The 288,358-nt window shown below is 34.6% G+C and overlaps 1 protein-coding gene across 5 annotated transcripts; it reads right to left on the bottom strand.

Moving 5' to 3' along the window:
- Positions 1-153,325: 153,325 nt before the first annotated feature.
- On the bottom strand, positions 153,326-283,232 carry LOC149530753 (mitochondrial import inner membrane translocase subunit PAM16 like 2-like). 5 transcript variants are annotated; one of them, XM_089809748.1, is made up of 6 exons: positions 283,001-283,203; positions 263,554-263,850; positions 244,101-244,191; positions 155,582-155,669; positions 154,402-154,535; positions 153,326-154,012 (listed from the first exon to the last, which is right to left on the bottom strand). In XM_089809748.1, exons 3-6 carry the CDS (start codon positions 244,101-244,103, stop codon positions 153,890-153,892), a joined length of 348 nt encoding a protein of 115 aa, XP_089665874.1. In that variant the 5' UTR covers positions 244,104-244,191; positions 263,554-263,850; positions 283,001-283,203; the 3' UTR covers positions 153,326-153,889. The 5 variants fall into 5 exon arrangements, with proteins under 5 accessions (XP_089665874.1, XP_089665873.1, XP_089665875.1 ...); XM_089809747.1 differs by having other exon boundaries at positions 263,554-263,801; positions 283,001-283,202; XM_089809749.1 differs by having other exon boundaries at positions 263,554-263,842; positions 283,001-283,180.
- Positions 283,233-288,358: the final 5,126 nt, after the last annotated feature.

Genomic DNA, 288,358 nt, shown 5'->3' with positions numbered 1-288,358 from the left:
GCCTAGTAAATCACCATTCCAAATTTTATATGGAAGTAGTCCCAAAAATGCTTCTGAATTGAGGCAATTGGATAAAGGAGAAAAAAGTAATGTTGAAGCAAAATAATTTGTTAAACATTTGAAGAATATCCATGTGGAGGTGGGGAAGCACATTATCAAGATGAATACATAGTACAAGGCTAAAGTAGATGTGAAAAGGAGGTATAAGGAATTTCAAACTGGAGATGAAGTTGTGGTTCATTTGAGAAAGGAGCATTTTACAATGGGTACATATAATAAGCTAAAAATGAAGAAGTTTGGACTATGCAAGATAGTGAAAAGGCATGATTCTAGAAATGCCTATGAAGTGGAGTTGCTCACTAAATTGAATATTTCACTAGTATTTAACAATTCACATTTGATAGAGTATTATGAAGGAAGTGATGGAGATGAAGTTTCAGAAGCATAGTGGAGTATTCTAGCAACTAGTTTGGCTACAAAGGAGATTGAGGAGATAATGGATAGTTGTGTTTGTAAAAGTACATGGAACATAACTTATGAAGAATGCCTGGTCAAATGGAAAGGGAGGCCAGTAAAATATTTATCATGGCTAGCAAGAGAGGATCTTAACCCTCTTGGTTTTCCTTTGAACATCTGAGGCGTGATCGGGTCACTTCTCAAATTACTCTGGGTGTCTGATGCAGGAGCATCCTGGGTGTAAGAGAAATCTTGCATCACCCCAAAAAATAAATTCCTTTTTGTTTCTTGAATAAGGGTTGTCTTAGTGTAGAGCTTTTGGTTTTGGAGGCTTGCTACTTAGTAAATTAGTCAAATGAGCTCAAAATGTCTTAATTTTAGAGGTGGATATTCATCTTAGATATATCAGTGTACCAGTTGAGGTTCAATGCCATATCATGAGTATTCATGGATTTATTGTAGATTTTTGGTGTACATTTTTGTATGAGAAATTCAAGCTCACTATTGGAGGCCTAAACATTCATGGATGAGGCCTAAAAACTCAATAAATGAGCACTTGTGCAGATCCAAGCCTATAGATCATGAGCTAAGGATTTCAAAAAGTGGTTATAATAGCCAATCAAAGAACCCATTTGAAAGTTATGGCCTTCCGAAGTTGGGCTGACCAAAACTTCCAAAATAAATATCAAAAACATATTTGGCCAACTCTATATGTATTGTTAGGGCGTCAGCCCTAGGTATTTGATTATCTTGAACCTTCCTAGGTAGTATAAAATTGCATATTTAAGAAATGCTCGTACATTGTCTAGGACCGCTCTAGGTGATAGTTCGTAGCTTTGTCTTGTAGATTACTATAATGAAGGCACCTATATGGGTTAGAATATTGTAATCTTGAATTCTACAAATCTGCATTTGTGGCAATAATAGGAAGCCCATATTTTGTTCTTGCAAATTGTTGTTATTTCTTTGTTTCTATTATGTGTTTATGGTATTAAGGGGAGTTTCCATCATCAAAGAGTTAGAAAACTTGTAAAAGGAGGTTTCATGCATTCAAAATGAAAGGAAAATCAAGTCTTATACCTTATAAGACTTATACCCTTACCCCTTTGACCACTCAATTTTGATACCTTTATTCCTTGCACACTTTGTAGTGCCAAATTTTGACAAATAAAGAGGAAATATAGAACCTATAGAGTATATCAAAGAGTTCTTTGCTAGTTTCATAGAGGTTTCTAATGACAAATCATATATTATATGACTTTTCCCTCAAAGCTTGGTTGACCTAGAAATGGAACATTTCTTGCATTTACCCCATGGTATTGAGTCTTGGGAGGAAATAACTAAAAATTTCATAACAAACTTCCACCATAACATCGAATGCAAGGTTAACATCAAGGATTTATTTGATACCAAATAGGTGGTGAGTCTTTTGCCAACTTCTTGCAAAGTTGGAGAAGTATTGCTAACATGATATCTTATATTGTCTGATAATAGGATCTAATAGCCATATAATGTTTGATAATAGGATCTAATAGCCATATTTATTCACAATCTCATCCCTAATATGGATTACACTTTTTAAATTCAAATCACACCAAACTTTAAACAACTAATTGAGAGAGGTATCAGATGCGAGAAAAACCTAATCAAGTGAGGAGTCCTTAATGATCTTCATCAACCCAATACCACCAAGAATAATGTTTACAAAGAGAAATGGTCAAAAAATAACAAAAATGTCACTAGTGATGGTGTCATTAAAGTTAAGACCATTAATTATGTCTAGCGAAAGATCTCATTAAAAGGGGCACTTGTGCAAAATCCAACACTAGTGTAGATCTCTATTTTAAAGCTAGTTTTCATATCTCCCTAGTGTAAACATTACAAGTGTTGGATAAATACCTTTGAAATATTGTAGTCCAAGGGACATAATGTTGACATAACTAATTTAATTGATTGATTAATGAAATTGATTGATAAGGTATAATGAAAATGACAATGTTGATGATGATATAGGACACAATGGAACATGATTTGATAATAGGATAATTAGTTATACTATTATCATTGATGTCAAACTATTTGGAATGTTGTTTTGAATTGCTACCATATATTCATAAGAAATAATGAGTTACATATTTCTCTAAGTGTTTATGTCATACAAATATGTTAAGTGATGAGTATAGATGTTAAATCTATGGTAGCACATATTCATGTATATTTTGGAGTAAGTTATGACAATAGGAATCAAACTAGGTAATGCTTGAAAAAAATAATGATGGAGAGTTGAATGATTTAATTGTTTATAAATACATGTAAAAGAGTTATTTGATTTGATTGTTGTATATGATTCATGAAGATGTTGAGAAGACATGGTGAAGAAAAAACCTTGTAATGAGTACAACTAAAGGTGATTTGATTTGTTGGAAGTGATGCAAATAGAAAAAGTTAAATAGGTAAACTAAAAGCATGAATAGGTAAAGGAAGGATCTTATTAGTAAACTAAAATCTTATTGATAGACTAGAAAGTAAATAGGAAGATTGGACATATCAGTACAAAGGAAAAATATCTTATCATAATAAAGGAAGGATAGGTAAATAGGTAAACATGAAAAAACTTATTAGTGGACAACGAATAGTTGATGATGATTTGAGGCATGTTATAAAGTTAGAATTTTTATTGGAATGTGTTTATGCATTGGAAATTTGGGAATCTAAGGTATGATTTAAGGAAAGAGATAATAACACAAAGATCAAGGTAATACATTTGAGGAATATTCAAAGAAGTTTGTACAAGGACAAAATGACTTATAGAAAGATGAAATTGAAGGATGACATGGTCAAGCTTTGCTATAATTAATTTGGAGTGTTGGATCTAAGCTTAAGGATTGTGATTGAATAAGTTTCTACTTAAGGAGGAGACAAAAAATGTTTTGGTATTGTAGTTGAACATGTGGTGAAGTGTTATGAAGAAGAATGAAGGTTGAAGAAAGTTGCGATCATAGAGGAAAGCACATAATCAATTAAGGAAAAAGGATCAAGCATGACATGTTAAAGTGTCGAGGAACTTTATTGGATCTAATCAAGTAGGAATAGTGCAAACTATAAATCATTTCTTATATGTTGCTCTCTAATCGTTGTAATAGAAAAATCCCTTAATTGGGTGGCCCAAAAAGGTCTTTTGTAAATCCTCTAACTAGGTGACATTTTCAAAAGAGTGTTTAAAATAATCTAAAAAGGTTACTCCTAGAAAGTTCTAAGACTGTAATAGCTATCAAGGAAAATCTCTCAATCGAGTAGAACTGAATAGTGCTTTTGTAACCCTTAACTAGGTAGGCTCCTAATAGGGCGGTGTGTGTGTGAAATGTGAGCCTCAGATCCTCACATACACTTCAACATGATCATTATTTGAAAGATCCAGAATGAATATGAGATTATTCATTTGAGTAAATCCAATAGTGTGACCTGTTCCCTTCTAACCAGAAGGATTTTACCTTTGCTCTTAAAATGAGAAGCAGACAACCAGACCTCTAGAATGAAGGATTTTAAGCTATATGATATATACAAGATTAATCTAGATGAGAATGCATTGTTAAGCTAAGAAATAAAGAAACATATTATGCTAAATGAATGAATTTTAAGCTAGTATGAGATTCCAATGTAAGAATTTAGGATAAGAATGCAAGAGAAAATTGAGTAGATATTTCAGCATAAGTTTGACACAAATTCCAATTTTCAACCTCTGTAATGAGGAATGGAGAGCTTTTTTTATAGAATCCAAGAGGTGATCAACAATCGAGATTAAGTAGAATGGACGGTCAAGATTGAAGAGGAGAGCAAGTCATAAAGGAAACTTGCTCCTAAATAGGGAGTTAACTAGTTGCCTGAGTGATAAAAGGGAGTTAATTGGTTGTCTTTTGAGTGAAAAAAGGAGTTAACTAGTTCCTTTTTGAGTGGTAAAAGAAGTTAATTGAAAACCTTTTGAGTAATAAAAGGAGGTAATACCTTTTTGAGAATATTTAATTTAATAAAATAGAATATGACCTCATAAATGGATAACTTTAATTAACTGAATAATTAAATTCAATAATTAAAAAGAGGAGATATCTTATTAAATCAAATGTATTTAATTCCTTTTTACATTAGCTAAAGAGGTAATTTTAATTTAATTAAAGTAGAACACTTATAATTAAATTAAATTAAATCAATAGGTTTATGTAGCTAATTTGAGTCAATACTTAGGAATTAAATAAATAATGTGATTAATGCAGATTAGGGTTTTCTACATTTAACACCTAGGTCAAGTAGTGATTATTAGTATTAGAATTGCCTAGTAAAATAGGACTTAGGGGTAATTGAATAAACCAAAGTTGGTTAATATTGCAATGTGCCAATTTTGGGGTATTATATTTGCCTCTCTTTAAATAAATGTGCAAGCAACACATTTGATTCTAAGAAATCAAAAGTATGAAGCGTAGATCAAGAAATGAGATTGGTTTTGAAATTGATGATACAAAGGCCAATTGATAAGCTTTTAAAGGTTATCTCCAAAATGAAGCTTAACCTTAAGGGATCCAAATAGAACAACCATATACTGAGATCGATAGAACAAAGATTGTCAAATTTCATAGAATTGTTCCCAGAACAAGACTCAATTCTTAGGAGCTAGGGTTTAGCTTGTCTCGATATTTGTCCATTAATAGATGACAAGATTAACCATGATTCATAGAATTATCCCCAAAATGAGGCTTAATTCTCAGCAAGAGTTAGGATTATCTCCATAATGAAGCTTAATCCTTAGCAAGAATTTGGAATTATCTCTAGTTTAGAGCTTAATCCCCCATAGTCCAGATAGAACACCTGAACACTAGTCCATAAAAGATAGTGATATCCAATCATGAGTCATAGGATCATCCCCAAAATGAGGCTTGATCCTCAGGAATTGGGGTTTTGACTATCTCGATACTTGTCCATCAAACTCTGACCAAAAATGTTATAAGATGTGATTACTTGATCAAAAGATGACATAGATGCCAGATAGAAGGGAGCGAGATGCCCTAAGTGATAAGATGCCTTAGGTAATAAGATGCCCTAAGTAATGAGGACATAAGATTTAGATTGAGTTTAATTTTAGATTCAATGATGTAATTCAAAGAAATTGAAGATATTGAAGAAATTTGAGGTTTGAAAGAATATAACAGATCAGAATGATCAAAAGAAAATGTGATTTGAAAGGATTCCAAGATTCAAAAGTATCAGAAAAATGGATTGCACAAGCATTCGATTGTGTTAGTCCCAAAAAGTAAAAGTGTAATTTTGAGCTATTCAAGTGTGTCAGATTTCAAATTTCATCCTGAAAATGGATTTAGAGCAATCAAATTAGCTAGGGGTTGATTTTTGTGCAAATCGAAGCACTTTGTCGAATTAGGTCAAAACCTATATAAGGGCCCAAAGGGTCATTTTCAAATAATTTGCACTTTTTTCTTTAGTTGAGAAGAGATCTCTAAGGAAAAATGGTGGTCCCTGTGTCTTCTCATTGATTTGAGTGCTCCCAATGACACAACTGGCTGATAAAGTATGGACCTCCAGTGAGTAGTCAATAACGTTACTTCTCATTAAGTTTTTCATGCATTTTGAGTCTATTTAGCATGTTTTTAGGGATTTTGAAGTTTTTCTGTATAGGTTCTCCCATGAGGATGTCTCTCCTCATGCAAAACCAAATGCTCCTCGTGCGAAGAATCAAAGGCCTATATTTCTTCACCCAATTTAGTGGGGATTCTTGCATGGGAGATACCCTCATGTTGCATGAGGAACCCTAGTTTTTAGGCATTTATCGCTGAGTGCTTGATCACTCCTTACGCAATGAGTTACATCCTTGCATGAAGATGTGCAATCTCATGTGAGGACATGAAATTTTACGCAAAATACTGGTGTGAATTGCAAGTTTAAAAGTTTGAATTTTGATTTTTCATTGCAATTTTTTGCTTTGTTTCATCGTGTTTGTTTAGCAGAGACTAATTATTTTCTTATTGTGTTTGTATGCATAGGTTACATCTTAGGATATTGGGTTTTGATCACACTATATACCTTACGAAACTCTGTTACAATAGCTCACTGATACTGACCTGGCTCACATAGACAAACTTGGTCTATAATATTTGTGTTGGATTCCACCAGTGTTGGTGAATTACAACCTACTTACAACACTAGTGTAGCATTTCCATTCAGAGATGAACACGTTCCACTTACCCTAGGGGGAGATGAAAGTGACACCAGAGGACATCTACATGATTTTTCACATACCATTCCATGGGTCAAGAGTGCTTTATGACATAGTTCCATGAGTGGGTATAGAGGCACTAAGGGCCATCTTCTAGGAGGACCTCATCATGGGTAGAGCCATCACATGGGATGAGCTTGTGTATAGATACGGGCTCACTCATAGGTTGGCATCAATTTTGGGGATATTTATCAGCTCTTTTTTTATGCTAGAAAGAGGCCAACATAGATTAGAGTGTGGATGGGGCAAGATGTTCTAGATGATGTTGGTGACCCCAGAGAGATATGGGTGGGGATAGTGCATGCTTGTTCATATGTATCATGAGATGTATGAGATAGTCTACCATAAGAAGAAGAGCATGGCTACTAGAGTATACATTTTGAAAATTTGGGCATGGGAGCATTTTCCAATCATGAGGCCCATCTTTGAGGATGAGAGGGAGCCTATGGAGCCATACATATGTAGGTATAGAGAATAGCTTACCCATAAAGCTCTATGGAAGACTAATCAATGAGGGCATGTATTGATGACTTAGTGTTCATTGTATGGAAGCCTTGTGAGAGATAGAGGACTAGGATGATGTGCCCTAGGAGCTAAGCCATATGTTTACTTCACAACCACTGATAGGTCAATTCATGAAGATAGTGGAGAGGTTTTCTTTGACATGGATGTGATGATAGTATGAGCGAGCAGACAAAGGACATCTCACAGGAGTACTGCTCATATGCATGAATGGGTACATATGTGGACCATGAATGGTCCACAAGATTGGATCCAGGGAGATCCATGACAGATATCATTAACTATGTTTTGATACAGTGGGACAAACTGCTAATAGTAGTAGATAGAGGGATGATGCCAGCTTACCAAGTGTATTTCATGAGTCATCCCTTCCCTTGCTTTATAGATCTAGTGGGGAGGGAAGACCACAAGGACCACCATAGGGACTACCACAAAAACTACCACAGGGGCCACCATAGTAGCTAGAGAAAGCACAATAGGTGAGACATTAGATCAGATAGGTGCACCTTGACAGATGGGAAAAAATCTAGGTGCAGGTGGTAGTGGGATAGGTTAGAGTCAATGACAGAGACCTCGCACAAAGGAGTAGTAGCTAGCCAAGCAGCAAGCTAACTATTTGGATGAGGAGATTCAGGACCAGCCTACTATAGGGACCTAGGAGGCCTTGAGAATGGCTAGAGAGTGGATACGACAGGCCTCGCAGTAGTTAGGAGAGCTATAGATATAGGTAGATGTTAGAGATACATGGATAGTTGAGCGAGATCATGAGATCCGTAGGCTACAAGAGTAGCTAGATATTGCAGAGAAGAGATCAGAGCAATATAATGATGAGATCTAGCTACAGTCAGCCTAAGCGACTTATTATTTTGTGGTGTATGTAGCAGTTGTGCCAGATGAGGCTGAGTATGTGCCTCGATTTTCCTAGTATGCTCATGAGTTAGGAGGTGCATGTCCTATAGCTAGACTAGATATGCCTCCTCTGTCTCCTCCTCCAGGAGGTGAGGGAGCAAGAGAGAGTTAGTTTTATTTTCTCTAATTTTTGATTTGTCTATGTATTGATTGGTGTGCTAGTACCATTTTGTATTATTTTGATATCGACAACACTTGAGTAGCACTCATTTTTGCCTTGGATGTACACTTTTGACACACACACACGCGCGCGCGCGCACACACACACACACATGAGATTTTGATTTGAGTATCATCACATGTGTCACTTTTTATCTTTATAGTTTTTTGTACATGAGATGTTTTTTCTTATGATTATGAATGCAAATATGACATGATGTATGGTTGAAATGCAAAATGTAAATGGATTTAACATCTCATGCAGTGTTCTATTTTTTTTTGAAAGTGACAAGTATCCCATGAAGATCAATGGGAAAAACCAAAGACCAAATGCTTGTGCAACCATGAAGAAATGTGATACATTGAAGAAGCCAACTATTCCTCATCATGAAGGATGCAAGTAAATTAATGATCGAACTTATGAAAGTAGAATATGCAATGCATCCCTATGCTAGATGCAATCTTAAACTAGATACAACCCTAAGTCTAGTTACCAAGCTTCAAAAATTATCATCACTGAGCGTATAACAAAACCCCATACGTTATACAAATCCTACTAACATTACAATCATGGAAATATGAATAGGACATATGTTCTAGTTTTTTCAAGATTAAATGTAAGCATTTGAGGCACAAGAAGCCATAATGACTAGAACATTTGTCCCTTTTAATATTACAAGCAAACATAAGCATCAGAGCATAAGTTCTAGGATGACCATAATGTTTCTTGTGTGTAGACACATTGGAGACACATGAGATCCTTCTTATGCTAAGTAATTAGTAAGTATTCTGTCCACAACAACCCTTGTGTTTGTAACCTGAGATAGAAGTTTATCATATATACTCGCAGTGACCCATACATTCACTTAGCAGGACTAGTATCTGTATTTACTATAGCATAAAGAGTTCATTCCAACAAGTAAGGAAAAGAAACAACCTAACTATTTTATCCATATAAAAGGAGTCAAGGTACAAATGACCACCAACATGAGATGGAGGCTCTTATAGTGGACACCTCATTTATATGTATGGTTTAGATCATTGGAACTAAACCACAAATAGAAAGTAAAACAAAGGTCATGCCCCTAGTCCTTGCTTCTCTAGTCGAAAATGACATCATTGAATTGCTCAAGGAGACATGATTTAAACAAAAGTAAAGCAAAGAAAGAAAAGCTTAGTACATCTAAACAAATTCATCATTTTGAGTTTTAGTTTTGTGTTATAGGATTGATGTCAAGTGTCAATTCTTAGAACATGTATGAAATACATCTCTTTAGTAGGAGGACAATAGTAGATAGACATAGTCAGAATGACTAGTGACTAAATTCAAAGAGGAATCTTCAAATAAGAAGAACCTTAATAGGAAATTGAGTGATAGTAGACTGATACGAGAGATGTTCTATGAGAGGAATCCCTAAGTGACACTAGTGACAATAGACAGACATAGTTAGAACAACTGGTGACTGGAGTGAGAGATGTTCCATGAGAGGAATCTCTAAGTGACACTTGCGATAGTAGGTAGACATAGTTAGAACAATTGGTGACTGATGCAAGAGTCTCCTATGGAACTATAGGGGTTGCCCCCAAGTTATGAAAAGATTCAATCCATGGATACATGAGCAAAAGTAGTAAACAAAAGAAAGAAAGAAACTGTACATGAACCATAAGATTTGCTGTGAGATATAGCAGTGGAACAAGAGGCACTTGTTTACTAGGTTTTCACCTTCTTGGCAAAAATTCTATTTTTTTGCTACCATGATGCCTATTTCCAGGTTCTTATTAATGACACTTTTCTTGTTTTTCAATTTTTTTATTTTTTTTTTGTATTTTTTGTATTTTTTTATATATTTGAATTTTTCCATTTTTTTGGAATTTTTTAATCTTTCAATTTTTTTGGTATTACCAAGGTGCCTATTGCTAGGTTTTCACTAGGGTAATGATTTTTTTTTAAAGAACTTTTAAAGACTTTTTTTAGGACATTTAAGTATATACAAAGAGCTTTCATGATTAGATCAACTGTAGAACCGCTTTAGGTGGAGAGTGTTGATGGGCTCCTTGAGTACCTCTCCCTCAGCTATAGAAAGTTGATAAGCACTAGATCCAAATACTATAGTGATTATGTACAAACTAAGATAGTTGGGTTCAAACTTCCCTTTTTGTAGTCATTATTTTTGATTCTTAAAGTTTTCTCTCAGAATGAGATCACCTAGCTGGAAGTCACATGGCTTAACTTTCTTATTGTAACTTCTAGACATACGTTGTTGATAATCTTGAAGATGATCACAAGCCACTTGTCGAGATTCATCTAATAGTTCTAGCTCTTGAAGTTGAGATATTCTATAGTCTTCATTAGTAATGAGGCCCTTCATGGAGATTCTCAAAGTAGGAATCTTAACCTCAATGGGAAGCACAACATCCACTCCATATACTAAAGTAAAGGGCCTTGTACCTGTTGGACTTCTAATACTTGTTTTGTAAGCCCATAAAGACAAATTAATCTTAAGGTGCCAGTCCCTCCCAGATTTGCTAACTATGCGATGCAAAATCTTAAGGATCACCTTGTTGGATGCTTTCACTTGATCATTACCCTAAGGGTAATAAATAGAAGACCAATGTTGCATGATTCTAAATTTTTTACACAACTCCTTAAGATCCTTATTTTTAAATTGTCCTCCATTTTCAGTAATAATAGAGGATGGTACACCATACCTACATATGATGTAATTCAAAATGAACAAATCTACAATTTTTCCATTTGATATGGAAAGAGGGACTGCCTCTACTCACTTAGTGAAGTAGTTTGTAGTGGTAATGACAAAATTATGTCCATTTGAAGAGGATGGGTGAATTTGAACCACGAGATCAAAGGCCCATAGTTGAAATGGCCATTGTGTAACAAATGGAATTAGATCTCTAGATGGATCATGAATTAGATTTCTATGGATCTGACATTGCTTATAGAACTTAGCATATTTGAATGCCTCTTGCTCCATATTCAACCAATATTAACCAGCTCTAATAAGTTTATGAGCTAGTGTCAAGCCATTTAAGTGAGATCCACAAATTCCCTCATGTACATCTATTAATGCACGTTTGGACTCATCGAGTTCTAGACACCTAAGGAGTGTTTTGTCAAGACCTCTCCTAAACAAGTCGTCAACAATAATAACATACCATAAAGCATTACAGATAAGGTGACATCTTTCATTCTGGGTTAGATTTTCTAGAATAGTTTGTTCATGTAAGTAAGATTATATGTGGTGGCAGTGAGATGAGTTATGTCCTACAATAGAACAAATCATTTTAGATTTGGGAGAGTCATAGGTAGGGTAGAGTAATGTTTCCACTAGGAATTCATGTTGGAGATCATTTTTTGGCATTTGTAACAAGGAAGCAAGAACAACCATGGCATCAACCACTTTGTTGTCTGCCCAAGGAATCTATTGAAAAGTGATATGGGAAAAATATTTCTTTAAGTCATCCACCATGCATTTATAAGGGATCAATTTCTCATCCTTTGTTCAATATACATTGTTGACCTGGTTGATTATAAGCTGTGAATCACTAGAGATGTTTAATTGATCCACCCTCCATTCAACTACAATCTTCATGCCATTAATGAGAGCTTCATACTTTGTGATATTATTTGTACAAGGAAACATAATATTTTATGCCTTAGGTAGTGATTACCTCTTTGGTGTGATGAACAAGAGTTTAGCACCTAATCCCTATTGTGTGAATGAACCATTGAAGAACATCATCCAAGTTTGATGTGTAATTGTTAGAAGTGATTCATCAGCAAAGTCAATGTTGAGTGGAAGAAGACTCTCCATTGGTGCTTCTACTAACTGATCAGCAATGGCTTGTCTTTTTATAGCCTTTAGTTCAACATATTGAATGTCAAACTCATTTAGTATCATGACCCACTTAGCCAATCTTCCTGTTAGAGCTATTTTGCTGAGTAAGTATTTTAGTGGATCAATTTTAGCAACCTGTCATGTAGTATGAGTGAGCATGTAGTGTCTCAACTTTTGAGAAGCAAAGACAATTGCCAAGAAAGCCTTCTCAATTATACTATAATTTATTTCATAAGAAATCAACATATGACTCAGGTAGTAGATAGCTCTTTCCTTGTTATCATCATCTTCTTGTTCTAGCAAGATACCCAAAGATGATTCTGTTGCTGAAATGTAAAAGATGAGAGGCTTCCCGTGAATAGGAGGCATCAAGATTGGTGGATTAGTAAGGTATTATTTTATCTTTGTTAATCTCTACTCACAATCTTGACTCCAGTTGTATTTCACACCTTTATGCAATGTCTTGGTAAAAGGTTGTGACCTACTTGCCACCTGTGAGATGTATCTATGAATGGATTGAAGTCTTCCTTGTAAGCCCCTCATCTTACTGATAATACGAGGTGGAGAGATGTCCATATTTGTTTGAACTTTCTCTGGATCAACCTTAATTCCTTTTATAGATGCAATGTAGCCAAGTAATTTCTCATATGTTACACCAAATGCACATTTCTTGGGGTTAAGTCTCAGATTGAATTTCTCCATGTGATCCAGGATATGTCCCAAATATTGAAGGTGAGTATTGCATTTTGTTGTCTTAACTAGGGTATCATCAACATAGTCCTCCATTTTTTTATGCATCATTTCATGAAAAATTATAGTTACTATCCTCAATATGTAGCACTAATATTTTTCAAGCCAAATGGCATCACATTCCAACAGAAATTTCCCCATGCACAATTGAAAGCAGTCTTTTCCTAATCTTCTAGCATAATTTTGATCTAATTATAACCAAAAAATCTGTCCATGAGTGAGTACATTTCATACCGTGTCGTCATATCCACTATCATATCAATGTTGGGGAGTGGAAAATTATCCTTTGGACATGCTAAGTTTAGATCTTGGAAATCTATATAGATTTTGATAGATTTGTCATGATTGGAGACCAGAACAATGTTTGATATCCATTCAACATAATCAATAGCTCAAATGAAACCAACTTTCAAAAGCTTTTCTAGTTCAACTTTGACAAGCAATTCAACATGAGGATGCATTTTTATGAGTTTTTGCTTGACTGGTTTAACAAATGATGCATTATAAGATCAAGATCTAATCATGGCATGTTTGAGTATGTCCATGTGAAGATTATATTTTTCTCCTAGAAGAAGGCAATGAATTCCTCCTTTTCTTCTAGAGATGGTGACTGTGCAAGATGTATCATGTGAGCATGTTCTTCTATTTCCAAGTTGACCAGCTACATTGGTTCTATCAATACTAATGATCTTTCCTAAAAATAACTAGGAAGTGCATAAAATATCTCATCCCCAGGCACCTCAAAGAGGTTTTCACCCTTGGATACATCTTTTTTTTTTTACTTTTTAAGGTTTTGACACTAGCACAATGTGGTTTTCACCATTGGACCTTTTATTTCTTTTCTTTTCAATTGTATGATTGAGATATTTGATGTTAGCTTCAATCATGTTGACACTTTGTTCACCAGTGGAAGATGTCATAGGTTCAACAATGTTTAAGTAACAAGTAAGAGCATAGTCATTCTAGAATGTAGGGTCTTCACTAGATGCATTAGAATTCTAGTCTATGAGCTCAAGATAGGTGAGTGAGAGAGATGTGGTGGGTTCAATAGTGTTCATAGTATAATCATCAAATTCTTGGACAAGTAATTCGAGACCTAGAGCAGCTTCATCCATAATTGTTTGAATATCTTTGAGTTCTAACATCATTAATCAAAGACTCGATGTCACCAGTTGGATAAGACTCATTCGGCCTAACCCTAGAAACTTTAGCTACTTCGAGCAGGTTTTCACAAACATGAACTTGATCTATATCTTTGTCTATATTTTCCTCTGAGAGATATTTGAATTAATATTCCTTAGAATCTATGCTACATGGTGATAAATTGTAGAATATCCCAATAGTGATAGGGACAAACTATCCTTCATCATCTAGATTTTTACAAAGATACTTAATGTGTAAAGAATGACTAGATTGTTCTTGTTATTGTTGGGTATGATGTGAATCAATAGTACCATAAGAAGAAACACTATCACCATCCATGGTACTAATATGTGGTACAAAATCATCAGGTTCAACATAGAATTTAGCAAGATCATTAGGAATGGGATAAGGATAAGGATCCTCATCATCAACATTGTCTTCATGATCATTAGACTTAGTTTGTGACTCATTTTCAAATCAATTTTTAGGTTTTGGTACAAATTTGTTGATCCCTAGATGGAAGGGAATCTTCTTGAAGCCTAGACCAGATATATCTTAGTTCCTCCTAGCTATCGCTTTGACTAGATCAATTAGACCATTTTTGTTACATCCAATAGGACTAGTTCCCTTGTAGCCAAATAATTTCATGAGTTTAAGACCTAGACCATAATTCTCTTGAGTAATTTCCTATGAGGTCAACTGGAGTTTCCTATTTGTAAATCCATGCAACAATAGCTCTGTTTTCACTTTCCTCCTCAAGAGGGATAGTAGCTTTGACAAATGTACCATTATACTTGGTTTGAGGTTTCAATGCAAAAGGTCTCTTCACTTCAGATGGTCTCCCATAATGGCTAGGAGATTTAGGAAGAGATGTCAAATATAGAATAGGTTCCATGTGATATTCACCCATTCCAATTTCTTTCAACTTTAGTGACTACTCAATTTGCTTTAGCTTGTTTTCATGATAATCTGTAGACTCTCTATTAGTAGGTATGAAGTTTGTAGCAAATTCTGGCATGTTACAAGTATGGCTAGTACTTGCAAGTATAGTGACTTCAAAGCTATGAAATGGGAACTTTATGCATTGATGACAAGTAGAAGGTCCAACCTACATCTCATGTATCCATGGTCTTCCTAGCAGAATATTGTAAGATAAGGGAATGTCTAGAACTTGACAAGTAACATCCCTTTTGATAAGACCAACTTGAAGAGGTAACACAAAAAGACCGCAAGATTTGTGCTTAATTTCATCATACATTTTGATAGTTATTTTATGATTAGGGTCAATGGACTCTTTAGAATATTCTAATTGTTTGAGCAAAGTAGCAGAGACAATATTCAAACCAACTCCATTATCGATAAGCACACGTTAGACATGTTTCTAGTGTATCATAACCTCAATGTGTAGAGGTTTATTAAAAAGGTGATTTGGTGAATTATCATCTTCCTTAGAGAAGGTCATATAGTAAGGTGAAGTCAGATGACCTACCATAGATTGAAACCTCTCAAGATCAAGATCTTCAGGGACACTTGCCTTAGTGAGGGCTTTGTTGAGAATCTACCTATGAGTAGGCGAGTCATAATTTGAGCATTTGTTCATTGTAACTGATCGAGTATACTATAGCTAACAAGTTTTGTTCCTTTGCCAGATGAACCAGCAAGAGGTTTGTCTTTGTGTTGTTCTATCTCAGGAGCAGAAGGTGTAAGGCCTTTGAGTACTAACTTTCCACAAGAACATGTAACAATATTGGCACAAGTTTGTGATGACTTGCTATTAGATGTGTTGGAAGTAGGACCCCTTAAGACAAATGGTATCTTAGGTTTAGTTTTGTCTTGTTTACCCTTGATGGTGATAATGTCACAAGACTCAACACCTACTGGTTCAACCATATGGACTATCTCATCATCATTGTTAGAGTATGTATAGTTGACCTTGTTGTTAGGTTTTGGTTTTGAGTTTTCTCCTTTTTCGTAGTGAGGGAATGACTCCTTAAAATCCTTGTGATCCAAGTTCTTGTTATGTCCATCCACCACAATGTCACCATTTTTGATTAGGTCTTGAATTTTGTGACACAAGTTGATACAGTTGATGGTTTTATGACCTTTGTTTTGATGGTATTCACAAAATGAATTTTTGTTCCACCATGGTGGCCATGGTTGTGGATCATATGGATGAGAATTGTCTAATGGAGAAATGAGTTTTTTTGTAACAAGGTCTTGTAAACCAAGTCCAAAGGTTCACCAAGAGGTGTAAAATCTTGTTTAGGGCATGTAGCCCATGAGTTCCTTGGTTTGTTCTTAGATGCCTTATCATCAAGAGGAGGTTTATCAACATTCTTAGATGCTCTGAGATTATCTATAAGATTGAATGCTACCTTGGCATGTTTAGGAGTAATGTTGTCAACAACTCCATTATGCACAACCTCTCAATTTTTGTTCACATATTTGGACTTGTCTTTATTAGAGGTAAACCCTTGTTTAGTGTCCTTTTGAAGGGTTATTGCACCCTTTTTTACCATGAATTCCTCTATGCAGATAGCTTGTGTGACCATGTCTTCAAAGGTAGGTAGACCTTGAAGTTGAACTCTATACCCAAAATTAGGCAAAAGGTTATTCATAAAGATGTCAAGTTTTTCCATTTCTGAGATTTTACATGAGTATTTGGTGTAAAGTTGTCTCCATCTTTGAAGGAATGTGAGGAAAGGTTCCCCAACTCTCTATTTAAGGTTGCAAAAGTCTCAAATATTAATCGAGTGTTGTATGTTGTGAGAGTAATGTTGGACAAACAAGTTAGCAGTCTCATCAAATGTTTTGATACCAATAAGCAAGTGTGAGAACCACTCCATGGCCTAACCACCTAGACTTCTTGGGAATAAATTCATGAGATATGTCTAATTATGCATAAGTTCCATAGGCAAGGCACCAAATTCTTGTAAATGATCTTGGGGATTGGTGGTTCCAAAGTAATTATCGTACTTAGGTAACTCAATTCCTCTTGGAAAAGGAGGCATGTCTATACTCTTGTCAAAAGAAAATGGACAAAGAGCATCTAAGGTGTATGTTTTTATAGGATTTTCCTTATCACACATCATTAGGGCTAACTTTTCTTGCATTATTTTTAGTTTCTTTTTCAATTTGGAAGTCTCAGTTTCCTCTTTATGTGTAATGATAGTTTCAATGTTAAAGTGATGAGGTAGCTTGGCTCCCTCTTGGGAAAGTTTGAGAAATTATTTTTCTTTCTCTTCATTAAGAAATATTTCCATGACCTTTTGGAAGTTTTTGTCCTTATGACATTTCTCAAGGTGTTTAGGGAGTATTTGTACTTCTTCTTCATTCTCATCAGTAAAGAGAGTTTCCTTACGTAGTTCATTCCTATTTTGATCTTGGTCTCTACTTTGTTCTCCATGTTTGGGTTCTTGATCAACCATTGTAGGAATGTGATACGTTTCAATGATCTTTGGTTGAAAACGTTGTCTGAATAAGGATTTAGTTGTGTGATTTGGAGATGTATGACCTTTTCTAGTTTCAAAATCCTCTTGATACAAGGGGTTTTTGGTTTGTTGTAAGTTTATAAAGAACACTCTCCAAACACAAGATGATCTAATAGGTGAGGGGGATCATGAAGATTCCTCACTACATGAACTAGGAATAGACCATGTATGAACTAAAAAGTGACCTCTGCTACAATTAGTATCCCTAGCTCTACCTCGTCTAGGTCTAAAGGGATAAAACATGTTTCCACTTCTTGTTGCCACAATCATAGACAAGGTCAAAAAGTGAAAGCTTAAATAGGAACCACACTAGAATGTAGTCTCAAAAAGTAAGATAAGTGTGTTGTATACTAAGGTACAAGTTGTTTGAGTAATGGCTAGAAAAACCAAAGATTGTGACTATCGTGACATGAAATATGAAAAGTACAAAAGACCAAGGACTAGGTAAACAAGAGACAACATTAGTTTGTGTCTAGGTCACAAGTCATTAGCTAAGAAAGATGCCTCTATTTGACACTATTTGTACATAGAGAAGAGATAAAATTTTGCATATAAAAAACTAGATTTAGAGCATAGATAGCTTTGAAAAAAAAATTTGATAGTTCACAGGCAAGATTTTGCACAAGGATTCCCAGGGAATCACACAAAAAGACATAGAGAACTAGCGAAGATTCAAAAAAGAAGATTTTGCAATGTTTTTTCACACGGGGACTTCGATAGAGCCATGTGAGGATGTGCTAAACTAATAGTAGTACAAGGTTCTGACAACAAGACAAATCTACAAGATCTCACGTAGAGATTCTCATAGAGCTGCAAAAAAACCTAGATAAGGCTATGCAAAAATATATAGAACAAAAGGATTTTGCATGAAATTTTGGAAAACTGGGCATAAATATAGGGATTAGAATGACAAAAGAGACTAAATTTTGAAGAGATTTTACAAGTTTCAGGTAATTTTGGATAGATTGTTGGTTATTTTGACAAATTTTAGACAAGTAGTGAGACTGTTTTCAAGTTTTGGACAATATTTTGGTTGTTTTGAACAAGACAGTTGGTTTATAGGTAAACATGAGTAGCATGCAATAATTTCAAATAACCCAATCGAGGACAAAGAAAATTAGAGGGGTGGGGGAGTCTTGACCTTTATTTTGTTTGATAGGTTTGGACAATGTTTGAAGAGTCAATAACAAACACTCTTTTATCCCTAAAACAAAAAATTGTTAGAGAAGACAAAACCTTTGTCCCACAACTTATGTGCATGCACACACCTCACATAGCCACGTCAGCCCCTAGAGGGCATCCATGTTTTTGGTGTATTCCAAGGGCTCAATAACATATACACTGAATGAACACCTTGTGGTAGGGGTCAAGCATGCATACCACCTTCCAACACCCAGGTACATGCCTATGGTGAGTTCTATAGGAAAGATTCTTCCCCCTCCTTGTACAAAGATTATGCCTCCTTTTGGAGGTGAATTGGGTAACAACTAACTAAGAAGTTTTTACTTGGCTTTCCTTCATATTAATCCCTAGTGGCTTCACAAGTGAAGTTAAGGCCAACAACCTACACCAACATCTGTAAGTGCACACACTTGACTAGCAAGATTGGGGCTAGCGCTGACCAGTGCAGTTTACAGAGCCTCTTTTTGATATGTGATATCAAAATGAAGAAGAGAAAATTAATATGGCTTTGGAGTCTTTTTCTTAGCAAAGATTCTTTATTAGAGTGAGGTGGAATCTCTAGCAAAAGGAGTGTAACCACTTGGGTCATTCCCAGAGGTTGGATCACTCTGGCAGGCCCTCTAAAGGATGACTCAGACTGGTGGTTCAGATCTGAGGGTCCAATTTTTTGATTTCCCTCAAGGGGAAAGAGCATACTCCTCTTCCTCATTTCCTTAACCAAACATGCATAAGAAATGTTAATAATTGAGTTAGCTTAATCAATCCCACCTTGGCCTATTCCAAGACTTTGATCCCCTAAAAGGAAATCACCATCTCTTCATTAAAGGTGTCATTTGGGAGAACCACTAACTTGCTTGCCTCCCTCGGATGCCATCTTTCAGAGGCTTCTAGGTTTCTAATTTACCCTTGTTCATGACCTCCAAGTGGTAAAGAACATACTCCCCTATTCCCCTGTCTTGCACCCTACAAAGTTCACAAGCCCTATTTATACTATGTGTGAAAAGCAATAAAAGAAGACACAACATTTAAGTGGGTTTGAAATAAGTCTTTGTCCTGCATATCTTTGACAAGTGTCCTACATTCACACAGTTAGTATGAGTTTGAAATGTTTGGATAAAGGTGTCTTTGTCAAGTGTCCTGTAAACCACTTTTATGCTATAGAAAAATAGAAATATGAAAGAAAGTGCTTCAGATAAAATTGTTAGTCAAACATCATTAAAAACTATAATCTAGAAAACTGTGATATTGCAAAATTTTGTGCAAAATCTTGGATAGACCCACGCAAAGAAATGAGGTGCACCATGCAAAATTTTGCACACTTATGCAATTTTTTGTGTGAGAAAATCTAGAAAAAGATGCAAAATCTTTAGGTCTTCATGTGAAAATAAGATTTCTTACACAAAAATCTAGAAACCGGTACAGACGAAAGTGATAGAACAATAAAAAAATGCAAAAAATAGAGAAAATGAGGCTAGAAAAATTGATTTTTTGAGCTCCACAGTGGGTGACAAAAATGTATTTGTGGAATGTGAGCCTCAGATCCTCACATACACTTCAACATGGTCATTATCTAAAAGATTATCTCAGAATGAATATGAGATTATTCATCTGGGTAAATCCAATAGTGCGACTTGTTGCCTTCTAACTAGAAGGATTTTGCCTTTGCTCTTAGAATGAGAAGTGGGCAACCATACCTCTAGAATGAAGTATTTTAAGCTATATGAGATATGCAACATTAATCTAGATGAGAATGAATTGTTAAGCTAAGAAATAAATAAACATATTATTCTAAATGAATGCATTTAAAGCTACTATGAGATTGCAATGTAAGAATTTAAGCTAAGAATGCAAGAGCAAATTGAGGAGATATTTTAGCATAATTTTGACGCAAATTCCAATTTTCAATATTTGTAATGAGGAATGGAGAGCTTCTTTTATAGAATCCAAGAGGTGATCAAAGGTCAAGATTAAGTAGAATGGATGATCAAGATTGAAGAGGAGAGCTAGTCATAAAAGAAACTTCCTCATGAAAAGGGAGTTAACTAGTTGCCTTTGAGTGATAAAAGGGAGTTATTTGGTTGCCTTTTGAGTGATAAAAGGAGTTAACTAGTTCCTTTTTGAGTGATAAAAGGAGTTAATCCCTTTTTGAGAATATTTAATTTAATAAAATAGAATATGACCTCATAAATGGATAACTTTAGTTAATTGAATAATTAAATTCAATAATTAGAAAGAGGAGATATCTTATTAAATCAAATGTATTTAATTCCTCTGTACATTAGCTAAAGAGGTAATTTTAATTTAATTAAAGTAGAACACTTATAATTAAATTAAATTAAATCAATAGGTTTATGTAGCTAATTTGAGTCGATACTTAGGAATTAAATAAATTATGTGGTTAATGAAAATTAGGGTTTTTTTGCATTTAACACCTAGGTCAAGTAGCCTTTATCAGAATTAGAATTGCCTAGTAAAATAGGACTTAGGAGTAACTGAATAAACCAAAGTTGGTTAATATGGAAATGTGCCAATTTCAATGTATTACAGGCGTATTCTAGAAGAGTACAAATATTTGTGGGCATCATTCTCACACTGTGGTTTTCATCCTAGTTGGGTTTCCATGAGATATACATGGTGTTATGATTGAGATGATTTTTTAATGTGTTACATGATGGTTTATTATTTAATTGATTGATAGTGTTGGTAATAGGTTAAAGAATATTTATAGGTTAAATATATTTAGTAAATTTTTTTGGGCCTAAAATTTTGATCGAGTTGGTAATTACTGATTTAAACCCCCTTTTCCAGTAATCATTCCTATACCTATAGTTGGTATCAAAGCATTGGTTCCTAATTTTAGAAGGATTGACAACTAAGGGAAAAGATATCAAGATGTATAGGAAGGAAACACACAAATTCAACAAGAATGTGGATTCCTTTGATACATGGGCAAATAGGATGGAGTTGCACCTATTAAGACTCTCATTTACTATTGTTTATTATATTACTAAAAAATATGCACCACCTAGTATAACACATATCAAATCTTATATGAGAAAAAAGATGGTTCGTAACTCTATGATGATAAAACTTGCAAGTGCCTTGAACAATTCACAATATGTTGACATCAAAGTCTTGAATAATGCTAAAAGTTCATAGAGGAGATGAACATGTTTTAAAGGCCATGGTTAACAGTAAAAAAGGAAAATATGATAACATGAGGATGTAGGAAAGTGAAATTATTTCTTAATATGAAATAAGGATAAAAAATATTGTTGTTGCTATCAAAGGAGCTAGACTAAAAATTGAAGAAGATGAAGTTGTAAGTAAAATGCTCAAAATTCTCCCTTCAAGCTATGCAATTAGAGTTTATAATATTCAAGAGTTAAGGAAAATTAATTCCAATAAAGTTGTGATTGATCTAAATGCTTATTGACATGCTTACTACATTTGAATTGAGTAATTTTGATAATATCTAGCTCACTTATAAAATTGCATTTGAAGCTACTCTTAACACTGGTTCATCTAGGAAAGGAAAATTTATTTCTTATAATTTAGATGATTATGATTGCTTGGTTTGTAAAGAGAAAGAATTGGAAGAAATAAAAGCATTAATAACTAAGAAATTTCTTAAAGAAAAGGAGGATATAAAGGAAAAAGTGTTATTTCTTGTTGGAACTACAGACAGATAGGTCATTTTGCGCACAGATGTCCTAAAAATACCAAGAAAGATAATGGATAAGAGAAGAAATGTAAATTAAAGAAATACAAGAACTTCAAGCAGAAAATCAAGAAAAATTTCTATATAGTTGAAGATGAAGAATATGAGTACAATACTAATGGAGATGATAGTGATGAGGACATATTGTTTGTTGTTGTTAAAGAAGATCCCTCTACCAAGAATACTAAAACTAAGAAAGATAAATCTTTGATCTCAATCATGGACTATAATAATGATTGGATCATTGATAGTGGTTTCACACATCATATGAGTGGAGATAAGGAAAAATTCATAACAATGGAAGAATGAGGTGGAAGCTTAGTAAGGTTTGGAAATGGTTCTCCTTGTATAATTAGAGGTAAAGGTTGTATTACTTTAACCAACTACATTAGTTGTGAAGATATTTATTAGACCAATGACTTGTGGTATATCTTGTTAATAATATCTCAATTTACTAATAAAGGATTTAAATTTGAGTTCAACAATGGACAATGCAAAATATTAGGAAGATCTGGTGGAATGATTACTACTAGTGAATAGACAAAAGGTATTCAAACTAAATACTACATGTGGCCATTGTTTATTGAAAAAGTAGAAGAGTGGTTGTTGTGGAATAAGAGGTTTCTTCATGTAAAATTTGATAATATGGTGAAATTTAGCAAGAATACAAGTGTTAGAGGTATACCAATACTAGACAAATTGGATAACACAATATGCAAATAGTGTCAGTTAGGAAAGATTGTTAGCTCAAGCTTTACTAGTAAAGTCTATTTTACTAATAAAATTCAAGATTGGTGATAAATATTTTATACAATTTATTGATGAATACTCAAGGATGATGGTTGTAATTCTTGTAAAAGTTAAATAAGATTCTTTTCATATGTTTAAGATGTAAAAAGGAAAGAGTTGACAAGGAAACTAGAAAAAACATTGGAATGTCTTAGATTTAATAGAGGAGGAAAATCTAATTCAATTGAATTCAATGAGTATTATGACAAACATGTAATAAAAACACAATTGACTGCACCTAGAACAACACAACATAATGGAATCATTGAAAGGAGGAACAAATCCGTTGTGGAATATGCTAGAACTTTGTTAAATAAGAAAGGACTTGCTCAATTATTTTGGAGAGAAATTGTAAGCACTATCGTATACTCATTGAATTGAGTATAACTCAATAAAGGAACAAACAAGATACCTTATGAACTATGGTATGGACATAAACCTAATGCTATTTACTTCAAAATATCTGGTAGTAAATGTTATATGAAAAAAAATGAAAGGAATGATGGGTTTGATAGTAAAAGTGACAAAGGAATATTTATGGGATATTTTATTAAAAGTAATGCTTACAAATTCTTAAACAAGAGGACAAACAAGCTGATTGAAATTGAAAACATAAGAATTGATGAATTCCCATAAAAAAAATGAGAAAGATAACATGAAGAAGCTAAAAGTATATGTTGGTCCCAAGTGGTACTAAGAGGGGAAGTGAATCATTACAAATTCTTCTACTAGTCTATTGAAATATTATTCCAAGAAAACTAAACAAAACCCACTTAATTGATATAATAAAAATAAAGGTAGTAAGATAAAAGCATATCATATCAAATGCAAATGAATACATCAAGTGACAAAGATATTTGTATGTGGAAACCCTCAATGAGAGGATGAAAACCACAACAAGGATAATATACCCACTAGCCTTTACTACAAATATAGATTGTCTAGTTAGAGGCTAAAATTGTTCCTTCTAAGAACACATCTAGTTATGGATATTAGAAAACTATTAGGATTACATGATCTTATAAAATCTACCCTATTAGAGGATTTCAAATCTCCTTCTAGGAGATACCTATTTAGAGGACTTATAATATGCTTGATACTTAAGCTTTCTTGATCAAGAGCTTAAAATGATTACAATGGTAAGAAAGAAATCAAAGGTTGATCTAAAATATGTGGCACACCTTACCTTGTAGATATTTAGTGACACCTTTCCTTGTAGATATCCATTGTATACTGTGAAGATTTTGTGATCTTCTTTCATTGTGTTGGATTCCTCTGTAATATTAGTTGTATCATCTCTTCACTTATCTACTCTACCCTATGTACAATGCACCAGTCTATAATAGGTTGTTTGATTTGTTCTGCTCTACTTTTGCACAATACTTCTCTCAAATCCAATCTCTCTATTTTTCGCACTTACTGCCACTTGAATAATTAAGTGTCCAAACTATATATATATATATATATGATTTCAACTCTCTGGATGTCAAAACCTTATTAATATCTTGGCCAAATTTGATGCACTAAAAATTTGAATCACATGTCTGAGTTGTTCATGGAAAACTTGTGACACCTACTTTGTAGGGTCTAGACTTGTAGCCCTCCCAGTTCTATACTAGGCCTAAGTATAGCCTCTCTATCCTTTATTATTTTCATCATTCCATTTCAACTTCAATAATGACATGATGTAGAGAATGTCCCTTTGATGTGTCACATCAATGGTGACTCATCATGTTGATTGTGGCTTCATACATTGACTTGTCCTCATCTTCATGCTCAATTGGACTGATGTAGAGGTTTACCAATGGTCATGAGATAGCATCTACATTTTTTTCTTCTCTTTACCATTTGTTAAAAAATGACAACACTTTGGTGTGTTAAATAATTATCATCACTAATTATCTTTCTTGATTCCATTGAGACTAGTAGGTCCAATAATCTCCCCCTTTAGCATTGATGGAAAAACTCTTGATCATTCTTAATTTGTTCTCCAACCTTACTTTCTCCCTTCCTTTGATGCTACTGATAGACTCTTCAACAATGTATGGAATTATATTAAAGTCCAATTCAGTGCCTTATTTTATCCTTTAACATTCTCCTTTGTTTCTTTTCTGTATCTACCTTTTTGTCCCACAAGATGTCTCCCCCTGTCTTATTTTCTTAGTTTCCTCATTTGTTTATTCTTACCTATAAAAAATCATCTCCTCCTTTACCTTGTTTATCTCCACCTTTCCTTATTTAATCTCCCATTTTCTTTAGTTCTTCTTCCCCTTTTTTAATAAATGATAAAGGGTTATAGTAGGTTTAGCTAGTGAGCTTTGACACTATCCAAATGTTCTTTCCATGAGGGGTGGAGTTTTCTAAGAGAAAGGATCATGCTCAATATCTACTAGGTTTTTCTTCATATATTCTCATGTAGCTATGGGGTTGGTGGCCAATTTATTCTCTTCCTATTTGACGTGCTTTTGTATAATTCTCACTAATGGGAATAGAAAAAAATGCAATTCTTAGAGCTTGAAAGTGCATTTTTCCTATTTAGCCTTGATCTTGTTGATCAGATGTACCATTTCCTATATTATCCTGGTGTATATCTAGTTATATAATTCATCATAATATCAAAAGATTTATGTGTTTTCTTTAGCTCCTCATGACCTTTCTTCAAAGTGCTCTCCAAATATGGCATGTAGCTATGAGGATCTAACACTTTTTTTTAAGACTAGTGAAATACCTCTGAGTACTTCCACCACAATGTCCTTGTCTTTTGTAAACTCAGTTCTTCATTTCTTAATTAGGTGTGTGAGATTTTCCTTCACTTTCTCTTCTACAAACTCACCGATAGTTTTGTCAATATCACCAATTTTAGTTATTTTTGCCAATTGACTTATGAGATCTACATTCACAATCATATTGAACACCAATATCCCATCCCAGGATTACATCTCTTGACTTTTCCATTATTTGAGATCATTTCTTCCACTTGCTTGATTGCTTCAAAATCCTAAATTTGAAATCCAATTTGTATAAATTATTGATCTCTTTCTCATTCATCTTTTGAAGTTTCATGGTTCTTTTGTCAATCTTTAAAAAAAAAAAACTTGCTTAGATCCTTTTCTCCTTCTGCATCCTTCTTAAATAAGGCTCATTCATCTTTAGAGCTTAAAGATAACAAGGATGAGGATGACAATCTTCTTCCCATGTTCTATGTCTCCGTTATCCAAAATAAGTTTCCTCTTGGTGGATTGAGACTGCATTGTGCTCCTAGGTTCTTGAGTTGTACCTTTAGTCATGTGAGACTTGTTTGGTGTACCCTATTTGGCAAGTGGAACATTTATACCCTTTTGCATTACCTCCTATGCAGGTAACTAATCTCTATCAATGTTTTTCTCCTTTGTAGAGACAATTCCTCATTGAGATGGAACCTTAGTTAGTGCATCCATTATTTTCTTGTTTGCAAGAACTATTTCTATTAATGACACTTGAGTGTCTACTCATTGGGTTTCATCCATTCCTAGTATGGTGCTGTCAACCAATGCCTCTGCCTATGAAGCACCTTGTTTAGACTCTTCATTTCTTACACCTTTTGTGGGGGCATTTTCCTTTGGTGCTTCTTCTACCAATGTAGATTGGTCTTCCTTTATTTTTTTATCTAGTCCTTCGGGGTTCTTCTTCTCAACATTAACTATTTGTTCATCATTTTTTATCTTTGGTTGTTGAGAATCTAAGATAGGTACACTTCCTTCCATTTGAGAATCTATTCTGACCTATAAAAATGTGTTTGATGAATCTTCGTTGGATGATTCATGTTTTATTTCACTTATTATTTCCCCAATTATAATGTAATATTTTTCTGGTGACTTTTATTCAACTAGATTCTTTGTTTTCTCTTTGCCAAAACTCCTTGGTGAATTTATTAGTTATGTGGATTCTTCTCTAAGTGGACTTTACACTTGTTGAAAGCTCATGTGTGCATCTCTTCTTGGGGATGCCAAAGGGTTATAGTTGTTCAATATATCCAACAACTCTTCTACATATCACTCTTCTTCTCCAACCCTGTTGGATCCAATAGGCTTAATTTTATTCTTCCTTTCTTGTTTTTGAATGCCCTTTTTTTTTGGATAAGCAAGTTTGGGTATTTTAACTTTATTTTTCTCTTCCTTCTATTTTGCACAACATTCCTCTAATTATTTTTTCATTATTTTCAAACAATTTATTATCTTTTAAAAAATATCATTTTCTCATCTTATTATTACCAATGTAATGTTCTCTTTCAAGATAAAATTATCTTTGGATGCCTCCAAAAATGTCCTCCTTTATGATGGTGCAAACTATGGTCTATCCTTTTCTAGTGCATCATCTAGTATCCATTTGAATTTACTAATTATAGCTTGTGATCTCATCTGAATGATTGGAACCATTTCTTTTAGCAATTTATCTCTTATAATTTATGGGCTTCTACTCTATGTTCTCAAGCTAAGTAGAACGACACTTATCACTTTATTATTCTCTTCTTCATTAAATATTGTGTTCCTACTTCTTATTGTATTGAAGTTGTCATTTTGTATAATATCATTTATAATATCATCCATGGAGAGTAGGGAAGGTTGCTACTTACATTTTTTGACTGGTCTGGTTGCTTCCTCCACTAATGCTCTTGTAGATGGATTTTCCTTTCTGGGGACTAGAGAGGGTGATTTACCTCTATCTTTTTCTTGTTTATTCCTCTTTCTTTTGCATGTCTCCATCTTTGTTGATTGAGAAATGCTAGCTACTTTCCTTCTTGTATCCTTTATAGTTATCTCTAGTTTAGGTGAGGACTCTCTACTTGAATCAATGTTTCTTTCAACATTTTCCAATGGTTGTGGACTTGGTGATGCTTTACTGGTGAGTCCCAACACTTCTTCACTATTTATCTCTTCAACCCTTCTTTTCTAATCCAACTTTTTTCTCTTTTTCATGTTTGATTTCTTTGCATCTTTCTTTTCTATCTCCTTATCCTTCTTTTGTTTAATGAGAGTGCCCCTTTTCATCATGCCTATGCAAAAAATTGGTGACTTTGGGTCTATTATCACTTATAATGGCATGCCAATGTGAGGCCTTGCCTCTTCTTCTATCATATGTCGTTAACTATTGTGTTCGTGGTTCAAAAACCTATATCAAGCAATAATATGTTCTTGTTAGAAAGCATTTTCATTCTTATATTTTTTAACAAGGGTAAAAAGGATCATTTCCCTCTTGTGCATGTCCTTTTTAAATTTGTGACCTTAATAGATCATCCCTTTTGTCTCCTAATTGCATATAAATTTTGCAAATTTTCTTTTCGGTAGGCATATTCTTATCCCATTAGAAGATGGATATCCCAAGGATTCTCTCTTGAAATTAAAAATAATACGTACCAGTACGGATCCATATCTTAATGGATGTATTTTTTATAACTTAATTGCCAATTTCTCATAAAGACACCTACTTAGGTAAAGTGTGGCATGGTTGTGGATGATTTGATATGCATCGTATGTAACTCCACTTGGTACACTATTCTCCCCATTGGATTAATAGATTCTATAAGTGGTTATCATAGCAAAAAATATCATTTCAAAGTTTGGAGTATCAACAATGGCACATTTTTCTCTATCTTTCTAAGCTCCAATCATTCTTATAGACTTATCTACTAGGATTTTCTTAATGGTCAGTTTCACTGGCATGCCCCTAAAATGTAGTTACCCTCTGGATAATTTCTTTAATAATTCTATAGGGCTTTTCTAGCCACATATACTATTTGTGTACCCACTTAGTACAATTATTACCCAATTATCCTAGGAAAAATTAGGAATATCCACAACATGATGCAATGTGGTGTTTTCTAGATGCCTTCATTATGGCTTTAAAACACCATTTTCATAGAATGAATCAATTATAATATGAATTTTCTCATCACAAAGTTCCATAAATTTTACCGTTAGGCATGCAACCACATTCTTGATGAGAATTATGTCTACTGATAGTGATGATAGTGCTCTAGTCATGTTCAGGGTGTTTAGCTTCCTTGGTGCTTACCAATTCTACTATGTGAATCCCTTATGCCATTATGAATTCTAACTAGTGGATGACAAAATAAATTTTATCAAATAGACTTTTCCCTTCTGATATATCAGGATATAACTCTGTTCACGGGATAATGACATGCAACATTTCTAGGTTTTCACAAATACACAACTTAAGAGTTTGAATTCATAAAGTGGTAAGAAATAGGTAATGTTAGGTTAATGTTAATATGCAATGGTAAAAAAATGCTCACCTACCACATAAACCATATTTAATATCTATGACTAGTGAGACAATGACCATATTCTGTTCATACTCATGTCTTACTACATGTATACTATACTTGTCAATTTGTTTATCACTTTTCACAACACATAATTTACCAATTCTGACTAGGAGACTAATTCAAGATCTTTTCCTTGACTTGTGTCTTTTTTAAGCTTAGGTTATATTAATTAATTTCACAAGTCTCACCTCCAAACAATGAGCTCACAACCCTAGCAAGGTTGGTCTCTATAACATCATTAGCCTTCTTTATCAAGAGTTTATAGAAGTCCTTTCTAGATTCCTCTTTATCTATGATATTTTTCTTTCCTTTATCACTAGGGTTCTTCTTTTTGAACCTTTTCTTTGATCTATATTCTATAGAAAGATGACCTATCTTGTTGTAATAGTAATAGGTCATGCATGTTCCCCTCCAAGGTCTTGAATGGTTTCTCTAAGAAATTTTTAGTTTTTAGCAGTCTACAAGGTGTTGTCATTACCATAGGTTAAATATACTGGTTTAACAAACCTTTCCTTTGAGGCAAGATTTGGTATTTTAAAAGATGGATAGTTTAATATTTTCTTGAATCTATAGACTTCAACCTTGAGCCCATACTTGCTATAAAAGTAACAATATCCATCAAATATTCTCTCATTTGAGTGAGATTGACATTCTTGTGTAGTGTGACCATACCAGTGGTAGTTGTGACAATAATCATGAAAGGTATTCTAAATAATAGGGGAAACCTGTATGCACCCTAAAATGGTCACCTAGACTATGGGCCCCCATTATTCAATTTATCAAATTTCTTGAATCAATGGTTTGCAATATTTTATTAAATCAATTCAAATCAATTTCTTTGATCAAATTTTAATTAATTTAATTATTTCAATATTTCCTAAATATTTGATCATTTAATCCTAAGTCTTATTTAATTAAAAGACAACCTCTCTTTTAATTAAATAATTAATCTACATTTAATTAATGAAGAGAAAAACCCCTCTTTTAATTTAATTAAATATTTCCTATTTAATTAAAAGAACTTGCTCCCTTTTAATTAAATAAAATACCCTTTGAATTAAAAGAAAATCCATCTTTTAATTAAATAAATTAAATCCCACTGAAAAAAGAGGAAATAAATTAAATAAAAATCAAATAAATCTTTTTTTATTTTCTCTACACTTAAATGCACATATTTCTAAATGGGATTCCATTTAATTTTTCTCCTCTTTTCTCATTGGTGGAATTTTGTCTCACATGGATCATTCTTTCTCCACCCTTAATTAAATCTTATTGCCTCTTAATCTTAATCGTCTATTCTTCTTTATAAGGGAGAGCCCTCTCCTCATTTTTGGACATCCACGATTATGCTATTGTTATGTTACAGATTTGGAGAGAGATTCTTGGAGAAGGAGTTTGAGCATTAAAGCTTTTTGTGGAGAACTTCTATCTTCTTTTCTTCTTCTCTCATGCATACATGGCTTCAATCGTCATGATCCATCCTTGAATTTTCATATTAGTTTAGATCCATGTTTGTTTTCATAGATTAATATTGTATTGTTATTTCCTTTCATAGATTAGATTTCCTTTTTTGCATTGCCTTGCATTGTCATCATTTAGATTAGTTTTCATCTTCATTTGCATTCATATTTTGATCTTTAAATCTCTCATTTTATGGTATACTTGCATGGGCATAAATTAGGTCAAATTGAGGATCTCCATCAAAAATCCTTGCACTCCATGAATAGAGAGCTATGAGCCACCATTCAAGACCTCATTCTTGAGCAATATTGGATATAATAACTCATAGAAGTGTGTTCACATATTTGACATACATTTTTGGTGCCCATCATGGGGTAAACCACCTTTACTTGCTGGTTTTAGACATTTTTTGAGCTAACCCCCTTATACAGATTTGTTTGGAGACAAAAAATCCTAGATCTTAAAGATTTGATCATATCACCCAAATGGTTGGTCTTCTGGTCCAATTTTTTTTTGCAGGGTGGAGACATATCAGAGAAGCTTCAATAAAAATTTCAGATTTTTCTGACGTATTTTCCATTTTTTATATATTTTTTTTCTTTTTCATGAAAATTTGTTTTAGGGCACAAATTAGTGAAGTATTTGGAAAAGTCTACGTTTTTGGAAAGGTCTCTAAATTATAAATAGGGTTGGTTCTTTGTGTTTTGATTTTAGAGATCATATTAAGGTTCAATACTTTGATTTGTAAAAATTGGTTTGTTTTGAAAAAATGGCTCTCTAGGGCACAAATGAAAAGATCTTTCAAAATTCTAATATTTTTGGAAAGCTCTCTAATTTTTGAAAGGGTTATCTTTTCTTCATCTAGGGTTTTGGGTATGAATTCATGGCATATAGGTCCAATTTTGTTGACTAGGTTGAAAATCATGATTAAATTGCACTTTATTTGTTCAAAGTTCAATGCATGATATGAGCTTTCATTTTTCATGGAATCAAATAGTTCAATATTTTTTAATATGAATTTCCTATTTATTCATGATTTCATGCACTTGATTGAAGTTTGTGAAGGTAACTTGGAGGTCTAAAGAACAAAAAATGGAAAAATTTGGAAAACGTGAAATCAAGGTGCACACATTCCAAACCTTCTCATTTTAATTATAAAAAAGTGATCATTGTGTTCTTTTTCATTGTAAAATAATTTTCTTTCTATTGTCAAATTTTTTGGTGTGTCTTCCCAACATTGAAAAAAGGGCTTAAAATGAATCATTCACATTTGGATTTGAGCTTAAAATAAAAAAAACCCCTTTTGTCTTTTAATCCCAAAGATTTTTTTATTGATGTTTTCTTCTTGCATCCTTGTTAAGGAGTTTGAGGGGAACCTAAATAAGGGATCTTGATTTTTGTTTTTCTTAAGGGGCCTGTCTAGAGAAGTGATCACTCTAGGGGATGACCTCAACTCCCATGTTTTGATAGAATATAAATAACATGACATGAATCTAAAGATAGGTCTCTTGGAAGTAGAAATATTGTCAATCTTGGCTATGCCCCAAAGAACTTTATACATTTGGGAAGTGAAGGTGGAGATTGGTTTACCATTTCCTCTTGGTTGTTTAGCATTATTGTCTTTCATTTATGGATTTGGGCCTCATGTACCTTGCATATATCGAGGACATACCCTAGTTGAGCTTGTGCATCCTTATAGAAACTTGAATACAATGTTGGTGTTATTAATTAATGTTCACAATATAACTGAGAGGGGGGGGTGAATCAGTTATACAATTATTTAACTCAATATCAACTTTAATCCAACTTAATCATGTGAGCAACGTAATAAAAAATCATGAAAGACAGTTATGCATAGTGACACCAGATATGTTGACTAGGAAAACCTTGATCAGAGGAAAAACCCTAGTGGGAATGAAATCCACAAGATGATGTTCTAATATAAATGTTCCTTGTGAAAGGCTAGACCCTATTAGGAGTCTAATTAATCACATTCAATAGATATGAGTCCCTATTAAGAGACTTTGAATCCTTGTTCGGGGATTCCAACCCTATTAGGACTTGTGGAAGGTAGCTAAACCCACTATCCAAACAACTTTAAGATTAGATCAACAAACCCACTGTCCAATTGCAAGTTTCTACTTCTTCCTCTGTCTAGTACGTTGGACTTGTTCTCCTTCAGACCCTACAATCAGATCTAGAACTTTGCACTTAATAATAATAACCCTTAAGGTCACTTACATGCATAGGTAAATCACTCTGCTTCTGTAGGGCTCTACTACTTAATAGTTCACAAGTCTCATATCCTTTCTATGTCTTAAATAGAGAAAACATCTTTCCTTTATACCATGCCCAATAATAAATTCTTGAGTCAGCTTCCCACTTAATTATAATATGTCAATTAAATGAGTACACATTTAATTAATGATGTTAGCTCATAGTTATAAATAAACTTTTATTCGTGTGACTTTTGTACATGCACACTCTTTGACATCATCATTGGCCAGTATGCTATCTCTAGCTAACTGCACAACTTCTCATTTCATTTGTGATGAATTGTAGTGATCACACAATAGGAATTGCTTTCCCAATACTTGGTTTCCATATGGTTCTATGTAGATCAATAATATCTTTTGCATATTGTCAATTCAGGTACCACACACTTACCCTTATAATAAAGACATACTATAGTATGCGTTGGAAACTACATATTAACAAATAAGTAATATATTTTTTTTAATACAAAAATCACAGTTTGCCGCTCTACCAGTCTTTACAAACTTACTACTATGTTGTCATCGATGACAAACATAGTCATGAATACATCATATCAATATTCTGCAATGCTCCCCCATAGTGATAGCATCAACATTCATGGTAAAATTTGTTGTGTTTGATGTTCTTGAATGTTTAGAACCTTCTCCACTTTGACCAAAAGAGGACACATTCATCAAATTGAGCCTTAAGGATTCTTTTCTTCTATATGCTTTCAAAACCACTATGGGCTTCAAACCCTGTGCTACCAAACCTCAGTCAAGTGTAGATGATTATGAGTTCCCATGTACCATTAAAAAGTATCTAGACTTACCTACCAAACCTCAATCAAGTCTAGATGGTTATTAGTTCTCCTCTACCATTAAAATTATCTAGACTTACTTGCTAGTTTCTCTTTTTCAAGGTCTACATCTTCTACTCCAAGACATCAATCTTATTCATCTTGTAGATCCAAAGACTTGTTGAGAGAGAAAGTGAGTAATAACTCCTTTGATAATATGTCAATATTTCATAATGGGCCTATCTTTGACTGAGATGAGAATGACAAAAATGGTCCTAGATATACTTTTGAGACAACTTTTACTCATTTGGGATTTTCATATGACATGGTGCTTGAGAATTTAGTTGTAAAAGAGATGATTAATTTACCATACAAATTTTATACACCTTATGAACCTGAAGTAAAACCTTATTGGTGGAGAGATGATCACTATTGCAGCTACCATACATGCACAGGTCATAAAACTAAAGATTGTATTGTATTTAAATATATAATTCAAGATCTTATTGATGATAGAAGCATTGACGTTGAAATTCCTAAAGACCTATGTAATGAAGATGCTTCTCTTGAGTAAGATCATGTCGATGAACCTATGTCTAGTGATGGGTTCCTTGATACCTCCATTTCTTCCAATACTTCTACATCTCCGAAAACTTCAAATCTATCCAACATTCTTCCATCAAATAAATGTCCTAATGCTTTTTATGTAGTTACCTATAGTTATCCTCAAGGGCTACCTCTTAAAGAAATCCTAGCTAATCTACACTTGGCTGAAAACCCTTTTCATGCTTCTAAGACTAAACATCCTCAAACGTCATGCGATGCCATGTCTACTATGCTTACTTTAGCTAGTCCTTCATTTCCCCTTCAAGATCCTATCATGAAAACCTTATATACTTCCTTATCCTTAGAAGTGGCTCCATGTCAAGAGGAGTTAAAAAATATAAAAATAAAAATGTCAAGAAAGATCAAGATCAAGCACCCCTTAATACAAAAATCACAGTCTGCTGCTTTGTCAATCTTTACAAACTTACTACTATGTTGTCATCAATGAAAAACATAGTCATGAATACATCACATCAATGTTTTTCAATGCTCCCCCTTAGTGATAGCATCAAAATTCATGCTAACAATCTCCCCCTTTGGAATTGATGGCAACATAGATGAAAAACATCTATGTTCCAAGAATAAAAAATATACATCTTCTTCATCAATTAAATCTTGCTTCATTTTCCTTAACAAACATCATACATCATGTTCTCATTTCTTCCCCATTAAACTACATAGAATGTTTTTCATGTCACTCTCTCCCCCATTGACATCAATGCTAAAGGTAATACACAAATGGTTCAATTGCTAAAAGATACAATAATTTACCAACATGACCATAAGCCAGTCTATTGCTTTACAAATTTTGTATATAAATCCATAAACAATTCAAGTATCCAGAGACACTATTTCATACTAATTACTAATTACCAAGAGTCCTTTTCTGACTCTGTTCATCACAAATACTCTTCCATTGAGGAAGCATCAACATTCAATCTAGTCTAACAATGGTGCTCTATTCCCTAGATTGATGCAGTTTTGTATCTTCTATTCTAAAGTAGGTAGGGGCATAAACCCAAGCATACCTCTCAGGTACTCAAATGCATCCTTTGGTAAGGCTTTTGTGAAAATTTCTACAATTTTTTCCTTAGTGTTAAAATACTCTAGTCTAATTTCTTTCTCTGCAACTTCGTCTCTCAACACATGATACCTTATAGAGATGTGCTTAGTCTTAGAATACAAAATAGGATTTTTAGACATGCTTACTGTACTTGTGTTATCACAGTAAATGGTAACAGGTTCTTTGAATGTAATTCCAATATCCTTCATAATTTTCTTCATCCATATAACTTGATTAAGTTGTTTGCTACTACAACATATTCTACCTCTACAGTACTCTATGAAGTGCAATCTTGTTTCTTGCTGAGCCAAGAAACTAGTCTTCCACCAAGAAAGAATGCTCCTCCACTGGTGCTTTTTCTATCATCCATATCTCCTACCCAATCAACATCAATATAAGTGTAAAGAGTAAAATTATTACCTCTGTCATGCCAGATGTCATAATCAAATGTCCCTTTCAAATATCTGAATATCCTTTTTATTGTTGCGTAGTGATATTCTTTAGGATTAACCTAAAATCTTGCTACAATTCCAATTGCATTAGCTATATCTAGTCTACTATGAGTTAGATATTGCAATCCTCCAATCATAGATATGTACTTCTTTTATTCAATAGTAGGTGTCTCATCCTTTCTAGATAACTTGTAACCAGTTACCATAGGGGTTCCAACAGGTTTACAATTTTCTAGTCCAAATCTTTTTAGAAAATCTTTCAAGTACTTAGTTTGAGAAATAAAGATAACTTCTTTATTTTGAACAATTCACAATCCTAAGAAAAATTTCATTTTTCCTATCATGCTCATCTCAAATTCATTCTTCATATCTTCTGAAAATTTGTCATTGGCTTCATTGTTTCCTCCAAAAAATGATATGATCAAAAAGTACAATGATTATCAACAAACCATTTTTTATTTCTTTTGAGTACAAGTTGTTGTCTATTGTTCCTTTAGTAAATCCAATATTTTCTAAGTATTTATCTAACCTTGCATACCAGGCTCTAGGTGCTTGCTTTAATCCATACAAGGCTTTCTTTAATTTGCAAACTATATCCCTCTCTCCTGTCAAAGGAAAACCTTCTAGCTGTTCAATATAAACTTCTTCTTCAAGTTCTCTATTCAAGTATGCTGACTTAACATCCATCTGATATAATTTGAAGTTTTTATTTGCTGCATATGCCAAGAACATTCTGATTGCTTCCACTCTTGCTACAAGTGCATATGTTTCCTCATAGTCTATTCCTTCTTTTTGAGAATAGCTTTTGCAAACTATTCTTGCTTTATTTCTTATTACTTCTCCTTGTTCATTAATTTTGTTTCTGAATGCCCACTTTGTGCCAATCACATTCTTATCCTTAGGTCTAGAAACTAGTTCCAATGTGTCATTCTTTATTATTTGTTTGAGTTCTTCCTTCATTTCTTTCATCCAATGATCATCCTTGATTGCTTCATTTGCACTCTTTAGTTCTACTTGAGATATTAGACATAGTTCTTCATTGATTCTACTTCTTGTCATTACTCCTTTTTCTTTACTTCGTATTATATGATCAACAGGATGATTTCTCCATATTTTTATTTGGGTTAGGAGTTTCTTCTTCAACTCTTATTTCAGGTACTATGCTCTATTCTCCTCTTATTTCTTCAGTTTGCACATTATTTTGCAAGTCATTGTTAGTCTTGAGAAATAATTCATTACATTTATTGGTCATCCAAGAATCATCTTCATCAGATTTATAATCCATTATCATTTCTTTGGTACCAAACTTTTCATCTATTCTCACATCTGTGCACTCTTCTATATTCTTTGTTCTATAGTTGAAACATCTTTAGGCTTTAATTTTTAATAAATAGCCAAGAAACATACCTTCATCACTCCTTGGATCAAACTTACCAATATCATCATCTCTTTTGATGTAACATTTTCTCCCAAATATTTTGAAATATTTGACTGATGGTGAGTATCCAAACCATAATTCATAAGGTGGTTTTTCCATACCTTTCCTAATTTGTACTCTTTTTAGAGTATATATTTTTGTATTGACTGCTTCTGTCCGAAATGTCTTTGGTATATCATTCTCAAATAGCATAGCTCTTGCTACTTCAACAATTGATCTATTTCTTCTTTTAGCAATCCTGTTCTTCTTAGGTGAATGAGGTGAAGATAGATGTCTCTTGACTCTATACTCTTCATAGTAGATATTGAATTCTCTAGAAGTGAATTCTCCTCCTCTATCATATCTTAAGCTCTTGATTTTAACTCCTAATTCATTCTCTACTCAGTCCTTGAATATCTTGAACTTCTCAAATTCTTATGATTTTTCTTTAAGAAAAGCTACCCACATCATTCTGGTAAAATCATCAACAAATTTCATAAAATACCGTTCTCCATAGAATCCTCTTGTTCTTGAAGGACCACTTAAATTTGTATGGACCAATTCCAGCTTCTTTATAGTACCAAACATCTTGCTAGGAAATGAAACTTTCTTTTGCTTCGCCAAGATACATTCCTTACAAACAATGTCAGTGGGCTTAGTGATCTAAGGTAAATCTTTCACAACAAATGCATTACTGACTTTCACAATGTTATCAAAGTTTATGTGACAAAATCTTCTGTGGCATAATCAACTATTATCAACTTTGGCTACTAAACAATGTTATTTTAGTGGTGTTTAACTAAAATACATTATCTTTGGTTCTTGTACTAGTACCAAGCAATTTTTCTTCCTTGTCCTTAATGATACATGTGTCATTACGAAATTGTAATTGGTAACCCTTGTCCATAAGTTGTCCAACACTTAAAAAGTTATGGTTTAGTCCATCAACAAAGTAAACATCATCAGTATTTGTTTTTACCATCAGGTGTGATAGATCCAATTCCTATAATGTGACACGCTGCATTGTTCCCTACTATGACAATCCCTCCATCATGACTTCTAAATTTCACAAATTTGTTCATATCACCAGTCATGTGATGTAAACAACCACTATTGATGATCTAATATTTCCTTTCAACTTGTGAAATCAGTGCACTTTCTTCTCTAATCTCTTTTTCAAGATCATCCTCCTTTATAGCTACAAATCCCAATTCATCTTCACTATTTCTTTGATAAGATTCTTCTTCTTCTTCTTCATTAGCATATAAGCAATTTCTAGGTCTTCTAGGTTTGAATCTTCCCTTATACTTCCTTTCTCTTTTAGGACACTTAGATGCATAATGGCCATATTCATTACATGTCCAACACTTAGGATATTCTTACCATCTTTTTCTCTCTCCACAAGAAGAACTAGTCCTTCTTTGATCTTTTCCTCAATAGTTTTGCTACTGCTAGCAATGTCTCCTTGTGCTCTTGCATTCTTTGCTAGAATAATTTTAACACTTAATGCACTAAATATTGTCTCAACTTTTGCTAATTCTCCAAATTGGTTCAAATCAAATTCTATAGCTTCTAATCTACCAAGCAATGTTTCTTTGGTGAAATTTTTAGTATAGGGTATCATCAACTTAATCATCTGTGTTATTTTCTTGAATGGTGGTGTTAGAATTTTCAAGATCTTCCATATTACTTCATCATCTGATTTGGTTCTACCATGAGATTTGATTCCTACAAAAATCTCAGATATTATGCCAATGTAGCTTCTTATAATTCATCTTCCATCATTCTAGCATCTTGAAATGCACAATGCAAGTTTTGTAATCTAACTCTTTTTGCATGTGTATCACCCTCATAATTATCTTCTAAAGTTTTCCAAATTTCATGAGATGTTTTGAGTAGTTTTACCTGATTGTACTCACTTTTAGGTAGAGTTAACAATATTGCTTCTCTTGCCCTTATGTTACACATAAATACTTCTCTCTTCTCTTTGGTGTAACTTTCAAGATCATCTTCTTCCACAATATCCTTAGATACCTTGGTTACAAGCCAATATCTTGGACCCATGCACAAAAGATGAGTCTTCATCTTATCCTTCCAACTATCAAAATTGGTGCCATCAAATTTTAGACTTTTCATTCTGAATTGCCATGGATCTCCTTAGGTTTTTAAACCCTTCCTTAAAGGACCAATGCTCTGATACCAATTGTTATAATTAATGTTCACAATATAACTAAGAAGGGGGAGGGTGAATCAATTATATAATTATTAAACTCAATATTAAATTTAATCCAACTTAATCATGTGAGAAATGTAACAAATAATCATGAAAGATAGATATACATAGTGACACCAGATATGTTGACTAGGGAAACCCTTGATCAAAGGGAAAACCCCGATGGGAATGAAACCCACAAGATGATGTACTAATATAAATGTTCATTGTGAAAGGCTAGACCTTATTAAGAGTTTGATTAGTCACATTTTGTACATATGAGTCCCTGTTAGGATACTTTAAATCCCTATTAGGAGATTCCAACCCTACTAGGAGTTGTGGAAGGTAGCTAAAGCCACTATCCAAACACCTTCAAGATCATATCAACAAACCCACTATCAAATTGACCTCAGTGCTATTTCTTTCAGAATAATAGTTGTAAAACAAGTTTCTACTTCTTCCTCTGTCTAGTATGTTGGACTTGTTCTCCTTTAGACCATACAATTAGATCTCGAACTCTGCACTTAATAATAATATAACCGTTAAGGTCACTTACACACATAGGTAAATCACTTTGCTTCTGTAGCGCTCTATTACTTAATAGTTCACAAGTTTCATATCATTTCTATGTCTTAAACACAGAAAATATCTTTCCTTCATACCATGCCCAATAATAAATTCTTGAGTAGGCTTCCCACTTAATTATAATACTATCGACTCACATTTATAAAAAAACTTTTACTCGTGCAACTTTCATACATGAAGACTCTCTGATGTCATCACTAGCTAGTATGCTATCTCTAGCTAACTACAAAACTTCTCATTTCATTTGTGATGAACTACAATGATCACACAATAGGAACTACTTTCCCAATACTCATTTTCCATATGGTTCTCTGTAAATCGATAATATCTTCCGCATACTATCAATTCAGGTACCACACACCCACCCTTATAATAAATACATACTGTAGTATGCACTGGAAACTATGCATTAACAGATAAGTAATATATTTTTCTTAATACAAAAATCACAATCTGCTGCTCTGTCAATCTTTACAAACTTACTGCTATGTTGTCATCAACGACAAACACAGTCATGAATACATCATATCAATGTTTTGTAATGCTCCCCTATAGTGATAGCATCTATATTCATGCTAATAGTTGGTGTGTTTGATGTACTTGAATGTTTACAAGCTTCCCCACTTTGAAAAAAAGGGGACATATTCATCAAATTGAGCTTTAAGGATTCTTTCCTTCTATATGCTTTCAAAACCACTATGGGATTCAAACCCTATGCTACCAAACCCCAGTCAAGTCTAGATGATTATGAGTTCTCTTGTACCATTAAAAATCATCTAGACTTACCTACCAAACCTCAATCAAGTCTAGATAATTATGAGTTCTCTTTTTCCATTAAAAAGTATCTAGACTTACCTGCTAGTTTCTCTTTTTCAAAGTCTACATCTTCTACTCCAAGACATCAATTGTCTTCATCTTATAGATCCAAAGACCTCTTGAGAGTGAAAGTGAGTAATAACTCCTTTGAGAATATGTCAATATTTCATGATCGGCCTATCTTTGACCAAAATGAGAATGAGAAAAATGGTCCTAGATATACTTTTGAGACAACTTTTACTCATTTGGGATTTTCATATGACATGGTGCTTGAGACCTTAGTTTCAAAAGAGATAATTACTTTACCATACAAATTTTCTACACCTTATGAACTTGAGGTAAAACCTTATTGGTGGAGAGATGATCACTATTGCGGCTACCATACATGCATAGGTCATAAAATTGAAGATTGTATTGTATTGAAATGTATAATTCAAGATCTTATTGATGAAAAAATCATTGATGTTGAAATTCCTAAAGACCTATGTAGTGAAGATGCTTCTCTTGAGCAAGATGATGTTGATGAACCTATTTCCAGTGATGGTTTCCTTGATACCTCCATTTCTTTCAATACTTATGCATCTTCAAAAAATTTAATACTATCCAACATTCTTCCATCAAAAAAGGTCCTAATTATTTTTATGCAGTTCTCCATAGTTATCCTCAAGAGCTACCTCTTAAAGAAACCCAAGCTAATCTACACTTGGCTGATAACCCTTTTCATGCTTCTAAGACTAAACATCCTCAACCTTCATGCGACATTATGTCTACTATGCCCACTTCAGCTAGTCCTTCATTACCCCTTCAAGATCCTATCATGAAAACCTCATATACTCCCTTTTCCTTAGAAGTGGCTCCTTGTCAAGAGAAGTCAAAAAAAGATAAAAATAAAAATGTCAAAAAAGATCAAGATCAAGCACCCCTTTATCTCCTTCAAGATGTCACCCCTCCATATTCTATGTCTTATCCACCTCCTAAGTATGATGAAGGCACTACTTCCACTATTTCCCTTGAGCTTACTAAAAATTGTGAACAAAATTCTATGCCTATTTTATCCAAAGAAAATTGTCAAGATCAAAGAATCCCATCTTGTTCTACTTCTCCATTTTCACTTCAAAACTATGCTCAAGCTTCAAGTACTCCTAGCAAAGGTGTTTCTTCTATTAAAGATACTCATGAGTCTATTGATGGCCTTGGTCACATTTCTCACTCTAATGATGCTAATATCCCTATTCACTATCCCTTCACATATCCTAAATCTATCCTTGTTCCTTATCCATAAAATATAATGCCTTCAAACCTTCCATCTATATTGGGGCCTTATGTTCCTCCATATGCTACTTTCACTCCTATCTCATCTCCTAGTTCTCTTATCATACCTTAAGATCAACAAAGACTCTCATCCTTGATGAATTTTGATTCATCTATCCATATGAACCAGTCATATAATCCTTATTCATCCACAAATCCCAAGTCTTTTGGAAGCAATTTGGATGATCAATTTAAGAAAAAACACAAGAATCCATTTAAAATTGAATATCACTATGCACATCTCATAAACATGTGAATAAAAATAAAGAACAATTATTCAAGAGACCACAAAGGTCTACTACCCAAAGAAATAAATCAAAGAAAATATGGGTTCCTGAACCCATCATTGAAGAAATGTGTTATAAAGAATCCAAAGGAAAATAAAACTCTTAGCTATATGGATTCCCAAGTCTCTTTTGCAAGACTTGAATATTGAAAATACTTCAAAGTTGGTATTCAAGCTTCCACTCCATCTTCTTCTAAAAATATTCTTAAGAAGCTTCCAAATACTTCCACTCCATCTCCTTCCAAAATTATCTTACTTCCTCATACATCTAAACCTCAAACTATTTCCTCCATGATTACTCCATAATTTCACAACCCTTCAAGTTGTGTGTCAATGTTGATCTTTCCTACTTTCTCATCTACCCTTATGCAATATTTTCAAGCCTACACTTATCTACTATCCATATTCCTTCTATCTTTCCAAAGCATAAAACTTTGTCCTCTATATACATTATCTACCATCTCCTTTCCATCACCCTATTATCATATTTGAGCATACCTTTCTATGGTCTTGGTTTATCATGACTCATCTTTCCTATAGGAGCACTATTTATATTGAAATAACTTGAGCTCTTTTAAAGAATTCAAAAAGAAAAGTTGAAAGAAAGAAAAAAGAGTAAAAAAATATGAAAATGTACCTTGGTGAAACCCTAGTAAATAGGCACCTTGGTAGCAAGATTAAAGAGAAATAAATTCATCCTATAGTGAAAACCACTTCTTGTGGCACCTTGGATAAGTACCATGATGAAAATCTGGCAAACATGCATCATGTGTAGGCATTCCCTAATCCATCTATCCCATATTTCCTCTTTGATCTTGACAATGTTGAGCTATCCTTGTGTATTGGATATCATATTTATCAGCTTTCCTATTATGCTGTTTCATTCACTCATAGCCTACATATTTACCTTTATTCTTATTACTTTATCCTACCACTATTCTATCCATTTGACCCCTTGGTCTTCATCACACAATGGAAAACATGGTTCTTAGGCCTCCTGTCATGCCTACTTTTGTTGGACTACACGCTTTCATGCTATCTCAATTATTAGTTTCCACTGCTTATCCCACATGCTATCTCCTTTCATGGCTTTCTTGGCTTGTCCAATACATGCTTTATATGGCTATCTTTCCCTAGCTTGGGTACTTTTGAGGAGTCAGTCCTTAAGGACCACCTTTCATTTGCTTCATGCATTATTTCTTGCTTATCCATCTTATCTACCTCACTACTACATCATACCTTGCACCTTCCTTGAAAATGGAACAAAGTGATGTGATCTTTCTTAAGAGAGAGTAATCTCTAAGGCATTCTAAAAATCCAAAAAAAATCATATATGATGCTGAAAAAAAATCCTAAAAAGCATAAAATGTGCTAAAAAAATGATCATCTTAGTAATAAGTGCTTTGATGTATATCCAAAAAAATTATATATTCAAAAAAAATAATATCCAAGTGGTGAAAACCTAGAAACAAGCACTACTTGAGGCCCTTTGCACCCTTGTTTTTAGCACATGTACTCGACACTTGGGCTTTCTCCATCATACCTTGTCCTTGTTTCCTTGATTTGGAATTGGTCTTTATATAGGGGGCATAAATCTGTTCACTTTGGTCTCTTGGCTGTGTTGATCTTTAGGCCACCTCACACATGGTGTTTTTTAACACCACCCCAATTGTATTTTTTAATACAACCCCTAACATCAAGTGCTTTTCAACACTTATTGGTTTGGTCTTACCCAGTTTCGTCATGTAATCTTACCTACTTGCAAGAATTTGATCCTTATCCTCTGAACTCAGTATCAATTAACATACTTAAAAATTTAAACACAAACACTTAATGCTTGACTTATGGTATGATATTTTCTTTGTGTGTTGATTGTTATTGATTTTTGTTGAGTGTCCTTGTCTAAAAAGTCTCTCTAGGATGCATAGCTAGAGGACTTGGGGCATGGGGAATATTTCTATTTTTTTCCTACTTGTGGGTGTAGTCTTGAAACTTTAGAGTGTCTCTTATTGTCCCTTTGAAACACTTGGGAGACTTGAGGCATCATCCTTGATTTCTGTTGCACAACCATTCTTATGGTCATCCTGGAATCTATGCCTTGATGTGAGCATGGTTTTACTACATTAAATTGGGTAAGCTAACATCAAAGTCATCTTGAACTTTATGTCTTTGATGCTTATGTTAGAATCTTTTCACATTCCAATCCAATATAAATCACATTCATATCTTCATAGTTGCACTTGTGACTAGTGATGATTGTGTGATTTTTTGATATCCGTTAATAATGGCCCAATGATGAAAATAAGTTCTTTAACATTCTCTAGTGAATGATGAACACAAAATCTTATGTTATAGTTTCTCTATTGCAAGTATACGTTTGCATTTTCATGTAGCTTGCATTATTACACTTCATATTAGTTTGCATTTTTAGGCCACATTATGAGTTTGAGAGGATTTTCCCTTCATCTTTCTTGTGGACTTTTAATCAACTGTGGCCATGTTTTTATCTTCATTTCCTTATCTTCTTTCATGATCTCAATCAAAATTTCTATCTTAAACAATCGATGGATTTTGGGGCATTCTATTTCTTACAAAAAAATTCTTTTCTTCTTTCTGTTTCTTTCCATATCTTCCAAACTTCTATCTTCCATTTTCTTTTACCCCACTTATTTTCTTCTAATTCACCTTTGGGGCATAATATTTCATACTTGATGATCTACCTTGGTTCTGTGGTTCTTATATCTTTCATTTAACATCAAGAACATTATCTTTTGTTTGATTTAATCAAATTTATCAATTTTCTGTTTCTCCTCTATCTCATTCCAATTTCGATCACAAGGGGGCAGTACTTATTAACTTCAACCCTTGATTTAGTTTTATCATTTTTATCCTTGATTTTTTAAAGTCAAAATTTATTTGTATTCTTTGTCCTAATGTGTTCCTAAATCGACCAAACATCTGGGTTGTTTTGTGAACCCAAATCAATCTCACACTTCAATTTCTTTCTTTGACTACATGTGTTCCCAAATCAATCACACATTAGTCAAAGAGGGGCAAATGTATGCACCCTAAAATGGTCACCTAGACTATGGGCCCCCATTATTCAATTTATCAAATTTCTTGAATCAATGGTTTGCAATATTTGATTAAATCAATTCAAATTAATTTCTTTGATCAAATTGTAATTAATTTAATTATTTCAATATTTCCTAAAGGTTTGGTCATTTTATCCTAAGTCTTATTTAATTAAAATAAAACCTCTATTTTAATTAAATAATTAATCCACATTTTATTAATTAAGAGAAAACCCCTCTTTTAATTTAATTAAATATTTCCTACTTAATTAAAAGAACTTGCTCCCTTTTAATTAAATAAAATACCCTTTGAATTAAAAGAAAATCCATCTTTTAATTAAATAAATTAAATCCCACTTGAAAAGGAGGAAATAAATTAAATAAAAATTAAATACATGTTTTTAAATTTTCTCTACACTTAAATGCACATATTTCTAAGTGGGATTCCATTTAATTTTCCTCCTCTTTTCTCATTGGTGGAATTTTGTCTCACATGAATCATTATTTCTCCACCCTTGATTAAATCTTATTGCCTCTTAATCTTAATTGTCTATTCTTATTTATAAGGGAGAGTCCTCTCCTCATTTTTGGACATCCACAATTATGCTATTGTTATGCTGCAGATTTGGAGAGTGATTTTTGGAGGAGTTTGAGCATTAGAGCTTTTTGTGGAGAACTTCTATCTTCTTTTCTTCTTCTCTCATGCATACATGGTTTCCATCATCATGATCCATCCTTGCATTTTCATATTAGTTTAGATCCATGTTTGTTTTCATAGATTAATATTACATTGTTATTTCCTTTCATAGATTAGATTTCCTTTTTTGCATTGCCTTGGATTGTCATCATTTAGATTAGTTTACATCTTCATTTGCATTCATATTTTGATATTTGAATCTCTCATTTTATGGTGTACTTGCATGGGCCCAAACTAGGTCAAACTAAGGGCTTCCATCACAAACCCTTGCACTCCATGAATAGAGAGCTATGAGCCACCATTCAAGATCTCATTCTTGAGAAATCTTGGATATAATGACTCATAGAAGTGTAGTCACATTTTAGGAATACAAAACCCTTCTATGCCAACACACATTTGAAGTGTGTCATATTTTACCAAAATAATGTCAGGTTGGTTTCTTAGGTTTGTACCTTTAGATGATATTTTTTGTTGTCTTTTGTGGTTTGGGTCCTCGCTTCCAAAGGAATCACCTTCCTCCATCTTATTGTCTCCTTTCTAGAAAATACTAGTTATGATCTTGGTCTTTCTCTAAGATTTGGGTTTCTCATATATCTTCTTGGAGCTTTCATTGAACTTTTTTAGCTCTTCATTTCTCTCATTTGTTCTCTTCAATTATTTAGTTAGTTTAAGGATTTGTTCATCCTTTCTATCTTACATCTTCCACAACCATTCTCTTTTCTTCTAATTTTTCTCTTAGTGCACCCTCAACTTTCTCTATTACTAGTGAAATATTACCATTCCCATTTTGAGCTTGGTTGAGATTTGCTAAGTGAGATCAACATTCTTGTGTAGTGTGACCATACTGATGGTAGTTGTGGAAATACTCATCAAAGGTAATCTAAAAAATTGGTGAACCTTTTGATGCTAGCATACATTCAAAGTGCATCCCATTTTACCAAAATAATGATAGGTTGGTTTCTTAGGTTTCATAACTTTAGATGATGTTTTCATTTATCTTTTGTGATTTAGGTCCTTGCTTCTACTAGAGGAATCTCCTTCTTTAATCATGTTGTTGCCTTTGAAACCAAGGCTAGTTATGCACTTGGTCTTTCTTTAAGCTTTGATTTGTTCATCTATCTTCTTGGAGTTGTTGAAATTTTTTATCTTTTCATTTATCTCATTTTTGCTCTTCAACTATTTATTTAGTTTAAGTATATATTCATCCTATTGTCTTGCATCTTCCTCAACCATTTTGTTTGCTTCCAACACTTCTCTTAGTGCAGCCCCAACTTTCTTTATCACCAGTGCAACATTACATTTCTCATTTTGATCTTGGCCGAGCTTTGCTGAAGTTTCTTCTTGTTCTTTCTTTTGACATAAAATGGTTTTTCTCAACATCTCATTATTAGTCATGAGAACAGTGATAGTTTGTTTAGATCTATTTGTTCCACTATGCTCTTCTAGTTTCTTAATAAGTTCATGATTCTCACTGAGGTTTTTAATGATTTTCTTTCTCCTTAACAATAATACTCTTAACTTTTATTTCAAATTCTTAATAGTTTCAAGAGTGTCATCAAGTTTCTTCTTGAGTATAATGGTTTCCATTTGATCTTCCCTCAAGTTGCCAGGCTTGTCACTACTAGAGTCTATAGTATGATACTAAATATTGGTCCCAAATAGTACACGGGAGTGAGTCAATACAAAATTTTCTACCAGTATTTTGAACTATTATTCCAAGGAAACAAAATAATAACCACTTAATTGATATAACAATAATAATGCCTATAAGATACAAGCATATAATCTCACACACAAATGCACACATCAAGTGGCATATTGATTTATATGTAGAAAAACTTGATAAGATGATGAAAAAAATGATGAGGATAATATTCCCACTACCCTTTAACTAGAAAAAAGGTTACTCAATTGTTCCTTCTAAGAACACATCTAGTTATGAATGTTAGCAAACTATTAGGATTACATGAGCTTGTGAAAGCACCCTATATTAGAATTTATACTCTCCTTTTAGGAGATACCTTGTTAGAGGATTTACAATATGCCTTCTACTAAAGAATTCTATGTTAAGAGATTATAAATTATTACAATGGTCAGAAAACAATCAAAGGTTGATCTACAATATATGGCACAACTTACCTTATGGATCTCTAGTGCATAATGTGAAGACATCTTTATATTTTTTCATTATGTTGGCTTCCTCTATTATATCAATTATATCACCTCTTCACTTCTTTACTCTTACATGTTTGCAATGCACTAGTTTACAGTAAGTTATTTCATTTATTTTGTTCTAATTCAACACCAATCTTCTCTCAAATTTAATCTCTCTCTATTTTCCAAATTCACCACCACTTGAATAATGAAGTCTCCAAAAAAAAATGATTTCAATTCAGATGTCAAAATCCTAAAAACACCCTGTCCAAATTTGATGCATTTAAAAGTTGAATTTTATGTTTGAGTTGTCCATGGAAAATGTGTGGCACCTAAATTGTAGGGTTTAGACAAGTAGCCCTTCTAGTCCTATACCAAGCCTGAGTATGGACTCTCTATCTTTTAAAAAAAAAAAAAACTCCATCTAAACTTCAATCATGTCATGATGTAGAGCATGTCCCTCTAATGTGTCACATTGATGGTGACTCACCATGCTAACCCTATCTTGATAAATTACCTCATCCTCATTTTCACACTCAATTTGACTAGAGTATAGGTCTACTGGTGGTCAATAGACAATATCCAACATGCTTCCTTCTCTTTACCAGTTTCCATTTAATGATACCACTTTGGTGTGCTAAGTGTTAGCATCACCAATTATCTTTCTTAATTAAATTGAGATTGGTAGGCCCAATAAGATATAATGAACTTATATACTATGAACCTATGAAATTTGAAATTGCACAAGAAGTAAATGTTGGAGCAAAAAGTGATCAACCAATAAATGTAAATTAGAATAAAATAGATGAAGGAAATGACACAGTTTAGAATGTTGAACCTATAACACCACGATACATAAGGGTAAATTATATTTTGTTAGACATGATTGGAGATAGGAATGAAGGATTTTTAAGATAAGTTATTTAAGAACAAGAGATAGTACATATTTTCCATCTCGAAGATGGAACCGAAGATAGTGAAAGATGCTTTAAATGATGATGAAAACAATGACGGAGAAAATAGATCAGACTGAGAAAAATAAAACATGGTTGTTGGTACCCAAACCTAAAGATAAAAATGTGATAGGTATTCAATGGGTTTTTAGGAATAAGTTGAATGATAAGGGTGAATGATAAGGAATAAGGCACAACTAGTTTGCAAAGAGTATGCATAAGAAGAAGAATTAGATTATGAAGAGACCTTTGTACCTATTTCTAGATTGGAAGGGGTTAGAATACTATTAGCATATGATGCTTATAAAGGATTTGAGGTTTATTTAATGGATTTTAAATATGCTTTTCTAAATGAAATATTGGAAGAAGAAGCCTACATAGAACAACCTAAAGAATTTCTTATAAAAAAGCTAAGGATTTGGTTTGAAAATTATAAAAATTATTGTATTATTTGAAACAAATAACAAGGGCATGGTATGAAATGATACACTCTTACTTAAATAAAAAATATATTTAAAAGAAGAAGTGATAATAGTAATATTTACTGGAAAGCTAGAATGAAGACATAATTTTGATTGTTGAAATATTCTTTGAGGATATAATATTTGGAGGAATGAGTCAATGAGAATATTATTTTCTAATGAAATGAGAAAGTTTTGGTGTAATTAAATATTACTAATGTTAGAGTATATAGCCCACCAATATAACTAAGCAGGTGGGGGTGAATCGGTTATCCAACTATTATCGCAATTATCAACCTTAATCAAACTTAATTATGTGAGCAATATAATCAAAAACCACAACAAGACACTCATGCACAATAACACTAGATATGTTAACTAGGGAAACCCTTAATCAAAGGGAAAACTCCGATGGGGATGATATCCAAAAGATGATGTAGTAATATAAATTTTTCTTGTTAGAGGATGAACCTTGTTAGGAGTTTATAACAACATTCATTATAGATCAGTCCTTGTTAGGAGACTTTAAATTCCTATTAGGAGATTCCAACCTTGTTAGGAGTTGTGGAAGGCAAATGGACCCACTATCCAAATATCTTCAAGGGCAAGACCAATGAACCCACTGTCCAAATGATCTTTGTATTATTCCTTGCATAATAATAGATTTGAATTGTACTTCCTTCCTCTTTCTCTATCCTATCAACTAGATCTCTACTCCTTCTGATCTTGATACTAGATCATGAACTTTGCATCCAATAATCCCTTGGATTTCTTACTCACATTCACCAAACACTCTACTCCTTTTTGCACTTCACATTCAATACTTGATACACACACTCTTAAAAACAAGGAATACATATTTCATTTATACTCTATCTTCAAAATAATTCCTTGAGTCAGCCTTGAGGCTTTCCCAAATAATTATAATAAGATAATTAATTAATTCACAATTACAATAGCAGTGTTGGCTCACAATATATATTCTAGAAGATATATAATCTGACATCACCATCAAATTGTCCTTTCTCATTGGCTAACCACAAATCACTAGATTATATCTCTCGTAGAAGATATGATAGAATCATCATAAACTAATTTCCATGCACTCTATCTCTGTACTGCTCTCTGTAAATCACTTATAACTTTTGTAAATCACCAACTTAGACTCTGTGCATTTAACCTTGTCATTAGGATACAAGGCATAAAATGTCCTTAAATATACTTTATTTTTACATAAAAAATTGATCCATATAGGTATGGTCTCTTTCTTCTACTCTTCCAGTCTTTAGAAACTTATTGCTATGTTGACATAAATGAAAAACATAATTATGAATGCAACCTGTCAATAATCTCCAATATTTAGGATACACTCACAAAGGAATACCATAAACATTCATGCTAACAATATCCCCCTTTGGCAGTGATGGAAACATAGATGAAAAACATCTAAGACCCAATAATACTAAAAAATACTTTGCTACTATTGTTCTCATCTTTTCAAATCTTCTTCATCAATCAAATCTGAAAATACTCTAAAACACTTCTTGTTATGTATCTTCAAGAATATTTCTAAATCTCCCTAGTAAATTATCTCTCCCCATACATACTTAAGAGATGATTTTCATGTATGAAAAAGACCTCATCATGCCAATTGTTGCTCAAAGACTTTAACTAGCTCAAGTGTCTAAAGAAATCATTCAATACCAAGTACCAAGAGTCCTTATGACTCTTCTCATCACAAATACTCCCTCATACATGAAGCATCAACATTCAGTATAGTCAAACAATAGTGCTCTATACCACTAGACTGATGCAATCTTTACATCATCTATTCTGAAGTAGGCAGGGGCATGACCCCAAGCATACCTCTCAAGTAATGAAATGTTTCTTTAGGTAAGGGCTTTGTAAAGACATCTATAATTTTATCTTTAGTACTCACGTGCTCCAATATAATTTCTTTTTCTGCCACCTTCTCTCTTAGAACATGATACTTAATAGATATATGCTTAGTATTAGAATGCAATATAGAATTCTTAGACATACTCACTGTACTTGTATTATCATAGTATATGATAATAGGTTCTAAATTTTTTATCCTAATGTCTTTCAAAATCTACTTCATCCACACCACTTGATTGCAATTATTTATTGCTACCACATACTCTGCCTCAACTATACTTTGCGAGATAAAATCTTATTTCTTTCTCAACTAAGAAACCAATTTTCCTCCAAGAAAGAATGCTCCATTGTTGGTGCTCTTTCTATCATCCATACTACCTTCCCAATCCACATTATTATATGCATATACAATGAAATCACTTGATCTATCATACCATATTCTAAAATCAGATGTCCCCTTCAAACATTTGAATATCCTTCTTATTGATGCATAGTGGTACCCCTTAGGATCATCTTGAAATATAGCTATAATCCCAACTAAATTTTCTATATTTTGTTTAGTGTGAGTCAAATATTTTAAACCTCCAATCATGGATCTCTACTTCTTCTGCTTAACTGTAGGTGTCTCATCTTTGCTAGATAACTTGTGACTAGTTATCATTGGTGTACCAACATGCTTACAACTTTCCAAGCCAAATATCTTCAACAAATCTTTCAAATGCTTAGCTTGTGAAATAAAAATGCCATCATTTTTTTGCACAATCTACAAACCTAGGAAAAAAATCATTTCTCCTATCATGCTCATCTCAAACTCATTCTTCATTTCTTCAACAAAATTATCACTTGCTTCATCATTACCTCCAAATATTAAGTCATTAAAAAATATTACTATGATCAACAAACCATTCTCTATTTCTTTCAAATATAAGTTACTACCTATCATACCTTTAGCAAATCCAAGTTTTTCCAAATAGTTGTCCAACTTTGCATACTGGGTTCTAGGTGCTTGCTTTAGACCATATAGATATTTCTATAGTCTATATATGATGTCTTTTTCTTCTATCAAAGGGAAACCTTCAAGCTGCTCAATGTATACCTCTTCTTCAAGTTTTTCATTCAAGAAGGTTGATTTTACATCCATTTGATACACTTTGAATTTCTTGTTTGTTGCATATGCCAAGAACATTCTTATTGCTTCTATTCGAGCTATAGGAGTATAAGTATCCTCATAGTCTATTCCTTCTTGCTATGAATATTCTTTGTACACAAGTCTAGCCTTGTTCCTTACAACTTTGCCTTGCTCATTCATCTTGTCTTTAGGTCTTGGAACTAATTCACATGTTTCATTCTTCACAATTTGAACTAACTCTTCCTTCATTGTTTGAATCAATGATCATCTTTATAGGCTTCATCCACACTCTTAGGTTCAACTTGAGAAACCAAACATATCTCTTCACTGACTCTATTTCTTGTCATCACTTCTTTGTCTTTGCTTCCAATTATCTACTCTAGAGGGTGATTCTTTGTTAGATTCTTGTTAGAGGTAGAAGTTTCTAACTCAACTCTTATCTCTACTCTTGGTTGAGATATTTCTCCTCTTTTCTCAATACTTTGCACATCATTCTATGGATCATTATTAGTCTTAAAGAAAACTTCTACATTTCATCAATGAGTCTTTAGATTATAATCATCAATAATAGTTACTAGAGCTAACTCTTCTTTTACTTCCTCTTCCTTAACCAATTCAAGCTCATTATAAGAAAGTGAACTCTTTCTAGATTTTCTTGCTTTCATAGAAAATCTTGATGAAAAATGACCAAGCTCTTTACATATTCAACAGATGAAAATTTTCATACCTTATGGATCTCTTTTCATAAGTAGATCAATTCCTTCTTTTATCTGCATGTCTTCTTTGGATAGGGATTTGCTTCAATTTCTATTCTTTTGTACATGCAACAAAAGGATTTAGGATAGAGAAATTCAATGTTTAGAATTTTATACATATCTAATAAGTCACCAAGAATTTCCATCTTTTGTGTGTCAAAATTTCCTCTATTAGAATAGGGACTATCTTTTCTCAAAAGATTCACCATAGATCTCTCAAAGCTATTTATATTTCTCTTGAAGGACTCTAAGCTCTAATACCAATTGTTAGAATATATAGTTCACAAATATAACTGAGAAGGGGATGAATCAGTTATCCAACTATTATCACAATTATCAACCTTAATCAAACTTAACCATGTGAGCAATATAATTAGAAACCACAAAAAGATACTCATGCACAATAACACCAGATATGTTAAGTAGGGAAACCCTTGATCAGAGGGAAAACGTTGATGGGGATGATACCCACAAGATAATTTAATAATATAAATATTCCTTGTTAGAGGATGAACCCTATTAGGAGTCTATAACAACATTCATTACATATCTATATTTGTTAGGAGACTTTGAATCCCTGTTAGGAGATTCCAACCCTATTAGGATTTGTGCCAACCTTGTTAGGAGCTATGGAAGGCAGATGGACTCACTATCCAAATAGCTTCAAGGGAAAGACCAATGAACCCATTATCCAAATGATCCAGTATTATTCCTTGTAAAATAAAATATTTGAATTGTACTTCCTTCCTCTTTCTCTATCCTATCAACTGGATGTCTACTCCTTCTGATCTTGATACTAGATCATAAACTCGGCATGCCATAATCCCTTGGATTGCTTACTCACATTCACCAAACACTCTACTCCTTTTTGTACTTCACATTCAATATTTGATACATACACACTTACAAACAAGGAAAACATCTTTCCTTTATACCATATCTTCAAAATAATTCCTTGAGTTGGACTTGAGGCTTTTCTAATTAATTATAATAAGATAATTAATTAATATGCAATTACAATAGCACTATCAGCTCACAGTACACAAAACTTCACACATGATACTAGGGCTTGCACACTCTCTAAAATCACCATCAAACTATCCTCTATCACTAGTTGATCACACATCAGTAGATTATATCTCTACTAGAAGATATAATAAGATCATTAGAAACTACATTCCATGCACTCTGTCTTTGTACTTCACTCTATAAATCACTTATAACTTCTGTACATCGTCAAATTAGACTCTATGCATTTAACCTCCTCATGAGGATACAAGGTACAATGTGTCCTTAAATGTGCTTCACTTGTACATCAAAACTCTATCCGTATAGGTATGGTCTCTGTCTTCTACTCTACCAGTTGTCACAGACTTACTGTTGTTGACATCAATGACAAGCACAGTCATTAGTGCAACATTTCAATACTCTCCAATGCTTAGGATGCTCCCCCAAAGGAATACCATCAGTATTCATGCTAACATCTAATCACACTTTACTTAATTTTACTTAGGTTAATGCATATACATATTACTCTTCATGTAGACACCTAGGAGTTTACATATTCATATTAGTTTTCATGGAGACAACACAATAGTTTACATTTTATTTGAGCACATGTTGTCTACTACATCTCTTTACAAAATACACCTATGCATTCTTATCCTCTCATTATTGCACATGCTTTCATGCACAATGGAGGATAATCCACTCACGGTGGAAATGTACTTAGTTGTGATGTTTATCATTTGCATGACTCTTGGTCATCTTGATTGCCTTTATAAATAATGTACTTCTATGATGTATTCATTTGATTACCCATTATCATTTGATTAATATAGAATCATTTATATGATCATATCATTTTGTCTCTCTTGTGCTATCACTAAGATTCTAGATCTTGGCATTTCCATTCTTTTCCTTAGTAAAATTCTTACATGGTATTAGAGCTTGAGGCAGATTCTTACATAGTATCAAAGTCGAAGGAGCATTCATTGCATAGCCATTAGAGAGAAAATATTTTTGTAGGTCATGATTGGAGCTTCTTCGTGCAAATGGAATGTTGATATCACATTGAGAAGGTCAAAAAAATCCTAAATTGATTGTTATTTCATCTAAATTGGACATTTGAGGTGAAATATAGAGTTATTTGAATTTTGAAGATATGGTGGCGTTGATTCAAAAAAAAAATTACAAAGGTGATTTTCAAACAATGGTATCTTACTCATTCAGAATCTTCTTTTTGATCTTTTTTTTTGGCGGGGTAGAATCTTGTGATCTACACATTGGTGCAAGTTTTTGGTGATCTTCATTGCTAGATTTTTTTTAAAAAATTGCAAAAAAAATCCCATTTTTTGCAACTTTAGAGACTTCATTTAGGCTCATAAAAACACATTTCCATGTGCCATTTTTTTTGAAAGTGCATGATTGTTTACCTAATTTCCATATCTAATATTAGTTTGAAGAGGTTTTAGTAGACATAGTATTTATAGAATTTGGTATATTTTGGCCTATTTTGGAACATATAATTGATTAGATCCTTAAGAGATCCAGTGTCTTATCTTGTTGAGATTTCTATAGCTTCATCTTTTCTATTGTAATTATAAAAAATAGAATTCCATTTTGGTCCATTTTGAAAAGTGGAAATGTACACACACTAAGTATAAAGTGGCAAAAACATCTATTTTGGGGGAGTTATTTGATTGAGTGATTTTGGGGGTGTCTTGAGTGATTGTTCTTCTCTTTCTCTTAATTTTTTCATCTTGCGTCATGGTTCTCCTAGATTTACAGTTTTAACTCTAAATAATTATGCTACATGGAAAATTAGAGCATGAAGTAGAATGATGAAAACATGTTTAATTGGTTATCTTGATGGAACCATAATTGCACCATCTAATCCTGATAAACTTGATGAATGGAGTCATAACAATAAGTTGCTATTGGTACTTCGAGGAAGTATGTACATGATGATCTTATCTTCCATATTGACAATTATAAAACTATAAAGGAAGAATGGAATAAGTTTGCTAGCTTGTATGCAAACATAGACAAAGCTATGGTTTTGAACTTGATAAAAATATCATGATATTATAGCCTAAGAATTTTGACACAATTAAAGACTATATCACCAAATGCATGAGCTTAGGTCATTGGTTAAGGATTGTGGAATTACCATAGAGATGAAAATTGATACACAATTTGATGAGAAAATTTTCTCCAGACTATGCACCATTTGTTTCCAGCTTCAACACTCATAAGTTTACCTTAGGTTCTTCATACACCTTGCCTTCATTTGATGCCTTTATAGAGATGTTGATGGTAGAAAATAAAACTTTATGAACATGGGGATCCTCAAGTCTTCAAAGTCTAAAGCATTGGTGGCTAGTAAAGGAATTTAAGGAAAAAGGTATAACAAGAAGTAGAAACCATCACTAGTAGATTTTGACTCATTTTTTGATGAAAATTGTTTGAATTTTTACTCATGTTGGTCTAATTTTTGACCAATTGGTTTTTGGCTATTTTTGTCATAAAAAATTTGACCAAATCTTGTAGGTGTCAAAATTGTGATGATTTATTTGGTCCAAATTTACCTCTCTTGTAAATAAGACCATTGGTCAAAATTGTGACCAATGTTGGTTGATGCATTGGTCAAAATGTCGACAAATATTTGGTGGAAATGTTGACCAAGATTGGTCAAAAGTTCCACCAATTTTGTTCGATGCATTGGTCAAAATGTCAACAAATCTTTAGTGAAAATATTGATAAATCTTTGGTGGAAATGTCGACCAAGATTGGTTGAAAGTTCCACCAATGTTGGTTGATGCATTGGTCAAAATTTCAACAAATAATTGGTGGAAATATTGAACAAGATTGGTCAAAAGTTCCACCAATGTTGGGAAACATTGGTGGAAATTTTGACCAATGTGTTTTGTTTAAAAAAAATTACTGAAAGATAAATATCCAAACTAATCACCGACGATAGCCTAGTTAGTGATTAGTTTGGATATTTATCTTTAGGTATTTGGTGGGTCTACCACCACCTTGACATGAGATTTCATAGACATATACTGATGGCTCTACAAGTGGATACAGATGGATGAGGTTCCCATCTATCAGGGTGTCTCATTCCCTACATCTAGACCATGGAGAGGGAGATAATATATGTTGGGTTCGTAGCATGTTGGCCCACCTATACCATGAGTAGGCATGTGAGTTAACCTTATCCTATTTCTTCTTAGCTCCCTCACACCCACATATGTCAAAGGTAAAACACAAGGCCTCCACTAAATGATTTATGATTAAGGCACCAAGGTTAAGCTAGCCCATGCATTTGTCTAATTAAAGATGGTTTCGAGGAATTTTTTTTTTGAGCATGTAGTATAATTGCTAACCAATTCATTTTCAACATAATAGTTATTCTATAAAAAACAATAAAAATAAATTATTGCTTAATTAAATGAATCCAACTGCAAGAAAATTGCATTGCATCAAGTAGTCATTTCTTGAGATGTAACCTCAGACTCATGAGTAACCTTAACATATCACCAATTCATTCACTTCATTCCTCTAAAATAGTACATAGTAGAAAGTTGTAGTAACAACTTAGAAAAAAAAAAATCATGGTAGAATTTAAGTATATCACATGCGCATTGACTAATCCACCAACTGTTGGCAAAACTGGACTTTATACATAGTCCAAGAGAGTGGGTTTTTTTGCATCTTGAATTCTCCTAGGGAGACACATCACACCTCCCTAACATTGAGGATGGCTTATTCCTTTATGAAACTAAAAGACTTCAACTAACTAACAAGTGTCTTAGTCATGCTTGAACTCTTAATAAATAAATAAGAATATAGGAACATGCAAGAATCACTACATGAGTTAATGAAACATGATATTATCATCTTGCAAACTCCTCCAAATCCTTTGGGTGTTAATTCCTTCCAAGACAGAGTCAACAAAGTTTTATGGCAATTGCATTTGGTCAATGTCCTCTAACTTCTTCCACATAGGTTGCAAGGGCTCTCTTAACAAACAAGCATCCATTCACATTATACCATCAATAACAATATAATAGTATAATAACCATGGAAAATCACATACCATAATCATTCATTATATATAACATATATATCATACTTAAGTGAAAACATTGTCCATACATTAAAGTTTGATGGAAGTAATGAATACCTAATAAAGAAGCTAAAATAGTACCAATTGTAGGACTTGTAACTTCCCCCATTACACTTTTAGTTGTCCTCACACAAACAAGGGCATAAGATTAAAATATACTACATCACATCTATAACCTATGAATTTTTACTTAGTACCTTTTTTTATTGATTTAAATAATTTTATTGTTTTGGTTTGAGTAGATTTTTTTTAAGAGTTTCAATGTTTGCCATCTCATCATCAACATGTTTTGCCTCCTCCCCTACATCATCATTCTCATGGTCCTACAATACACAACTCAACTAAAAAAATTTGAAACTTCATATCAAGAACTACTATTATTTCAAGCTTACATGGAAAAAATGAAATTCAATCATTACCTCATGTTGATGTCCAAAAAATAAGTAGACATTTAGTATTTACTAGTTTATCTAAAATAAAACTTATAAAAGTTGAACTAGACTTACACTAAGTGACATATCATTATCGGGCAAGTTGTATTCTAAAGCAATATCCTAAAGTCCTCTTCTTGTCACCTGTATTTCCTACCTAGTTAAAACCACAAATCCCTATAGCGTCAATTCATCATTCCCTAAATATCTCATACCAAAATGTATTGTGCCCTTTAATGGCAATAACTCATTATATCTACCTTGACTATTTCTAACATGACTAATAGACGTGTATTATATGTCAAAATATGAAACAAATGGTGTGTTCTTTGGAGAAAAACATATCAAGGTTGGTTGGGGGAAGAAATCATGAAAATGAGTTCTCTTCTTTGTAAAAACCACTCATTTGGAAGTTATCAACTTAGGAACTAGCATGGTAATGGGTCAAGTTTGGGATTTTTATAGTACTTATAAACCTCTAGCTTTAAGACATAATGAGATATATACCATCATGGTCAAAGAAAATAATACCCTCGAAGAAGATGAAGATATTCAGGAAGCATAAAGATTAATTGAGGATCATGCTACATATTCACAAGAATTTAAGTTTTCTTTCAGATTAATGGAGGAATTGGTTATAGAACACAGAGTTATATCTTGGCATGATGAAAATGGGGACACCATTGACTGACAGTGATGGATGGATATGTGTCATGTGATGCAGGAATGAGCCCTAGAAGTTGCATAGAATGACGACCTCGAGATGTCAAAGGCCAACATGCAGATGGAGAAGATGCTCAAAATTGAGATCAAGACAAGAGAAGTAATTAGTGATGTAGATTTACTAGGAGACATCAAATATGAAAAACACATCAGGCAATTCAATGATTTTATTGAATAATCATCATCAGAATTGGTATCATAAGTCTTTATTCCATAAATTTTTTTTACATGCATACAGTTAATTGTTAATGAGGTGGTTAGTTATAAATTTTGTAAATAAAGGGACATACCTTTTCACTATGTAACCAATCTGATGCCTATAATTATAAGGGTCAGATTTAGAATAGGATATCATATCATATAGAATTATTGTCAATACATTATTCTTATAGTTATACAGAGAGAAGTCAATTCTATTGTCTACTCTAGATTTTGGCTAGAACTGTCTGCATGTTTATGACAGTAACAATACTTGAAAAAATAGAGCAATTTATTATGAGTAAATTAAAGAAAAAGATTAGATAAGTTCCAGTTGTATGCTCACTATAATCTAATTGAAATTTTATATCAATTTATCTTTTATAGAGAATGCAAAAAAACATGTTGCAAGTTGCATTTTTGAAATCAAAGTATTAAATATAGAATTAGCAATTTAACAATATCAGATAACTATGACCCTTATGAATAGTTTAAGATATTCAATAACTCTATGAATCTAGTACTTCCATAGTTGTTCCAGTCATCTTCAACATTATGTTTGGGATAACTTCATCCTTTTAAGTCTTCAGTCACTGCTTTTGGTTGAAATTTCAACTTATCAATATGTTCTACTACATTTCTTGCAATTTCTTCCAATAACTCTCCCTGATCACTGTTTTCAATTTTTAGCATTCAATTCATAAATTAAATATAAAGCCATTTTTAAAACTATATAAATTTTGACAAAAATGAATGGTAGAAATTTTTTTTTTTAAATTATATAGCTAAATGAAAAATATAAATGTATACTTCCATATCTATACTTTTAGAAACAATAACAATAGTAAGACATGAGAACAATAATAAATCATCAAATAACAAACACAAACAAAAAAACAAAAACAAAAAAAGAAGTGTTACCCTGTAAAAATAAGTCATTTTATATATGAAACATGGTAGAGAGCCTTCCTCCATTCTTCTAGTGTTTGTGTCTCAAAATTTATAATGTGTTGATGCATTTGGAAGGCTTGAGAAAACACCCCATTTTCATCTCTCATTCAAAATTGTGAAGGCTCAACTCCATAAAATATTGGTATTATGGGTGATCCACTTTTGATAATCATCTGTAGTTCTCTCAAGTACCAAATGGATTCTGTATAGTTAACAAAAAGTATGACAACATGCACAGATGTTGAGTGAATGGCTTCCTCTATTGATTGAGGTATGTTGTTATGAGAAATAACTAATTAACTTCAAGTGTGTTAATTGTCTTCAAGATGTGTATGCAAAATAGTTTTAATCCATAATCAAAAAATTTATTGTTATAATAATTGGCCCTAGATGGCTCCTCCATGGTCATTGAGAAATAAAAAGACCAATATGTTATATCACTGCACTTAGACAACTTCCACAACAGAGAAAGATGATCTTGTAAATTCTATGGAGACAAGACAATTTGCTATTAGACAACTAAATTTTATTAATGGTGTGTCAAGTTACCTACCTAGTTTCTCTACAAGACCATATATGCCTTCATCAACCATCATGTACATACCACTATAAACTTTAATAAATAGATAACATTTAGGAACTTACTACATTAGACATTGTTTCCTTCTTTTGGCCTCTACCACCATTTGCTAGCTTGCAATCTTTTGAATCATTCTTCTCATTAGCACTCCCTCTTCTCTTGTGACCCCTACCAACACCTCTTACCTTGGGCTAGGGAACTTTTGCATCATCGTTATCATTTAAGCCATGCTTTTCCATGATAGAATTAGAAGACTAGTATGCAACAACTATGACAATTCTTCTAAAATAAGAAAAATAGAATAAAAAAGGAAAAATCTTCACCTCATCTTCCAATACAAATATCGATGAATCAACATCTCCTTCAACCTTGGTAGCCACAAAATTAACCATTTTCAAAATCTACATGATGAAATGGATTAAACTCAAAACAATCAAAAGAAGGGAAAACTACAACCATCAAAATATGGGGTTTCTACTTTGGTTACAGAATAAACCAGCAAAATGAATGCACATTCAACCATTCAATTATGATTAATCATGAAAGACTAGAAAAGAGGTATCACCTCTGAGGAAATATTGGCAATTCAACATTATCAAATGGAAGAGATATAGGTGTAGAATAGTTCAGGTTTCCACAATCTGAATTAGAGTCCCTTGAAGATGATACATCCAACTTTAGGTGCATGGCACTAGAAAACCAAAGCTACATGCTTTAACATTTATGATAACCACATTCAAATAGATATACTACTTCAAGTTATTCATCATTAGCAAGAAACTAAACAATAGCTATCAATTAAGAATAGCTCAAATAAAAAAGAGTTCATTATTTTTAAAGATTCATACCTATACCATAGAGTATCATCCCATCATTCTAGACCTACAATGAATGAAATTGATTAATTAATGAAGGTATGTTACTTTCAGCTTCACTTGGTTTCGAGAATACTTTAATATTCTCTACTTAACAAAGGTAACCATGAGAAGGTGGAAGCTCATCTGGCCTCACCCTCCCTCCCCCTAACATCAATCTAAATTCCCCATTATCATCTAATTACATACTTCATTCATTAATTCATCCATTTATGAACTATAACATTCAATCAATACAATCACATAATATTCATTAATATTATATAAAATTCATTAATATGCAATACTAATCAAGACTTCATTAACACAACAATATTGATTAAAATGACATAAAAATCAATTTTAATACACAAAATTCATAGATAATTACTAAAACATTTTTCTTTCATTATCCAACAAAGTTTATCAAACAAGGTCTATCAAAGAGCATTTTTTAAAATCATCTCTTCTTTTTGTTTTTCTTAGTTTTCTTAAGGAAAGGTTGGTAGAAGCATCAATATCTTCCTCATTCTCCTCCTCTTGTGGCACATGTAATTTCAAATTATGATGTCTCCTCCTATTTTGAGGAGCACAAGGATGTTGCACTAAAGGGAGATTTGTTGCAAGAACAAGTAAATGGGTTAAATTGGCATACTCATTTTTTTTTTATAAAAAAAATTCTATTACAAGTATTACATTAACCAATAGAACATAACATGCATATTTCTTACCTAACAATGCCACATCATGTACAATAACATTTTGATCCACTGCCACTTCAACATGTTGAACACTTCGAACATGCTCCACTTCTTCACCATGGTGTTCAACATGCTCTAAAATATTCAAAAATAAGTTACATGTCAATTGCAATTGAAGATGTTAAATTGTGTTCATAATTGCATAATTAATTTCCAATAGCAAATTAATAACTCTACCACTATGATGCACATCATGGCCTTTGTCACACTCAGGTTTTGTGATAGGATTTGAAGGCTACAATGAAATGTTATGTGCATTATTATGCCATCAATTTATGTTGGAAACTAACATCAAAATTTTTTTTCTCAACTATTCAACTTGATTTAATTTTCATCTGACCAATTTACCTGTGTCTCATTTGGTGCACCGAATTCTTGAGTATGGCTTTCAGATTCTTGATGTAGGCATGCAACCATGACTTTATAACCTTCCATCAAGGCAATTTTTTTATCTTCATCTATGGGCTCTACATTGAATTCTGTGACCTATATTTTTTACTTAATATTGTCAATTTTGCATGTATGATTTGATTTTAAAAATTGTTTGAAATATTATATAATTTTTTAAAATATGAAATTCTATTGCTACTACTTACAAGTCAAGAGTGAAGATTCATATTTCCACTAGAGCCAAGTTTGTGTTGGACAACCTTTTGTAGTCTCGCTTCTGTAGCTTTTAATGTGTCCTATAGTCTATGAAAAGTTTGAAACATGTTGGATTATATATTTACAAAGATCACTAATTAGTGCATGATTACATATTATTTAATATTATCATGACATACCTTCTTTCTCCCTTTTCTAGTTTATTTCCTTTACCACATAGCCTTATCTCTTTTGCATCTTCTATTAATTCATTCCACTCCATCGGTGGAATCATAGGAGGATGCTCATACTTTGGGTTATCCTTTAGACCCCTTCTATATTGGTTCATCATAGTCTTTATATATTTGGATGCTCTTTTGAGAAGTAGGGCATTGTCAAAAATATTTTTTCCAAAAAGATCCTCAAAATATGTAAGCAATTGATTTTTTTTTTTCAAGACCCTGTTCATTCCAGCTTTAAAAAAAATAAAAATTGTTAGATCAATAACTTTAATATAGTAAAATAAATGGAAGAAAATAAAAATATTGTAGCAATGATATGAAACTGCGTACCTTTTATATATGGTGGGTCCTAACATCTTCAATGCCATTTCAAAAAGATGATCATAGAAAACATCATGGGATTATTAGTCCAAAATGAGTTATGTATAATTAAACTACAATTATATTGTAAATACTAACAATTTTAAAGCACCTAGACACTTTGGTAATTTTAATGGAAACATAGTTTTCTTGTCCAACAACAATGTCACCGCAAATGAACCAGTACTAGTCATACCAATTGCTCTACGAAATGGTTTAGCTTTAGTAGTATTGGTTTGTGTTGTTCTATCAACTGGTGGTGTATCTATCATTGCAAAAAATAGGTCCATGAGGATAAAATCTACACAAAAAAAAATGCATGATTATCACATTACAATATATAGCAAAATAAGGTTTTATTAATTATACTTGGAATAGTCAAAGATGTATGCAAGCTCCTTGTTGTCGATAATGTAGTCGACAATATCAGAGTGATGACCAAAGAAGGTGTCTACATTTCATCATGAGTTGAAGAATGCATTGTTAACAAAGACATTTCCAATAAATTAAGATCAAATGGGATACTAGCTAGAAACATCCAAAAATCAAAGTTAAATGTTATAATGTTGATGAAAACAAAAAATGTTGCACTAGTAGGGCCACAATATTTTTCTATTGTTCATATTGTTTCACATGTAGCCAGTGAACTTCATTTACCAATTCTTTCATTTAGAGAAATAGATTCAACTCTCTTATCATATTAGTATGGAGTGTTTGGTTTCTATGGGAGAAATGGATAGCTTTTTATTGTGGTTGCATATACAGATGATATGTATGGAGTGATGACAATTGCAACTATGATTGGTTTCTATGGATGGAAATATATAATTCTCACATTGCATTTTTTGGTGCACTAGATTTAATTTGCACATGCATACTAGGGTTATCTTTGTATAACTATAGTAGTCCATAAATTTGATGCAAGAATGTGGTGTACAACTGTTGCATTATTTCTTCTCATAGGATTTATTTTATGGATTTGGGAGCATTAATCAAATTGTGATTTTCAAGGACATCCAAAGAAGCAAGCCACATTGTTAGCAAAGACATTTTTAACATTGTTTGTTTTCATTTTCAATGGATAAAGATCAAAGTTAAGTGTTATAATATTGTAAGGAGAAAGTGTTACTTACATGAAGGTTGTGCACTACAACCCTCACTTTATTAACTATGCAATCTCGCAGGTGTCACAAAATCTTGTAAGAAGAACACATGATATTTTAGATCATGATCCATAAGATACTATAAAATATAAACATTTATTGAACTTTTATTATTTCTTAAGATTAATTACTACTTACCTTCAAAGAATTGACTCTAAGTATCATTTCTTCTTTTAGTGTCTCTGTCTCCTCGGTTATGTTTCTCTCAAGGAAAAGGTTAATAATTTTATCACTATATTTTGTTATGAGTTTATGGTCCATGAATATGGGGTCAGTGCTACACATGATGTCATATACAAATGATGCATGTGTTTCAGATTGTATTTGATCTACTGTCATTTTCACTTTTCCCTCTCAATAAGTATCAAGTTGTGACATCAATATCAATAAAATTCCATCAAAATAACTACAAAGCCATAAAAAAAAGAACATAATAATATAAAATTAATTTCTATATAATTTTTACAATTTCACTAGTTAAGTTTTACCTTTGCTGAAGAAGGTGTGTGAGCTGATACATCCTCGCTTGTGCCTTGTGGTGTATCCATGTCACCCTGTGAAAAAAATTAGTAATTCTTAGCAATTAGAAGTGAAATTAAAGTAATAGCCTTACCAAAAAAATTATTAATAAAATAATAGATTGTATATTGGAGTCAATATTCTTGCATTTTCCTCACTTGAGGAAGACAGATCAGAAAAATACCTATTTGGTGATACCGCCAATCCATAAAATGAGAGACATACTAGGACTAAAGTTGATGTTGATGGTAAATAGAAGAAATGAAAATAAAAAATTATATCTATAGGGTCTATTGACTTATACCTATCTATACATGTGACTATGCAAGATCTTAGTCAAAGGCATTAAATAGCCTACATATGTAAATCATTTATCTTAAGTTAGCCAAAAATTACATGATATATATGTTGGAAATAATTGATTAATTGTGTATTGTCTTTGATGTTACACAAAATATCATATCATTTCCAGTCAATGTATGTTGAGCTCATTTGGTCATTGACGATAGTTTTCTGTGTCTACCGAGCATTCTAGAGTTTGCCTAGTTTAGAAGACATTGTCTACCAAGATCACTCAGGTGACAAAGGAAAGTTTGCAGAAGTTGAGTATTAACCAAGCTCACTCAGTCAATGAAGGAAATGTTGGATGGAACTAGTGTTAATCAAGCTCACTTAGTTACCAAAGGAACTTTGTGAATATACACTATTAACCAAGTTCACTTTGTTAACACAGGAAAATTTCTTTGAGTTAGTATCTACCGAGCAGGGTCAGCTAACGAAGGATTTTATTGTTTTGGCATATTGAGTTCAATTGAATTTTCTATTGGTTCTCGTCAACTAAGAAGATGAATATTGATTATTCTAATTTTTATTCAAGCTAATTTGACAATATGTAAGATATAAATAAAGGTCATGTTGAGGATTGACTATGTGGAACATGATTGAAGATTTTATGATACTAAGAGGAAGCGAATTAGAAGGATAAGAAGAATATCCTTGTTGAGATGTAAAGATACATTTGATCAAGAAGGATCAAGTATACAAGCCATAATTAAGATCTATAATCAGGAATTCAATTACATCAAAAATTAGGTAATCTCATTATTACTCTCTAACCATTGTAGCAGTAATCTAAATATCTTAACAAAGTTAGCTTAATGACTATTTGTAAATCTTCTAAAAAGGTGGCATTTCTATTGAATTGTCTAAAGAACTCTAACAAGGTCACTCCTAATAGGGTGATCAAATCCTCTAATAGGATCACACCAAATAGTGTATTTTGTAACCTTTAACAGGGTTGGCTCCTAACAGGGCTCACTTTAGAAGAGTGAAAATCAGTAACTAGTTGCAATTGGTGGTTTTTCCCAAATTGGGTTTCCATGTTAAATCTTGGTGTCAAGTGTGTTTTTTATATTTTCCTTATTTGTTTGCAACTAAGTTAAAGTAATATTAATCACTATTAATATCTTAACCATTTTCATGTTAAGCATTTGCTGGGCTATTTCAGTGTTTACTGAGTTACAACATTGTTCTGTGTGTTTTCACAAAGTTTGTTTTGTACTAACATCTAGGGGATATGGGATACATTTTTGTGGTAACTAATTCACCCCTCCCCTCTTAATTACTCTTATGTTTACAATAATATATGCTACAAATTATGTAGAAGACAAAAATTACATGATGCATTCATCGAAATTATTGTAGATTTTTTATTTCCTTACCTCTACTTTATGTGGGGTAGCTATGCAATATCATTGTATATTCTCCATAATAGTAGAGTTAAACACATAATAAATTAATTATAAAAACATAAAATTCAAAAAAAAATCTATAAATAAATCATGACCCCATCATACTTGACATTGATCATGTCAGTGATCATCATCTTCATCCATGCCATCATAATCATCACCATCATCATACTTGTCACTTTGATCATCATTGTCACCACCACCATTTTCATTTCCATCATCTTCATCACCATTATCATGACCATCATCATCATGACCATCATCGCCTTGATTATCATCATCTTCATCAGCATGATCATGATCATCATCACCATCATCGTCAACATCACCAGAATCACCATCATCTTCTTCTTCTTCTTCATTGTGCAAGAATCATTTGTGATCATCATTTACTTCATCTTTTGATTCTTTAGTATCTCCTTCTTCCATCACATTATACTTTACCAGCCTTCCTAATGGATCATTTCTAATAACAAATGACCAACCTAGTTTATGTGGAATGCCAAAGTAAAACACTTGCTCACATTGGCTTGGAAAAACATAGGGCTCATCTCCAAGTGGCTCAAATGACCTTGTATTAATAATTGTAAATCCACTATTGTGTTCAATAATAGTCCTATGAAGATCATTTCAATTCAACCGTAGCCTGTACCGTTTGATGAAAAATAGAAGTAATTTGAATGAATTAAAGTCACACTCAAGTGTATGATCCAAAATTCTATAGTATTGATTTTAAGATTGTTGAGGATGTATGTCATTTCTAGATAAAATATTGGTGACCTAAAAGACTACACTTATCCTAGAATCGCAAGTTTTCTTTATTTCGTCTAACTTTTTTATGCAAAATTTATGACCATGGTAGTACATAGCTTTGTGATGTTTGATCCACAATTATTTAAACATGTCAAGATTATTTACATCAATATATAAGTTGAAATTAAACTTATGGGTCATGATTAGTAATCTTCTATGTACCTTTCTATCTCATAAGCCATACGTTAAATCAAATACTATTGGTGTAACATTAAGATGTCCATTATAATGAGCTTCTTTAACCAATGATGCAACACCATCTCATGTTAATGAGTGACCATTTTCTTGAGACTATTGAATACATATTGTCATCCAATCAAGATTGTTTGCAATATACAAATGTACTACATCCTACTCACAACCAACCATAAAGAAAACAACTAGACTAGTTAGAAACAACTTATATTGATGATGGATAAGAATTAATTAACTAAAATAACATCTTATAATTACCTCTCACTTTCTTCAATCTACCTTTTCCCATCAAGTACTCCCCTTCAAATCTGTTAATGGAGTTGGTATCCCAAATGCGATCTACATAGAACTTTGATGCAAACTTTGGAAGATATTCAGTAATGTACACTATGGTATGGTATACTATATATACCCCTACTATAGAACTCTTAGGATGTGCTCTTTCTCAAACCAAGTCCTTCATAAATTTCATGTGCCTCTCAACCATCCACATTGACCTAGTTTGTACAGGTCCACACAATTCAATCTCCTCAACCTGATGTATGAGGTAGTGTTCTTGAGCATTGAAAAAATTTGAAGGTAGAAACTTGTGCATTTCGCACATAAGTTGTGAAAATTTTTTCTTCCAATATTTTATATTTTTTTTTATCAATTTCTTTAGATGATAACTACCTAAAAGAGATTCAACACGCAAGAACATATAAACAATATTTCAGACAAAAATATATAATAAATTAAATAACAAGTAAAGCAAGTCATAAATATAATATATATACAACAAATCTAAGAAATAACACTTCTAACACTTCTAACCTCATGTATTTTTCAAGATCATATATAACTTGTTTAATATTGTTGTCAAACTAGTGTGGGAGGGATAGAGGTAGGACATACTACAATCATTAAAAAATGATCTTTTTAATATATTATAAAATAATACAATAGGTAGTACATGCAATTTAACAAATATATTATATATAGAGAATATAACTTACCTTGATGAAGGTATGCCAAACACGTATTTTCAACCCTGGCCCAAAATCACCTTTCTTTGATACAAGACTATTATATTTGTAGCAAATATTGTGAATTTTTAAATTTTTTTATGACTTCTTTTAATGCATCACTTTGCTACTTTGTTAATAACCAAGGAAGAGAACTTGTATTTATGTGATCTCTATTACTATTTATTCAATGACAGTGTATGAGTGGATTCATGAATTTCATTACAAATTTTGGAAAAAAAACATCTATCATGCCTTCCATCCAATATTTTCCATAGTATCTTTGTTACATTCTGTCCAATATGCATAACATCAAAGAAATGCATGATTGGAAGATCCTTGTAGTATGTTAACCTACTAAATTGTGTATGATAACTTTTTATTTCTCTATGAAGTTAGTCATTAATGCCTTGATGACCTTCATGAGCATCAATTATATCATTACTAAATAAAAGACAATATCAAAATATAAATTTCAAACTTTGGACCACAAATTGGACATTACCTCAGTGATTTAGTAGATCATATTCCAACTTCCATAGATGAGGTTTCATTCTTTGTGGCCTTGATGTTGTCTCTTCTTTCCCATTAAAAAGATTTTTTTTAGTAATTCAATGCTTATTATTGTTGTGGAGAAAGTGCCTAAACTCATCGAACACATGCCTTCCTAAACTTCTTGAATGATGAGATTTCATCTTCAGACCACAAACTAGACATGCAAATTTTTTCCTTGTCTGAAGACCTAAAAGATCATGTACAATTAGATCATGTACAGTTATTATGGACAACTTAAATATACAACAATAATGTGTAAGCACTATAACAGACTAAAAATATGTGGCCTTAACAATATAACATACCTCAAAAATGAGTTAGCCTAGGGGAATCATGTATTGTCCGTACAAGAATTTCATGGAATTAAAATTGTCTTTGTCCTATTTGTCTAGAGATGTTATACATAGTGACCCCATTCCATAACTTCAACAACTCATCAATAAGGGGCTCAATATACACTTTCATATCTTTAATTTGGTACTTACCTAGTAATTGAATTAATAGAAATATTACATAATTATTATGACCATTTTGATGCACTTTTATAAATTAATTTAGATAACTATTAAATGAAAAAATACATGGTACAATCATTGACAACATTATGTGCTCCCTCTTTATGGACATCCAAAGAGTAATTTTATTGTTAATAACAAAAACAAGCCACATTGTGTAAACAAATCTCCTATCTCCAAATGGATTGACACTGTCTGATGCCAATGTAAGCTTGAGATCATGAGGTTCTTCTTTAAAGTGTGGCCATGTTTTTTCTATCTCTTTAAATGTAAAACCATCCATAGATATTCACATAATGTCATCTTGACTTCTATTGTGTGCATGGTAATCCATAAATTGTACCAATCTAGTGCACCTAAATACATTCAAGACATGGAATAATAGGAATGTACTGAAGAACCTTGTGAGGCACATTTTTTGTTATTTGATCTGACTAATATCTACTAATATGACAATCAAGGAATTTTGTTGCAAATTCATATTTTTTATGATATAGAATGTGATCATTAGGACATGCATGTATTGTCTAATACTTCATTCCAATTTGATTCATAATGGTAGATAATTCTCAATATGAATGAGGTAGAAAATTTGATGGTGGTAACAAAAACTCACCTATCAACCTACAACAAAAAATATGAATAGTTAATATAATGAATAGTAATGGTATGCTAACATTGAAGATGACAAAAATGGCATACCTTAGCATACATGACATTGTTACATTGGATAAACCATTCATAACCTTCAAGTTCACCAACAACACTATAGCAGAGAGAAGATTTTTTTGGGAGCCTTGGTATGCGGGCTCATATGCCTTCTCAAGTATAGGTATATCAAGACCATCTTCATCATCATTATCAGATGCACTAGTACCATCATCATGAGCATCTTCATCAGTTGCACCAATACTATCTTCTTCAATCATGACCTCTGGCACATTATCATCTTCTTCCTTAGTAATATTATCCTTATCTTGGATATTCACACCTCCATGTTCCTCTAGTTGGAAATCCACATTCACTAATCGACGAAAATCATGGCCCCCTTCATTGTGACCATGTTGCCTACAATGACTCTAGGCTATTGTGATTAGAATTCTCTGATTCTTTAAGCCCTTACACTTTTTGCAAGGGAAATTATATTAGTCAACTTTTCTTCAGAATTGAGACCACAATCTAGCAATTGTCTTATTATTTTGTTATGGGTTCATATTAGCAAGCCTGGTCTTTCTTCTCAAGAAAATATATCTGCAAAATTATTCGACATTTTGTACTTAATGTTTATATCTGCACATATGGTTTTGGAAGACAAATTTGGTGTTATTAATGTGTATATCTGCAAAAATATTGCATATGTTTTACTTAATGTTTATATCTGCACATATGGTTTTGAAAGAAAATTTTAGTCTAATTAATGTGCATATCTACAAAAATAGTGGACATGTTGTATTTAATATTTATATCTGCACATATGGTTTTGAAAGAAAAATTTGGTCACCTCACTTAAATTCACCCATATTATAATCAATGAAAAGTTGTCTACTTACAATTCTCTTTGTTAATATCCTCCTTTGTGTCACTTCATTCTTAATTCATCTTGAAGATGTAAATTCTTAAATATGTTTCATTTCACTGGTTTCTGAACTTCATCACTAAAACACCTAATTCTTTCTTTTTGAGTGCTTTTGTGTTCAATAATGGAAAAATGTGTGTTTCACCTTAAAAATGCATTTCCTATCATTCCTAAAGGTTGGGATCAATTGGTGTCCATTAGGATAAAAAATGCAAAAAGTTGTCATATTTGACAAGAAATTGAAAAAATGCAAAGATACAATTTTGGAAAAGTTGTCAAAAATATCTTTTTGGCCTCCCAACATTCATAATCATCAAAAGTTGGTTTGAATCAATTGGATGAAGGTATTTAAGACTCATTGTGTCCATTTCATAATTGGTCATCAAGTTGTATGAACAAATCAATGTTTTATGAAGGGAAAAGCCTATTTTCTAAAGCAATTTTGTTTTGTACAGCTCTGTACGCATTGGTATAGATAGATGATACACATGTCAAGTTGGACACCTATGTTACCTTTCATTTTCAATTGATTTGGTTGAATTTTATTAAGTTTCAAGGTAGTTATAGAAAATTTTCTAACTGTGAGTTTGAAACTCTCATTTCAAGGGTTTGAAGCCAAGAAATGGCCATAACTTGCAATTTCACCATTTAATCTAAAGTTGGAAGCCTATGTTACCTTTCATTTTCAATTTATTTGGTTGAATTTGATTGATTTTCGAGGTATTTATAGAAATTTTTCTGACTACGGGTTTGAAACCCTCATTTCAAGGGTTTGAAGCCAAGAAATGGCCATAACTTGCAATTTCACCATTAGAAATTGATGCCCTTTTGTGAAATTCAAGTAGGTAGGATGGATTTGGGACTTCAAAGGCTTAGGAAAGGAAAATCCCATTATCCACTTCAAACTTGATGCCCTAGGCAAAATATAACTATGTATTTAGCCTTAGAATGCATTGTTTGAGCAAGTAATCAACAAGGGAAGATCACGATCATATTTTCTAGATGGAATAGTTTATTCTTGATCTGTAGGAGGTCACCAAACCACTAGATTAGTTTTATGCACCCAATGGAACTAGTTCTAGTAAGCCCTAGCCTAATTTCTAACCTATAAAATAAAATCTAGAAAATCCTATAATTGGAAGTAATTATAGTTTGGATTGTATTAAGAGTTGTCAAAAAAACTCATATCTGGAGAGTTGTTCCCTATAAAATAGGATCCATAAAATCCTATAAATATGTTGAAAAAAATGTGTGTGTGTGTGTGCGCGCGTGCACACACACGCGCATGTGCGTGTGCGTGTGTGTGTGCGTGTGCGTGTGCGTGTGCGTGTGTGTGTGCATGTGCATGTGCGTGTGCGTGTGCATGTGCGTGTGCGTGTGCATGTGCGTATGTGTGTGTGTGTGTGTGTGTGAGAGAGAGAGAGAGAGAGAGTAAAATATTATCTTATGTACAATGATTTTTGAAAATTTATGTTTGGTTCTTTCTAAGTTTCTATCAAGAAGATGAGCCTTAGAGATTATTGTCTATTAGTGAGATTGGTTTTTTGGCTTTCTCTTAAAGTAGTTGTATTTGATCCTAAGCTCTCTTTTTCCAGAACTATTTAGTAACCTCAAAGTAGTTGTATTTGATCCCAAGTTCTCTTTTTCTAGAATTGTTTAGCAACCTCAAAGTGAACATTCAAGGAAGTGAGGCTAGAGGTATGATTTTTATGTATGTTATGTATCAAAAAATAATCTAAGCTATTGATTAGAACTACTTTGAATGGAGAGTGCAAGGGCTTGTTGCATAGCACAAAGGATACTTCTCACTCTAAAATGTAGATCCTAAACAAGAATTGGCATAAAATGATAAGACAAGGTGAGAAGAAAACAAGACATGACACTCTAAGACAAACTTATTCGAAAGTAGACTAAGAAGTAAAATTGAATAGAGTATCCCATGCTCCAAGTAATAGGTGTTTCTTTTGATCTAAGCTAAATACTTGAATTGAAACCTTAGCTAAGTTATTCAAAGAATGTAATAATAATGGAAAAGAGAACCAACATTTAAAGCCTCAAACAAAAGCACAACCCTATAAAATAAGCATAGTATGCCATAATCCTTTCATTGTTGAAATGAGAACCAAGCAATAAGATACTATACAAATTACAATATTTACATAATTTCTTGTGCTTATCCATAAATACTAGAAGATAATGCAAATATTCTCTCATACTTCTCATTCATCTCTCTACTTCTAGCATCACTATGATTATGATATAATTCTAAATATTCAACTATTCTTTAATTGAAAGAGTGTCGAAAAAAATTCAATTTAAGAAGATTCACAATTAGAATTATAAGAGTTAGAGTCATGACAACATTAACTACTCGCTTGACATAGATTCTTCATATAATCATGATGAGCTTAATATTAGAAAATCTTTGAATAAAGCATGATCAAGTGTTAAAATGATACAAACTTTACAAAAAATCAAAGTCTGGGTCAATCATAATGTTAACATAATATTGGATATGGCATATCAATGCCCATCAAATTCAAACATGGTCTGATATTGTCTGCTATATTGTCTTTCAGATCTTCTACATACTTTCATTCTATAGTTATTGCTACTTGACCTTTTCTTGTATATGCACTTGTTTTTTTTTTATGAAACGGGCATTAATACTAAAAATGATTTTCAAAAATATAAATATATCACTTAAAAAGGTGAGTAAAGCTAGGCATTGATATATCAAGAGAGAAGCTTAATCATCATATCCAAAGAGAGAAACACATTTGATAAGTAGCAAGAGCTAAAGTACCAGTAGTAGAAGGTGAGTCACTATCATCTAGTTGTCAGCTAAAATAATTTATAAAACATTCAATTTGGAATATGATCTTGGGGCTTTATTTACCTATCATCAATATCTTCAAGAGTAATTTTATTAAAAAAAATCTTCTTTGTACATACTACAATTGTCTATGGATAGCCATAAAAAAAAATCAAGTATATTGATAGGTAGAGTGGAAGAACTTAGAGAATACCAATGATCCATAGTCAAAGAGAAAGGAGGTGTGGTGATGATTAAGACGATGAATGACAAATATAAACAACCAACTGAGCTTGTGGGGATTATTAGGAATAGGATCACCAAAGTATAAAGGGAGAAGAGTAGAAATTTAATTTGAGGTTTAGGAGACAAAGGTGATGGAGGAGAAGTATTTGAATTAGTATAATTTTCATTTATTAGTAAGGTAAATAATGATACTTTCATGAAGAACATATTTGAAATAAGTTGAGGAAAATGCATTAAAAGATGCACAAGGGAAAGCTAGAGCTAACTTCTATGTAAAAAAAAAAAAAAAAAAATCCCTAAAAAAAAAATAGCCCTCATTGTAGACCAATCATATCTAAAGAACACTATGTCCTTTCAAAATATTCCCTAAGGTCAACCTTTATACAGATCAAAATATGATCAAATTTGAGCATAGAAGGTATAGAAGAAATTATACGATATGAAATCCATCTTTATGAAAATCCTAACAACCCTTATGAAACTAGTGTTGGGTCTTGTTCTCGATTAATTGAATCAATAGCTTCAACCACTGGTAATAAAACTACTAGATATGGCCCATTGTTTCTATAGGCACTTGGAATCGAATATGCATTGACAAAATTGAATATGATTCGAGTGTTGTCGGCTAGTTGGCAGCAACTACTGGATTTTGTTGTGAGAGAAACTACAAACATGGATATCTTTAATACATTTATTTAAACAATTGATATTGCTTTGCAATCATCTTAGCTATTTAGGGGTTATTTTAGCAAATGCTAGTGTTATTCTTCCAATCAATGAAGTTTGATTGTTGTTGTGTTATCACTATTTTATGCATTTATCTACGAAGGAATGAGTTTTTGTTTAATCATATTTATATCATTAATTTATTATTTTATATAGTTATTCATTTAGTTAAATCATATTTTCTTATTTATTCAAATGCTTTTAATTATATATTTTCAAAAGATAGAATTTTATTTTTCATTTCATTAAGTAATTTATTTAAAGAATCTTTCATATAGGATTATGATATTGATCATGTTGATTGAATCTATGGTAGATGATTATAGTATAATCCACACATGAATGAAGTTCCCATCCTTGTTCATGACACCCAAGTGACTTCATTTTTGCCAAGATTATCATTGATAAGTAAACTCAAAATAATCTGCCCACTCTCTAGCAATCTATAATCACAAATGCAGATAGTAAAATCAATTTCTATTCTTTCAATTTTGAGTTGCATACCTCTTACAGAGTTTTAGGTGCCTCTTCAAGAAATCCTTGAGACTCAATAGCTTCCTTGTGTACAAGTGTATCTTTAAAGTATGCTACACCAAAATTGTATGTCCTGACTACTACTCCACAAGAAACAATCTATAGAAAGAAGAGATAGATCTCATTCATTAGTGAAAACAAAGCATAATCCCACAAATATATAGGCATATTTAAAGAGCACAAGAAAATTATATTTCTTGAAATCCTTATGCCATTAAACATAGATGTAATCTTTCTAAACTCTGAGCTTCTCGTACATTCCAAGATAAATTTCTTTAAATGCCTCCTTCTCAAACAAAAATGACATCATCAAAGGGGCACTACATTACTAAAGCAGAGTAGTGAGGGTTCCTTAAAATTATATGGGGTGTTGCTAGTGCATCTTGTGGTAGAAAATTTGTGCATTGAAAACTCGACTCTCACTATCTCGATGTTGCCTAGCCTAACTCTGCTCACAGCTTAAAACTTCATACACATTGTATCACAATCTCAAATCCTAATCACCAAAAGATTTGATGATCTTGCTAGGCAAAATCTTAGTAATCCTAAAATCCTCAACTCCCACAATCTTTAGCTCCCACAAGATATGATTATTTAGCTCCTGTAATCCTTAGCTCCAATACCTCCAAGACAGAATAAAAAATTAACAAACAAACTTTTGGAAAGCACCACAAACTCTCCCCTCCCTAGAATCAAAATCCCTCCCCTATCTCCAATTTTAGTTCCTTGAAATGCAAACCTCCAAAGCGCACAGACCTCCAAATTAGCTCCTGCCCAAATGCTAAAATTATGAAATAAATCTCGCGCACTCCTTTTTCTTTTTTTATTTATGAGCTCGACTTGGTCAAAATTTTGACCAAATCACGCTCATAAAAAAAAGAGCCCAATTTGGTCAAAATTTTGATCAAATCAGGCTCATAAACAAAACAAAAAGAGCTGAACAAGCCAAAAAAAGGCCTTGGTCAAAATTAAAGGTCAAAAATTGACCTCAAATGTAGTAGTGCATGGAAAAAAAATTCACAATAAGAGAAATAACACTCAAAATCCTCACGAAAAGACAACTCCAACAATAAGGGAAAAACATCCAAGAAGGAGTTGCTTTCTTGTGCATATTGTAAGAAGAATGGACATGAAGAACATCATTGCTACAAGAAGGAAATAGATGAGCTCAAGAATCTTCTTAAGAAGAATCAAACAAGTCTACCTTCAAGAATGACTACTTCACCTTCTTCACATTCAAATTTTGAAAAAGGAAAGGATCAAATGGAAAAAGGTCAAGCCTTAGTAGCTACTTCAAGTCTTGATTCAGGGAGATGGCTTTTAGATTCACAAGCTTCTCATCATATGGCATCTTCACAATATAATTTTTCATCATTTGACCCTTGTCATACTCCACCTATTTGGATGGGAAATCATAACTACATGAATGTGATTGGGAAAGGGATTATTGCTAAGGGGAAGGATACTTGAAATATGTATTGTGTGTACCTCACCTAAGTCATAATCTTCTTTCATCTATTAGATTATTCATGTGGATACAAGGAGGACTATAGAATTCACAATTTATTTAGTGTTTATCAAAGACTTGGAGATTAGATAAATTATTTCTATAGGGGCGGTTGATCATGCATCTCGACTATACTACTTCTCAAACATTTCAGTCTTTGATACATGTTCTACATTCATTCTTAGTTGATCTTAATTTTTCTTTTTTGGTAGATTTGGAGGAGGCACCTTTTAGTATTGACATGGGGATAGTTGAGAAGGTTCTAGAGATTATATACATTTTGAGGTTTCTTCCTATAGATAGGAGGCTTTTTTGATGCATCTTTGTTTTTGTTTCTTCCTAAAGGAAGCAATGTTGTTCTACACTTATGAAGCAGCTTCTACATAGATCTTGGAGCATCGACCATAGGTGTACATTCTACATTGAGGGGAGCTACTTGGTCTCTCTTCTACTTCTTCTCTCTTATTTTGGGATTCTCTATTATACATTCTTGATGTATGTCATAATGGGGAGGTATTCATGATTACTCCATCCATGCATGCATCTTTCTTTTCCTTTTCATCTCTCTTTTTGGGGAAGGGTTTTTCCATGAAGTTTTCTCTCTTTATCCACTTTATGAGAGAGTGTATTGCATATCTTATACACTTTTAATTTTTACATGGGTACCTAACATGGCCTAGTAGAAGGGACCCATCATGAATTTTCAACTAGCTTTTTAAAGCTTAAGTGCATTCCCCTAAGTTTCACTTAAGGGGGTGTTGGTGTAATTAAATATTACTAATTATACTTTACTTAAGTTTACTTAGGTTAATGCATATTCATATTAGTTTTCATGGAGTTTTCATATTCATATGCATTGACATGTTGACAACAAATTAGTTACCATTTTATTTGAGCATATTTTATCTACTACATCTCTTTATGAGATACACCTTTATATTCATATGCTCTCATTGTTGCACATACTTTCATGTGTAAGGAAAATTTCAATAAAAAATATAATTGTTTCCATATAACCCATAATAGATCTAAAATAAATATGCAATTAAAATCCACATGCAAGAGAATACACAACATACCCACAAAAATGTGACACAAGATATACCCTGGGAAACCCTCATTGAGGGAAAAACCTAGCCTCCAAAAGTATCCATCACCATGAATTATTCAACAAAAATACCATTGCAATACAACCATGGAATCCTTCAAAGCCATAGCCACCATCGAGAAATCTATGTGAACAAGCATGAATCCACACATCCCATGCCATGCTTCCAACCTTCACAAATGCTCCCTTGGCTAACCTATCAAGCCTTGTCCCGCTCAACACTTTCCCTTGTTGCCTTCTATCTTCTCATTTTCTCACATCAACAACTACCTTTTGGCTACTTATATAGTAGCAAGTCCCACAAAACCACCAAGTGGTATTACATAAACCATGTGCTAAAACCGTGTGCTACCTAACCCATTGACCCCACATTTAATATTGGAAATTTAATTCTTTTCCCCAATGTTAAATTACATCAAATATTATCACAATGTTACAATACAACTCATCAAGTATATCCCATGGGAATCTTTACATGTTGTACACCCATCTAGGTGCTCCTAGATACAACATTACATAATAAAATAAAATAATAATACATAACAATATTATGCAATGTGTGCAACACCCATTATCTCAATAATATACCACTTGTTGTATACATTGCATAGGGTCAATTTGTAGCCACATAAATGAACAAGGGAACAATCTCTCCTAGTACATCCACCATCATGGATCAAAGTACACCATGTTCTCCATCCTAGTACCTGTAACAAAATCAAAGTATCTAGCATCTCAAACATGAATGAAGCCACCTCCTATTATGTCACTACCACCAGACATGCATAGAAACCATCCAAAGAGAAAGCCACCCAACCTATCACATTACAAGATCATAAAATCCTATACCAACTATAATGTCAAGCACAAAAAACCTAATCAAAAGGTAATCACATGTATCTATAGTTATCAAAATATATATAGCTGAAATAGCACCCTCAACAAGTGCCAAGCCCATCCAACTATTCATACCTCCAAAGGTATACCAAGTGAAAATCACAACATTAACATATCCAATCTGTAACTTGCAATCAAAATCTTCAAGAGCAATACCTGCCACATATATACCAAGAAGCTCCCACTACAAAAGATAATGCCAAATCTATAACCAATCCACTCACAATATCTCAAAGAAGTGAATCCATCTAGTCTCAAGGACATCCACAATATATAAACCAATAACCTACAAGAATAATTCTCATAACAAGTCTCCAACACTCTCCCAAGTTCTCCACAACCAATAGAGGAAAGAGATAAAGGAATAACCATGTCATCTCTCACATGACATACATGAGCACAAACCAGTTATCATAATCTCCAACCAATCTCAAATCAATGTAAGTGAAACTAAACATCCAAGAAGATAACCAAGACCAGAGAGAAACCATTAAATTCATAAAATGTATCACGTCCTTCTACACACACCTCTAGACGTAAATTGTGAAAGTATGATATCCTCCATAAAACCCCAACAAAGAAGCCTCAACAAAACCCAAACCATACCATATAGCTAATCATGGATGTAAGCCTCTGACAAGAAGATCAAACTCATAAACCATTCCTAATCTCAGGAATATGCTCAATACAAAACCATCTCCCAATCTCAACCAGCATAAAAACATATTCAAATGGAGATAACCAATGCTAAGCCATCTCTCAAATGAACCCTCTAGAACTAACTCATGTATCGTAGCTCAAGATCCATATCCATGAAAAACAAGCATAAACATAATGTACCTGAGAGAAGTAATGGTCTATACCTCTCAAGTAGTAAACCATCAAGTAGACTAAGAGTGGGGAATGAGAATCCTCACCAAGATATCCAAGCCTCCAACCAAGACTCATCTAAGAATAATCTCCTCTCAAGTCCATATTAGGTGAATGCCCCTCAGACCTCTTGCTGAAACCATCAACCATCCCAACAAATACTTCTCTAATCCAAGAGAAAACAACATCACCACCATCTCTAACTATCCATGAGCACCTATAACCAATCAATCCATGCCAACTCCAAATGCAACATAGCAATATCATGAACTATCCAACTTATGATCAATGTACTCAATACCAAGAAACTAAACCAAGATCAATGTCAAAGTTCCAACCATGGCCTTAGGAACATAAACATGACAACATGGTCTTACCATCTCAACCAAAGAGATAACATGCTCCATATAAACATAATATAACATGTCAAAACTCTAAACATGTATCAATAACATGACATAAAAATGAAACCATGCTCACACCAAGGATAACATGTCAAATGAAAGCATAAACCACACTTTTACCAAGAACCCTGTAATTTCTCAAGATGCAACCATCTCCAAACACCATGAAAAAAAACTATCTCCACATACCATGAAGAACCATCTTCACACACCATGAAGAAAAATTATGGATGCAACCATTTCCACACACCATGAAGAAAAACTATGGATGCAACCATCTCCACACACCATGAAGAAAAACTATCTCCACATACCATGAAGAACCATCTTCACACACCATGAACATAACCAAAAGCTCTATGAGTCCTCAATATCTAACTATCTTCACACACCATGAAGATAACAAGTGCACCATGCAAATGTCAAAGATGCTTTTGCAACAACAGGATCTGAGATAAATCTCCAACATCTGCAAACACTCTATATATATATATATATATATATATATATATATATATATATATATATATATATATATATATATATATATATATCAATTCCAAAAAAATCCCACTCAACTATGGTACCAAGGCATCATAAAACCCATCTCCTACATGAAGATCCTCTAGGTCTATACATAGAACCAAAGTGTTAGCACCAGGTGAAACCAAGATCTCCAAACCCAAGAAGATACACACCAAACTAAGAACTAATTCTACACTATCACCCCATCATTTCCACAAGATCCCACTAAACTGTGTATCTAAGCTATCCATGACATCATGATAAAAAACTATCCTCTAACCATGAGAATCAACCAAGAAATCAAACCATCATAGAACTCAAAATGCACATCATGAACTCCTCAAAAGAAACCAAATAATCACGATCCTTAACCAAGAAGATATACCACCATAACCAAATTAGGAATCCAAATCAATGAACATCAAGGATGTGCCTATATATCCAATCATGTCATGTCAAAATCTATGGCACCATGATCACATCCCTAAACTTGAGCAACTAACTCTCAAAGTGTCCAACCTATAAGCATAAAATAGTCAAAACAATCCTCCACCATGACTGTACCTGGTAACAATATTCCATCCCTTCTACATGAAGAAAAATTAGCAAAACATGTGACTTAGGGCATAGAAAACCAAAATCCAAGACACCAATCTTAATATGCATCAATAATGAAAGATCAGTGGGCAAAGATAACCCATATCCAAGCTATAAATGTAACCTGTAAGTATAGACCACTTACACCACTACACAACTTGTAGACCCAAAAAGTCATCATACATATCCAAACCAAATACTGATAACCATGTCATCATGAGATCAATCTAAAATATGAACTGAGTATACAATGACATCAAATCCAAATCTCCAATTATACAATGTCATAAACTCACAATGTTACCATAGTCAATATATATCATAAACTATTCAGATTAATATATCACCAAATAAACCATACCAAACTTGCACCAAATCTAAACCAATGTGTAGTACTCTCCAAAAGCTTTATGTTGACTACTTGAAGTCCAAAATTTGAATTTTTATGCTCAATTTATGCCCTAATCTGTGCTTAAAATAAATAACATCTGACTTTCAGGCTCTTAAAACCTAACAAAATCATCAAAGTAAGAGGGATAATGGGAAAATATCACCTGATCTAGCGAGTCCCCCACCATAGGGGTACACTCACATTGTAATTATAAAGAAACTTGCAATAAATAATATAACAAAATTTTCCACATAACCTATAAAATATCTAAAATAAATATGTAATTCAAATCCACATGCAAGAGAATAGGTAACATACCCACAAAAATGTGACATAAGATATACCTTGGGAAACCCTCATTGAGGGAAAACCCAGCATCCAAAAGCATCCATCATCATGTATTATTCAACAAAAATACCATTTCAATACAACCATGAAATCCTTCAAAGCCATAGCCACCGCCAAGCAATCTATGTGAACAAGCATGAATCCATACATCCCATGCCATGCTTCCAACCTTCACAAATGCTCCCTTGGCTAACCTATCAAGCCTTGTCCCACTTGACTCTTTCCCTTTTTTCCTTTTATCTTCTCATTTTCTCACATCAACAACTACCCTTGTGGCTATTTATATAGTAGCAAGTCCCACAAAACCACTTAGTGGTATTACATAAACCATTTGCTAAAACCATGTGCTACCTAACCCATTGAGCTCATATTTAATATTGGAAATTTAATTCTTTTCCCCAATATTAAATAATTACATCAAATATTATCACAATTTTATAATACAACTCATCAATTATATCTCATGGGAATCTTTACATGTTGCACATCCATCTAATCGCTCCTAGATACAACATTACATAATAAAATAAAGTAATAAAATATAACAATATTATACAATGTGTGCAACACCCATTATCTCAACATCATGCACAATGAAGGATAATCCACTCATGGTGGAAATGTGTTTGGTTGTGATGCTTATTGCTTGCATGAATCCTAGTCATCTTGATTGCCTTTATAAACAAGACACTTCTATGATGTATTCATCTGATTACCCATCATCATTTGATCAATATTGAATCATTCATTTGGTCATATCATTTTGTCTCTCTTGTGTTATCAACTGAGCTTCTAGATCTTAGCATTTTCATTATTTTCTTTAGGAAAATTCTTACATGGTATCAGAGCTTGAGGAAGATTCTTATAGAAAGGAATTTTAAATGTCTATGATAAGAGAGATCAAATTATTTATTAGTTTATAAGTATAATATATGATAACATGTATCTATATAAATTAGTCTAAGCATATCAAGGAAATATTGAATTTTTTTGGCATGGAAGATTCAAAAAATGTTGGTACACCTATAGTTACTAGTTGGAAACTATCAAAGAAGATGATTCTAAAGAACTAAATAAAACATTGTGTAGATTGATGACAGCAAAGATACAATATGTTGTTCATAGAAGATTGAATATAGCTCATGCAATGGGTATAGTTGCAATATTTTTTTATTAAATCTTATGGATTCACATATAACAATTGTTAAAAGGATATTCAGGTATCTAAAAGGAACTAAATGTTATAGTCTATGATATGAAAAATAAGGAGACTTTGACCTTAAGTTAGATATAGATGTTCATCAGGATGGAAATGTTGATGAAATAAAAAGTACAAGTGGAGGTTCTTTCTATCTCAGTAATAAATTAATCTCATGTACAAGCAAGAAATGAAATTGTATCCCACATTATACAACTAAAGCATGATATGTATTTGATGCTATTAATTTTCCATAAGTTATGTGGATCAATAAAATAATAGAAGAGATACACAAGAAGGTAAATGAAGCTATTTCAATTCATTCTAATAACTCTAGTACTATAAACACATCAAAGAGTCTAGTTATGCTTCAAAGACTAAGCACATAGCTATAAAGTATCATTTTATAAGAGAATAGGTATAGGATAAAGAAGTTAGATTGGAATATATTACTACCAAGGATCATGTAGTAGATATATTCACAAAAAAATACCTAAGGAGAGCTTTGGATATCTTAGGTAGAATAGGGATCCTACTCCTATCTTCTATTAACTAAAGAAGAATAAGCATGTTGCATCAGTTAATAACATATAACAAAAATTTATAGGCATGATTTGATGTATAGGTGGACTACTTCACAAAGGGAGAAGTCAAAGTAAGTCATGAAGAAGTAGAATAGAATAGCTAACAAATCATCAACAAGTACATAAAAGTTTATCACCTTTGGAATTTTTGTCAAAGGGGGAGAAAGTGTATAGACGGATGATGTGTATTAGGGGAGAAAACATATTTAGAATATAAGGAAGAATGTATAAGCTACACAGATATAAGTGATATCCTATAAATATAACTAAATGTATATCAAAGGGGGTGAAGAAAATAGTTTAAACAAGGATGAATACTCTAGGGGGGAGTATTTTCTTAATCAATGGATGGAAGTAAACATACATGGAGATGATGCTTAGGAAAAATGTACAGGAAAATATTTTCACTTATGTTTATAGTATCACATAGGAACAAGTGTTTGTCATCAATGCCAAAAGGGGCGGGGGGGGGGTTTGGTATAACTAGTTTAGTTAGCTAATTAATGATGTTGATTGATAAGGTAATATGATGATGATATAGTACAAAATTGAACATGATTTGGTAATAAGATAATTAGTTGTGCTATTTTCATTGATGTCAAACAATTTGGCATGTTATTTTGACTTGTTACCCTATATTCATAAGAAGAAATAGTAAGTTACAAAATTCTCTAAGTGTTTATATCATATAAAGATGTTAAGTGATGAGTATAGATGCTAAAACTATGATAGAACCTGTTTATGTATATATTGGAGTAAGTTATGGTAATAAGAATTAAACAAGGTAACAATTAAGACAAACAATGATAGACAATTGAATGATTTGATTTTTTATCAATATATGAAAAATAATTAGTTTATTTGATTATTGAATATGATTCACGAAGATTTAAAGAAGACATGGTGAAGAATGTACTTATAATGAGTATATGTAAATATGATTTGATTTGTTACAAGTGATGTAGACATAAAAACTTAAATAGGTAAAATGAACAGATGAATATGTAAATGTAGAATATTCTCTTTAAATTTTCTTATCGATACATTGGAAAGTGAATAGGAAGAATGAATATACCAATACAAAGGAAAATTATCTTATCAAAGGAAAGGAAGGATAGGTAAATAGGTAAATAGAAAAAGACTTACTAGTGAATGAAGAACAATTGATGAAGATTCAAGGTGTGGTTCTAAAGTTCAAATTATTATTGGAAAGTGTGAATTGTATTGGAAAAATAGAAATATAAGGTGTGATTTAAGTAAAGAGGTAATGACACAAATATCAAGGTAATATGTTTGAGGAAGATTCATGGAGAAGTTTATACAAGGACAAAATGGCTTATGAAACAATGAAATAGAAGGATGACATGGTCGAGAATTGTTATAATTATTCTAGAGTGTTGGATCTAGGTATAGGGTTTGTGCTTAAATAAGTTTCTACAAAAGGATGAGTTGAAGAAAATGTTTTGGTATCATAGCCAAACATTGTGACTAAGTTTTGTGAAGAATAAAGAAGGTTGAAGAAAGTTGCAATCACAAAGGAAAACCCAGAATCAAGAGAGGATCATAACAGAGGAATAAGCATGGTATGTTAAAATTTTGTGTAAATTTATTAGATTTGATTAAGTATGAATAGTGAAAAATTAAAATAATTTCTTATATATTACTCTATAACCATTGTAACATAGAAATCCCTTAATTGGGTGACCCTAATAAATCTTTTGTAAATCCTCTAACAAGGTTACTCCTAACAATGCATAATACTTTAATAGGTCTCTAGGGAAATCTGTTAACTAGGTACCAGTCAACAGTTCTTTTGTAACCCTTAACCAAACAAACTCCTAATAGGCCATAATACATAAGAGTGCAAACATTTGTAGGCATCGTTCTCACACCATGGTTTTTACCTTGATCAAGTTTCCATGAGATATATTTGGTGTTATAATTGTGTTGATGTTTTTATGTGTTTCATGATGGTTTAATGTTTACTTTAAAAAGAGTGTTGATAATAGGTTAAAGAATATTTCAAGGTTAAATTTTTTTAGGAAATTTTGTTGGGCCTATAATTTTTATTTGGTTGGTGATTACTGATTCACTCTCCCTCTTAGTAGTCATTCCTATTGCTACACATAACTCTTAAGGATCTATAAATAATATATAATTATATCATAACCAATGAACATGACACATTTATTGATTAAGGTGTGCATCCACATAAGTTGTTGCACAATGACCCCTTGCACTTGCTAGTTCAAGTACAAAAACATAGAATTAGATAGGTCATCATTGATGGCGGCATTGTGGTCCCACGATGCATGCCCCATTTTGAGTCACAAAATGGCAACCCCCTAGTTTCAAAAAACTTCTTCAAGGCACCCAGTTAGGCACCTTCATTAGCTAGGACCCTCCTATGGGTCTAGGTTAAACCCTAGTCACTGATTGGGTAGGGTCAGGTAGTCAAACAAGGAGAAAAATCAAATTTTCTAACCTTTTAGTGCATAAAGTGTGCACTTGCACATGTGCACTAAGTGCACAAATGCACGCTTCACCTCTTTCCAAGGATGCGCACATGTGCATGTGTGCACCCTCAGAGGTGTACATCAAGACATGGCCTCAGGCCTATATCTCCATCCCTAACCCCTTCTTCTCTTCATTGTCTTGTTCTCTTCCCTCTTTGGGGCACCCTCACACCCCTTTAGCTACTCTACAACTCCATAGTCCACCTCCTAACTCCAGCCTCCTAAGGTAAAAACCACCACCAATGAAGGTGTGCACACACCCTCAAAGGGTGAACACCTCCACACCAAACCACAAGACTCTAACCTCCCCCTCCTTAGAAAAAACCCACATGTGTACCTTGTGTATGTGCATAGGTATACAATGTATGCAACTATGCACATTGTGCCCAAATGCAAAAAATAGATGTGCACTAGCACACCCAGCGCACATGCGCTCAGTGCACTAGTGTGCAAAATAGGCATTTGAGGGGGTTTTGGCCAATCTTGTCAATTTTATTTGGTTTTTTCCTATTTTTTCATCGATCTGGGCACTAGCTAAGTCCCATTTTGGTCTTCTAATATTAGTATAGTATTAATGTTTTCCTCTTTTCTGCAGATATTATAGCATCATCATCATCCTCCATGGTAGCAAAGATGACACCAAAGATAGTAATATTCAAGGACAAAGGAGCTCCTAAGAAATCTCAATTCTAGGATAAACATAGAAAAAATTGGGACACAGAACTCAACCACATTGGCTAGAATACTTTTTTGAAACTCTACAATAAACCAAAGGAATGATCAACAATGGTGTCATCTTTGATCTGGAGTGGGTTGGTGAATGTCACTTCACAACCTACATCCATCCAATCTTTTGAACTAATTCTAACACTAGCCCAACACTAAGTGCCAAAGGAGAAGGTCATAAAGAGTGGCACAAGAGAGATAGTCCTTGACCTTAGACCTTAGAATATTTAGAAATCTTTCCACCTCCCGAGGGAAGACCAACACCTCCAAATATCCTATGAAGGGGTGGATATATGGTACAGAGAAAATGAGAAAAAGGCCAAGTAATTGGTGCAATAAACATTCTTAATTGACAAGACACCCTTGGGCCAAAGAGTAGTAAAGGTGGATATGACCCAAGGCTACATGAAATATGATATCGGGTGTACAATTGTTCTCCTCAGTAGAGCTATGATCCTTTCTACAGCAAGACACATAGAGACATGGATAGAGCACTTCATTGAGACTATAAAGATTGCTAAGATGCCTATTGATTGGGCCACGATGCTGAGTGACAACTTGGATGAGTAGCTAATCTCAGTCAAGACTCACCCACGCTTCTACATGACATAGTATATGTTGTATTTTTTGGTAGTTAGAACAACAGGCTATCCAAGGTAGTATAGGAAGGGAAACATGAAAGATGCAAATGCTTTCCCCTAAATGGTATATCCACAACTAGTGAAGAAGAAGTTTCCACTACAAAGTGTGGAATACAAGGTAGTGAATGATGGTTTCATATTCATGATCATCAAATTCATCAAAAGAAATTGTGCCAAAATAATGTTAGTAGAGACAGTAGCAAGGATAACTGAAGTAGGACCCTGCTACATCTAGTTCAAAATATTTACCTATATTTGGGTAGCTAGTACTCTCCCATGTCCCAAGAAACTCCCAAAGTACCGTTAAGACTGGATCATACTATTGGAGATAGCTCACCAACTCACTTCTGCATATGATAGAGGTGAGGAAACAACACAAGAAAATATTGGTTTGGTTGATCACCATTGGAGCATTTGAGGTAAAGCAAAAGAAAGATATTCCTACCTTCAACTCAAAATAGAATCAGTATCCCTTGAAATATTATCAGGCTCCATGCCTATATTTTGATAATATTGGGATGGTGCAACATATAGTGGGGAAGAAGTTCATACATGAAGAAACCCTTAAGGATCATTGAATGAATGCATTAGATGACTATGATTTTTGCATTAGGGACTATTGTAGGATGAGTCTACATCTAACAGAAAAGGTGCTAGACTTGGTGATACCCCTAAAGGCCTTAAAAAGGGATGTTCCATAAATAATGGATCCCTTGTACAATAGGGATAAAATCTATAATAGACCCATTATGAAAGCAAAATTAGGGTGTGAGGAGAATGATGACATTGATCATCAAGGAAGATATGTAGTGGAACTAATGAGGGAATGGATCAGGAAATCAATTCGAATGAATCCATTTCCCTAGGCCATACCTCTCCAGGCTAAAGCTAGGTTGTAGAAAGGAAAAGGAACCAAAGTCACAATACCAACCTACCCTACTAAATCACCAGTGAGGTCAAAAATGGTACATCAACATGAGCAAGAGGTTGAGTATTTTGAGATTGAAAAAGGAAAGGGTAAGCAAAAAAGGGAAGCCCCTAGGGCAAGGAAGCAAATGATTGAGGCCCAAGAAGCAGAAGCCCAGCAAGAGCTAGAGCAAGTTGAGCCAAAGCAACCACAAGAGTAATGATAGGATCTCATTTCACAAGAACCAAAAGAGAAAGGGGTCCCACCACCTAGATCCTAAGAAGAAGAATCATCCCCATTGGTACCAAACTTATCATGAATAGAAATGATGGTGGTAGGTGTGCAAAAGAATAAATTAAAGAAGAAGAACACACCCTCACCATAGGTGCCACAAACCATTCTTGAAGAAGAGGATGAGGAAGAAGGGGAACAAATTAAATTTTTCCCCTTGAATAAGAGAACTCACTTGGATAAGTCAGTGGAAGAGGAGAGAAGAAGAATCTAAAATCAAACACCTCCATCTGCCCCTAGGGAGCCTATCCAAGTTGAAACTTTAGAAGATGAACAACAAAAGTGGATATTTGAGATGGAGGGTGAAGGAACTGATATTTTTTACCTCTTAGGTTTTGATTTCATGCTAGTAGGCATTGAGATGGTAGGAGAGAAAATAAGGGATACTCCAACAAATGAGCCTTTAAGAGAGGATTGGAATCAATTGGCTCCTCTACCTCAAGGACCTCTAGGAATTCATCCACCACCACCACATGACATGGCTATAGTAATGGATAAAGGGTCAGTAGCTCCACCTCCTCTGACAACCCAAGAAGAAGTAGAAATTAAAGTAACAAAGAGGGAGAATATCAACAGATGCATGCCATTGAATTATTTGAAGAATGGAAAATAGAAAAAGAAACTCAACAAGTTCCCCCATATATAGAGGCTAGATCCTTAGCCCAACATGGCACATAAACTCCCTCCAAATAACTCCCTCAACATGAGAAGACTCCAAAGATAAGTAATAAAGGAAAGGAGCTTTCTTTAGAACCAACTTCTTTAGCCAAATACATGTCACCAATGGGGACTATGCCATTGTTGTTGAAAAAGGGGGTTATATTTTGACAAAAGAAGAATATGGAACTAATAGAAGAGTAGGGAATGACAGAGTTGATAAAAATGACAAAGAAGCCTAAGCCATATAAGGATGATGCTAGAACACTTGCCTTCATCATGAAGAATCAAGATTTGGAGTTCAGATCTACTAGCACATATCACCATTCCTCCTCCTCATTCTAACACTAAAGAACTCACTCAAAAAGGTTACCAAATGAAGGAGGTGATATTGGGAAAGCCCACGGTGGATACAACAAAAGTGTTGATCACTAAAATCCTCAAGAAAGTTTTCAAACACATGGATCAGGAGGAATTAGAGATGATAATGTTATGAAAGAAGAAAAATTTATTGAGAGGCTACTTGAACGAAGTGGTGGAGCCCATTGAATTAGATAATCTTGAGATCACTCTTGGAACTTCACTTGAAAGGAAGTAGGTATGGCCACAAATGGATTCATTTTATCATCATTTTGAAGAAAGAGGAGTGCAAATAATATAGGACAATTTGAACCTATTGCACAATATCCAAATTAATGTCAAAAAATTGGTTTCCATTATAAACCAAGATTTTGGGTTGATGGATGAATTGCATACTTGGGCTAACAATCTTCAAGCACTCAGATATATTAAGGGGAAAAGGTGTTGAATTTTGATGGAGATATACTCAATAGAGGAGCTAGATGATTGGGTAGAGAAGACATCCTCAAGGAATAAGGTTATGGAGGGATTCCATGAGGGAATCCAATAGATAAAAGATAAAGCTCAAGAATCAATTTGGAGGTGAAAAAGTACTATAATGCCACTAGCCTTAAGTTTTTTGAAGATGAATCGAAGACCAATCTTTCCTCAATATAATCAATAGTTCAACAATTTAGAGACACATTTGAAAATGTTGTGTCAAAAGATGATGTACGACAAGCATTCAAAATAGAAGAAGCATTGCTAGAACTAGACACCAAGCTTGAGGATTTTGTGGAAGTTAGGATAGAAATAAGCAACTACCAGAAAGTAGTTAAGAATAAGTATGATTCATTAGATTTACTAGAGGCTAGTGAGGTAGTGGAGATAATAGAGAAATTCAAGAGCAAACATCCAGACATCATTTTGATATAAAAGGGAAGAAAACCCAAATGATGGGAATTCAATTTTGACACTTAAAGATTTTTGGATTTTTGGAACCTGTCACTAGGGTGTGCAGGTGTGAAGGTGCACTTTTCTCATAGTTGCACTGACAATTTTGAAAGAGAAGAAGTGCATCAATAGTTAACTGGCAGTTTCTATTTTAGAGCATTCCATGCATTGGAAAAACATTTTGACGACAGAACTTCAACTCCTAGAAATGCTTAGAGAAGGATGAACTTCCATTTTTAGAGCTCACAAAGACTTCCAAATCATCTGGAAACTTCTATCTTCTTATCTTCTCATTCTTTTATTATTTTAATTGATGTAAAGCTTCATCCACCCATTAATTGATATAAGCAAGGGTGGAGACCTACTTAGCACCATTTAGAGAGTCAGTTTGTATATAATTAGCTTTATTTTATTATTTTTTAGCATTACTTTGCATTTGAAGATCTCTCACTCCTAACACAAAGGGAGGAGACATTTTCTTTTAAATACATGGAAGTAATATGTACTCCAAGCCATTATTTTGATGCTATAATATATGCTATTGGTGCTCTCATTCTGAGTGTAGTTATTCTTGTCAGAGTGTTCTATTTTGTGAATGCATGTTCATGAATAAAATCGGAGTTAATAGTTTCATTATGTTTTTATGATTGTGTGATCTTTTAATTTTGGTGGTTTCCTTGTGTTAACAAAAAATTTTGTTGTGATGAATGTTGGAAAATTGATTGAAAAAAATCATTGCAAGAAGAAGATTGATTGAAAGAGGGAGATTGTTGACAAAGAATGTTTTCAATCATTGTTTTTTCATTGATGTCAAACCTACTATTTGTAGGAATGAAAATTTCTTGTAAGATCCAATTACTATCACTTAGTTGATTGATGAAGAGGATTTAATCAACAAGATGTAACAAAAGCACCTAAGGGAAAGTTTGAGTTATGGTTTTGTAATGAAGTGCAAAGATTAGTTAAGACAATGGTTAAATGGTGTATTGATAACATACGTGAAGATATAGAGGTTTGTCAAACTTAGAAACTTTGGAGGAATAAGTTGGAACAAGGTTGACTACAAAGCTTAAACTAAGCTCATTAGTAAGTGCCGAGAAAGTTAGTTCAAGCCGAGCAAATTTTTAGTCAGAGCTGAGCAAATGAAAAATCTAGCGTGTGTCGAGTGATACAGAAGGAGCCGAGCATGTTCAAGTGCCAAACAAAGTAATGGGTGTCGAGCATCAGAAAAACTTAGTGGATGCCGAGTGAATCCACAATAGGTGCCAAGCATCAGTAAAATATAGTTGATGCCAAGTAACACTGTATGTGCCAAGCACCATAATTTCAATAGTGCCAAGCTACTGCATTATTGGAAAAGTCAAAGATTTGCCAAATCTAAGTCAACAAGATTGTTGCCTTGAATTTTGTGAACCTATTGGAGGATAAGGATGATGAGCTGGTGGCACAAAATTCTATGTAAACCATTTTTGAGTGAATTCAAGAGGATTCTTTATGATGTTTCTAGAAGGAACAAAATGTGGGTTAGATTTAATGAATCCTACCTAACCCATTTGAATAAAAATTAAAGGAGGGAAGAATCAAGTGGGAAAAGAAATCTTAGACTTCTATTTAAGGAGTCACTGGCCAAGAAGCAAGAGCTACTTGAGTGCCAAATTGCAAAATGGTTGAAGGGTTTCAAGGATAAGGCATGTACGAGAAGGAAGAAAAAAGCACAGAGACCCTACTTCAATAAGTGGTTAGAAAGAGAGGATTGCACTGGTACATTGAGCATGGAGACTCAAGGATACAAAGCTTGAAAGGAGGTCAAGCTATCAAGAGTTGTAGAGACTGAAAGCCAGGAAATGTTATAAGTTGAAGAGTGATATGAAATCTGCAAGTTAAGTTGTATGTTGTAATCAGGTCAAAACCCCTCATTGTTACTCTTTAGTAATTGTATCAATTAGGGTAAAAGAAAATCTTATGGAATTAGGTTGGTTTAATAGCCATTTGTAAATTCTTTAACAAGGTGGCATTCCAAGTGAATGTTCTAAAGTCCTCTAATCAAGTCCACTTCTAATGGGGTGGTTAAATTCTTTAACTAGGTTACATTTAACAGTGTGTTGTGGCCTTTAACAAGGCGGGCCTTTCATAGGGCATCACTTGAGAAGAGTGAGAATTGAGTAGCATGTTACTGGTGGTTTTTTCCAAATTAGGTTTCCACCTAAATCACTAGGTTATGTGTTGATCTTTTCATGTGTTATGTTTGCATGCTGATTTACAACAATTTGTTGAATAGGAAAGTTAAAGCCTGGATGAATAAATAGTTAGATGGGCACACTTTACTTGATGACAAGTTTGAATTGGACATTTGGACCTTGAATAAATGATTCACACACCCCCCCCCCCCCCCCCCACTTAGTTATTCTAAATCATTTCTAACAATTGGTATAAGAGCATCTGCTGATTTAGTTTAAAGGTACTACAAGTAGGAAGATCAAGATGTCTAAGAGAGAAGTTCCCAAACTTAACAAAGACAACTTCATTCCATGGCAGAGTTTGATGAAATTTTAGCTTAGATCAATAGGTGTTTATGAAAAAACCTCAATTGGAGTGGGACATGTAGATCCATCTGGACCCCTATTTGTAGATGATTTGAACAAAAGGAAGGAGCATAATTAGGCAATGTTGGAGATTGCCTCTGCACTCAGTTATGTTGAATTTGATGACATCAAAGGTTGTAATATTGCATTTAAGATGTGGAAAGCCCTATCAGATATCTATGGAGGAGATTATAATGTTTAGAGAGCAAAAAGAGAAAGCCTCAAAGGAAAGTTCAATGACATGAAAATTGAGGAAGGTGAGAATGTTGCTCAATATGGCTCTAGAATGAAAGAAGTGGTAAGTGAAATAAGAAGTTTGGGTGGTCAATTGGAAGAAGAAACTACCAATAGCAAAGACTTGAGAATCCTACTCCCTATCTATGCTATTAGAGTTTTAGCCATCCAAGAGCTAAGGTGTGTACAAGGAAACACACTAACCTTTGAAGGAATAGTGGGAAGACTTACTGCATTTGAACTATCCAACTTTGATAACTACTGACCTAAGAACCTTGAATCTACTTTCAAGTCCAAGCTAACATTGAAAGACACTAAGGAGGGGAAATCAAAGAAGAAGAATAGAAAAGGAAAACATGTATCCAGTGATAGCAGCATAGATGAGGAAGATGTGGAATAGTTGGAAGCACTACTGGTTAGAAGATTCCATAGAGGCAAAGGTAAATTCAAATGTAAGTTTCCTATCATTTGTTTTAATTGTAATGAAGTAGGTCATATTTCTGCAAAGTGTACACAAAAGAAGAACTACAAAGAAGGAAACAAGTACAAAAATAAGAGAGAAGATTATAGCAGAGATTACAAGGACAAAGGCAAAAGATGCTACATTGTTGAAGAAGATTCTGATGAGAATGATGATGAAGTAGTCTATGTGGCCATGAAGGATGCATCAGATGAAGATGAAGCAACAACACTGGTAACCTGTGTGAATAAGAATGACAAGTGGATCATAGATAGTGGATGCTTGCATCACATGACAGGAGATAAAAGTACGTTTATTATCTTTACTCAATATGATGGAAATAGTGTTAGATTTGGTAATGATGGTCCATGTCAAATCAAAGAAAAAGGCTAAATTAAACTTACAAAGAAAATTTCATGTGATAATGCATACTATGTTGAAAGATTGAACTACAATTTGTTGAGTGTATCACAATTAGGCAATGTAGGTTGCAAAGTAGAATTTGGAAACAAAACTACCAAAATCTATGACACTAATGGAAATCTGATAGGAAAAGGTGAACAAACAAGAAGTAATCTATTTTACCTAGATATGGAAAATGCAACTTGTCTTGTTGTTAAATTTTATGATGTGTGGCTATGGTATAAAAGGTTGTGTCATGTTAACTTTGACAATCTGATTAGCATCAACAAAAAGAAGAAAGTTAGAGGTTTTCCTAAGCTGAAGAAACCTAAAAACACAATGTGCAAACAATGCCAAATAGGAAAGATGACTAAATCTAGTTTCAAAAGAAAAAGATACACTTCCAAAGAAGTATTAGAGCTATTCCATACTAATTTATGTGGACCAATAGAAGTGCAATGCTATCTAGGAGACAGATACATAATGTTATTTGTGGATGACAATTCTAGGATGATGACTATCATGTTCTTAAAACAAAAATTTGATGCATTTCAAATGTTTAAGTGGTACTTGGCCAGGGTTGAGAAGGAAACAGGTAAAAGTCTGAAGTGCCTAAGATCAGACAGAGGAGGAGAGTTTAAATCAAAAGAATTTGAGATATTTTGCAATGATAGAGGTATCCAAAGGAAAACATTAGCACCAATAACTCCCCCACAAAATGGAATTGCAAAAAGAAGGAATAGATCAGTGATAGACTGTGCAAGAACATTGATGATGGAGAAAAATGTTGCTCTAAAGTATTGGAGAAAAGTTGTAAGCACTGTTGTTTACACCCTGAATAGAGTCCAAGTCAAGAAAGGGAAAAATGCAACACCCTTTGAATTATGGTATGGTCACTCACCTAATGTAAAAAATTTCAAAATATTTGGTTGTAGATTCTATATTCCTATAGACTCTAGAAATGCAAGTTTGATGCAAAAAGTGATGAAGGAATATTCCTTGGATGCTCCACTATAAGAAAAGCATATAAGTTTTTGAATACTAACACTAATAAGATTGTGGAGAGTGCAAATGTAAATTTTGATGAGCATGGAGAAGTACAAGTTGATGAATCCAAGCAACCAGAAGATTATAGATCCTTTGTATACTTCTATGAAGGAATACCAATTGAAGATGAAGTTGCCAATCAAGTTGAGAATCAGCAACAAATTTCAATATCAACCGAGCCACAACTAGCGAATGTGGAGCTGCATTCAGAAGCCGAGTTGTAGAATGAAGAAAATGCACATTCAAACTTTGAAAATAGTACACATGAAAGAGATAATGAAATACTGAAGAAGAGAAAAGTGACTCTGAAGTTGAAGGATCAAACACGAAGAGAAGGACAAAACCAAGACTAGCCAAGTATGTAAAAAGCCATCACCCTACAAAACAAATCATTGGTGATAAGGATGCAAGACCAATGACAAGGAATAGAGTAAGGAATGAATCATGTCTGTTGAGTAAGGTTGAGCCCAAAATAGTGAAAGATGCACTACAAGATGATGACTTGTATAAAGCTATGGAAGAAGAGATAGATTAGATTGAGAAGAACAAAACCTAGACCCTAGTTCCCAGACTAGCTAATAAGAATGTAATTGGTACCCAATGGGTCTTTAGAAAAAAAACTTGATGAGAATGGTGAGATAACAAGAAACATGGCTAGACTAGTTTGCAAAGGCTATGCACAAGAAGAAGGATTGGATTATGGGGAAACATTTGCCCCTGTTGCAAGAATGGAAGGAGTAAGAACACTACTTGCATATGTTGCTTACAAAGGCTTCAAGGTCTATCAAATGGATGTAAAGTATGCTTTTTTGAATGGTATACTAGAAGAGGAAGTCTACATAGAACAACCAGAGGGATTTGTTGATGAAAACAACAAGGATATGGTTTGTAAACTACATAAGAAACTCTATGGTTTGAAGCAACCACCTAGAGCATGGTATGAGAGACTACATAAATATCTTGTGAAGATAGGATTTGAGAGAATAGATGATAATAGCAACCTGTATATCAAGGCAAAAAAATGTAAAGACATTTTGATATTTGAAATCTTTGTTGATGATTTAATATTTGGAGGAAAAGATATTCTATGCAAAGATTTTGCTAATCAAATGAAACATGAGTTTGAAATGTCAATGTTTGGAGAAATAAAATTCTTTTTTGGATTGAAAGTACATCAATTGAAGCATGGCATATTTGTGACCCAATCAAAATACATCAAGGAAATACTCAAGACATTTGGATTAGAAGACTCAAAACTAGTCAACACACCAATGGTGACAGGACATAAGTTATCAAAGAATGATGAGTCAACTGAAGTGAATCAAACAATGTATAGATTAATGATTGGAAAGTTTCAATATGGTGTACATAGTAGATCAAACATTGCATTAGTTGTTGGAATAGTGGCAAGATTTTTTCCAAATCTAAGGGAAAATTCTTTGATGGTAGTAAAAAGAATACTGAGATACCTAAAAGGAACTGATGACTTTGGTTTGTACTACAAAAGGAGTGAAAATTTTGAGTTAAGAGCCTACACTAATGCAAATTGGGGAGGTAATATTGATGACAGAAAAAGCAGCAGTGGAGGAGCACTTTTCTTAGGAAAAATACTAATCACTTGGACCAACAAAAAGAAAAAGTTGTACCTCACAATCAATAGCAGAAGTTGAATATGTTGTAGCTGTTATCAATTGTACTAATATTGTATGGATCAAACATCTGCTACAAGGCATGAAAGAAGAGGTAAATGATCTTGTGATTCTTTATTGTGATAATACTAGTGTCATCAACATATTAAAGAATCCTGTAATGCATGCCAAAAAAAATCATATTGCAATTAAGTATCACTATGTAAGAGAATTGGTGGAAGATAGGCAAGTAAGGATGGAATATGTCAGCTCAAAGGAATAGATTGTTGACATCTTCACCAAAGCACTACCTAAATATTATTTTGAGTATCTTAGAGTTAAGTTATGGGTGATACCCCTAGCCAAGGCTACTTAAGATAAAAAAAGATAGCCCTACATCAAATGAATTGATTACTGAAACATTACACATTGATGCAGAGGATACTTACTTTAGGATTTTTCCTGAAGTAATTAAAGTGCTGAAGTTTCAAATCAGTCACAAGCAAGGTGATAGAGGGAGAAATTGAGAGAACCTACAAATGCTACACTTGCATGTTAAGATGCTAAAACTATATGTCTTTGGCATTGTTGTCAAAGAGAGAGAAATGGAAAAAAATGATCAACAGTTGAAGTAGAAGATGAAGAAGAATAAAGAAACTAATTAGAAAAGGATGTAGTTAGATAATAGAATAGTAGAATATGAGCAATGCATATAGAGAGAGAGAGAATGTAAGAAAGGAAAGAAAAAGGATAAAACAACTAAGAGGGAGAAGTAGAAGTAAAACAATCGGGATAGTAGATCAGGAAGGAGATGTGAAAACTGATGGTAACACAATCTCTTTTTGGCATTTGACTTACTATTCTAACCTAGTTAATCTTTTGATAACATGGTTGAACAGTTTGGTCTCATGGTTGATCAGTTTGGTTTGCCAATAATGCCAAAGAGGGAGATTGTTGGAAAACCGATTGAAAAAGATCATTGCAAGAAGAAGATTGATTGAAAGAGGGAGCTTGTTGATAAAGAATGTTTTCAATCATTGTTTTGTCATTGATATCAAACCTACTATTTGTAAGAATAAAAATTGCTTGTAAGATCCAAGTACTATCACTTAATTGATTAATGAAGAGGATTTAATCAACAAGATGTAACCAAAGCACCTAAGGGAAAGGTTGAGTTATGATTTTGTAATTAAGTGCAAGGATCAGTTAAGACAATGGTTAAATGATGTATTGATAACATACTTGAAGATATAGAGGCCGATCATACTTAGAAACTTTGGAAGAATAAGTTGGAACAAGGTTGACTGTAAAGCTTAAACTAAGCTCATTAGTAAGTGTCGAGCAAGTTAGTTCAAGCCAAGAAAAATTTCAGCTAGAGCCAAGCAAATGGAAAATCTAGTGTGTGCCAAGTGATACAAAAGGAGTCGAGCATGTTTAAGTGTCGAGAAAAGTAATAGGTGTTAAGCATCAGAAAAATTTAGTGGATGTCAAGTGAATCCACAATAGGTGTCAAGCATTAGTAAAATGTAGTTGATGCCGAGTAACACAGTATGTGTCGAGCACTAGAATTTCAATAGTACCAAGCTACTGCATTATTGGAAAAGTCAAAGATTCATCATATCTAAGTTGACAAGATTGTTACCTTAAATTTTGTGAACCTGTTAGAGGATAAGGATGATGAGATGGTGGCACAGAATTCTATGGAAACCATTTTTGAGCAAATTCAAGAGGATTTTTATGATGTTTCTAGAAGGAACAAAATGTGGGTTAGATTCAATGAATCCTACCTAACCCATTTGAAGAAAAATTAAAGGAGGGAAGAATCAAGTGGGAAAAGAAATTTTAGACTTCTATTTAAGGATTCATAGGCCAAGAAGCAAGAGCTACTAGAGTGCCAAATTGCAAAATGGTTGAAGGGTATCAAGGATAAGGCGTCTAGGAGAAGGAAGAACAGAGCACAAAGACCCTCCTTCGATAAGTGGTCAGAAAGAGAGGATTGCACTGGTACATTGAGCATGGAGACTCAAGGAGACAAATATTGAAAGGAGGTCAAGTTTTCAAGAGTTGTAGAGACTAAAAGCCAGGCAATGTTATAAGCTGAAGAGTGATCTAAAATTTGCAAGTTAAGTTGTATGTTGTAATTAGGTCAAAACCCCTCATTGTTACTCTCTAGCAATTATATTAGTCAGGGTAAAAGAAAATCCTATGGACTTAGGTTGGTTTAATAGCCATTTGTAAATCCTTTAACAGGGTGTCATTCCAAGTTAATGTTCTAAAGTCCTCTAACCAGGCCCACTTCTAACAGGGTGGTTAAATCCTTTAACCAGGTCATATTTAACAGTGTGTTGTAGCCTTTAACAGGGCATCACTTGAGAAGAGTGAGAATTGAGTAGCATGTTACTGGTAGTTTTTTCCAAATTAGGTTTCCATGTAAATCATTGTGTTATGTGTTGATCTTTTCATGTATTTTGTTTGCATGTTGATTTACAACAATTTACTGAATAGGAAAGTTAAAGCCTAGATGAATAAATAGTTAGATGGGCACACTTTACTTGACAAAAAGTTTGAATTGGACATTTGGACCTTGAATAACTGATTCACCCCGCCCCCCCCCCCCCCCCAACTTAGTTATTCTAAAGCATTTGTAACAATGAATTGGAGAAAGGATCATCTTTGTTCTTGCATATCATTTTGTCTTGTGTGAGCACACTTTTAGTGGCCTCTCAATTTGATGAAAAATGAAAAATCTTTTGGTTATTATTGAAGTTCCCATATATGATTGCATTAGTGGAGTTGAGGAAGCATTGCTCCTAATTTCATTGGTTTCCTACTAGATCTTTTTGATAATTCAATTCGCAGATGTGTTGTTACTTTGGCTTATGTCCATTAGGAATTTCCCTTTTAGTTATTTGCTTAAAATCTCTTGTTACTATATCTTTTTTATTTTCTTTTCAAACACTTGGTTAAAATAGGAATTCATATAGTTGCATTGATAAATTTCATTCATCATAAAATAGAAAATACAAAAAATATCTCTTTGTGATTACATTTCAGGAACAAGTTTACAGATTGGTTGGAACTAGCAAAGGCCTCCTCGTGAACATACACATTCATCTTCAATTTAGTTACTCAATGGGTTGAATAATAGCCATCCAAAACCTTGGAGTTGATCATTGATTGAATTTTTAAGAGAGAGATTCAAAAGGATCTCTGTTGTGTGCAAAATGACAACTCAACAAAAGTGGCAATAGAACAATTTTTGGACATTCAAAAAAATTTCCAAGTTTGTCACTATTAGAAGGTGCACAAGTGCACTTTTTGAAGAGGTGCACTTGTTAGAGGCATGTTTTCCAAAGGTTCACTTTTTTAAAGTTAACAAAAATTGGAAGATCCTGATCCACCATCTCCATTTCAGTGACCTTTAAGGTCTTCACCTGGTGGACATGAGCTCCTAGAACTTAGTCACTTTCGCAAGCCTTGCAGTGATAAAGGGATACCAAGAATTCTTCTACTTATAATACAAGTTTCATCATGTTCTTTAACTCCACCTCCAAACCTACCTCCACCTATAATTCCACCTAATTCTCCAATGGCCTTTTTTGCAAATGTATTAGATTCACCGATCAATTTACAAGGTCCACTCAATGACCTTCCCAAGAACCCTAAGAGATTCTTCCCAAGGTTCATCTATGGAGTAATACAAAAAAATGAGGATCACATCAAGATTTTCAAAGTAATATGCAATTGAAAATAGATATAACAAGAGAATGTCATCCTTCGTATATTCCCATATACATTGGGAGAAGTTGCATTTAACTAGTACATAAACATGTCATCAGGATCTATTTAGAATTGGGTGTCTTTTGAGAATTTATTCTTAGATCAATTCAAAACTTTTATCAATCTGATTGTGATACATCCCCATTTTATATCTATCAAGAGGGATCTAATAGAGACTATTTCACATTTCAATCATCACTTTCACATGGCATATGGCAATTTGGAAACACCTTACACTATGTCAGTTGGGGTTGCAATTCAGATCTATCTAAATGCTATGGACCAACTCTTTGATATCTTCCTAAGGAGATTTCCTATTATAGATATCAATAGACAAGGTCTTCAAAGAAGCTCTCACTTTCACTAAACAAGCTAACCCCAATGGAGGAGACATGATGGTTCCAACTCATGCTAGTACAATAGTACCAATATATCATGCTATAGCACAAGTGATGCCTAGTCCAATCATTCCATGAACTCCAATCCCACTACAACAAACACTAATTGTGCCAACTCTAGCCATTACCTACCCAAGATATGAAGCTCCAAAAATTGCTTTCGTTGAGAAAAAGGCAACACCATCTATTGAGGCATAGACTAATATCACAACTAAGTTAGATCAAAAAAAGAAAGATCATGTCTTAGATACTAATGAGATAAACCATCTGAGGTTGTCACAAGGGAAAAATAACAACTTCCGAAGAATTAATGCAACCCCTTACAAAAACAACTATGGTCAAAATTACAACAATAATTTCAGTGAAAATAACAATGCAGGGAATAATTTCAACCCTCTAGATCGCAACAATGGGTTCCAATGATAGAATCGACAATGGAAGTATCCCTATAGGCAAAAACAACAATGCTTAATTTGTGGACATCAATCAACTTGACACCAGTCAAAACATAGCCAATTATGGTAGCTCATATTTCAAAGGAAATCGAGAAATAAACCATAATTCACAATGCACTAATAATGAATCCCCTATGTAGTTTGATGCTATGTTGCTATAATATTATGATTCTCTATAGAATATTGAAATGGAAGAATAATTTAATGAAGAACTTGTCTTTTCATTCAATCAAGAATCAGACCCTAAACCAATGAAAATGTTTACTTTTCAGAATGACAACCAGAATACTTATAACTTACAAAATCAAAGGGAGCCCATGATTGATAGAATTCCTCCCAAATTACAACCAACACATCTAGATCCAAGAGAAAATAATAATCTTACACCTGTTAGAGCACCCTATATTGGATAAAAAATTTAGAACCAAGGAAATGTACCTACAATATTGATAAATCTTGCTTGGTCAACTAAAAAGTGTAGTGCAATTGAAAATTTTAAAAGGACAAAGACACATATTTCCATGTTTGATATGTTAAAAGTTTCCCTAGTCAAAGAGAAGCATTGTTGAAAAATCTTGATCATACCAAGACAACACTTGCCATAGGCCATTAGAAGATGATATCACAATAGGTTAACACCTCTAATGCTGTGTCCACCATGTATAAAGATAGGTCTAAAGTTCCCCCTTTCTTGCTTAGTCTTCAAATTTTTGGAAGGAACCTTCACAATTGTCTCATAGACTCAAGATCTTCTTGTAATGTCATGCCACTATTGATAGCTCAAAAGTTGGGAGTCACTCCACAACCTACGAATCGAATAGTGATTCAGCTTGACAAAATAGAAGTGAAGGTTATTGGGGTATTGAAATATGTTCATATATAGTTTACTATAGACCTTGAATTCAAGATATCATAGACATACATGTGGTGGAAATTCTAGAAACATGTGGCTTATTATTAAGTAGAGAATAGACCTAGTGCCTAAGTGGATGGTTCTCAACTAATTTCACTCAACAATGGTTACCTTGGAAGGGATTGAATAACTAGATCAAGATAGACACTAAGTCAAAACAGAATATAATGATCACAGAGTAAAATGCTTCAAATGAAGTAGCATTTCTTCAATTAGATTTGGGATCATAAAGTGTAATGGCTCTTGATATAACTCCAAATGAGAAATCAGACAATCTGGATGAAGAATCATTGAGTCCTACCCTATGGAAAGAGATCATGACTCACTTTATAGATAGCATGGTTGCAAATTTGCAATGCTCAGAGGAAGCATAGTGTCTCAAGTAGAGATTGATGAAGGGTTAATAATAGATGTGTGGTATCAAGATATTGTGTATTACCTCTTGCAAAATCAATACCTTCATTGGATGAATAGTTCTCAATGTAGAGGACTCAAGATGAAATGTGTGTAAGAATTTTCCTTAGGGAAAAATCACCCAAGATCAAGGAACTCAAGCACAAGCACAACAATAGACTAAAAGAGTATGATCAATATGAGAATAAATATCTCAAAGCTTGTACATACACACTAGGAATGCCTATATATAAAGGCCTCTAAGATGCATCTAAAATGGTTCTAGATTGAACTAGGAGATAAGCATGACAACTAAGCACACATCCTCCATTGTGCATCAATATACGTGCATCAATGAGAGGATAAGTATGACAAGGTGTCTCACATGTAGAGATGTTGTAGACACCATGTGCTCAAATAAAGTGCTAACTCTTACGTTGTAGACACCATGTGCATAATTAGAGTGCTAACTCATGTGTTGTCAACATGACAACTCACAAGAGTACGCATACTCCTAGGTGACTAACTAATAAATAATTAAATAATGCATTAACCTAAGTAAACTTAAGTAAAGTCTAAATAGTAAATACTTATTTACACCAACACCCCCCCTTAAGTGCAACTTAGGGGAATGCACTTAAGCTCACAAAAACTAGGATGAAATGCATAATGGGTCCCGGCTACTAGGCCATATTAGGTACTCATGTACAAAATGAAATGCAATCTCTCATAAAGTAGAGAAAGAGGGAAAATCTCATGGGAAAAACCATCCCCCAAAAAGAGAGATGAAAAAACAAGATGCATGGATGGATGGATTAATAAAGACTCCCTTTGGAAGAAAAAATAACAGAGGTACAAATGAGATGCTCCAAGGTAGAAGTCGGGCCATGAGTGTTGAATAGTGTTCCTCCCCTTTGGAAGAAACAATAGAAGAGGTACAAATGAGATGCTTCCCCTATGTGCAAAAAGAATCCTGATAATGAATGGTGTCTCTAAAACCTACTCAGCTATCCCTATGTCGATACTGATAGTCGCCCCTTCCAACACTACTGAAAAGAATGAGTGCATATCTAGCAAGGATGGATGTAGAACCTGTCCCAAAGAACCATCTATCTCCTCAAATGATAAAGAGACCTCCTGCAACTACTGTACATAAGAATCCACAATCACATCAACCTGTGAAGATCGATCATGTAGAGAATGGACAGGAGGGTTAGAGTGAGACCTTGTGGCAACTAAAGAAGAGTCATCAAAGAGAAGAGAAGATATATATCATTAATGATGTCTCCCAAATTTTCTAAGTGGGACTCCATGAAAAAACCTAAAATATTTGTCGAGAAGTCATCCACTAATTTTGGAGCTGGAAGACAAGGTGTACCCTATTGTGTTGGACCTATCATTATGGCTATATATGCATGTGGAATGTGCTGATAATGTGACCATAGACTGCAACTATCAATAGGATCCCACATATCTAAATTTGTTGAATCACTATTGCTGGTGTCACTATCAGTTTTCGCAATGTATGAAGTGTAGAGAGGAATGGAGGATAAGCTAGGTGAACATTCCTCTCTATGAAAATCCATAAGTATGTATGCCTTAACACTATCTTCATATCTGATGAAAGTAAAAGACCTAGGTGGTGGTGCCTTGCATCCCCTAGAAGATATGTTTTCCCATGCTAGACAACCAAAGACTCAGAAGTGTCTCACAACTAGTTTTCTATTGCACCATGCCTCAAAAGGAGTCTTTCCATCTAAGGTGTTATGAGGGGACCTATTAAGTATGTGATTGGCACTATTGATAGCTTTGACTTCAAGTGTTGGATCAAGAGACTTGGCTTGTATCATGCAACTTGCCATAGACTTAAGAGTTCATATTCTCAGTGCTGCAACATTTTTCTTGTGTGGACTGAATGCTGGTGGATTTTGAAGATCAATAACCTCAAGTTTGAAAAAGTCTTTAAGTCTTGCGTTCACATATTTGCTTTCATTATCCATCCAAAGGAATTTGATGGCTTTCCTTAATTTCTTTTCAACATGACTCTTGAAGGTTAGAAACTTGTCAAACACTTCATTCTTGTGATGAAGAAAGTAGATCCATGTGTAGCGTGAAAAGTCATCAATGAAATTGAGTATGTAGTGACCCTGGCTGACTGATGTCACTGCAAAAGAACTTGCTAGTACCATGTGAACTAATTAAAGAACATCTGGTGCTCTTAAAGACTTCCCTTTAGAAAACTTCTCCTCTAGATGCATATCCATTGAACATGTTGAACATTCACCTTTGGAAAATCCTATTGTAGGTAGACCTTTCACCATATTGTTTGAGAAAAGTTTATGAAGATAGCGAAAGGCAAGATGACCATACCGTTCATGCCATAATTTGATTTATGAATGAGATTGAGTTAACAAGGCATGTAAAGGAGACTTAGGCACAAAGTGGAAGAAAGAATACAAACTTGTGTTATGATTAAATTTCCCCACTGCAACCAATGAATATATTTTAGGTTGCGCACCATTACTGAATCAAGAAGGAACTCAACTTTGTTGCCATCTCCAAGGTGAGTGATTTGGTAAATTGAGAGGAGATTAGAGCTTAGGTTAGTAACATAGAGAACATCTTTGAACTCTCCATTTTCCATCTCCACATGTCATTTACCTTCAACTTCCATTTTTGTATCATCTCCTATAAAGATGTGTTATACCTTAGACTGCTTCAATGAAGAAAAGTCTCATTTTGATGAACCCATATGATATGAGGCACCTGAGTCAAGAAACCATTCCATTGAAAATTTTGAGTTTTCCATAAGTGTTTTCCCTTTTCACTTTGAATCTGAAGATGAAGATCCTTTCTCCTTATAAGCATTAGGTAGTGGAACATTGTGTTTCTTCATGATGGTTGTCAACTCATCAATCTTTTTATGATAACACTCATGTTCATCATGACCCAACTTCTTGCAATAGGCACACTTTTTCTTCTCCTTATTAGTGTCCCCCTTCTTGTTTGAATTCAAGGAAGAGTTGCCTTGTTGATTTGATGGTGGTGTTGTCTTTTATGTATGCTCTTGTGTGTTATTTTTCCACTTCTTATTCTTTCCCTTTCCTTTATTTGAAGTTTGATCTGCTGAATTTTGAGAACCCTCATTATTTGCCACCAATGCCTTAGACTTGGATTAATTGAGAATCCTCATTCATTGTAACTTCTTTTCTTCATCATCCAACAGTTGAGCATAATGATCAAAAGTGACTTTCTGATAGGCAGCCCCTAATTTAGTCTTTGTGGTGTTGTAAGAAGAAACAAATGTGGAGTATTCAGATGGCAGCTTATTATGAATGAGATAGATCAACCTATCATCTATAATAGGACTACCACAATCATCAAACTCTATCCTTAATTCATTCATCTTTATGATGAAATTTTGTATAGAATAAAATGTCTTAAGATCTAAGGAGACAAGCTTACCTTCAATTTTGTAAACATCATCTTTAGACAATTTTCTATATATGTTTTTGAGGGCATCCTAAGCATCCTTGGATGTCTTATACTTCTTGATCTAATAGAGGATTTTGTCTTCAACCCCCAACATAATATCACCTAGGACTTTCTTATCTGCATATTCCCAAGCAGAGATTTCACGTCTAGATACTTGATCACTTGTTGGTTTAGGAAGGGTACCATCTACATATTGAGAAACTTCATTATGAATTAATTGACACCACATTTTAATAGACCATGCAGCATAGTTATGTGGTGTTAATTTTGGAAACTTAAAATTTCCCATGATGCAAGAAATAAAAGAACACAATAGGAAAAGAGGAACATAACACCAAGAAACACCCCCATTTTCACTCAATCAAGAAACACTCCCCCCCCCCCCCAAATGAAAGATTTTGGCACCTAGCACATTTATAGTAGCCACTTGCCAAGTTTGGCCTTAGTGGACTTCTGATTTTTCCTTTTTACAACCTCCTTATAGAGTACAAATCTAGAACTTTACAATGTACAACAATTTTGAAGCAATACAAAGCAAAGAAAAGACCTATTTCTGAAAGTGATATTTTTGTCCATGCAAGCCTATAATTTGATTGCAGATCTAGAAAGTATACAAAAAATAACACACTTTTTAAAAAAATGGAACCTTATTTTAAGTCCAAATGAGCCCGGACGAAGCAATTGAAGTTGCAAAATGCAAGATTGGACAAGTATAGTCACCAAAAAATGCAATTTTTGACAAATCCTTGCATCAAAACTAGAAAAGAATAGCACCACTAAAAATTTCAAGAAATTTTACCCAAAATATTAAAAAATTGCACCTAATTTAGAGTCCAGATGACTAAGATATGGCCTCCCACAGTCAGACTGTCAAATCAAAAATGAATCTACAGAGGGGTCTAATCAACAAAACATGAGGTTAAATTTTATGTCCAAATGGCAGTAGCAATATTTCTATTTTTCTTTTGGATGACGATCAAATGGCTATCAATTTTAAGACAAAAAAAAAATCTCATGACTAATGATGTGTTGTACGGGCTGTATAGATTTGTGTTGATGTGGAATGTACAATTTCTATGTGGACTGCTATGTGGCATGTTGGTAGTCTGAAACATGTCCCTATCTAACAAGGCATCATTGATGGGGTGCTAACTGTATTCATTACTAACTGAGTGGATTTTGAAGTGGGAGGTTTTCCACGTGGATGGTGGCTGAGGTTGCTGGCAGGGGCTTATGTCGTGCTAGAAAAAAGAGTTGTGAGGCAAAGATTTAAATTTTGATAGGGGTTGAGAGTATGCCAAAAATTTCTTTGGCAATTGATGGGTGGGATTCTTCAGTGCCGAGAAGTGCCAGTCCACCAAAGATGTTGCCAAAGTTTAAAGTGGTTGGTGATCAGATGAAGAATATGTTGTCGATGTTTAAAGTATATGTTGATGGGTGATGGGGTGTGGGACTTTATAGTCCCACATTCACCCCTTCACAAACTTTTTTATTTTTAAATAAGCAAAGCCACCTTCAAAGAAACAAATAAGGATGCCGGTAGATGGCTTATGCATGGTTGGAAATGTTGATAAAGCCTGTCAAAAAATGGATGATGCAAGCTCACTGTAGGAAAATGGACAAGAATAAAATGGAATATTTTGCCTGAATATTCTTTGCGGGGGCCAGGGTTTAATCACCTGGGTCTTGTAAAAAAAAAATTCTCTATAGGCCCGATAGGCTTAAAAAATTCCAAAAATTTGCACGAAAATGGAAAATAAAATCTAACAGAAATTTTAGAGAAATTAAATCAAATCTAAAGAATTAATTTGCAAATCTAATAAATGATTCTATCATATTTACAAATTGAGGCCTTCAGGTGTCGGTTTGTAAAAAAAAATTGCCTCAAAATTAACTATGGCCCAATATAGGTGAATTTATAGTCGATTTTCACCGAATTGATGTTTCAAATGCAATGGTGAGGTTCACTTTAGCTCTAGATGCTCCTAATGATTGTGATAATCTGAATCTAGGTTGAGGTCTTCAAGAAAGAATGGTCTTGAATGGCTATGTGAAGAGAAATTCCCCAAGCTCTGATACCATATAAGAATTTTCCTTAGGGAAAAATCACACAAGATCAAGGAACTCAAGAACAAGTACAATGGTAGACCAAAAGAGTATGATCAATATGAGAATGAATATCTCAAAGAATGTACATGCACACTAGGAGTGCTTGTATATAAAGGCCTCTCAGATGCATCTATAATGGTTCTAGAAATAACTAGGAGATAGGCATGACAACTAAGCACACGTCCTCCATTGTGCATGAATATACATGCATCAATGAGAGGATAAGTATAATAAGGTGTCTCATATGTAGAGATGTTGTAGACACCATGTGCTCAAATAAAGTGCTAACTCTTTATGTTATAGACACCATGTGCATAATTAGATTGCTAACTCATGTGTTGTCAACATGACAACTCACAAGAGCATGCATAATTCTAGGTGACTAACAAATAAATAATTAAATAATGCATTAACTTAAGTAAAATTAAGTAAAGTGTAAATAGTAAATACTTATTTGCACCAACAATGTGAATCCTACATGCTTCAAGATAGGAAACTTTACAAGATTAACTATGAGGGGATTTATTTGAAATTTTTGGGATGTGAAGAAGTGAAAGAAGTATTGAAAAAGTATCATGATAAGTATGACACTAGACATGGATCAGTAGAGGCTATGACCCATCAAATTTTGAGATCAGGTTACTTTTTGCCTACAATTTTCAAGGACACATTTGAACATGTATGTTCTTGCCACACCTGTCAAACAAGTGCCAATAGAGAAAGAAACTTGGCTATGCCACTACAACCTGTATTTGAGATACACCCCTTTGCCAAGTGGGGGCTGGATTTTATTGAACCAATAAACCCATCATTATCAATGGGGCATATGTTCATCCTCACAACTATAGATTATTGCACATGCTGGATTGAAGCTAAAACTTTCTAAAGTTGTACAACAAAAGTGGTTACTAATTTCGTGGAAGAGCACATTGTGACTAGGTTCAGAACGTCATTATTCTTAGTGTGTGATAATGGGTCATCATTTGTTTCCATTTTTCTTACTCAATGGGAATTGGACAATTTATAATCAATTTTTTCATCTAATAACTATCCCCAATGGAATGGTGTGGCTGAGCCCACCAATAAGAAGTTGATTACAGTGATAAAACACTTGCTCATAGAGAATCCAAAATATTGGCATACCCAATTGAAATACACCTTATGGAAAAACATGGTCAGGATAAAGATTACTTTGGGAACATCCCTATATCTACTCATCTATGGACAAGAACTAGTAATCCCACTTAATCTGAAGATTCCAGTGTTGAAATTTATGAAAGGGTATGTTGAGGCTGCTGACAAAATTCAAATTAGATTGATGAATCTCTTGGAGTTGGATGAGAAGAGGACAACAGCTTTAGAACACATGTAAAAACATTAGTTTGTCATAAAATATTGGTTGACAATCGATCCACCATCGAATATTTTAAAATCTTAGACCTTGTTCTTCTATGGACCAAGTTTCAATGCTTGTTGATTAGTCCTTATCAAACTGTAGAGAATTTGGGAGAAAATATTTTTAGGGTAAGTTCTTAACAAGGGGAATTGGTCCCATTGCCAATCAATGGCTAGTTTCTCAAACATTACTTTGAAGCCTAAGACAGAAAACATTTTTTAAAATATAATAAATAAATTTGTGTTTATTTTTTTCACGTGTGTTTACTTTATGCATGTGTGTTTACTTTTAGTTGTGCATTTTCTTTTAAAAGTAGTGTCTGTCTTTTCTTCTCAATCTGGCGGTTAGGTGCAATCAAGAGTCCTTCTTGATGCATAATCAAGATCACACCATTCAATTTCAACTTTAGGGAAGAGGTATTTATTTATCAAATAATTCAGATGATTTTGTTTCTTGTATTAACTAAAAAATAGGTCTTACTTGCAATTGTAGAGGACTTCTAGTCTTAAAATTAGAATCGTAGATTAATAGATCTCAACACTTTACAATTTTAAAGAACTGATTATCTAGGTGATTTCTAAATCTAGGTTGACAGTAGCAAGGGATAATTCAAAACTTGCTAGTTCAGATAAAGGGTCTCTTCAAAGAACTACTAAGATCACTATTCGGCATGAAATTTTTCCCAAAAGTTCATTAAAAGAAGAACACAAGAGTTATCAAACTTAAGAATAAATCTAGAAAGGAACGCCAATGCCTTGACCACTCAGTCTAAATGTGGTTAGGGTAGAAAAGAAATAAAAAGATAATCACAAATCTGTTACATTTAAAGATTCTAGACAATTGAAAAAGGTAATCAAATATAGGGATATGCACTCCAAAATGGTTATCATATTCTTTACAATAAATGAAAAATTCCTTCAAGGAAGAATCAAGTGGAATCATGTGAGCTCAGCAAAGCAAGTTAAAGAAGGTTACCAAAAGCTCAAAAAGAAGGAATTGACAACTCGCCAAGATCCCTCACAATAGATTCTGTTATCTAGTCAGATAATGATGGATACACAAGTTTATGAGAATTTCCAATGCCTAGACCAATGGAACAAAATATTTTCTCCAAGTTACTAGATACTCATGATAAGATGATGCCTTGAGACATCAATGGGAAATTGGAACACTAAGTACACACTGAACCTGAAGATTTAAGATTCTAAAGTTTCAACTTCCAAAGGACTTGAAAGCTACTTGAAATATTTGAATCTAGTTGTCACTTAACACATGTTATAAAAATTCTTGCAGATGAATAAATGCCTTTGTCATTTCTTCCCTTTTGTTGGGGCTATTTTTTTTGGTCCCATAATCCATGCCCCATTTTGAGTCACAAAATGGGGACCCCGTAGTTTGAAAAAACTTCTTTGAGGGACCCAGTCAAGTGCCTCATTCAGCCAAGACCCTCCTTTGGGTCTAGGTCAAACCCTAATCTCTAACTGGGTAGGTTTAGGTAGTTAGATGACGAGAAAAATCAAAGTTTCTAACATTTTAGAGCATAAAGTGTGCACTTGCACACTTGCACAAGTGCATAGATGTGAACTTTTCCTATTTATGAGGATGCACACATGCGCATGTGCACACCCTTAAAGGTTTGCACCAAGGCATGGTCTTGGTCCTATATAACCCCTTCCCTAACCCCTTCTTCTTTACATTGTCCTATGTTCTCCCCTCTTAAGGGCACCCTCAAATCACTTTAGCTTCTCCGCAACTCTATAGTTTGCCTCTTAACTCCAGCATCCTAAGGTAAAAAACAACATCACTGAAGGAGAATGCATGTGCACAACTTCACACATTGTGCCCAAATGCAAAAAATAGATGTGCACTAGTGCACCCTATGCACCTATGCAAGTGTGCTAGGTGCACTTTGGTCAGTCTTGTTAGTTTTAGTTGAGTTTTTCCTATTTTTTAATCAATTTGGACACTAGCTAAGTCTCATTTTGGTCTTCCAACATCAGTATATTACTAATGTTTACCTCTTTTGTGCAGATATAATGGCATCATCATTGTCCTCCATGGTATAAAAGATGGCACCAAAGCTAGTAGCATTCAAGTACTAGGGACCTCTTAAGAAATCTTGATTCCAAGGTAAACATAGAGAAATATGGGACACAGAACTCGACCACATTGATGGGAATCCCTTTCTGACACTCTGCAACAAACCAAAGGAAAGATCATAAATTGTGCCAGCCTTGATCCAGAGTGGGTTGGTCAACACTGCTTCATACCCTACATCTATCCAATATTTTGAACTAATTATGACAGTGACCAAGCACTATGTGGCACAGGAGAAGGTCATAAAGAGTATCACAAGAGAGATAGTCCTCGACCATAGACCTCAAAATATTGAGAAATTTTTCCACCTCTCAAGGGCAGATCGATACCTCCAAATATCCTATGAAGGGGTAGACAGATGGTACAGAGAAAATGAGAAAGAGGCCAAGGAATTTGTGCAATCCACATTCTTGATTGATAGGACACCCTTGGGTCAGAGAGTAGGAAAGGTGGATATGACCTAAGAGTACATGAAAGATGATATTGGTTATACAATCGCTCTCCTCGGCAGAGCTATGGGCCTTCCTGCAGCAGGACATCTAGAGACATGGATGGTACACTTCATTGAGACTATTAGGACCACTAAGATGCCTATTGATTGGGCCACCATCCTAAGAGACAACTTGGATGAGAAATTGATGTCAATCAAGACTAACCCACTCTTCTACATGACATCTTATATGGTGTATCTACTAGCATCCAAAACAACAAACTACCTAGGATTGTATAAGAAGGTATGCATGCAAGATACAAATGCTTGGCCCTATGTTGTGTCTCCACAACTAGTGAAGAAGAATATCCCACTAAAAAGTGTGGAATAAAGGGTAGTAAATGATGTTTTCATATTCACCATCATCAGATTCATCAAAGGCGACTATGCCAAAGGGATGTCAATATAGGTGACAACAAGGATAACTCAAGCAGAATCCTACTACATCTAGTTTAAGACATTCACCTATCTCTAGGTAGTTGGTACTCTCTTATGTCCCAAGAAGCTCCCAAGGTACCCTTCAAAAAAGCTCATACAATTGGAGATAGATCGCCAACTCACTTCTGCATATGGCAGAGTGAGGACAAAACACAAGAAAATGTGGTTTTGGCCGATCATCATTGGAGCATTCAAGGTAAAGAAAAAGAAAGATATCACTACCTTTGACACAGAATGGGATCAAAATCCCTTGGAAGATTATCAAGACCCACACCTGTATTTTGATAATATCAGGATGGTATGATATCTAGTGAGGAAGAATTTTGTACATGAAGAAACCCTTGAGGATCATTAGATGAATGCATTAGATGACTACGATGTCCACATTAGGGACTATAATAGGATGCATCTAAATCTAGCAAAAAAGGTGCTATACATGGTGATACCCCTAAAGGCCTTAGAAAAGGATGCACTAGAAATAATGGATCCCTTGTACAATAGGGATCAAATTTGCAATAGGCTCATTATGAATGTAGAAATAGGGCATGAGGAGAATGATGACATTGATCATCATGAAAGACATGTAGTGGAACTAACAAGCGAATGGATTAGGAAACCAGTTCAGATCAATCTAGTTCCCCAAACCATATCTCTCCAGGATACAACTAGGTCCTAGAAAGGAGAATGAATCAGAGTCATAGTACCAACCTATCCTGCTAAGTCACCAGTAAGGTTAGAAATAATACATCAGCATGAGGGGAAGGTTGAGTATTTCAAGACTAATAAAGGCAAGGGTAAGAGGAAAAGAGAAGCCCCTAGGGCAAGGAAGCAAGTGGTTGAGGCCTAAGCTATAGAAGCCCAACAACAGCTAGAGAAAGTTGAGCCAAAGAAACCACAAGAGAAATGGTAGGAGCCTATTTCAAAAGCACCTGAAGAGCAAGGGGTCCCACTACCTAAAGCCTTAGAAGAAGAATCCTCCCCATTGGTGCCAAAGAGAGCACAAATCTCACTTACGGCTCAAGATCTTCATGTGCTTCAATGTGTGCTTGCTGGATCAACAGAATCCACTTATGCTTCATAAATGGATTAACCAATTGCTAAATCAACCGAATCCCCTATAGAATTTTAAGGCTCAAAAAAATATTTTTTCTATGCTGTTGGATAGAATTAAACAATTAGATCAACAAAAAATGATGGTGGTAGGTGTGAAAAGGAGTAAATTAAAGAAGAGGACTCCCTTGCCACAAGTGCCAAAAACCATTCCTAAAGAAGAGGATGAGGAAGAAGGGGAACAAATTGAATTTTTCCCCTTGAATAAGAGAACTCACTTGGGTAAGGTATGGAAAGAGGAGAGAAGAAGAAGCTCAAGTTAAACGCCTCCATATGTCCCCAGGTAGCCTATCCCAATTGAAACTTCAGAAGATGAACAACAAAAGTGGATAGATGAGATGGAGAGTGAAGGAGCCAACATTTTTTACCTCTCAAATTTTGATTTTATTCTAGTAGGCACCAAGATGGTAGGAGAGAAAATAGGGGATACTCCAACAAATGAGCTGTTAGGAGAGGAGTGGAATTAGTTGCATCCTCTACCTCAAGGACCTCTAGGCATTCCTTTGCCACCACATGACATGGTCATAGTAATGGATAAAGGGTTAGTAGCTCCACCTCCTCTGACAACCCAAGTAGAAGAAGAAAGTCAAGAAATAGAGGGGGGAGAATATCAATAGTTTCATGCTAATGAAGTATCTAAAAATGGAAAATTGTAGAAGAAACTCAACAATTCCCCTAGATATAGAGGCCAATTCCTTAACCCAACATAGCACAAGAAACTCCCTCTGAAGAACTCCCTCAACATGAGAAGACTCTGGAGAGGAGTAATAAGGGAAAGGACCATCCTTCAAAACCAACTTCTTTAGCCAAATACATGTCACCAATGGGGACTAAACCATCATGGTTGAAGAGGGAGGTTATGTTTAAAAAAAAGAAGCAAATGGAACTAACAAAAGAGGAGGGTATGATAGAGTTGATAAAATTGATAAAGAAGCTTGATCCACCTAGGGGTGATGCTAAAACACTTTCCTTCATCATGAAGAATCAAGATTGGAACTTTCTAGCACATCATGATTCCTCCTCCTCATGCTAACACTAAAGAACTCACTCCAAAGGATTACCAAATGAAGGAGGTGATATTGAGAAAGCCCTGGATGGATACAAGAAAAGTGTTGATCACTACAAGCCTCAAGCAAGTATTCAAACACATGGATTATGAGGAGTCGATAATAATAATGCTACAAAAGTAGAATGAGCTATTGAGAGGCTACTTGAACAAAGTGGTGGGACCCATTGACCTAGATAATATTGAGATCTCTCTTGGAGCTGCACTTGAAATGATGTGGGCAGTGCCATAAATGGATTCATTTTTGGACACATGTCAACAATGTTGTCAAAGTTTTGAAGAAAGAGGAGTGTGAATAACACAAGGATATTTGAACCTATTGCACAACATCCTAGTTAATGTTGACAAATTGGTTTCCATTATAAACCAATATTTTGGGCTGATGGATGAAATGTGTACTTGGGCTAATGATCTACAAACACTCAGATCTATTAAGGGGCAAAGGTACTAGATGTTGATGGAGATATACTCAGTAGAGGAGCTAGATAAGCTAGATGATTTAATAGAGAAGACATCCTTAAGGAATAAGGTTATGGAGGGATTACATGAGGGAATCCAATAGATAAAAGATAAATCTCAAGAGCAATTTTTGGAGGTAGAAAAGTACTATAATTTTGCAAGCCTTGAGGTTTTTGAAGATGAGTCGAAGACGAATCTTCTTCAGTGCAATAAATATTTTAAAAATTTAGAGACACATTTTAAAATGTCACTTCAGAAGATGATCTATGACAAGAATTTAAAACTGAAGAAGCATTGTTGGAACTAGACACCAAGCTTGAGGATTTTGCAAAAAATAGGATAGAATTAAGCAAATACCAGCATGTAGTTAAGAATAACTATGATTCATTAGATTTACCAGAGGCTAGCAAGGTAGTGGAGATAATAGATAAATTCAAGAGAAAATATCCAGACATCATTTTGGTATAAATGGGAAGAAAACCTAGATACTGGAAATTTAGTTTTGACACTTAGAATATTTTTTGGATTTTTAGAACCTATCACCAAGGTGCACAGGTGCGCTTTTCTCAGTGGTGCACCAAAAGTTTTGAAAGAGAAGAAATGCACTGATAGTTAATTTCCAGTTGCTATTTTAGAGCATTCCTTACATCAAAAATAGATTTTGAGGGCAGTTCAACTCCCAGAAATGCCTAGAGAAGGCTGAACTTCCATTTTTAGAGCTCCCAAAGACTTCTAGATCATCTGACAACTTCTATCTTCTTATCTTCTCATTATTTTATTCTTTTAAGTGATGTAAGGGATCATGCACCTATTAATTGATATAAGCAAGGGTGGAGACCTACTTAGCATCATTTAGAGAGTAATTTTGTATATAATTAGCTTTATTTTATTAGTTTTTAGCATGAGTTTGCATTTGAAGAGATCTCACTCCTAACACAAAGGGAGGAGATGTTTTCTTTTAAATACATGGATGTAATATGTACTCTAGGCTATTATTTTGATGTAATAATGTATGTTATTGGTGCTCTCATTTTGAGTGTAGTTATTCTTACCGGAGTGTGTTATTTTTTGTGAATGCATGTTCATGAATAATAATGGAGCCAATGGTTTTATTGTGTTGTTATGACTATATGATCTTTTAATTATTGTGCTTTCCTTGTGTTAAAAAATTCCATTGTTGTGATGAATCCAAAAAAGGAGCATCTTTGTTCTTGCATAGTGTTTTGTCTCGTGTGAGTGCACTTTTCGTGGCCTTAAAATTTGATGAAACATGAAACATCTTTCAATTATTATTGAAGTTTCCATCAACGATTGCATTAGTGGAGTTGAGGAAGTGTTTCTCCTAATTTCATTAGTTTCCTAACAAATCCTTTTGATAATTTAATTCACAAATGTGTTGTTACTTCGGCTTATGTCCATTAGGAATTTCCTTTTCGATTATTTTCTTAAAATATTTTCCTACTCTATCTTTTTCATTTTCTTTTCAAACACTTGGTTATAATAGGAATTCATATAGTTGCATTGGTAAATTGCATTCATCATAAAACAAAAAAATATGAAACATATCTCTTTGTGGTTATATTTCAGCAACATGTGTATAGATTGGTTGGAACCAGCAAAGGCCTCATCATGAACATACACATTTATCTTTGATTAAGTTACCTAGTAGGTTGATAAACAATCATCTAGAGCATTGGAGTTGATCATTGATCAAATTTTCAAGACAGAGATATGGAATGATCTTTGTCATTTAGCATCATGCAAAACATTAGCTCAACAAGCAGGACATGACTAAATATGTGTACTATAAAGGTCATAAAATCCTTGAGATACTCACACGATGGTGTTGATATCATGCATAAGATAAATATAAGAGCATATAATAAAGAAAAAATGTCATATAAGGGTGTTCTTATTTTTTCCAATTAGAGTAGTAGTGGAATGAAATGGTATTGTGTGTGTGTGTGGGGGGGGGGAGGGAATTGAATCATTACAACAAGTAAACCACTAATTCAAACTATCAATCTAATTTTACTTCCAAAATATTAATCAAATAACCCTTGAATTAAAATAAACTCAATCAATTTGTCAATCACAAAATCACAACACATAACTCAGTTATTTTGGTATCATAGAAACCCTTATGAGAGGGAAAAAGACACAATAGGGATGACACCCAGAATACTTTCACTATAGTTTAAAAATTCCCTATTAGGAGCTTACAAATAACCTTTCTAGGGGCTCATCATATTTAGAATAATTTTTATATTGTTAAGAGTACAAGAAGATCTATTGTGATCTACCTCAGCTAGAGGATTTAGAACTCCTTCGAGGAGTCCATCCTATTAAAGGATTTACAACAAAAATATCGATTATAGTCCACCCAATTAAGAGATTTCCCTCACTCCAACTATTAGGTAACAACAAGTTGACAAACCTATCTGTCAAACATTTTTCCTATTAGATCCTTTATGATCAACTCCCATTTAAGATTCTCTTCACTCAATCTTTGCTTCTCCACACAATCACACTTGTTGTAATTTCATACAGTCTCTATAATTGTCATACTTACTTCTCTTCTTTTCAATCCTAACTAACATGTACTCACTCTTTTTCCACTTAATCTTCACCCTTCATTCAAAATATAATTTTTTTGCACTTGTATTTTGTTCAATTCACATATCTCCATACACTTAACATATTTTTTATTATCTCCTTGATCACCATTATGTTTTCTTGTGCAATTCTGTAGACTAGTAAAAATGTGGTTGACTTGTACAACCTTCATCTCAAATCTTCTCGCATGTTTTTCTTGTATCTACTAAATTCCAAGTCAGTATTACTCCATCCATAAAAAAAATACCATCACTTCTTTGTCTTTGATTGCATTGATCACACCAATCATCTAATCATCCTTTTGTCATAGGTAATCTATGAACATATTACCCAATCTTCTTCTGACACATAGATTATTGATTACCTCTCATTATTATGAATTTCTATTAAAAACTTGAGTTATATAGGCATCATAGAAGGTCCTCTTATTATCACTACAAAAAAAATCCTCTTATTTATTACTTATTTTTAATACACTAGTCATGACCAAATGTCACTCATCATAAGCCTTGTCTCGCTGATCATTTCTACTTTCTATTATCACTTATTTTTCATCAATGACAACCTCTTACTAATCATATCTAGATACACCTCTTATCCAATCAATCTCCTCTTGTCAATTATTGTCAATGTCAAATGCCAACAATCTGCCTCTTTGGCATTGATGGCAAAACCTTATATGTTGATTGTGAAAATTTTCACCTTGTAATTGCTCCCCCTTTCCCTTTGCATCCTTCACTGTTCTTTTTACTATATTTTCACCATTCTCTCCCCCTTACTATCACTTCTCACACTTTTTATCAATAATTACAAAGGGAAATTAAATGAGAATATTTTACAACTTATCAAATAATTCTCTATAAAAAAAAAATTGTTGACTCCATTGATTCTTTCAACAAATTCTTCAAGTATGATAGTATGACTAGCTATCCATGTAAATTTTTCACTAGTTGTTCCATTGAGCCGAAGGTACTCTTGTCAGGTAGATTGAGTATTCTTTCAACAATCCTTGCACTTTGTTGCATTTTATCTAGTATAGGGGCTAAATAGGATTATAGCTCAAATAATGTAGTCATCCTCTTTTCTTCTTCAACTTGTATATGCTTTATCATTTGAATGATCAACTTTACCTTTGAGTCATATTCTAATGCTGATCTTAGAACTAGATCAAATTGTTCAATCAATGAGTGTATTTCCTTTTATGCTACACTCTTGCACTTCTCTAGATCATCTATAAATTTTGATAGTTATTTTTACTTCAACCATCAACTATCCAAATTCTTGTAATATGATATTTTCTTCATTGACTTGTTCAAACAAAGTTACCATGTCTTTGTTTATTATTTTCATTCTCTTATTCCTCTCATAATTATCCTCTTCCAACTTGATTGTAGTTGTCTCCAATTTTAGAACCTACTAGACAATAGCTTTAATCAATGTGTCCATTTGATCAATTAGGATTGTATTTAGATCATATCCAATATCTCTAGTTGCTTCCACTACTTTGGCTTTCTTCTTCTTGGCTCTCAATCTATCCCTTCTTTCATTTCTCTCCACCTTATCAACATACTCAAGTAGCTCCTTTGGTTTTAGTATTTTTGATGTCAATATTCTTAAGTTTTTTATCTTCTTCATTTTTTTCTTCTTCATCTATGATATCTTTACAATAGCTCCACTCCTTTGCCTTTAACTAGTAATATTGAAACTCAACTTTCTTCTCATTGTTATTGATCCGTTTATACTTTCTTCTTATAAATATATCACCAATTGAATAGATTGAACTTTGGGTGTGTGATAAATTTCTTCATAGTGTATATATTATATTACCACAACATCATCACCAATGTGTTATTCTCCACGCTTAACATGTTATTGCCTAGTTGTCCCATCTTTGACTTGTCCAATATATATTGATGGAATGCAAGTTTGAGCTAAGATTAGTTTGTCCATACTACTTTCACTAGTTGCATCCTTCACTTTCTCTTTTAATTTATTCCTATGTAGCCATCATTTTCTTCCATATTTTAATAGTTTCATTGTGTACACTCTAAGTGCCTCCAATCATAATTCTCATAAATATATTTTTGATATTTAAGTCTTTCCTAGTAGATTCAATTATTATATCAATATCCTCATGACTCAATTTTAAAGTTAATTCCATAAGTGTTCTTTCCAAGATTTTCCTATTTATTGTTAATGTTTCTCTTCATCTTCCATCAAGTAATTTCTAAATCTCTTTGGGTATTGTCCTATAAATTTCACTTTGTGTCTTAAAAAATTTATGCATGTACCTAAAAACTACTTCCTATAACTTCCTCTTGTCTTTGTCCTCACAAAGTTTATAATTTCTTTCTATATCACCTAGTCTTCCATTCTGCATTATGTCGTTGATAATGAAATCTACATTGCGATATGTTTAGTTACCACTTTCTTTGGCTTTATCTAGTTCAACATCTTCAATAATATTTATACCAATCTCTTCCTATTTGTCCTATTATTTCACATCTTCACTAATCACTTTCTCTTTCACCTCGTTGGCTCTCCTTTTCATTGGAGGTTCATGTGTCTCATTTACCCTTTCTTTGATAGGTCCTATAAGGAATTTCTTGTTCTCAACTTAGTTGGAGTTGTTTATTCAAACTCTTCAATTGTAACTACTAGCATTCTTGATTTCACACTACTAAACCATTGTGTTAACATACTCATCATTCTATGATACTTTCCTTAATCACAAGTTTCTTTAGCTCCATTTTGATCTTGTACAATTCTTCCTCATAAATTTTGAATCTTTGAGTTGCAACATCTATTGGTCTAGACAATAATCCATTAGCAAGAGTTCTTATTGTGTCTTCATTTTCTTCAAAACCAATTGAAGGTAACCAAGATGTACTAGGTTTAACTTCTCTTATAACACATGTATCAATGCCAACTAGAAAATATCTCTTCCTTGTATTCTTCAAACATATTAGCATGGATTATATTTCTTTTATACATTTTGGACTGAAAATCTTTGAAATATCCCCACATGATACTATATAAATTATCTCCTAAAACTTTAGTGGGATCATTTATTTGTACCATTATAGGTTTATTGTTTAACGACCTAACCATACATTTTTCTAGAAAGACATTTTTCAAATAGAAATAGATACATGCTAGAATATCTCAAAACCTAAATGATTACCTCTTGTCTCTTTTGATTTTATTCTTGTTTTCAATAGTTGGATTTTTAACATCTCACTTAGATCACAAACCACATCATCTAATACCATTCTCTATGTTGTGTAAATGGATTCATTGAGCATGTTGTTCAATATGATTGATTGATAGACTCTATAACCTATCACCATTATTGCATACCTCACTTCTATATCTTCAATACTACTTACCCTTAGAGATCTTGAATCAGATTTGACCTTAGTTAGCTGTGTGATCAAACTTCCATCTTTTGTTATTGTGGTGGGTAATTCACCAGTTGCACATAACCCAGTTACAACATGACTGATTTCTTTAGTTATCACATGTATTCTATCTAACCACAAAAACTCTTCATGAAATTTTCTTAGTACATCTCGAACACATTCATGTTGGAAATTATTTGGAATGTTGACTGTGTAGGTGGAAGCCTTTTCTTCCAAATGTGTGTGCTCATTCTTCAACTTGTTGTTCATGCACAATTCTCTAGATGTTTTTTTATTTCTTCTACTCTCAGTTCTTCAATCTATCAATAGATGTATGACCAAACATCCTTAATTAATAAAACTCTAGGAGATAGGGCTCTTGTCATGCCAATATCACTTGACTTTAATGGATGTAGCTTGAAAACTAGTCATTGATTCTTGATTACATAAATTAGGATAAGAGTATCTACTTTGTTCTTTATTACTCACTCTAAATGCAAAATTATTGATAATACTTTTAATTAGTTGCTTCTATTAGTGATTATAATCTTTCTTCTTCACCGATTAAAGTGTAAACCTTTCAATGCTACCATTTAATAATTGCTTATCAACCTTACAAATTATCTCACTATGGTTTAGTCATTACATTACATCTTTATATGCATATTTAAAATTATACATACCTCCAAGGGATTGGTTAATGGAATTATTTTAAATACTTCTCCTAAGTCAAGTATTGACTTAGTTTGATGAAGAATCAATCACACTAAAGGTTGATGGCTCATTATTCTTTATATTGACCTCCTCCTTGTCAATTTCCTTCTTTATCCACATATTTTTCATCTCATTTCTTACTACATCCACTTCAAAAACTATTTTTCCTTTGCTAATCCTTGAGTTTTTGGATGTCTGGTTATTGAACTTGTAATCTCTTACCAAATGTCAAATCTTGTGACAAACAAATCATACCATAATAGTGGACTTCTAAGGTCTAGCATTGCCTTTTAGTTTTCCCATTAATTAATTTCAATATGCCCATAATTTCCTCACATTGAATAGGTGACATCAAATTGTTATTCTCTTGTTGATGTAATAATCATCGATTTAACAAAGGAGCATGGAATCTATATTGTTGACCTAGAATCTTTAACTTTATGACCATACTTGTTGCATGCATAAAATTTACCATGAAATATACTACCAATGGATGTACAACTTATACTAGATCTACACTCAAATGCCATGTGGCCAAACTTTCCACAATTATAGCAATGATCATTAAATACTTAAGGCCTAATAATCAATGGCCCGCTCCTATATATATGTTAATAGCATGACCAAATTTTATGATTAAAACAAGTAGGTTTTTTTGGTTTCTTACTAGTCATGCTTGATTTTGAATCTTGTTGAGTCTCTTTTTGCTTAGATGATTCACCAAATTCAAATGTACCTTGAGTAGTGTAACCCAAACTTATTGTATCCTTGTATTTCCTTTAATTTTTCAACTATTCATTGTGATTCTTTGAGATTTTATTTTACCTCTTCAATGTTTCATTGTTATCCTTGTTAGATTCTAGACCTTTTTCAGCTTGTCAACTTCTTCCCTTAGTTTTTTATTCTCATTCATAACTTGCTTAGCCACTTCTGCTCCTTCCTATTCATCATTCCCTTCTTCTTTGAATTCATCCTCTCCTTCATCTCTTACCACAATATTCAGTCCTCTACAAATATCCTCTTACAGTGATTTCCCTTATCTCTAGAGGGATCTCAAATCCTCATCTATCACACCTATAGTTCTTCTACCTAGTTCCTTTATGGAGGCAATTTTGCACTTATCTCTCAAACCCACACCATGGTCTTGGTATAAATTTCCTCACACACAACAATTTGTCTACAAACTTAGTAACTCCTACTCTAATACCACTTGATGAAGGGTACTCCCCTTAATAACATAAACACATAACACAAATAGAGAAATAATAACAAGTTGCAAGAACAAAAAGTTGGCATCTTATTATCTCCAAAAATGTGGAATTACAAATTTTAGAAATAAAATATGCAAAGCCACATGGGAATTTTCCTTACAATGTTTTGTAAGAAATACCTATAACCAACATTCCAAAACTTTCCTATATAACCCTATGAGATCCTTCTTTATATAAGCAATTTTCAAGTGTCCAAGAAGGTTCTAGAAATTTAACCCTAGACCTTGAGGTCAATCAACCCTAAATTATTACTATTTTTCATATATTATTACATTGGAGTAGGTCCCAACAAATTTTTAAGCTCAAAATAAATTTTGAAGACATTTAATTTTTGTTTGCTTTAAGTGGTGCAACTTTCAAAGACCATAACTCATCACTAATTGCTCTCATTGACTATTATGACCCCATTTCAAAAATGCCACAACATGATCTATAGCACTTATCTTGCACAAGCTCGAGTGAAATGGGATTTGACCTCTTTTTAGAGCATCTAAAGCCTTCAAATTTGAGTTCAATTTTTTTATGCCCTTCTCCCAATATCAAGTTTTTAAATAACTTCACAAATAAACTTGAGATTTCAACTTAACTTTACTAGCAAGGCGATATATCTAAAATGAACCTCTAGGGATGAAATTAGAATACTCTAAGCTCAAATAGCCACCTTACTAAAAATAGTAATCCTCCAAAAATAGTAACTTTGTACTGAGATAACCTATATTGAAAGATAAATCAAAAATATTTTTCAGTGATTCAAGATTTCCCTTACACCTAGGATGCTCTTGCATCAAAATAGTTTGTGAGGCAATAAGGGTGATGTTGCTTGAAGGTAAGGTATCAAATGTATGTTGGAGAGAAGTAGTTAATACTTTAGTATACACCATGAACAAATTTTTGATTATACAAGGAAGAGGTAAAATACCTTATAAACTTTGGTTTGGCCATACACCTAGTGTTAAGTATTTCAAAAAAATTGGGAGCATATGTTATATTAAAAGAGATGATGAAATAGGGAAAAAAAAAATTATAGAAGGGTAAATGCTTTGACTTGGAGCTATGAACCAGTGAGGCCACAAATAGGGGACCTCATCCCCATGAGATTTGAACCTTGATGGCAAGGATAACAATGCAACAATTTAACCATCACAACATGCCACTATTGGTAGATGAAATAGGGAAATTTGATCCTAGAAGTGATGAAGATATATTTCTTGGATATTCAAATAAGAGTAAGGCTTACAAATGCTATATGTTGAGGCTTTTTTTTGAAGTATAAATATTAGAACTTATGAAAGATTTTAGTACAATAAATAACTTTGGAGTATGATTCATATGATGATGAAAATTAGGAAATACAATTCAGGTATTAGTTCAAAATCATAAAATAAAACATGAACAATTATTTAAGATTGATGAAGGAATTCAAGTTGAGCTTAATGAATCTAGCGAAGAATAAAGGACACATACGTATGTTTCTTCAAATCACCCTAAATAGTAGATTATAGGTGATAAGTCTAGTCGAGTACTAAAAAGAGGAAAAATGAGTAATATAATTTGTTTAATTTTCTAAATTGAACATAAAAATACTAATGGTGCATGCAAAAGATGAATCTTGGATTAAAGCTATGAAGGAAGAATTTGAACAAATTGAGAACAATACATGAGAATTAGTCCCCAAACCTAAAGACAAGAATGTTATAGGTACTAAGTAGGTATTCAAAATAAAAATGATTGAACAAGGAGAAGTGGTAAGAAACAAAGCAAGATTGGTATGTAAAGGCTATTTTTAATAAAGAGGCATAGATTTTGAAGAAACCTTTGCCCCAATAGCAAGATTAGAAATAGTAAGATTGTTTTTTCTTAGACATATAACAAGAATTTCAAAGTATATCAGATGAATATCAAATCAACTTTCTTGAATGGATTTCTTGAAGAAGAAGTATACTTTAAGCAACCTAATGGATTTACATTAACAAAACAAGAAGACATCGTATGTAAGTTAAATAAAACACTTTATGGATTAAAGAAAGCACCTAGATCTTGGTATGCAAGGTTGGATAAACACTTGCTAAACTTGGGATTTAGGAAAGATAATGTAGACACCAATTTATATATAAGAGCCAATTCTTATGGTTTGTTGATATTAAAAGTCTTTGTAGATAATAATATTTTTGGAGAAAATGATGAGGTAAGCAATTTATTTTTTGGTAAAATGAATAGTGTATTTGAGATGTCTATGATTGGTGAGATGATGTATTTTTTTAGATTGCAAATAACTCAAATAAAAGATAATATCTTTATATCTCAAACTAAGTATCTTAAGGAATTGTTGGTTAGATTTGGTATGGACTAGAACTGTAAATCGGTTAGAACACGTACATGGTAACATGATGTAAATTGGTTAACAATTATGATTTCACTAGCATATCTGAGACAAGATATATAAATAATTTGTGGCTTATAGTAGTTAACTCATACTAGACTAGATATTGCTAGTGCAATTGGGATTATAGAAAGGTATAAAGAAGATCCTAAGGAATCACATTTTGCAGTAGTAAAAAGAATATTAAGATACTTAACTGGAACTTTGGAATATGGTTTTTAGTATGATTTATCTAATGACTTTACATTGTATGCCTGTATTGACATTGATTGGATAAGAAATGTAGATGATAGGAAAAGCACCAGTGGAGGAGCATTTTTTTTTCTTGGAGGAAGATTGGTGTCGTGGTTGAGCAAGAAACGTGATTGCATTTCATAGTATACAATAGAAGTAGAGTATCTAGAAACAATAAAAAAAAATGTAATTACATAATGTAGATGAAATGGATGTCAAAGGATATTAGTATGTAGTTACAAACCTATTATTATGCATTGTGAAAATATAGGTACAATTAATATCTAAGCATCCAATTTTTTCCTATTAAGGTTCTTGTCAAAGCTACCTATTAAAGGATTTAAACTCTCCTTTTGGGAGGTACCTTTTTAGAGGCTTTACAATATGCTTGCTACTAAAATATGCTCAGTTAAGAGATTAAAAATGATTACAATGGTAAGAAAGAAATCAAAGGTTGATCTAAACTATGTGGCACACCTTTCCTAGTACATCTCTAGTGTATATTCTGAAGATCTCTCTCTTCTTGCTATGTTGGTTTCCTTTGTGATGTTTGTTGCATCACCTCTTTACTTCTTTATTCTACTATGTCTACGGTTCACCAGTCTATAGTAGCTCGTTTGTTCTATTATGTAGTGCCTACCGCTAGTTTGCATTTTGTTATTTTTGTCGAACTCTTTTAGGCCATTTTTATGCTTGATGATTAGTAGCATTATTTTGAGATTATCAAATATTGGTTTAGATTCAGTTGATTTTATGATGAGATTACTTGGTACTCTATACTTCATGTATGCACAATGATTATTCAGTGATTTCAGGTATTGATGATGATTAGTTAGATAGATTATTAAGTGTTTTCTTATGGATACTTATGTCATACTACTTGTGTATGGTGTGTGTGTGTGTGTGTGTGTGTGTATGTTTTCCTTATATATGGTGTTTCTGATGTGGTTAAGGAAGGGAGTCGTAGTCACCTGCTAGTTGGGATCTATATGATGCACCACTTCCTACCATTTCCTATTTAGTTTAGAATATTGTGTTTGTACATGCGTGGATTTTATGCAGGTTGCAGGTACCGAATATCGACTTCCCTGAATTGCTAGGATGAGTGTACCCTATTGCATTATCTCAATGGTAAGAGAGGGGAGATAAATTCTTGAGTCCAAATCCTAAACCCTTAAGCCATTTGTCTTAGAAAATTATGACAAGTATCTGAGTTGTCTACCTTCTGAATGCGTCAAATGATGTTAATTCATGATTATAACCCTTTAGTTTGATTTTGTATGTGTTTTGCTATGATAGGTTTTCGTATTTTATTTTATGAGTCTTTGGCAAATTTTCTATTAATTAAGTCTAATTAAAAGATTAAATTAATGATTTAATTTAATGGAAAATTATTATGATATTTTAATATTTAGTTATATTTAATTAATTGGGAAATTAATTAAATAAAAATAATTAAATTTGAAGGTAAAAGTTATAAGAATAAATTTTAGAACGTGATAATATTTATTTAATTTGATAATAATATATTTAAAGTTCATTTTTTTTTTTAAATGCTAAATACCATTATTATTTAAGTTAATAAATATTTTATCAATTAAGTTTCAAAAACAAACTTAAAAGTAAAAATATATTAATTTATTAAAAGCTTTAAATTGCATGATGTATGCATGAGATGAAATATAAGAAATTAATTAATTAAAAAGATAAAACAAGTGAATTTAATAAAGTGTGTGCATGAGATTAAAATTAATTAAAAGAGAAGTCAAGTGAAAATTAAATAAAGTTAGTTAATAATTCAATTTAACATGCATGGAAAAGATTAATAAAATTTAAATTAGAGTTAAAGTTTGGTGAGTAGAGAGTTCTCCTAGGTGAACACACAATTAGTGCCTCGATTTAAGGAGAGAACTCTTTATCACAATTGGAGGGTTCATTTTCGAGGGACACGAATTTGGAGAGCAAAATTTGGAAGGGAAGGAATTTTCGGAAAGGGGGAAGGTTCTGCAAGGAGGGATTTCTCTTCAATCTTCTTGGGCGTAGTGATTAGCATCAGTGTCCAAGTAGACATTTGTGATTATTCACACAATTTAATTATGCAATTTCCTTTCCTATCTTCTTCGTGCCTGTGGATTGTAAATCTGAATTTCTCTGTGATGAACCCTTAAAAACATTTCAATATTGTAAATTATTAAATGCTTGCCAATATCTTCTGCATACGTGGAGATTGGAAAAGTAATCAAAAAACCCTCGTTTTGTAGATTAAAGAATTTAGTATTTTTATTTGGGAAGAGTTTGAAATAAAAAGAAAATTTTTAATCAGAAATTTGAATGGTTAAATGTATTTTTCCTATCAAATTAATATTGTAAATTTTATTTTTTTTAATTAAAAATATTATTATTATGGGGGGGTTATTGTTATACATAATTAATAAATTTTTTAAAAAAATTAAAATATATATATTGTTTGGAATTTGATTTATGAATTTAATAAATTTTAAATTTTAAAAAATAATTTATAGTGGGGAGGTGGGGCCACCACTCCCCCACCTCCCCACACCTTGGTCGGTGCCAATGGTAGTCATACCCATTGTCGTAGGTACTGCGATAGAGGGCAGGGTCGTACGGCCTATTTAATTAAAACTAATAATATATGCGTTGTGTAAGTTTGTTTGTTACAAAAAATTTAATTATTATTTTTATTAATAATATGTTTTGATAAAGTTTTTTAATATTAATTATAAATTTAATTAATAATGTTTATTAATAAGTTTAATAATATTGTTAATTTTTATTTTAATTAATAATACTTTAATATTACTTGTTATTATTTAATAATATTTATTAACAAGTTTCATTATTATTTATCAATTTAAATATTAATGCGTTTAAATATAGTTAATTTTTAATTAGTTTTATATAATTTATTAATTAATTTAATTAAGATTAGTTAATAATTGAAGTAATCTAATGAACTATTAATCAATTTAAATAAATGGAATTTAATGGAGATTGAATTAAAGGGGAGTATTTAATGAAAATGATTTAAGTAATTCAAACATTTACCCATAGAGTATTTTAAGGAAATTGATTTCAGAAAAATTATTATGGAGGTAAATCCTTATTGTTTTTTAAATTAAAAGTGACCAAAAACAAGGGGGTCGGCCCTTACATCCAAAATGTTGGTAACTAGCACATCACCAACCAGAACCAATAGAGAACAATGCTGGAATGAAAGCAAACTAAGAAATAATTTAACCACAGTATTTCTATCCAATCTTCTAACCAACAACCTACTATAAACAACTAATCTATAGTAGAAGTCCATAAAGATGGAAGTACTACTTAAAGTTCACAAAAGAACTGTTGGCACAGTCAGGCCAATCGAAGTTTGAGTAATAGCTAAAAACCAAAAACCAAGTAGAAACATAATAACATAAAATGACAAGGATCGAATGATCCTTAAAACTATATCATTATTTGTCAATTTTCTCCTTTCCCTTCCCTGCCAAAAGAACCCAGGCCTAATCATCAGCAAGAAACTTGAAGAGAAGCTTATGATCTTCCATCTCCATCCCTGTGTCCGTGCCAGCAATTGAAGGGTGGTGGCAGTAGCATGAGTGACCTTGAGGGAGAATTTAGAGAAGGTAGAGAATCCTTCCTCTAAAACATTAACCCTTTGATTCAGCTGGGAAATCTCCTCTATTTGCTTCTCAACCTTCTCTTTGTTTTTAGTTCCCACCTTTTTGGCTTCCTCTTTGGATTTTTCCACCTGGTCATCATCCTACAAGACCTTTGGGTTAGTATAAACCTTGGCTTTTTCTTTGACTGGGGAGGAAATGGTAATGGGGGAGGTATCAGCTTTGTTACTGCCATCACAGAAGGTAATGGTTTGTAGCGAGAAGCTGGCAGAAACATGGGTAGTCTCTGTAGTGATGGCATTACCAGCCAACACCTGAGTGTTCCCTATAGACATTTGGGCATCATCAATAGAATTGCCAGCAGAATTATCCTCCTCCCTCTCCCTTTCATTATTCTTAGAGCTCTCCTCCTCCACCTCTTCAACCCTAAATCTATTAGATTTTTGTTTATGCCTTGCTTGGGGTTTGGCAAGTCTACCAGACCTTCTCCTACCCTTTTTGCATCCCCCCTCCTCCAAGCCCTCCTCTTCCTCTTCCATCAGTTTTTCAACTTTAATCTTTTTACTACCCTTATGCTCAACAACCACTTCAACTTTCTTCTTTTTCTTATTTTCACGACTAGGGGAAGGCCGCAGGGTATCAATTTTGGTACCAATATTGGTACTCGGGGGGAGCTCTGGCGGTGGTGCTGGTTGTCAACCACTACCACCCTAGGGGGGTAGAGGGAAAGGTGGAATTGGTATAGGAAAAAAATTAGGCCTTGGTGAATAATGGTGAAGTTATGCCCCTTGTTCCTCTTCTCCCTAACATCACTAACCATATCTTCCAGAGAATGTAGCCAAAAAAATGGGATAGAGATAAAATCCCTATTTCTAAAATGATTAAATATGGGAAAGTGGTAATAGTAGTAAACACCAAACCTGCCCACCAGCATGATATATTTCATGAGCACTAGGTAGAAATTGTCCCATGGAGCTGGCAGCCTATCCCTCTTAAATCCTCCTCTGTAGCGCACTGGATCCTCACCCTCCACAAAGAAACTATTCATACTGGCTTCATCTACCATTTTAGTGATCTTTCTCCATTTTTGTACTTTCATATATAGCCCTGTGGCCATGGCTATTACTTCCTCATTTACCTGGAAAGTAATTCCATTTATGGTTGCTTTCAATCATGCCACCCAATAAAAAATTGGAGGGAATAATTCTCATCATATCTTTCCATCGTCTATATGTAAGGCAGGAATCCTCCTTCCTTTAACAGGAACCAAGTCGCCATCCTGATCTTTGAAATTCTCAATTTTAGTGGGCTCTAGCCTATTCAAATCTCCACCCATTTCTTCCCTACTTTTGTTTGAATCCCTCACCTCAGTGATGTGCATCTAAACCTCCTTTTTACCAATATCTCTACTAATTTCTTTAGCTCTGTACCTCTCTGCGAAGAGTGAAATAGTTATACAAGCCTATTCTTGAGACACTTCAAAATTCCATGCGAATTCATTATGAGAATTGTGCATGTTTATCATCATAATTTTAACACCCCTCAAATCTCTAACACTTTGTTTAATGATATGATCCATACTTTCAAAGAGGGAGTAATTTGAATTTCATCATAACTTACCATAATGGCGAAATGACACTCTCCTTAATTCGCATCCATTCAATTCACCATTTGTATGGCCAAGTCTTCTCCTCATTTTCCTAAAACAACTATTAAATTTAGTGAATTTCAACTTTCTAAGAGTAAAATTGCCAAATTTGGCCACGGCCTTAAATTTTGTATCCATAATTAATTCATATTTCCACCTCGTTCCTTGTGAATCAAGGACTTAATGTTCTCATTTAGATTTTCCATATTTCTCTAGCATGTGACTGTCATTAGTTCAAAACCTATGGCTACTACCACATCTACCACCTTATTTCCTTCTCTGTAGATGTGCTATAGGTGGACCTTTTCCATTCCTTCCAAAATGTGCCTAATGTCCATGATAATAGTTTGAATATTCCATCCCGGTTGGGACAATCCATTAACCAAATCAATAATTAATTTGGAGTCCCCTTCTATAGTTATTTCCTTAACATGCATTTCACTAATCAGCTGAAGACCCCAAAGCAGAGCCATAGCTTCAGCCAAATTATTACTTCCATCCCCCACCTTCCTAGAGTAGATTAAAAGCACATCACCATTCCCATTTCTCAGCACTCCACCCACCGCTCCTATACCCTCTCTAGTAGCCCCATCAAAATTTAGTTTGAACTAGGTTAGGGTTGGTGGTTTCCATCTCGTTTGTTGTCTCTTTAACACTTTTGAGTTATCAAAAAGATAAAAGTCCTCTTGAACCCCCCATTTTTTAGCAATCTAACCTTCCAGCCTGCTTGGTTCTTCCTTTGGTAACTTACATTTGGCTATTCTTAAATTTTCCTTTAACAATTTTTCCATGATTCTCATCATCGCCTCTCCAGGCTTTTCCACCTCCCTAAATATTCTGTTATTTCTTTCTTTCCATATATGCCAGCAAATATATGGTGGGACAATTTTTCGTAGAAAAACCAATTTTGGGTGGTGGAAGGGATAGCTCCAATTCTTCACAAATTGACCCAGGTTGTCCTTCAAAACCCAATTCAGTCCAAATTTCTCCCACACTATAGCCCAAATCTTCAAGGTGTACTGACATTCAAGGAATAGGTGAGAGATACTCTCCTCATTTTCTTTGCAGAGACAACATCAGTTTGTGATTAAAAAATCTCCTTCTTTTCAGATTGTCAAGAGTTAATATTTTACCATGCTTAACAGTCCACCAGAAAAAATTAATCTTAGGGAGGAGATTACTAATCCAAACTTTACCCCATAATGGTGGGTAGAATTCCTTACTGAAGAGTTGTTTATAAGCCAATTTGACTGTAAATTGACCACTAGAAGTTAGGTCCCAAACTATAGTATCCTCTTGGATCCTAATTGGGGGTCTTTGTGCTCTTAATATCATTTCCAATTCCTTAATAAGTTGAATATCTTCATGAGTGTAACTGTCTTTACATAGTTTCTTCCATTTCCTCCCTTGATCCATATAGTCTTCCACCTTCCTTCCCATGTCTTCTTTTAGTAACTCCATTAGTCTTTTAAATTTTCTATAAACTAGTAGTCCCCCCCCCCCCCCCCATCCAATTATCCTCCTAGAATCTAATACTACTCCCATTCCCCACAATCCACCTTGTCCCTTCCCTTAGCAAGTTTCTACTCTTGACAATATTCATCCAAATTTTGGAGTCTCTAGGAAGGTCATTATTGAAGAGATTCCAAGTGAAAGGAGAATCTGACAAATATTTAGCTTTCATTATATTACCCCAATCCATCTTGTCTTCCCCTAGTCTCCAGCCTATCTTGGTAAGGAGTGCTTTATTCAGATCCCAGAGTCTTCTAACTCCTAACCCCCTCTTCTCATTTGGCTTATAGACCTCATCCCAATTGACCAAGCTCAATTTGTTCTTCTCCTCCATCCCTAAACATAGAAAATTCCTCTATATTCTCTCAATTCTATCTGCCATAGTTTGGTTGATTTTAAAAAGGGATAGGAAGTAAACTAGAATGCCCTGTAGAGCTGTCAAGAGCAATTGTAGTTTGCTAGCATTGCTTAAGATTTTCCCTTTCCATCCTGCTAACTTCTTTTGAATTCTTTCCACTATAGTATTCCAAAAATCATTAGTCACCTCCTTAGTGGTTAATGGTAGGCCAAGATAAGTATCTGGGAGGTTGGTTGACTGACAGCCTGAGATGTTTCTTATCTTTCTTTGTAATGAGTCATCAATATTAAAAAAATAGATCTTACTTTTACAGTAGTTAACTTGCTAGCCTGAACTTTCCTCATAATTATGAAGGATAGTCTTCCATGTTTCAGCTTCCATAACCGAAGATTCTCCAAAGAGGAAAGTATCATCAACAAACTACTGTAGCACTTTAGTATCCACTGTAGTAGCAGGCTTAATCCCTTTAACACATCCTATGTTAACCAATTTAGTGAAAGACCTCCCCAATACCTCAACAACCATAACAAAAAGGTAGGGTGATAGTGAGTGACCTTGTCTTAGACCTTTCTCTACTCCAAAATTGCCTCAAGGGGAGCCATTTAAAAGAACCGAAAATTGCACTAATCCAACCATTTTCTTAATTAGGTTTATCACTTTGTCATTGAACCCCACTCTTTTAAGCACCTCATAGAGGAAGTCCCACTTCACCTTATCATAGCCCTTAGAGATATCTAACTTGAAGTCCATACCAGGTCTTTTATTTTTTCCATAGAATGAATGACCTCATGTGTGGTTATCGTTGCATCCAAGATTTGTCTTCCGAGAACAAATCCCTTCTGTAAAGTACCAATTATTTTTTCCAAAAATGGTTTTATCCTAATGACAAGAACTTTGGAAAAGATCTTATAAACAGTATTGCATAGACTTATTGGCCTAAAATCCAATAGGCTTATGGATGTCAGAGTTTTGGGGACTAAAGCAATAAAATTCTTATTAATCCTTTTTAGCATCTTCCCAGTTTTAAAGAAATCTCTAGTAGCCCAGACTAGTTCACATTTAACAATCTCCCAGAAGTACTAGAAGAAAGCAGGAGGGAAACCATCTGGACCTAGGGCCTTATAAGCTTTCATGGAAAACACAGGACATTTCACTTCCTCCTTCATAATGTTTCCAAGAATGTGGTTGTTTTCCACCTCACCCAGCACTTGTGGGATCGTATTAATCAAACTTCTTCTAATAATCTGATTTTCTCCATTACTATCCTTGATGTAAGCCCTGCTAAAATATTCCTTTGCATGTCTTCCCATTTTGTCCTAGTCCTTATGTATCCTACCTCCTTCCCCTTCCAATCTGTTGATTGTGTTTCTTCTTTTATGATTGGAGGTTGACCTATGAAAGAAAGTAATATTTTTGTCCCCCTTAGTTAACCATTGGACTCTTGATCTTTGTTTCCAAAAAATTTCCTCCCTGAACATAATATCCTTCCATTTTTTTCTATATTCCTCTTCTTCTGTAGTTGCACTTTCAAGGTTATTACCTTTGGTAATTTCCCCTTGGAGCTTTTTCAATTTTTCCTCTACTTCTCCTTTGATTTTGAATAAGTCTCCAAAGGAACTCTTAGCCTAGCCCTTGACATTTCTCCTTATATTATCAAGCTTTTGAGTCAGTATATACATAGCAATGCCATCTATCCTTATATTCCACCATTCCTAAATTCTATCTTTAAATTTTGGGTGAGATTGCCACATTATTTCATACCTAAAAGGTTTCGGTCCACCCTTTAAACTATCCTCCCACTAAAAGATTAGAGGGAAATGATCTGACACAAATCTAGTAAGGTTCTCCAGTAGGGAATTGCTCAAGCTATTCCAATTCCCTATCACCATCAACCTATCCAATCTCACCTAGATAAGATCATTCCCTTTCCTATTATTAGTCTAAGTAAATGGGTTCCCTCTCAAATCCACATCAATAAAATCCATTATGCTCATGAAGTCATTAAGGTCTTGAAAACTTTCAAGGCAGTCTCTATTTCCCCCTAGTTTTTCTGAATGATAAAGTGGGGTATTAAAATCTCCCATACACATTAATTGTTTATCTTTCATATTTTCTAGGATCCTTACTAGCTTTTCATATGTTTCCTTCCTCCCTACCCTACTATTAGAAGCATATAAATTTATAAGCCCCCAATGTTGAATACTAGTTCACAAATCAGTAATTATGAAATTTCTATCCTTCCAAACTTCAATCCCCATCATAGAACACGAGTTCCACTTAGTAGCGATGCCCCCCGAGGCTCCTTCAGCATCCATATGCATGTAAGAAACACCTAGCCAAACATGACTAGTAATTTTATCAAAATTAGCATTAGAAATTTTAGTTTTTTGTATTAACACACAATCTACCTTTTCCTGAAATATGCACTATTTTAGAGCATACTGCTTCTGGGGATTGTTTAGCCCCCTTAGATTCCAAGAGAGGAATTTCATTTCTTACTCTAGTTACAGTCTCCAGTGTAAAGTGCTTACCATTGGCCATGTCCCTTGCTGCTTGTTTGGTCCTAGTTGCTTTGCTAGTCGGTCTTTTGGCTGTCCCACGTGCCCCTACATCTAGTTTTTTTCCCCACCTTCTCTTCCTTTTCTGAACCTCCCATTCTCCATTATCCCCCTCCTGTGGTGAGGTGGAGCTTAGTTCTTTTTCAACCTTTTCAATTCTTTCCATCACTTTAGTAGCAATCTCTACTAGAGAGGCTTTAATCATCCTTATGGGGGTACATACCCATTCCTAGGCAACACCTTCTATTGTCAGAGTTTCTTAGGGTCCCTCTCTATCTGGTTTTCGTGGAGTGCAAGGAAGAGAGTGGTTAACCACTATTTCACCTTCCTCCATCATTTATCCTTCCTTAAGTTGTCCCATTAATGAACACACTAATTCCTCTAGCTCATTTCTAAAGGGATATTCACCCATTTTCTCATTATCTACTAAAGCTTTTCCTTCCCCAAGAACAATAACCCCCCTTGGTCCTTTTCCTAGGGAGTTCTGCACCATGGTATCATTCATTTTTTTAACATTGACAATCTCCTCCACCAAACTTGGGGTATCTGAGGGTTCCCCCACCTCTTCCACAACTATTCCCGAGGAGCCTTCCTTTTGTTTATCCCTCTGCACTTGAGCCTTGCAATCCACTATGAGGTGTCCAAATTGACCACATTTCTAACAGAACAGGCCTACATTCTCATATTCAATGGGTTGAACTTTTTCTCCCCATTTGGTTTTGAGCGTGACCACAGTTGAGAGAGCACGGTTCAAAGCCACACTCACACAGAATCTTGCGTAAACCAGTCATGATTTCTGCATAGTTACTTTGTCCATAGTAACAAAATGCCCAAAAGAATTCCCTACCCACCTTAGGATCTTCTCATCCCAAAATTCAAGGGGTAGTCCTGGTAACCTTACCCAAACCGGAGCTAGCCTATTTAGCTCAGTACTAGCATCAAAGCCCAGGTGCCACTTTGTCAAGGCAAGATAATGCTTACCATAGTACCAAGTTCCCAAGAGAATGATATTGATATCTTCCTCCGACGTAAATTTAAAATAGAAGAGGCCCTTTGGCATTGCTAAAACACCCACACTACCCCTAATATTCCATTTCTGACTCACCCATTTTTGAACCATCTTGATTGTTGGTCTAAAGGCAACAAATCTACCCACAACACAAAGTTTAAGACCAGAAGTAATGCTATCCACTAAGGTATTGGGGAGGGAGATCATTGGCCCATCTTTGCCATGAGTAATCTTGGGATCCTCCATTGACACATTAGCCACCGAAGAACCCACAAGTGTGTTCTTCCATCCTATCAATATCCCATCTGTCAACTTCTGACCTCCATCCAGTGGACAACCAGCAGATCCCCCACTACCCAAAATCACAATGTTAGAAAAAGACTTCCCAACATCGCCCAAGGACCCACCACCCACTGTCATGTCTTCCAAATCCCTGTGCAAGGCTAGCACCATCTGTAGGTCCAAGCAGGATGGAGGATCCAAAGGCCTAGGGCCCGCCATGAACAAATTCAAAATTCAAACTTGAGTGATAAGCGGTAAGCAGTTGCAGATTCTAAGCTCCTTTGTTGCTTTACTTGCATCGCAGAATAAATGAGAACTGTTACAAAATGCCCCTGATTGGAGTATTATACTATGGATGAAGGGCATAGAAAAATATGAGATTGCAAATCCTTATTGTTATTCAAACAAGATACTTGGGTTAACTATACGGAAATCAAGAATACTTTTTCTTGGAAACATATATGAAAACTGGAAAACTTAAACCTTATTGTTTAACTAAAACTATGTGCTTTCAAATCAAACTGAATGTGAGACTATGATATTTTCTACGTACTTTCTATGCTTTGTGATTTCGGGGTTAGTCCTAGCCTTGACCAATTTTAGGTTGTTACTAGAGGCTTAGGTATTATGTGATTGTGATGCTATGATGTTTTGATCTTGATCTTTTTAACCCAACCATGGTAATGTGATGGTATGCTCTATGATATGTTTGTATTTACTATTTGTAATTGCTTTCCAATCTTCTTGTGTGAAGCTAAGGTGTATGTTTATGAGATATCTAACTTAACCATTTTGAGTCTTCGATTAGTTATACTTGGGTTACTTTTCAGTCGCCTTAATGGGATTGAAGTGTTTGCTATGTTCTTGATGATGTCATGTTGTGACATGTTTGATTTAAGCATTTTGAGTTGTTGATTAGTATTATTGGGATACTTTCTAGTTGCTCATTGAGAATCGATGGATATTGTGATTTATCTTTGATGCTTTCCAGTTGCTCATAGAGAACTGATATGATTATTGTGGAATATCTTTTGATGCTTTCCAGTCACTTGTATAGGGCTGAGGTGATTTTATATGATTATTATTTTTATGCCTTTATGAGCCTAGGGTAGGTTATCTACATGTAGTATCGAGAAGTGGCTTGCAATGGGGGTCGGGGGCCCTAAGTGGTTCCCAGGGAAACCCATTGTAAGTTGTTTAATAAGTGAAAACATTACACTAAATGGGAATAAAATGAACCTAATAAGAGTCTTTGTATGTTCTCGCCCATGCCTTGAGTGCTAGTATAGACTAGGATGGGAGTAGAGAAAACACTTGGTTGCGACCTTACATCCATAGTATGCCTTGTCAGTACGAGAGGATACTAGTGGCCACATAGGGATCACTAGGGGGACGGGGTCCTGAGAGACTACCAGGGTAACTCTAGCGTGATTCATGCAATGACACTTTCATGCTTACATAGTAGGTTTCTTACGTGTCTTTGTGTGCCTCTAGGAATTAGATGTTGATCTATCTTAGAACCTTTGAGTTAGATTGCTTTTAGGATTTCCTAGACTTAGAGAGTATTTTGATATTTGGATTGTTATCTTGTTTGGGACTTGAGACTATCTCCTTAGCGTAGTGGGAGTGGACCATTTAGGTTCCACGCAGTCTAGTGGTAGTGCTTTTTCACTCTTACCATTGAGATCTATCCGTAGTCACCATGGTTGGAGCTTCCTTGTCTATATCTCCTTTCATTCTATCTATGTATCATTATGATGGATGGTTATATTTTATGATGGATATTTATATCTTTTATGATGGATGGATATATCATGTATGGTGGATGGTTTCATTTATTTTATTGTACTTTTATCATGGATCCAAGGAGGGTGATGTATTTCTAGTTCTACATATGTATATTATTTTAGCCTTTCATACCCTGTGACATGTACAATGGATGATTGAGCATTCTGAATTTTATTGCCAAGTGGCATTAGGAAAAAATGTATATTATTTAAATGGACATTGAACTTTATAATTATTCTTTCATATGGATTTGGTATTTGATGGACTTAGTATTAATTAAATTTAAATGTGATTCAACATCATGGGATCCTTAAGGTTTGTAACATATTATGTATGCTTTTAGTTGATTGTATGTTATTGCTTCCGCTACTATGTGTTTGATGTGAATGACTTATCTTTCTTGTTTCAAATAAAAAAATTGTTTGGTAAACTTAGTAAAAATTTAGGTTAATTCTTTTGGATCCCTTGGCAAGGCGTTACATATTCTATTTTATTTTTGCACACTACTTCTTTCAAATCCAATTTGTCACTATTTTTCACTCATCATGCTTCAATAGTGAAACTTATATACTATAAACATTTTTAATCTTTTGGACATTGAAACCCTAAAAAAATCCTACCCAAAGTTGATGCATTCAAAATTTGAATCACATATCTAAGCCTTTCATGAAAAATGCACTAAACCTACTTAGTAGAGTCTAGACTAGTAACCCTATCAGTCCTATAGGAGACCTAGGTATGGCTTCTTTGTCCTATCTCCTTTCTACCATTTCATTTGAACTTCAATCACATCATGATTTAGTGCATGTCCCTCTAATGTGTCACACAATGGCAACTCACCAAGGTAATTGAGACTTGATACTTTGCCTTGTCCTCATCTTCACACAGGGTCCAACTAGTGTAGATGTTTGCCAATGATCATGAGACGGTATGCACATTACTTCTTCCTCTCTATCAATTGCCAATCAATGACAACACTTTGGTATGATAAATGTTTTTGATTAAGTAAAACAAGTTTTTTACAGGGGTTGTTGAAACCCACCAGTTAACTACAAAGTTCTTCTAAAAGATCAGTTCTAGCAACCAAGCAACCAAAAAAAAAACAGGCCAAACCCAACCATCAAATGAAAACAAAAGACAAATGGCCAAAAGCCAAGGAATAGACAAAAAACCAAGAGCAACAATCAGGGCACCAAATCTTTAGCCAACTTCACTTTCTTGAGCTCCAACTCTCCGATGGCCTCAGCCTCATTGGTCTTCGATTGACTATCGTCCAGAGAGACCTCCTCTTCCCTCTTCCTCTTTTTCTCTCTCCTTCCTTTTCTCGGGCTCTCACCTTACAAAGAATAATCCTCACTAACCACCCTGGTTTCCTCTTTGTCCTTTTCCTCCTTCCCCTTTTTACTTTCCTCCATAATCGCGTGTAGTTGAATGATGTTATCATTAAGACTTTTTATTATGTTAAGGCTTTGGTTAGTTGAGCTATGGAGAGAGCTCTCCATCCTTTCCATTCTTTATTCAATCTCAGAGACCCTTGAATCCAACTTGCTAATTCTGACATTCCTGTCCCCTGCCTTCTAGTCATTCTTGTTCCTGCATCCTAAAATTAATCTCTTCAATTTCATGGAAGATCCATTTAATGGACCAGAAATTGTCCACCAAAGTGTTGCGAGCATTGTCAAGGAGGTTTTTCCCCATTTCTTTCACGTTGTTGCTAAGAATCACCAAAGTTGGGTCAATGAGCTCTTCCTACTGAATTTTGCCATCCCTTCCCTCCAAAACCTTCGGGTGGATATGTTCTCTAACTAGACTCATTTTCGTAGTACTGGCATGAAAGTTCCTCAATGCAGTCTTCCTTCCCTTTGCATCAAGAGTAACAGTGGTATTAGCCAAGCCCTCTTCCTCTTTTCTCTCTTCTAGAGCTTCGATGGTGCTCTCCTTACCCTTACCAAGTGCCTTCTCACCACCCCTTTTCCTTTGATGTGATAAATGTTAGCATCACCAATTACCTTTCTTAATGTCAATGAGACTTGTAGGTTCAACATGGATATCATATCTATGTATATTATTCTTAATGTGAATTTACAAGTAAGTTGAAAAAATATTTGGTGAAGAGTGGTAGCAAACTAGTATACATGAAACAATGACATAGATAGTTGTTGGCATTTTGAGTATATGTTATTGGAGAACAAGAATTAACCATGGTGATCTTAGAAGGTGATATAAGACTTGTTCACGCATGTATTTGTGATTGAAAATCATTTGAATTATTGTGGTAAGGTCACTAATGTTTAGCATGTGGAATATTTTACTTACAAATGATTATGTAGAGGAAACATTTAACTCGTTATCTTAAATGTAATATCCTTATTGTAACATGTGGGAACTTATTTTAATGATTATAATAATCATAATGAAGGCGTGCATGACTTGGAATGGACCGATTAAATTAATCATTCATTGGGGAAGCTCTAATAGGCTAACCTAACTAATCATTTGTAAGGTAAAAGGAAATAGTTTTTCCTTGGTTGGAGATATATGGATGACCTTGATATGATGCAATATTTTATGTTGGATGATCACAACGTAGTATAGATTATGTTGGTTGATTAAAGTGGAATTCAAAGGAACCTAAAATTAGACATATTGTCTTGAAAGTTTTGTTTTTCACATTTGTTGGTGCATTTAGGCAGTAGGTGTATTTGTTTCCTATCATCCTTTAATAGGGTTGGAACCTTCTAACAAGGTTGAAAAGTATCCTAATAGGGATTTTTGCCCTAATAGGGATAATTTATACTAAATGCATTATATTGACTCCTAACAGTCACATATTTTCATAAGGAGCTTATATATTAGTATATTATCTTGTGAGTATCATCCCCTTTGAGGTTTTCCCTCTAATCAAGAGTTTACCTAACAAACAAATCATTGTGTTATGGTGTATGGTTTCTTGTTGTTATTCATAATTGTTTTAATTGTTGGAGGTTAGATTTAGAAGTTTAGATTTAATCATATTCTGTCACAACTGATTCACCCCCTCCTCCCCTCTTACTTGTGTGTGGACTTTATTTCTTAATAGTTGCATGATAATCATATTAGTTTATTCTTCAAAAATTATTCCATCTAGTCCTATCTAATGTATTTCTACAATATAGAGGTAAACGATTATATATTCTACTGATTTTATCAATATCTCCTTTAATTTTTTTACCGCCTTAGATCTTCTCATACTTTTTGATTGATTCATTTTCCTATTGTACCATATTCCTTATTCTACTAACACTTTCTATATAAATATTGAGAGTACTAACTTTTAAAAGGAATTTTTGTTTTTCTTTATACCAAATGCTACTATGTTGCGGTTTGATTCCTCCTTTCTTAGGGATCCTACAAAATCTAACATCCTTGGTTAGTCTTCTTCCTTGCCAATTCATTCCAAAAGTGACTCCACTAAAATATATGTTTTATTGATTGTGTAGCACCTTATCCAAACATTAGGATTTTTGTTGATGCCTCTATTTCCCTTAGTTTCTATTCTAGTTTGGGTTTCCACTTTTGATTAGGTTTTAGGTGTAGTGTAACCGGTCTTTTATCTTTCTTAACATTATATATTATCCAAGGTTTTGTTCCTCAACCTTATCCCACTCTAACTTAATATTAATGAACTCTTATCCCAATATTTCATTTCATGAGATAACTATATTTGTTCTCTCTTTTCTCATCTCTTCTTCTCTTGTTTATGGTAATTCTTTCACCAAGGTCCTACTTTTAAATAGCAACAAGGATGGGTCTTGGCCCAAGAGTTATGACTTCAAAATACATTTTCATCTTTTTGTTTGTTAATGACTGCTTGGTCAAATGATTGGTCTAGAAACTACAACTTCATGCTCATGGATTAGGCATCCAAAGTAGCATCCAAATGTTTCATTGAACTCATTCAATTGACAACCAGGGATGTAGACTTGAAATGATGGTTGCAAAGTATATGCTCTAGACCCTCTTAATTTCCATTTCTAATCTATGGAGATAAGAATGCTTAAATAGATATTCTATTTTGAAGTGCAGGTTTAAATGAACTTAATCTAGAATACAAAAATTGAATTACAAACAAGATTCTACACTTTTGCCTTTGTTGCAGGAACAACCAATGGTTTTGTTACCAATGCTTGTAGGAGCAATAGAATTCTAGATAGCCTTAGGAACAATGAAAACTAATCCTACTAACTAAATTCACTCCCCCAAGTGGGCCCCCTTGGATGAGTAAATGACTATGAACTCAGAATATATAAGTTCTAATTATGCCATTATATCCATAAAACCATGTGATGTCTTCAACCATAGAAAAGAAGAGTTATTATAGGTTTATACAGAATCTATATTAAAAAGACTTTGAACTCTTAAAAGGAAAAGACCCTCCAAATAACTATATAACCCATAAAACTTATATTGTTTCCTAGTCTAATCATTTCCCCCCAAGTTAGTGTCATGATGGTCCTCCAACAAGTATGTAGTTTCTGAACCTGGCTCTCATCCTAAAATCTGTTGCAAGGCTTGCTATTGTGCCTCCTTTCTGTCAATCCCAATAGTATCCTTAGAATATTTCAACTTCTCCCAAATCTATTTTAGCAACCATATCATGCTCATTCACATCTTCATGAACACCTAAGAGTGGATACATGAGTAAAGGAGGTTGGAATCTAAGTGGACTATAGAAACATCCTCTAGTTTGCCGTGACATTACATACTAGGGAGCCCCTCTTCTTTCCATAGCAAAATTATATGGGGAATGAGGCTCACGAACATGCAAGTCATGGGGAAGTCTTATCCATCTCTGAATAACTGATCTTTCTGCCTCTCTCAATTGTCTATTTTTAAATTCTTCAAATTTTGCATATGCAGCGTGCCTAAGAGGCTTGATATGTGCTTTTCCTTTATCACTAACTGTTATTTTCATAAAATCATAGTAATAAGTGTTGATATAAACTTAGTCATGTTGTCAAAGGTGTAGAGAAATCCAGTGGAGTCATTGGTCCTTGACTATTAATGTTGATCCAATTAGTGTCATATGATTCATCTCCCTTAGGTGGATCTGCTTGAGATCCATCAACTGGATTCTTTTTCCATACAACCAAAGGTCTTTCAAGGTTATCACATGCTGACTATTGTGGTGAATTTTTGGTTTCTGTCTCTTGGGCTGCCTAAACCAAGGTATCCAGTCCCTCATTAACTATTTGTTCCATAACCTTATTAACAATATTTTCATTGACTGCATGATAGTCCTCATCAAGATTTTCAAGATCCGTGTTTGGGGTACCTCTTGTTCATTTCTAGAGACAAAAATTATTTGTTCATTATCAAATTCATTCACATCAGGTTGATTGGAATCATCATCACTATGCTCATTTTCAATGTGAATAACATTTTCATCTTTTTGACATTGACCAGAACTTTGTTGAACATTTTAGAGACAAAAATTCCTTGTTCATTATCAAATTCATTCACATCATGTTGATTGGAATCATCATCACTATGATCATTTTCAATGTGAATAACATTTTCATCTTTTTGACATTAACCAGAACTTTGTTGAACATTTTTTAAATCTTTTCCCGTCATTCATGTTACACGAATTTCTGCATCAACCATAGGGGCATCTGTGTGATCAATTTTTTTCTACACGGGTATCTACCATAATAGGATTCTTATCTATACATCCACTTCTCATCACAAGTGTGTGGCCTATCTTATGCGGTTGCTACTACAACAACTCCTCTAATATTTTCTTTAAGTATTTTATTATAAAAGGAATAGATATATATTCCAACAATATGCTAGTTAGTAGAAAATCCAACAGGCCTTTTTTCTCATTATTCCATAGATCTTTTTGTACAAATTAATTTATACAAAAATATATAGATTTTTTTTGAGAAAAATATGATAATCTCATAGTTGGAATAATGGAATTTTCTGGTTAAACCCCAATATCAACTTTGTAATCTTTTCTATTTTCTTTTAATTCTACACATATATTATGTTCATATGCAAATCAAAATAAGGCAAGAGCCTACAATGCATTGGTAAAATACGAGCCTCTCATCGGGGAGGTCTTGGGTTCAACTATACTCGAGATTAACACATAATAATAATTAATCTAACAATAATAATAATAAATGAATGATAAATAATCTAGGCTTCGGTCGATTACCTATCCAAAAAAAAATATGCAAATCAAAATATGTATGCTCATATGCATTATAGTAAAATTAATTTGTTTATTTAATTCAAATAATAAAACTGAAAAAATTGGACAAACACCCATTCCATGCATGAAGAAGATAATCTTTCGAAAAGAAAATAAACAAGGTTTTTCAAACCCTACCTGGAAAATACTATAGATCTAAAAGAAGCACGAAGTCAAATCCACAAAGCCAAGACCAAACTCAATCGAATTGTTTCTATCACAATCCAAAGACCAAAATTGAATCCCTCAATCGAAACACATAATTCCCCAACTACAATACTCAAAAACTTACATACACAAACCTATTAGATTTTTCTGATTAAAGTTTTTCTAATTAAAGAACTCACTTATTAATTGTACATGGACTTTTAAAAATAATTAATAATTTTCATCTTTAATTGAGTTTTGAACTCGAGCTAAAACATAGAAGCTAAAACTCAACTCTGTTATAATTTAATATAATTAGCAAAATCTCAATATGCAACTTGGTCTATTATATTAATTTATGCATTTAAAGTAGGTTCTTAATACAATAATTCATTAAATCCTCATTTTTTCTTAATTAGACTTTCACAAAAAAATATAATAATAAACGAATATTTAATAATCCAAACATCATATAGTTATTTCAATATCATAATTAAATCATTTTATCAAATAAAGCTCACAAAAAGGTCTAGTAGGGTTTAACAAACAAAATTTGTAGTGATAGCAAAGGGATGGATATTACAATGATTGCTCATTCTCATCTAGCTCAACTTGAGGATTGGACAACTTTGACAACAATGAAGAACTAACAAAGATGGCTTTATCAAGACTTGAAGCCACCTTTGGAAATTTATAGCTTACTCGATGTTAATGATTCACAAGCTTATCGATCTATGAGAAATGCTTTAGAAATTTGGCAAGCAGCTACTTGAAACATTAAGGATGCAGCTGACTTTTGAGAAACATTAAGGATGTAGCTGACTTTTGAGAAATAAGTTTGAAGGGACCAATTAAGATATAATCTATAAAAAAATTACAAGATCATGGTTTTGAAATTACTTTGGATAAAGATTTAACTGCTTTAAAATGACAAATAAAACTCGACCTCAACAGATAAAATTTAATCCACTTCCTCTTGAAAGTTCTTGTAATGTACAGAAAGTAATGATAAAATACGGCCTTATGAAATCAAGTTTCCCTTAGGATTTCAACATATCAGAAAGGTTAACAATTTTGGTACATGATGCGATGATAATACTTTTGGTGGTGATGGTTTTTCATCATGCTTTTCATACACCTTATTAATGGCATCAAGTATGTATAGAGGAGATGTGTTTATCTAGCCTATTGATCAAAACAATGAAGACTTTAAAGGCCAAATCATGATGGCTTTAAGGTGTACATGCATAGCTACTAGTTGACTTGGAGAGAGAAAATTATTTCCATTGCCTCTTCTTTTAAGGACAAAGATTTGGTGTTCAATTAGTTGTGTACTTGCAGGAGATCTCTCTCCATTAAGACTTGGTTAACCTCCTTTAACTCTCTTACTGAGCCACTAAATGTGCATCTAATGGGGATTAAACTTCCAAACCTCCCTTTATAGATTTGACAAGTTTCATGTTATTATAAGGTCATAAGCAACTCTATTGGTCACTTCTTAAAAGTTGATGCCTTCACTTAATTACATGGGCATTCCACTTTTGCTCGCATTCTAGCAATACATTAATATCTCCAAGACTCTTTAAGGGGATGTGCTTTGGACAGATAGGGATAGATCTTGGACTCTACCTTTAGCCTCCCCTTTTAGATATTGGCAATGCTTCTCCATTACTTACTTAGCTATGAATTGCTCTATTTTGCCACAAAGGCTTCGCTAAATGGTGAAGGATTCTACTAAATATTTAACTATTCATGATCTTGACTCTTCGTAAAAAGACCTTATCTTAGAATGTTGACAAGTCCCATGATTTTGGCTCAACTTTAATGTGTCATCAAACCCTATTGTTGAACCTCATACCCTATTTTCATAGCTCAACCTACTCATGGTGAACCAACACCAAATTCCTAATGTGGTAGATGGCCACCTTTCACCTTGTCCTTATTTAGCTCCTTCGCATGCTAATAGGCTCTGTATAGGAGAATCTTGCATGCTTCCCCTAGGTCCAAGAATGTGGATGTTGATGTCTCTTCGACTATTGTTAGAAGCAACAAATGTCCACCTCTATCACTTCCCCAAACTAACGTTTGAGAGTTTGTGTAGAGTCCAACCCAACTCTTTCATTTGTTATTTGGTTCTATTTATTGACTCATGTACAACTATTTCTATCCATTGGTTGTGTAACTTCTCCATTGTATATAACCATCTTGACCCTGTTTTGCCTTGCCTTCTAGTTTTTGCAATTTTGTAAGAGGTCAAGACCCTAGTTTACCATTTTCTTTTCTTTGTTCTTTTGTTGTCTCTTTTTCTACAAAGCTTTAGAACTTTCAAAAACCATTTTATTTTAATAAAAAATCATTAAAATTTTGATTTGTTCATGTCTTTTCCCTTAAACCTCTTCCCCACTTATATGCTTCTCACATTCTTGCCCTATCACCTGCCCTCGCATTTGGGTAGAAACAAATAATCCATGCTACACTGCATACATAGCTCACTCATATTTAAGAAATCAAAACATAATCCCTATAGATATACACATTTCAGAACATACACATCTCAACAATGGAATAGAGGTGTTCTTTTTGTGTATCTATGTTCAGCAATATTCTAATTTATCTACAAGTTTCACATATCTGAAAACCTAAGTTGCTAGTTCGGATTTTGGTACAAATGGTTTAAAATTCAGATTCGAAAATCGTACAAACATTTTTTTTTGTTTAGATTTAGTTTCGTTCATATATATATCGTCGTGACTATATAAGCTATTTGACATTAATAAGTTTTTTCCCCTCATTTTAGGGGTGACATGTCAAAGAAAAAAAAACTTCAAAAATATTGAAACAAAAGTCAAATTTGTTGCGCATTCGTATGCCTGTAGTCAAACTAGTTCCAGGACTCGGCAAAAACAATGAATTTGAGGAAAGTTTGTCCACAACTTTTTCAAATTGGCGCTGACTTCGAACTGTTTTCAAACTACACCTGACTTCGCGACAAACCGAATTTCAAATTTGATTCACTGAGTGACATGGTAACTTGCCCAAAAATAAATTAAAAATTAAGTTATCGCTTCGTACAATTTAGATTCAAGTCCAAAAAAAATTAGGTTGGGTTTGAGTTCAATTTCGATTTGTTCAAAAAAATTAGGTGGGTTTGGGTTCAATTTCAGTTTGCTCAAAAAATTTAAGTTGGGTTTGGTTCAATTTTGGTTTGTTCAAAAATTCTAGGTTAGATTTGGGTTCAATTTCGGTTTGTTCAAAAAATTTAGGTTGGATTTGACTTCAATTTTGGTTTGTTCAAAAAAATTAGGTTGGATTAAAGTTCAATTTCGATTTGTTCATACAATTTTTTTTTTAAATATATGCTTATTAAAATATACTACAGCAAATAAGTCCATACATCACTATGTTAGTGTCATGAGTTTGACCATACATCACTATGTTAGTGTCATGAGTTTGAATGCTTTTGTGCATTTTTCAGTTTCCAACTATGTCGTGAATTTCTAGTTTCCAAAAGATACAACTTTGTTGTGAGTTTCCAACAGTGTGAATGCTTCCAGCTTTGACATTAAATGCTTCCAAGTTCCAACTTTATCGTGCATGATAATAAATTTCAACTCTATCCTATCGTGAATACTTCCAACTCTGTCATCATGATTATAAGTTTATAACTCAATAAGTTCTGTCATCATTTATAGGTTTATTGGAATAAAAATCAAATTCGATGCACATTTGTTCGCATGTAGTCAAAGTTGTTCCAAACTCGACAAAAAACAACGAAGTCCTTCCAAATTTGTAGCAAATTCCTCCAAGGTCCTATTGAGCTAGTTAGCCACAACTTTCTCAAACTGCCGCCAACTTCAGACCAATTTCGCACCACCCGACTTCACGACGAACCCAATTTCGAATTTGACTTTCACTGTGCAAATATGGTAAACTTGGACCCAAAAAAATCAAAATCTTAGCTCTAATTTCTGCAGTATAGTTTCTTCCATGTTCCAGCACTTTTATTCATAAATTAACATCCCCACATGGACAAGCATAGCTTAAGGGAATTCTTCCTATTTTCAAAATCTACAAACCGCCTACAATAGAAATTAAAATTAGAAAACAAAAAACAAAATTAATTTAAATAAATATAAATATATTACCCTCTGCAATGGTATTGGTGATGAATATCTAATCTAGAGGGAGAAACGTAGACACCCTCAAAGCAATTTATTTCCACTATTAACCATGTTGTCAAAGTTCGTGTTAACCAAATCAGACATTAAAAAAAGCTAATAGCCATGTTATCAAGTTCATGTTAACTAAATCTGACATTACGAAGAAACAAAAAGCACAAAAAACAAAAAACAAAAAAATCTCCATCCAATGCCCGCACAAACCACACATAAATGTCCAATGTCCACACAAATTAAAATTGGCATTACCTTTATTAAATAAAAAAAAAAAAACCATCTCCTATGTTCCTACATTAAAACTGTACACTGCAATCATCATCATTTCACACATCTAGCAATAGGATACACAATGATTCTTAAGGGGCGTCCCAACTCCTAACAATGGGATAGAGATTTTACATCACCCACGGTATGTGCATAGCAAGTTACACCGGGATGCAGGGAGAGAGCGGCCTCAATTTGGGGACGGCTGGGTACAGATTACATACTATATACATGGTATTTAAAATGCTAGCTATGAAAACATGTAGAACAATTTAAGACATAAAGATGTCAAATATTTATTTTATATAAATTTAAATACTTGAACATTGCATTGAACATAGAACATGAAAGTGGAATATTGAATGAAAAATATTAAAACTTTAAATTCTTAAATGAGCAAATGGAAGAGTTCTACTTCTATTATATAAATTATAAATAGTAAGTCATAGATATCACAAGTACGATTATCTCATCATAAAGAGTATTACATTGACCAGCATGATATGATATTAATTTGGGGATGGTGGGGGACAGGACTACATACTATATATGTGGTACTTAAAATGCTAGATATGCAAACATGTACAACAATTTAAGACATAAAGATGTCAAATATTAATTTACTAAAATTTAAATACTCGAAGAGTGCATTGAACATAGAACATGAAAGTGGAACATTGAACAATATATATTAAAATTTTAAATTCTTAAATGGGCAAATGGAAGAGTTCTACTTCTATTATATAAATAATAAATACTAAATAGTAAGTCATAGATATCACAAGTATGGTTATCTCATCATAAATATTATTACATTGAGCAGCATGATACGATATTCAATACAACAAAAAATATATTTTTTTATAAAAATTATGCAACAAAAAAAAAAATTGGACATAGGAAGCCATCCCTTGGAGGGGTCAAGCGACCTGTTCCCGTCCTCCTGTCCACTTGCCTCAGGGGATGTAGGGACGTCCCCCGTCTCCACCAGAACAGCAGCGGACTGGTGGCCCGCTGGAGACATTGGAGTTTTCTAATTGTTTACTCTTCCCATCGATAACAGGTCAAGACCACCTATAAATCTTGTAAAAGATCCAACGCTTTGTTAATAACATGTATGAGTAGTCATTTAATGTATGGTGACATTTTGCTCTTTAGTCACGTTCAGCAATTTGTTTGTTTACATACACGTATTGTTTCAGGATGAAAAAAATGGATTCCCATTTCTTATTTCTGCATTATACTTTGCTTCCACATACCAACAATTTCAATGATAACTAGAAGTTAACTTCAACCCATAAACATAAATAACCTGAGATAGTCTCTCTTATGTTTATAATCTACCAAGGCATAGGTAATCAATATCTAATCTAGACAAGTAGTACTAATGCAAGAAGACGTGTTCATAACCTCAAGCAACATATCTTCACCATCAGCTATGGTCATGGAACCCATGTTGACTAAACATGCAAATAAAAGTAAAAAAATTGTTTGTTTCCTCATTAATTTAAACAAAAATTTTGACACCCATGTTGACAGTTGTCATATCAGTAACAGAACTGAAAATGGGTGCATAAAATATATGCACTCATTTAACTTACATACAATACAATTTATCTGTTCCATAAAGAAATTCATCATCAGTTGCTTAAGGCAAACACAAGATTTAATGTGAGAAATTTTTAAGGCTTGAATCAAATTTTGGACAAGGGCAGTAGTATGCACAATGTCTGATGCTCTGCGAGGTAATATACATTGCAAGTCTTTAACAATCCAGACTCCATATACACAATTTGTATTCCCAAAAAGCAGCCCCTGTTCTTGCTAAATAAGCACAGTAATAAAAATCCTAAAACCCTCAGCACACACACAAAGCCTTGCAGGAACAATGGCCATGGAACAAAATAATTTAATAGGTTATTTTTCCTGCCTTGCTACAAGTTGGAACAAGTAACTAAGGAAGATACTTTGTCTGTATTTTTACCAAATATTGTCAAGGCTGCTCGGCATGAACTACACTAACTTTGCTACCAGATGCTACCTACCAGTCTGTTCTCTAGTTCCTCGTGCTGCTTCTAGGCATTCCTTTGCCCTGTGAACCTTTGACTGAAGATAAAAACTTCCCGACTTAGCATTCCTTTCAAAAAGAGTATCATATTTCTGCAACAAAGGCATGTAAAACAAGCATTCATTCGACTGTGCAGCAGCAGAAAAATATTAACAGTTCTATAAATATTGACACTGTTATCTCCAGAATGTTCAATAACAAATCCAAGTTCTAACCAAAAGCGAAATTCAGGCCTGTAAAGGTGAACCATAAAACAAAACTACTGCAATTGATTAATAGAAGTGTTCAAATAAATATTCAATAAATTTACCGTAAATGCATACATTCATTTTGCATGTCTCATAAGATGTGTTTAATGCGTGTCAATATTAAATCAACAAGAGTTTGCTACTAAGTTCAAGGGAAAATGCATTGTTAGGACATAAGGTCTGTCATATTTGTTAATGTCTAATTATCACGTGAATAGGACTTTCCAACTAACCTGCAAAATATCTTCCCATGAAGATTGTTCACCAACACCTAAAATTTGTCTGGCTTCCTGTTCCGTCATGGTTTTACTGGTTTTACGAACAACATTCTGCATTGCTTCTTGAGCAACACCTGTCTTTGAGGCATCTGAAAAAATTCTATGCTTAAGTTAGAATTCAAGATGCATACAACAGATGACTATGTGCACCAATCAAATCTTAAGGTAAACAAGAGTCTCAAACTTGTAACATGAACAATCTAATAGCTCAAATAGTCAAACTACCCAAAAATAGTAGGAATCTCCTCATCTTTACACTAATTTAATTCCACAAGTTTAGCTGACAGCATAATTATGATCTTAAGAAGCCAGACACCTATTTCATCTTAATGATCATATCAAACCCACATGACTCTGCTATTGATTATAATTACAAATCAGATGACCCATGATTAGAGTTGGTCCAAGCAAAATTAAGCAAACAAAAAAGGAATAAAAGAGAGAAAATAGGATAGAAGTGATTGTATGAACATTCGTTGTATAATCATCAGTTTATATCAAGGTGTCACCCAAACCAATAAACACTCAGTAATCAAATGATATTTGCCTATTGCTGAAAAACAACTGAAATGGCTTGCTTTATGCCCCTTGTAAGTGACAATCATATCATATTAATATTGAATTTATCAATTTAAAAAGATGGCAACACTTAAACTTTGACACCAAGTCTTGTAAACTGTCTAAATCTCCTCCTTTTATTTTATCTACAATTTCCTTCAGTGGGTGCATGCAGAGATTCATCAGAGGCTCAAAACCAAACCAATAAACAAATATTATGACAATTATTACCACAAAAAGAATTTTGAAGATTGAAATTGATAAACTAACATGATAACAAAATTAATGTGCCAATCAAACCTATATTTGCTTTGTAGTCAAATGCCATTTGCAAAATGCTGTAAGAACAACTAAAATGGCTTGCTTTCTACCCTTTCAAACTGGAAACCAAACCCGTATTTGATACTAAAATCCTTAATTCAAAAAGATGGCAATGTTTGAAATTCAACTCTATATTCTCTCAAACTGACATCCATTCAGGTTGTCTGGATAGATTTTATTAGTATATGATATATAATTCAGGGTCAGCAACAAACACATCAACCAAGATGCATACAAAATAAGCACTGAATCTTACTTGCAAGAGCTTGCCGGTAAGCTTGAACTAGAGCCCTTGCCAAAACTCCTGAGCCCATCACAAGCAAATTTGCCAGAATTTTTGCAGCCTGTGTACACAATATGTAATTTCAGAAAACAGCTAAACAGAAAATTTTCAAGCTACTTTGCTCTTTACTGCAGTATGCTCCAAAAGAGAAACATGTCATGATGTAAGAGAATTGTGTTGAATGACACCAATATAGTTTATGAAACAATGTAAAATACTATTGTCTTACACAGTTGGAAAACTCGCCAAGGTCTGAAAAATAAATTTGGGGAAAACTCGGCCAGTTTCCAACAAAAACTTGGCAACTTAAAAAATTGTTTAAATTTAATTAGAAATGCATTTTTTTGCAAAATTCAATGAGAAGATACATCCAATGAGTCAATAAATGAGAACACAAAACAAAACAAGCTTAGTCTAAATATATTTATAGACAAAGTGGGTACAAAATCACATTCTCCTAAGGAAGACTCATGGCTGGAAGCAAAATAGTAAATAATTTATGTAAAACTAAAAGTAAATACATCATTTCAATTACATCTTCGTCTTCTCAGTTATAATAAAAACTAAGGGATAAGTAGAACTAGAGGGTCTAATCTTAGAAGTCTGGAATGGCCATGATTGCCTTCTTGTTCGGTATGTCTAACTCAATTTGTGGCTTCTCCTGGCACTAGCAGTAACTACTCATTCAACTCAATGTCATCCAGCATGAAACCAAATCCACCCCCTCCTCCATACCCTGCCTCTTCAAATCATTGATGTCATCCTCTCAAAAAGTCCTCTCCAAACCTGCTGCAAATGTGCTTCAAACCTGCCTCAAGTCCACTTCAATCGATCAAAAATAGTTTGCAAGTGTTTGGAAGACTTTACCCCTTTTAGCAAAATACAAGTGAAGAAATGAGAAATGAAACTGATTTGGGCCCTTTTTTGCCTTTAACTGCTGCTATAAAACTATGACTGAGTTTTTGTTACTCGACAAGTTCTTGCCAAAAATCCTGCAAGCTTTTGGCACTAGTAAAAGTCATAAAAAACTTGCCAAGCCAGAAAATTCGGCCAGTTTTTGCAACTCGGAGAGTACTCTGCCAGTTGTCTGCCTATGGTCTCACATTCTATTAGGAGTGGGGTATGAAAAAGATTTTAATCCTAATGTGATCATCTCTTTCTAATCCTTTCCGGGTAAAACAAAATCCATATGGAGCCTCAAAGGGGACAATTGAGAGATAAATTCCATAGAGGTGAAAAAGGATTCTGACAAGAAGGATATTAGCAGCTATTTGAACATCCTGACACAAAAGCTAAAATATAGTCAAATCTGTTGTGATCAAAGAGCATGTGCAATATGATTCAATAGCTTCCATTAACAATATCCTATTGAAAAGAATAGTAAGAATATTAGAAATGTCTCTGGAAAGTGAGAGGTGAATATAATGGTATCCATGTCATCCCAATTTGGAGAGTCTCTGTCACCAGGTTCATCTGCCTATAGTCATTGATTCAGCCTAGTTATTTCTTAAGGAAATATTAAATATATACCATAAATTAGCCTTCGGCTCACCTCAGTGAACTTTCTAGGTAGGCAGATAATATTTGATTGACTAAGTTTGCTCATTGCAGGTACAGGATATGCTCGTCTACTCAGATTGTGTTTCTATTTGATCATTGCAGGTATGGGATATGCTTGTCTACTCAGATTGTGTCTCTATTTGAAATGCTGAATCATTACCCCCTGTTAAACCTCATAACAAAGCAATCTTGAAATGTGACCCCTACGGAGATTTTGGCAGGTACATAGAAATTGCAGCAGATTGGCAAACCATAATATGAGAAATCAGGAAATAATAGGGCAAATTTCAGATTTTAAGTAAAACATAAAAATATGTAGAGAAATGGAAAAAACTACATTTTCTTGAAATTTTAAGGCATTTCATAGCATAAAGATATGGAGCAAATAAAATAGAGTTTAAACCATGAATTGTAGAAAATAGATTTTTGTTGTTTATAACTTGATATTCATATCAGTGATTACATAGGCAAATATTCAGTTTGTAGTCACCAAAGACACCAAATAGTTGTCAAAGTCTAAGATAAAATATTAGTCAAGTCTATAAAGTAACTGAAATCAAAATCCTACCTTAAGGAATTTAGTAAAAGTGAAACCCATTTTGAAGTGATCCAAGATATTAGGATCAACCACGGACAGTACATCCAAATATAACCAATATCATAAAATAATAAAGTGCAGAGAAGAGAACACAAAACACAAAGATTTAACATGGTTCGCCCAATCCATAGGCTATGTCCACCAACAGCAAGTCCAATATTATATTATCCAATGATTACAACCTAATTACAACCCGTAATCCATTCCAGCTCAATGCTGTTGCAAGAAGCTACAATCTCATCATACATTATAAAATCCCTAACCCTAAGGCATTTTATCCAAGCTTTTGATACTTACAAAATTAGGGCTAGAATAAGTTGTCCAATAGAAAAAGATAACAGCCGATGCCTTTATAATAGTCAATTCACTTTAAGCTTCAGGGGCACAGCCCCCAAAAATCCTCGCGGGGGCGTTGCCCTTCAACCCCACCCTGTACTACGATAGGGAGCACACCTAGGGCGCTGCCCCCAAACCCCTATAGTAATAATCTGAAGAGAAATCACGTCGAATAAAGTGAGAAATTAACCTTATAGTCTAATTAGGCTCCACACCAATAACCTCTCACTTGGAGACTAATCATAGCACTACTACACCTGTAGCTCCCACTGGAATATCAAACCAGCCTGGGGTTTGTTGTTCCTTCATTCTATTCAGTCTTAAAGACCAACTGAGGCTGAAGAGGAGTTCAACTTCTCCCTTGTTACTACCTTGGTAAACATATATGCCCCCAAAACCTAGTAGTAATAATTTGGGGAGAAATTGCGCCAAATAAAGTGAGATAAATTAACCTCTGAGTCTGATTAAGCTCCACATCACAACACGAGATTTTCATTGAGATTAAGGGAAGGAGTTTTCTAGGGGTACTTCAATTTGAGAACGCTAATCAAATCATATTTCACAATTGCAATAATTTTTGCAATACTTTATATTCAAAAGGCAATTTGTAATTCCTTTTTATGGGGTAATATTATAGAAAAGCCAACTGATTCGTTTAAGTATAAGATTACCAAGTCATTGGCTTTGGCAATACCTAGCTTGCAACCACTGTTTTAGGTGGAGACAAATGTTAATGATTATGTGTTGGAAATTGTTTTATTACAAATTATCATTAAGATTTACTTCATGGAGCACTTCGGATATATTACTCGTATAATGAATTGTATGACTTTGTTTGAGCAAAAAATGTGTATGAAGTATAAATTAAAAATAGATATATTAATTACAAATTAAAAATATTAATTTTATTTTAAAAATTACCTATATACATTATAAATTTGCATTATTTATAATCTAAAATTAATTATATAAGTATTAATATATATTAATAGTGCATTATAGTTTAAATTTTATAACTATTTTGTAAGATTAATTAATGAACTCTAGCTGGTTGTTTCTTCCCCATCAAAGCGCCATATATGGTAGTGCATGGTATACATTAAAAGTATAACTACTATGCACACTTCACATCCTATACCTTTTATGTGACAAAGGTGTCCACGATCCTTGGTATAAGAACCATTATAATCAATTAGATGTCAGAGTATTGGAAAATGACAAGTGGGTAAAACAAAATGCAAAATATCCATAATGGGAACATGCAACCATTATTGAAAAAATTCAAGGTGGTGGAAGTTTTAAATGGAGGTGTCACAAGTGTCTAATTGATTATACTTGTTCTTATACTAGGGTTCATGTACATCTTTTGTCACATAAAAGGTGTGGAATGTGAATTGTGCCTTGGTCCAAAGGTTGATGGTCAACCAAGGAAAGGATTGTTCAAGGTATTGGAAATTTCAAATGGAGGTGTCGCCAGTGTATAATTGATTATAATAGTTCTTATACCAATGGACACCTTTGTCACATACAAGGTACAAAATGTGAAATGTGCCCTAGTCTAAAGGTTGATGATCAACCAGGGAAGGGATTGTTCAAGGTGGTGGAGGTTTTAAATGGAGGTGTCACGAGTGTATAATTTATTATAATAGTTCTTGTAACAGGTTTAGTGGAGACCTTCGTCACATAAAAGGTACACGATATGAAGTGTGCCCTGGTCCAAAGGTGCAACATATCAAAAAGAAGAAAATGAAGCTAATAATCAAGTTCAAAAGTCAACACAAAGGTCATGTCTTAATAGACGACCTTTGCATCCAGCTTCAGGAACATCTACTAGTCACAAGAGGATACAGATCAGAAAATTACAAGTTTGGGACCTCTTGAAAAAGCATTTAATTTGCAAAGTCAAGAGGATACAGATCAGAAAATTGCAAGTTGTCTATATGAGAACGTAATTTGATTTAATGTGGTTCACTCCTCATATTGGCAATAGATGCTTAGGTCTATTAATGAAGACCAAAAAGGGTACAAAAGCTCAGGGTAGTACAAGGTTCATACTACTCTTTTGACTCAAGAAAAAGATATTATTGATAGACAGTTGCAAGTGATCCAAGATGCATGGAAAATTTCAGGGGTTTCCATAATTTGTGATGGATGGAAGGATGCTAGAAATAACTAATCAATGTGGTTTCAAATTCCAATGAGCCCAAAGGGGGCAATGTTTTTGAGAGTTGCGGAATGCAAGGCTGAAGACAAGATACACAGTTTATTACCAACATTCTCATTGGAGCAATTGAATCTGTGGGACCAGAAAGTGTTATTCAAGTGATCATGGATAATGCAAAAGTATTTAGAGCAAATGGGTTGGTCATGGAAGCAAGATATCCAAACATTTGGTGGATGCCTTGAGTAGTTCATTCTTTGAATTTGATATTACAAAAAATTGGCAAAAATCATGGATACAAAAGATTTAGGTAAAAGCCAAAGAAATTCAGATGTTTACTTGTAATCATCACATATCACAGACCATTTACCAACAATTTCCAGCAAGCTGGAGTTGCAAAAGGTAAATTTCTTTTGTATTAAAAATATTCAAATATTTTTTTATTAAATGTTTTTATTGAAATGTATGTAAGATTTATATCTTTTTGAAAATTATTATTTTTTGATTGAAGGTGGTTGAGACACGCTTTGCCACACACTACATTGTTCTTACAAGCCTTAAATAGTATGGTAACTACTCGCACTTGGGTAGTATGGAGACAATCACAAACAGATAGAGCAAATAATATCAGAACATTAATTCTTAATGATGACTGGTGGGCATTACTATCTTTCACTGAGCCAATATACACTTTCATCTGTCAGGGTGATATTGATAAGCCAATTTTACGTGACATCTATGATTGCATATAGATACAATGGTGGAGCAAGTTAGAGATATTATTATAGCAAAAGAACAAGATCCCTCTGAATTTTTTTTATAAGCAAATGTACGAGGTAATAAAAAAAAGGATAGGATTATGTGCAAAAATGGCTCTGCATAATCTCAATTTCGATAGACAATGATGGGATCGGCAGAGTTGGTTCTTCAGACAAACTAGATATGCATTTGGACTTTCTGCAATCAGCTCAGGCAATAGTGCCCCCCCTCCATAGCTGCCCGATGACACTGGCTGGACTATCGTGAAACCAAGAAAACGATTAGTGCAGAAAGGATAAGCCCTGAAAGAAAAGGGGGCTTTAGGAACCCCAGGGAATCTGACACTCAGCCTTTGCAGAGAGAGAATAAATTTGAGATCCAGCAAAAAGCTCAGTGCTCTCTAAAACCAATTCCCCAGATGAATTCAACCCGAAATGCACGGAGACAATCTCAGTTTAAAAATTCTCAGAGATCTAAGCATATCAATGATAATAATAATCAACCCAAGGCTCCCAGTAAGAATTGGATGGGTTAGGCAGAACAATGGGCTAAGTCAATATTCTCAGGATAAAGCCTCTGTTAGTAAGAGAATCTTACAAATTCAGAACAGCCTGATTGAAAGAACACAAGACTTGTGGATCTTCTAGGATGTATGCTGGCTGGAGCGGCCTGATCGAGCCCAAATTTTTGGGCCTCCATTTGAACATTTTCTCATTCCTTTTACTTGAATTAATGTTATAAGTTATGTCATAGATTTGTTTTCAGTCTACTATGAAGATGGAACTAACAATCACTCCAGATTTTCAATGGGATGAAAACACTCATGGATATATTGAGCCTTTCTAGATTATGATGGAAGACAATGAAGAGAAATATCCACCTCCAGCTGAATTACTAGATTCACAGCCACTTCCTATATCTACATTAAAAGACCTTTCATATGAAGCTCTGCATCAGCAATTCAGGCACTTCAATCCTATTTATATATAGGAGTTATGCTGACAAGATGAAGCTTCATTGTGATTATTGAAGACACATCCAGTCATCCTGTACATTCATGGCATTGAGAATTTCATATATTGGTTTACTCACAGAAATGATGTAGCTGATCAAGATAAATGGGCAAGGTGGTTATCTTGTGAACATGTATTACACACATATGAGGTACAGTTTCACACTGCAAATGTTGAAAGGAAAAATCAAACACCAAAGATCATGGAGCATTATTCTTACCCCAGATCATACAGAAGGCAGCGTCCAGATCATAAATTATCAATCACACCATAAAGTATTCGATATCACATAAAATGTATTTAGAGATTAGCTGTGGAAAATCCAAGTCAATAGAAATTTACATAAGCACGGAGTATGTATCACGATGAGGATAAGGAGTCCAAAGGAACCTTGTTGTTATCTGGCAAATTCAACAAAATTCCTATATCATTGTACGGCATGAACAGAATTGATATCTCATCAAAGGATGTGTCTAACATTGAAGGCCTGATAGCAATGAAGCCAAACATATTGCTGAAAATGATTTCATTTTGGGTCGGGTCAAATATTTGATGCACCATGTTTTGGCAAATCGATACAAATCAAGGAGGCTAGTGTGCAGCGTTTGATGTTCAAATTGGTTCCTTGACAAATTTCGAATCGTATGTGTATGAAGCCATCTAGAAGAGCCAATCATTCAACATACAAAAGCAACATGAAACGGTCATGATCCTTGTTCAAAAGGGAGTGGAACAATTGCGATTGAGAGAATATGTGAAGAATTTGCCCATAACATATAACGGTGGCATAGAAATGAAAGAATCATCAAGCACGAGATGGACTGAAGAAGCCACATTATAGATGCTGTCGGAGTTTTTGATAAATAAAATAAATAAATAAAATCCATAAATAAATAAATAAATAAAATGCACTATGATATATAGCAAGCCACGTGAGCGCACAGGTTTACAAATCCTTTAGTTTATAATCATCTAGTGGCCCATGAATACACTAGTTATTTGCATTTCAAAGAGGAGCCATCTAGAGTCGTAGGGCTCTAGCCAAATAACAGATAGTAATATTTCAAAGTTCATTTGATAGAGTTAAAACTATGATTATCAAAAATTGTTTACTTTGGAAAAGATGTGACTTTGTTATGAAAAGTCACTTTCTTTTATATTTTCAAATATAAATATGGAGCAATGGTGAGAGGTAAAACAGATTCAATATTTGGAAGATTCATATTCTACAAAAATTATTTTATATTATTTGTATGGAGGGAAAAGGAGCTCAATATGACTTTATAATGCAAATTCAATTATTTTATTTTTATAATAAATTAAAATGTCTTTTGTTTATTTTTAAATGGCATGGGGATTTAAAATGCAGATGAATCGTCCTTTGTAATTATTTTTTGAAATTTTGTATACAATTTAAATATCGGATAAGTGGACATGGTCATTTAGCATCTTGAATGTGATCATCACAGATATTCTGAAATATCAAATTGTTTCAATATCTGTGTCTAGTTTGTCTCCCTACCAGAAGAGTTAAAGTTCAATCTGGACTAATTTAAGATTGCACACCTATTTGATCTATGATTCTATCGCATCTTGACTATTTAATTGTTGGAAGTATAAGTCCGTAGAACATTATAAAGTTGTACGTGAAAATCTTCACTGAAATTGACTCTGTTGCCCAAATAAGTTAAAGCACCGGTCTATTGGATTTATATTTTTTAAGTCAGAAAATCTATATCTTTCTTCCTACAAGCATCAAATCCATTATTAAAACCTTATACAATTCAATTATTTAAGCATTCAACATTCAATCCTATTTTTGATCAAGTTCAAGGACTTTGCCAGCCGGAGAACTCCAAAGCTTAAATTCGCTATATGCGTTTCAAAGAGGAGCCATCTGGAGTCGTAGGGCTCTAGCCAGATAACAAATAGTAATATTTCAAAGTTATTTGATAGACTTAAAACTACAATTATGAAAATTTTACTTTGGAAAAGATGTGACTTCATTATGAAAATCACTTTCTTTTATATTTTCAAATATAAATATGGAGTGGTGGTGAGAGGTAAAACAGATTCAATATTCAGAACATTTATATTCTACAAAAATTATTTTATATTATTTGTACGGAGGGATAAGGAGCTCAAAATGACTTTATAATGTAAATTCAATTATTTTATTTTTATAATAAATTAAAATGTCTTGTTTATTTCTAAATGGCATGGAGATTTAAACTACAGATGAATTGTCCTTTTAAATAATTTTTTGAAATTCTGTATACAATTTAAATATTGGATAAGTGGACATGGTCATTTAGCATCTTGAATGTGATCATCATAGATATTGTGAAATATCAAATTGTCTCAGTATTTGTGTCCAGTTTGTCTCCCTACCAAAAGAGTTAAAGTTCAATCTGGACTAATTTAAGATTGTACATGTATTTCACCTATCGCATCTTGATTATTTAATTGTTGGCAGTATAAGTTCGTAGAACATTATAAAGTTGTACGTGAAAATCTTCATTGAAGTTAACTCTGTTGCCCAAATAAGTTAAAGCACTAGTCTATTGGATTTATATTTTAAGTCAAAAAATCTATATCTTTCTTCCTACAAGCATCAAATCCATTATTAAAACCTTATACAATTCAATTATTAAGCATTCAATATTCGATCCTATTTTGATCGAGTTCAAAGACTTTGCCAGCCGGAGAACTCCAAAGCTTAAATTCACTATAGAAAAGCTCTAAACCAAGTGATCAGGTTCGAGGAGAAGGTCTACCCACCTAGGTGTAGCGGAGCCTAAAGTGCAAAGGAATCATAAAGTATTCCCGTTCGTTGGCCAGAACTTATTGTGTAATCCTATTGGAGAAGTGGCAGGCTCTTGGATTTCCAATCTGCGGTTCTGGGAACCAACACGGCGTAGGAAGCCCAATTGAGCAAATAGCAGGTTAGCCTAAAAGAACTTTCAAGAAGAAGGTAGGTATTGTTATTCTTTCAGATAATTTTCTTTTTGAAGCCTGTCACAGTAGGAAACTAAAAAGAAATTTTTATCTGGCAATGCTCCTTGTTTTAAAGGATTACCTTTTACTTGTTAATGTTGTAGCTTCAGTCGAATCAGTTTGATCAAGAGACTAAATTGTTCTTAGTAATTCTGTTTATCAATTAAACATTATTACCACTAATTAATAATGTTATTGATTAACACTTAGGCTGCCTACATGGGACATGTCTCTTATACCCTTATATATATACATTCAGATCTGCACTTGGTAAACACTTAAAGTTACAACAGTGCTATTACATTTGCAGAAATCCTTCTTTAACATGGTATGGTGCAGCTTGGTCTTAGGAATCCTTCTGGTTCGTATGAGACCAGAGTGAAAGATGAGATAGAGGCCTCAATCAACATTCTATTGGTATAGAGTCAACATTTTAGCCATATACAAACAAAGCAACAACTTTGGCAATTTTTGAAATGTTTGTCAAAAAATGTAATTACTTATTTGGGTCAGGTTGGATTGAGATATTCCTCATATACAAGTGAACATAACTGTATTATTAAGTTCAGAGAAAGACAATCTGAGTGTAGACTAAAGCTAGCACTGAAGTGCAGGAAGCATTAGATGACAGATTTAACTATGTGAATATTGATACCTCATTAGAATATAGGTTAGAAGAGATGGCAATGAATATATAAAAGCAACAGTATATATTCTGATAATATGAAAGCAGTGCCTATGTAGCTAGATGACTTTGTTGAGATTATGCAATATACAATGACATGATTATATGAACTTACAAAGGGCAAAGATTACATAGTTTGTGACTTTGTTGGCAGTGATAATCACAGACAAATAAGAGACTATTGACACTACCATACATGTGATCAAAGATAATGAGAAAACTATGCTGATACTGGAAAGCCTCTGTCATAGTGATCAGAAGTGGCAGATTCATTATATTTGAATTCATATGATTTAAGTCACACATCATAGATAAGGTATTCCACATCAAAAGCACCATCTAAGTAATAGAAACTAAAGAAGATATTAATGGTTGATAATTACAGTTGTAAGTTAGCAATTATCCAAAGCATGTCATGTTCAGGAAATAGCGATAGAAAGTATACTGAAGAGCAGATATGAATACCAAATTAATATGTTAATTCATTAATTATAAATGGATAGTGCAAACAAAAGAATTGTGACAAAATAAGCATCGCATTAGAATGGAGTTACGAAGTGTGATCCTATCTTCAACAGTGTCTATCTGACTTTATTGTCAGGACCCAACATTACAACTGAGGAATGATTTAAACTGGGTATCTACTGCAAACAGTGTCTCATTGCATCTCCCAGAAGAAGTAATATCTCGCAGCAGGTCTATATTGCCTCAAATGATAAAATCCAGTGAAAACAGAAGCTAGAAGCCCTGCTTATGATCTGGTTGGTGCATGCTACATATCGCAATAATAGAAACCGTGACTTTATTGGGCGATGTGTGTTACTGAAAAGACACGATAAGTCTTAAGCTTTGAAGGCATCTTGAGAGGCTCAGGTCTGGGGAAAAACATAGATCAATCACCTTTATAGAAATAGACTTGCCAGACAGAACTATGGATTTGCCAGATAATAATTCAATACACACCTGAACTATTAAGTGGAGCCCACATCTGTTGATTGGGAGACTCTTGGATGCACAATAAACCTTGAAAACTGTAAACACACGATCATGAGAATGACAATTATACTTCTCAACAAACTGTTGAACATTGATATAATTGGCATGGTGCGATACAATTTCGAGATACCCTATTCTATGCATCAATCGTGTCCGATACAAACTTGGTCACCATGGACCTATATGGAGGCACTACGCAGGGGAATGGTAGCAAAAAATAATCTATCCACATTCTTGATCCCAATCCTTGGGACAAGTTTTCGGGAAATTGATATAATATTTGGGTTGAAATTTTGTCATATGTAGAAGTGACCACATGTGCAAAATCAAGGAAATCAAGGACACTACCTTGTTGCATACTCCCATCACAAGGATCAAGAGTATTCTTCATAAATCATACATTGATAGGAATCTTTCGTTACAACATCTAAAAAATTTAGACACTTATTTCCCAGCAGAATAATATATATTGACTTCTGCAATTTAGGATTCATTTCATAATCACAAATCTTGCATATATTTGTGCAAAATCATCGAGCTAGTGATAGAAGCTTGGAATGAAATTTGACATATTCACTCAGCAGTTCCCTGAGCATATTAATTGATGTTTGCAAGAATTGTCATTACAAAGGAAGATTTAGTCACACAAGAGTTAACAAATGATAGACTGGGCCCTATATGAATTTGGGAATAGACACATGAATTGTGATCGCAGCATATAAGCTATATATATATATATATCCTTGCATTGATAATTAACATGGGCTTGATAACACAGTCGATCTTCTACAAAATTCAACAATTAGTGTTTGTCAAAACAGAGATGAACTAAGTTGCTGCAATCTTGTCAATAGTTTGAATACAATTTGGGACTTGTACGTCTGAAACGAGGATAGAGCAATTTGTTATTACAACTCAACAAGACAAATGCCACACCATTTGTTTATAAGGCAGCAACGATGAAATTAAAATAATAAGATTAACAGTTTTCTATATGGCAGCAATTATAAAGTCTTAGAACATACAAGGAATGTTAATGCAAGGAGGGAGGAAAGCACTGGTAAAACAAAGAAATGGTTGTATTGTTAATACCACGGGCACATCAAAAGATGTGGTATCATATTAATTCACTTATTGGGATTGGTTACTGATTAAGATTGTGTATCACCAAAGAAGTGATAATCATTATCGATTTTGGAGAAAGCTTAATTAGTTTGATCACCTTCATCGTATGTGCTATGGTTGTCTCAAGCAGTAACAATTATATTCTTCATAAAATGGTGATAAAGCTAAAGTAAAATGTCAAAGTGATCAAACAGAATATAAAAACCTCGAGTGGAATATCATTTTCATCATGGTGCTAATTTATATAAATAAAGTAGCGATGAGCAAGTGAACAAATATAGTCACCACTATTGGGTACATGAATAACACGTTAAACTATTATGCCAAAGGGAGAGTATTACTACTACTAACTAATCATGGGTTAATTCTCCAATGGATTACGATGAAGAATCTTATATCAAATGGTGTAATTATTGACTTATAAATGGGAGATTGGATCATCGTTCCAATCATCGAATCTTTATTTATTTATTTTGAGCTGCTGGCTTAGAGAGCTGCCCAAGTAAAATAACAATGAACCACTGGATTGGTATATGACACAAATGAACAAGATGACGTGGACATTTGAAGCTATGCCCCTCCCTAACACGATAGATTCTTGTAGAGCTCTTGAAATCACTGAAGTGCTTTCCTTGGCAGCATATCATTAGAGAGGAGATATGAAGGCACTCAATCGGTACGAGAAAATACGTAGACAGCGCCATTTGATGAAGTCTTTAGATGGGGAATTCTTGGAACGTTGTCGATTTTCCGGAAACAAGTGTGTACGTAGACAGCGCCATTTGATGAAGTCTTTAGATGGGGAATTCTTGGAACGTTGTCGATTTTCCGGAAACAAGTGTGTTTCGTATATCCACTGACTTGATGCACTTAGTAAATATAGTGACGTTATCTCGCTCTACCTACAATTTGCATTCCTTTGAAATCTTTATTCCATCAACATATATTAATAAGAACTTTGGAGGGTGCCAAGGTTGGCTCTAAAGTGTAAATGCAAAGACTTTCATTCGACTATTCTTCCTACCAAGAAACTGTAGAGGTTAGAATGTTAATATCACATTCAGAGAGGGTTTGATAGCTCATTAGAGGAAACCTTAAACAAGAAGGTCAGAAGGTTGATATCACATTCAGAAAAACTTTGACATTTCATTCAAGGTAACCTTGGACGAAAATGTATTGGAGCTTCAGATGAAAACCACATTGTCAAGAATGTTTCATGTTGCCAAGCTTGGAGATACATCCACAGTTTATTGCATTTACTCACGTTACTATGGAATCAAACAAGTACATTTGTGTACAAGAAACTACTCCAGTGAATAATGTTGTGATCCAAATTTTGACATGGTGTAAATGATCATGTACCAAATGATGAGTCTCTTGTAGCAAGACATTTTCATGATTAAAGGACCATGTACGCTTCCGTAATAGAGGGAGGTAGTTGAGGATTTGTCACAATTATCTTTAAGGATTTTGATCATAGTGATACAAAGGGAGTAGACCATGGAGAGTTGGTTTCATTAGTATTTAGACAAGGCAAATCATCACTAAAGAATAGAAAATCAACATTCTCACCAAGCCTCCTACCAAAGTAAAGTTTGTGCATTTTGAGACTAGCCTGGAGTTGTGGAGAACAAAGCTCTTACTAAGGAGTCTCAACATCAGTGATTACTGAGATGTACTTTAATGTATCCTTCTCTGTAAGAGAAAGAGGGTTGAGGTGAAAGCCCCAGTTCCACCCAATGGGAATATCCATGATGGATTCGCCCTCTAATATGGTTCATGGTGGATATCATGTGAGTTATCGCATGATTCTATAAAAACATCATGAAAGGTGACGATCTTTCATTGATGTTTTGATTGCAATTACTATTGTAAGGTGACAATCTTAACAATAGTTTAACATGTTGTCATGATGGATATCATTTGGTTGATGTCTATAGAGATCATGATAATACATATTTCATAGAAAATTTTGAAATTATCATACTGAAATATGGCATGGTGTATACTGTGAGACATAGTAATGGAGACATCATGTGTAGATATTTTCCTTGGTAGGGATCATAAGACTTGATGCTAGTGCATGTACCAAAGAAAATATAAGTATGATGAATATCATATGGTTGATATTCCTAGTTGAATCATACTTGATGATATTTCTCTCATTACTTGAGGGTATAGTGTATTAATCTTACAAACAATCCTCCCTAGCTAAGAGGGAGTGTTAATGGTGTAGCTTCAGTCGGATTAGTTTGATCAAGAGATTAAATTATTCTTAGTAATTATGTTTATCAATTAAACATTATTGATATCTAATAGTTATTAATTAATGCTATCAATCAAAACTACAATATTAACACTTAGGCTACGTAAAGACATGTCTCTTCTACCCTTATATATATACATTCAAATCTGCACTTGGAAAACACAAAATTACGACATTGCTATTACATTTGCAGCAATCCTTCTTTAACATTACTTTCTTAGATTGGCAACCAAATTTCAATCTGGCGAACTAAAATAAATCTTAAAGTAGATAGGGCAATTGCTACTAAACCTTCCAATAGAACTCCTCAATAAGGAGACCATTTGCAAAATTGGCATAGTATAGGGGAATATGTAGGTCTATTAGAGAAGGAATTCCATGCGGCTAATAATGTAATTATTAAATTAGATATTAGTAGTTTAGTGATTGAACCCAAAAAACTTAAGACCTTGGAGTCTTCCTTTTTAATCAAACCTGGATTCTATGATGATCTACTCCGGTTAGCAGAGGATGAAATAGGTGTCGAGCCTCATATCGGCCTCCCACCAAACAATAATGAGATAAAGATTAAGTTGAATGAGCATCAAGGGAGGTTCATCATATTTGAAAGTGCATTCCTCTTCAATGTCAAGGGAAGTTGAAGGAGAAATAATGGCGGATCAGGATCTGGGGAATTTAGATAGTTAATAGTTAAAAGAGGCATTTATTGAGGAGGAAGCAAGGGCAAGAATATAAGAAAGTGCAAAGGAGCACCCCTCTTTGGATTTAACCATGCAACGACAGGATGGTTGGACATCTCAACAAGAGGAAAGGGATCTAGGAAATAGGGAGAACTACCAAATGGGGATAGATCAAAGAACCTCACAAGGCACGATGGAAATTGACCCTAGAGAACAAGATATAGATGTTATTGAATATAAGAAGTCTCTAGAGAATATCCTTTACCAAGCATAAGTGTTGAAGAAGGCGGTCACTCAAGAATAGGGAAATATAGAGAAAGGCAAGATTTAGTCAAAATGAGCTCTAAATACATCTAAGGAAAACAAGGATGATGAACAAGAGGAAGAAAAGGCAACAAGCAAGGTGGAAAAGGAAGTTGGTAAATCAAAGGAAAAAGTTACTTAAAATTGTATAGAAGAAGGTTAAGAGGATTTAGGAGAATTCTTGGGATTAAACTTGATCTCAGAGAATGATCAGGACAAGAGTTAGGAAGTGCTTCGTATAGTGGTTTCGGTACTCAATGAGGTGGATAAGTTAGGGCCTGAAGTAGATATTGGCCACGAAAAGATAAGGAGATAAAAGTGGGCACTAAGCTCGGCCTTGCCCAAAATGGATAGGCAAAAGAGAAGGTTGATTGTGCTAAGACTTGTACGAGAAGAGGAAGAAAATCTTTAAGTGACTTAGGAAGGAAGATGTGCAGGCAGTAGGTCAAGCTAAGATAACCACAATTTTTGCAAGGAAGGGGAAGTGCCTTCCCAAGGAGCCATGAAGCCCATAACTTGGAATGTTAAGGGCTTGAAGGCCCCTAACAAACAACACTTAATTAAGCGTTCCATGAAGACATTTGAGGCAGACATTATTATGTTGCAGGAAACTAAGAGGAAGAAGACTCTGAGATATTTAAAAGGAGGTAGGGATATGGCAACTGGTAGGGGAGCCAGCAATGGATGCCTTTACCAGATTAGGTATTCTTTGGAACCCTAGAGTGGTGTTTGTGCCTTCATAATCCTTAAAGGTATTCTCTCTACTGTCTAAACTCAAAGAGCCGTGAGAAATGGCTGCAGAATAATGCAGAAATTGACATTTTTTTAGAAACCCTTGCTTGTAACTCAAAATCTACCAAGGTGCAAAGAATAAGACATTTCTCACTCATAAAAACGTTTCAGAACTTCAGACTTGTTGCAAATGAAAAGTAAGATCAAGCTCTAAACAACCATGAAGATTTCAGCTCGTGATAATTCTGTACATGCCCATAACATGCCTGAAAAACAGTAAATTTTGCTGTAGAAACCTAATTTTCAGCCTTTTCAACTTTCATAAACATGCAAGAATGATAAAACTTCCAAAAACTCTATGGATTTGTTTATTTCTAAAAACATGTTTTGAGGCTTTTAATATCCTCAACCAATCCAAGAATTTTTAACTTCCTTTGTTTATACAAAAATATGAAGAGTTGCCATATTGCAACCTTGCCAAAAAAATGACAAACATAGAAAAATTGAAGGAAGCTAACACAAACCTTTTAAACATAGAACCTAGACATCTTATAAGACATAAAAAGCTATAAACAAAATTATAAGACTACCTATTTCCCTCGGTTGATCCTTTCCCATGTTGGCTTTGCCAAACGGGGTCAAACCACAAGATAAGGGCTTATTGACTACAAAACATAAACCAACACTCTCCTTATTTACAAAACACATTAAAAACAAGTTGATAATCATCTTATACTTCCTTGCACTCATTTGGAGATTTGATGAGCACTTCCTCTTGGTGTGTTTCCATGCTTGCCCCTGCATCAGGAAGGTTTTGGATAAGAGCAGAAGATAGGAGCATAACCACCAACCTGCAGTTTATGTTGATCAATATGTATGGCCCCAGTCAAATCCTAGAAAAAAGGACAGGATGGGAAGAGACTTTAATGAAATTTAACCTCAATGAGAAATCAGAAGGACTAGCAAGAAAATTCCAAACTATTGCAGAGTTTAGAGATTGGGTTTTCCAACATGAGTTGATGGAAATAAAGCAAGGGAATGGTACCTATACAAGGACTAGCAGACGCCTAGGATTTAGCAATATAGCAGAAAAACTAGATAGGTTTATCTCAAGAGGAGATTTCGTTAGCTTTGACAAGTTACTAGATTCCTCTATCCTACATTCATCAAGGTCATATCACTACACAGTATCGCTTATGAGAAATGATGGGGGCAAACCTGAAAGGTTCCCCTTCAGTTTGAAAAAAAGTGGTTCAATGTAGAGAACTTCACTGACATTCTGGAGGAATGGTGAAAGGAAGAAAAATTTGAGGGCTCCAAAGCCTTTGAATTTATGTCAAAATCGAGAGCTATGAAAGGAATGTTGAAGAAATGGAATAAGGATTATTTTGGCAATATTTTTTATAACAAATCTCAGATTCAGCGGGAATTAAAGGACCTCGACGAGAAGGCTCTACAAGAAGGATTGGATCTAATAAGCTACACAAAAGAAAAAGTGCTACTCAAAAACCATGAAGATATACTAGCAAACACGACCTATTGGAGATAGAAGTCAAAAGCGATCTTTTGGAAACAACAATCTGGTTGGATGAAGGAGATAAGAATACTTAGTTTATAGTACCAAAGCTCAAAGGAACATTAACCAAATCCGGGACATCAAGAGAAAGGATGGGACAATGCCGGAAGATCCTAAGGGGAGAGCGAACCAAGATGTCAAATACTTTGACTTTTTAAACAATTGGGAAGGATAACAGAAGGATGTGTAGGAGACTATTATCAAAGATATTCCTAAAATTCTTAATGACAACAATAATAAAATTCTAAATGCAAGATTTCCAATGGAAGAAGTAGAAACAGCCCTAAAACAACCTCACCCCGACAAGGCCCCGGGCTCGGACGGGTTCCCAACCTTCTCCTAACAAAAATGTTGGTCCTTCTTAGGGAAGGGAGTAATCGAGATAGTAGAGATTATAAGGATTTAAGAAAATTGTTTAAGAAGTAAATAGCACTTTATTAGTATAAAGTCCTCATTCCTTAAAAAAAAGGCTATTAGTTGGGATGATTTTAGATCTATCTCCCTTTGCAAGACATTATATAAAATTCTAACTAAGACCTTAGCCAATAGACTTAGAATAGTCCTTCCCCTCATTGTCTATGATGAACAAAACTGGTTTGGTCCCAAGGAGATCCATTCTAGATGGACAAACAGTAGATTGGAGATTTCTTTGCCAGTGTCTAAAACCATTTTGTTTTGAAAGCAATATTTTGTTTAACATTATCTTTGAATGATATTAACACCCAAGATATTGATCCTAATTAATTGAGCTCCAGAAGGTTTCTTTGACATCTCCAGAGGCCCAAGGCAAGGTGACACCCTCTCCCCAATTCTGTTCATTATTATGGCAACAGCATTAGGTAGATCATTATCCAAGGCCAAAGATAAAGGAGAGATGAAGGGGAAAATATAAAAAAGCGAGTTGCAAACGACTCGTCAACAATTTGTAGATGATACAATTGCATAGAGTAATGCTGAAATACAAGAGACTAAGAATATAACGACAGTTCTAGAATCATATACACTAGCATCTGGTCAATTTGTAATTAAAGAAAAATCAGGCATTTTCTTTTTTTACACTAAAGAACAGTTGGCAGAAAAAAATTGTCATATCCTAGATTTCAAAAAAGGGAACCTCCCTAGCAAGTATTAGGGAATACCCTTAGACAAAGGATCCAGAAGCAATCAGCATTGGGATGATATTCTAAGCAGAATAGATAAGAAGAAGAAATCTTAGAAAGGCAAATGGTTGTCTTCCCTCCTTAGTGCTCTCTTCCCTCCTCACATCTATCTGATGTCCTATTTCAAATTTTCTTTTGGATGTGAAAAATTAGATTATTCAGAAATTTAGGAATTTTTTTGGCAAGGATCAGCAAATAAAAATCGAGTCTCTTTGTAATATCCCTTTCCGGATATTTTTCTATAAAAAAAACGTGATATAACTTGCAGATTTAATTCTGAACAGTAAACCAATATTCAATATAAATTCCTGAACTTAAATTGATTTCTAATCGACAGATTTACATACAACGAAACCCAAGAAAAGCTTGTTTATTCCTCCAATATTCAGAAAGTACATATACAATCCAGTAGTTAACTTAGATAACCACCAAAGTGTTACTGTATTATACAACAGCAATACAATAACATGCAAATATCCAAATGATCAAATCCTATAAATAGTAAAAACAGTCAGAGTGGCAAATGTAGATAAAACCTGTGAGAAGGCTAGGTTTGCGTCCAACCTTCAAATGTTTCTTCAAGGGTTTGCATCCTCGAAGAAATAACCAGCAACTGTTTCCAGCTCCTAGATTAATATTTGTTTGAATATTATAATCTTCATATCCTCCCAAATGGACCTTGTTGTACCTTTATCACTTTTTCCAATGTGATGCACGCTCTTTTAAGCAATGTGGGATAAAGCACCTTTTTGTCCTTTAGTCACTTAAATGAACATAGTACCTTTTTAAAATAAAGTGACAAATTAAATGAACTTTAAAAGTCACTTAGCTAGTAACCCAAATAATCGTCAAGCATTAAAATAGCTGACCAAACGAACTCGGATAAGCACATGCAATAGCTCGTTGGAAAGCTCTCGACAAGACACTTCCAAACCAATATTGAGATATCAAGAATATTGAGCTCTGTTTACTTACTAAAAATATTAAGCATCTGGACAACCTACCAAAACTGCTCTAATGGGTTTAAAATTGGAAATGTCTACGTCAAATCTCAAACAAATCCCCGTAAAGAACCTTCTCGCCCCCGAAACCTAGGCAAAGTGAGCTGGCAACACTGAATTATAATGTCCCAGCAAAAGGGCACATTACAAAGCCTCCCTTCTCAGATTGCTTGCCCTCAAGCAATCTGCTCATACCTACAAAAATCAAATGCCAAGATCCCATACTCGCCTCGAGAATGAGGTTCTACTCCTCAGTCGATGTTCCCCGGCATGCATCTTCCCAAACTCAGAATGGTGAAACAATACAATAGGAATCAATGTGCCAAATAACTAAATGTCAGGGTCCCATGTCTCACCATAAAGGGACATCAATTGCCATGTGTTGCTGCCCTGTGTGCCAATACCCTCAGTCAAAGTGAAAGCCTCACTCCATGAGTGACCCTATGAGTCTCTACTCTCCAGTGAAGATGGGAGCCCAACAATATGCCCATATCCACCCCAAGAAGATAGCAACCAAACTCTCCATCTAGCTCCCCAATAAAAGGCAAATACCTAGGGATGCTCCACCTGGATCCCAAGAGAGGACTAATGCACTATCTGAGATACCACTAACTAGTTCCTGTAATATATGTACCACTATACCACTCCTATAATATCAGTTCCAATGTCAATGATAGATCCAGCCAATCCGACTCCACCATCATATCACCCTAGTGGAAAAGGAGTAATCCTTATCTCTGGAACTCTGATATGTTAGAACGTTGAAACACACAGATCATAATCATGTGACTATGTAGCAACGCAGCATAATAAACCAAATGTAAGATACTATTAACACCTGGATCCCTGATTACCCAATCAACATGATCTTGGGTAAATAAAAGAGTGGTTGGTGAATTGCCAACATCATGAGTGCTAACACTGTCTTCAATACCCACTGTCTTCAATACCCTGCTGAATAAAAAATGTAAACACCTCATGTGGAATGTAGGTTAATGTGTGATCTCCCCACTCACCTGCAAATAACTCGTTTACCCTGGAAGGCCAAATAGAATCAGCGCATATATTACCAACATACACAGGCAAATCACAGATAGTGGAAATATACCAACAAGAAAAATCACCAATCAACAAGTAGGTCGTGGCCATCTCGTAAGAGTTGGGTGATAGATCTTTGGGTAAGCTGAAAAATCCCTCAGAGCATGTTAAGGATAAATCTAAACTTCCTATCCCGCCATAAGTACTCTCGCTTATGTCTAAGTCTTCGTAAAAGGATGATTCACCATTAATTGAAATCTCTAAATTTTCCTCACTTGTTGTATCACTACCCATGTGCTCATGTGAAGTTGTACAGCTGCTGTTATAAAAATCAGAATTTCCAAACTCATCATCTTGCCGATCCATAGAATCTTTCTCATCATAGAAGGTCTCAGATGGGGAACATGTGATTGAATTACATTGTTTGCCTTCACATCTACCCACTTTAAAAATTTCTTCAATGATTTGCATGATTTCTTGTGCCCTTGAACCCCTATTAGCTTCTTCATAAGTGGCTGCCCCACTCATTTGATTTTCAGCTTTGTGGATGGAATACTGTGTTAAGTTCAATTGAAGGCATAGCTCATCTACCTCACTCTCCTTGTCCCTTCCAAATTTTATTGCTCGACCTTTATCCATTAATAGTTGCAAGTACACATATTTTATTATTTTCAAAGTTTCAAATATAGTATGTAAAAGAGGACTTGTGACACCACATACATTCCCCTGCCTCTCTTCTATAACAATCTTCTGCATGAGATCCTCAATCAAATTGGAAGACTCATCCATCCTCGTCAACACTTGGACAACCTTGTCCTCTTTGACCAAAAGCATATCCAATAAGTCAAGAAGTGATAAAGGTTTTTGATCATCTCCTTCGAACACAAGTGGGTTGTTCTCTATAGAACTTTCTCATTTTTCAACACCTTGGGAAACAACATTTTCAAATATATCCTCTAACTCAACATGTGCTAAATCATCTATCCTGCCAACTTTGCAATCCATTTTCTTCTCCTCAATATTTGACATAATTTCCAACCTATTGTCGCCAAAAAATTCATCCAAGTTAATTTCCATGTCACTAAATAAGATGTTGGTGTTTTACATGTCTAAATAAGATGGGGAGTTGCCAACGTTGGCGATTTGGTCAACTCTTCTACCTGGGCCATCAATATGCTCATCAGGAGGACTAATGTAAATAGCGCCATAAGTTACTTCTGTCTCCCAACTATCTGTTAGTATACTTGTGCCATTATTAGTACTACTATCAAGCTGATTGATATCTTCCTTGTGCAATTTTCTGTAACTGTCCTCTGCAAGGAGATCTCGAGCCAAATCATAGTATTTGTTTTTTATCATGTCTGTCTTGTTTTGTAGCTCTAGCTGAAAGTTCACATATTCCATGAAGGGTAACTCTTTCTGAATCTGTGGAGGAAATTGTTGTACTCATCATATATGCTCATTATTTCAGTCCTCAACATTTTATCATTTAGTTGGCATGCTAATAGACAACGAAATATGGATGTTGTTGTTGTATCACTTCATGATTGTGATCAAATAAATATGGAATAGATATCATTTAGCCAGCTTAGACACTTTAGGGAACGTGCTCAACAGATTGATTTGGTGCAAATTTAATACCCAATAATAATGTTGACTGGTAGAGAAATTGTCACCGTCCAAAAATGTTCTGAGAAAATAGACGATGTCACCATAAAGTTAGCTCAATGAAGCAGCAAACTGAAGTAGATGACTATATGGTTTCCTTGCTCCAATGGCATACACAGCAAGAAGGCTTGCAGGACCCACTAACATAGCAGTAATTCCTTCTACTATAACTACAGCAGAATTCCTTGCTACATATCTCGAATCACCATTGTTGTACTCTTTCAAAACTTTAGCCAAGTAAACAGGGAACTCGAGCTTGTAAAAATCTGGAGTAAAAACAAAATATCCTTCCAAAATAATGTGTTAAGCCAATAAATACCCACCAACACATCAAAAACTCTATCAATTTTAGAGATCTTCAAGCATCTTCTTTCACTCCACTAGTGTGTGCTATACCAACACTCGTCCCGTCAACTACCTCCCGTAAGTTCCAACTGGAAGTGATATGGCAAGACAGACGGTTCCCCCATGAACTGAAACAGTGCCTTCCTATTTGTATTTTCGAATCTCCTCACCACATACTACTCTCCCTTGGTTACTATGTTCTTGTACCAACTTGATTAGTGGAATGTCCTCCTTGACTGGTCGGATGCCGAGTTAATGGTATGCTGATCCCAAATGCCTGGCCTTTCCTCCACACGAGCTACTCACAGTTTGCGGTGACAATACCAATATTGAGACTGCTACCTAATTGTGACTCTTGCCTTCTGATACCATGTCCTTTACGTGCATCATGCCAACTCGAATATGGAAAGATGGAACTGTGAACCACTTTCGGCTTGCCCAAGATGAAAGAAGATCTAGGCGTCCGCACAAACCGATCCTGTAGCTGCTTCTTAACCCGACTGGAGGCCTTCCTTAATGTTGTTAGACCCTCTGCTACCGCAGATCTCCCAGTTGCACTGCCACGAACAGTCTGGTGTAATTACCTTATCAGGCCCAACGTCCAGATTATCTGATGCAAGACTTAATGTCATCTGCAAACCTGTTCCGCCCAATATGTACGCAGGCAAAGACTATGGAACACGACCAACCTGTTGTGCCATCGACTTAAACTCGTCTCGTGAGGTGAGCGTTGTATCAGTGGTCAGTTTCACCATGGGGTGTCTTATGCGTGGGAAATCAGACATCCAAACGAATGCCGACTGTCTGCATGCCCTCTGTCGTGTGCTATGGAGGTTACACCCTTATACCCGATTGTATTAATTTTAGTACGTTTTTCAATCATTGTATTCAAGATTATAGTTAGTACCTAGTAATCAATGAGAGGTTGTCTATAGGCTCGTGTTCGCTGGTGAAAGAGAGGATATTGACTGGTACAGATAACCCGATATCACTGTTGTAGCTTCACACGGCGTGCTTACTGGGATGAATATTTGTTGCTTGTCCGAGGAAACTACTGGCAATCTCGAGAGTGGTGTGGGTGTTTCCAACAAACGTGGAACCTACACTTTAGTGCCCTTTACGCCGACGGTTTATGTTTCCCGTGCCTTCCTGTTGAGAGTTTATCAGACGTCATCCGATGGTAATGACTCCCCACAAACCTCTACCAACGTGACGTTGAGAGCCTTCACCTATCTCTAGCACAGAAGTTTGGTTTTCAAGGCTTCTAAGTCCTATCATCCAAAATGCTGAAGGGGCAATATGCAAATAATGGTATTTGAAAGGCCTTCTTCAACATCTTTACTACAAACACATGCTTATGATCCCAACCTTATTAAACTCTCTACCTCCTGGTTGTCTAGGACTCTACTTCAAAAATTTTGATAATAAACTTTGCAACTGTTGCTGTGAACTATGATAACTTACCTTTATTGCACCTTTATCCAACCTTGCCAACTTCTGCCCATGCTGCAAATTTAGAGAGAGGGCCTGGGGTGACGTCCAAATCTCTCACAAAATAACTCGAGCGGTTTCGTCCTTTGAGTTTCAGACCAGTCGCATTTAAGCAACCAAGATATGAGGTGCATTGGTTTCACCAACTTCTTGTGTATTTCCACGAGATGGCAAGATTCTTGGCTCTAATACCATTATAATATCCCTTTCCGGATATTTTTCTTAAAAAAACATGATATAACTTGCAAATTTAAATCTGAATAGTAAACCAATATTCAATATAAATTCCTGGACTTAAATCGATTTCTAATCGGCAGATTTACATAAAAGGAAACCCAGGAAAAGCTTGTTTATTCCTCCAATATTCAGAAAGTACATGTATAAACTAGGAGTTAACTTAGATAACATACAAATATCCAAATGATCCAATCCTATAAACAATAAAAACAGTCAGATTGGCAAATGTAGATAAAACTTGTGAGAAGGCTAGGTTTGCGCCCAACCTTCAAATGCTTCTTCAAGGGTTTGTGTCCTCGAAGAAATAACCAGCAACTGTTTCCAGCTCCTAGATTAATATTTGTTAGAATATTATAAACTTCATATCCTCCCAAATGGAACCTGTTGTACCTTTATCATGTTTCCCAATGTGATGCATGCTCTTTTAAGCAATGTGGGATAAAGCACCTTTTTGCCCTTTAGTCACTTAAATGAACATAGTACCTTTTTAAAATAAAGTGACAAGTTAAATGAACTTTAAAAGTCACTTAGCCAGTAACCCAAATAATCGTCAAGCATTAAAATAACTGACCAAATGAACTCGGATAAGCACGTGCAATAGCTCATTCGAAAGCTCTCGGCGAGACACTTCTAGACCAACACTGAGATATCAAGAATACTGAGCTCTGCTTACTAAAAATAGTAAGCATCCGGACAACCTGCCAAAACTGCTCTAATGGGTCTGAAACTGGAAATGTTTAGGTCAAACCTCAAACATATCCCTGTAAAGAACCTTCTCGCCCCCGAAACCTAGGCGAAGTGAGCCGGCAACACTGAATTATAGTGTCCCATAAAAAGGGGATATTACACTCTTATTGCCTAAGACAAGTTATGTAGACTAAAGCGAATGGTTGAGTAAACTCTAGAACCGAAATTTAGCTTTAGAAGCAAAATTAGTCTAGAAAAGGTTTAGATATCCTAACCTTAAATGGGTCAAGCTACTCAGATATAAGTATTTGGAGGGGAGCAATAACCTTAGCATCTTCAAACATTCTAATTTACCCAATGGGTTGATAATTTGGAACTTTATAAAAGATGTACAAATATTATTAGTGACGGTATCTCCTAAAATATTAGGGAAGGTGGCTCAACCTTTTTTTTGGGATGACTCTTGAGGGGTTTACCCTGCTATCTGCACCGTCATAGACGACCAGCAAACCATTAGCAATCTTAAGGAACATCAAGGAATTTATGTCAGATTATTTAGAATTCCATGATGGATATCAAGCTCTTGGTTAGAACAGTAAGCTAGGTAACACACGAGGGATTTCAAAAAAGTTTTGGACTAGATAGGTGGCATTTTTAGATTCAAAGCTTATCTCACCTAGCCTACATCGTGACACTATTGTATGGGCCAAAGCTAGAAATGGAGAATATAGCACTAAGGATACTTGGGCCTCTACCAAAGAAAACCGTAGGATAAATCTAAGCTACCACTCAAATTATGTTGTGGCAAAGAATGTTTTCTGAAGGCAAGCAAGTTCACATGTATAGCATTACAAAAAAGAATCATTATTACAAAGTAGTTCTAGAAGATGGGTTATCAAGGGCCCTCAATGTGTGTACTGTAATAAACTTAATAAATTTCCAACTGCTGCATTCAGAACTATAACTGAAGTATTTTGTCAAACAGTTGTCACACACTCTAATTCTTCAGAAAATGTAAAGTCAAAATGATCTATTCTGTTTGTTTTTCTTTGAATTCAATGCTAAAGCGGAAAGAATTTAACATTTAAATATAGCACTAGGACAAACAACTGAGATTAACATTTATCATGCAAAACATATTAAACATACTAACACCAAAGTCACTCACGTTATTTAGCAAGCAAGATGATACGTAATCTGGCCTGGCAACTTCAATGACGAACAGAGGAAAGATAAATAACAGACCCGAGTTTTTGGTGGGCATTAGAACACATTGGGCTGAAGTAGTGAACCCGACACCAATGCTGGAGTTTTCCACGGCTCCTCTCTGCGTTAAACCATCTGTCACTTGCTTTGTGGAGTTAGTCAGCACCCGTGAGTGGTGAGAGAAGGCCCAAGCTGCGGCCAATCTACAACATTGAGTGTCCTTGTAAAAGCGGATTCTGACTCACGTAGTCTTCCTACTGGGTGAATGTTTCAGACGCTTACACTGGGAAGTATTTGCCTTTCTCAACTACTTGCAACCCCGTAATGTCCAGACTTAAGTCCTGCCCTTAGCAAGGATGAATTGCTTCTTCCGGCCTCTCAATATTGCCATCCAAACACAGAATGTCGAGGGAAACACATTACCGAATAGTGGTGTTTGGAATGTCGTCTTTCTCCTACGTCTTCAATCCGCTAAAAGGGAGCTCACAAACCCAGACATATTTGCTTTTACTACTCACACCTCTACTTTTTGCCGATACGTCTATTCCTCAAACATAAATCAAATAATGAGCTCCTCTTACACTGCTTGGAAATACAATTTCTTACCTCCAACTGATTTCAATATCCATGCTTGCCAATTTCTGCCAATGTTGGGGTGGCGTCCAAATCTCTCGAAAACTAAACTCGAGGGGTTTCGTCCTCAGAGTTTTTGAACCAGTCACATTAAAGCAATCGAAATATGAAGTGCATTGTTTTCATAACTTCTTGTCTTTAAATCCCAATGCAAGCTCCTTATTTTATAACCTCGAAGTGAGGAAAAACAATGAAGCAAGGTATGTGGGATAAAACACAATTTCATCCTGTAGTCACTTAAGTCACTTTATAACATAAAGTGACTTTATCCACACACTTTAATAAAATAACTGAAGTACATAAGATAAAATCTCTGATGTGATTGGTAGGCATTTTGTTAGCTAATGTCATTAATCTATCTGAATGTGGAGATGATTAACCTGGCGCCAAAAAAATAGTGTGAAGAAGGGGACATGACATTCCTCCCTTCCCGGGATTGCTTGCCCTCAAGCAATATCAATGCTAGGTGTTGCAGAATAGACTCACCTTCCCAGGTGGCGTCCTCATACGGTAAGTCTTTCCAACGAACGAGATATTCCCTGACAGTCCTATTACGCAACTTTCTCTCCCTGGTTTCAATCACCTCTTCTAGCACCAAAATAAGTTTACCCACCTCATCAAGCAAAGGCAAACACTCTGAAGGTACAATCTACTGGCCAACAGCCTTCTTGAGGCATGAGACATGAAATACATTGTGGATTCGGCTGTCACCTAGCAAATCCAACTCATAAGCAACCTCTCCTACTCTCCTAGTGATGCAGTAAGGTTCGTAAAATTTGGGTTTAAGTTTCTCTGATCCACTTTTCTTCAAGGAGCTCTGTCTATACGGCTGTAAGCGAAGGAAAACCATCTCCCAACTCAAAATTCCGCTCAGTATGATATCGATCAGCATATAACTTTTGTTGGTTCTGTGCCTATTGAATATTATCCCTGAGAGCTCTAAGGATGTCCTACTGATCCGAAATCCAATCTTTGGCCAAGGGCAACCTGTTGTCCTGTAAGGCTAAATCAATAAAAGAGAGAGGCTCATAACCATAAAGGGCGTGGAAAGGCGTCATCCGAATAGACATATGATAAGTGGAGTTATAGAAATACTCACCCAGATACAACCACTTAACCCATGCTCTCTACTAACCTGCAATGTAATTCCTCAAGTACCCTTCCACCCATTTATTCATTATTTCGGTCTGACCAACCGCCTACAGGTGATAGCTAGTGTTGGGAGTTAACTCTGTACCTATCAATCTAAAAATCTCCTGCCAAAAGGTGCTGAGAAATCTAATGTCCCTGTCACTCACAATAGTTCTGGGTAATCCATGGAGACGAAAAACCTCTTGGAAGAACAACTCAGCCACCTGAGAGGCTGACCAATCCATGGCAATCGAGAAGAAATGTGCGAACTTAGTTAGTCTTTCTACCACCACAAAGATGCAATCCCTTCCCTGGACCCTAGGCAGCCCTGTGATAAAGTCCATGGAGATGCTCTCCCACCTTATGAGTTGGAATAGGGAGAGGCTGAAATAGACCTGTCGGAAAGCCCTATTCAGACTTGTTCTGCTGACAAGTATGGCACTCTCTAACATGCTACAATACATCGTCCTTTAGCCCCTTCCAAGAGACTCTCTCCCTGATCTACTTGTAGGTTTTGAAAAAAACCTGAGTGCCCCATTGATGGTGCATTGTGTATGGTGTGCATAATATCCCCCTTTAGTTTAGATTCGGGTACTAGGTAGATTCTATTTTTTGTAATATATAACATCATTCATCACCTTGTACCGCTCGTTCTGAAGTATGCCATCCATAATCTGACATGCGTGAGCATTTTTGGAATACTCCACTAACAGCCAGGCTCTCCAATTTGCTGAAATCTCGGAAATGCCGTAACACTCTAGTACTGGGGGTCTTCGAGAAAGGGCATCAGCAACTATATTATTTTTCCCCTTGACATACTCAATGTCAAAGTCGTAAACTTGGATCTTGCTAACCCATTTCTACTGTCTTTCATTCATCTCTTTCTGTTCCAAGAAGTAACATAAGCTGTTATGGTCGGTCTTCACTATAAATTTACTTCCCACCAAGTATTGCCTAAATTTGGCTAAGGCATGCATTATGGCTAGCATCTCCTTATCATAAGTGGAATATAGTAATCCGTTGCCCCTAAGTTTCCTACTCTCAAAAGCAATGGGATGACGATCCTACATCAATACTGCCCTTATTCTATTTCCCGAAGCATTACACTCCAAAACAAATGGTCTAGAAAAATCAAGAAATGCTAGCACTGGACATTAACTCATCACCTGTTTCAGTTTATCAAAGGTTGCCTCTGAATCCTCTATCCAACCAAGGAAACCTCGCAACTCAGATACATCTCTCAGATGTGGCCAATCCAGGATTGCCTATATCTTTTCCTGATGCACCTTAACCCCCTCAGCACCAATCAAATGACCCAAATAGACAATCTCAATTAACCCAAATTCGCACTTAGACTCTTTCGCAAATAAAAAATGTTCTTCCATGAGACTGAGGATCTCATCCAAGTGTTGCAAATGTTCTTCCCAAGTCCTGCTAAAAATTAATGTCATCAAAGAAAACCAACACACTCTTAGCTATTTTTTGAAAATATGGTTCATGCATGACTCGAAAGTGGCTGGTGCATTAGTGAGCCCAAATGGCATCACCAAGAACTCGTAGTGTCTGTAGTGGCATCTAAAAGCTGTCTTATGCACATACTCCTCTCGGCCTAGTATCTGGTGGTATCCTGATCGAAGATCTATCTTTGACAAATAAACAGCCCCATGAAGCTCATCCAATAACTCATCAATGCGGGGAATCAGATACCTATTTTTAATGGTTCTCTTGTTCAGGTTGCGGAAATCTATACATAGCCGAAGGGTGTCGTCCTTCTTCTTAACCAACACCACTGAAGAGGCAAAGGGGCTAGAACTGGGTCTAATATGTCCCATATCTAGAAGTTCCTTGATCGTCTTCTCTATCTCCTCCTTGTAGTGCCTGGGGTGACGATAAGGAGTGGTAATGATGGGTTTGGCACCCTCCTCTAGCTCAGTGATATGCTCAAACCCTCTATCTGGTGGAATTCCCGGAGGTATATCCTCAAACACCCTCTTGTGCTTGTCTAAGACCGTCTAAATGTCACAATGGTACTACTATCCTGTAACCTGTGTCTCCTTCAAAGAGATGCTTCTATGTTGCCCATTCTATATCATCATGCCTCAAAATGGCTTCCATCCGATGAGCTGTTATCAATCTGGGTCCACCATCTGGTATGGCTTTCAGGACTACTAACCGATCACCCTGTGAGAATTCCAACTGCATGGTCTCGTAATCAAAAGTGTACCTGCGGAGAGTCCTTAACCACTGTCTACCCAGAATGGCATCCAAACCATCCAAATCAACAACATAGAAATCAATCTCCAAAAGATAATCGTCAAACTATATCTGAAGACCAACTACTTTCTCTGTACATCTCAAAACCTCACCGCCTACTACCTTCACCTCAAACTCGAGTATGTCAACTATCTACAAACCTCTCCTAGATACTATCTGTGTACTAATGAAATTATGGGAGGCTCCTGTATCCAAAAGGCAAACAATGCGCTGACCCTTAACCACACCCTTCACTCTAAAAGGATGACATGTTGGATCACTAGAAAGAGTGGCTATAATCGGAGGCTGTTCCGTGGCAGCCTTCTTCTTTTTATCTTTAAGGGGCTACTCCTCAACTTCTTCTTCCTTGATGTCCTCAGCATCTTCACCTTCCTGTTGCTCCCCTTCATTCTCGGAAAGAACCTCATCATAGTGAATCTTGCCTTTACCAAGGCATCTGTGATCGGGGGTCCAAGGTTCCCTGCAAGTGAAGCACAATTTCTTCCTCCTGAGTTCATTACGAGTTTCAAAATCCAATCTGGGAGGATTTGGTTTTTGCTGGTTTTTGTTTCCTTGGCTTGATGTAGATCCTTTGTAAGGTTTCTTTGGAGGCTGTAATATCGATGAAGGTGAATCCAAATCATGGGCGATCTTGATCGCGTCATTCAGGGTGTTCAGTTTAAGTACCTTAACCAAACCCCTAAATCTATCTTGTAACCCCTCTGTGAATAACATCACCTTGCGTTGTTCTGACATATCTAGCACCATAACTCATATATGCTGAAACTCATCAATGAACTTGTCCAAAGACCCACTCTGACTTAACTAAGCCAAATCCCTGTAATGGACTTTAATATCTTCCCTGTCAAAGCGAGTAATCAGCTTGGAGCTGAAAATCTTGTATGAAGTTATGAGGCCATGATCCTAGATGACTAATCCATGATGCCACCAATGGTACGCAGCTCCATCAAGGTGCATTATTGCAAATCTGATGGCTTCCACTTCAGCGATGGGTTTAAGTGTCAAATAGGTATCAAGCTTGTGAATCCAAGCTCTAGCGGAAGTCTAACTACTGCCATCAAAGGTGGGGAGAGTTAGTTTGTTTATAGCATGTTTTAGCTCCCTGTTAAGTGCTCTCGATCTCCTATCCTATTATTGTCTATCAGTCTCTCTTTTCTAATTCAAATTTTGGACAAAGGTTAGATTTGTTTAATGGGGTCCGGAAACAAATCTCATTCATCAAACATTTCCATAACATTGTTTGGTAATAAATTTGGAGTTGCCGATGGTACTACTTCATCTTCTATATTAAAAACTGGCATTAAGGGCCTGTCAGTGTTATGTGTGGGAGCTCTAGCAGCCCAAGGGGACCCAACTATACTACCGCCTCCACTGTGATGGCTCGGAGCTCTTCTATGGACTAGTGTCGACTGCTGCATGGTACCTGCTAGTTGTTGAAGTGCATTGGCAATGTTGTTTTGTCCATCTCTGATAGCTTGCAATGTTTCCCTTACTTCAAATTCTTGTTTCGTCTCATTATGTGCCATTTGAATGTTATTTTCTGGTTCAATGTGTGCCAAATGATCAACCTATTGAGTAATATCAGTTTGTTCACCTATTCCAAGTGTTATTTCCTCATCCACTGTAAAACTATCTTCAATCTCGATATAATCTAAAGAATTTACCTGTTCCAGTGGAAGGTGACTGAATTTTTGTGGTCTTTTACTCATTCCTGGCTGTCATTTTGGATAAAATTGGTCTGCAAAATATTTGTTATGTCCCACAAGATGGCAAGTCTTGTGGCTCTAATACCACTATAATAAACTTAGTAAATTTCCAACCGTTGCATTCAGAACTATAACTAAAGTATTTCGTCAAACAGTTGTCGCACACTCTAATTCTTCAGAAAATGTACGTTTAGAATGATCTTATTCCGTTTGTTTTCGTTTGAATCCAATGTTAAAGCGGACAGAATTTAACATTTAAATATAGCACCAAGACAAACAGTTGAGATTAACATTTATTATGCAAAACATATTAAACATAGTAACAACAAAGTCACTCACGTTATTTAGCAAGCAAGATGATATGTAATCTGGCCTAGCAACTTCAATGACAAACAGAGGAAAGACAAATAACAGACCTGAGTTTTATGGTGGGCATTAGAATACGATGGGCTGAAGTACTGAACCCGACACCAAAGCTGGAGTTTTCCACGAGTCCTCTCTGCGTTAAACCGTCTGTCGCTTTGTGGAGTTAGTCGGCACCCATGAGTAGTGAGAGAAGGCCTAAGCCGCAGCCAATCTACAATGTTGAGTGTCCATGTCAAAGTGGATTCCGACTCACGTAGTCTTCCTGCTAGGTGAATGTTTCAGACGCTTACACTGGGAAGTATATGCCTTTCTCAACTGCTTGTAACCCCATAACGTCCAAACTTAAGTCATGCCCTTAGCAAGGATGAATTGCTTCTTCCAACCTCTCAATATTGCCCTCCAAACACAGAATGTTGAGGGAAAAACGTTACCGAACAATGGTGTTTGGAATGTCGTCTTTCTCCTATGGCTTCCATCTGCTAAAAGGGAGCTCATGGACCTAGACTTATTTGCTTTTACTACTCACACCTCTACCTTTCTGCCAGTATGTCTATTCCTCAAACATAAATCAGATAATGAGCTCCTCTTACACTACTTGGAAATGCAATTTTTCTTACCTCCAATTGATTTCAATATCCATCCTTGCCGATTTCTACCAATGTTGCATATTAATTTCAGAGAGAGAAACTTGGGGTGGCATCCAAATCTCTCGAAAACTAAACTCGAGGGGTTTCGTCCTCAAAGTTTTCGAACTAGTCACATTAAAGCAACCAGAATATGAAGTGCATTGTTTTCATAACTTCTTGTCTTTAAATCCCAATGCAAGCTCCTTATTTTATAACCTCGAAGTGAGGGAAAAACAATGAAGCAAGGAATGTGGGATAAAACACAATTTCACCTTGTAGTCACTTAAGTCACTTTATAAAGTAAATGACTTTATAACATAAAGTGACTTTATCCACACACTTTAATAAAATAACTGAAGAACATAAGATAAAATCTCCGATGTCATTGGTAGGCATCCTGTTAGCTAATGTCGTTAATCTATATGGATGTGGAGATAGATTAACTTGGCACCAAAACACTAGTGCGGAGAAGGGGACATGACATGTTCTATGCAAAAAGGATGAGGAAACAATTAATCATCTTCTCCTGAATTGTTTATTCTCTAATAAATGTTGGTATTGGATTTTAAACAAGCTATATTGGAAAACTTCTCTATCAGATGATGTATCAGATCTCTTTTGTACTTGACCAATAAAAAAAAAATAGGGAAGTGTATAACAACTTATAGATTATAGCCCACTCGGTCCTTATTTGGGAGATTCGGAAAAAAAGAAATAGAAGAATCTTCAAAGATAAGGAATTGAGTTAACCAAGTCATCAATAAAATGGAAGCAGCTATAAAGAAAATAATAAATAGTAGGAATTTGGTTGGGAAGAAGGATAAGATTTATCACCCATTGGGATGATAAGATGAGGGTGAAATGGCAAGGCCTGAAAATACCAGCCTATGTTGGCAAAGATAATGACCTCTCGACTAAGCTAAGACAGGTATGTAGATGGAAGACTCCAAAAGAAGGGTTGTTTAATTTAAACTTCAATGTGGCCTCTACAAGGAACCAAGTTGTAGCATGTAAAGGGTGTTGCATTCATAATCATGAAGGGCAATTAATAGTTAAACTAGCTAAATCCTTGGGTGTCACTTCCAGCAATGTTGCAAAAATTATGGCTCCTTTGGAAGGTTTAAGATTATGTTAAAAATTACATATTATACGATTGGAGATAGCAGGGCATGCAACTATAGTTATTAATCTTGTTAGGAAAGTTGAAACTCCCAATTGCAAACTCAATGATCATATTAGGCAAAGTTTTGATTAAATTAAATTATTAAAAATGTCACTATAAATTAGAGAAGCAAATACATTAGCTGATAATTTAGCCAACCAATACCCTAATGGGATAAAGAGGCATTTTAGTATCCCCAACTTAGTAGAAGTATAAGTTAGAAGGTGCATAAAGGTTATCAGACTACTATTTTCCTAGATTTGGTAAAATTGGAGGGTTTGGGTCTAATTTAGTCCCACATCATTTGGCTTAGGTTTAAGCACGACATCTAATAATTTATGGCCTCATCACGATCTCATAAGCATAGGGGCTTTAAAAGTTTGATTTCCGACTCTTTTAATTAATCTATGCTCTTGCCACTGGAGGACAATGGTAAATACATCACCTCATTATCACTTTGCATGGAAAAGGGAACTTACATGGTATTTGATAGATTGATCAATGGAGATTATAGATTTAAAAGACCGTCTAAGGAATGATTTTTCCATCATCACACGCAAATTTCAATATTATGAGAAACAAATTGTGGCTTAATGAGAAGAATATAAAGAAACGTATTCCTCAATCCTTCTATTAAGCCTTATCAACATCTGAAATATCTTAGAATAAACTAAGATGGATACTACGATTTACATGAACCCTGCTAAAAGGGAAATGTCCTTTCTTGAAGAAATAACGGAGTTGAAGCTCGGAAAGATAAAAAAGGCTAAACATAGCCTCATCCTTCAAGTCGTGCTTAAGATTGTTGGGGAGGACTTTTGCGAGTCGGAAGATAGGCTGAAGAGCCACATACAGATTGTAGCCATGTTTGTGGCCACCATTATGCATGTGGATAGAGGCAAACCCGCTATCAGTGACTTATGTGAGGTTCTATTTGAGAAGCATCTCCTAGTAGAACTGGATATTGTGCTGGAAAATATTGACGATAATCTCTTAATCCCAAAGCAAAGTGACTATGGGGTTAGAGATAGTGCGGTCCCTCTATTTCCTATCCTAGAAATCAAGGATTATGCTTTTGTTCATAGAATGCCAACCAATCGAAAGAATTGGATGTTTTTGTTAAGTATTATGAAAAAGGTTGGAAAGAACTAGAGTGGTTATGATAGCAAACAAAGTGGATCACAGCGATGATTTAGAAGAGGATTCTACAAAGAAACCAGGAGGGGTTCTTAAAGGTAAGGCTAGCCTACTATAGATGCTCCGTTTAGACAACCTCACTACCACTTGTATGCTTTTGATACTATTATGTTGATGGTAGTTTAGCATGGTAGCTACAAAGGAACTGTGTTATTATATTCACTATACGAGAAAGGCATGATTGTTACTTACTCATATTAAGAATGGGGCAATTCATAATATAGACAGGCTTTAGTAAGACACTCACCTCCTTTGTATCTTATTTCTCTTATAGCATTCTTCAAGTTTATACGTTTTTAAGGTTTATTCAACGTTTGTGATATCTTGTTCCTTACTTTTTTACTTTTCTTGCCTTTTTCTTATAAAGATAAAAGGTGCTAAGTGTATATTTATCTTATCTATGGTATTATATTCACTATACAAGAAAGGCATGATCGCTACTTACTCATATTAAGAATGGGACAATTCATAATATAGACAGCCTTTAGTAAGACACTTGCCTCCTTTAAATCTTATTTTTCTTATAGCATTCTTCAAGTTTATGCGCTTTTAAGGTTTATTCATCGTTTGTGATGTCTTGTTCCTTTCTTTTTTACTTTTCTTGTCTTTTTCTTATAAAGTTAAAAGGTGCTTAAGTGTATATTTATCTTATCTTTGGTATTCTATTGGCATGATGGCTACTTACTCGTATTAAGAATGGGACAATTCATAATATAGGCAAGCTTTAGTAAGACACTTGCCTCCTTTAAGTCTTATTTTTCTTATAGCATTCTTCAAGTTTATGAGCTTTTAAGGTTTGTTCATCATTTGTGATGTCTTGCTTGTTTCTTTTTTACTTTTCTTGCCTTTTTCTTATAAAGATAAAAAGTGCCAAGTCTCTCTCTCTCTCTCTCAACCTTATTTTTCCTTGTCACTCTTGCCTCTTCAAATTTATTTATGATTTGTATTTCTTTTCAGCCATTATTTTCGGTACCTTTGAAGGACACATTATCCTAGACCTATCTTTCTCAGAGCATGTTTTTTTCCTCTCTCTCTCTCTCTCTCTAGCATATATATATAACCTTTTTTTCCTTGTCTCTGTTGCCTCATATATTTCCAATTTGTATTTCTTTTCAGCCATTTTTTTACACCTTTCAAGGATTAATTATCCTAGACCTACCTTTCTCGCAGCCCCTTTTTTCCTTGCCATGTGTTTGTTATAAGCATACTTACACCACCCTAGGGGACAGGGGGACAAGTTTCCAGGATGGGGGGGCAGACGGGCCTTAATTTGGGGACAGTAGGGAGACGGCGATGAGGGACCAAAGGGGATGTATATACTATACATATGGTAGTTTAAATGCTAGTTATGAAAAGATGTATTGCAATATAAGATAGAAAGATGTGAAAGAGTAAATACTTGAACATTGCATTGAATTGGAACATCAAACATTGAACATAAATAGTCAAATCAGCAAATAGTTAACAACAGGACGTCCCCCCATCCTTGGCAGAGGTGGTGGAATCTAGTGGCGTCACTAGGGATGGGGGAAGGAATCCCCAACTCCCCGATGCATCCAAGTCCCCGGTGCATGGAGCAAAAAAGGGGGGGAGACATCCCCGTGTTACTATGGTTATAAGCCTCATTTTAGTATTGGGTTGTCTTGTTAAACGCATAACCCTTAAATTGGTGGCGTACATTTAAGGTATAATTTATGATTGAGGATTTATGATTGACAGATTAGCAGGTCGAGTACTTTCATGAGTATTTATTAGATTCGACATATCAAGCTAAGTAGGTATAATGATGGGCATTTATTTCATTTTAAGCCCTAGTCTTTCTTACCAGCCATGGATAAACCCTTTAAATTAGGAGGTCGATATAGGCAGATTGCTTTTGACAATGAAGTCACTATCAACAGGATTTACCAGATTGTGATGATCAAGAACTGAGTAATACAGACAGCAATTACGAATAGCCTGGGAGACTAATTAATTCGTTGTAAGGAGTAGGACCATTTCATGCTAACCCAGTCATCCCGGCAAAGCTTATAGCCATAGCAAAGCATTTGTTCAATAAAAAAAGCCTAGATTGCTAGGCTTTGTAAGGAGCTCTTCTCAAAAGATATCTTGATGGGGTTAGATAGAGTGTTGATTAACATTAGGGATGATTTTTCTATTCCCAGACCAAGAAACTATGTTGTACTGGTTATTCAGAACCGCTCAGTCACTACCGATCCCATCTTAGTCTCAGAAGACATGGAAGGATTTTGGGCTCAGGATATTTGATGGCCATCCTTGAGATATTTATTCTGGTCGATGAGGATTGGTTAAAGCAATTTCTTGAAGCCCAAGGTATTAGCAGAGACGTAGCTTTAGCAGAAGCAATCGAAGACCTGAGGGAAGCGACCCACAATTTACTTTGGAACCATAGTATTTTGTTGTTTTAAGTCTGATGGAGTCCTAAATTTTTTAGAAGCCTTTTTTCACCCTTCTGCACTATTCATTTTCTTACACTGTTAAGAATGTTATTAAGATTAAAAAAAACTCCTGTTACATTTTATAATAATACTCTGTATAGACCAGTTGAAATGATTTCATCTCTTGGTGTTTTAATAATTCAAATTATTTATGCAGAGATTCATTATCCATACTGAAATCAGTTTGTTAAGTTCAAATACCAAACAGAGATGGCAATCTCAAACACAGCTTTAAATGATTGTGTCAGTGGATTTTATTGTGATGAAGAGGTTTCATGGGATATAGTTGGATGAGAATGAGTGATATGGTTGCAAGGAATATGTCTATAATGGGAAGACTAATGTCAGAAACGTAATAGTAATGATGATTTCAGCAGCATAGCATAATCAGACAGAATCTTGTCTCTAAAAGATTTCTGAAAAGAAAGTTGTTGATCACTCAGGATGTTTAAAATCTGTATGCCCACAAGTACCAACTCCCAGCCTACGACTTGATACATAGAATGAGGGATTGGGAAGGGATTGTACCGATTCATATAGATTTAATGTATAGCATGTATACATATTCTTCAGATTCAAATCCAGAGGTTCGAATTAAAAATTAAAGAAGACTTAACAGTTTCATACAGGAAGGCTATAAAAATGTATATATTCACAGCAAGTATACTTGGCACTTTACCAATGTGAACAAGTTGCCAAAAGGGGTTTTGCTCCAGTACCGTAAGGCTTACAGGATTTTGATTAGAGATGTACAAGGGAGTGATATATGTCTAAAGCACAGAAGATATGTGCCGTGAACTGCCGGAAGGTGTTTTTGTTGAAGACCTTGGTGTTCCACGCAATTTCTAAGTTCTCTCACCCACAATGATGGAGGACTGAGATGAAGAATCACCATAGAAGCATAGAGTTTGAACCAAATCCTGTGAGCATATGAGGAAGAGAAGGATCTGGAGATTTGAAACTAGTAGAAGGGCATGAAATTGATGGAGGATACCACTGAAACATGTGCGGCAGAAAACATATGTTCGGGCATCCTGTGGACAAAGTTTTAAGCAAGTGATTACCATATTGGTACAGAAGCAGCAAAAATATGGAATACGCGATGACAGATAACGGATTAATCAATTATGAATCTAGGGATGCGATAACTCACCACTCAACGCAACATTGGAAGAGTTTATATAACTAAGAAAGGGGTTTGAAGACTACATGGAGATTGCTACGAGTTTCATTCACAATCATGCCCATATTTATATCGTTACTCAGATATAAGAGGATGATTACACAACACTAATTCTGATTCTTTAGATAAAATCGACTTATGTTGTGGCTCAACTTTAAGGCTCACACTATGTAACAGGTATTTAGTTTCTTATTATGAAGCAGTGTGTCATTTGAAATAACCATATGACCCATCATTCTCTATAAGTAGGAGATTGAAAACAAATAAAAGACACAATTTTTATTCATCTTTTATCAAAAAATTACATATCCAACTTATCCGCACTTTGATGTATTAAATTCTTTCATTAGCGAAGAATGAAAATTTGAACTAAGCCCGTGAATTCTGGATTGTTGAGTAAATATATTTATATGTGATTTTTGGAATTGGACTGTAGTGAAATGTGAGCATCATAGATGAGTGTCCTCATTGTATTTTTGTTTCTTGCACGATCAGTAAGAAATGTTTATTCTTATTTTATTTGTATAAAGCTTTAGAGTTGAAATGTTATATAGTTTTGTCCTTTATAATTATTATTTTTAATTCTATAAATAATTTATATGATAGATAAGTGGACAGGATCAATTATTGCATTTTAAACTTGATAAACATAGATACTATGAGATATTAAGTTGTTTCCATATCTGTGTTTGTTTTGTCTCCCTAGAAGTTAAAGCGCATTATAGACTGGTTTGAAATTGCGTCCACATATTTGATCCGTCGCATCTTGATTACTAAATTATTTAGAGTTGATATTCATAGAATTTTATAAAGTTGTATGTTTTAAACTTATAATATTGACTCATCACCAATTTAATTCGGCACTGGTCTTCATATTACTCATCATTCATGATTCATATGCTAGCAATTATTTCATATCTTTCCTTTGAAGAAATAATATATTCATTTGTTGCAATTATCTATTATAGTTATTTTTATTTAAAACATTCGCTCTTTCTACAATTCTTGCCATTTAGGAAACTTTCATTCAAATTCTAATCAATCTGCTTTAAGCATCTTGGGTCTAAGTGGTTGTCCAGGATCATGTGCACCCACCTTGGCCTTGCAAAGCCAGAAGTCCAAGGAACTCGGACTACACTGTTCAGTTCCATCAAGTTGGCCATAACCGGTTGGATTTCCCAGCATTGAGATGGCAAGACTCGTACGATTCCAATCTGTGGTTTTGGGAACCAACAGAGTCTCTTACATTTAGTCTTCTTTGTTTTCTTATAAATCCTATTAAGGATTAGATACTTGTGACATATCATTGGCTTTGGTTTCTTTTATCTTAAGGACTACTGTTTTGCTAACTATATATTATAAATACAATGGGATAACTCACTATTGGCTTCGTTATCGTTATCTGGCTCTCAAAATGGTGTTAGGTTTCGTATATTATGATTAGGCATTTACAGGTTGGTTGCAGATTCTTGTCTCTCATTTTCAGTGGTTTCCTTCCCCCTCATCTCTTTATGTTTCTGCTTTTGTTTCTTCTTCTCGTATGTATATATACACATGTATGTATGAATGTATGTAGATATTTATAGATGTATTTATATTTTATGTTTTCTAGTCTGCTCAGTATATTTCTATAGGCTTTTATCTTATTTTCTATCCTTTGTTTGTCCATTCTATTATCTTTTGTATATACTGATACTGGCATATATGTCAAGATCGCTGTAATATATATAATGAATACTGGTATGTAAATATAAACACAAGGAGGTTTTCATTTTGTTATCTGCTCTTTAAGGTTGCAATCAGAAATAATTTATACATATCATTCCTGTTTGCTGCAATATGACATGTCTTTCAGTGTTGTATGTTCTCTCCATTTTAGGTGTATTTTTACTTCTGGTATCTTGCATTGTTAAGATAACTAAAAGTGACTTGCTCTGCAGCATTGGTATCTGAACCCTTGAAGGTATTTTGGTTAGGATGGTTCTTGTTCCTGTAATATTAATTAATACTTTTCTCAGTTGACGGTTTAACTGTCAACGAATTTCATTGTTCCTTTGTCTCCTCAGATGGTTCAATGACTAATTGTTATATTATGTGGCAGTTGTTATTACTGATTTGAATATGGCAGATGTATATGGTAGTATGTTATATGTCATTTATGTTTATTTCGTTGGGTAAGTTAAATAGATTAATTTGGTCTGGAATGGCTAATGAGACTACAGCTTAAGGAGCATATATAAAATGTTGATCAGATTTTTTTTATGTGTATGGATTAATCTTGGTTGTGGCAGAAAGTGTTAACTTATTTCTGCAGGTTAGCCTACATAAAAAGTTTAGCAGCTCTAGCAGAAGCCAGCCATGGGGAGCTTTAAGGAGGCATATTCTTTAGGAATTTAGGCATATTTATGATTTTAAAGGTTGTAATAATAATTGTATCTTAAACCTGGATGTGTAAAGGAGAAGTCTGTGGTCTCCTATTCTATCTGCAGGTCCAATGCGGTCTCATTAAACTTTCTTTTCTCCATTTTGACTGGATATCTATTGTGGTCTATGACCTCATCTTCCTGCTAATCCAGAGCAGCTTTTTTTTGGTTTTTTGGCATTAGGACTGAAAAAGTCCCAGGCAGGTCTTAGGTTTTCTTCCCTTCGCTTTTCCCTACCAATGCCCCCACACATCGGAGATTGGAAAATCTTTTTAAATAATAATAATTTGGCTATGGCATGTTATTGAGAAAAAATAAATTAAAAAATTAAAAAAAGGTGGGATAAAAATAACAACTTGTTTGCAACTTTTGGCATATGCTTTAAACCCCGAGTACTACCATGTTGATATGTTAGCATTGCCAAATAGGACAGCAGCACCAAATTGGGATGTTGAGGTTGTTGAAGGATATAAGAAGGCTTTCATGAAAATGTTTACAGATGCTAGAGTTGCTATGGAGATTCAAGATGAGTTTAAGAAATTTGCATCCTCTGATGGGACTGACGCCAATGTTGATGCAATGGCAGATAAAAAAGAAATGGACCCTATAAAGTGGTGGAACTTCTATGGTGCCATGACTAGACATTTTGAAAAGCTAGCTATCAAACTTCTACCACAGGTTTAATTCTATATCAATTATTCTAATTAGAATTATTTCTTATTTCAATTTTATTTGATTGATTGTGTCTTTGTAACTTATAATATAAACTCATTTATTACAGGTTTCAAATTCTTCTGCATCTGAAAGGAATTGGAGTGTACATATGGCTTCATTCATTCTGTAAAACAAAATAGGTTGGCACTAGCAAAGAAAAGGTCCTTGTATATGTGCAATTCAATCTTCGTCTTGTCATATTCCTGCACAGAAAACATGAGAGGACCTAGTAGACATTGGGATGTACAACCAAAGATAAGTAACATTGATGTATCCATAAATGCATTGATATATCTCAATTTCATTGTTGAGAATTCTGACGTGGTCGGAGAATCCTTTGGTGAATCTTCAATGGGTTTTGAGAGTCTTGTTGGTAGTAAAACTCAATCCAACTATCCCAACTCTTTGGAGAATCTTGATCATCTAGATCTCGAGTTTCAAGAGAATAGCATGTGATTCTACAAAGTATTAATGTATTTGAATTATGTTTTAATAATAAAACTATATTTAAATATAATATTTTGGAATGTGTCACAAGTACGTGTTTCATATTGCTTTCATTATAATGACATCCTTCTTTAATGGCCTACAAAATATACATACATACATACATACATACATACATACATACATACATATATATACCATACATACATATATACATACATATATATATATATATATATATGTATGTATGTATGTATGTATGTATGTATGTATGTGTATTATGAAGGATTTTGATAAAGGAATAAATGCCCATAAAATTGACAACTCTTTAAAATTAGACCACTTTATGTTAATGATGATAGTGCTCAGAGATCTTAAATATGTCTATCTGAAAAATGTTGAGAGATTAATCCCAAGGTACTGATCTTGAATTTGTAGCATTGGTTAGATTGGCACCTCAATACTAATCTCGCAGAATCTTTCAGATAGATATTTTCAAGATATCTTAGCAAGTATATAGATGTACATATTTGAGATATCTGAGCAAGTATGTCATGTATATTGGTAAGATCAGCACCAAGTTATTAATCACCCGGCATCTTTCAGATGGACATATTATAGATATCTAAACAAGTATATAATATATTTATTATATGTTTGCTCAAATATCTTAAACATGTCTACTAGATACTCACTTAGATATTTTAAATATGCCCATCTGAAAGATGCTGAGAGATTAATATCGAGGTGCCAATCTTACCAATATATATTATATATCTATAAACATGCATACATGATGCATATGCATATGCATGTCCATGGTAGACATGTATAATGCACGTGATTTATATATGCAGCACAAATGTGTAGCTCTATTCATTTGTAACATGTTTACATATGCATAAACAATGAATCATTATTTAAGAACTATTAAACACGTGAAACCAATGAGAAAAAAGAGAGCAAATATGAACGAAGAGAACAACAGATATCAGGTAAAAAACAAAAAGCCACAACAGATCGATAGAGTTATTATACAAATGGGCACCACCACAGATAACATAAGTGAGAACCAACTAACCGAGAGCGCCAACCCTCCTAACACTTCCTCAGTTGGAGCACTAAATTCAGTTTTCACACATACTCAAAATGCCATCAAACCTGAAACACTTTTTGACCACTTGTGGGTGCACAGAAAAAAGATAATCAAAATGTCTCCTAACAGCAGAAAAAATATTTGAAAGGCATAAACACACCATTCATGCTCGACCCAAAAACTCCAAGGACAGAACAGCTGAAGTTTATATTAATCTCTTCATAATTCATAAAAAATGTTCTTTAATGTTGATGTTACACAGCCGTCACCAGGACTAACACACAATACATGCTCAACCCAAAAAATCCAAGGACAGAATGGCTTATGTTTATATTAATCCCTTCATAAACCATAAAAATGTTCTTTAATGTTGATGTTACACAGCTGTTGTCAGGACTAACACACCATACATGGTCGATCCAAAAACTCCAAGGACAGGATGGCTGAAGTTTATATTAATGCCTTCATAATTCATAAAAAATGTTCTTTAATGTTGATGTTACACAGCCATCATCAGGACTAAGCCGCCCCACTCACAGCCAACAAAAGTATCTGAACTTGAACCCATCACTCAAAAAGGATAAATAAATTAATGAGCTGCCAAAAATCAAATTTGAAGATGTCAAGGTATAAAGACACCTCCAGCTGCCATACACCAAGAATAATATAATATTGACTTCAATCCATCACCACGTCCAGCAGCAATATCACTATGTCCAGACAAAGTATTAGATTCTCCACATACCTAAGATTTTTCACAGGTTCTATATGAACTTGGTCAATCTTTGAAAGCTGATTAAAATAACTAGCAAATGATATTTATTTCACCCAGCAATAGCTTGGTGAAACAACTGAAATGGGAATGATACAATATGACAAAGAAAACTCTCCCTAGGTCAAAATAACAATTCAAGGATGGCGGGAAATCATTCCCAAGTTCTCCCTCAAGAACTCAAATTTTTCTTTTGGTAGAGGCTTAGTAAACAAATCTGCAATCTGCTCTTTAGTAGAAAGATATTCCAACTTAGCTTTCTGATTATTAACTTGTTCTTCCAGAAAATGATAATTAGTCCTAGGATGCATAACTCGATTACTAAAGATGCTAATAGCACTTGTCTTATCACAAAAGATAGATATGGAATGGTCATAATCTACCTTAATGTCCTTCAACATTTGTTTCATCCATAGAACTTGTGTCCAACAACACAATGCTGCAATGAACCGTACTTCAGCAGAATCTTGCTTTTTACTCAACCATGATATGAGACAATCACCTAGAAAGAATGCACCTCCATTTGTGCACTTTCTATCATCAAGAAAACTACCCAAATCTGCATCTGCATAAACTATGGGTGCAAAATCATTAGGTTTAGGATACCATAACCTGTAACCGATAGCACCCTTAAGAGACTTGAAAATCTTCTTAACTAAATGAACATGGGTATCCTTAGAAGTAGCCAGAAGTTTAACAACATAAACAATTGCTTGCATAATGTTAGGTCTAGTAGCTGTTACATATTATAAATATTTAATTCCTATCGTAGGCCTGTATAAAGTTTGATTAGCATCTAAAGACTCATCAATTTTACTTAACTTGAATCCTGTCATCATTGGAATGCTCACAGTATCGCAATCCTCCACTCTCAACATTTTCAACAACTCTTTAATATACTTTGCTTGACAAGTGAAAATGCCTCTATTAGATTAATTTGCAAACCAAGAAAAATGACAACTAATCAAGCGTGGACATTTGAAACTCCTCCACATTAGTAGCAAAAACTTGACAGATCTCTTCACAGTCACTACCAAAAATCAAATCAACAACATAAACTACAACAATCAAAATATAATTACCTTCTTTTACATTCAGATCGTTGTTGGCTATTCCTCTTCTAAATCCTTGTTACAGCAAATAACTGTCTAGTCTCGCATACCGAGCACATGGAGCTTGTTTAAGACCATAGTGTACCTTTTTCAACTTACAAACATAGTTCTGATTTCTAGTATAACAAACCAATATGCCTGCTCTATATAAACTTCTTGAATTGGATCACCATGTAGTTAACATCAGTTTAAAAATTTTAAAACATTTGAAATAAGGAAAGGCTAAGAACATTTTAATAGCTTCTAAACGTGCAGCACCAGCAAAAATTTCTTAAAAGTCAATAACTTCAACCTGTCCATACCCTTTGCACGCATGTCTTGCTTTCTTTCACACTTCATTCAACTCATCTCTATAGACCCACTTTGAACCAATAACATTCTTGTCTTTGGACATTAGGAGAAGTTACCAAGTTTCACTTTTCTTAATCTGCCCAATCTCTTCCTCCATGGCTAGCACCCAATATTTATCTTCTGTTGCCTCCTCAAAACTTTTAGGCTCAATCTTTAGACAGCAAGGAGATATCTTCATCTTCAAAATAATTAATATTTCTGTATGCGGCTCTGTCTATCTTCTTGTAAAATCTCATCAGTGGGATGATTTCTTTGAACAAACATTGATGAAGTCCTCAGAAAGGTCCTAAATGTGTTCCTACCTTGGTCGTTTGTAGGTGTATTTTCTTTAGTTATATCTATTGTTCCATGTTAGAGTATTTCCAGAACTTACATCTGCAGTCCCATGTTGCACAATTGAAGGTGTTTGTTGAACAACACTTTCTTCTTCATCTTGTTGTCGGTAAAATGTATAGTGTAGCCGACCGGTAGAATAGTATCCAAACGGGCGCATGACGCTTGAGTCACCCCTTCGGAAAGGTATATATACACGTCCAACTTTGGAATCATCATTGTAGTCATTGTATTCGGATTGTAATCATTGAGTGCATATATGAATAAAGTATCTGTTCTGCATTGAATCGTGCTATACTACATGTGTTAAGTTTCTTACCTTGTACAAAAATACTTGGAACGAAGGAATGGTATGAAGATTAATGCCGAATTTGCTTAACAAGGATAGGAATAAGGTAAAAGACAGATGAAATACGTACAGCACAAGAAATTTTAATTCTAGCAAGAGCAGGCAAAGCGCAAGCAGAGGCTTCAGCAGATTGCCGAGGGGCACCGAAGGGGTGAAGAGGCATAGACGGAGGGAGTGCACTCCCCTAGTAGACTGAGGAGTGCCAAGGAATTGTTGGAGGAGACTCAACAGCGATTAAATTTGGTGGAAGAAACAAAGGAAGAGTTCCTTAACCTGTATACACCGAGGGGAGAGTGTCCGAATGGAAGGGAAGCAACTCGCACGGCTCCGAGTGCCAAGGGAGCACGAGCGTGGAGTGAACTCTTCATTCTCGATACACTAGACAAACGGATACAGGCGAAGAATAGAACAACCTCACTTGAAGAAGAGCTTTCATCGGGGAACGCGGTTGTCGAAAACAGCGTGGGTGCTTTGAACAGCGCGGGTGCTCAACAAGTACCTCAGAATCAAAGGAAAGTAGCGATGGCAGGTCCTAAAGAAAAATTACCCAAGTTTAACAATGATGGTACAGAAGATCCAATCCGACATTGCAAAACGTGCGAAACCATATGGATGGCAAATGGCATGACAGATGAGGACAATTGGATCAAACAATTCCCAGCAACTCTTTGGGTGTGGCAATTGACTGGTTTTCTAACACCGACCCTCAGTAACTAACTACATGGGCGAATGTTAAAAAAGAATTTATAGCAGAGTTCAATTTGCTTCGAGACGATAATGAAATAGTAGCAGAGATATATAGTACTAAACAAGGAAAGAATGAAATAGTAAAGGCCTATGCCAGACGACTGAAAGAGTTGGTTGGCAAAATGGAAAGTCAACCGGCAAACGGTTTGAAAAAATGATGGTTTGTGGAAGGGCTACGGTCGGCTCTAAAAAAGAAAATGAAGATTGTACCACTGGCATCATACATTGACACGTATACTCGTGCAATGAATTTAGAAAGAGAACAAAAGACAAGTAAGAAGAAAAAGCATAAATCCTCAGATTTAGACGATTCATCATCTGAAAGTAGCAGTAGAAACGAGGAATAAACAAGAAGGTGCGAGCATTACAGAAAGATATGCTTCAAATGATGAAAGAATTTAAGAATTTGAGAAAGAATCCGAACACAGTGAAGGGAGAACTGTGGTGCACAAATTGTAAAGAGGATGGCCATACGAAGGGCTCATGCCCAAAGAAACAGTTTGTGACATCTGCCAGGTGGCAAGACATTCCCTGAAAGAGTGCCCGTTTAATATGAAATCAAAAGGACACCAACAGGTGTTACTAACACAAGAAGTGTCCAACAACAATAGTACAAGCAATGTTGCAACTTCAAGTGGATATCGCAATAATAACAGACGCGAAAGGGGTGGAAACAACAACAATAACAATGGAGGCCGGAGTCGAATACAGTATGATGCGAGTGGACAGCCGATGATACAATGTCTGGCATGCAATCTTTGGGGTCACTTCACTAGGGACTGTCCTACGAAGGAGATGCCACAACTACTATGCAAATGGTGTGGTCCAGGGGACCACGAAGATGCAAAATGTCCAAAACAAGGGGTAAATCTATTAAGCATTGAAACGTGTGATAAGAAAGTATTGGCAGTTACACGGGAGCAGGCGAGGAAAGAAAAATATCCGGATGCAGAAGAAGAGAAGGAGAGGTTACAAAAAGCACGAACAGAGATAGAAAAGCAAATGAAAGCAGAGAAACCACAAGTCAAAGACACTGCCGAAACTTCGAAAAGGAACTTGGCGGAACAAAACATGGTGAAACAGATAATGCAAACAAAAGTGTCGATTAAACTAAATGACCTTCTTCTCACGATGCCATAGTTGCATACAGCTGTTATGAATATGACACCGTCCCCGAGAGTGACAGAGGAAGGGATAGTAAGGGAACAGTGGCAGCAGACCCGATGCTACTAGCACTTACAACAGGAAGACACTCGGCAGTAGTGGAGATGGGTATTTTGGGTACTGTGCTGACAGATACAATTCTAGATGGAGGATCGGGTGTGAACGTGCTACCGGAAGATATTTGGAAAAAACTTGGACAACCCACATTATGGCCACCTACTTTCCAGTTACTCTCAGCAGATCAGCATGGGATAAAACCGTTGGGAACTTTGATGGCACAGGAGGTAACAATTGGGACACAGCCATTTTTATTGGATTTTGTGGTGATCCCACTGAAGAGAAGAGGGTACGACGCCATCCTGGGACGAGGTTGGTTGGTGCAAGCAAAGGTAAAGCATGATTGGAAACAGAACACCCTGTCCATGGAGAGAGGAAGCAGGAGATTCTTAATTGATTTGCATACACAAATGGTAGGGGAAGAAGAAGCGTCGTCAAACTCAGAAGGAGAAGGCGAGAGTGATGCCGAAGGTAAAAAGAGGATGGAACCAGATGAAAAAGGGGTGTTGAGATTAGGAGGGTCAACTAATGACGACCTAGATTCGGTGAATGGACTGCTACAATGGCAAATGGAAGATTACGAGGTTTTTCCGAGCTGCAATATGTTGAGTGCCGACGAAGAAAAAGCAGACAATGAGTTCCCGAAGGAGTATAGTGAACTGAAGGAGGGAGAAGCGCAGATGGATGAAACACCAGCCCATACATTTAGTGAAGATAAACCGATGAAGTATGAAGAACCTATGGTGAAAACAATGAACTTGGGTGATGAGGAAAATACAAACATTCTTGTAGGAGATGATTGGAACCCATTGTTGAAAGCGGCAGCATTCAGAATATTCATGGAGTACAAGGATGTTTTTGCTTGGACATATAAAGACTTAAAAGGAGTGCCACCAGAGCTATGTGTTCACTGGATATCATTGATCGAAGGTGCAATACCCGTACGAAAGCGGCTGTACCGAATGAATAAGAACTATGCAACACGGGTCACGGAAGAAATCAATAGGATGTTGTAGGCAAGAATCATTTTTAAAGTGCAGACAAGTGATTGCGTATCACCGATCGTGATATCCCTGAAAAAGGACACAACACAGATAAGAATATGTGTGGACTTCCAATATCTGAACGCCGTAACAATTAAAGACCCGTTTGCAATACCATTTATAGATAGCATTTTGGAGGAAGTAGCGGGGCATGAAATTTATTCATTCATGGACAGATTCTCAGGGTACAACCAGATATCCATCACGGAGGAGGACAAATTAAAAATGACATTCATTATAGAAGATGGGTATATGCATACAACAGGATGTCGTTCGGATTGTGCAATGCCCCAGTGACATTCCAAAGGATTATCTTACACATATTTGATAAAATGTCTGTCGGAAGTTTTAAGGCGTTCCTAGATGATTGGTCAATTTTTAGCACAGAGGAGAAACACATAACGGCACTCGAAGAATGCATGGAGAGGTGCAGACAAGCAAGATTGGCGATGAACCCAAAGAAGTGTAGGTTTATGGTGCTACAGGGAAAGTTGCTCGGACACATGATTTGTAAAGAAGGATTGAAGACGGATCCAGACAAGGTCCACGTAATCTTGGAGATGTCACCTTCGGCGGATGTATCAAAGGTAGTCATTTTTAGAGCACATCAGTTATTACCAGAGATTTATTAAAAACTTTGCAAAAGTTTCTTATCCGCTGGACAAACTCACTTGCAAGGGTGAACCTTACAAATGGGAGGCTGAACAGAATGAAGCTTTTGAGGGACTGAAAACAAGGTTGGCTACGACTTCGATTTTGGCCTATCTGAATTGGGACAAAGAATTTCATGTTCATGTAGATGCATCAAATTATGCCATCAGAGCAACACTAGCACAGACTGCTGACCACGGATTGGACCATCCAATATATTTTGCAAGTAGATTGTTATCAAAGGCAGAGAAAAACTATAGTACGATGGAGCGAGAGGCATTAGGGATAGTATACGCAATGCAGATGTTCAAACACTACTTGTTGGCCATGTTGTTCGTATTCTATGTATATCATCGGGCACTGCTATATTTGGTAAATAAGCTGATTATTCAAGGAAGAATAAGTCGATGGTTACTATTATTACAGGAGTTCACATTTGAGATCATGGTACGGCCAGGAAAAAGTCACTTAAGTACAGATTACTTGTCGAGAATAAAATCGGGGGAGCCACCTAAGGGAATTAATGATGATTTTCTAGATGCGCAACTATTTCATGTTACAGTACTACCAGCTTGGTACACACATATTGGAGAATATTTATCGATGGGACAGTTTTCGAGTGACATGCCACCAAATGAAAGAAGGAAACTAGTGTTGAGGAGCCGGATGTTTCAGTTAATCAATGGGCTATTATACAAAATGGGACCTAATCAAATTCTAAGGTGATGCATCCTGGAGGAGGAAATTCCAAAGGTACTAAAGGAAGCACAGAGGGACTGGCAGGAGGACACATGGGGCCAAATACAACTGCGCGGAAGATACTTCTAGTAGGACTATGGTGGCCAACTATATACAATGATGCCAGAGAGTGGGTCATTGCATGCGACACATGTCAGCGAGCCAAGAAACCATTGCAGAGAGACTCCATGCCTCTGAATCCCTCGCATGCGCAAGAACTCTTTGAAAGATGGGGATTGGACTTCATTGGACCTCTGAAGGTGAGCAAAACTAGAAGGTGCCAATATATTGTGGTAGCGACGGAGTACCTGACTAAATGGGTGGAGGCATGCACATTACCAGATAACTCAGCAGTAAGCACAGCAAGGTTTATTTATCAGCAGATTATTACAAGGTACAGGATTCCACTGCAGTTGACAAGTGATCGGGGAGGACACTTTGTTAACCATGTTATCCGACTACTTAGTACTGAATTTAAGATCTATCATTCATTATCAAGCCCATACTATCCGAGAGCCAACGGACAAGCAGAAGCAACGAACAAAATCCTAGTTGGAGTGATTTATAAATCCTGTGCAGTTGAGGGAGAAGATTGGGAAGAAAAGTTGCCGTCAACCTTATGGGCGTACCGTACTTCATATAATGTAACTACAAGACATACCCTGTTTCAGCTAATGTACGGACAGGAGGTAGTGGTACTGACAGAATTCATGGTACCGAGTTTGAGGATAGCAATTGAGAACAAGTTGGGCGACATGGAAAGCCTAAGGGAGAGATTGTACAATTTGAACAAACTTGATGAGCGACGGCTGCAAGCACAGTGGGCCATCGAAGTTACGCAAAACCGACAGAAGGCATGGCATGATAAGCACTTAAAATTAAACAACCTTCAACTGGGCCAGTTAGTATTGAAGTATAATGGATGGAATGAAATCAGACCTGGAAAGTTCAAAGTTAAATGGGTCGGGCCATACAAGATACGGGAAGTTGGCTATAACTGAGCAATTAAGTTATGGACACTGGACGGAAAAGAAATACCAGATGCAGTAAACGGATCGAAGTTAAAAATATACCATGAAAGAAATGGTCACCCGCCGACAAACAAATGAGAAAAAAAAAAAAAAAAGCCTGTAAATAATGTATATATGTATAATAAGTAAATAAAATATGGAGTTAAAGCATAATTCTAAGTGCTAAGTAGCAAAAAGGAATAAAAAAATGAAGTATTAAAAGTGTAGGAAGCAAAAACAAAATGTAATGGTGAAATCAAACCTTAAAAGCAATAGGAGTATGGCCTACCATACGGCTTGAGTCTGTACGAACTTAAGAAGCACACCACAAAAGAAATAAAGACCCCGTACGGCTAGAGAACACAGGAGGAAGAAACTTGAAACCGTACGGCCAATAGGAGGAAGATGAATTAAGATTGTACGGCTACGTGAAGACACATTATAAAGAAAGACCGTACAGGATGACCCATATAAAGATTGTACGGATGGAGGCAGCTTTAAAGCTTATTGAAAGACAGTCGTACAGTGTTCCTCAAGAAAGTCTTAAAAGCTAGAAAAAACTAACTACCGAATGGGGACAAAGAGGGAATTTGTTACGTCTTCAAATCAGTATTTGGGACTGTGCATTAAGAGCAGAAAGGATTTGGTCACCGTACGGTGAAAGCAAATTAACAATTCAGAAGTCTGGGCACCGTACGAGATTGAGAGACATAAAACTGAGTCTGTACAGAATTGGAGACTGTACGAAAATTGGAAGGATGAAGGGCGGGAGAGTGCTTGGATTGGCCGTACGGTATGTGGCCATACGGTGTGTAAAAGCTATAAAACTTGAGAACCGTACGGATGTCGTACATTGAGACAAGAAAGAGAGGATAGAAAGCCGTAGGGTGTAAGGAGTTAAAATTGCTTTTAAAAAAAAAACAAAGAAAACCGTACAGCACATTTAGAAAAGAATTGAAGGAAGGAAAAGGCCATACAACGTACAGTGGAGAAGAAAAACTAGTCGTACACCCACTACAACAAGCAAACAGAAGACAATTGAAGTCCGTACGAAATACAAGATTAAGACTAATCATTGTTTAAGCCAAGTCGTACCAAGAGGACCCGATTCAGTGAAGGAATTGTAGCTGTACTTCACTAAGCTTGAGGGAAGCCGTAAAGTACAGACGCTAAGGAAGGAAGAAAATTATAGCAAGTTTGTACGGGAAGTAACTGCCCTAACAGTTTATTCACAAAACGACAAAGAAGTGAGTTATGCAGTCAGCTGGGAAGAGGGCTTGGAAAAAGAAACTTGACGAAGACGCAGCCATGAACAAGAATGTGAAAACATTGCCATCCAGAATTCGTGTAGCAAGAGGGACCAATGCAGGTGCAAGTAAGAAGAAAGTAAAGCAACCAAAGTAGCTAGGAGACATTCCTACAGTACAGAGTATTACATTCGAAGGGTTAAATGGTGCAGAATGTTGGAAGTGGTGGCAGGAGACTCCAGACAACCACCAGGTGAAGGCTAGTATCCGAAACGCACAGGTAGAATGGGTAGTGCAAATGCCACTATTTTGCATTAGACTACGAAGGGTTTTTGCGTATAATGATTGAAACGTATGGCATGTTCTCTCGAACCAGTACATTTCAATATCTTGGTTGCAATTTAGTAGTATCATTCAAACCGGTTGATTTTACACAGGTATTTGGCACACCTGGTCATGCTCAAGGCGAAAGAAAAATAGAGAGCAAGCCAAAAAAGATGAACCGTAAAGTGAAGTTGAAGTTGATACAGCTTGTGTGCGAAGACCTGTTGCAGGCGAACAGGAGGCTCTTTCAGACACGTCCAAAGGCAGAGGGTTAAAGAAATCTAATATCCAGGAGGGTCACTGGTGTTGTTTGATGGACATAGTGAAAAGCTGCCTCATAGGTTCGAGCTGCGCTTCAGATATCTCTTTCCCCCATGTAGCAATGATGAACGAAATTTTGCACGGCAAAGTATATGACTGGGCAACATTATTGGCCGAACGGATGTCGGAATTTATGACATTGCAGCACAAAACGTTTTATATGCCACATTATGCTATCAGCCTGTTCCTAGAAGCAACAACGTAGATGATTCTGAATGATGCACTGGAGGCCAAACTAGGACCATTGACACTTGGCAAACTACCTATTATGCAGTGGAGGCATTTGGATACACTTGGCACCAAAACCATCGGACAGAAACGACCGAGGCTAGACGATGGGAACACAAATAGTGGTCGAGAGGAGACATCTTCAAAGGAGAGTGGGACAGAGGGAGAAGAGAAAGAGGACGAGGTAGAGGTGATCACTGCTACACCATTGAGATTTTCGCGGCCTATACTTTCGACTATGACACACTTTGTTCCTATGGGCATACATGACATTCCAGGATTTGGTCAGTTCAAGCAGCTGGTGGTGATGACACCAATTTCAGCTACGACGGAGCCCATCATAGAGACACGAGTTCTAGAGGCAGCAATAGAGGCACATCCGTCACCAACGGAGATAGCAACTCTGGAGGTACCGATGGAGCCCACTCATGAGACTCTACCAGAGACAGGAGATGAGACTTTGGTACCTAAGGCGGAGATAGACATAAAGACAGGGGTAATGGAGATACCGACAAGCGAGAAGTTGGGGGCATTGGGTGTCCAATTGGATGTAGTGGGATTTTGATGCAGTGGTTATGGTAGATACGGCAATGTTGGCATCACCGGAGCGAGACAGAGAGAGCTGAACCCAAAAGCTGAGTGCTTACTTGAGTACACAGTTCCACCAAACCCCGGCACCTCGAGTGACATACCTGCCGACACCCACGCGAGAAGTAGTTCTGGAGAACCCATTACAGGAGGTTGGGTAGACACAGGCTGATGGAGTACCACATAGTGTTGTTGAGCGTATGGCGGAAGCAGTAGAGACAGCTATGTGTGCAGCAGGAACATCCTATAGCGTAGGACACAGGGATGAGAGAAACATTTCTTGCTGATGTAGTAGCTCTAGCATCTCTAGCATCTCGAGCTAGCCAAGTGTTAGCTTCGACGGAGACTTAGGCATTGGACTCAGTCGTTAAGGAGCTGGAGAGGGTTATATCTTTTATGAGATTCGGATGCCCAGCTGCCTTTACTGTTTGCTTTGAGGAGCAAGGATGGCCAAATGTGGAGATTGCAGAGATGCGTCAAGATTGGGCCACGACGAGAGATTCCAGTATGGAGAGCCGAGTAGAGGCTTCGATTCATGAGGTAGTGAAGATTTACAGGGAGGCGTATTACACTTTTCAGAGGAATCAGGCGGATCAAGTAGCAGCTGAGAGAGCTTGGGAGGAGTCAGCTGCCAGGTTAGCTTCAGAGAGGGCAGCCTGGGAATTTGAGAGGGTGGCCTGGGAATCCGAGAGGGCAGCCCTATTGGACAAAAAAAGTCAGCTACAGAGGCAAGCAGTAAAAAAGGAACAATTAGCAGCAGGAAAGGAACTAGTGGCAGCAGGAAAAGAGAAATTGGGAGAAATCATAGAGATGATGCAATCAGCCCTAGAGCTTCGAATGGAAGCAGAAGCGGAACTGAAGATTAGGAAAGAACAAGTCTACAAGCTACGGGCGGAGCTGAACGAGTTTAGGGCACGGACAGCCACTACGCCAGGGATGCATCCCTCTATTTAGTATTTTTGGTGTATTTTGTTTACCTTTTTGTTGTATTGTCATCCGGAGACAACTTTTCTTTTGGGGGGATGATGTTGTCGGTAAAATGTATAGTGTAGCCGACAGGTAGAATAGTATCTGAACGGACGCTTGACGCTTGAGTCACCCCTTCGGAAAGGTATATGTACACGTCCAAGATGGACTTTGGAATCATCATTGTAGTCATTGTATTCGGATTGTAGTCATTGAGTGCATATATGAATAAAGTATTTGTTCTACGTTGAATCATGTTATACTACATGTGTTAAGTTTCTTACCCTATACAATAAGCACATCTACTTGACAATTACCATCATCTTGCATCTTGTTATGCTTGTTGGTGTCTTTGTGAACCTTCACAATAGCACTTTCAACAATCGTATATCATCTTTTATTGAAACATCTAAAAGCTTTACTTTTAAAGGAGAATCCTATGAAAATCCCTTCATCAACCCTAGGATCAAACTTCCCAGAATTGTCTTCGTCCCTCTTCATATAACAAGGACAACCAAAAAGCCTGAAATATTTCAAAGTTCATATGAAACTTTGTTATGCATTGCTCTTTATCAGCCCGTATTCTGAATGTAAACAGCAATATGGACAGCCTTTTTCCAAAAAGATTCAATCACCTTAGACTTGGTCAACATACTAGGGGCCATTTCTTGGACTGATTTGTTCCTTCTTTCAACACCATTTTGTTGTGGTGTCCATCCAACTAAGTATTGTTTTCTCGTACCATATTTTTTGCGGAAATTTACAAACTTGTTTGACGGAAACTGTCCTCCATTGTTTGACATAACCATTTAGTTTTCACACCCTTCTCAATCTCCACTAAGGCTCTAAAAGTCTTAAACTTCTCAAGTGCTTTTCAGTTTTGACATCATCAAGAATGTACAGATTGTTAGCAGCCCTACTTACATCAACAATATATTTACCACCTTTACTGTTTTCATGCTTGTCTGAATTGAAAACTAAGTGTGCCCTTGATCACCCATTTGGCCCACACTTAATAGATAATATTTCAGACCACCTACATATAAAACATTCTCAACTTCACTTTCACCATCATCCAAAATAAAAGTAAGGATGAATAAGTGTACCTTTACCTTTGATTAAAGGCATTATCACCAAATATTACCATGCCTTCACTAGTCCTTTTGAGAGTGAGAAACTTGCTCATATCTCATCATATGGCCTAGAATAGCCGTTGTCAAAATACTATTTTTCTTTTTCATTTTGTCCATGAAAGGTTGTTTGCACAATCAAGGGTTCCTCTCAAACTGATTTTTCCTTCGTCCTCCAAACCTTAGCAACCTCTTTTGTTTTGTCTTTTATCTCAACCTTTTTGTTCTACTTGGAGAAATCCGTCATTCCATTTCTACAAACTTTTGCAGTGTGACCAATGTTGTTACATTTATAACATATAACATTGTAGTACCTCAAAGGAGCAAAAGAGTTTCTACTCACAAGTCTGAAATCATTTACTGCTAACATTCTACAGTTGATTGCCTTGCGTCCAAAATAATTGCAAAAGAAACAAAAACCATAAAAGAAATAACTGTTAAACCTGGTCAAAATTGTTTGTCTCGAGATAAAAGGCCTTTTCAAAGAATCATTTCTGATTCTTGGTGGTAATCCTTTGTGCTACCAATGTTGGTCTTCTGTTCTTCTTCTTTTACACACATCTTCTTCAAAACCAACTCCATCTTTATCAGTAGACAATCTTCGTAAGCCAAAGACCTTGTCCAAGGACATGAAATTTTTCTGATTTATCTTCTCATGATTCATATGTGTCAAAGATTTATCTAGCTTTCTAAGTGAAACAATAGCAACTTCAAGTCTTTCACAGTTTTCTTTCTTGAGCTTTAAGCTGATTTATAATTTTTTATCCATTTTCTTTGCTTCTTCAATGTGAATCTTCAAGTCAACAATAAGTTTTTGGCTTCTCCAAGAGCTTGCGATGTCTTGGATTTCGTCTCATTCCCTCCTTGTAGCAACAACTTCAGGATTTCAAAAAAAAAATTAAGTCTCTTAATTTCATTTAGAGCACTTATTAGCTATTTATGTTCTTGATTCTTAGTGTGTGCTTCTTTGGCCATGAAAAAAATTTGCTCTTAAAGACTCTTCATCACTAACATCAAATGAACTACTTTCTTTTGAATAGAGACTCCTTTTGAACTTCTAAAACTTCTTCTCTTTTCCCTCATACTTCTTCTTGTTGGACTTAGGTTTTTTTCATAGTCGTTCTCCTCACTCTTTGCCTATAGATATTTAGCTGCAAAATGTCCTACCTAGCCACTATTAAATCACTTGAAAGATAACTTGCCTTCATATTTACTTTTAACCTTTCTCCAACTTCCTCATGAAATGTGCCTCTTTGAAATGAGACTCTTAGATATACATTACTTATCTTTTCCTTTCTTCAAAACTTTATAGGTTGCCTCATTTTTAGAAAAAGCTTCAAAGTTTATCCTTGTCTCATAGCCTGTTAAGATGCCATGAAGCTCATCAACACATAACTTATCAAGTTTTCTTTATCTCTTCAAATGCTAATACCCATTCATAAAAACACAAGGAGAACTTAAAATTTTATGAACTACAATGGACTCCTCAACCTTTTTCCTAAAGTCTTAATACTATAATATTGTTAACGACTTCATCTACTAGCAGAAAACAAGCAGCAATGTTTACCTCTTCCTACATACTACGACTTTCAAAATGTCTTCTATGAGTCTAAAGCTTTTGCCTTATTAACCGTGTCATCTCCTCCACATGTTTTCTGAAGTTTTTCTCCCATATCTCATGAGCTGTACCACAATGTGTCACTTTCAGAGATTATGCCTCTAACAAACCACATAAGGTTGCATTTATGGCCTTTGTATTATTTTAAAAAGCCTTCTTCCCATCAACACCCATTGAAGGAATTGAAGGAATTGTGTAACTAGTCCTCACACTTGTCCAAACATCAAAACCAAGAGAGATTAGTTAAGTATGCACTCAAACACTCCCAAATGCATATTTGGAGCCATCAAATAAGTGTGTTCACACTTGTCCAAACATCAAATCCAAGAGACATGAGATAAGTATACATTCAAATGGTCATGAATGCCTAGTTGGTGCCATCAACTAAGGGTGGTCCATTCATAGCAAGACCTTCAAGAGAATCCATGTGTGCAATGAAGATCAACCTCCAAGCATTTAAGCTCTTTTCTGAAAGGACTCACTCTGATACGAATTGAACAGCACACAAAAAATATTGAGGAGAGAGGGGGACAAGGTGAAACGATATTTTAGAACTATTAAGCACGTGAAACCACAGAGAAAAGAGATAGAAAAGAGAGAGCAAACATCAACAAGAACACAAAATTTCATGTGGAAAACCCTTTCAGCTAATAAACCGCAGATCAATCGATTCCATTAAACAAATCGGCACCAACCCGCCCAACCCAACTTACATAAGTAAGCACCAACCCTCCTTGAAGCACCAACTTCAAATTTCACACAAACTCAAAATGCACTTCTTGACTAGTTGTAACCAGCACATTAAAAAAAAAATCAAAATGTATTCCATGCCAAAGTGAAGAATGCAAATAACAACAGAAAAAATATTTGAAAAGCTTCAAACACAACATAAATGCTGAATGTGACATTTTCAAACCATCACCTAATTGCAAATGGGGACCTTCACTTTTTTCTTTAAGGTGTCATAGTTTGTCTTGGTTTAACTCTACTTCGGTGGTAATCCTAAGTTCTCCAAGTCGATGAGATGAGTTTGATTAACTATCAATAGAAGTTTGTCATGTCCCCATTTCAAGATAGAATTTAGTAATAAATAGATAATACAATATTATTAAATAAAAAATACTAATAAAATCATATATTAAATACAAAAAATAATAAATAATAATAAAATATTATTAATATTATATAGATAATAATATATAATCTATTATCAATAAATAAGATTTAAAATAATTAAATAATTATAAATTTACGATGACTAAATAAATAAATAAAATTAAGTAGAAGAGACAATATTGTAGAAGGTATATTACCTTTCTAAATAGGATTCAATAATAAATGATAGTAAATAATAAATACTAATAATATAATATAAAGTAACTAAATCTAAGGAAAAGTCAAGAGCTTTGTAATAAAGAGACTTGACTCCTTCAAATTAAGATATAAAAAGGGAGGAGAGTACATTTGAAAAAGGGAGCAAAAAGAGGAGAAGATAGGAGTTAAAGAGAGATAACAGAAGAGGAAAGAAATGAAAAGAAAACAAGGAAGTGGCTTTTTCAACAAGTTACAATGATAGAAGTACGTGACTCTTTGAAAGGGTTGTAATAATGAAGTTTTGCGACTTTTTCCAAGAATTTTAATTATGAAGTGTTGTTACTTATCGAAGGATTGTGATTATGAAAGGTCGTGACAATCCAAAATGACATTGATAACAAATAAAACAAGATTTATAAATCACAAATGAATAAGGAAGAAAAATGAGAATTGTATCATAGGGAGAAAATATGATAAGAAAACAGAAGAGATATAATTGCTTACCTCTTGGCATATATTTAACGTAAAAAGCAAGGCAACTCTAAAAGGTGGTAAAGACATTGTAAAGGTATGTATATAAGTTGTATTATATATTCAATTTTTTCTTTACATTATTATATGATATATCAATTAATACATGACTGGCTATATAAATATATTTACAAATGTGTGTGTGCACACGTGCATGTGTATGAGTAGATTATTATCAATCCAAAAAGAAGAATAACTGGATGAATATTTAAAATGTGATATTGTCTTCACTAAATGAATATAAAGAAATAATGGATCAAGTCCCATAGGGCCAGTAATGAAGGGTACTCCCCTCAATAACAAATACATGACAAAAAAAGAGAAATAACAAGTTGCAAGAACAAAATTTGGCTTCTTATTATCTCCAAAAGTATGGAATTACACATTTCAGAAATACAACATACAAAGCCACATGGGCATTTTCCTTACAATATTTTGTAAGCCAAAGGCGCCACCAACAACCTAGGACAAGTTGCAAAGCTTGATAATCAACATATAAAAAAAACTCTTTAGGTAGAAGGTAATGTCGCCACTTCTTCATTGCCTGAACTATAGCATAAAACTCCTAATCATTAACAAAATATTTTCGCTTGGCATCATTTAACTTCTCAATAAAGCAAGCAATAGGTCAACCTCCTTGGCTCAAAACAAATCCTATTGCAGTACCACTAGCATGACAGTATACTTGAAACACCTTATTAAAATGTGAAAGTGTTAAAACGGGTTGTTCTACAACTTAATGTTTCAAGAACTCAAAACTCTTATCTGCTCCTGCAATCCACTTAAACTCTTTCCTATCGCCTCTCGTTGTTCTAGTCAAGGATCCACAAACACTGCTAAAATTCCTAACAAACTTTCTACAAAAGCTGGCCAAAACATGAAAAGACCTTACCTCACTAGCACTCCTTGGAGGAGATCATTTGAGGATAGCACTCCATTTCTAGGCCTTCAGTTGAAACTACAAATCCCAAGTATACTACTTCACAAAACAACACTTCTTCAGATTAATCAACAATTTTTCTTCCCTTAACTTCTCAAACACCTTGAAAACATGCATTATATACTCTTCCAATGTCTTACTGAAAATCAAAATATTATTTAGGTAATCAATGACAAACTTACTTTCAATACCTCATTCATGAGTTGCATGAATGTGCTTGGTGCATTGGTTAGCCCAAAAGCATGATTAACCACTCACACAAACTCTTCCTTTGTCTTGAAGGAAATCTTCCATTCATTTCCTTCTCTGATCCAGATTTAGTGACACCCACTCTTCAAATCTATCTTTGTGAAATACACAGATCTGCTCAAGCAGTCCATAATATCGTCACATCTTTTCCAAGGGAAATTTGCACTTGATTGCGATCTTATTAACAGCCCTAGAATCTATACACATCCTTCATTCTTCATTTTTCTTTGGTGCTAATATTGTTGTTACAGCACATGCACTCAAACTCTTGAATCAATCCCTTCGGTAATAGCCTAATAACCCATGTACTTGCATATTCAACTCTTCACTCTCTATTGGTGTCATTCTATGTGTTGTCTTATTGGTGGTAATACATCAGGCATATTGGATACAATATACTGAAACTCATCCAACAAATCTGCAACTTTTGGAGGTGTATCATCTTCTACATTTTCTTTACCAGCTTTTGGAATTGAAGAAAAACATGTATGCTCATGCCTCATACCTTCTAGGAACTTTCTTCCATCAACTAAACATATTCTAGCATTGCTACATACCTTAGCTTAAGTCTCACTCCATCCTTTGTCAAGCAATAGGTAATCACACAATCATCATGTACAACACCCCTATCTAACTACCACGACCTCCATAGCAACATATGACATGCATCCATAAGTATGATGTCACATAGTACCTCATCATGGTAGCTCCCAATCTTGAACATTACTGGGCACTATTCATTGACCATGACCTTGCCGTCATCCCGCACCCAGACAATTCGATATGGACGTTGTTGTCTCTCTCTTGAGCTTTAGCTTTGTGACCATCTCCCCAGAGACTAAATTGTTTTGTGATCCCACTATAGGTAATCACATCACAACATTTATCCTCATACTTGCACCTAGTATGAAACAAACCCCTTTGTTCAGGTTCATTCTTATCATTCAGCAAGACTCTTATGTTCAGCTAAGACTTCTTATTTTCAGCGTCTTTAGAATGTGATGACTTGGCATCCTCATCCACAAGTACAACTCGTACATTGCCTTGTGATCTTATATATCTCCTTCCTTAGCATTGAGGACATTCATATGCTTTGTGGCCTTCTTCGCCACAATGGAAACAAGTTCCACGAGAACCTCCTCTTCCAAATCCTTGCCCTCTTGCTATCTCTTTAATCCCTATTATTTTGATCTCGAGAACACAATTGAAAATGTTTCCCCTTTGATTATGATTGTTGCTTGCCTCATCATTCTTTTTATGATATTCATTTCAGCCTCCTTAAGACCGTTTGTTGGACATTCCATCACGACCTCTTCCACCTTGCTTGCTTTCAAACTTCTTGCTCATTTTTTCTTCCACCCTTAAGGCAAACTGGTATGCTTCTTCAATACAACTCATTCAAACCAGACTCAACCCTTCTAGAATACTTGGCCTCAACCCATTTAAGGTAATGGACAACTTTCTTCTTGTCAGCTTCCACATGGCTTGTTCTGATGAGGTCTCACTAGAACTCATTTGTATACTCTTGAACAATGTTTGCTTCACCCCTTGCATTTTCTTTAGCAGATCAAGCTCATAATCGATAGGAATGAATTCTCTTCAATTTCTCCACCATCTTACACCATCTCGTGATTTTCTCTTTTCCTCTTCTATTTTGCTCCCATTGAATCTCCTGCCACCAAATTTTTGCAATGCCCTTTCAATTTGGCCTTTGCAAACTTAACCCTCTCAAGATCTTCTTTGATTTCTTCATACTCAATATTCTTCTAGATTATTGATCTAGTTGATCAGCTCCTTTGGGTTAAGATTTCCCAAAAATGTGGAGTGTTCAATCTTGGATTTGTTTCCAATCCTGGAAATGGCTCTGAACAACCTATCTTCCTCAAGATCCCTACCTCCTTCCTATTCAACATGTCCTTCCTTGAATTCATCCTCACTTTCAACTCTTACCACAATATTCATTCCTTTGTGAATCTTCTCTTGCAATGCTTGCACTTGTCTGAGGAGGGCTCTAAAACCATCAAGTATCACACCTTCAACTTTTCTGCCATGATCCCTTTGTGGAGGCATTTTCATGCTTATCGCTCAAAACCACGACGATGATCCTAGTGCAAATTGCTCCACAGTCAGGGATCTATCTACACAATAAGGAATTCCTACTCTAACACTATTTGATGAAGGGTACTCCCCTCAATAACAAAAACATAACAAAAATAAAGAAATAGCAACAAGTTGCAAGAACAAAACGTTGGCTTCTTATTAATTCCAAAAGCATGGAATTACAAATTTGAGAAATAAAACATGCAAAGCCAAATGGGTGTTTTCTTTCAATATTCTATCAACCAGAGCCACCACCAACAACCTCAAATTGTCCTAAACTACCCTATGGGGCTTCTTTATGTAAGCAATTTTTCACCTCCCAAGAAGGTTCTACAAAGTTAGCACTAGAAAGTTAGCCCTAGCCCCTAAAGCTGACCAACCCTAAATTATTATTATTTATTACATTTTATTACATTAGAGTTAGCCCTAATAATTTCATTTTCCATAATTTCAAGTAGCACAACTTCCGAAGACCATAACTTGTCAATGTGTTGCTTTAGTTGACTATTATTACCCCTTTCGAAAACGGAACAACCTAAGTTACAACACTAACGCCAATTAGTTGGGGTTTGACTACTTTTAGAAGCCTCTAAGGCCTTCAAAATTGAAATTATACCAAAAAATCTCAATAACTTCACAAATACATTTGGTATTGCATTGAAACTATACTGGCGGGCTGATATATTTAAAATGAACATCAATGTATGAAATCAGAACATTCAGCGCTCAAACGGCTAACTAACTAAAAATAGTAAGCTTCCAGAAAATAACAACTCTGTACTGGAACAACCCTTATTTTTGCGTAATGCAAGATTGCCCTTACCTCCAAGTTGCTCATGCATCAGCTAGTGTAGGGACTATGTTCATCTCTATATGAATGGCTACGTGACAATGTACGAATTGGGATCACCTCTATATGAATGGCTAAATCGGGATTAATGAAAACCCATAGTGTTTGTATAGGGACTACGCTCATCTTGAAAAGGATGGTTATGTGCCAATGTAGGGTTTGGGATTGTCTCTATATGAATGGATAAGATGGGATAAATGGAACCTCATAGCTCCCATGCGAGAGGTTAGTAAAATCCTCGTATTAATGGCTAATAGTGTCAATGTGAGAGATTAATATAAACCCATATGAATGGCTAGATGAGCACCAGAATATTCTAATGATGTCAACATATGCATATGTGATTGACCTTGGATAAAGGATGTCTCGTCCAAGAAGAAACCTTAAGGGGTGAACTTTAGAGAAGACGGTGGAATAACTAAGGGTTAGAAAACCCAATCAAGAGATTTTCTTATGGTTTGGGATAGAATTAGATTAGAATATTACAACTAGACATTTTGTTGAATATTCTAACATTTCTTTTGCAAGTATTACTCATCCCAAGCTAACTCCAATAGCAAGGACATTGCAAAGTCCTTGCCCAAATGCAAGTGTCAACCATTGAAGGGAATAAGGTATCAACTTGAACCAAACAATTAGTAGGATCTTGAGTTGTCTTTGAATGGAATGCCCTTGTATTCACCATGCCCTTGTAAAAGAATAGAAACCTTGACCAAATCAAGATTTTCAAAGTAATTGAGAATGTTCAATAATGAGCTAGGTGTTGATTTCTTTTCACACTCATAGAGTTGCCACGGCATACAACACTTGGAAATTTGAAATGAATGCAACATAATAAGCTTTCAACTTGACAAAGGGCAAGGTGACAGTGGTCCTAGAAAATAACTTCTAAAGTGTCAACCCTGGATTTGATCTAGGACACTTAGTAGATCGTCTAATAAACAACTCCAACACTTGGCCATAGGCAATACAAGAGATTGTGTATGGCTTAAAATCCTGAATGTAATAATTTGATGAAACTTGAAAATGATCTGTATGTAAATTTGATGTGAGGTTGATAATCAGATCAAAGGTTGAACAATTGGAAAATTAAGATTTGATTACTGAAGTGATATCAATGAAAGTGAAGCAAAGTAATCCAAGTTGACGAAGTAGAAAGCAACAAGTCATGGCAAGGGAGAAAAGAGACCATGAATTGGAGTTCGAAGGTCGGATTCCATCCTTGACTTGGAACAATTTGCAGGCCTAGGTCGGAATCCAACCTTGACTTGTAACAATTTCCAGGCCAACGTCAGAATCTAGTCTTGGGTTGGAAATTTTTCCCAACCACTATGAGATCCTTGCCTGGAGCATGAAAAAGGGATTCCAAGATGAAGGTGAAGACAGTCAGATAGAATGTGAGTCATGACAAATTCCAAGTTGAAAATGAATGACAATTAGTCAAGCAAGAAGTTCATCCTCAATTTGATAATCACTCGATTTAATTATGAAAACATGAAAATCCAAATCAGGAGATGCTAAACAAAAAATAGAGCTCAAGAACATCAAAATTTGAAAACTTTATGATCAGCCCTGAAGAACATGACTGAAAATCATGAGAAATGGGATTTTTTTGAATGAACAAAGGAGATGAGGTCAGAGTTTCGAAGGAGAAAGCAAGCAACACGAAGAATATTTTGGAATCTTGTCTCTGTTTACTTTATCGTCAAAGTTTGGACAGTGATTCATCCCTCTCAGAAAACTCAGATCTGATTGCAAGGTTTTGTGACATTCATACCTTTATGCTTGTACTTCATCACTACCTTAAAAAAGTTGTTTGGAAATCTGATCATCCCATGGGTAGGATTCATGATCTTGTTGGAATTCAAGCTCAACAAAGGGGGTGAATATTTATTAGTGGTTAGATATTAACTTGCAAAGTGATGACAGAAATAAGGGAGGGATCTTGTGTCCCTCAACATAGCTACCAACTATCATCTTATTGAAGAGTTTTGAATTATATAGGATCATTTTTACAAATGTAATAAAACTGCCTTATTATTGGTGTGTTTCAGATGCAGTTTTGAAGACTTATAAATATAAGAGGAGACATGTCTCATGAAGAGACATTTCTCTACAATTAATCATCATTAGATAATAATAATATATTAATAATATAAATAACCATATATATAATATAATATATATTATGTATAAGAATATTTGTCTGAATGAAGATTTACCATCAACCATGTATCTAGTGATCGAATCAATCCCACAAAAGCTACAAACTTAACACTCCCTCTTAGCTAGGTTGGATTGATATAGAACACATTATACTCTCAAGTATATGAAGAGATATCATCTAAGTATGATATTCCTCGAATGACATATAAAGATATCAACATATATCCATCAACTTAGATGTTATCATTCAATATAATCCGAATTATTATTGAACATGAAATATCAATCATATGATATTCACCGTAATTATATTTTTTGGTATGTGCACTGACATCAAATCCTTGATGCCTACCAAAAGAATATGTTATATCCTAGTAGGATATGAGTTATCTAATTTCTAGCACTTTGGGACAACAACTTAATGTATTATATCCGATAACAAGAAATCACAATGTCATGGTCTCTATCATGACAAGTATCATGATCTCTGGCACTCTGGGACAACTTAATGAAGTTTGATCATGATATGTTCATTATCATGACTTTGGGCACTCCGAGACAACAAATTAATGAAGTTTGTCATGACAATAAGTCAAACTATTGATAAGATCGGCCCCTTACAATAGCTACCTACTAGATATATATATCAATGAAAGATCATCACCTTTCATTACATAATTCACATATGCAAAATAGTAACCACCATGAACCAAGTCAAAGGGTGGAACAAGGGTTTTCACCTCAACTTCTCTCATTGAGAAGATATCATTCACAAAGGATTGCACCTCAAAATTCTCCCTCGGAGCAATGATCCTAGGTAGTCAGGACCTCTAGTTACTTCCTTAAAGACTCTCTTCGCCCAAAGAATGCCTATTCGACTCCCTCTTAATCTGATATCGATCTTTTGACTTTTTGAAAATAAGTTGTTACTTCCTCATGATGTACATAGGAGTAGACCCTCAAAATCATGCAGTCACACATGTATTTATTTTTTATAAAGACTCCCTCTGAGTATCAATCTTCTAACCTCTTAGATTGCTTTACCCAGCTTAATCATCAAATGACTAGTTTGAGTTCTAGATCATAACTTCTATAAAATATTGTCATGAGATTGAGTCTACACAATATGCTTAGTGTACCATTCTTCTTTTCCTGCAAGATCATCTTCAGATACAAAGATCAAGGAACAAGAGTGCATCAAGGAACACGAAGGAAATTAGAGAGTAAAATATATGAAGAGAGAGTTAAAAGAGATATATTCGTCGTAATAGTTAGAAAAAAAGGAAAATGGAGATTTATATGTATGAAGACAAATTGAAAAGAGAGATAATGATAATAGAGATTTATATATATAAATGAAGGATAAGAAGGATATGAAGAGATTTAAAAGAGAGAGAATGACATGTTATTATAGGGACACTAAATAGAGATAGTTGGAATAGATTTTCTTTTTTTTTAAATTAAGATTTATTATTTTAAGAATATTAAAGAACAATTATAAAATTGAGTTAAATCAATGAAGTATTCGTTTCTACCTTTTCCGATATAAATTCAAATATTATATTTTTTTTTTAAAAATTGTTGACTGCTTAATACGAACCAACAAAAGTGTTAGTAAGTTTGAAGAACAATATTAGTTTTACAAATTTTTAAATGCAAAAAAAAATTAAAATAAGATTGGAAAAAATAGCTAGTTAAACACAGTGTGAAAAAAGTTAGCATTTTACGATTGACAAAAGTAAGGGACAATGTAAAACTAACAAATATATTTAAATAGAAAATATAAATCATTAAAAACTAAATTTAAATTTCTTTCATAACAAAATTTATAAATATTTTTAGTAAAAATTTATCAAATAATTATATTCTTAAAAATGTGTTTTTGTTATTTATTAATTTAAGTATAATTTAGAATAAAAAATTAATTTTAAAATTAGAATAAAATAATTTTAAATTATTATGAAGAAAAAATTAAATAAATGTATTTTAAAATGATATGATAATTAGTTTTGAAGTAAGACTTTTGTTGGTGTAAATAGGTATTTACTATTCACACTTTACTTAAGTTTACTTAGGCTAGTGCATTATTTTATTATTTTGCATTGTTTTATTATTTCTCTTTATGAGACACTTAGGAGTTTGCGCACCTTTTTTGGTTGTCATGTAGACAACACCGAAGTACGCAACTCTAATTATGCACATAGTGTCTACAATACAGGAGTTTGCATCATTCACTGAGTTGTCATGTAAACAACACAGTTATTCCCACTCCTAATTTAGCACATGTTTTCTACAACACTATTTGTGCATGTCACACCATTGTAGGCTTATCCTCTCATCATCACACTTACTTCTGTGCTTAATGGAGGGCCTCAGGGCAGAATTCACCCAAGACCAAGGAACTCAAAATACAAGCACAAATCAGACCAAAGTATGATCAAAATAACTGTATAGTATTCAATACAATGTACAAGTACACTAGGAGTGCATGTATATAGTGTAAATAGTAAATACCTATTTACACCAACAATTTTAAATAAACTTAAATTCACAAGATTTTAAAAATAATAGATTGATATATTTACAATTTTGTTAAGAAAAATGATTTAGTTATTATTGTTGATTAGACATGCATTTATGTCTTAGGAGTGAGGTAAGATAAAATAATTACATTTTAGAAACTCTAATTAATTTGTCGAAAATTGTGAAAAAGATAAAGCTATCATTAATGCATGACATCATTGTTGTTGGAAAAAATATGTGAACTTTTATTAAGGAAAATTGATTTTTCTCCCTACCAAAAATAGTATGGACCAATAGAATGAGCACAAAATGTCATTTATAAAATAAGGAAAAATGAAAAATAGATATACACATTGTAAGTTCCATATAAATTTTAAAATTCTTTGATTTGATTGGTTAAGTTAATGTCATATTAGCACTAACATGAATGCATAAGTATTCCTCCCATGGCAGGAACTAAAAATGGATGTTTTTAATGAGTTTAAGCATTTACTTTTTCATTTGAAACTAAATGAGTTAGAAGTTGTAGTGGTCAAATCAATTTGAATTTTATAGTTTTCGATGATTTGTTGGTTTTCAATTTTTGATATAAATAAAGTTATAAGTAGCATTTATGATATGATAGTACATTTAGTATAAATAGTACCTACATGTTCTTCATTGTGAAAATTTGTATTTTTGTTTGTGAAAATTGAATTTTCTCATTGCAAAAATTAGAATAAGCCAGTCAAATGAAAGATAAATCAGAATTATATAATCATGTAAAATACAATATAAATACAAACATTAGAAATTACATTTATGAACTAAAAATTCTATCATTTGATTGGTAGTTTAATTGTAAAATGGAATTGAATGATTCTGGCAGGAACTATTAAAATGTGATTTTTAGGGTTTTCACTTACCTTATAATGGCAACACGAGTCATGTGCTGATAAATTCAAGAAGTTTTACTAGTAGTCAAAGTCATAGCATTAACTTAAGTGTTCCAAGTAAGTTAATCTATCCTAGCTAAATTGGAAGACTTAAGTGAGGAGTAAGTTGATCTCGAGACCAATGACGAGTAAATCTCTAGTTCAAGCCAACTTTACTCTTGTGTAGGCTATAAGTATCACTCTCCCCTCAAACAATCATTTGATCCTAATAAGAACTCTGATTGAGATTGAGATGGAGTAGAAATTAGCTTTCCAAGTGATAAAATTAAAGCTACTAGCAGTCGTACATTTTTGTACGCACAACATAAGCTGATAGGAGTGATATATTTAATGGGGATGAAAAAATGACATAATTAATAATGAGGTTTTGATCATGACATAAAATATAATAGTTTTAATTTCAGAAAATCAAAATAAACAAAATGGAACTTTGAGAATTAATGATTGAATGTGAAGTCTTAAATTAATAGTATGGAAGAGCGAGGAACATTAATCGAGCAGCACGTTTAGATCTCATGTGTATATTATTTCTAAAGACACTTGCAAACAATTTTATTTTAGATTGACTATAAAAAATGCTATGGAAATCTGAGAGAAATTTATTATTGAAAAAAACATATTATTGGTAACCTAGAATTTGCATATCCATGCAAATTCTCAGCTACTCTTGTTCTCATTTTGGAAGATGATTTATATATCATATGCAATGCAAATGATGTTGAGTTTGGCTCATTCCTTTAACCTTTGCCTCTCCCTACACACTTGAATTCGACATATATGGCCCCAACTTATCGACATAAGTATTGTAAATAGTTGGAGACTTTTCAATTAATTACATAAATATTCATACATCAACCCTAGTATAGTTCATATCAACCTAAATCAAGTAGTTTGTCTTCCTAAGATTATTTTTGTGGCCATGAACTCAACCATATAGATGTAGACTTGACCCCATCTTGGTAATATTTAAATTTAAAATTAGTCAAATCAACTCTATTATGTTTTTTCCTTGTGTTGATTAAGTACACATTTTTAAAAATGTGATTATATGTGTAGTATTTATAACATCTAGTTACGTTTTATCATCTAAAGATCTTATTCTCTATATTGTGTTCACATAATTTTACATTAAATCACTTTAATTGGTATCAAGATTTAATACAATTGTAAATATTTTTATCCTTTAAATATTAAAAAAGAGCTAAGAATGTGAATATAAGTCGAGAAAATAATAAAGGGTTTATACTGAGTAGGTTCAAATATAGATGTAAAGAATAAATCTAAAACCTAAAATTATACTTGAAATTTTGATATCAAATAAAGTATAAATTCAATAGGTATCTGTGTCAGATGTACTTTCCACAAATAGCTAGTCATGAGTTTAGGTTTATGTATAGAATTAGAGTTAGACTATGGGTTTACACAATTCTTGGCATGATGGTTAAAGACAGGAAGGGTTTGTATTAGACAGACAGGAACATTGCTTATTATTATTCTCCCTCACAATGTAGAATTTTCACTCATTCCATTTTATAGATTTGGAACATTTCTTTGCTTTAAAAGTAAGCCTATTATTCGTCTATGATTCCGATGTATATTTCTATGGACATCATTGTTACCATCATTGTTGGTGAAACATTGTTCAACTGGATCACATATTTCCCATCTTAGTTGATTAAAAGATAGGTCAAATGTAGGATTCACCACCAAACTAAATAGGAAGTGATCAGAAATCATACTTATCATGCAATCTTTGACACTCAATACATAGTGAGACCAAAACTATTCAAGTAAGTCTTCAGATATTACTTTCGTACTTCTAAAGAAAATAATAGGTGCCTAACTGATGTTGGATAAGAATTCTAGGCAATTTGCACATTGTCTCATTCCCTTGATAGTCATGCTAATGCAATGATAAGCCAAATTCATCATAGCCTATTTATCTCTAAGTACTCTAGTTTCTGCCTAATCATTACCACCTGAATTCATTGCAAAACTTTGGCCTTTCTTATTGTATGTCACTTTGCCCTTCACACCAGCGACGATGATGATATTTAGATGTGATGTGTATAATACACTAGTGTATAGGTCTATGGTTTGTATGTAGATGCAATTATTCATGTAGGTTCTGTTTGATTAGGAGTTCTATCTCTTTATAGTCCATAGACATCCTTTCATTTGACAAGACTGCATACTCTCATCATCATTGAACATTCATACTCCGACTTTGCCCATTCCCAATAGTGAGCTCCTTTTATGTTCTTATATTTTTCCGTGTTCATTCATGATACTATAAGTTTGGAAATCATGACTCATCCTTGATATGGTCCCGATGCTATGAGTTTATATCATTCCACGATTTACTATTGATTAATTTATTTACTTTGATGGAGTTAACAAGATAGCACTATGATGACCCTTCTAACACCAACATATATGCAACAAGATCTTCTATATTTATCCAATTCCCTTCTTCATCTATATATAAATTTCTCTTTTATATACACAATAATATTCTTATAATTGCAAGATTTTCCTCTCCAATTCTTCCTAGAAAAGTATGGTTTTTATATACCATAAAACAGTGGGGTTCCTCGAGTGGGTGGGACCGGGTGGGGGGTGAAAGTTGCCTTGATGGTATGGTAAGGGTTTTATCTCAGGCCCATCCCATATATGCCCATCCCATATAGATGCAAAACTGACCCCATCCCCATCCTAGACCGACCGATCTCGATCTGGATTTTATATATATATATACCTTCGATATCACTCTGGAATGATCTCCTTAGCTATCCTTCTTATTCATGAATTTCATTCACTATTTTATATTTCTCGTGATTAGAAAAGGGAGTGCATTCATTTAAGGATCATCCTCTATTTAATACTGTATCTCGATTCTAATTGTTGAGTTCTATTTGTTCTCAATGAGTAGGTGACAGATATTTACTTTTGTATTCCTCTCGTTGTAAATTCCAATCTTCTGTGATTACCTTGTCCAATTCAGCATAGATAGTTTCAATCCTGTGATCAAGTGGGTTTGATGTATGTTTCTTATACCAACGTTACTCATTGTTTGCAATGTCTTTCCAATGTTTAGGGTTTTGTTCTATGAGTCTGTCGAAGTCCAGTGCTCCAAACAATCCCTGATCTATTATAGGCAAGCTACAAGTTTACTAGTGATTAAGATGATAATTCTCTGCTCTGTTCGTTGGTATATTCACTCTAGATATCATTTATTGTCTTTCTCTGCATGATGATCATTTTATTTGATGTTAATATCCGTTGTGCATCTTATTCTTTTCCTCTAGAGATCTCTTGAAGATGGGGAGAGTAGCAATTAAATATACTCATTCTTTGTATTGAGTCATTTTCCTGCTAGATTGGGAGACTATTGCTCTTATCCTCAACAAAGACGTGTAATCACATTCTCTACGTATGATGCCTTTTACACTCTCGACTATATTTATCTTCAAGTCGTATCTTGTAATTGTTAAAGCAGTATTAATAATATCGGGTGTCTCTATTATCTCCATCATAACTTCTATGGAACTATTGTCATGAGATTGAGCCTGCCCAATATGTTTAGTGTACCATTCTTCTTTTCCTCTTCCAAACAAATTGCTACAACTACTTCTGATTCTGATCTGCGAAATCTGAAATTATGGGTAACTTACAACATATATTGTGAGCAACTCTCCCTAGTAGAGTTGTTAATTTGTTGGTTCCAAAAATCACATATTGGAAATCCAAGAGCTTTCCAATTCTCTAATAGGATTATTAGGTTTTGGCCAACGAACGGGAATAACCTCCTAATTTAATTCCCCTGCACTTTAGGGTTCAATAAACCTAGGTGGATAAACTTTCCTTCAACTCTTATAACTTGGTTCAAAGCTTTTCTATAGCAAATTTAAATCTTGTGAGTTCTTAAGTTGGCAAAATCTCTAAACTCAATCAAAATACAATTATATGAATGCTTGAAATGATTAAAATTTTATATAAAATGTTATCAATAACTGAGTTGATTTTTGCAAGGAGATCCAAAAAAGAATTGCCAACTTCAACTACAAATCTGATGATTGTCTTTCAATGATTCCAAGACCAGTTCCTTGTTTATTCAGGCAATAGAGTTTACCACAATGAAGATTATTATGTACAACTTTATGAGACAATATCATCAATTACTCTTGTACTCCAAATATAGAAGATAAATCTTATATGTCATTCGCTTTTAGTCTAAAAGGATTCTAACTTCTTTGGTAGGAAGTCCAATTAAACACGGATGAAAAAACATGTATTTATTTCACAATATCCTTGATTATCAAACAAAGAATGCTATGAAAAATATAATGCATATGCTTAGTTGGGAATAATTCAATAGTCACCTTACTGATCATAAAGGACAAATCAAAACTATGGTATATTTCTTTACCTTAAATAAACACACACAAAAAGCCCTCTTATCATAAAAATTTAATATTTATCAACTCATGTTAAAGTCAATACTTTAATATCCATATTTCCTCCTTGCAAAATCTGCATATCCTTTTTATTACTTTCCTTTTACACTCTTCACTTGTTCCCTCTTTTCACTTAATACTTCTACTTATATCCTTTTATTCTAAGTTACCATGTTTCTTACATCCCAATTGTTGACCTAGTTTGAAATATAGTTGTTGAGGTTCACATGAGGTCAGTTGGCAGTTTAATTTGAAATTTAGTCGTTATGATTTCAAGTGAAGATGACATGTTAGTTGATCGTTAATCGCGAATTCATGGAATTAAGATGAAGGTTAACTGTTATAATTATTTATGAATAAATAATTTAATTACTGAGAAATTCCTTGCAGGAAGCATGTCGAAGGGGTGGAAGCATTGTCAGAAAAGAATTAGGCAGGGCATCACCATCACTGGGCAAACGGGTAAAGGACCTAGCGATTTGAAATAGAATACATTTGCAGGACTTGCATGAGTTATTTAATAATTTAATTAAATTAACTGAGTCTAAATATAAAATGTATCTTAAAAGATTTTAATTTATCTTTCGTTATATTGTTTTAATAATTATTTATAAACGTACATTTAAATATAAAATGATTAAGCACCATTATAATTTAATAATTAATTAAGTGATGTTGCTTATTAGATTTTAATAATTAAAATAACTTTAAAAACCTTTTATCTTCCTTCGTTCTTTCTTTCTTTTCCTTCTCCTTTCTTTTTATTCTCTTATTCGATTTGTTCGTTTTGTTTAAAGAATTTCAAAATGATCTTGTAACCGATGGAAGCCGTAAGGAGTAGCTCATGTCTATTTTAAGGGAAACTTCAAACATAACTCGGCAACATATTCTTCCTAATCTTGGTGTCCTTTACTGATTTCAATTGTGCAAGCCATATCATATTCGAAAACCTTCAGCTAGCTTACTAAACCCAGTGCAAAGGAAACAGCAAGTATTTACAAAGCATCTAGTCGAGGTTATAGCTGTGGTTGGAGAACTATTCAAGAACTCGAGCCACATTATCACAGGGTCAAGTCACGTAAGACATCTTTTATTCTATGGAAAACGTTTTCACTTCCTTTCCTTATTGATAATAATATGCAATCATCCCTGTAAGCCAACCTTATGACAAATATTTTGTTTTCTATTGTATCATCGAACTGTGCATAGAGCCAAACATAAATCCATTTTGCCTTTATTTCTTGCTATGATATAAGACTCTGAAGAAGCCATCCATAGTAATTCTCTTAAATTCATTTTATTCTGTTGAAGATCAGTGGATTCACTTAGCCATATTTTCTAATCAAATCAGTAACTGCATGAGATCCAAATATGCAATTTTTAGAATTTTATTTTCTTAAAATCTATTCTCTTTGATAACATTTAATTGTGCAAATTGATGAGATCATAAACCAGAGCCGGACTAATAGACTTCTTCAAGCACAAGATTACTTTTAGTCATTTCGTGGTGGAGTCACGTAAGACTTGTGATATGTAATGTTTTTTTGAAAATCATCCATCGGTTCTGATTATAACCTTATAACGTGATAAAATGATACCATTTAATGTACCAGTTCGCCGAATTAACCCATGCAAGTTTGTCAGTTCCTTAGAAACAATATTGCAGAGATTAATGTATAAAGCATGCTGTCCATCTTGTGAAAAGTCTATAATATTCCTTTTTGTCGTTTCCATAGAAACAATATGTCTGTGATTAGTGTATTAAGCATGTCACCTTTCTTATTCCTTAATAAGTTTAACAAGTCTGCCAACTGTCATTCATGATAATTACTGCATTGATTTACACTCAGGTCTAAGTTCTCTTTTGTGTGTGTGTATATATATATATATATATATATATCTGAATTTTTCTCTTAATAATTTAAGAAAGTTATCATCCCAGATAAAATTAATTGCATCCTGATATAAGTATAAATAACTGAGAATGAAAGATTGAATCCAGAACACCAAGGAATTCACCAGGCTAAGAGCCAGAATTTGTGAAGAAGGTACAAGACATATCAGTAAATTTAATTTGATGGCACCGAGGAATCACCGGCTAGATGGCCTGATTATGGTGAAGAGGTGGAGTTAATTAATTAGACCATTCAATTTTGAGATCTTTAAAGAACATAATTATGTAATCGTAGTTTGTGAAATGCTGGATGCATGTATAGTTGTAAGTACCGTTTGTTCTAGGAATTCCTAACACCAGGGATCCACCCGGCTATGTAGCCAAGAAAAAGGGTAATGAGGTGAAAGCGAGGAATCTGTAATAATATGAATCAGTATCAGTTATGATAGTTCAATATTTATCATTTAATATGAATTAATTAATAGCTCATGCATATTCCTGTTATGGTGATCTCCTACTGCCAAGTCGTATGGCGTGTTATATATCATGATGCCTAGTGGATGGAATGATGTTCCCTGTCAATTCCCAGTAGGGAGGGCCTTTCTCGTTAGCGATCGTGTGGGGATATGTTGTGGTCCGAGGTTGGGTGGTTAAGCCCCTGACAATGTTTCACCTCTCTCAAGATGTCAGATCTATGTCAGACAGAGATAAGCCATGCATTCAATTATTTATCGGAAACAGTTAAGTAAGCAGAGGAAAAGGAATCTGAAGCCCTAATTGATTTGAGAGATGATTGGAACCCTAAAGGATAAAGTGGTATCAGAACCCTAATTGAATCCATGGTATTGGAAGCCCTATTTGAATCAGTGGTATCGTAAGCCCTAATTTGAATCCGTGGTATCAAAAGCCCTATTTGAATCAGTGGTATCAAAAGCCCTAATTTGAATCCGTGGTATCAGAAGCCCTAGATGAATCCGTGGTAGCGAAAGCCCTAAGTGAAATTGCAATATCACAAGCACTAAATGAACCGAAGGTAAATGATGCCCTAATTGATACAGCAGTATGTGATGCCCTAATTTAAAATATAGTGTCATTTATTTAAAATTATCATTTGATTTTAAGATAGTGGTTAGTAGATGATAGTCATCATATGAAATTGTTAGTGTATTTGTGGACTAAACTGAGTGGTTGCAGAAGCACCCTTAGTTTGATTCGAACTCAATTTTCCGAGGTATGTGGTTTTTAATTTCTGCAGTAATTTAATTTGAAGGTACTTCAAGTATTTAGTTAAGAAATTTTGTTTAACTAATTTTAACGGTAAATCTTATTCACATGAACATGAATGATATAACTGTCTTCCTATGAAACGAAATAGTAACTGTATTCCTTGAGTATGTTAAATGTTAATTTAGACCCGGGAAAAACCGGATGTTACAACGTTCGCTTTAGGAAGGCAAAATCTGAAATTTGATGACTCCAAATTCCTAGTCGGTTTGAATTCGTTTCACATTCGCCCTTTTACTAGCAAATTCGTTGTGGGCTCTGCATTTCAAACCTTGGTCGAGTTTGGAAGAATTTGGTGCGAATTGGCAGAGGAAAATGAGCCCGGGCAGAATTTGGTGCGACTTCCGAGTGAATTTGGGGAAATGCCAAAAACGTGTTGACTTTTCAACATTTTAAAAAAGTGTTTTTGGGATTTTTTCAACCTAGAAGTCTTTAATAAAGTTTATGCTGCGTTAAAAAACCACCATTTTGGGCTTTCACGATTAGCATACTGTGTATGAACTGGTTTGCTGCAGCATATATATATATATATATATATATATATATATATATATATATATATATATTTATTTATTTATTTATTTATTTATTTATTTATTTATTTTTAATTTAAATTCTTGTATGGACAAACCCCAAACGAACTCGAGCCCAACCCCAATCAAATTTGATTGAATTTCAAACCCAAATGTCGAACCCGCATCTAAACCAAAATCCGAACTGGCAACTTAGCTTTTATTTGAAGGATGTGACTTTTCATTAAAAACTTACATCCCTTCAAAAATAAAATTCCACCTTATAATTTGATTTCTCCGATTAATAGAAAAGCTTTATTAATCTTATTCAAAACTATTAACCTTTCATTATCGTCATAGTTTCATATGCCTCCCGACAGTTGAATCTTCTGTTGGTTGAATTTCAAATTTATAGTTCCAAGATTTGTGAAAATTCCTTGTGTTTATCCACTCGAGCGGACTCTCAACATTCTTTCACACTAACACCTCAATTCTGACTCTACATCAATTTCTTCAAACTTCATATTTGATACATGCTTGCCCCAGTTGTTGGGAACACTATGTGAATTGGAGACCAAATTGTGCCAAGGCCACAAGTCATGAGAAGTTTCGAACTAATCATAAGTATGTTAGGAAGATTTTGCTCCTAACTTCCAATTCAAGAAGTTACGTGAATGCATGTCTAGTAGGCATGTCTAGACTCTAAGCATTTGGCCAAAACACGTAATAGGGTAGCAGCACAAAAAGCAATGTGGCTCATCCACATCTTGCCTACAATGACCAGTTTTTTGCAACACACGACACCAAATTTATATGAACTATGTGTGTTTGTTATCAACCATTGTTCTTCAAATTGTCACGTAAATCTCAACAAGCATTCTCCTTCCAAGTTATGAAGTATTGCATTGTAAGGCTTCTCCACAAGGATTGTCACCTTTTCGCAATATGTTCTAGGTTGGACGCGAATGAAGATAACATTTTTGTTATCAACGGGAACGGAATTTTGCATATGCCTTGTTGAAGACGATGTTAAAAGCTTGTTGTGATGAATTCCTAAGTGACCTCCATGTGAATTCTTTTGGATAGTGGATGACATCTTCACCTTTGACTTCTTCATTTTCACATAACTTGATTGTATAAAGTTTGGGCTAAAGGATGCTTCTAGGTCTCTCAGAGAGAGTCCTTGGATAAATGGATACCAAGTTGGTATCTCTTCCAACACTATTGGATTTGTGAACAGGAGCCAATCTAAGAGCCACAATGTTCATTTGAGGGTCTTGATGCTTAAGCCTTTCTAGTTTTTCTTCCCACTGAAAGGGAACTGAAACTAAACATGGGCAACCTAAATCCACTACTTCAGTACCTAACTTATTTTGACCTGTCAATTCCTTCCTTCTTGTTAGCAATCTGTTGAAAAAATATCTTCCTGATCTCAGATGGAGATCAAGCTTTGGGGACGACTTGGCACAAAAATTGTATCCAATTACCTCTTAATCACATGACACGGATTCATTTGTTTTTGAATCCACAGTTAAGCAATTAACTTTTGCTGCCTATGAAATCTCTCCAAAAACTCACCCCAGCAACATACTTACCTTCTTCCTTGCCAGAAACTTCCAACTATAAAAGCTAACACTACTATCTCAATACAATATCTTTAAAGCAAAAATGTAAACTAAAATAAAGGCTCCATCAGTGGCTCTTGTTGGGGACATATACCCCTTGTGCGCATAATGAGATTCCAGCTATCTTTGAAGATGCAGACCATACTTAAGCTGATGCAAATTGAAATTGGGTGGCCCAAGACCCCCCAAAGTGAACATTGATCCTTTCCTTTATCGAACACCCAAGTTTGATCATGCAACAACTTATTCCTTTTGATCATGGTATGCTTTCTCTTCATGACATTCTTACGATCATAATTTGCCCTTTCATTTTCAACAAGAGTAATTAAAAAGAAACAAATTTCATAATCATTCAACCCCAACATCTGATCCCTTGTTGTATTAAATGCATCATCCTTATGAAAAATACTTATTTGTTCCGCTTTATCAATGCAATCTTTATGTTTAGCCTTTGAGAGATCATCACATGCAATGTGGTTTTTGTTGAATGGAAGAACCTTATGCATTTGATTGGTCACACCAGTATCTAGATCAATTTTCCCTACCTCAATGTCTTCTTATACATAATTCGCTTCATCTACCTACTCTATATTGTCCCTTCTCACAAAATGGTTTTGAATATAACTCACATTCAAGAAATATTACTTCACTTTAGTCAAAAATCTGATTTGAGGGGACATTTCAAAAATTTTCAGAATAATTATATAACACTTTCTAATCATTATGCATGTCTGATTCCATCTCATCTTCACATTTTAAATGCAAATACTGATCATAGAATAGATTGAAAAATAGCTCTACTTCTGAATTCATTCCTCTGCACATGCTATGAATTTCATTATTTTCAAAAACATCCTTATGTTGCATTTCCTCACCATGTTCATCATGATGTATATGTTCATCTTTTACAGGGCCTCATATTTCTTTTGTTGTCGAAATCCTTGTTATAAGATATGACTCACATTCAAAGAGGATTTCTTCATGCTGCTAATGGACTTGATTACATAGAAAATCTTCTTCAAATAATGTTTTCAAGAAAATACAAAATTCAAGCATACCTGCATGAGGGCTTTTATCTTGATCATGAGGTGTTCTATTACACAAGATATCAGCAAATTGTATACTAAATTCATCCTTTTGAGAATCATCGCCTGCTTGATCAACAAGAATAATATCTTCATTAGCAATATCTCCTAAACCTTCCTCCTTTTCACTTACCATTTGAAGTTCTATTTTATCTTCACCATTTCTTTCCTAGGAATTATCATCTCCTTCATCTAGTACCAACTTAATATGCACTAATCCGTTGACTTGTTTATAGTGGTTGATTGAGAAAAAATTTGGACCATCTTTTTCAATATGTTTCTAATATTCCATGTTGAGAAAATTCTCTTCCTCATTTTTACATTCACTGATATCTGTTGTCATGCGAGTATCATCATGGGCAAATTCTTCTTCACTTGCTTTACTTCAAAGACAATGCTTCAGACACCATTCCCAGGATACCACGTATAAGATGTATATCTTAGACTCCCTGGTTAGACCTACAGTTCTTTATGGTTCAACTGTCTGGGGGCTCTCCCTATTGGCCACTTTACTAAGCTTCGGTGGAGAGGGTTCAAACTCTCCTTCAGCGCCTCATTTGTTGTCAGCCATCTACTCCTACATGTATTATCTTGGCCGAGTTCAGTGCTCACCCCTTCAGACTCTACACGATAATTGATTTGGTTTGGTTACTCCACAGACTCAAGGGCTTTGCAAACTCCAATGATGGCAAATATTGTTATTCCTACTTTGCCTACTGCTCCTCAACTTTGATTGCAGCTTCAACCCCCCTACAAGTCGCGCTTGATGCTGGTTACTCAGGCCTTCGATCTCCTCTGATCCGTGGGTATTGATATTGACCACCTTCCTCCTTTTTAGTATTCCCTGGACTCTCCTACGCATCTCCTCCCCCCTCAGTTATAGGGGAATGACATTACCAGGATGTACATATACACGAGGTATATTCAGGTGACTTGCGTCAACCTGCCTGGGGACCTCCGCCCACATATGGCCTTCTATGCAAAGCACTATATTGACATCTAGGATGTTATTATTGTTCAACCTTACTACTCTTCCCGATGGTGGCCTCATGTGTTACATATCTAGATAGATTTCTTTAGAGTTGGGTCTCACGGACTCTGTATCCAAACAAATCACTAGACTAGCAGAGATGAGTGGAATTGCCAATGTTGTGACACGAATGTGACGGAGACTAAGCTCCATTTCCTATTCTGTCGTTCGGTGTACTATGAGATTCGAGGGAGGTTCCATTGCTTATTTAGAGAGTGCAAGTCCCTATAATCCTTCAAATATGATGATCAACGATGTCTTGCTCTCTATCTCCAAGAGGCCTTTTGTCTTCAGGATTTCAATCTTTGAGAGTATTCCCCCCTCTCAATCTACATCCCTTCATCCACTTATCACTTCCTTCTTCACTCCAGTTACCTCTCCTAGGGGAATCAAGCGGTGTGGGAGCCATTCCACTGCCACTCACATCAGATTAGTGCGACCGCACAGAGCTCACACACACATGCACCATCAATGACAACGACTCTCCTCTTTGGCAACGGGTTCAGACTTCTCTGCACATAGACAGTTATCCTTCAGCTTTGAGATACTTTTTTAACAACAATGAACTGCTAATTGCTTCACAATTTTGAAGTCTCTCTTGTACAGTTTTGTTTCTCTTTTTTTGCTTATTGCTTTGTTTGTTTCCTTTTTCTCGAACCCAATTTGGTGGTCCTACTGCCTTTTGGAACCATGGAATTCTTATAGGAACCATTGTTCAAATTCTTTCTAAGATGAAATACTATATGTAGGTAGTATTGCATATGCTTGTCTAGCATTCTCTTTTAATGTCTTGACAATTAGCTTCATCGCCTGATCTTCTACCCAAATTTCATAATCTTCTATAAATATATAAAATGCATTCCAATGTTGAAGTATTGATTCATCCAATTCTCCATGAAACTTTGGTACAAGTTTTGAGAGTTTTGGGAATAACTTGTTAGGTTCACAATCAAATCTTATAAGATCCAATGGCCTGATGACATCTGGAATAAAAGGCTTTCTTTGAAATAATTAATGCATTGTCTACAAAACTATTCACCATTTCCTTTTGATTGTTCTCCCTCAGCAGAGCTACCAACTGAAATCTTATTGAATAGAGTCCCCACCTCTTCTGAGGAATGTATTGATTTATTAATCTTTTGGGTTCTTGCTTCCAGCAGAGCATGCTTCCAAACAAATTGATACAACTGCTCTTTGATTCTGATCTACAAAATCTGAAATTTCGGGAAACTTGACAACATATAATGTGAGCAACTCTCCCTAGTAGAGTTGCCAATCTGTTGGCTCCCAAGACCACAAATTGGAAATCCAAGAGCTTTAACAATTCTCTAATACGATTACTCAATCAATTTCGGCCAACAAGCGTGAATGACCTCCTATTTAATTCCCCTGCTCTTTAGGCTTTGCTAAACCTAAGCAGGTAAACCTTCCTTAAACCCTTATGACTTGGTTCAAAGCTTTTCTATAGAGAATTTAAATCTTGTGAGTTCTTAAGTTGGCAAAATCTCTAAACTTGATCAAAATACAATTATATGAATTCTTGAAATGATTAAATGTTTATACAAGATTTTATCAATAATTGAGTTGATGATTGCAAGAAGGAGATACAAAAAAGAATCGCCAACTTCAACTATTAATCTGATGATTGGCTTTCAATGATTCCAAAGGTCAATGCCTTGTTTATTCAGGCAATATAGTTTACCACAATGAAGATTATTATGTACAACTTTGAGACAATATACATCAAAATATCATCAATTACTCATGTACTCCAATGCAGTGGAGAAATCCTATATGCAAATTCAATGTTAGTCTAAAAGGATTCTAACTTCTTTGGTGGGAAGTCCAATTAGACACGGATGAAGAAAACACTTATTTATTTCACACAATCCTTGATTATCAAACAAAGAATGCTATGAAAAATCTAATGCATGAACTTTGTTGAGAATAATTCACAAATGGTTTATTTCTTTACCTTAAATAAACACAAACAAAAAGCCCTTTTTATCATCAAAATATAATATTTATCAATTCACATTAAAGTTATACTTTAACATTAAAATATAAAATTTATCAATATCCATATTCATCCTTGCAAAAATCTGAATATCCTTTTTACTACTTTCTTTTTTCACTCTTCACTTGTTCCCTCTTTTCACTTAATACTTCTTCTATTTATATCCTTTTATTTAAGGATGTGACTTTTCATTAAAAACTTATGTCCCTTCAAAAATAAATGACACCTCATAATTTAATTTCTCCAATTAAAAGCAGAGCTTTATTAATCTTATTCAAAACTATTGACCTTTCATTATCAACATAGTTCCATTTGCCTCCCAACAATTGAATCTCCCAATGGTTGAATCTCAATTTTTTTGTTGCAAAATTTACGAAAATTCCTTGTGTCCATCCCGCTGTTGAAAAACTCTACGAGATATCACAAATCTCGCAATATATCACACGCCAAATTGCTGGACGATTTTATTGCTGCAAAACCAGCATCAATATAATGATTTTCGCGCAGCAGTGTTTTAATGAAAATCTCACCAAATCACACGAGAAAATGGACAAAAAATTGTCATGTGTTATCTGTGGCATCCTCATTCGGCAACAGAACAGTGCTGCAGTGGGCAAAAGAAAGCATTTCTGCTATGGGCATCATTCATCTTCCTCAGGTCACTACATGTTATAGAACAGGTGGTCACAAGGGATTAAATTTGATGCAAGCACACATTAAAATAGCGATTTCTCAGCATTTTGATGAGTTGGGCGTCACAAGAGTGGTTGAGGAAGACAAGTCTCATATTTATTTATTTTTAAAAAATATCAGAAGGTTTCATTTACTATCAACTTTAATTTGGTATTTATTTTTAGGATTTTTATTTATCTATAAAATTAGATTGTATTTTAAAATTTCAAAAATGTTTATAATATTACACATTAAATATTATTTTGTTTCAATTGAATTGTTATTATAATGTTTAACCTTTATTATAATTAAATTTAATATTCTTATTTTATTTTATTTTTAGCATCAAAACAAAATAAGTCAAACTATTCTATATAAAATATTTGATCTACATTTCAAAAATCTTATTTATAAAATTTAATGACTTCAAAACATTCAAGTTAAACTTAAACAATATATTAAGTATATTATAGTTAGAATATTTATATATTTAATTTATTAGAATTAAGTATTTTAACTAAATTTAATGTTTTCTATTTTACTTCTACATTTAAAAAATTAAAAAAATTCAATCTTAATTTATAGAAGACAAATTCAATGTCTTCACTTTTTATCAAAGTGTTTCCTTGTCAAACTTTATTTAAATATTGTTCTTGTGGAACTCGAATTTGAACCTTGTGACATAGGTTTCGAGTTTTAGAAGTGCACATGCAATATTGCACACAAGTTTTATAATTTTTATATGGGATTTGAATATGGAGTTTCTTATCGGGATAAAATAAAAACAAATATTATTGTGACTAAAAAATATACAAAGTAAATAAATATTATATAATTTATAATTATAGAAATAAAATGTAATAAATGATCTATTAAAAGAAGTTACAATATAAATGTGTTAGATAATTCATAATAATTACAAACAAACATTATAATCTAGTATGTGTGTGTGCTTTGAGAATATTTTAAAAAATTATATATTTTCAAATGTTTGATAAAAGTGCCAATTTATTGCCGAGTTTTTGGCAAATCCAAGTTTTCCAAATTTTTTGGATCGGTCAAATTATTGCCGAGTCCAAGTTTTTCAACTATGGGACTCCATCCACTGGAGCGAATTCTCAACACTATTTCACATTGACGCCTCAGTTCAGACTCTGCATCAATTTCTTCCAACTTCATATTTGATACATACTTGCCCGAGTTGCTGGGAATGCTGCGTGATCTGGAGACCAGATTGTGCCAAGGCTACACATCATGAGGAGTCTCGAACTGATGAGAAGTATGTTAGGGAGATTTTGCTCCAAACTTCCTATTCAAGGAGTTACATGAATGCCTGTGTAACAGGCCTGTTCAAGTGTTTCGCTAAAACATGTAATAGGGTAGTGGCTCAGAGACCAGTGTGGCTCATCCACGTCATGTCTGCAATGGCAAGTTTTCTGCAACATACAGCACCAAATCTACATGAATTGTGTGAGTTTGTCATCAACCAGTGTTCTTCAGACTGTCACGCGAATCTAAACAAGCATTCTTGTTCCAAGTTATGACTGTATTGCATTGTAAGGCTTCTCCAAAGGGGTTGTCACCTTTTCCCAGTATGTCCCAGGCTGAGCACGAATGAAGATAAGATTTTTGTTATCAACAGGAACATGATTTTGCATATGCCTTGCAGAAGACAATGTTAAAAGCCTGTTGTTGCTGCTTCAATAAGAGAGGAGACTAGGACTATAGCACAAAGGACTGCAATCGGGGCTCTCAAAAATGCTTATAGGTGATGAAATCCTGAGAGACCTCCATGTGAATAATTCTGGATAGTGGAGGACACCTTCACCTTTGACTTTATCATTTTCATATAACTTGACCGTGTGAAGTCTGGGCTACAGGATGCTTCTGAGCCTCTCAGATGAACCCTGGGATAAATTGATACCAAGTCGGTATCTCTTCCAACACTGTTGGATTGTTGAACAGGAGATAGTCTAAGAGCCACAGTGTTCATTTCAGGGACTTGAGGCTTAGGCCTTCCTGGTTTTTCTTCCCACTTAAAGGGAACTGAAACTGAACATGGACAACCCGAACCCACTGATTCAATATCTGACTTATTTTGCCCTCTCAATTCCTTCCTTCTTGTAAGCATCTGTTAAAAAAATCTCTTTGCACAGAAATTGTATCCAGTTAACTCTGAATCAGATGACACAGATTCATCTGTTTCTGAATCCACATTTAAGCAATTAAATTTTTCTGCCTTGACAGCTCCTAGAACTCGCCCCAGCAACATACTTGCCTTCTTCCTTGCCAGAAACTTCCAAGCATAAAAGCCAACACCACTACCTCAATATCTTGAAACCAAAAATGGACACTAAAATTAAGGCTCCATCACCTAGGATTTTACACAACTTCTATATGAAGTTGGCCGATCTTTAGATGTTGATAACAATAAAACATAAAATATAATTGCCACTAATTAAAAAAATCACTGACTAGCTTTGAAATCAATGACACTACATTCAACATACACACGGTGTATGCATGTGTACAGTTTAAGTCACTATAATCTCAAATTTCATAAGTATGTCCTTCTGAAAGATGCCAAGAGATTAATATAGAGGTCCCAATCTTATACACTGTACACATGTATACATAATGAGTATTCATATGTAAGAATACCATGTGCAACAAATATACAAACCTGTATTTGTGTGAAATACACCTTTTCATGTATACACTGTAAACATATGTTACACAAAACACCATGTATTACATGTGTTACATATGTATTGGATGTATGCATGCATAAATGCATATTACATGTATAAACATATACTCATGTATTGCATAAATACACTTAAAGGAGTATATGGATATATGTGTACATGTATACACACACATATAATACAATATGTGCTGGTGTACTTATATAAATATAGCACAAGCTGATTTTAAAATTCGAAGTTAATATAGATGCACATTTATACAGACACATGCAGGTGTATATGTATAATGGATACACATATGTGGAGAAAGTATACCTCACAAAAGCTAATTTTAATACTAAAGAGTTAACATAGTGCACAATTAAATCAAACTTTAAAATGATTAATTCAAAATAAATTAAAATGAACAAAACAAGCTTCTAATTTAAAGCTGACAATTTTTTTCCTTGAAGCGTTAATATTGTGCCTTTCCAAAGCTGTAAATGTACAAAATAGAACAAATTAGGTCTTAAGATATTATTGTTAAAAATCAGCCAATTTTATAACCACTAAGAGACATTACAGCATCACCACCCCAGTTGTAGCTGTAGGCCATTTCTCTCAGCATAATAAGAAAAGTTGCATACAGGCGCACAAGCGATGGCATGATCACAAAACTAAGAGATTGGCTAGTTCAAAATCTGATTGCTACGATAGTGACCATGATCTAAGATCGAGGAATTCCTGAATGCAAATCATTTTAACCTATGTCTCCAATGACCAACAAGAAAGGCAAAAACTACAGTAAATAATAGCGAGCGCTTGTAAAGCTTACCATGGTGCTTGCAACAGTGTCCCACTCCAACAACACCAGCTCTGTAGTATAAACTCCAGATCTGGATTCAAAAATACTTCTACACCAAAATCTGGGAAAAAAGCACAGCCAATATATTTCATTATAAGATCGAATCAGAGATGGTACTTGAAAGAAACCTACATTTATTTATCAAGATTTTGACTTGCTTCACAGGAGCATTTTTAAGTGTCAAAAAGAAACATAAGTTTTGTGAAACTCAAAAAAAAAAAATTACACGTGCTATTAATCAGAAATCGTCACATGAGATAGGGTTGCATCCTCGTTTTTGTATTTGGTGCAGATTACTGAAGTAATGTTACTATTTAATGGTCATTTATGCATAGTTCATTAGTTTTTAGTTTTTTTAGCTAGTTGCTATTTTAGACTACAGTTTACGGTGTTTCATTAATAAACATTGCAAAATGTTTGCCTATATATAATGTAACTTTGTATTCATAATCAGTAGGACAATTACCATTTCATGGTATCAGAGTGGGGTGGTTGTTAAGAGGTTTTTTGAAACACAACTCATTCTGCAAATTCAATTTTTCATGGAAACTTGGGTCATTTTTTGTTGTTTGTTTTATCTCCAAGACTACTAGCGACTCTAGTCAAGCCCTGAAAGTCACGTCTAGCAAACCCGTGGATTTATTTGCAAATCAGGGTTTTCTTTGGGCCGAATGCCTAAGGTCAGGTGTCTCCAGTTTTCTTTGTAAAGAGCCTTTTTTACTTTCAAGAGACTTCTTTCACAAAGCCTGCATTTTCTTTTCTGAGATCTCCAAGAGCTACAAACTCTGCAACCCATGTGTCTTGTTTTTCCCTCCCATGCAACAGCTTCGCGAATTTTTATGACAGATTTTGGCCGCAAAAAACAGCACGACATGTTTGTGTTCACTCCGGACTGTCGTGTTTTCTATGTCCACCTCAGGATTTGTGCCCTCTGTTTGAGATTTTGTTTTCCATGCCTGATCAGCAATTTGTTTCAACATCTGAGCTGACAATTTTTGGGCTTCGGATCTGTGCCAGAATAGTGTATTGTTGTTTTCTGACCTGCAAAAAGTTTTTCATAGTCTAGGCTTTCTACAATTGAGATGGCATCTCTGATGAACATCATGCTAGAGAGCAGAAAGAAGTTCAATGGACGCAATTACAACACCTGGAAAAAGCAAATGCTTATGATATTTGACTCCTTATTGCATTTTAAGTGTTTTATGTTATTTGTCAATAATTTAGTTGGATAATGTGTGAGAATTATGATTTCTGGATTTGATTGTGTAAAGTTTTTTTCACCATCAACGTTCTTAATGTTTGATAGATCTGCAATCTATCATTTTTTGTTCTTCTTGTTTCTCTTGCATCCTGATGATGGATCGGATCCGAAATGTTGATGGTGAAAAAAACTTTACACAATCAAATCCAGAAATCATTTGGTCACTGCCAAAGCCAACTAAACTCCATACAATATGGTAAAGGATTACTCAAAATAACCTCAATACAAACATGAGCATAAGTAATTACCTTTTTATCCATTGTTTGTTGTGACCTAACTACTGGTTTACCAAGCAATGACAACAAATGGAAAATATCATGCCTCTAAAATTCTAGCTAGAACCATAGAAACCACATCCAGATCTAGACTCTTTATGGTAGCTCGTCTGTATATCACGCCTCTAAAATTCTAGCTAGAACCTTAGAAACCACATCCAGATCGAAACTCTTCATGGTAGCTCGTCTGTCAGGTTAAGACTAACATACAATGGCTTAATGAATAATTCCACTTGATACAAAAAGAAGCCACTGATTTCCGAGCAATGACAACAAATCAAAAATATCATGCCTCTAAAATTCTAGCTAGAACCATAGAAACCACATCCAGATCTAGACTTGTTATGGTAGCTTGTCTGAATATGATGCCTCTAAAATTCTAGCTAGAACCTTAGAAACCACATCCAGATCGAAACTCTTTATGGTAGCTCGTCTGCGAGGTTAAGACTAGCATAGCATGGCTTAATGAATAATTCCACTTGATACAAAAGAAGCCTCCCTTCAAAGTTATTAGTTCTATTAAATATGCAAAAACAAAACCACTAAAAAATATTTGAAGCCAGTGCTAGTGTACTAGGGCTCAAGGAAACTTTGGTAGGGGGGCTTGCCTATTGAGCTCATAAACATTTATTCTTATGTGGTTGATACCAAGTATATATTCTCTATCTATGGTGCCATCAAGATTAGAATCAAGTGAAGTTAATCTTCTCACTAATGTTTATACTCCAAATGATCTTCCAAGTAAGTCTTTACTATGGTCCCATATCAAGATGGCTAGATCTCTTTCTCCCTATCTCCCTTGGATTTTAGTTGGGGACTTATTTAGTTTTTTGAGTATGGATTAAAAAGGGGTGATGATGTCAAGCTCATGCATTTGAGTGATTTAATTGTTGTGAACTTGGGGGGCCTACCACCATCAACTGGAGTTATCACTTGGAATAATAGGAGGTTGACCCTAATGTTATCTCTAAGAGATTATTATAATGGTTCCTTGTTTCTAACTTTTTGGATCAAAGATAATTGAAACATAAATTTAGATATCCTTGATTGAAAAGGTTTAGATCATTGGTTGATCAATTTTTTTGCTACTCTCTTGAGGTCCTGTAAAAATCCTTCTTTCAATTTCAACTCATGTGGCTTCATGAATCTTATTTGCATGAGTTTGTAGAAGATTGGTGAACCATATGGAAGCATATGGTTGGGGCTCTAATCTATGACTTAGCCAAGACACTCTCATTTGTCAAATACAAGTTGAATAAGTGGAAGAGCCAATGACTTGTAATGTTTTTATGGTTAAAGTCGTTGTGTAGTCGTGTTTGAAAGCTATTACCTATCATATCAAAGATCATGATTTAACAAAATGTTCCTTCATATTAGAGGTATCATTTTTTGAAGAGCTCGAGGAATGGGAGATATGAAGGAGAATTTTTGGAAGTAAAAGTCTACTATTGACTAGTTGTAGGTTGAAGATAAAAATGCCACCTTTCTCACTATGAAGGATTGGAGGAAAGGGATTATCATTACTTCTATCAAATCCTCAAATGGAAATCAAACCCTTTATTCACTTGATAGTATTCAAGACTATTTACTGAGGATATGTTTATGGCTTTACAAAAGGAAGATCTTAAATCTTGAATTGTAATTTTTTATTGATGTATAAAGAAATAAATACCTCTATCAATAAAATCATCACTTTCGATGAGTTGGAAGGGATAGTGTTTTAGTTCAAGAAAGGGAAAGCACTTTGTTATGATAGTTTTTCTGCAAATTGTTTTATTAGGAATTTGGGGATATTGTAAACGAAGATATCCCACAAGGTACATTTAGAATCTAAAAAATAAATAAATAATTGTTTGAATCCATAAATACTACATTCTTGGCATTTATTCCAAAAAGGGAAGGATCTTATTTCATGAATATCTATAGATCTATTACCTTATGTGGTTTGTTTAAAAGATCATTATTAAGTTGATCATTGAGAGACTTGAGCAATCGATTTTTTTGGGGGTTTTGAAAGAAAAAGGAAGATTTGTTGTTGGGAGAATTGTTTTGGATGGGAATTGAGGTACCTACCAAAGCCATTCATTCTATGGATACTTACAAAGAGAAGATTGTGTTTATTAAGCTTGACAGAGCTAAGGCTTATGATTGAGTTCGATGGTACCTTATTCATGAGGTCTTGAGAAATTTTGGGTTTCATAGTGTTAGTAGATCACGTGGATCATTGGTATTGATACTTTTCTCGTATACTCTATTATTATTAAAAGTGAACCTTACAAGAATTTCAATTCTTATTGGGGCCATCACTAAGGGAATCCTTTATCATATCATTTATAGCAATGGATAAAGAGAAAATTCATCAAGTTGTGGGTGAGGAAAGGTTTGATTAATGGTTGAAATTAAGGTGGAACTATATCACTTCAGTCTCACTTGTGGTTTGTAGATAATACAACATTGACTGGGGGGTGAGGGGGAGCGGAAAGGTCAAAGGGATGAGGAAACGAAGGGAAAGATAGAGAGACTGTAGACACCCAAGAATGGATTGACTTGCGAGTTAAATTAACGTACTAATTATTCTTTTATTAATTAAGGGTTCTTAAATCATTAATTAATTATTGCATTATTTAATCATCTCTAATTTTAATTAAATAATTAAGTTTATTTAATTATTTAACCTTTAATTAATTGATCATTATCAGTTAATTAAATTCAATTTTCCATAATTTAAATGATAATTATTAAGTATTTAAATTAACTAATTTATTCCTCTTCATTAAATTGAATGCTAAATTTAATTTAGTTTCTTCCTATTTCAAATTCATTTTCTGATTAATTTCCATTTAATTTCAACTAATATCATCTTTCTAATTTAATTTAATTTTTTAATTTAACTAAATTTTCTATAAAACTGAAAAATCATTTTTGTGAAACCCAAAAATAGAAAATATTTCAAAGTTTCCACCTTCAATTTTTGAAAACTTTCTCCAAAATTGAAAATATCTCAAATTTTATCCTTTGTCTTTTTCAGTTTATGATGCAGGAGAATCCTAGATGTAAGGGCAATCTTGCATCATCCAAAAATATATTCTTTTCAGTTTTTCTATTTTAATAAGGACTAGTAGACAGGGTGGTTACTATTTATGGGAGCTTGCTATTTTTCTTAAGTTTGTCATATGAGCTTGAAATGTTTTCATTTTCTACAGGAAGGTTCATTTTAGAGTTGTAAGCCTACCATAAAAATCTCATTGCTCAAGCATAGGTATCGGAGAAGTTATTGCAGATTTTCGGTGAACAAATTTTCAGAAAAACCTACAAACTCACCATTAGAGGCCTTAGAGTGCTCGGATGAGGCACTAGCGCAATTTTGAGCCTGTAGATCACGAGTTGGCATTTTCGGAAAGTGGTTATAATAGCCAATAGGAGCAACAGTTTGTGAGTTATGGCTTTTCGAAGTTGGGCTACCCGAAATTTCTAAAATAATTGTCAAAGATGTATTTGGCCAACTCTATATGTTTTGTTAGGGTCTATTGGCCCTAGGTACTAAGTTTCATTCTCTAGAGCCTTCCCGGGCAGCATAAAACTGCCTATTTAAGAAAGGCCCAAACATTGTCTAGGATAGCTCTAGGTGATAGTTCGCAGCTTGTCTTGCAAATTATTGTACTGAAGGCACCCATGTGGGTTAAATATTGTACTTGTGAATTTTGTAATACCGCATTTGCGGCACAAATAAGAAATCCATATTTTGTTCTTGCATTTGTTGTTGTTTCTTTGTTTCTGTTATGAGTTTATGGTATTAAGAGGAGCACCATTCATCAAATGGTATCAAAGCGAGAGTTATTGAGTGTGTGGACAGATCGCCAATTGTGAGGCAATTCGCACCAAGAACGTGGTTTGTGCTGAGTGGTAGACAGATCGCCGATTGTGAGGCAGTTTGCACTAGGGTTTCAACGGAAGCACGAAAATGCCTCCACGTAGAGAGCGTAGTGGAAGGGTTGTAGGTGTTACACCAGAGGGTTCCCGAGTCCTCCAAAGGCAAATGCAAGCATTGGAAGAACAAATGCAAAGAGGAATAAATAATCCTGTAAGAGATGAAAGCGAGGATGAGGACGAAATAGAAGAAAATGTCGAAGCAGAGGCAGTTCTAAACCCAGAGAAAGAGAGCCTTTTTAGGGCCATCTCCAAGATTAGAAAAACACCTAAGTTTGAAGTTCCAACATTTTTGGGAAATCTTAATCCAAAGGAGCTGATCGATTGGATCAATGAACTGGACTAAAGGGACATGCGAGGATCTAGTGCAGGAGGTTCAGTTGGAGCGAAATAGAAAGGGAAAGGACAAAATCATCAAATGGGAATGGATGGTAGCGAAATTGAAGCAACAATTCATTCCTTTGGATTATGAGCTTGATCTGTTGAAGAAAAATGCAAGGATTGAAGCAAGCAAGAAAATTTGTTCAAGAGTATACCGAAGAGTTCTACCGAGTTCTCATTAGAACCGGCCATGCAAAAGGTGATAAGGAGAAAGTCGCTCGTTATCTTAATGGGTTAAGGCCAAGCATTCAGAACGAGCTGAGTTTGGTTCAAATGAACAATATTGAAGAGGCATACCAGTTTGCCCTAAGAGTTGAGGAGAAATTGAGCAAGAAGTTTGACAATAAGAATAGTGGAAGAGGTCGCGGTAGAAGATCTGGTGGACAATCTTATGGTGGTAGTAATGATGATCAACGGAATAAGGATGAAGCTGGAAGTAGCAGTCAAATCTAGAGGGGAAACAATTCCAATCGTTTCCATGATCAGAACAATAGAGATCAGAGAGGAAGAGGCAAAGGACAAGGATCTGGAAGAGGAGGCTTCTATGGGAAATGTTTTCACTACGGAGAAGAAGGGCATAGAGCATTTCAATGTACCCAGCGCCAAGGAAGGACAAATCGAAGAACAGAAGGCCAACCGAGAGTTGCACATGTTGATGGAGATGCCAGATCCTCACATTTTGAATATGCTAAAAGAGGAGAAGTCCTAGTTAATCGAAGAGTCCCGTTGAGTGGTGAGAATGAACCTCAGCAAAGATGGAGCCTATGTTGCATAAGCTGTAGATGTGAAGATAAGTGTTGTAATGTGATCATTGATGGTGGAAGTACTGACAATCTGGTGTCAGAAACGATGGTCACCAAGTTGGAACTGAAGAGGCAGACACACCCACATCCATACTGTATTGCTTGGGTGCAAGATGACCATAAGGTCATGGTCAATGAGCAATACTCGGTGAAGTTCAAGATTGGAAGCTACCAAGATAAGGTATTATGTGATATCATACCTATGGACATATGCATATGTTGTTGGGTAGGTCGTGGCAATTTGACAAGCATGTTGTACATGATGGGCAAGCAAATACCTACACTCTAACTAAGGTTGGAGTGAAACATAAGTTGAAGCCATTGAAGGATAAAGAAGAAAAGGTATGGAGTGCTGCCAGAATATTTTTTGTTGATGTAAAAGAGTTTCTTAAAAGTATGAAGCATGAGGATATGTGTTTTCCTATAATTCCTAAAGATAGTAAAGAAGTAGAGGAGGTATCTGCAGAAGTTGCAGATATGTTGGGAGGGTTTTCCGATATTGTATTAGATAATGTACTTGATGGATTGCCCCCAATGAGAAGATCAGTCACCATATGGATTTAGTTCCACAAGCTAGTTTGCCAAACAAGGCAGCGCACAGAATGACACCAGCAGAAAGTGAAGAGTTGAACATGCAAGTTCATGAGTTGTTGCAGAAGGGGTTGATTCGAGAGAGTCTGAGTCCACGTGTTGTACCAACAGTGTTAACACCAAAGAAGAACGGAGGATGTGCACAGATTCTCGCGCTATCAACAAGATCACAATCAAGTATAGATTTCCTTTGCCAAGGATGGATAATATTATGGACTGTTTGAGCGGAGCTGAGTATTTCACAAAGGTAGATCTAAAGAGTGGTTACCATCAGATTCGTATCAAAGAAGGTGATGAGTGGAAGACTACTTTCAAGACAAGGGAAGGACTGTATGAGTGGTTAGTCATGCCTTTTGGGCTAACCAATGCACCGAGCACTTTCATGGGGCTCATGAATGAGGTACTAAAGGAGTTTCTAGGTAAGTTTGTCATTGTTTACCTACATGATATATTGATCTTTAGTAAGACATTGGAGGAGCATTTGATTCATATTCGCAAGATGTTTGATAAGTTGAGGAAAAAAAAGTTGTTGATAAACCTAAAGAAGTGCAATTTTGTAAAGGAGTTGGTGTACCTGGGATTTGTAGTCTCAGCAGAAGGTCTGAAAATGGACCTTGAAAAAGTGAAGACTATCCTTGAATGGCCTACTCCAAGGAGTGTGACAGAAGCAAGATCTTTTCATGGACTGGCTACATTTTACAGGAAGTTCATAAGAGGTTTTAGCAATATTTGCGGACCCTTGACTAAAACAATGAGAGGGGATAGGAAAGAGTTTAAGTGGACTGTAGGAACAGATAAGAGTTTTAATCTGTTGAAACAGAAAGTTATGGAGCAGCCTGTTTTAGCACTTCCTAATTTTAATAAAGTGTTTCAAGTAGACTGTGATGCTAGTGCTACTACAATAGGAGTTGTTTTGAGCCAAGAAGGTAGACCTGTTGCTTATTTCAGTGACAAGTTGAATGATGCAAAAAGAAAATATTTTGTTTATGATAAGGAATTTTATGCTATAGTTCAAGCATTGAAGAAGTGGAGACACTATCTTCTTCCTAAGGAGTTTGTTTTGTATACTGATCATCAAGCTTTGCAATATTTGAATAGTCAAGGAAAATTGAACCAAACACATTTAAAGTGTGTTGAGTTTTTGCAGAGTTATACATTTGTTTTGAAACACAGCAATGGGAAATCTAACAAAGTTACAGATGCTCTTAGTAGAAGACAACTTTTACAGACAAAAATGTGGATAGAGGTGGTTGGGTTCAAGGAACTTAGTACTTTGTATCTAAATGTTCCTAATTTTGGTGAAGCGTAGAAGGCTTCTACACAACCTGTTACACTTGACAGGACAAAGTGGTTGGATTTCATGATCCACGATAATATGTTGTTCAAAGGAAGCCAGTTGTGCATTCCCAGAAGTTCAATGACAGAGAATCTCATCAAGGAGAAGCATAGTGGCGGATTGGCTAGACATTTTGGCAGAGATAAAACTATAGCTTTGGTTGCTGAAAATTATTATTGGCCACAGTTACAGCAAGATGTAACGAAGTTTTTACAAAGTTGTCGAGTATGTCAAATGGCGAAAGGAGTGAAGCAGAATACAGTATTGTATCAGCCATTACCTGTACCAAAGAAGCCGTAGGAGGATGTCAACATGGATTTTGTTCTTGGATTACCGAGGACACAACACGGGCATGATTCTATTTTTGTGGTGGTTGACAGGTTTTCAAAGATGGCACATTCTATTCCTTGCAAGAAGACTAGTGATGTTGTGTATGTAACAAAGTTGTTTTCAAAGAAGTTGTGAGACTACATGGTCAGCCAAAGCGTATAGTTTCAGATTGAGATACCAAATTTGTTGGGTATTTCTGGCATACATTGTGGAAGAAGTTGAAGACAGATTTGAAGTTTAGTTCGTCACATCATCCACAGACTAATGGATAGACAGAAGCTGTAAATCACAGTTTGGGAAACTTGTTAAGATGCTTGATTAGAGATAAACCAAAAGGATGGGATATGATTTTGCAACAAGCAGAATTTGCATATAATAATTCTGTCAACAGGAGTACTGGTAAATCACCATTTCAAATTGTATATGGAAATAGTCCCAGAAATGCTTCTGAATTGAGACAATTGGATAAAGGAGAGATAAGTAGTGCTGAAGTAGAAGATTTTGTCGAACATTTGAAGAACATCCATGAGGAGGTGAGAAGCACATCATAAAGATGAATACACAATATAAGGTTAAGGCAGATGTGAAAAGGAGATATAAGGAATTTCAGATTGGAGATGAAGTCATGGTTCATTTGAGAGAGGAGTGTTTTCCAGTGGGTACATATAATAAGTTGAAGATGAAGAAGTTTGGACCATGCAAGATAGTGAAAATGCATGATTCTAGAAATGCATATGAAGTGGAGTTGCCTGTTAAATTGAATATTTCACCACTATTTAATATTTCAAATTTAACAGAGTATTATGAAGGAGGTGATGGAGATGAAGTTGCAGAAGTGCAATGGAATATTCCAGCAGCTAGTTCAGCTACACAGAAGATTGAGGAGATAGTGGACAATCATGTTGGTAAAAGTACACGGAACAGAACTAATGAAGAATACTTAGTCAAATGGAAAGGGAAACCAATAGAGGATTAATCATGGCTAGCAAGAGAGGATATTTTATTACCCTGGGTGTCTGATGCAAGAGCATCCTGGGTGTAAGGCCAATCTTGCACCATCCAAAAATATTTTATTTTCAGTCTTTTCTATTTTAATAAGGACTAGTAGATAGGGTGGTTACTATTTCTGGAAGCTTACCATTTTTAGTAAGTTTGTCATATGAGCTCAAAATGTTCTCATTTTCTACAGGAAGATTCATTTTAAAGTTGTAAGCCTACCATAAAAATCTCATTGCTCAAGCATAAGTATCGGAGAAGTAATTGCAGATTTTTGGTGGACAAATTTGCAAAAAATCTTCGAACTCACCGTTGGATGCCTTAGAGTGCCCGAATGAGGCCCGAAAACTCGATGGAAGGCGCTAGCACGGTTCTAAGCCTGTAGGTCAAAAATTGGCATTTCCGAAAAGTGGTTATAATAGCCAATCAGAGCAACGGTTTGTGAGTTATGGCTTTCCGAAGTTTGGCTACCCAAAATTTCTGAAATAATTGTCAAAGATGTATTTGGCCAACTCTATATGTTTTGTTAAGGTCTATTGGCCCTAGGTACTAAGTTTCATTGTCTAGAGCCTTCTCGGGCAGCATAAAACTACCTATTTAAGAAAGGCCCAAACATTGTCTAGGACAGCTCTAGGTGATAGTTCACAGCTTGTCTTGCAAACTATTGTACTGAAGGTGCCCATGTGGGTTAGAATATTATACTTGTGAATTCTGTAATACCGCATTTGCGGCGCAAATTAGAAATCCATATTTTGTTCTTGCATTTGTTGTTGTTTCTTTGTTTCTCTTATGAGTTTATGGTATTAAGGGGAGCACCCTTCATCAATTTACAATTGGAAACTTTTTGATTATTTCTCCTATCTCTTTCATCCTTATCTGTTGATCATAATTTTCCCAAATTGATTTGAACCATTTATGGATTTCCTAAAAATCTATATAAACCACCCTCCTATCTCACAATTTCATCACTCACTTTTGCATCGAACATATATCAATTTGCTATCATTTTGCTAACATTTGAAATCATATTCCTTATCATTTTTCAAAGTCTAGAGTTAAGGTGTTGCCCTATTCACAATTGAGTGCAATCCCTCATACGAACGAAGAGAAGCAAGGGAGGATTGCAGCAATCTCTCGGTTTGCAAGTTAAGATTATTTATAAATTTTCACTTGATTACGCTTTCATTTCTGTTGTTTGTAGGGTTGCATGAGTTTATTAGTTTAGCATATTAATAAATTGGTGCTACTAATAGTTTGTTTGAGCCTTGTAGATTTCCCCTACAATATTTTGATGAACCCGACGTGAAAAAACAGCCACTAACATGCTTGTAGGCATCAAATTAGTCATTCCTAATTTGGAGAGTATGCCCAACACTATTTATTTATTTTGTTGTCTTCTGGTTGACATAGGCATATAAGGGAGTCGTGTGTAACAATCAAAAGTGCAGATCACATCTTTGAATCATCGTATTGAGCATATTTAAAATCAATGCCAAAAGTCACCTCTTGAATGCAAAACAAATCAACTGTTCAACCATGCACCAACCTATGTTATTCTTTTCTTAATGTTAGATTGATTTACGTGGAAAGGATGTGAGTAAGAAAAACATTGGATAATAAAACCAAAAAAATGAGATAGAAAAATCAGCCCACGTGTTTTAGATTTGGTTTTTTTGTAAGTTTTGTTTTTTAGTGTTTCGTATTTTTTATGTTTAGTTTAGTTTTTAAATACTAATTTAGATTAGATTTTAGTTTTTTTTATTTTGTAATTTAGATGTTGGTAACATAATTTGGATTCGAATTTGCATTATATTAGATTTGGTATTTAGCTTCTTAGTTTTTTTAAGTTTTGTTTTTTAGTTTTGTTAAATTAGAATAGTTCTTTTTTAGTTAATTAAATGGAAGATTACTTTAGTTTTTTTAAGGAGTGACTTTTTTTAGCTTTTTAAAATTAGATTAATCTTTTTAGTTTTGTTATAAGTATTTTTTAATCAAGTTTTCTTCACTTTGTCCCATAAATGTGTTGGACTAACGTGTGTGGCAGCTGCTGTGGATGCTTAGGAGCTGGAATGATCGCCACTAGATGAGTATCAAAAAAGTTAAAAACAAAGCAATCTCAAAAAAAAAAAAATTAGCCTTTGCTAGCTTCGGACAAGGTAAACCTGAAACCTTTGTTTTTTCTTAAATTGCAGCGTTCAAAGTTCAAACTCTACCATAAGTAAAAGAAACAGATTTCTTTAACTCACTAGATATTAGGCCTATGCTCTCAACTCTTTAAGTTGTGATCAAAATGCCAAACATGCCAAAGATTTCAATAGAAGGCAATTCGGGAAGTTAACAAATACACTAGCATTTAGAGCCTACTTTTGTCATTTATCTAAAGGCTGGAAATTAACTCTGTATATTATGTTTGGAGGTGAAAAGTAATAGGGACATGCTCTTACTTTTCTTTGAGTGATCAAATTCCCTACCTACTTTTCATTTCATTGCTTTGATGAACATGCTAGTTTAAATAGAGCCATAGAAGGGCACGCCTCCCAAGTGCTTTAGCATAGCCAGTGAGAGGGGTGGCCCTAAGAGAGATACAAATCTATCTTTGCCACGGTTTATCCAACTCATTCTAAACCGAAAGACTTGTCATCTTTTACGGGTTGCCAGACAAGGAACATTGTAATAGCCTTCCTCTAGTAGTCCTCACAAACTACGCAAAACCTGCCAAGGATTGGTGGGAAGCTCTCTTAATTGAGAGGTAAAAGGAAGACTCCTTGAACAGATCATTTGATTAAATCCTAGTTAATTACCAAGCCTCCTTTTTAGGCCATGTTGAACCAAATTGTCCCTAGGTAGATTGCTTGGTATCAGATGCGAGTAAAACTTGATTAAGAGAGGAGTCCTTGCTTAATCAACCCAACACCACCAAGAATAATGTTGACAAAGTAAAATGGTGGAAAAAGAACAAAATGTCACTAGTGATGGTGTTGTTGATGTTATGATCGTCAATTATGCCCAACCAAAGATTTCATTAAAAGGGGCACATGTGCACAATCCAACCTAGGTAATGCACACACCATTGGCAAACAATCAAACTCCCACTACTAATGCTCAAACTGTCAATGCTTCTCAATCTCAACCAAATGTGTCACCTCCTCCCAAACAACCTTTTCCAAAATGTGAGTATACTCCACTATGTGAACCAATCGAATTGACACTGAAGAAGTTGATCTTGAAGAATTTGATCACTTCGCCATAAATACGAGAATTTGAACATGGTGCATTCAAACCTAAGTGGTGGAATGATAATGTCTTTTGTGAAAAGCATCATGTTAAAGGTCATAAAACATTGAACTGTTATAGATTGAAGAACATCATTCAAGATCTAATTGAGCATGGACCAATCAATGTGGACAAACCCGAACCTCTACACACCATTTTCAAAGATCCATTGCAAGATCATAACAAAGGAAAGGCCCCTACATCTAGTAAACAATCCGAGCAAGTTAGTTACACCTAATCTTCTTCTAATAAAGTGATTACTAATGTTAATCCTCCTACAAACCAAATTGCTATAATCACTATCAAAAATAACAATTCAAAATGTGTAGCACAACTCATCGCTCCAAGGTTGTCCTACTAGGGGCACCCTCAACTTCTACTGTACCTACAAATGCTACACTTTCTTCCAACCCATTGCCCAACATAGTGGACCAGCTTAAGAAAACACCTACACAGATCTCCATTTTCAAATTACTTCACATATCTCCCCAACATAAACTAGCGTTGGTCCAAGCCCTTCAAAATGTTGTTGTCCCAAGGGACATAACTCCATATTATTTGCAAACAATGATCAACTATATCACAATCAATAAGTATGCCACATTCACTGAGAAGGATGTACCTCCACATGATTCATTGCACAATGATCCCTTACACCTATTAGTTCAAGTACACAAACAATCAGACAAGTCCTCGTTGATAGTGGGGCTGGACTAAACATATGTACTCTTAAAAGTCATAAAAGCCTAGGGATACTCAGAGGAGAGTGTTGATATCACCTGGGGGGTAAATATCAGAGCCTATGATGAAGAGGAAAGATCATCCAAGGGTGCTCTTATTTTGCCAATCACAGTGGGAACACTGGTGAAACATACCCCATTCCAAATCTTCGATCTGGAGCTAGGATATAACATGTTATTAGGAAGGCCCTAGATACGTGAGATGCAAGTTGTGCCTTCCACTTATCACTGATGCATTAAATGTACACATCAAGGTGTTGAGGTCCTTATTAAAGGTGATCCAAACTCTTTCCAATATTGTGTTAACTTAAGAGTTATCTCTGAGAATCAAGTGCGCCCCTAAATCAAGAAGCAAGTCTACCTTCTACCTCTAGTTCAATTCCCACAAACACATCAAGGACAAGAATTAAAAAATCAGTCCAAGACAGAGGATGTGGTGAATATTGCTATGAAGAGGCATTCACCATCACACAACTACCTTTGTCTCCCAAATCATATGGCTGACCTAGACCCATAGAAGTAATTGAAGAATCAAAACCTATTATCTTTAGGTGTCCACCCACAACATTTGTTAGATGGGGTGATGTGAGTGAAGAGCATCCTTTTGAGTATGATATTAACACATGGTTATACCAAGACTCTCAAGACCCACTGCCAATTCAACTACCCTTGGAGAGATATCGACATGGATTCATCATGTTACAAAAATTTGGATATGTTGGAACCACATCTGGGGGCACAACAACAAGGAGCTATAGAACTATCACTACCATCTACTTAGAGAAACACAAGGGGTCTAGGATATGGTCAAGCTAGAGTTAGATTAGGAAGCTCCAGTATAGATGTTAGAGACACTCCAGAAGTCATCAATCCTAACCGGGGGCAAATTCATGGACATGCCCAAATTAGTCATGTACTTCCACAATTATTGCCATAAGAAGTGGAAACTGTAAACACTAAATTGTCATTTGAACAAGAAGTCCTAGATTCTATAGGAAATTAGATACCTTATGAGCATTCTAGTGTGACTGATTCACATGAGTATGAGTGGTTATCTCTCCATGATTTTGCACAAGACATCCCTTGGCATTCCCCTCATTCTACAAGCACCATGCACATTACTCAAATGTTTGACCAACTGACTCTAGAAGAACCTTATATGGATAAGCATGTTAATGTGCATTCCCTCGATGGTACATCACCTCCAACTCTAGATTTGTCAAAACTATTTCTACAATTCCATTCTCCCAAACTAAGCCATCACCTAGTATAAACCTCTGCCTAGTCCATCTTGAGTTAATTGACTGGGACCAACAACGATGTCCAAATCTAGGCATATGTGAGAATGATGAGGCTATTGCACAATTATTAGGGCTTCAAGAAGGTCTTCCATCAGGAGATCACAAAGCAGGATACTCTTTTGACCTGGATAGATCAGCCTAACTTGGGGAGGAAGCTCATCTTTCTAGTCATAAAATTAAAAGAAACAAGAGAAAAAAGAAAATAAGTTATTAAGTGAAGAACAAAAGGCACTTCTTGACTCTAATTTTCTATTATAACCCCATTCTGGAATCCTCAGCTTCTGATCTACAAGGCCCAACTCGTGCAAGCTTTAGTTGACTCCATTTCGAAGCTCATTTGGGGCCTCTAAGGCCTTCAACACTAAGACTAAAGTTTTTATACCAAAATTGCACGCAACAAAAATCCGCAATACATCCACGAATACTCATGATATGGCATTGAGCCTTAACTGGTAGGCTGATATATCTAAAATGAACATCCACCTCTATGGCTGACTTACTAAGTAGTAGGCCTTCAAAGACAACAACTCTGCACTGAGACAACCCTTATTCAAGAAACATAAAGGAAATATTTTTGGGTGATGCAAGATTGCTCTTCCACGCAAGATTCTCCTACATCAAACAGCCAGGGTAATTTGAGAAGTGACCCCGTCACGACTCAGGTGTTCAAAGGAAAACCAAGACAGTCAACCTCCACCCTTGCAAGCCATGATGAATCTTCTACTAGCCTCCCTTTCCATCTGACCAAGTACTCTTCATAAGTTTTGTTCCTTGTACTTTTGCCAACACAGCTGTCCAGCATCTCCTCAATCTCCTTTGTAGCCAAACTAGTTGTTGGAATACTCCACAATGCTTTAGCAACTTCATCTCCTTCATAATACTCTATCGGATCTGAGATGTTAAATATTGGCAACATATTCAGTTAAGTAGGCAACTCTACTTCATAGGCATTTCCAGAATTATGCCTTTTCACTATCTTGCACAGTCCAAACTTCTTCATTTTCAACTTATTATATGTACCCATTGGAAAATGCTCCTTTCTCAAATGAACCATGACTTCATCTCCAATCTGAAATTCCTTATACCTCCTTTTCACATTTGCCTTAGCCTTGTACTGCATATTCGTCTTTGTAATGTGTTGCTTCACCTCCTCATAGATGATCTTCAAATGTTCAGCAAAATCTTCCACTTCAGCACTACTTATTTCTCCTTTATCCAAGTGCCTCAATTCATAGCATTTCTGGGACTACTCCCATATACAATCTGGAATGGATTTACCAATACTCCTATTGATAGAATTATTGTATACCAATATTCTTATTGATAGAATTATTGTATGCAAATTCTGCGTGTGGTAAAATCAGATTTTAGGCCTTTGATTTATCTCCAACCAAGCATCTCAACAAATTCCCCAAACTTTGGTTCACAACTTCGGTTTGTCTATCAATTTGTGGATGGTGTGATGAACTGAACTTCCAATCTATCTTCAATTTCTTCCACAATGTAAATACACCGAATCTAGCACTTGAGAGCAATTTTGAGAAGTACCAGAAAGCATATCAACATCATCCTTAAAAAGGCTTCTTGTTCCTTATCTCTCTTATCGTGAGTTGCCAACATCATCCTAAAAAAGGCTTCTTGTTCCTTATCTTCCTTATCATGAGTTGCTAGTCAGTCATTTATACTTTTGATAATTTTGAGGTAACTGTTTATGTCTCTCTCTTGCACTCTTTGCACTTTCCACAAATTTTGTTGTAAGTTGACAGCTGCTTAGAATCTTCAGGGAACACTAAAGATTTGTGCAAAATCTCTTCATTGTATCTTGCAACATTACCAAATGGTTAAGAGTTACAAAAGAAATTTGTTTTTTATGTAATGTGTTATCATTGGCCGAAGCCATTCTCCTAAGAAGAACTATCAAACTCTGTTATTCACATTTTTATGATGATCAAAGAGAACATCTTGTCTTCTTCTGCTTCTGTCCACAATGCAAACTGATGTTATTTCTCCATTAACACCTTTCTCATGGCTCTGTCAATGACTATTTATAGCAAAGAACCTTCCTTTTGCAGAAAGCAAGTTAATTTATTGCGTCTGTATATTTTGATTTTGTAGGGCTTCCCAATGTAAGTCTAGAATCTAGATCCTCTTATTTTATTTAGAATACTTCTCTCATAGCGATTAAGTTCTTTTTTCATGCTTCTAATTGGCTTCAGTAACTCTGCATTTTTCAGTATATATAAAATAAATTAACGCAACTAAAGAATATCTAAGTTATACGAGTTTTAAGTTATATGAGTTTTACATTGATAAGTGAATGTATGGAAGTTAATGGTTGGCAAAATTATTTATTTGTATCCAAAAAATAAAGGGAACCTTGATCCCCCCAATTCAAAGGGTAAGATACATGTCAATACTTAGTCTAAGAATGATGTTGCCCCATTACTATTTATTCTATCTCTTGCCCCACTCTTATCCCTAATTGTTTGTGTGTCCCTAATAACCTTGAGAAACAAGGGCCTAGGCCTATCGAACACAATCAAAATTCCTCCACTGTTGATTTCCAATTTCTAATAAGGATAATTTATAATGAAATGTAATAAATTTTATTAAGCGGATTTCCAGTTTCATGTTGCAGGTGCTACTTGATGTTGACATTTCATTACTCATATAGTGGCATTCAAGAAATACTCGAACTTTTCCTCTTAATTATGAAGGGCTGAACCGTAAAGTACTTGTTACGAACCACTTTACTGCGCTCTTTCTGTTTTAAGCCAATGGCTGTCAACCACCCTCTATTCCTTCCAGTGTTGATGGAGAATTTTTGGGGTTATAAGTGAATGCCTTATTGCAAAGGTATTTCCTGATGGGATTATTTGTTTTGATTTTATTTTCCAAATACAACGCATGTTGCAGAGGCCTTAGTTTTTTAAATTTTCCTCGTCATTGTTTATTTTCAATTTTATTTTTGCACTTTTGCTCCATATACTAGGTTTCTGTTTTTTTTTTTTCGATTTTGTTTAGAATCCAATGCAGGAAGGTTCACAAATGCAATAAGTTTGTTTTCCCTGCACAGCCCACGCGGAGCACTCTTGCAAACTTCACCTCCATTCAATGTACTTCCGTCCCACTAAACTTTTATTATTATGCAGTTTGATTCTGATATAAATTTTCAACACTAAAAAAATGAGTGATATTCACATGTTTCATAAAGATCCAGAAGAAGCCTACCTCAATTAGAAGATTAACCCGACAAGGTATCATCAGAAAAGTTATATTTTAAAATATTCCACCTTGCTAAAACCTAGAACAGAACATGTCATAAAACTTGGCCAATGCAGAAACACAAAGTCCCTAATTCAACTAAAACATCTTCATCTAGAAAGTTACATAACCCAAAAGCTGTTTGCGTTGAAATCTCAGCTCTGACACAGTGGCTCAACAGGAAATTCACACAAAATAAACTCATCCAATATATACATATACATATATAAATGAAACTAGCAATATAAAGTAACATAAAGTATGTTAGTGCAATAAAACTAGCAAGATCTGTTTTCTTATCCCTACTTTCAAGGATGGTTGTTTTTGCAACTTGTTTTATCCTTGATCTATAGATAAAGTTGACATTGCTTAGTTTGGAAGCTAAGGAATGTCTCTGATTTTTCAGTTTTATTTCATTTTCCCTTCATCTTTGTCTTTGAGAAAGTATATATATAGTAACTATATTCATATGTAAATTAATAAGAGTTTATTGTTCTTATTCTTATTCTTGTTCTAATATTTCCTCTTTTACTGCATGTTTGTTCATTCTTTTCTAGTTATATCTAGAAAATTTTAGTTAATTTTCAAATGTTAGATCTAGCTAGAAAAGAATGAACAAACATGCAGTAAAAGAGGAAATATTAGAACGTAATAATGTGCGAATGGCCACGAAGGGGGCTTCAAGAATTTGACTAAGGGCTCTACCTATGGAGGATCAGATACTATTTGAGAATATAAAAACTCGGGCAACGATTCAAAAACTTAAGCAGCTCTTCGTTTTATGATGATAAATCTAATAAAAACGAGGGACAAAAACTTATCAACTGCTGAAAACATTCATGCGAATAGAAAAATGCAAATTTTTCAAATTATTTAACTAGAAACACACAGAATATGCTTTGGATAATATGGAACCGTACCCTAGCAACAGGAGGGTTAGCGTACCTGTGTTCTACTTTGGTCTTTAGAAACTCTCTGCCAAATATGGGTTTGCAAGGAAATTGCGGCCAGCCCTGACTGAAATAGAACCTGACACCGGCTTCGATGATGAATTTGAATTTAAAAGCCCTGTTTGTGGCCCTTCACACTGCATTTCCAATAAAGGTATGGATTTGCTGGTTACAGCAAAAAGCGCTCAGTTCCTCCCATGGCAAATCACTATTGCTATTGCCAAAACCCCTCCGCTATTGCACCTGCAGAATAGTTTCGTAGCGTTGGGAAGTCGGGAAGTGCACTGGGCTCCTTGTCAAATTTCCAAAACAAATAAATTTTTCATTTCATATATTTACTTGGTGTGTGTACATTCTAGATTCGCAAATGACTTTTTACTGAAATGAAGAATTATTACTATTTCCTTATAATTGATCAAAGCTAATTAATGCCATTCAAATGATTTTACTTCAAATAATATTTTACAACACACAAAATTTCGGTTGTTGGTTTCTAGTATAATAAAGGTTTTGCTTGGCATAGTATGAGATTGTCACTCCTTAACAATGTTATGGGACTATTTATTTATTACGTCTTAGATAAGACTTGCATTAAATTTATAACCACTTGATTAGAAGTCTTTCATCAATATGTTGGTGGGGGGTATCCTAAGATGCCCCATTGAGTTATTAGGTGGAATCAGTGTGTTCTCACTATCAATAGACAAGGTGTAGATGAGAAATTATTCTTATTAAAAAATAAGGAGAACCTTGATCCCCCCAATTCAAAGGGTAAGATACATGTCAATACTTAGTCTAAGAATGATGTTGCCCCCGTTACTATTTATTCTATCTCTCGCCCTACTCTTATCCCTAATTGTTTGAGTGTCCCTAATAACCTTGAGAAACAAGAGCCTAGGCCTATTGAACACCATCAAAATTCCTCCACTATTGAGAAGTTGGAGGTTCTCAAAGATGCCCTTAGAAAGACCAACCCCATCACAAACAATGTGGACAAGTTTAGATTGTGTTAAAGAGTTCTTTGAACACATGAGATTATATACACAACAAGTTGTTCTAGACAAGCCAAAATGGCTATTTGATACAAGAAATAATTTAATGTTAGCCTCTTCCCTATGGGCCTGTGCTTCAATGAAAGGACAAGGTCGTTGATAGGGCGGTATATGATGTTAGGGGGAGCAAGATGGAGTCTAACAGAGGTAATGGTCATGGAGAGACCACTAGTTGTTCTCATAAGGAATGCATCCATTAGTTGTTAACTTGGAGGAGATCCTTGATTATCTAGACAAGGCCTATGAGCCTAATGGTTGTCTGTCCAATTAGTCACTCGTTGGTATCCTTATTACCACTCCCTCCACCCTTCAAGTATCACCTAGCTTGTACTCATAATAAAAAAATCCTATACAGGGCATTCTTCTTCTCGCTAAAGGAGGAAATGATGAGGTGATGGTAGGTAAATTGGAGGTGGGTGAGGATGAAATTGGTGATGCTAAGGACGTAGAGGTTAACTCAAATAATGTTTAGGATATTATTCCCTGGGAAGGTAGTATTGATGAGAATTTGTTGATGGGGCTGTAAAGGAGCTTGGGTCTAGAAAGCCCAAAAAGAAAGCCAAAGCTAAGAAAGATATAAAGGCCAAGAAGCTTTCAAAGTTGGTAGAGAAAACTTTTGACTTTAAAGTTTAAAGGAAAATGGGCAAATTTAGTGGATCCATTGCCTCTTGATAGAAGAATAAGGATCCTAAGGGTGTATTTCCCAAATGCTACAAAAGTTTTAGGGCACTCATGAACACTCTCTAAATACTAATGTCTCCAAATTGTGTATCTTAGAATGTCAAGGTGTTGGAATCCCTAGATAGAAAATATATAATCACAATATTTCTTAAGATGAATAGAGGAGTAGACATTTCCATGCTTCAAGAGGTTAAGGTTAAAATGAAAGATAAGATTTACTATCAAAAAATATAAAATCCGAGAGGGGCTGACAATTTTCCGACGAAAAACTATAGAATCTGAAAAGATATGAATACCTCTAGGATTTTAACTTCTCCAATGATTAGAATAAATTACTGAGCTATTCACAGTTTAGCAAAGAATAGATGTAGGAGGTTGATATGGTCATCAGTTCAATTATTATAATAGTAGTCTCAGAGAAGAATTAGCATTTGATGAAGGCTACCAGAATTAAATTTTGCATCCATAGATGGAGAAGACTAGCTATTCACAGTTTAGCAAAGAATAGATGTAGGAGGTTGATATTGTTATCAGTTCAATTTTTATAAGAGTAATTTCAGAGAAGAAATTAGCATTTGATGTAGGCTATCAGAATTAAATTTTGCATCCATAGATGGAGCACATGTTGTTCCAAATATAACATCCAATTGTTAATATTTCAAATTGATTATAAGTTTGTAAAGAATCCCAAACAAAAAAGTGAAGATCAGTAGGCTGGAAAAGGAATTGCTGAAACAAGTTAATGTCACAATTGTTCTGAATGTCCATAATACATTTTATCAGCTTATGTGAAAAATATAATTCATCATGTGTATTCAATGCTGTCATAAACTACCCAATGGCAGAAGTACTATAATATTGATAAAATCATAAAATTATGAACTAAGTTGCTGATTCAGTTTCGGGGATGGATTCGAGTTCGGGTTTCAGGGACAGATTCGAGTTCGGGGTTCGGGTTCATGGGTTCGGGCAAAAAAAAAAAAATCCCATTTGGGTTCGTGAGTGTGTGTGTGTGTGTATATATATATATAGACACAAAAAAAAAGAGAAACCCGCATGTCCTCTTGGGTTCATCGTGGGTCCTCCCAAGTTCACTGTGGGTCCTCTTGAATTCACCACGGGTCCTCCCAGGTTCACCATGGGTCTGCCCGGGTTAGTTGCGGATTGCAGGTCCAGGTCCTTAATTTGGGCTGTGGGTCCACCCGGGTTCGTATACAAACAAATAAGAGAAACCCACGGGTCCCCTTGGGTTCATCGTGGGTCCTCCCGAGTTTGCTGTGGGTCCTCCTAGATTCGCCACGAGTCCGCCCAGGCTCGCCATGGGTCTGTAATGTCCCCTTTTTGGACATTTCCTTACTTATTCCGTATTTGATAAGTTTTTAATAATGATATGTATATGATATCCCTTTAGTCTATCATTTGCTCTCTTACATATGCTATTACAAGTGAATGGTCATATATGGTTGCAACCCTTGAAATAATTAACTAGTTGTTACGGTTATGGTTTAATAATGATTATTAGCATATATTGAATAATATACATTAATATATATTATATATATGTATAACATTTATTAATTATTTAAACTTCCATATTTGTAGTGTATCCTTGGGCTTATGGATAATATAAGCCATCTATATAACATAATAATGTTGTCACCATTATTACCATCCTTTATTATATATATATCATATTGCATTTATATCAATTCTTGTATCCTTATTATATCGATTAATTAATCAATTTATCATTATTAGTTATTAATATTACATAGATTAAATATATTATAATCTTTCATTATTATAATATTTATTTATATATGTAATACAATTACTATCGGCTTGGTATATATTGCATAATTCATTTATTCATTTACGTATATTATTAATAATGTTTATATTTACTATGATTATGAATAATAACTAATATTTATTCATATAGTGTATCAATATTATTTCTTTTGTGAACGATAATAGCATATGAACTATTATTATATTTTATCCAATTATAGGATTCCCTCTTAAAGTATGATATAAGAATAGGGTAATATCGATGTATTAAGATACGTATATACAATGGCATGATATTAATATATTTAATATAATTACGTAATATTGAAGAATCATTCTAATCAATGATATGTCAACTTGTTTGATTTCAAATATCAACTCATTTAATATTAGAATGGAGGTCGATGAATAATCTACAAATGATGTGATAGATTCACAATCATTCTTGCAAGAATACACCTATTAATAATGATGAATCCTTTCTTTATTAAATTATCTAGTGTCAAGATCTTATCCTACAAAAGAATCGAAAAGAAAATATTAATTTTAGGTATCAACCTTTCTTTAAGCAATGGGCACCTCTCCTTGACAATTATTTTATCTAATAGCTATTAGTATAATGATTTCTTAATATTAACTGATTATATTAACTATATTATTAGATCATAATATAGTACATTGTTATATTAAATTAGTTAATCAATTCATTACCCTTAGTTATCAATGTGATAATAGTTTAGATATACTATCAGCTATAGATTTATAATGTAATTATAACATATAGCATATATATATTATATTAATAATATCATTATTCATAATACTATTACGTAGTATATTTCTTTGTACATTATTTATAATAATATGTAATTCTCAATTATATTATAATGTAGGTGCGTTATAAAATTATTATTAGTGTTTGATATCATTTATAATCAAATTACTTATTTGTTATTTAATATAATATTTTACACTACAATTATGCTATAATCTTATATATTGTTTTTACATTGTCAAATATATCATTATTATAATGGACTATAATATTATTATTCTTAATTATTATCATTGTATAATATGTTATTCAAATATTCATATATCCTTAAATTTGGGCTCATGAAAGGGTCCGCCTGGGTTAGTTGCGGGTCTGGGCAGGGATCCCACCCGGACTTGCAGCGAACCCGGACCTGGATCCGAGCAGCAGGGTCCGATCCTGGTAACTAAGATTATGAATGATAAAACTCTTTCATCCATGATAATATGATAAAATTATGAATGAGCCCATTCAAGTAGCATTACTCATGAAGTCGCCTAAAACTCACACCCCATCCTCAGAAAATGGCAGTAGAACCTTAAGACGCAGTATTAAATAAAAAAATATCTTTTTAAAAATGAAAATGCGCATGTGCCACACATAGTACCAAAGCCTTAGTTGCTAATCCCGACTTCATCACAAAATAACCTGCTTTCCAGTTCCTATAATACCCTAGCTTTGTACTATTCTGGAAGCATGATGTATCTTGTCACTATTAAAATTGGAATGGCTTCACCACTGATATCATTACGTTGTTTATTAATTTATTTTTTTATAGATAAGCTGAGATTTTGAAAATTGGAATGCCTTTACCACTGATATTATTACGTTGTTTATTGATTTATTTTTTTAATAGATAAGCTGAGATTTTGTATTAACATGAAAGATATTACAAACAGGCTATTAGCCTTGTAAGCCAATATTAATTACAGGCTGCAACTTTCATAATCCAAAAGCTCCTCTAATGAGCAGAATTTCAAAACCTCAAACCTAAAAACATTGTGATGAACTAGTTTATCATATAGACATTCTGTAAAAAGCATTTGAAGAAAAAAACGACTAAGCGGACTAAAAAAATTATTCCTCTTCCTCGTCCCAGTCTTCCTCACTCAAGGGCTCCGGCTTCTGTTCCTTCACCACATTCTTCATGAGATCTGTCATTCAGTTTATGCCCATGACCAGTTCGAGTTTTGTGATCCTTTTCAAAAAAGAAGCATCTCTCAGAAGCGTAGCTGCAATGCTGCAGAAAGTGAGCATTTCGAAGTTTCCCACAAATGGATGTCATGCCACCAGGTCACCCTGGTTTAGGAAATGAGGAATACCACCAAGGCTTGGGATACAAAAACCCAGCAGAACCACTGCCAGAACTATGTCCAAATCACCCATGAAATCAGTAAGGACCAACATGTTGGCAAGCACCAGAACCCTTCCTTTAGGTTCGCCCTAATCTAATGGGTCTACAAACCACAACGAGATATCAGTGTTAACTTGGTACCTATCATCTACAAGCAGAAAAAGACTCCAAGGACCATTTTGAGTGCCTTGAACATGAAACTTTTCGGAGTTACATAAACAACATTAAGGCTTTGGTCTGTGATTTTGCCCACACACTCACTAGCCTAACAGGGGTATCCATTTCTGCTCCTGGGCTTGTTTTAGCAGAACTGTAGGCCTCCATCCTATGTGAGCCAACTACACCTTACAGTGCCATAAAGAAGAAAGAGATCATCACCAAAGGAGAGATATCACTTCATATTGATTTAGCCTGCAAGAAACTGATTATTATCAAAGCACTTAAGTATATAGATGCCATAAGCAGCTCACATGATGAGGATTGATCTAGATGCCGGGCTATAAGCCATATGCCTCCTTCAAAATTGGCTTGGTGTCGATAATACAGGCTACTTTGTATTGAGGTGATTGAAATGCCAGCCAAAATCAAGGAAATCAACACTCAATCATTGGAATTGGCAACGGAACTCGTGCCAAAAAGGGGACTGTGAAGGCTGATGGCTAGGTACCAAATTATGTCATATCCTCCTAATCTGGAGGTACCACCTATAGTGACACCACCCATTGGCCCCTTGAATAGACAACAAATCTGCATCCAAATTAGCTTTGCAAAATATATGGTTCGCCCTGTGAGAATTAAGACAATCCAAGATGAGAAGAATTTCATCCCAAAAGTGCTGCAAGTCACCATGTCAATGCAGATCTCTTCCATATGGCATTAATCACTGCTAAGGAGTCCCCCTCTATTTCTAAATCGATTATCTGTTGAGATTCAAGTTTAAGTCCATGGAGGAGAGCTTGAAACTCTGCATCATTATTCATGCCAGGACTAATGGAAGAGAGGGAAAAATAACTTTGCCTTTAAGTCTCAAAAAAGGCATCCAGAACGCGGAGGCCTAGGGTTCCCACAAGTGATTCCATCAAAATTAAGCTTCACGCATCCATCTGCGGGCAGGTGCAACCTTGCTTGAGTTTGAAGGACATAGGAATCAAGTCCACAACACCTATTTAACTGGAGGCACCATGTTGCTTATTATTAGAAAGGCTAATGGATAGAATTTACAGAAAACCTGATGTATATCAGTTTCATTACTGAGAATATCACATCGAAGAGGAGAGATTATATGAGGATAAATTGGAGCACTTAAGGATAATCAAGACCTGTATATGAATCTGCATACAAGAGGATAAAGAGAAAATTGTGTGTTTCACATAATGTGAGAAAGACTCCTTTTATGCTACCAACTTTCTCTTTGATGCATGTCACAACATTTGCTATCCATTGATTATACAAATAATGCCAATGTACTTGATGGAGCTTTCCAGTTTAAGTAACATCTTGTATAGTTCTGTTTAGCTTAGAAAGCTTTAAAAGGAAAAAGGCAAATACATGGGCAATCTGATAGTCCAACACCTTAAAAGGCATTTTAAAATAACTGAAGAACAAGACTACAAATAAAAGAAATCAAATATAAATTGGCACTAGAAGAACATCTTTAACTTTCCCTATCCATCATAAACATTGTCAATGGTTCCTTCACCTGCTTGGTGAGAGGATGTTGTTGGTATTGTTTCTTCATCTTTTCCAGTACTTCTGCCCTCTCATGTTTTGTGGTGGTTGCTTCCATGGCTGTCTTGTGTTCTCATTTGAGGTTGCTGAGTGCCTTCTCCTCCCAAGAATTTGTTTGTGCTTTGCATTGGTTCCTTTTACTTCCAATGCTCCTGCATCTTGTTGTTTGGTGGTTTCTGGTTTCTTAGCTCCTTTTTTTAGGTGTTTTTGGTTAGCTCTGTGCAGTTGTGGCTCTGTTTAAAAGCCTTGTGTCTTCACTTCTTGTGAATTCCTCTTCACCTGTCTTTGTAAGACATGATGTTATTATTTTTATATTGGGTTCGGGCCATCTCCCGCATTATCTAATAAAACATGTCAATGTTTCTCATCAACTCAATAATACCTGAGTTACCGGGCTCACAACCTGAACCCTCAAACCAGATCCAAGTGCAAACTGGATTCAGGTTTGTGAAATGGTTCATGTTGGGTCCAGGCAAAGTCCGCGCCGAGCCTCGTGGGTCCTTACGGGTTTGTGGACCCACAAACCCATGAGAACCCACGGGGCTCAGCACAGACCCTGCTCAAGCCCATCCCAGACCCAGGCAGACCGAGCAGGGGCTTGTGAGGACTCAAGGCATCCAGCTCAAAAAGTTGGTACAAAAACATTAAAAAGGTATTTTTATTTATTTTTATTTTATTTTATTTTTTTATTTTGTTCTAACCTTAAATGGCCCATTATGAAGCCTCCAAAAACACTTTTTATTCACAGCTGCTCTCTCCATCTTGTCAATATGAAGTGCGATGATTAATTTTGATTGTCAAGTGCCAAATACCTTCCACAAAGCAAATTTGACATTTTAAGTATTTAAATTTGTAATGTTTATCTTTAAAGTTTGGCATTGGTCAATGATCAAGCATCATAGATTCATAATATGAGATGATTTAGATTTGGAATTATGTACACTTCTCCTATTTTTTTTGTACATATAGTGCATATTAATACATAGATACATATAAACCCACACACGAACCCATACAAACCATAATAAACAAAGATTAACGACCCCACATACTGGGTTCTTGTATATGAACCCGTCCCCAAACCCAAACTGGTAACTTAGAATAATACAAATCCATGAAATTTTGATCATAATATTTTGATAACATAATTCTCACAATTGTCTAGTTTTGTAAATACAAACAATTTATGATGATTTGTGCACTTCCTATTTAGGGGATGGCAATAAATTACCAAGACAACCTATATAATAAATTAAACTAACTAAAAGCAGCCGATATTTTTTAAATAGTTGAATTCAGTGGTCACCTTTTAATGGCAATCCTCCCCTTTTGGCATTCTTTCCTTTAACTAATATCTTTCTCTATTTTAATCCACTAATTATAACAGGCTATTCAGTCTTAAGTGGATGTCCCCTTTAAGTCTCCAAGTCCTTGAGAACATTGGTAGCAGCACTAAAGCTGATGGGATATATCTCTATGGAACATTGAAAAATATTGTATTTGAGCTGCTATATTTTATGTTTTGTTTGCAGCAATTTGCAGCAGTGCTGTGACAATAAAAACTGTAATCAGTTTCTGCACACTTTCATCATCCTCCAGTAGCCAGAATAAATCTTCTTATTCAGTTGCTAGATATTGGTCGTCTTTTCCTGTCAAATGCCAAATGGTCTTATGTGAGATGGAATTTTCCTTCCTGTCGTAGCTAGAGTCTGCACCTAGAACGGTCACATTATAGTTTAAATTTTGATGTAACTTCCATTAACTTTACACCATGTGCAGGCAATTCAGCAGAGATTTAGTAATCTTCTCTATCACATGCCGGAAACATGTAAGCTTTATCACTATTTTTTTCAATCTATGATTTTTTTCCTCTCCCAGAATATATCACATTTTACACATGGCCCTATCCACAGAAGCTTCCCTAAGCGACTCCTCTTGTGTGAGAAGATTCCGGATTTTGGACCTTTGCAATATACTTACCTTTCATGGGAAAATCTAGACTTTGAGATTTAAGAGGTAGCTCACTCTAAGAATCCCTTTCTAGGCCCTCTCATAACAATATCCTTTGTGCTAAAATATGATTGTTCAATTTTGATACAAAATTCACTAATATATTTTGAAGGTCAAGAGGTCTTTGTAATAGGTTAACTTGTACATACACCATGAATATTGTGATGTAAAAGTGAGCTTTATGTTGCTACTAAGCCATGATCAATAGGTTAAGACTGGAAAAGGTCCAGGTACAGACATAATCTCCATACTCTCAAACATTTCACTTTTCAGCATTCATCCAGCTTAAAATTCTTACAACAAAAGGTTAACGTATCATTATAGGATCCACTCAAAAGACTATGCAACTTAGCTATGTCAAAACTCAAAAGGCATATTGCACATAAATATAGAGAGAACTCTGTGATCTCCACATGTGTCATGTCCCCCTATTGGAGACCCTGACTGTAGCAAATAATTCATACTAGTAACTATTAACATAAATGAACATATAAAAATAATATAATATTATCTTAAATCAATTATTAATATAATATATAATGTATTGTAGAGTCAACACCCACATTTCCTCATTGTTTTGTGCTTGAGGACTTGCCTTCAACAGCACTACAAATGTACACAAGGTAGTGACAAAGTGTGTTCGGGAAGAATGGAGGCAAAACCTCGATTTTTTTCTCAACGTTACAGAACCTGGAATTGATTTCTGCACTCAGAGGGATTTGGATCCATGTTGCTGAATATCCTATCCACCTCTACCCATTCCTCTTCTTCCATGCTTCTCAGAACTACAATGACAAGAAAAATGAGGCCAGAAACATGTCGAGGATCATGTGTAAGTACATGTTAGCATGAATGCTGATGCTATGGGGGAGCATTGCATTGATATAATGTATTCATAACAGAGCAGCAGACTGTGATTTTTGTACTAAGGATAATATATTACTTATTAGTTAAAACGCAGTCTCCAGCGCATACTACAGTATGTCTTTGTTACAACGACAAGTGCGCAGAACCTGAATTGACAGTGTACAGAAGATATGTTTGATCTACAGAGAATCGTATAAAAACAGAGTATTAGGAAAGCAGTTCCTATTGTGTGATTGATGCGGTTCATTAAAAATATAATGAAAGGTTGGGCAGTTAAGTGGAGACAGTATACTAACCCTTGATGACGTTAGAGAGTGCGCAGGTACAGAAGTTGCACGTGTGAAAGTTTTCGTATAACTATGAGCTGACAGCATTAATTAAATGTGTATTCATTTAATTAACTAAGTGGGAAGCCGACTCAAGGATTTATTATTGAGCATGGTATAAAGGAAAGATGTTTTTCGTGTTTAATATATAGAGAGCAGATGAGACTTGCAATTTATTGAGCAGCAGAGCGCTACAAAATCAGAGTGACTTACCAATGCGTGTAAGTGACCTTAAGAGTTATTACTGAGTATAGAGTTCCAAATCTGATTGCATGATCTGAAGGTGAAGAAGTCCAACGTACTGGACAGAGGAAGAAGTAAAAGCTTGTTTCACATCTATTATTCTGAAAGGAATAGTACCGAGGTCAATTGGACAGTGGGTTCATTGATCTGATCCTGAAGCTATTTAGACAATGGGTTTAGTTGCCTTCCACAACTCCTAACAAGGTTGGAATCTCCTAACAGGGATTCAAAGTCTCCTGACAAGGACTCATATGTACTGAATGTGATTAATCAGACTCCTAACAGGGTCTAGCCTTTCACAAGGAACATTTATATTAGTACATTATCTTGTGGATATCATTCCCACTAGGGTTTTCCCTTTGATCAAGGGTTTCCCTAGTCAATGTATCAAGTGTCATTGTGTATGTCTATATTTCGTGATTGCTGATTACATTGCTCACATAATTAAGTTGGATTTAAGTTGATATTAATAAAGATGAGCATTAACTACTAACAATTGGCATCAAAAAATCAGGTCCTTGAGGAAAGGGTTTAAAAACCTAAGGAGATCTATGGCGAATATGTTCAGAAAGGAAAGTCTGAAATGGCACCATTTTGACAACTAAAAGGACAAGATGAAAACTCATCTTTTGTGCATGGGTCCAGGATATTGGCTTGTAACCAAGGTATCTAAGGAGATTGTGGATGAAGACGATCTTGAAAGTTGTACCGAGGAGCAGAGAGAAGTATTCATGTGCAACATAAGGGCAAGAGAAGCAATATTGTCAGCTCTACCTGAAAGTGAGTATAGTCAGGTAAAACTAATCAAAACATCTCATGAAATTTGGAAAACTTTTGAAGCTAACTATGAGGGTGATACACATGCAAAAAGAGTTAGATTACAAAACTTGCATTACGCATTTCAAGATGCTAGAATGATGGAGGATGAATCCGTAAGAAGCTATATTGGCAGAATATCTAAGATTGTTGCAGGAATCAAATCTTATGAAGGAACCAAATTCGATGATGAAGTAATATGGAAGATCTTGCAAAGTCTGACACCACCTTTGAAGACAATAACACAAATGATTCAGCTGATGATAACCTGTACTGAAAATTTCACCAAAGAAACATTGTTTGGTAGATTGGAAGCTGCAGAATTCGATCTGAAACAATCTGGAGAATTAGCAAAAGTTGAGACAAAATTCAATGCATTAAGTGTTAAACCTGGTCTAGCAAAGAATACAAGACCACAAGAAGACATTGCCAGCAGCAGGAAAACAGTTGAGGAAAAGATCAAAGGAGTAGCTCTCCTTGTGGTAAGAGAAAAAGATGGTAAGAACATTTTTAAGTGTTGGACATGCAATGACTATGGTCATTATGCATCTAAGTGTCCTAAAAGAGAAAGAAAGTATAAGGGAAGATTCAAACCTAGAAGACCTAGGAATTGCTTATATGCTAATGAAGAAGAAGAAGAAGAATCTGATTAAAGCAAAAGTGAAGATGAATTGGCATTCGTAGCTATAAAGGAGGATGATCTTGACAAAGAGATTAGAGAAGAAAGCCTGCTGATTTCAAAAGTCGAAAGGAAAGATTGGATCATTGATAGTGTTTGTTCACATTGCATGACTGGTGATATGAGCAAATTTATCAAATTCAAAATCCATGATGGAGGGATTGTTGGAGTAGGGAACAATGCAGCCTGCCACATTACAAGTATTGGATCTATCACACTTGATGGTAAAACAAATGCTGATGATGTTTATTTTGTTGATGGACTAAAACATAGCTTGTTAAGTGTTGGACAGCTTGTGGACAAGGGTTACCAATTATAGTTTGGAAATGACACATGCATCATCAAGGATAAGGAAGAAAAATTGCTTGGTACTAGCACAAGAACCAGAGGTAATGTATTTCATCTGAACATATTCAAAGAAGAAAGTCCTGCTTCTGACAAAAGAAAATTCGACACACGAAATGTGGAAATTCTTGGTGAGTTATCAGATTTGTGTAAAGAACACAATATTGAGTTTATAGATCTAAAATCCTTCTGTTGCATACAAAGAAACAGCAGCACAAGCGAAGATAGATCCAGAACATAAGATGATACAAAGATAAAAGAAGGTATTGATCTCCTTACAAGGAGAGAACCTGAAGGTATGAAGTTTCTTGTTTGTTGGACATGTAAAGAGTTTGGTCATTTTTCAAGTAAATGTCCTAAGAGATTGAGAAAAGCAAGAAAGAGTTTTCTTTCTAATTAAGATGAAGAATTCTTGAATGATTGTGACAAGATTAAGAAAAAGGAAATAATTGAAGAGACAACTTTGGTAACTATTGTTGATCTAGAGGCTAACCATGAAAACAGGGAAGTCATCACCAATAATGACTTGTAGAACAATGTGTTGAGAGAGAAAGTTGCAGAGAAAGAAATCAGAGTAGAGTATGTTACACTAAAGAACAAATTGTAGATATTTTCACAAAAGCCTTACCAAAGGATACATTTGAGTACCTAAGAGGTATGCTTGGGGTTATGCCCCTGCCTAATTTAGAATAGAAGATGCAAAAGAGCATCAGTCCAAAGAACAGAGCACCATTGTTAGACTGGACTGAATGTTGATGCTTCCTCAATGGGGGAGTATTTGTGATGAACAGAGTCAGCAAAGGACTCTTAGTAATTGGCGATTGGTATGAAACAGTTTCTCTAAACACTTGAGCTGTTTATGGGTTTATATACAAAAGTTGTAAAGCAACAGACCGGTTTGTGGTTGTGTTGGTAAATTATTGTATCTTTGAGCAAATTGAACCATTTATGCATTACTTTTGACATTGATGTCAATGGGGGAGAGAGTGACATGAAAAACATTCTATGTAGTTCAATTGGGAAGAAAGTAGAACATGATTGTTTGAGGAAAATGATAAAGACGTATATTTGGTATTCTTGGAACTTAGATGTTTTTCATCTATGTTGTCATCAATGCCAAAAGGGGAGATTGTTAGCATGAATGTTGATGCTATGGGGGAGCATTGCATTGATATAATTTCTTAATAATTGTGTTTGTCATTGATGACAACATAGTAATAAATTTGTAAACATTGACAGAGTAGCAGATTGTGATTTTTGTATTAAGGACAATATATTACTTATCTGTTAATGCGCAGTCTCCAGCACATACTACAGTATGTCTTTGTTACAAGGACAAGTGCACAGCACCTGAATTGACAGTGTACTAAAGATATGTTTGATCTACAGAGAACCCTATGAAAACAGAGTATTAGGAAAGCAGATTGTGTGATTGTTGCAGTTCATTACAAATATAATGAAAGGTTGCGCAACTAACTGGAGACAGTATACTGACCCTTGATGACGTCAGAGAGTGCGCAGGTACAGAAGTTGCACGTGTGAAATTTTTCTTATAACTGTGAGCCGACAATATTAATTAAATGTGTATTCATTTAATTAACTAAGTGTGAAGCCAACTCAAGGATTTATTATTGAGCATGGTATAAAGGAAAGATGTTTTCCGTGATTAATATATAAAGAGCAGATGAGACTTGCGATTTATTGAGCAGCAAAGTGCTACAAAAGCAGAGTGACTTACCAATGCGTTAAGTGACCTCAAGGGTTATTATTGAGTACAAAGTTCCAGATCTAATTGCACGATTTGAAGGTGAAGAAGTCCGATGTACTGCACAGAGGAAGAAGTAAAAGCTTGTTTCACATCTATTATTCTGAAAGGAATAGTACCGAGGTCAATTGGACAGTGGGTTCATTGATCTGATCCTAAAGCTGTTTGGATAGTGGGTTCAGCTGCCTTCCACAACTCCTAACAGGGATTCAAAGTCTCCTAACAGGGACTCATATGTACTGAATGTGATTAATCAGACCCCTAACAGGGTCTAGCCTTTCACAAGGAACATTTATATTAGTACATTATCTTGTGGATATCATTCCCACCGAGGTTTTCCCTCTGATCAAGGGTTTCCCTAGTCAACATATCTGGTGTCATTGTGTATGTTTGTCTTTCATGATTGTTGATTACATTGCTCACATAATTAAGTTGGATTTAAGTTGATATTGATAAAGATGATTATATAACTGATTCACCCCCCCCCCCCCCAATTATATTGTGAACATTAATTACTAACAGTATACAGACAACTAGAACATATCACTGAATCGAGGTTGGATAGAGAACAATTCGACCGCGCGAGTCTCACCTATCAAGCAATGGATTACTGGACACCTCCCTGGGAGGAGCAACAAGTTTTGCACCCTCAAAGAAGGGTTGTACTGAGGAGGGGACAAAGAGGGTGAGGACAACGAACTGGACTGAGAGGCAAAGGCAGGGTGCCTTGTGGTCGTTGACCAAAGGGTAGAGGTAGGATTTAAGTGGCAGGAGACCAAGTGCAAGGCGTCATAGCCAGAGACCCTAGACCCTCCAACCATGCTTGAAGAAGTAGGTTTTGCTTTTATGCTCTATGAATATGAATAGTGTGCAATACCACTGTGCCAAATATTGTATGGTGTTCAAGTCAATTTTGAAGTTCTTGGCTATTGATGGGCAGATGTAACACATGGGTAGCCATACGAATGACTTGAGCTTTTTTAATAAAGACAATTGATCGGCATATCCAAATGTGTTCTGATAATGTAAACTTTATATACTTCATGATATAATAAACTATTCATCTATTAAATATATATATACTGTAATAATAATTAACAAAATACAATAATAATGAAAATACAAATATTAATTAAAATTAAAATATTAAAAGAAAATACAATTGCAAAAGATCAAAAGATTGTCCAATATCATCTTCCTAACTAGTGCAATTTCACATACACGGATGAACATATCTCTCCAAATAGCATCTCCATCATATTTATAAGAGGACACAAAAATATGGAAGGGAATCATCGAACATTAGAGTATGACGGAGATAGACCTACGAACAAGAAGAAGAGGCATTGCAACTGTAGATGCACTAGCTTACTCATGTTTGGTTACCACTTCTAAATGACACTCCAAAAATTACTGGGGATAAATTAGTTCCAAAAGTACTCCAAGGATGTCAATTCATAAGCAATTTCACCTTATCTGATATTGATCTGGAATTAATGCTTGTGTTATGAAAGGCTAAGTTTTATTTGACAATAGTTGAGTTTATATTAACAACTCATTAAACAAAATAACATCGGTTTGAATGGAGAGTTAAGGAAAAGGCTGTACACAATACTGAGTTGAAAACTATACAATAGAATGTGTTTAGATTGATAATTTGTACTCAGCGGCTTTGTATGATTTAATTAGTTCAAAGATACATGAAAACTGTTATTTTGTTTTAGATTTTCATATGTTAACCTTTGACAAAAGGCTGATGCCTTGAGTTTTTAAATCTTTTTCCCTGAATTATAATTTTCAATTTTCAATAAAAATTCTCTTTGGCTGATTCTCACTGCCTATTCCTTCCAAGTATTATATTTTCACCTATAGGTGCTATTGCTAGCAATTAAAAATATGAGCTGTTTACAAGCATTAATCATTCTGAACCTGAGATCTACATCACTGCAAACTAAGTTTTCATATAAGTCTCAACTTATATCCAACCTGCGCACCATCGTAAAGAAATATAAGTTTTCCATTACCAAAATTAGGTTTTAAGTATATGACAATTAATTATCTTAATTTAGAGTCCAGACATATCATGTGCCATAACTTCAAAATTTGGAAATAACAGAAATAAAAGCACTAAATCGACTGCCACTAAATAGTTGTCTGCAATTTTGATCATAAATTTTCAACCATCATTCCTAATAACAACTTCTTAGTGATGGATTCCCTAGTTGGACAAAAACAGCATAGCCATTATAGTGATGGATTCCACCTCAACACAAAACCCAGAGCTAGGCCACACCTAAATCAGACACCCATGTGTCCATGAGGAGTTGGTCGTCTAGATGTTTTGGTGGGGCAAAAAACCTCACCCTTAATGTTGGTGAGCACCAATTGCCATTAGTCAAGGCTTAGGGCAATGTAGTCACTTAGCTTGGCATCAGAGTCGAGGCTTCAAGGTTGAACATTGTGAAGCATGGTGGGCGTGTAATATCCTTGCTGGATGAAACCCCAACATGTCTATGATGCTGATGAATTCTTGTTGGATGGAAAACCTATGGCTAGGACCACATCCCAATTCACAAGCCATTACTAATGTGAAATTGTGCAAGATGGTAGTGATGTTATTACTTGAACTGAAGGACTGCAAATAATCGTGCCAGACAACGACAACTCTACATTTAATATTCAGTGTTCCAATTGTTTAATTTTTACAGGGATATTGTTTCCTTGCATGCCCATGCAATTTTGAATTGTGTGTGATATTGTGTCATCTCAATTCTTATCTTGTTCTTTGGTGTAAGGTCTTCATGTGTAGTCAAATTGAGGCCATAAACCTTCTATATCATCGCATGCTTGATGAAAAAAATTTGGTTCATTGTATGTGTGATTTCATGTTGTGTAACATTACAACAAATTTAAGCTAAGCCAAAGCTAGCATAACAACTATCACATGTATATTCTAAGTCATTTTTCCGTTGACTCTTTCCCTAAAATGTAGCATGTCCAATGCCAAAACATCTGCAGCTTCTTAGCGAATTTCTGTATGCATTGTCACAATCTCATCATATGACTATGAATTAATTATACTGCCGTCTAGGCTGAGCCCACATACCCTGTAAAATAGAACATCTGTTGAGGAACACAATATCCCTTCAATTTATGCCCCAGAAACTTTAATGTTACTCCCCTGCATAATGCTATGATGTGTGATTGAAAATACCAGCTGCAATAACTGAATAGAAGTAATAGTTTTCCATCTATTATATGTTCTGTTTGGACTAAGGACCTGCATGGGAAGAGCTGCAAATAATTTTTGTAGTTGATAATTAAGTCATTGATATATGAATTGATACTATAGAACGCCTCTTGGAATAAGAAATTTAAATTATGATTTTATACGAAAGAATTGTTGTAGATTCTTGCCGAGCCTAAATCTGAACCACGTTATTGGGAGTTCCTTCCACAGAACAAAGGCTCTATCAGCTTAAAAACTAATTTCCTTTAAATGCTTCCGAATGATCTTAGCCTCTCAAGATTTAATGTTTGGCTATCCTAAGTCAAGGTAAGAATTGCACAAAAGGCAACCAATCTCATCATATGACTGAATTAATTATATTGTCGTCTAGGCTGAGCCCACATACCCTGTAAAATAGAACATCTGTTGAGGAACACAATATCCCTTCAATTTATGCCCCAGAAATTTTAATGTTACTCCCCTGCATAACGCTATGACATGTGATCTAAAACACCAGCTGCAATAACTGAATAGAAGTAATCGTTTTCCATCTATTATACCTTCTGTTTGGACTAAGGACCTGCATGGGAAGAGCTGCAAATAACTTTTGTAGTAGATAATGAAGTCATTGATATATGAATTGATACTATAGAACGTCTCTGGGAATAATAAATTTTAATTGTGATTTTATACGAAAGAATTGTTGTAGATTCTTGCCAAGCCTAAATCTGAACCACGTTATTGGGAGTTCCTTCCACAGAACAAAGGCTCTATCAGCTTAAAAACTAATTTCCTTTAAACACTTTCGAATGATCTTAGCCTCTCAAGATTTAATGTTTGGCTATCCTAAGTCAAGGTAAGAATTCCACAAAAGGCAACCAATCTCATCATATGACTATAAATTAATTATACTGCCGTCTAGGCTGAGCCCACATACCCTGTAAAATAGAACATCTGTTGAGGAACACAATATCCCTTCAATTTACGCCCCAGAAACTTTAATGTTACTCCCCTGCATAACGCTATGACGTGTGATCTAAAACACCAGCTGCAATAACTGAATAGAAGTAATCGTTTTCCATCTATTATACCTTCTGTTTGGACTAAGGACCTGCATGGGAAGAGCTACAAATAGTTTTTGTAGTTGATAATGAAGTCATTGATATATGAATTGATGCTATAGAACGTCTCTGGGAATAATAAATTTTAATTGTGATTTTATACGAAAGAATTGTTGTAAATTCTTGCCAAGCCTAAATCTGAACCACATTATTGGGAGTTCCTTCCACAGAAAAAAGGCTTTATCAGCTTAAAAACTAATTTCTTTTAAACGCTTCCGAATTATCTTAGCCTCTCAAGATTTAATGTTTGGCTATCCTAAGTCAAGGTAAAAATTGCACAAAAGGCAACCAAATTGTTATCAGAATAACATGGGCCTTTGTAAAAGATAAGAAAAGAGCCCCCAGAATGGTTAGAAAATTAAAAACTCTGTGTAACAAATGACACAGGAGATTTTCATTGTGATCGAAAGCGTTCGATTAAAAGACCTGTTAACAATTTTTTCATCTCAAAAATTTGTTTTGCGATATCCGAGAAGCATGACAACCAGCCGTCTGATATACAAAAGATAGAGTGCAATTTTAGACAAAGCAAATGCATCAAGATAGATTATTAGGATTAAAAACTTTTACAAATGTGGATTTCCGAAGAACCTTGAGAAGAAGTATTTATTTCCAAATCACCTTATACCAAAATTTATCAACTGGCAGGAGAAGAAATCAAGGCAATCCAATAGCTCTGTTCCGGCTCAAATGCTCTCCAACGCACTCGGCAAAAACCCTCGCTACAGCCTCTGCATTCAGAATCCGCGCTCTCGTCGCCGACAGAAATACGAGTGACGCAATGCGAAAAAATTTAAGAATAGTAGAACTATAGAGGTAGAAATGGAAAATATATGTAATTGATAAAATATATAAAGAGGGAGAGGATGGAAAAGGAGTTAAAAGAAATATAAATATATGTCATGGATAAATAATTAAATATAAGATATAGAGAAAAGATGATCTCTAAAGAATATAATGGTAGTTTAGAAATAAAAAGTTATCAAGCTTTTAAAAAGTATTGTGTATTGTATAAAGAAATTTAAATAATAATTTTTTTGAGTTAAATAAGAGTGAATTATTAAAATTTAAAAATATAGAAATATAAATTTGAAAATTTGAGGAAAATATATTTGTTACAATTATCAAATTGGTTTGATTTTTGAAATTGTTACTTAGTGATGATTAACTTATAATTATATGAAATGTATGTTTGGTTCTAGAAACTAGTATAGATATCTTAAATAAATCTATCTAAAGAAATGCTAACAAATATTCACTACTAAATAATTATAATTTAATTTACCACATCAAAAATTATTAAGCCGAGAGGCTTTCTACAGTGGCAGCAATCTTTAATGTAAATATTTTATATTTTGAAAAAAAATTGACATTCATTTACATGTCAGAAAAATAAAATAGAAATAGACTAAATATAATTATAATTAAAATCATGAGAGGAAATGGAAGTAAAAATGACACAGATCAAGAGTCTCGAATCATTTTTTCATGCCTCTTAGACTCACATAAAAATGTGATGATGAAAACTATGGAATTATGAAAATAGACGCCTATGAGATTATGAAAATAGATGCCTCTCGAAGGATATCTCTTGGCTTATTTTATAGATATAAAATATTTATAAGCTAGTTTATATTTCCATTTATTTAGTTTCTTACTAACTTAAGCTTTTAATTTTAATTTCTTAAAAAATAGATGATTTATATCTCCAAATATTATAATTTAAATGAGTTACTAAATTGTTTTTAAAAGTATATTCTATTTATAATAAGATTTAAACTTTTGACATGTAGATGGTTGTCAAATTTAACCTACAAGAATAAAAGCTAACGTTAACATGCTCACACCATTCCACCCCCATTTTGCCATTGTAGAATGCCTATCGACATTAATTAGCAAATGAATATGTTTTTGTTGTTGTGGTGGAGAGTTTGACAAAAACATAGTGTTGGTGTAAATAAGTATTTACTATTTACACTTACTTAAGTTTACTTAGGTTAATGCATATTTTATTATTTATTTATTACTCACCTAGGAGTATGCGTACTCTTGTGAGTTGTCATGTTGACAACATAGGAGTTTGCACTCTAATTATGCACATGTTTTCTAAACTTAGGAGTTAGCACATTATTTGAGCACATGGTATCTACAACATTCTAGACACCTCATCGTGTTTATCCTCTTATTGTGGAGGATATGTGCTTTCATGCTTATCTCCTAGTTCTTTGTAGACACATTCTAGATGCATCTTAGAGCCCTTTATATACAGGCTCTCCTAGTGTGTGTATACATGCTTCTGATAATAGTAAGCATTTTCATATTGATCATACTCTTTGGTCTACTGTGTGCTTGTGCTTGTGCTCCTTGATCTTGGATGAATTTTGGCCTAAGCCAAATTCTTACACATAGTATATGATATTATATTTGACAATGTGGATTGAAATATTAATATCATTGAAAATTTAATTCAAAATTATTTATATATATATATATATACACGCTTTAATAAATGATTATGTGTAAAATTATGTATCAATTTTTTAAAATATTTAATTTAATTTAATGTATTTTTATTTATTTATTCAATAAGTGTAATACTTTATTTTTTATTTTATTTGTATTGGTAAATGGCCAAGGCCTTGATAATTTTTATTAATAAAAATTTAATTACAATAGCGTACCACCATTCAAAGGGCACTAGTAGGAAAGAACGGAGAAGAAAACCTCTAGTCTAGCCCAGGGCCATGGTCATTTATTATTACATTGTAAAAGGGGCAATCCCCAATCAGATTATCATCATTGCTATTATTATAATAGACAAATCTTATTACAATGAGTACATATGATCAAATAATTCATAATTATAGTTGAAGCCTATAGAAAACCATTCCATCCACTTCTCTTTGCATCCTTCCATTGCTGAAAGACATGCTCATCCCTGCCTAGCTAACTTGACAATCAAATTGGTTAATAATAATTTTGAATAATCTTTAAAACATAAAAACCACCTTGAATCGAATAAATTGTTACTCGTACCTTTTGGATTAACATTACACTTACCAAATCATCAGTATAGTTGTAATCTCTTCTTTAATAATTAAAGATTTATTAATAAAACTGTTAGAATTTAATCCTTATTAGAGAATTATATATATAATAATAATTAAGAAAGTGTTGTCCTAATTCTAACCTAATATACTAGTCAATATTGTAATACTAAGTTCTTATTACAATTCCTAAAGAGACTGAAAGTAGAAATTAAATCTCAATCATCTCAAATGATACTCATGTTGATAGGCCAACATCAGTATAATATTCTCGCATAACATAGACACAAAATTGAAATTGTTCTTAACTTTAAGACTCAAAAAAATAACTATTTAATCCTCAAGTTGCATCGAGCTCTACAGTCAGCCAAGGACAGAATTAAACCCAACTATATTATTGAAAAACATCAAATGCTCAAAACCACCTAAGTTACCAAAAGGACCACAATAAAACCTTCAAATTAATCAACAAACAAATGAACCAAATTGTCAGCCCGAGCATACCATGACAAGATTTGGTAGCAGGAAAACAGAGTATGTCTTTCAAAGATAATCTTAAAGATCTACAAACACTAAGATTAATCTGAGAACTGCCCCATTTACACTATGGAGATTACCATCCTTTGTACTCTATATATATGACTCAATTAACTTGCATACTCTCAACAGAGGGAACCACATGTTAGACAAAACTGGAACAAATTTCCTAGTTGAAACTAACCGTGTTTACTGAGAAAGATGAGCCATGATTGTTGAGAAAATTTTAATATAATAAAAATTTTTGCTAAGATACCGAATGCTACTCTTAAGTTATCAAAGCAATATCATTCAGACATGACTAAACATCTTCCAATGCTAAAAACAAAGGCGAATGAAAACCTTTATAAAGTAACTATGAACAAATAAGAAGACCATGCAATATAACATTTAACTTAGGATTGCCACAATTACTATAAAAGCTATCAGATTTCCACAATCCATGAATATTGTATTGATTTCTAGGAAAGATTGTGTAAAAAAAATTTCATCAACGTTTTGGATCATACTACATTATCCATCATCAGGATGCCAAAGAGACAATGAGAGCAAAAATATGGAATGCAGATCTATGAGTAGGGATAAAAAGAGGAAGGAGAGATGGAATGGGCACGGAGAACTTAAGGAGACACAGATGACGAAGAGAAAGAGATGAAAACAAAAGAAAAAAGAAAAAAAGAAACAAACAAGAGAAGGGGCAGTCAACAGGAAAGGATGAATGATGCATCCATGAAAGAAAGAGAGTGAAACAGAGGCAAATGTAACGAAGTGACTCAAAAAGACAATAAAATTAAAAATAAAAATAAAGAGAGGACAACAATGGAGAAAGAATAAAAATGAAAGACTATGAATAGGAAAAATAAATAAATAAATAAATTATATTCTCTCGCCTTTCTCTTCTTCTTCTTTTTTTTTTTTTTTTGTTTCTCTAATTCTATTTATATTTATACATTTTACATACATTTATGCACTTTTCCATTTGGGTTTTTTATACTTCTTTTCGTTCACTTGTTTATATATATATATATATATATATATATATATATATATATATATATATATATATAATTTATTTATTTATTTAGTTTTCCTATTCATAGTCTTTCATTTTTATTCTTTCTCCATTGTTTTCCTCTCTTTATTTTTATTTTTAATTTTATTCCGTCTTTTTGAGTCACTTCATTACATTTGCCTCTGTTTCACTCTCTTTCTTTCATGGATGCATCATTCATCCTTTCTTGTTGACTGCCCCTTCTCTTGTTTGTTTCTTTTTTTCTTTTTTCTTTTGTTTTCATCTCTTTCTCTTCGTCATCTATGTCTCCTTACTCTCTGTGCCCATTCCATCTCTCCTTCCTCTTTTTATCCCTACTCATAGATCTGCATTCCATATTTTTGCTCTCATTGACTCTTTGGCATCCTGATGATGGATCATGTAGTATGATCCAAAACGTTGATGAAAAAATTCTTACACAATCTATATATATATATTTATATATATATATATATATATATATATATATTTATATATATATATATATTTATATATATATATATATATATATATATAATTTATTTATTTATTTAGTTTTCCTATTCATAGTCTTTCATTTTTATTCTTTCTCCATTGTTTTCCTCTCTTTATTTTTATTTTTAATTTTATTCCGTCTTTTTGAGTCACTTCATTACATTTGCCTCTGTTTCACTCTCTTTCTTTCATGGATGCATCATTCATCCTTTCCTGTTGACTGCCCCTTCTCTTGTTTGTTTCTTTTTTTCTTTTTTCTTTTGTTTTCATCTCTTTCTCTTCGTCATCTATGTCTCCTTACTCTCTGTGCCCATTCCATCTCTCCTTCCTCTTTTTATCCCTACTCATAGATCTGCATTCCATATTTTTGCTTTCATTGACTCTTTGGCATCCTGATGATGGATCATGTAGTATGATCCAAAACGTTGATGAAAAAATTCTTACACAATCTTTCCTAGAAATCAATACAACAATTGCTATAAGTATCACTTATATATTCATAATTGTGGTAAATACATTAAACAAAAATTGCTTTATATCAAAAGACCATTACTCAAATCCTCCTCTTACAAATGGCATAATATAAACCAAACTATTGCAACTAATCCCTTAAAAAGCAAGGAGCTATCTGAACTAAGCTATAGGGCCACTATCCACACAGTACTAAAAGTTATAAGACCAAAATTGCTAATAAAGGTAGCATGCCAATGAGATTTCCTACCCAAAAATGGTGTCATAAGACCCAAATACAACCAACAACATAGACCAGAGTATGCATCAGTATTTAGCAAAAAGGAGCTGTCTAACTTAAACCATGACCACCTTATTTCTTCCAAAATACCATGATTACTTTTGCAATGTCATTAGGGT

Source organism: Cupressus sempervirens, chromosome 11 (assembly GCF_028749045.1).
Source record: "Cupressus sempervirens isolate cs-2001-9-10 chromosome 11, ASM2874904v1, whole genome shotgun sequence".
Lineage (NCBI taxonomy): Eukaryota > Viridiplantae > Streptophyta > Pinopsida > Cupressales > Cupressaceae > Cupressus > Cupressus sempervirens.
This window is presented reverse-complemented; position numbering and strand designations above follow the sequence as displayed.

Bases quoted from the DNA above. Each gene is read 5' to 3' on its own strand.
- LOC149530753 (XM_089809745.1), bottom strand. From the start codon at position 200,827: ATGAAACAAATGTTGAAGGACATTAAG. The intron at 155,670-200,800 runs GTAGATTATGAC...TTGTGTACACAG, and splicing joins AAATGTTGAAGGACATTAAG to GCTGCAAAAATTCTGGCAAA. The intron at 154,013-154,401 runs GTTAGTTGGAAA...CCTTTGTTGCAG, and splicing joins CATGGGAAGATATTTTGCAG to AAATATGATACTCTTTTTGA.